The sequence below is a fragment of the Mesoplodon mirus genome (genome assembly GCF_964341445.2).
Source record: "Mesoplodon mirus genome assembly, chromosome: 2".
Lineage (NCBI taxonomy): Eukaryota > Metazoa > Chordata > Mammalia > Artiodactyla > Ziphiidae > Mesoplodon > Mesoplodon mirus.
In genome coordinates, this window is record NC_138977.1 from 183748969 (window position 1) to 183992761 (window position 243793).

The 243793-nt window shown below is 38.4% G+C and overlaps 5 protein-coding genes and 1 pseudogene across 10 annotated transcripts; 2 read left to right on the forward strand and 4 right to left on the reverse strand.

The window, feature by feature from the left end:
• Positions 1-1129: 1129 nt before the first annotated feature.
• Positions 1130-59383, reverse strand: LOC309816262 (protein FAM220A-like; annotated as a pseudogene). Its single transcript has 2 exons — positions 58771-59383; positions 1130-1382 (listed from the first exon to the last, which is right to left on the reverse strand). The product of its transcript is annotated as a protein FAM220A-like (transcript).
• A 7193-nt stretch (positions 59384-66576) lies between these two features.
• PARG (poly(ADP-ribose) glycohydrolase) lies at positions 66577-182881 on the reverse strand. Of its 4 annotated transcripts, none has more exons than XM_082609959.1 (19): positions 182830-182881; positions 176369-176435; positions 174782-175762; positions 173698-173885; positions 168418-168536; positions 168201-168284; positions 163082-163156; positions 149980-150030; positions 134159-134251; positions 128169-128326; positions 114016-114095; positions 109680-109740; positions 103374-103449; positions 97700-97847; positions 87604-87682; positions 85838-85946; positions 78746-78851; positions 68108-68236; positions 66577-67410 (listed from the first exon to the last, which is right to left on the reverse strand). In XM_082609959.1, exons 2-19 carry the CDS (start codon positions 176404-176406, stop codon positions 67256-67258), a joined length of 2730 nt encoding a protein of 909 aa, XP_082466085.1. In that variant the 5' UTR covers positions 176407-176435; positions 182830-182881; the 3' UTR covers positions 66577-67255. The 4 variants fall into 4 exon arrangements, with proteins under 4 accessions (XP_082466085.1, XP_082466086.1, XP_082466083.1 ...); XM_082609960.1 differs by lacking the exon at positions 182830-182881 and adding an exon at positions 182681-182763; XM_082609957.1 differs by lacking the exon at positions 182830-182881 and adding an exon at positions 182401-182708.
• Positions 105176-105747, forward strand: LOC309798678 (EEF1A lysine methyltransferase 2-like; the record flags this gene model as incomplete). Its single annotated transcript, XM_082611186.1, has 1 exon — positions 105176-105747. A coding segment is annotated over one exon (360 nt), but the record flags the coding sequence as incomplete, so codon positions are not given.
• Positions 182882-182943: 62 nt separating the features above from the next.
• Positions 182944-206554, forward strand: TIMM23 (translocase of inner mitochondrial membrane 23). The gene is made up of 7 exons (XM_082610022.1): positions 182944-183198; positions 185769-185827; positions 192776-192869; positions 193086-193170; positions 195687-195745; positions 197527-197637; positions 206023-206554. Exons 1-7 carry the CDS (start codon positions 183093-183095, stop codon positions 206136-206138), a joined length of 630 nt encoding a protein of 209 aa, XP_082466148.1. The 5' UTR covers positions 182944-183092; the 3' UTR covers positions 206139-206554.
• A 795-nt stretch (positions 206555-207349) lies between these two features.
• Positions 207350-229965, reverse strand: NCOA4 (nuclear receptor coactivator 4). Of its 2 annotated transcripts, none has more exons than XM_082610002.1 (10): positions 229884-229965; positions 215956-216110; positions 214128-214268; positions 213851-213939; positions 213440-213548; positions 212790-212879; positions 211919-212062; positions 209818-210831; positions 209276-209416; positions 207350-208925 (listed from the first exon to the last, which is right to left on the reverse strand). In XM_082610002.1, the coding sequence occupies exons 2-10, from the start codon at positions 216094-216096 to the stop codon at positions 208920-208922; spliced, it is 1875 nt and encodes a 624-aa protein (XP_082466128.1). In that variant the 5' UTR covers positions 216097-216110; positions 229884-229965; the 3' UTR covers positions 207350-208919. The 2 variants fall into 2 exon arrangements, with proteins under 2 accessions (XP_082466128.1, XP_082466127.1); XM_082610001.1 differs by having other exon boundaries at positions 211919-212065.
• Positions 229966-231834: 1869 nt separating this feature from the next.
• Positions 231835-243383, reverse strand: MSMB (microseminoprotein beta; the record flags this gene model as incomplete). Its single annotated transcript, XM_082643524.1, has 4 exons — positions 231835-232304; positions 236637-236742; positions 237793-237889; positions 243309-243383. The coding sequence occupies 4 exons, from the start codon at positions 243381-243383 to the stop codon at positions 232169-232171; spliced, it is 414 nt and encodes a 137-aa protein (XP_082499650.1). The 3' UTR covers positions 231835-232168.
• Positions 243384-243793: the final 410 nt, after the last annotated feature.

Here is a 243793-nt window from a genome sequence, read left to right on the forward strand (position 1 = left end):
CAAAGACTGGGGTGATTTGGGCTTTTGTTTGGAGCAGCTGGATGCAGATGCAAGTTCAGTCCCCAAACCCATGCAGCCTCCTCCCAGCAGCATCGGAAGGCTCCCTCCTCCCAGAGCAAGCCCCTGGGAGATCACAGCCTGGTTATTGGAAGGATGGAAACATCCGTTCCAGGCATTGCAGTCCCTCCAGGCTCTGACACCTGCTGCTGTGCCTGGCTCAGGCACACCTGTCTGGTCACCTCACAGGCAGCATCTGCACCTCAGGTCCCTCTGTCCCAGCCCTCTGGGTCTGATGAGCTTCTGCTCCTCAGGGTCCTTTTCGGCAAGGTCCTGCGACAGTCCCCTCCTGGGCGGAGGGGTCCAGAGGGCGTGGGGAGCCTGTGCCGACAGCTGGGCTCCCAGCCCACCCACTCACCATCACCACCGCACCTGCTATACTGGGTGTAGACTCCGCCTGGTAGGCTTCTGGCGGGCAAACCACTGTCTTTCCGGATGACCTCAGGGACGCCGCTTGCGTGCTGGCCTTCGGTGCGCCAGCCGATATCAGTCGGTGGAAGCGGGAGCTTGGGGAGTCCCTCGTGGGATGGGGTGGGGAGGTAAGAGGGCCTTTGGGCTGGGGCCTTGAACCATGAGTAGCAGTTTTACACACCGTGGACTTGGTGAGCAAGAAGCAGCAGCAAGAGACAAAGCGCCTGGGCGGCGACCTTGCCTGGCCGTTTAAGGGATGCAGGGTCGCTTTCTGGAGCGCGGGTTCTGGAGAAGGTAGAGAAGGGAGGGGAGGCTGCAAAGGCAGGTTGGGGCCAGACATCCCTTCCCCACGCGTGTGGAGGGACGCGATCCCAGAACACAGCTGCACGAGAACCCAGCAGCGGGGACCTGGGCCAGAGCCCCGCACAACCGCTGGGGCGCTGCGTGGGGCCGGCCTCGGGCTCCCCCTGGCGGTGACGCCCCGCGGTGCGCCTCAGGGGGGACCCAACGTCTGGGCTAAAAAAGACCCTTTCCGCATTTCCGTGTCCGCCTCTCCCCCCTCCTCACTCCGCCCCCACCAAGCGCGCCGGGCCGAGAACTCCCGTCTGAGGAAGCTCTGAGCCCGGGCACAGCCTTGCTGCAGACGCTCGGCTAAGCAGCCTCACGTCTCTCCCGCCAGAGCCGGCCCCCGCGCCACACTTGTTCTGAACTGTAGGACGCCGAGCTCTTTGGAGGTGGGGGCAGGAAGGCGCCAATCCTTTGCTGAAATGGGCGCCTGGGGGGCGGGCGTGCGCCCACTCCTAATGAACTTCATGAAGGAGTATCCCGGGAAATCCAGTCCAGGCCCCTGATGTGGGGAAACAAGGCCAGCGCCGAGGGAAAGCCGCGACTCTCTCAAGAGGGGCCACAGTTTCCTGTAAAATGGAGACAGGCAGCTTGAAATCCCACACACCAGGTGAGCACTTGCGTATGCGGGTCCCTCCCAGGCAAAGAAAAAAAGCAGCCTGACCGTCAAGCTCGCCCTCTTGGGGACTCAGGTGGAGGACGGATGTATCAGGGAGGGCTTCCTAGACAAGAAGGAAAGAATGTTGGAGTGAAGGGGAGTGTTGTGGGCAAAGGCTTGGAGGGCGAGTAAGAGTCGGGCAGGTCTGGGGAGATGGTGGGGGGTTGGTGCTCCGCGGTGGGGCTTCTAGTGCTCCAGAGCAGGAGTCAGAAGGGAGACCTCAGACGGGCCCGAGAGAACAGCCTCTAAGGTTCTAGCTGATATTTGAGTCCTCATAGCTCTGTGGAGCCTCTTCAGGGTTCAAGTAGGGGACGTGGTCAGATTTTTTCTAGAAAAAAATCGTTCTGGAAGGTGGTGGAGGACTGGTAGGAAACAAGGCAAAGGCGAGAAGAAAGCCCCACAATCAAGGAGAGAACCGGTGAGGCCTCTGTGAACTGCAGTTGTACCAGTGGGGCCTCGGGAAGAGCAACCCGTGGCAGAGTATTATGGGAGTGGGATCAGCTGGGCTGCGGGCAGTGGATAGTGATGGAGGAAGAGTCAGGTGTGCATCCCAGGCCCCTGGCGGTGTCCCCAAGTCCCCTCATGCCTCTCTGAGAGGCATGTTAGAGACGGTTACCACCTCGTAGGAAGGCATGAGAGACGGTTACCACCTCTTAGGAAGCCCCGCCTCATGCCCCTCTGGGCCATAATATTCTTTGAGGCCAAGAGAATTGTGTTTTCTCATTACTCTTGGAGAACTACTATGAGCTCAGTGTGGGGAGAGACCCAAGCAGTCCCTGCCTTCATGGTGGTTTCAGAATGTATAGGTCACTCTCAGCAGGTTCATAGAGCCCTTAGCCCTGAATATGCAGAAAAGGCAAAACAGAGAAACCAAAAGAATAAAACAGAAAGAAATAACACCGAAGTGGTTAACAAATTAGAAGGCAGGCACTCTTAACTTAGTTGCTTTTTAGAGTCAAGATTTTTTTTTAATTGCGATGTCAATAAATACTCATTATAGAAAAGCTTGAAAGCACCAAAAATGATAAGAGGAAGAATATTCATATCCTTTCACTCAAACTTAACCACTTAGTTGAGTTTATCATTTAGAGTTTTCCTTTCTTTCTTCCTTATATAGTTTTCAAACTTCTAACACAGTTGTGGTTAGATTGTCTTCACAACTTGCGGTGTCTTCTCACTTAAGAATATCTCTAAGGGATCTTTGTTTTGTTGCTTCCTTAATCCCCACCTACAGATTTCTTAAAGCTTTTAAATGGTATCATCTCATTCTATGTAGGATCTGAATATTAAAATGTTCTCACTTTCTTAAACCTCTAGTAACCAACAGGAATTGTGCTACTGAACACACAGAAGAGACTCTCTTTATACAATGCAAAAATGATTAGAAAAAAAGAATGATGACAGTTTGGCCATGACAACATCACCCAAGTTCTGCTTCCAGATGTCAGATAGACACTGATCTACTCCATGCAATTGATCTGAATGAATCTTCAATGTACATTATGATCAACTAATTGTTTCCATTGCTACCTTGCCATTTAATCTTGTTTTTAGCTGAAAATTCATCTTCAAAAGGACACATTATTTGCTATTCATAAGCTGCTTATAATAGCAAAAGGAGATACAGCACTCTTAGCTAATTTCTGGGTGAAATCCTTAACTAAGGGATTCTTCCCAAATGCTGAAGTATTTAGGCTTCTTCTTGGAAAGAAAAAAAGCAAAAAGAAACAATGTGCTCCTAAAGAACTTAGGTTGTGTGTGTGTGTGTGTGTGTGTGTGTGGGTGGGTGGGTGTGTGGTGTGTTTTCCCTAATGTGGATCATAAATGGTTATCTGTTTTCTTTATTTGGACCTCAGGTGTACAGAACTGGATTAATCACAACCCTTGGTCCATAACACAGTCTCATTTTGGCAAACTCTTTGTTTGGATATTTAATTTAGTTATTTTTATTTTACTTTTTGGCCATACCACACGTCATGCAGGATCTTAGTTCCCCAACCAGGGATTGAACCTGTGCCCCCGGTAGTGGAAGCGCAGAGTCTTAACCACTGGACCACAACAGAAGTCCCAATTTAGTTATTTTTAACATTGTGAAAAGCAAACTAAAAGCTAAGACCTTGACAAAAGCTTATTTCTAACCATATAGTCTCTGCCTCCTTCACCCTCTCTCCCTGTTTCTGTAACTTCCAAAATTATTATGCTCAACCATGTTTCATTATTCCCTTGTTTTTCTTTTTATAGTTTTTTCCTGCATTTATATGTAATCCTTATATTTTTATTTTTTATTTTTATTTTTGAAGGGTATTTTAGTTTTATGAAAAGGCTATCATGCAGAATGGACCTTTTGGGACTTATTTTTTCACTTAGTCTCATCCACAACGTTATATATCTTTGTGGTTTATTCTGTTGTATATAACACTTCGTTGTTTTGCTGTTCAAAAATCTGTTCCCGTTGACGAGTTAAAAAAAAACCAAAAAGAATATCTATAAGGCATTTCCCATTATATAACAAACTTTCCCAGGTCACCTTAAATATCGCAGGGTTGAACAGGTCACCGCAATCCTGGCCTGCCAGGTTCAGCTTAATCCCTGACCCCTAAACTCCAGTAAATCTACAAATTATGAATGCAGTGCCACTTGGTTTACTTGTGTTTTGCATTATAACAGAAGTTAAGAAACCTGGCTTCCAAATGCTCATTAATCCTTGTTTTTTTCCTGGAAAAGATCTGGGCAACTCTAAGCACAGTGACTTAGAAACTACAGCAGTATAAATAACTTCCAGTGGAAGCAAGGATGAAGTATGGACTGAGGTTAGTTAATAAGATCGGGATAGTGTCCTGTATTATATGAAGTGTGTGGTTTAGAGATGGTGACCCTAGGGAATAATCAGTGCCGTTCTAGGTTGTGTTCACATTGATCTCATAAGGAAGAACTGAGCTATTGAGGCATGGTTGGATAGAGACATTGTCTCATTATTTGAACTCCACCAAAAAGAAGAGTTTGCAGCATACTCTCAGTGGTTGACCCAGGAAAGGGAAGGAGGTGTTTGTCATTATTCACACTGTGAATCACAGCTAGAAAGAGGGGCTCTGCTGACCTTTAAGGAAACCTTAGGAACAGGCCTTATGTTTTGAGCTCAGAGACCCAGGAGCACAAGTGTTCAACATCTTCCAGGAATTGGGCTCCATCATTGCCTGGGTCCTTGCTCTTCAGGGTGGGGGCTACAAACCTATTGGCATCACCTGGGAGCTTATTAGTAGCCCCTACCCAGATCTACTGAATCAGAATCTGTATTTAAAGAATCCCCAGGTGATATGCACATTCAATTTGAGAAACACTGCTCTCTGTAACATCTAGAATCCTACAGCTTTTTTCCTTCAGAAAAATTAGACCCTGGGTAAGGCTGTCAATAAAAAGGATGTTTAAAGGGGACCAATTTTGTGGCTTAACTTTTTTTTTTAATTGAAGTATGGTTGATATACAGTGTTGTGCTAGTTTTGGGTGTACAACAAAGTGATTGAGTTATATGTACATATACATATATCTTTTTTTTCAAATTATTTTCCCTTATAGATTATTACAAAGTGTTGAGTATACTTCCCTGTGCTATACAGGAGGTCCTTGTTGGTTATCTATTTTATATATAGTAGTGTGTATCTGTTAATCCCAAACTCCTAATTTATCCCTCCCCGCCCCCTTCCCCCATTCTCCTTTGGTAACCATAAGTGTGTTTTCTATGTGGGTCTATTTCTGTTTTGTCTGTAAGTTCATTTGTATATATTTTTTTAGATTCCACATATAAGCGATGTCATATGATATTTGTCTTTCCCTGTCTAGCTTACTTCACTTAGTATGATAATCTCTAGGTCCATCCATGTTGCTGCAGATGGCATTATTTCATTCATATATATGATGGAATATTGGATAAAGAGATATTCTTTATACATTCATCTGTTGATGGACATTTAGGTTGCTTCCATGTCTTGGCTATTGTAAATAGTGCTGCCGTGAACATTGGGGTGCAAGTATCTTTTCGAATTATGGTTTTCTCTGGGTATATGCCCAGGAGTGGGATTGCAGGATCATAGGGTAGCTCTATTTTTAGTTTTTTAAGGGACCTCCACTGTCCTCCATAGTGGCTGCACCAATTTACATTCCCATCAACAGTGTAGGAGGGTTCCTTTTTCTATACACCCTCTCCAGCATTTATTAGTTGTCGACTTTTTTTATGATGACCTTTCAGACCGGTGTGAGGTGATACCTCATTGTGATTTTAATTTGTATTTCTCTAATAATTTGTGATGTGGAGCATCTTTTCTTGTGCATTTTGGCCACCTGTATGTCTTCTCTGGAGAAATGTCTATTTAGATCTTCTGTCCATTTTTTGATTGGGTTTTTTTTTTTTGATATTGAGCTGTAAGAGCTGTTTGTATATTTTGGAGATTAATCCCTTGTCGGTCTCATCATTCACAAATATTTTCTCCCATTCTGTAGGTTGTCTTTTTCCATTTTGTTTATGGTTTCCTTTGCTGTGCAAAAGCTTTTAAGTTTAATTAGGTCTCATTTATTTTTGTTTTTATTTCCATTACTCTAGGAGACAGATCCAAAAAGATAATTGCTGTGATTTATGTCAGAGTATTCTGCCTATGTTTTCCTCTAGAAGTTTTATAGTATTTGGCCTTACATTTAGGTCTTTAATCCATTTTGGGTATATTTTTTTGTATGGTGTTAGGGAGTGTTCTAATTTCATTCTTTTACGTGTAGCTGTCCCGTTTTCCCAGCACCACTTATTGAAGGCACTGTCTTTTCTCCACTGTATATCCTTGCCTCCTTTGTCATAGATTAGTTGACCATGGGTGCGTGGGTTTACCTCTGGGCTTTCTATCCTGTTCCACTGATCTATGTTTCTGTTTTTGTGCCAGGACCAGGGTGTTTTTATGACTGTAGTTGTTTGTAGTATAGTCTGAAGTCAGGGAGCCTGATTCCTCCAGCTCCGTTTCTCTTAAGATTGCTTTGGCTATTCGGGGTCTTTTGTGTTTCCTTATAAATTATAATATTTTGTGTTCTAGTTCTGTGAAAAATGCCATTGATAATTTGATAGGGATTGCATTGAGTCTGTGGATTGCCTCGGGTAGTATAGTCATTTGGACAAAATTAATTCTTCTAATCCAAGAACATGGTGTATCTTTCCATCTGTGTCATTTTTTATTTTTTTCATCAGTGTCTCATAGTTTTCAGAGTACAGGTCTTTTGTCTCCTTATGTAGGTTTATTCTTAGGTATTTTATTCTTTTTGAAGCGAAGGTAAGTGGGATTGTTTCCTTAATTTCTCTTTCTGATCTTTTGTTGTTAATGTATGGAAATGCAACAGATTCCTGTGTATTAATTTTGTATCCTGTACCTTTACTGAATTCATTGATGAGGCCTAGTAGTTTTCTGGTAGCATCTTTAGGATTTTCTATGTATTTTCTGTAGTATCATGTCATCTGCAAACAGTGACAGTTTTACTTCTTCTTTTCCATTTGGATTCCTCTTGTTTCTTTTTCTTCTCTGATTGGTATGGCTAGAACTTCCAAAACTATGTTGAATAAAAGTGGCGAGAGTGGACATCCTTGTCTTGTTCCTGATCTTAGAGGAGATGCTTTCAGCTTTTCACAGTTGAGAATGATGTTAGCTGTGGGTTTGTCATATGTGGCCTTTATTATGTTGAGGTATGTTCCCTCTGTGCTGACTTTCTGGAGAGTTTTTGTCATAAATGGATGTTGGATTTTTCAAAAGCTTTTTCTGCATCTATTGAGATGAGCATATGGTTTTTATTCTTCAATTTGTTAATGTGGTGTATCACGCTGATTGATGGGTGGATATTGAAAAATCCTCGTATGCCTGGGATAAATCCCACTTGATCATGGTGTATGATCCTTCTAATGTATTGTTGGATTCGGTTTGCTAGTATTTTATTGAAGATTTTTGCATCTATGTTTATCAGTGATATTGGCCTGTAATTTTCCTTTTCTGTGGTACCTTTGTCTGGTTTTTGTATCAGGGTGATGGTGGCATCATAGAGTGAGTTTGGAAGTGTTCCTTCCTCTGCAATTTTTTGGAATAGTTTCAGAAAGATAGGTGTTGACTCTTCTCTAAACATTTGATAGAATTTGCCTGTGAAGGCATCTGGTCCTGGACTTTTGTTTGTTGGGAGTTTTTTAATGACAGATTCCATTTCAGTACCTGTAATTGATCAGTTCATATTTATTTCTTCCTAGTTCAGTTTTGGGAGGTTGTACCTTTCTAAGAATTTGTCCATTTCTTCTAGATTGTCCATTTTATTGGCATATAGTTGGTTGTAGTAGTCTCTTATGGTCCTTTCTATTTCTGTGGTGTCCATTGTAACTTCTTTTTCATCTCTAATTTTATTGATTTGGACTTTTTTTAAAAATTAAAAGCTGTACGCGGGCTTTCTCTAGTTGCGGCAAGTGGGAGCTACTCTTCATTGCGGTGGCTTCTCTTGTTGTGGAGCATGGGCTCTAGGCACATGGGCTTCAGTAGTTGGGGCTAGAGCACAGTCTCAGTAGTTGTGGCACATGGGCTTAGTTGCTCTGTGGCATGTGGGATCTTCCCGGACCAAGGATCGAACCTGTGTCCCCTGCACTGGCAGGTAGATTCTTATCCACTGCACCACCAGGGAAGTCCTCCCTTTCTTTTTGTTGATGAGTATGCCTAAAGGTTTATCAGTTTTGCTTATCTTTTCAAAGTACCAACTTTTAGTTTAATTGATCTTTTCTATTGTTTTCTTAGTCTTTATTTCTATTCTGATCTTTTTCATTTCTTTCTACTAACTTTGCGTTTTATTCGTTCTTCTTTCTTTAGTTGCTTTTGGTGTAAGGTTAGGTTGTTTATATGAGATTTTTCTTGTTTCTTGAGGTAAGCTTGTATCGCTGTCAACTTCCCTCTTAGAGCTGCCTTTGCCATGTCCCATAGGTTTTGGATCATCATGTTTTCATTTTCATTTGTCTCTAGGTATATTTTTAAATTTCCTCTTTTATTTCTTCAGTGATCCATTGGTTGTTTAGTAGCATATTGTTTAGTCTCCATGTGTTTGTGATTTTTGCAGTTTTTTTCTTGTGGTTGACTTCTGATCTCATAGGATTGTGGTTGGAAAGGATGCTTGATATGATTTCAGTTTTCTTAAATTTACTGAGGCTTGCTTTGTGGCCCTGCATCATGTGAGCTATCCTGGAAAATGTTCCATGTGCACTTGAAAAGAAAGTGTATATGCTGCTCTTAGATGGAATGCTCTGTAAATATCAGTGAAGTCCATCTGGTCTGGTGTGTCTTTTAAGGCCTGTGTTTCCTTGTAGATTTTCCGTCTGGTTGATCTGTCCATTGATGTAACTGGGGTGTTAAAGTCCTCCACTATTTTGTGTTACTGTCAATTTCTCCTTTTATGGCTGTTAACATTTGCCTTATATATTGACGTGCTTCTGTGTTGGGTGCATATATATTTACAATTATTATGTCTTCTTCTTGGATTGATCCCTTGATAGTTATGTAGTGTCCGTCTTTGTCTTTTGTAACAGTCTTTGTTTAAAGTCTATTTTGTCTCATATGAGTATTGCTACTCCAGCTTTCTTTTGATTTCCATTTGCATGGAGTACCTTTTTCCATCCCCTCACTTTCAGTCTGTGTATGTCTCTTATAGACAGCATATATATGGGTCTGTTTTTGTATCCATTTAGCCCATCTGTGTCTTTTGGTTGGAGCATTTAGTCCGTTTACATTTAAGATAATTATAGATATGTATGCCATTTGGTTGATTGTTTTGGTTTTTTTTTTTTTTGTAGGTCTTTTTTCTTTCCTCTTTTGTTCTCTTGTGATTTGATGACTATCTTTAGTGTTGTGCTTGGATTCCTTTTTCTTTTTTGTGTGTATATCTATTGTAGATTTTTGGCTTGTGGTTACCCTGAGGTTTTGATATAGCAGTCTATACGTAAACATAATTGTTTTAACTTGCTGATCTCCTAATTTCAAATGCATTTTAAGTATCGTGCATTTGTACTTGCTTCCTTTCACAATTACTGGTTTTGATATCATATTTATGTGTGGATGTGATTTCCTACCTTTACTGTATGTTTGCCTTTACCAGTGAGCTTTCCCATTTCGCAATTTTCTTGTTTCTAGTTGTGGCCTTTTCTATTCTGCCTAGAGAAGTTCCTTTACCATTTGTTGTAAAGCTGATATGGTGGTGCTGAATTCTTTTACCTTTTTCTTGCCTGTAAAACTTTTGATTTCTCTGTCAAATTTGAACAAGAGCCTTGCTGGATAGAGGATTCTTGGTTGTAGGTTTTTCCCTCATCACTTTAAATATATCATGCCACTCCCTTCTGGCCTACAGAGTTTCTGCTAAAAAAATCAGCTGATAGCCTTATAGGGATTCCCTGGTATGTTATTTGTTGCTTTTCCCTTGTTGCTTTTAATATTTTCTCTTTATTTTTAATTTTGTCAACTTGATTACTATGTGTCTTGGTGTGTTCCTCCTTAGGTTAATCCTGTATGGGACTCTCTGCACTTTCCAGACTTGGGTGACTGTTTCCTTTCCCAGGTTAGGGAAGTTTTCAGCTATTATCTCTTAAACTATTTTCTCAGGCCCTCTCTCTCTCTTTTCCTTCTGGGACCCCTATAATGTGGATGTCATTTGTGATTGATGTTGTCCCAGAAGTCTCTTAAAATATTCTCATTTCTTTTCTTTTTTTTTCTTTTTTTTTTTAAAGAAGATGTTGGGGGTAGGGGGTTATTAATTAATTAATTAATTTTGCTGTGTTGGGTCTTCGTTTCTGTGCGAGGGCTTTCTCTAGTTGTGGCAAGCAGGGGCCACTCTTCATCGCGGTGTGCAGGCCTTTCACTATTGCGGCCTCTCTCGTTGTGGAGCACAGGCTCCAGTTGCGCAGGCTCAGTAGTTGTGGCTCATGGGCCTAGTTGCTCCACGGCATGTGGGATCTTCCCAGACCAGGGCTCGAACCCGTGTGCCCTGCATTAGCAGGCAGATTCTCAACCACTGCACCACCAGGGAAGCCCCCTCATTTCTTTTCATTCTTTTTTCTTTATTCTGTTCCTTGGCGGTGATTTCTACCGCTCTGTCTTCCAGCTCACTTACTCGTTCTTCTGCCTTATTTATTCTGCTATTGATTCCTTCTAGTGTATTCTTCATTTCACTTACTATATTCTTTAACTCTGGCTGTTCTTTATATTTTCTAACTATTTGTTGAAAACTTCTTGTAACTTCTCACTCTTTGCATCCATTCTTTTCCTGAGTTCTTGGATCATATACGATCATTGCTCTGAACTCTTTCTCAGGTAGATTTGCCTGTCTCCACTTTACCTAGTTATTCTAGTGGGGTTTTATCTTGTTTCTTTGTCTGGAACATATTCCTCTGCCATCTCATCTTGTCTAAATTTCTGTTTGTATTTTTTTTTTTAAGATTTTTTGTTGCTTTTGTTGTGGACCATTTTTAAAGTCTTTATTGAATTGTTATAGTATTACTTCTGTTTTATGGGGGTTTTTTGGCTGTGAAGCATGTGAGATCTTAGCTCCCCAACCATGGATGGAACCTGCACCCCCTGCATTAGAAGGTGAAGTCTTAACAACTGGACTACCAGGGAAGTCCCACTGTTTGTATTTTTATGTATGCAGCAGGTTAGTTATGTTTCTCGACTTTGGAGAAGTGGCCTTCTGGAGGGGATTTCCTCTGTGTCCCAGCAGTACATTCCCCTCTCATCACACAAGGGCGAATGACCAGCTGATCCCAGGGGAATGTCTGACTTGTGTTTGCATATTCAGGTCCGCAGGCTGCAGGATTGTAGTTTTCTTGCTTCTGTTGTCTGCCCCCTGGTGGGTGAGCCTGGTCTAGAGGCTCGTGCAGCCTTCCTGGTAGGAGGACCCAGTGCCTGCCCACTGTTGGTTTTAGCTGGGTCTTGGCCATCTGGTGGGGCAGGGCTGTGTCAACTGCTGTGTCTAGAGGTTCCTGTGGGCTCAGGAAGTCCTTAGGCAGCCTGTCTGCTGGTGGGTGGGGCTGTGTTCCTGCCCTGTTGATTGTTTGGTCCCAGCACTGGAGCCACAGGCTGTTGGGTGGGGCCAGGTCTTGGTGCCAAAATGTCAGCCTCTAGGAGAGCTCACACTGATGAATACTCCCTGATACCTCTGCCACCAGGTCCTTGTCCCCAGAGTGAGTCACAGCAGCCCCTCGCCTCCCACAGAGACCCTCCAAGACCAGCAGGTAGGTCTGGCCCAGGCTCCCATGAAGTCACCGCTCTTTCCCTGGGCCCCAGTGCACATGAGACCTCACGTTCACCCTCCAAGAGTGGAGTCTCTGCCTTCCCCAGTTCTGTGGAGTGCCTGCAATCAAGCCCTGCTGGCTTTCAAAGCCAAACGCTCTGGGGGCTCCTCCTGACAATGCTAGACCCTCAGGCTGTGGAGCCTGACATGGGGCTCAGAACTCTGACTCCTGTGGGAGAACTTCTGTGATATTATTATTTTCCAGTTTGTGGGTCACCTCCTGGGGGCTTATGGGATTTGATTATATCGTGAGCACACACCTCCTATCATCTCATTATGGGATCTTCTTTATGTATTTGGATGTAGACTTTCTTTTTTTTGTTAGACTCCAGTCTTTTTTATCAATTGTTGTTCAGCAGTTAGTTGTAATTTTGGTGTGCTCATGAGAGGAGGTGAGCTCAAGGTCATTCTACTCCACCATCTTGTTAAGAAAGCTGTGGCTTAACTTTTGATTATTAAATAGATTAAATAAAAACATGACTGTATGTTCAAGAATTCCAATCTCTGGGAATGTCTTTCTTTTTCATCTTTCCAAGAGGCAATTATTTTTCTCCCAAGTGCTGCTGGGGAGTGTTCTCTACAGTGACTTTTCTGGGATTCCACAGAAATATAAAATGTGAGGGCTTTGCCTGAGTGTGATTCATAGGCAAGCCATGTCTCCTTAGGAAGGTTTGAATCATGTTTTCAATATACATTTTTAAAAACTTTTATTATTGTTAAGCATTTACAGCTGGCTCTGTTTCTTCTCGTCAGCTTCTCATCCTTTCAAGGTGATATCATGTACTAGACCCCAGTTCAGAGAGAGGGGCCAGGCTGCAGTTGGAGGTGGACAGTCCCCCTGTTGAGGGCACGGCTGAAGAAACAAATCTCTGGAGAGGCTGAGGAACTGTGCTTTTAATTCCTTGGTAGTTAAGGATATACTGCACTCATTACCTCCAAACTTCTGGAAGCCCTGTCCTTTACCACAGTGCCCTATTGCTTTATCATAGGAGAAAAGCTATGATAAAGGAGGTGACTGAGGACTTAAGTCTAAGCCCCAGAACTGTTGCTGAGTCAGCTTGGTTAAGTCACAATCTCTAGAATATAAACTGTGGGAAGAAACAACCCAATGTGAAGTATTTTCTATGCCTAGGGAGTGGGATAAAGTTGTGCAGTGGTCTTACAAGATGCTATCTTTAGTCATTAAGATCCGATCACTTCTGTAGTGAATGGGTAGTAGATGTATGATGGCTTTTGCTTTGATGAATTATGGTTTTCTTTGCTGTTTCTGAGAATGTTGTAGCTTAGCTGTGTCTGAACACGAACACCAATTTACAAGGTACATGAGTCATCATGGAAGAGCCCCTTCCAGCATCCTTCTCCAAAGGGCCGGGCCAAGCCTGCAGCCAGACATTAGTCAGTGATTGTCAGAGACCCGCATGCAAAATGTAAATGCCACCTGAATGTACTCTTGTTCTCTTTTTCCTGACGAGTAGATTCTCACGTCACTGAGACTCTACTGTGTGTCAGATAGTGTGCTAAGGACAGTGAACAGGACATGATCCCCTGCCCTCAAGAGGCTCACAGTCTGTACAGTGGAGACACATAAGCAAACAGGAAATTATGGCCCAGCGTGATAAGCCACGTCTGGTGGAAAGTGCCGGGCCCAGGGCCTGAGAAGAGAGAAGTTAATGCTGGAGTTAGAGCTGGCATAAGATGAGTCAAGAGGAAGAAGAACAACGGAAATCTACAGTAAATAGTGAGGCACCTGTATCCTAAAGAAGAAAAATTAGCTCACAGAGGTCAAAAGACGCCCCAGAGTCCCCTGTACACCAGAAGTGTTTTGCAGGGGGCTGGCCCTTACTATCAGGTTCAGGAGCAAGGGCTTCCAGATGCAAGAGAGGAGCTAGTGCGAGTCCTGGTTTCTGCTCCTCGCTTGGATGCTCTCTGCCTATTTTCTCAGACTCAGTTTCTCTATCTGAAAATAGGTTTAGAACAGATGATCTCTGCAAGCTTTCTTCTGGGTGGGACATCCTATGTCTGCTTAATATTTGAAAGTAGTACAAAACTGCATCACCTCAAATGTTCACTGCAGGTTATCTCCCGGTATATGTTGTTGTATCACTTTATGATATAATTTAGTTTTGCTTGTGTACCCATTGTAAACAGCAGAGTACGAAGGGGGTGGATGTAAAAAAAAAAAAAGGGCAAGCCAGAGAGAAAAACAAGAAAGAGAATGGATTGGGAGTGTGTGACTTGGGGTGGAAAATGACACCTCTTTTAACTCTTGACTACTATTCATGCCAAGGCAACCCAATACTGTCCTGGGATGGGCTGGATGAGGGCCACTCATCCTTCACAAACTTTATACTTCTTCCATCATCCTCAGTGTACAACATCTAAAACAAGGATGCGCATTAGTTAACTGGAATCTGATGAGGATGAACTCCAAGTCCCACTTCCACTGGATCTGAGCCACACTCACTAAGCAATGACACAAGACATGAAGCGTGTGGAGTGAGAATCGAGTGCATAAACAAGGCACTGGAATCTTGAAGGATCTCAGTGAAAGAAGCTGCCAGCCTCGTCACCTTAATAAAGCCAGCTAGACCAGGTGAGGGTGGGGGTGTGTGCATGTGTTTTTTCTCTAAGTATCTGTTTTGTTCCTTGAGTTAAAAAGCAACCAACAGCCTGTGTCTGTCTTAAAAATAAAGAGAACACCAACAATGAAAGACGTGCCAAAAAGAAAAAGAAGAGACAGTAGCATGAACCTCTATGACGTGGTTGTGTAGATGCAGGAGCGGAAGCTGATGTCAGTGAGGGTGAAGGGGAGGAATCCTCATTCAACAAATATTCAGAGTTTCACAGTTGGCTTTGCACTCACTGCTGGACACTCAGAGATGAAACAGTCAGTCACTGTCCTGCTAAAGCAGAAGGAGGAGACAGAGATAACACACAAGTAAGAACCAAACCCTGTGCTGCGAACGCTACATTCTTACCACTTGGAGTGTTGCTTGCCATGGACCAGCAGCAGCAGCAGCAGCATCTGAGTGTTTGTTAGAAATGCACAGTCCTTGGCTCCAGAATCAGTATCTACATTTTAATAGGAATGCAAAAGTTTTAGAAGCACTGCTCTATGTGGTGAGGGGCTGTGGGTAGCATGGGGTTAGGAGGAGAAGGACTGACTGGCTTAGAAGGTCAGGGAAGGCTTCCCAGAGGCAGTGACATTTGTGCCAGATCTTCAAAGATGAGTAGGAACTTACTGGTTTGAAAAGAGGGGGAAGGAAATTCCTAGTAGAGGAAGCGGTAGGATGAAAAAGTAGCTGACTGAGAGGGGAGGCTGAACTGGAAACATAGGCTGGAATCTGATTTCGACAGTAAGTATCTGCCATATTAAGGAACTTATATTTCTTTGTTTCCTAAGCATGGAAATCGAGGAAGGAGGGAGAATATTCTCCAGGCACCATGCTGATATTTAATCAGTGGCAGGGTGTTCAATGCACATTAGAGTTACTGATGACCTTGTTCACAGTGGAAATATGTTTTTGGGGATGACTAGTGATCTCCAGGTTTGCTCCCAAGGGTGGGAGTTTCCATGAATTTGAAAGGAAACAAAAGAAAATTTCAATCTAAGGGCACTTTTTTTTTCTGAAAATTAAGTTTTCTTAGAGGCAAAGTAGCAACTGTTTAATCTTTTAAACAACCTCATGAAAAGCCAAGGCAGATAGAGAATACCTGCCACACTTTAACTAAAACTCAGTTCTAACTCAGGATCAACGGTCTGGTGTTCTGATAACGACTGTTGATCAGTGTGCCAGACCAGCAGGATGTTGAATCGTTGCCCAGGATCCTGGCTCTGGGTGTGATTACCGTCGTCATGCAGTCCTAGGCCTTCCTTTGTCTTCCAGCTGGCTGGATCCGTTCAGTGGTGAGCCAGAGAAACCCACAGGGCTTTTAAAAGTGGCAGAAAACATTTGTCCTACTCTACTATTATAATGATTATTGATTTCTTAAGTGGTCCTGTGTGTGTGAAATAAGACAGTGCATCAGATCTAGTATGGATAATTCAGGCACCTCTTACTTTTACAGATAAACTTGTCCTGGCACCTAAAGGTGCCTTATTGTATCAAAAGTCCTTGGGCCATTGGGACTATTAACTGGAGGGTAAAGTGTGTGAGAAGTAAAAAGCAGAGCATTAGCAGGGAGGAGAAAATCATGCTGCAGTGTGCAGAAGTGGGGGAAAAAAAGTGGAGGCTTCTATACCAGCACCCACTAGATGCTGGCACCATGATGAATGCTCTACAGCGCTCTCCTCTTATTCATTCCATAGCCCTACAAGATAGCTGTCCTTGGCCCCAGTTTCAAAGGAGGAACCTGGGGCTCAGTGAAGGTGGTTGTTAGGATCCCACAGCCAGGATGCGCAGAGCTTGGATTCAAGTCTACATCAGACTTGTTGACCACAGTCCACTGCCCCCCACTTCCTGGAGTAGACTGCACTGTCACTCAGAAGTGTCTGATAGCCTGCAAGTTTGTCTAGCCTTCGGAAGATTGACCAGAACAGCAGAAGACACAAAATCCACATAGATAAGAGATTATTGAACAGTGATTGTTAAATTATATAAAATTTATAAATTATATAAGCATATATAATAATGATTGTTTTCCTTTAAAAAAGCTTCACTGTACAAGAGCCTCAGCATAGTTTTCACACATCCAGCTTTTTTTTTTTTTTTTTTTTTTTGGCTGCATTGGGTCTTTGTTGCTGCATGCGGGCTTTTCTCTAGTTGTGGAGAACAGGGGCTACTCTTCGTTGCGGTGCTCGGGCTTCTCATTGTGGTGGCTTGTCTTGTTGCAGACCACGGGATCTAGGCACCCGGGCTTCTGTAGTTGTGGCACGTGAGCTCAGTAGTTGTGGCTCGTGGGCTTTAGAGCGCAGGCTCAGTAGTTGTGGCACGTGGGCTTAGTTGCTCCATGGCATGTAGGATCTTCCCAGACCAGGAATCGAACCCATGTCCCCCGCATAAGCAGGCAGATTCTTAACTACTGCGCCACCAGGGAAGTCCCCACATCCAGCTTTTAAATGCACGTAAGATGATCTGTTTAGATGTTTAGTTTGTAGTTTTTCCAGAACACAGTTTTCATGTCTCCATTTTACAGATGAATGAGTATTTCACATAAAGGCAAATCTTTGGATCCATTTGGTTCCTTGAGACACTGGTAATAGTAGATCAATGAGCATCTATCACTTATTTGTTAAAGATGCTGTGGATCTAAATCCTGGAAGAGAAACAATGAGGGACCCAGGTCCTGCTCTAAAGAGGTCTCTGTCCAGCAGGGAGATAAATCAAACAAGTGAAGAATTAAGTAAAAGAGAGGTTTTTTGGTTTGTTTAATGTTAGTGACAATAGGAAAAAATTAGAGAGATAAAGGTTTTACCAGCCTAAATAGTATTCAGATGATACTTACTATAAAGACTCAGAAAGGAGTTACAGGATAAGGTACAGAAAGGTTAGGCAAAGCTTTGCAAAGCCAAACTTGTCACTGAGTTTAAAAGGGAGATAAATGTTGAAATGAAAAAAGAGGTTGTATTTATTAAGCCCAAACGAAGGTATAGAGGGAGACGTATTTAGAGAAGAGTAAGTGGATTAATTTGAATTTGAAGAAACATTTGCAACAGGAGTACAGATTGTTAAATCAGAAGATGCAAGCTGGAGCCAAACTATGAAGAAAGCCTTGAAAGACCTATGCAGCAATTCTACTGTCTCTAAGTATGGCAGCCACCAAAGGTTTTTGTTTTTCCCCAAACCATCCCAGTTTACCCCTTAACCCATTCCTTAGTTTGTTTATCATCTTTAAGTGGGACATATCTGAGGGGGGGTTGTTTTCTCTCTTTTTTTTCTCTTTCCACATATCTAGAATATAATACCTTAAACTAAGGGGAGAAAAGGAAATATTATCAACAGTAACAATCTAAAGTTTGTTCTGAGACAAACTTTGTAGTAACCTTGCATGAATAGATTTTTGTTCTTGTTTATGACTTTTCAGAATTACATTGACCTTTTCCTTAGGTTACCAAGATGTCCCAAGCATTGCATCTGTTTCATTTCGGATAACCTCTCTTTGCTTCCCTGTGTTGGATTTCTAAGTTGCATCTGATGCTTCTGTCTGATTTTGTCACACAGATTCTTTCATATGAATCAAGAAATGTAGAGTTGACAACTATAAACCACATATATTTTGGATGGAAAATAAAATTATCATGTAACTAATTTTAAATGAGTCTTTGAGGTTTGGGATAACTGTAGGATAACCTACAATTGCAGAATAACCTACAATTATCCCAAAGGTTTTTGATATGCTTGAAACTCTTCCTTCGTTTTCAACAGTTGGTGCTGGAACAACTGGATATCACCATGCAAAAAAAGAATTTGGATTCCCTAACTCACTCCATATGCAAAAATTAACTCAAAATGAATCACAGACCTAAATGTAAGTGATATAACTATAAAACTCTTAGAAGAAATCATAGGAGTAAATCTTTGTGACCTTGGGTTAAGCAGTTATTTCTTATGTGCAACATCAAAAGCACAAATGATATTGCACAGCAAAGGAAACCATAAACAAGACAAAAAGATAACCCTCAGAATGGGAGAAAATATTTGCAAATGAAGCAACTGACAAAGGATTAATCTCCAAAATTTACAAGCAGCTCATGCAGCTCAATAGCAAAAAAACAAACAACCCAATCAAAAAATGGGCAGAAGACCTAAATAGACATTTCTCCAAGGAAGATATACAGATTGCCAACAAACACATGAAAGAATGCTCAACATCATTAATCATTAGAGAAATGCAAATCAAAACTACAATGAGATATCATCTCACACCAGTCAGAATGGCCATCATCAAAAAATCTACAAACAATAAATGCTGGAGAGGGTGTGGAGAAAAGGGAAGCCTCTTGCACTGTTGGTGGGAATGTAAATTGATACAGCCAGTATGGAGAACAGTATGGAGGTTCCTTTAAAAACTAAAAATAGAACTACCATACAACCCAGCAATCCCACTACTGGGAATATACCCTGAGAAAACCATAATTCAAAAAGTGTCATGTACCACAGTGTTCATTGCAGCTCTATTTACAATAGCCAGGACATGGAAGCAACCTAAGTGTCCATCAACAGATGAATGGATAAAGAAGATGTGGCACATATATACAATGGAATATTACTCAGCCATAAAAAGGAACAAAATTGAGTTATTTGTAGTGAGGTGGATGGACATAGAGTCTGTCATACAGAGTGAAGTAAGTCAGAAAGAGAAAAACAAATACCATATGCTAACACATACATATGGAATCTAAGAAGAAAATAAAAATTTTAAAAAAGGTCATGAAGAACCTAGGGGTAAGATGGGAATAAAGATGCAGACCTACTAGAGAATGGACTTGAGGATATGGGGAGGGGGAAGGGTAAGCTGGGACAAAGTGAGAGAGTGGCATAGACATATATACACTACCAAACCTAAAATAGATAGCTAGTGGGAAGTAGCCACATAGCACAGGGAGATCAGCTAGGTGGTTTGTGACCACCTAGAGGGGTGGGATAAGGAGGGTGGGAGGGAGGGAGACGCAAGAGGGAAGAGATATGGGAACATATGTATATGTATAACTGATTCACTTTGTTATAAAGCGGAAACTAACACACTGTTGTAAAGCAATTATACTCCAATGAAGATGTTAAAAAAAAAAAACACAGGGGCTTCCCTGGTGGTGCAGTGGTTGAGAGTCCGCCTGCCGATGCAGGAGACACAGGTTCGTGCCCCAGTCTGGGAAGATCCCACATGCTGCGTAGCGGCTGGGCCCATGAGCCATGGCCACTGAGCCTGCGCATTCGGAGCCTGTGCTCCGCAATGGGAGAGGCCACAACAGTGAGAGGCCTGCGTACAGCAAAAAAAAAAAAAAAGAAAGAAAAAACAAATCACAGTGATATACCACTTCACACACACTAGAATAGCTATTACAAAAAAACAGTCAGCTTTTCACCATTGATTATGATGTTAGCTGTGGGTTTGTCACATATGGCCTTTATTATGTTGAGGTATGTTCCCTGTATGCCCACTTTCTGGAGAGTTTTTGTCATAAATGGATGTTGAGTTTTATCAAAAGCTTTTTCTGCATGTATTGAGATGATTATATGGTTTTTATTCTCCAGTTTGTTAATGTGGTGTATCACACTGATTGATTTAAGGATATTGAAAAATCCTTGCATCCCTGGGATAAACCCCACTTGAGCATGGTGTATGATTCTTTTAATGTATTTTTGGATTCAGTTTGCTAGTATTTTGTTGAAGATTTTTGCATCTATGTTTGTCAGTGATGCTGGCCTGTAATTTTTTTGTGTGTGTGAGTAGTATCTTTGTCTGGTTTTGGTATCAGGGTGATGGTGACCTCATAGAATGAGTTTGGAAGTGTTCCTTCCTCTGCAATTGTTTGGAATAGTTTCAGAAGGATAGGTATTGACTCTTCTCTAAATGTTTGATAGAATTTGCCTGTGAAGCCATCTGGTCCTGGACTTTTGTTTGTTGGGAGTTTTTTAATCACAAGTTCAATTTCAGTACTTGTAGTTGGTCTGTTCGTATTTTCTATTTCTTCCTGGTTCAGTTTTGGGAGATTGTACCTTTCTAAGAATTTGTCCATTTCTTCTAGGTTGTCCATTTTATTGGCATAGAGTTGGTTGTAGTAGTCTCTTATGGTCCTTTGTATTTCTGTGGTGTCCGTTGTAACTTCTTTTTCGTCTCTAATTTTATTGATTTGGGCTCTGTCCCTTTTTTTCCTTGATGAGTCTGCCTAGAGATTTATCAATTTCGTTTTTTTCAAAGAACCAGCTTTTAATTTCATTGATGTTTTCTTAGTCTCTATTTCATTTATTTCTACTCAGATCTTTATGATTTCTTTCCTTCTACTAACTTCGGGTTTTATTTGTTTTTCTTTGTCTTTTTACTTTAGGGATATGGTTAGGTTGTTTATTTGAGATTTTTCTTCTTTCCTGAGGCAAGTTTGTATCACTATCAACTTCCCTCTTAGAACTGCCTTTGCCATGTCCCATAGGTTTTGGATCATTGTGTTTTCATTTTCATTTGTCTCTTAGTGTTTTTTGCTTTCCTCTTTGATTTCTTCAGTGATCCATTGGTTATTTAGTAGCATATTATTTAGCCTCCATGTGTTTGTCTTTTGCAGTTGTTTTCTTGTAGTTGATTTCTAATCTCATAGTATTGTGGTCAGAAAAGATGCTTGATATGATTTCAGTTTTCTTAAATTTACTGAGGCTTACTATGTGGCCCAGTATGTGATCTATCCTGGAGAATGTTCCATGCACACTTGAAAAGAATGTATATTCTGCTGCTTTCAGATGGAATGCTCTCTAAATATCAGTGAAGTCCATCTGGTCTAGTGTGTCATTTAAGGTCTGTGTTTCCTTATTGGTTTTCTGTCTGGATGATCTGTCCATTGATGTAAGTGGGGTGTTAAAGTCCCCCACTATTATTGTGTTACTTTCAATTTCTCCTTATGTTTGTTAACATGTGCCTTATATACTGACATGCTTCTATGTTGGGTTCATATATATTTACAGTGATCATATCTTCTTCTTGGATTGACCCCTTGATCATCATGTGTTGTCCTTCTTTGCCTCTTGTAACAGTCTTTGTTTTAAAGTCTATTTTGTCTGATATGTGTATTGCTACTCCAGCTTTCTTTTGATTTCCATTTGCATGGAGTACCTTTTTCCATCCCCACACTTTCAGTCTCTAGATCTGAAGTGGGTCTTTTGTAGACAATATACATATGTCTTGTTTTTGTATTGATTCAGCCAGTCTAGGTCTTTTGGATGGAGCATTTAATCCATTTATATTTAACAGTATGTGTGTTCTTATTGCCATTTTGTTAATTGTTTTGGATTTGTTTTTGAAAGTCTTTATTTTCCTTTCTTTTCTCTTTGTTCTTTTGTCTTCTGATTTTATGACTATCATTAATGTTGTATTTGGATTCCTTTTTCTTTTTTGTGTGTATATCTATTGCAGATTTTTGTTTGCAATTGCCATGAGGTTTGATATAGCAGACTATACATATACGTGATTGTTTTAAGTTGTTGATCTCTTAATTTCAAATGCACTTCAAATATCCTGCATTTGTATTCTCCTTCTCTCATGATTACTGGATTAGATATCATATATTACATCTAATTGGTTTCTTTTTTGTTTTTGTGTTTTTTTTTTTTTTTTGCGGTACGCAGGCCTCTCACTGCCATGGCCTCTCCCATTGCAGAGCACAGGCTCCGGACGCACAGGCTCAGCAGCCATGGCTCACGGGCCCAGCCACTCCGCGGCATGCAGGATCCTCCTGGACCGGGGCAAGAACCTGTGTCCCCTGCATTGGCAGGAGGACTCTCAACCACTGCGCCACCAGGGAAGCCCCGTCTAATTGTTTTGTGTATCCCTTAACTGCTTATTGTGGATATAGATGATTTTATTACTTTTATCTTTTGACCTTCCTACTAGTTTCTGTGTGGACAAAAAGCATTTCCTCTAAGATCAGGAACGAGACAAGGATGTCCACTATCACCACTTTTATTCAATATAGTTTTGGAAGTCCTAGGCACAGCAATCAGAGAAGAAAAAAAAATAAAAGGAATCCAAATTGGAAAAGAAGTAAAACTGTCACTGTTTGCAGAGTACATGATGCTATACGTAGAAGATCCTAAAGATGTTACCAGAACTTCTAGGTCTCATCAATGAATTCAGTAAAGATGCAGTATACAAAATTAATACACAGAAATCTGTTGCATTTCTATACATTAAAGATCTGAAAGAGAAATTAAGGGAATAATCCCATTTACCTTCACATCAAGAAGAATAAAATACCTAGGAATAAACCTACATAAGGAGGCAAAAGATCTGTACTTTGAAAACTATAAGACACTAATGAAAGAAATTGAAGACAACACAAACAGATGGAAAGATATACTGTGTTCGTGGACTGTTAGAATCAACAGTAGTCAATGTTAAAATGACTATTCTATTCAAGGCAATCTACAGATAAAATGTTACCCCTATCAAATTACCAATGGCATTTTTCACAGTACTAGAACAAAAAATCTTAAATTTGTATGGAAACACAAAAGACCCTGAGTAGCCAAAGCAATCTTGAGAAAGAAAAATAGAGCTGGAGGAATCAGGCTTCCTGACTTCAGACTGTACTACAAAGCTACACTCATCAAAGCAGTATGGTACTGGCATAAAAACAAATATAGATCTATGAACAGGATAGAAGTTCCAGAAGTAATCCCACACACCTATGGTCAGTTAATTTACAACAAAGGTGACAAGAATACACAATGGAAAAAAGACATTCTCTTCAGTAACTGGCGCTGGGGAAACTGGGCAGCTACATGTAAAAAAATGAAGTTAGAACATTCTCTAACACCATATACAAAAATAAACTCAAAATGGATTAAAGACCTAAATGTAAGAACGGGTACTATAAAATTCCTAGAGGAAAACATAGGCAGAACACTCTTTGATACAGTTTGCAACAATACCTTTTTGGATTGGTCTCCTAGAGTAATGGAAATAAAAACAAAAGTAAACAAGAACCTAATTAAACTTAAAAGCTTTTTCACAGCAAAGGAAACCATAATCAAAACAAAAAGATAATGTACAGAATGGGAGAAAATATTTGCAAATGATATGACTGACAAAGGATTAATTTCCAAACTATACAAACAGCTCATACAACTCAATATCAAAAAACAAACAACCCAATCAAAAAATGGGCAGAAGATCTAAATAGACATTTCTCCAAAGAAGACATACAGATGGCCAAAAGGCATATGAAAAGGTGCTCAACATCCCTTATTAGAGAAGTTCAAATCAAAACCACAATGAGGTATCACGTCACACTGGTCAGCGTCAACATCACTAAAAAGTCTACAAGTAACAAATGCTGAAGAAGGTGTGTAGAAAAAGGAACCCTTGTACACTGTTGGAGGGAATGTAAATTGGTGCAGCCACTATGGAGCAACAGTATGGAGGTTATTTAAAAAACTAAAAATAGAGTTACCATATGATCCAGTGATCTGCTCCTGAGCATATATCCAGAGAAAACTAATTCAAAAAGATACATGCATCCCAATGTTCATTGCAAGCAACCTAAATGTCCATCAAAAAATGGATGGATAAAGAAGGTGTGGTATATATACACAATGGAATATTACGCAGCCATAAAAAATAATGAAGTAATGCCATTTGCAGCAACATGAATGGACCTAGAGATTATCATACTGAGTGAAGTAAGCCAGACAGAGAAGGAAACATATCCATATGATATCACTTATGTGGAATCCAAAAAGTGGATTACACTTGTATCCAAAAAGTGGATACAAGTGAACTTATGTACAAAACAGAAATAGACCCACAGACATAGAATGCAAACTTATGGTTACCAAAGGGGAAAGGGTGGGATAAGGAGTTTGGGATCAACAATATACTGCTATATATAAAATAGATAACCAAAAATGACCTACTGTTGCACAGGGAACTATACTTATTTTTTGTAATAACCTATAAGGGAAAAGAATCTGAAAAAGAATAGATATGTATATATATGTATAACTGAATCACATTGCTGTATACCTGCCACTAATACAACATTGTAAATCAACTATACTTCAGTTAAAAAGAAAGTCAATAACAAGTGGTGAAGATATGGAGAAATTGAAATGCTCATACACTGCTGGTGGGATTTTAAAATGGTCAGCCACTTTGGAAAACAGTTTGGCATTTCCTCAAAATGTTAAACATAGAGTTGCCATACTACCCTGGAATTTCTTTCCTAGAAAAATTCTCCAAGAGAAATAAAAATATATGTTTATACAAAGACTTGAAGGTGAGTATTCATTGCAGCATTATTTACAATAGCCAAAATAGTGGAAACAACCCAAGTGTCCATCAGCTGTTGAACAGATAAACAAAATATTGTATATCCTTACAGTGGAATATTATTCAGCCACGAGAGGGAAATAAGTACTATGCATGCTATACCATGGATGAACCTCAAAAATATTATGCACAGTTAAGGAAGCCAGACACAAAGACCACATATTTGGCCAAGAAGTTCATTTGGGTTTTTCATAAGATCTTAGGGAAAAACCCAAATGAACTTTTTGGCCAACTCAGTATATGATTTCATTGGTATGAATTGTCCAGAGAAGTCACTGATCTAGAGACAGGGCACTGGAAGTGAGAGTTGAGTACATGGTCATGATGTTTCCTTTGGGGTGATGGAAATATTTAAAATTAAATTGTGGTGATGGTTGTACACCTCTGTAAATATACTAAAAAATTATTGAAGTGTACACTTAAAACAGGTGAGTTTTACTGTATGTAAATTATATCTCAGGAAGCTGTTTTTTCAAAAATTGTCTTTCATTTCTCCTTTTCTCCCTTTTTTCCTCCTTTCCTGCTTTCTTTTCTTCCCTTTCTTACTTTTTATTTTCTCCTTACTCTTTCCCCAACTCTTAAACACAGGTGAGCATTTAAAACATTAATGTTCAGCAAGCATCCATGCTACTACTCCTCGGGTCATACATTGAATATTTCTAGCTGCTCAGAGGGCTCCCAACATACAAATGCCAGCTATCCTCACTTTTATGGGAGTCACTTTCTCACTTTTAAAAAAAATATTCTTAACACTGTGTGTTTATGACTCTATTTCTGGGTCTGTTCCAACCATGATGTTGAATGAAAGAAACCAGACACAAAAATATACATAATGTGTGAATAGCTGTATCTATACCTATCTATTTCAAAAACAAGCAAACATAACATTAAGTATTTAGGGATGCACACAGTGAAAGTGTCTTAGAGTTGATCATTCTAAGGCAATTTTACATGGTAACCAGTGGGCCTTTTCAATGTGTAAATTCAAGCCTTAATTTATCTCTGGAAAGTTGTCTTCGATTATACTTTTAAATATTTGTTCTGTTCCTTTGTTTTGTTTTTCTTCTTCAGGGATTCCTAGTATATGTATGTTGGCTCTTCTTTGCCTATCTCCTGTTTAAACCATTTTCTCTCTGTCCTTTTATAGTATTTTCTTAATCTCATTTAAATTTTTTCTTTGTTATTTTCCTGCTTTGCTTTGATCATCCTTATAAAATTTCTATTTGATTGTATTCCCCTTTGGGCATTTTGAAATTTATTAGTCTTTATTTCTGATATGACTTTATATTTTGCTTCCTTTCCATTCTTCAATCAACTCATGTTTTATTTCTTATTCCTTTGCCCATTTCTTTTAAGTTTTGAATTTTTGATCCAAGGTGTTTTTCAAATCTTTATGCACTTGTTTTAGGCTAATACAAATTGGACTGTTGTGTTACAGTTTTCTTCTGTTTTATGGTTTTAGGGAGGTTTTCATCAGCTGAAATGTTCTGAGTCCTCTTTTCTGTTTTCTTCTCATTTTAGCTTTTTATAGATTAAAACTACATATGTATGCATTTCATGAACAATATTGGTACATTTGGTGAGCTACAAAATTCACACTTTAGGGCTTCCCTTGTGGCGCAGTTGTTGAGAGTCCGCCTGCCAATGCAGGGGACATGGGTTCATGCCCCGGTCTGGGAAGATCCCACATGCTGCAGAGCGGCTGGGCCTGTGAGCCATGGCCACTGAGCCTGCACGTCCAGAGCCTGTGCTCCGCAACGGGAGAGGCCACAACAGTGAGAGGCCCGTGTACTGCAAAAACAAACAAACAAACAAACAAAACCTCACACTTTAAGAATCCCCTTTCTCTCTTCTGGCAGTGTAGCTAAGTGCATTTTCCTTAATAGATGGCTTGGGGGAAGGATATACATGTGAGGGGGAATTTTATGCATCCTTTGACTTTTTGTCTTTTTTCTCTTCTAAGGTGCTATGTTTCCCTCTCTTGTATATATATATTTTCCTTTTACCATCCAGGCTTCAAAAGTGATTCCTCCTCTTTTTTTCTAGCATTTTTTTGTGAGGATGTTCAAATATACAGAAAAGTTTAAGTAATTTTCCAGCCAACACACATATACTTATCACTTAGATTTTACAGCTAACATTTTACAGTTTTCACTTATCATATTGGTGAAACTATTCCTCTATCCATCCATTAATCTGTTTTATTTTTGATGCATTTCAAGGTAAACTGTCCACGTTACTGCATTTCCCCTTAAATGCTTTATCATGAATATCATTAAATAGAACACAATATTTTTTTACAATTGCTAACGTAAAATATACATACAAAGAAATGCACAAATATTTAGTACATATTTGCTAAGTTTTAATAATTGCATACATCTGTGTAACCCAAACTACTATCAAGATATAGAACACCACCAGCACCCTAGACAGTTTCCTTATTCCACTTCCCAGTAAATCCTCTACCCCATACTGACAGAGACAGCATCATTCTGATTTTTCCACCATGGATTAGTTTTGCTTATTCTAGAGTTTCATATTAATGAAACCATACAGTATGTATGTTTTTGTGTAGGCTTATTTCACTCAGCATGTTTTTTTTGTTTTTTGTTTTTTGTTTTGCGGTACGCGGGCCTCTCACTGTTGTGGCCTCTCCCGTTGCGGAGCACAGGCTCCGGACACGCAGGCTCCACGGCCATGGCTCACGGGCCCAGCCGCTCCGCGGCATGTGGGATCTTCCCAGACCAGGGCACAAACCCGTGTCCCCTGCATTGGCAGGCGGACTCCCAGCCACTGCGCCCCCAGGGAAGCCCCACTCAACATGCTTTTGAGATTCATCCATTGCTGTTTTTGTTTTGTCAGTAATTCATTCCTTTTTATTTCTGAGTAGTAGTCTGTTGTGTGAATATAGCAAAGATTGCTTATTTATTCTCATGGCCTTTTGTATTGTTTCCAATTTGAGGCTATTAGGAAAAAGCTGCTATGAACATTCTTGTGCATGTATTTTTGCATGCGTGTGTTCCATTTCTGTTAGGTAAAGTGAGGTATGGAATTGATGAGACATAGGGTATCGAGCTTTACAGGAAACTGGCTGACCTTTATCCAAAGTAGTTGTACAATTTTACACTCCTATCAAAAATGTTAAAGGATTCTATTGGTCTGCAACATTGCCAAGATTTACTTTTGTCATCTTTTTAATTTTAGCCATTTGTAAGTCTTCTTTTATGAAGTTCAAAACTTCTGCCCAATTTCCTTGAGTTATTTCTCTTTATCCTATTGAGTTATAGGAATTCATATATTTTGGTACCATTCCTTTGTCAGATATAGGTTTGCAAACGTTTATTCCTAGTCTGTGGCTTACCTATTAAATTTATATATGTATCTTTGAAGAGCATAAACTTAACTGTGATAGTCTAATTAATCCATTTTATCTCTGATGCTTAATGTTTCCTTGACCTGCCTAGGAGATTTTTGCCTACATTCAAGTCATGAAGATATTCTAAGTTTTCCTTTAAAAGCTTTATGATTGTAACTTTTACGTTTAGATCTACAATCCATCTCAAGTTAAATTTTATGTATACTGGAGATAGGGGTTGATGTTCTTTCTTTTTTCTTTCCTATGGGCATCCAGTTATTCCAACAATATCTGTTGAAAACCTTTCCTTTCCCCATTGGATTTTTCAGGCAACGTTGTTGAAAATCAAATGACAATATAAGTTAGGGGTCTATTTCTGGCTCTCTATTCTGGTCCATTGATCTATTGCTTTATACTTATATACACTATATGTACTATATACTGTAGTATCAAACTGTCTTGATTTCTGTAATGTTCTAGTAACTCTTGAGATTGAGTGGTTAATTCCTTCAAGTGTATCTTTCTTCAACTTTACTTTGTATATTATATGTTCTTTGCACCTCCACATACATTTTAGAACCAGCTGGTTAATTTCTGCAGTATGGCTGGTGGGATCTTCATTAGGATTTTGTTGAATCTATGAATCAATTTGAGGAAAATGGATATCAACAATATTGAACCCTCCAACCCATGAGCATGGTATATCTCTCATCTTACTTAGATCTCCTTCAGTTTCTCTCAGCAAGGATTTATGTGTTTTGGTGTACAGGTCTTTAGTTAATTTATTCCAAAGTAGTTTGTGTTTTTGTTGCTGTTGTTGTAAGTGCAGTTTTTAAAATTTCATTGCTAATTATTAGCTGCTGGTGCGTAAAACACAATTGAGTTTTTAAAATATTAATCTTACATACTATGACTGAAAAATTCACTCATTAATTTTGTTAGTTTTTTCGTAGATTCCTTAGGATTTTCTGTGTAAATAATCATGCCATTTGAAAATGGAAACAGATTTACTTTTTCCTTTCTGATCTTTATATCTTTCATTTCATTTTCTTGCCTTATTAGAATGGCTAGGGCTTCCAGTTCCAATAGAAGTAGTATGAGTGAACGACTTTGCCTTGTTTCTGATCTTAGGGGGAAATATTAAATATTTCATCATTAATATGATATTAGTTGTACATTATTTGGAGATGCCCTTGATCACTCTGAAGAAGTTTCCTGTATTCCTAGCTTGCTGAGAGTTTTTGTCATGGAAGGGTGTTGCTTCCCCCCACCCTAAAAAATAATCCTTCTCTCCTAGAAGCAATGCCTTTCAAAGCTGCCACTTGAGTCCCATAAACTTTAATGTCCCTTCCTTTTGGTTATATTACTCTGATCTGTAAAACTGTTTTTCAGAATTTTAAATTATTTAACAGCTTCACTGACATGTAATTCACATACCATATAATTCACCCATTTAAATTGTTCAATTTAGTGGTTGTTAGTATATTCACAGACAAGTACAACCATTACCACAGACAATTTTAGAACATTTTCATCACCTTAAGAAGAAACATGATATCTTTTAGCTATCACACTTATCCCTACATTCCTTGTCCCCAGCCCTAAGCAACAACTAATCTACTTTCTGTCTCCATAGATATCCCTTTTCTGGACTTTCTCATGAATGAAACACAGTGTGGTCTTTTGTGACTTGCTTCTTTCTCTTAGCATAGTGTTTCCAAGGGTCATCTATACTGTAGCATATATCAGTACTCCATTCCTTTTAATGGCCACATAATATTTCATTGTATGAATATACCACATTTTGTTAATCCATTCATCCACTGATGGACATTGGGTTGTTTCTACCTTTTGACTATTGTGAATAATGCTGCTATAAACATTCATGTAGAAATTTCTGTGTGGACATGTATTTTTACTTCTCGTGTTCTATTTCCTAGAGTGGAATCCTGGGTGATATGGTAATCTTCTGTTTAATTGTTTGAGGAAATACCAGACTGTTTTCCTAAGTGTTGGGCTACTTTTACACTCCCACTGGCAGTGTATCAGAGTTCCAATTTCTCCACAACCTCACCAACAATTATTATCTGACTTTTCAATTCTAGTCATCCTACTGGGCACGAAGTGGTATCTCATTGTGATTTTGATTTGCATTTTCTTTATGACTAATGATGTTGAGCATTGTTTCATGTGCTTGTTTGCCACTTGTGTCTCTTCTTTGGAGAAATGTCTATTCAGATCATTTGCCCATTTAAAAAACTGGATTGGGGGAGGATCTTCAAGATGGTGGAAGAATAACACGCAGAGATCACCCTCCTCCCCACAAATACATCAGAAATATATATGCATGTGGAACAACTCCACAGAACACCTACTGAATGCTGGCAGAAGACCTCAGACCTCCCAAAAGGCAAGAAACTCCCCACATACCTGGGTAGGGCAAAAATACAAAAAACAGAGACAAAAGAATAGGCACGGGACCTGCACCAGTGGGAGGGAGCTGTGAAGGAGGAAAGGTTTCCACACACTAGGAAGCCCCTTCGCGGGCAGAGACTGCGGGAGGTGGAGGGGGGAAGCTTCGGAGCCATGGAGGAGAGCGCAGCAACGGGTGCGGATGGCAAAGTGGAGAGATTCCCGCACAGAGGATTGGTGCCGACCAGTGCTCACCAGCCCAAGAGGCTTGTCTGCTCACCCGCCGGGATGGGTGGGGGCTGGGAGCTGAGGCTCGGGCTTCAGTCGGATCCCAGGGAGAGGACTGGGGTTGGCTGTGTGAACAGAGCCTGAAGGAGGCTAGTGCGCCACAGCTAGCTGGGAGGGGGTCCAGGAAAACGTCTGGACCTGCCTAAGAGGCAAGAGATTTTTTCTTGCCTCTTTGTTTCCTGGTGCCGAGGAGAGGGGATTCAGAGTGCCACTTAAAGGAGCTCCAGAAATGGGCGTGAGCCGCAGCTATCAGCGTGGACCCCAGAGACAAGCATGAGACGCTAAGACTGCTGCTGCCACCACCAAGAAGCCTGTGTGCAAGCACAGGTCACTCTCCACACCTCCCCTCTCAGGAGCCTGTGCAGCCCACCACTGCCAGAGTCCCGTTATCCAGGGACAACTTCTCCGGGAGAACGCACAGCATGCCTCAGGCTGGAGCAACGTCACGCCGGCCTCTGCTGCTGCAGGCTCACCCCTCATCCGTACCCCTCCCTCCCCCTGGCCTGAGTGAGCCAGAGTGCCCAAATCAGCTGCTCCTTTAATCCCGTCCTGTCTGAGCGAAGAACAGACGCCCTCAGGCAACCTACATGCAGAGGTGGGTCCATATCCAAAGCTGAACCCTGGGAGCTGTGCGAACAAAGAAGAGAAAGGGAAGTTTCTCCCAGCAGCCTCAGGAGCAGCAGTTTAAATCTCCACAATCAACTTGATGTACGCTGCATCTGTGGAATACCTGAATAGACAACGAATCATCCCAAATTGAGGAGGTGATCTTTGGGAGCAATGATATATATATATTTTTCCCTTATTCTCTTTTTATGAGTGCGTATGTGTATGCTTCTGTGTGTGATTTTGTCCGTATAGCTTTGCTTTTACCATTTGTCCTAGGGTTGTCTGTCCTTTTTTTTTATTACTTAAAAAATTGTTTTTTCTTAATAATTATTTTTTATTTTAATAACTTTATTTTATTTTATTTTATTTTATTTTATTTTATTTTATCTTATCTTCTTTCTTTCTTTCTTTTCTCCCTTTTATTCTGAACCGTCTGGAGGACAGGCTCTTGGTGCTCCAGCCAGGCGTCAGGGCTCTGCCACTGAAGTGGGAGAACCAAGTTCAGGACACTGGTCCACAAGAGACCTCCCAGCTCCACGTAATATCAAATGGTGAAACTGTCCCAGAGATCTCCATCTCAACGCCAAGACCCAGCTCCACTCAACAACCAGCAAGCTACAGTGCAGGACACCCTCTGCCAAAAAACTAGCAAGACAGGAACACAAACCCGTCCATTAGCACAGAGGCTTCCTAAAACCATAATAAGGCCACAGACACCCCAAAACAGACCACCAGATGTGGACCTGCCCACAAGAAAGACAAGATCCAGCCTCATCCACCAGAACACAGGCACAAGTCCCCTCCACCAGGAAGCCTACACAACCCACTGAACAAACCTTAGCCACTGGGGACAGACAACCAAAACAACAGAAACTATGAACCTGCAGCCTGTGAAAAGGAGGCCCCAAACACAGTAGTTAAGCAAAATGAGAAGACACAGAAACAGCAGATGAAGGAACAAGGCAAAACCCCACCAGACCTAACAAATGAAGAGGAAATAGGCAGTCTACCTGAAAAAGAATTCAGAATAATGATGGTAAAGATGATCCAAAATCTTGGAAATAGAATGGAGAAAATACGAGAAATGTTTAACAAGGACCTCAAAGAACTGAAGAGCAAACAAACAATGATGAACAACCCAATAAATGAAATTAAAACTTCTCTAGAAGGAATCAATAGCAGAATAACTGAGGCAGAAGAACGGATAAGTGACCTGGAAGATAAAATAGTGGAAATAACTACTGCAGAGCAGAATAAAGTAAAAAGAATGAAAAGAATTGAGGACAGTCTCAGAGACCTCTGGGACAACATTAAACGCAGCAACATTAGAATTATAAGGGTCCCAGAAGAAGAAGAAAAAAGGGACTGAGAAAATACTTGACGAGATTACAGTTGAAAACTTCCTTAATATGGGAAAAGAAATAGTTAATCACGTCCAGGAAGCACAGAGAATCCCATACAGGATAAATCGAAGGAGAAACATGCCAAGACACATATTAATCAAACTATCAAAAATTAAATACAAAGAACAAATATTAAAAACAGCAAGGGAAAAACAACAAATAACACATAAGGGAATCCCCATAAGGTTAACAGCTGATCTTTCAGCAGAAACTCTGCAAGCCAGAAGAGAGTGGCAGGACATATTTAAAGTGATGAAGGAGAAAAACCTATAACCAAGATTACTCTACCTAGCAAAGATCTCATTCAGATTTGATGGAGAAATTAAAAGCTTTACAGACAATCAAAAGCTAAGAGAATTCAGCACCACCAAACCAGCTTTACAAGTGCTAAAGGAACTTCTCTAGGCAAGAAACACAACAGAAGGAAAAGACCTACAATAATAAACCCAAAACAATTAACAAGATGGTAATAGGAACATACATATTGATAATTACCTTAAAAGTAAGTGGATTAAATGCTCCAACTAAAAGACACAGACTAGCTGAATGGGTACAAAAACAAGACCTGTATATATGCTGTCTACAAGAGACCCACTTCAGACCTAGAGACACATACAGACTGAAAGTGAGGGGATGGAAAAAGATATTCCATGCAAATGGAAATCAAAAGAAAGCTGGAGTAGCAATTCTCATATCAGACAAAATAGACTTTAAAACAAAGACTATTACAAGAGACAAAGAAGGACACTACATAATGATCAAGGGATCAATCCAAGAAAAAGACATAACAATTGTAAATATTTATGCACCCAACATAGGAGCACCTCAATACATAAGGCAAATACTAACAGCCATAAAAGGGGAAATCGACAGTAACACAATCATACTAGGGGACTTTAACACCCACTTTCACCAATGGACAGATCATCCAAAATGAAAATAAATAAGGAAACACAAGCTTTAAATGATACATTAAACAAGATGGACTTAATTGATATTTATAGGACATTCCATCCAACAACAACAGAATACACATTTTTCTCAAGTGTTCATGGGACATTCTCCAGGATCATATCTTGGGTCACAAATCAAGCCTTGGTAAATTTAAGAAAATTGAAATTTTATCAAGTATCTTTTTCCAACCACAGTGCTATGAGACCAGATATCAATTACAGGGAAAAATCTGTAAGAAATACAAACACATGGAGGCTAAACAACACACTACTTAATAACCCAGAGATCACTGAAGAAATCAAAGAGGAAATCAAAGAATACGTAGAAACAAATGACAGTGAAAACACAATGACCCAAAACCTATGGGATGCAGCAAAAGCAGTTCTAAGAGGGAAGTTTACAGCTATACAAGCCTACCTTAAGAAACAAGAAATATCTCAAATAAACAACCTGAACTTACACCTGAAGCAATTAGAGAAAGAAGAACAAAAACATCCCAAAGTTAGCAGAAGGAAAGAAATCATAAAGATCAGATCAGAAATAAATGAAAAAGAAATGAAACAATAGCAAAGATCAATAAAACTAAAAGCTGGTTCATTGAGAAGATAAACAAAATTGATAAACCATTAGCCAGACTCATCAAAAAAAAAAAAAAGGGAGAAGACTCAAATCAATAGAATTAGAAATGAAAAAGGAAAAGTAACAACTGACACTGCAGAAATACAAAAGATCATGAGAGATTATTACAAGCAACTCTATGCCAATAAAATGGACAACCTGGAAGAAATGGACAAATTCTCAGAAATGCACAACCTTCCGAGACTGAACCAGGAAGAAATAGAAAATATGAACAGACCAATCACAAGCACTGAAATTGAAACTGTGATTCAAAATCTTCCAACAAACAAAAGCCCAGGACCAGATGGCTTCACAGGCGAATTCTATCAAACGTTTAGAGAAGAGCTAACACCTATCCTTCTCAAACTCTTCCAAAATATAGCAGAGGGAGCAACACTCCCAAACTCATTCTACGAGGCCACCATCACTGTGATACCAAAACCAGATAAAGATGTCACAAAGAAAGAAAACTACAGGCCAATATCACTGATGATCATAGATGCAAAAATCCTCAACAAAATACTAGCAAACAGAATCCAACAGCACATTAAAAGGATCATACACCATGATCAAGTGGGGTTTATCCCAGGAATGCAAGGATTCTTCAATATACGCAAATCAATCAATGTGATACACCATATTAACAAACTGAAGGAGAAAAACCATTTGATCATCTCAATAGATGCAGAGAAAGCTTTCGACAAAATTCAACACCCATTTATGATAAAAACCCTGCAGAAAGTAGGCAGAGAGGGAACTTTCCTCCACATAATAAAGGCCATATATGACAAACCCACAGCCAACATCATCCTCAATAGTGAAAAAACTGAAAGCATTTCCACTAAGATCAGGAACAAGACAAGGTTGCCCACTCTCACCACTATTCAACATAGTTTTGGAAGTTTCAGCCAGAGCAATCAGAGAAGAAAAAGAAAGAAAAGGAATTCAAATTGAAAAAGAAGAAGTAAAGCTATCACTGTTTGCAGATGACATGATACTATACATAGAGAATCCTAAAGATGCTACCAGAAAACTCCTAGAGCTAATCAATGAATATGGTAAAGTAGCTGTATAAAAAATTAATGCACAGAAATCTCTTGCATTCCTATACACTAATGATGAAAAATCTGAAAGTGAAATTAAGAAAACACTCCCATTTACTACTGTAACAAAAAAATTAAAATAGCTAGGAATAAACCTACCTAAGGAGACAAAAGACCTGTATGCAGAAAATTATAAGACACTGATGAAAGAAATTAAAGATGATGCAAGTAGATGGAGCGATATACCATGTTCTTGGATTGGAAGAATCAACTTTGTGAAAATGACTCTACTACCCAAAGCAATCTACAGATTCAGTGCAATCCCTATGAAACTACCACTGGCATTTTTCACAGAACTAGAACAAAAAATTTCACAATTTGTATGGAAACACGAAAGACCCCGAGTAGCCAAAGCAATCTTGAGAAAGAAAAATGGGGCTGGAGGAATCAGGCTCCCTGACTTCAGACTATACTACAAAGCTACAGTAATCAAGACAGTGTGGTACTGGCACAAAAACAGAAATATACATCAATGGAACAGGATAGAAAGCCCAGAGATAAACCCATGCACATATGGTTACCTTATCTTTGATAAAGGAGGCAAGAATATACAGTGGAGAAAAGACAGCCTCTTCAATAAGTGGTGCTGGGAAAACTAGACAGCTACATGTAAAACAAATTAGAACACTCTCTAACACCATACACAAAAATAAACTCAAAATGGATTAAAGACCTAAATGTAAGGCCAGACACCACCAAACTCTTAGAGGAAAACATAGGCAGAACACTCTATGACATAAATCACAACAAGATCGTTTTTGACCCACTTCCTAGAGAAATGGAAATAAAAACAAAAATAAACAAATGGGACCTAATGAAATTTCAAAGCTTTTGCACAGTAAAGGAAACCATAAAAAAGATGAAAAGACAACCCTCAGAATGGGAGAAAATATTTGCAAATGAAGCAACTGACAAAGGATTAATCTCCAAAACATACAAGCAACTCATGCAGTTCAATGTCAAAAAAACAAACAACCCAATCCAAAAATGGGCAGAAGACCTAAATAGACATTTCTCCACAGAAGATATACAGATTGCCAACAAACACATGAAAGAATGCTCAACATCATTAATCATTAGAGAAATGCACATCAAAACTACAATGGGATATCATCTCACACCAGTCAGAATGGCCATCATCAAAAAATCTACAAACAATAAATGCTGGAGAGGGTGTGGAGAAAAGGGAACACTCTTGCACTGCTGGTGGGAATGTGAATTGGTACAGCCACTATGGAGAACGGTATGGAGGTTCCTTAAAAAACTACAAATAGAACTACCATATGACCCAGCAATCCCACTACTGGGCATATACCCTGAGAAAACCATAATTCAAAAAGAGTCATGTACCAAAATGTTTATAGCAGCCCTATTTACAATAGCCCGGAGATGGAAACAACCTAAGTGTCCATCATCGGATGAATGGATAAAGAAGATGTGGCACATATATATGATGGAATATTACTCAGCCATAAAAAGAAACGAAATTGAGCTATTTGTAATGAGGTGGATAGACTAGATCTAGTCTGTCATACAGAGTGAAGTAAGTCAGAAAGAGAAAGACAAATACTGTATGCTAACACATATATATGGAATTTAAGAAAAAAAAATGTCATGAAGAACATAGGGGTAAGACAGGAATAAAGACACAGACCTACTAGAGAATGGACTTGAGGATATGGGGAGGGGGAAGGGTAAGCTGTGACAAAGTGAAAGAGCGGCATGGACATATATACACTACCAAACGTGAGGTAGATAGCTAGTGGGAAGCAGCCGCATAGCACAGGGAGATCAGCTCGGTACTTTGTGACCGCCTGGAGGGGTGGGATAGGGAGGGTGGGAGGGAGACGCAAAAGGGAGGGGATATGGAAACATATGTATATGTATAACTGATTAAATTTGTTATAAAGCAAAAAAATAAAATAAATTAAAAAAAAAAACAAATGAAGACAATTAGATATGAAAAAAAAAAAAAACTACAATGGGATATCATCTCACACCAGTCAGAATGGCCATCATCAAAAAATCTACAAACAACAAATGCTGGACAGGGTGTGGAGAAAAGGGAACCTTCTTGAACTGTTGGTGGGAATGTAAATTGATACAGCCACTGTGGAGAACAGTATGGAGGTTCCTTTAAAAACTAAAAATAGAACTACCATATGATCCAGCAATCCCACTACTGGGCATATACCCTGAGAAAACCATAATTCAAAAAGTGTCATGTACCACAATGTTCATTGCAGCTCTATTTACAATAGCCAGGACATGGAAGCAACCTAAGTGTCCATCGACAGATGAATGGATAAAGAAGATGTGGCACATATATACAATGGAATATTACTCAGCCATAAAACGGAACGAAACTGAGTTTTTTCTAGTGAAGTGGATGGACCTAGAGACTGTCATACAGATTGAAGTAAGTCAGAAAGAGAAAACCAAATACCGTATGCTAACACATATATATGGAATCTAAAAAAGAAGGTCAGAAGGACCTAGGGGCAAGATGGTAATAAAGATGCAGACCTGAGACTTCCGGGGAAGATGGTGGAAGAGTAAAACGCGGAGATCACCTTCCTCCCCACAGATACACCAGAAATATAGCTACACGTGGAACAACTCCTACAGAACACCTACTGAACACTGGCAGAAGACCTCAGACCTCCCAAAAGGCAAGAAACTCCCCACGTACCTGGGAAGGGCAAAGCGGAGAGATTCCCGCACAGAGGATCGGTGCCGACCGGCACTCACCAGCCCGAGAGGCTTGTCTGCTCGCCTGCTGGGGCGGGCGGCGCTGGAAGCTGAGGCTCGGGCTTCGGTCAGAGCGCAGGGAGAGGACTGGGGCTGGCAGCGAGAACTCAGCCTGAAGGGGGCTAATGCACCACAGCTAGCCGGGAGGGAGTCCGGGAAAACTCTGGAGCTGCCGAAGAGGCAAGAGACTATTTCTTCCCTCTTGGTTTCCTGGTGCGCGAGGAGAGGGGACTGAGAGCGCTACTTAAAGGAGCCCCACAGACGGACGCAAGCCGCGGCTGAAAGCATGGAGCCCAGAGACGGGTGTGGGACGCTGGGGCTGCTGTTGCCGCCGCCAAGAGGCCTGTGTGCGAGCGCAGGTCACTGTCCACGCCGCCCTTCCGGGAGCCTGTACAGCCCGTCACTGCCGGGGTCCCGGGATCCAGGGACGGCTTCCCTGGGAGAACGCACGGCGCGCCTCAGGCTGGTGCAACATCATGCCGGCCTCTGCTGCTGCAGGCTCGCCCCGCACTCCGTGCCCCTCCCTCCCCACCAGCCTGAGTGAGCCAGAGTCCCCGAAGCGGCTGCTCCTTTAACTCTGTCCTGTCTGAGCGAAGAACAGATGCCCTCCGGCGACCTACACGCAGAGGCGGGGCCAAATCCAAAGCTGAGACCCGGGAGCTGTGGGAACAAACAAGGGAAAGGGAAATCGCTCCCAGCAGCCTCAGAAGCAGTGGATTAAAGCTCCACAATCAACTTGATGTACCCTGCATCTGTGGAATACATGAATAGACAACAACTCATCCCAAATTGAGGAGCCAGGAGTCAGTGCTGTGCCTCTGAGGTGGGAGAGCCAACTTCAGGACACTGGTCCACAAGAGACCTCCCAGCTCCACATAATATCAAACGGCGAAAATCTTCCAGAGATCTCCATCTCAACACCAGCACCCAGCTTCACTCAACGACCAGCAAGCTACAGTGCTGGACACCTTATGCCAAACAACTAGCAAGACAGGAACACAATGCCACCCATTAGCAGAGAGGCTGCCTAAAATCATAAAAACTCCGTAGACACCCCAAAACACACCACCAGACGTGGACCTGCCCACCAGAAAAACAAGATCCAGCATCATCCACCAGAACACAGGCACTACTCCCCTCCACCAGGAAGCCTACACAACCCACTGAACCAACCTTAGCCACTGGGGACAGACACCAAAAACAACGGGAACTATGAACCTGCAGCCTGCAAAAAGGAGACCCCAAACACAGTAACATAAGCAAAATGAGAAGACAGAAAAACACACAGCAGGAGAAGGAGCAAGATAAAAACCCACCAGACCTAACAAATGAAGAGGAAATAGGCAGTCTACCTGAAAAAGAATTCAGAATAATGATAGTAAAGATGATCCAAGATTCTATTTCCAAGATCCAAAATCTTGGAAATAGAATAGACAAAATGCAAGAAACAGTTAACAAGGACCTAGAAGAACTAAAGATGAATCAAGCATCGATTAAAAACACAATAAATGAAATGAAAAATACTCTAGATGGGATCAATAGCAGAATAACTGAGGCAGAAGAACGGATAAGTGAGTTGGAAGATAAAATAGTGGAAATAACTGCTGTAGAGCAAAATAAAGAAAAAAGAATGAAAAGAACAGAGGACAGTCTCAGAGACCTCTGGGACAACATTAAACGCACCAACTTTCGAATTATAGGGGTTCCAGAAGAAGAAGAGAAAAAGAAAGGGCCTGAGAAAATATTTGAAGAGATTATAGTTGAAAACTTCCCTAATGTGGGAAAGGAAATAGTTAATCAAGTCCAGGAGGCACAGAGAGTCCCATACAGAATAAATCCAAGGAGAAATACGCCAAGACATATATTAATCAAATTGTCAAAAATTAAACACAAAGAAATCATATTAAAAGCAGCAAGGGAAAAATAACAAATAACACACAAGGGAATCCCCATCAGGATAACAGGTGATCTCTCAGCAGAAACTCTACAAGCCAGAAGGGAGTGGCAGGACATAATTAAAGTGATGAAGGAGAAAAACCAGCAACCAAGATTACTCTACCCAGCAAGGATCTCATTCAGATTGGATGGAGAAGTTAAAACGTTTACAGACAAGCAAAAGCTGAGAGAGTTCAGCACCACCAAGCCAGCTTTACAACAAATGCTAAAGGAACTTCTCTAGGCAAGAAACACAACAGAAGGAAAAGACCTACAATAACGAACCCAAAACAATTCAGAAAATGGGAATAGGAACATACATATCGATAATTACCTTAAATGTAAATGGACTAAATGCTCCCACCAAAAGACACAGATTGGCTGAATGGATACAAAAACAAGACCCATATATATGCTGTCTACAAGAGACCCACTTCAGACCTAGAGATACATACAGACTGAAAGTAAGGGGATGGAAAAAGATATTCCATGCAAATGGAAACCAAAAGAAAGCTGGAGTAGCAATTCTCATATCAGACAAAATAGACTTTCAAATAAAGACTACTAGAAGAGACAAAGAAGGACACTACATAATGATCAAGGGATTGATCCAAGAAGAAGATATAACAATTGTAAATATTTATGCACCCAACATAGGAGCACCTCAATACATAAGGCAAATACTAACAGCCATAAAAGGAGAAATCGACAGTAACACAATCATAGTAGTTTAACACCCCACTTTCACCAATGGACAGATCATCCAAAATGAAAATAAATAAGGAAACACAAGCTTTAAATGATACATTAAACAAGATGGACTTAATTGATATTTATAGGACATTCCATCCAAAAACAACAGAATACACATTTTTCTCCAGTGCTCATGGAACATTCTCCAGGATAGATCATATCTTGGGTCACAAATCAAGCCTTGGTAAATTTAAGAAAATTGAAATTTTATCAAGTATCTTTTCTGACCACAGTGCTGTAAGACTAGATATCAATTACAGGAAAAGAGCTGTAAAAAATACAAACACATGGAGGCTAAACAATACACTACTTAATAACGAAGTGATCACTGAAGAAATCAAAGAGGAAATTAAAAAATACCTAGAAACAAATGACAATGGAGACACGACGACCCAAAACCTATGGGATGCAGCAAAAGCAGTTCTAAGAGGGAAGTTTATAGCAATACAATCCTACCTTAAGAAACAGGAAACATCTCGAATAAACAACCTAACCTTGCACCTAAAGCAATTAGAGAAAGAAGAACAAAAACATCCCAAAGTTAGCAGAAGGAAAGAAATCATAAAAATCAGATCGGAAATAAATGAAAATGAAATGACGGAAATGATAGCAAAGATCAATAAAACTAAAAGCTGGTTCTTTGAGAAGATAAACAAAATTGATAAACCATTAGCCAGACTCATCAAGAAAAAAAGGGAGAAGACTCAAATCAATAGAATTAGAAATGAAAAAGGAAAAGTAACAACTGACACTGCAGAAATACAAAAGATCATGAGAGATTATTACAAGCAACTCTATGCCAATAAAATGGACAACCTGGAAGAAATGGACAAATTCTTAGAAATGCACAACCTGCCAAGACTGAATCAGGAAGAAACAGAAAATATGAATGGACCAATCACAAGCACTGAAATTGAAACTGTGTTAAAAAATCTTCCAACAAACAAAAGCCCAGGACCAGATGGCTTCACAGGCGAATTCTATCAATCATTTAGAGAAGAGCTAACACCTATCCTTCTCAAACTCTTCCAAAATATAGCAGAGGGAGGAACACTCCCAAACTCATTCTACGAAGCCACCATCACCTTGATACCAAAACCAGGCAAGGATGTCACAAAGAAAGAAAACCAGAGGCCAATATCACTGATGAACATAGATGCAAAAATCCTCAGCAAAATACTAGCAAACAGAATCCAACAGCACATTAAAAGGATCATACACCATGATCAAGTGGGGTTTATTCCAGGAATGCAAGGATTCTTCAATATACGCAAATCAATCAACGTGATACACCATATTAACAAATTGAAGGAGAAAAACCATTTGATCATCTCAATAGATGCAGAGAAAGCTTTCGACAAAATTCAACACCCACTTATGATAAAAACCCTGCAGAAAGTAGGCATAGAGGGAACTTTCCTCAACATAATAAAGGCCATATATGACAAACCCACAGCCAGCATCGTCCTCAATGGTGAAAAACTGAAACCATTTCCACTAAGATCAGGAACAAGACAAGGTTTCCCACTCTCACCACTCTTACTCAACATAGTTTTGGAAGTTTTAGCCACAGCAATCAGAGAAGAAAAGGAAATAAAAGGAATCCAAATCGGAAAAGAAGTAAAGCTGTCAGTGTTCGCAGATGACATGATACTATACATAGAGAATCCTAAAGATGCTACCAGAAAACTCCTAGAGCTAATCAATGAATTTGGTAAAGTAACAGGATACAAAATTAATGCACAGAAATTTCTGGCATTCCTATATACTAATGATGAAAAATCTGAAAGTGAAATCAAGGAAACACTCCCATTTACCACTGCAACAAAAAGAATAAAATATCTAGGAATAAACCTACCTAAAGAGACAAAAGACCTGTATGCAGAAAATTATAAGACACTGATGAAAGAAATTAAAGATGATACAAATAGATGGAGAGTTGTACCATGTTCTTGGATTGGAAGAATCAACATTGTGAAAATGACTCTACTACCCAAAGCAATCTACAGATTCAGTGCAATCCCTATCAAACTACCACTGACATTTTTCACAGAACTAGAACAAAAAATTTCACAATTTGTATGGAAACACAAAAGACCCCGAATAGCCAAAGCAATCTTGAGAACGAAAAATGGAGCTGGAGGAATCAGGCTCCCTGACTTCAGACTATACTACAAAGCTACAGTAATCAAGACAGTGTGGTACTGGCACAAAAACAGAAATATACATCAATGGAACAGGATAGAAAGCCCAGAGATAAACCCACGCACATATGGTCATCTTATCTTTGATAAAGGAGGCAGGAATGTACAATGGAGAAAGGACAGTCTCTTCAATAAGTGGTGCTGGGAAAACTGGACAGGGACATGTAAAAGTATGAGATTAGATCACTCCCTAACACCATACACAAAAATAGGCTCAAAATGGATTAAAGACCTAAATGTAAGGCCAGGAAGTATCAAACTCTTAGAGGAAAACATAGGCAGAACACTCTATGACATAAATCACAGCAAGATCCTTTTGGACCCACCTGCTAGAGAAATGGAAATAAAGACAAAAATAAACACATGGGACCTAATGAAACTTAAAAGCTTTTGCACAGCAAAGGAAACTATAAACAAGACCAAAAGACAACCCTCAGAATGGGAGAAAATATTTGCAAATGAAGCAACTGACAAAGGATTAATCTCCAAAATTTATAAGCAGCTCATGCAGCTTAATAACAAAAAAACAAACAACCCAATCCAAAAATGGGCAGAAGACCTAAATAGACATTTCTCCACAGAAGATATACAGACTGGCAACAAACGCATGAAAGGATGCTCAACATCTTTACTCATTAGAGAAATGCAAATCAAAACTACAATGAGATATCATCTCACACCAGTCAGAATGGCCATCATCAAAAAATCTACAAACAATAAATGCTGGAGAGGGTGTGGAGAAAAGGGAACACTCTTGCACTGCTGGTGGGAATGTGAATTGGTACAGCCACTATGGAGAACGGTATGGAGGTTCCTTAAAAAACTACAAATAGAACTACCATATGACCCAGCAATCCCACTACTGGGCATATACCCTGAGAAAACCATAATTCAAAAAGAGTCATGTACCAAAATGTTTATAGCAGCCCTATTTACAATAGCCCGGAGATGGAAACAACCTAAGTGTCCATCATCGGATGAATGGATAAAGAAGATGTGGCACATATATATGATGGAATATTACTCAGCCATAAAAAGAAACGAAATTGAGCTATTTGTAATGAGGTGGATGGACCTAGAGTCTGTCATACAGAGTGAAGTAAGTCAGAAAGAGAAAGACAAATACTGTATGCTGACACATATATATGGAATTTAAGAAAAAAATGTCATGAAGAACATAGGGGTAAGACAGGAATAAAGATACAGATCTACTAGAGAATGGACTTGAGGATATGGGGAGGGGGAAGGGTAAGCTGTGACAAAGCGAAAGAGCGGCATGGACATATATACACCACCAAATGTAAGGTAGATAGCTAGTGGGAAGCAGCCGCATAGCACAGGGAGATAAGCTTGGTGTTTTGTGACCGCCTGGAGGGGTGGGATAGGGAGGGTGGGAGGGAGACGCAAAAGGGAGGGGTTATGGGAACATATGTATATGTATAACTGATTAAATTTGTTAAATTAAAAAAAAAAGATGCAGACCTACTAGAGAATGGAGTTGAAGATATGGGGAGGGTAAGCTGGGACAAAGTGAGAGTGGCATGGACATATATACACTACCAAACGTAAGGTAGATAGATAGTGGGAAGCAGCCACATAGCACAGGGAGATCAGCTTGGTGCTTTGTGACCACCTAGAGGGGTGGGATAGGGAGGGTCAGAGGAAGGGAGATGCAAGAGGGAAGAGATATGGGGACATATGTGTAACTGATTCACTTTTGTTATAAAGCAGAAAGTAACACACCATTGTAAAGCAAGTATACTCTAATAAAGATGTTTAAAAGAAAAAAGAGGGCCTCCCTGGTGGCGCAGTGGTTGAGAGTCCGCCTGCCGATGCAGGGGATACGGGTTCGTGCCCCGGTCCGGGAGGATCCCATATGCCGCGGAGCGGCTGGGCCCGTGAGCCATGGCCGCTGAGCCTGCGCATCCGGAGCCTGTGCTCCGCAACGGGAGAGGCCACAACAGTGAGAGGCCCGCGTACCGCAAAAAAAAAAAAAAAAAAAAAAAAAAAGAAAAAAGAAAAAAAACTGGATTATTTAATAGTTATTTATGTATTCTAAATACAAATCCCTTGTTAGATATATGCAAGAATGTTCTCCCGTTTTGTGGGTTGTCTTTTCACTCTCTTGTTTCTTTTGAAACACAAACTTTTTAAATTTTTATAGAGTCCAACTTCCCTGTTTTTTCTTTTACCATTTTTACTTTTATTGCCATAGCTAAAAATCTCTTACCAAGTCCAAGGTCATGAAGAATTTTTTAATTTTATTTTTTATTGTGGTAAATTATACATAACATAAAATTTTAACCATTTTAAGTGGACTTTTCAGTGGCATTATGTACATCCACATTGTTGTACAACCAGCACCATTACCCATCTCCAGAACTTTTTCATCAAAGCAAACAGAAACTGTGTCCCCATTAAACAGTAACTCCCTATACTCCACTCCCCCATCCCTGGTAAACACTGTTCTACTTTTTGTCTCTATGCATTTGACTGTTCTAGGTACCTCAGATAGGTAGAATTATATAATATGTGTCCTTTTTTATCTGGCTTATTTCACTTAGTATTATGTCTTCAAGCCTTATCTATGTTGTAGCATATATTAGAATTTCCTTATTTCTTAAAGCTGAATAATATTCCAGTGTATGCATATCACATTTTGTTGATCAGTTCATCTGTTGATAGATATTTGTGTTGTTTCTTCCTTTTAGCTATTTTGAATAATGCTGCTATGAACATTGTTGTACAAATATCTGTTTGAGTCCCAGGTTTCAAGTCTTTTGTATATATACCCAAAGTAGAATTGCTGGATCAAATGGTAAATCAATGTTTAATTTTTTGAGGAACTGCAAGGTCATCAGGATTTACATCTCCATTTTCTTCTTGGAGTTTTATAGTTTTTGCTCTTACATTTAGGTCTTCAGTCCATTTTCAGTTAACTTATATGTATACATGTTATGAGGTCAAGTTCTAATTTCATTCTTTTGCATGTGGCTATCCAGTTGTCCTATTACCATTTTTGAAAAGACTATTCTATCCCCACTGAATGGTGTTGGCAACCTTACAGAAAATCAGTTGACCACAGATGTATGAGTTTATTTCTAGACTCACAATCTGTTACATTGATCTATATATCTATCCTGGTACTAGTTTTGAAACTGGGAAATGTGAGTCCTTTTACTTTATTCTCTATTTTCAGGATTATTTTGGCTCTTCTGGTTCCTTTGCAATACCATGTGAATTTTAGCATCACCTCATCATTTGTATAAAGAAGTCAGCTGGAGTTCTCTTAGGGATTGCACTGAATCTGGAGATCAGTTTGGGGAATACTGCTATCTTAACAATATTGTCTTTTGATCCTTGAAAGTGGGAAGCTTTTCCATTTATTTAGATCTTCTTTAACTGCTTTCAACAATGCATTGTATTTTTCAGAGTATAAATTTTGCACTTCTTTTGTTAAATTTATTCCCAAGTACCTTATTCTTTTTGATGCTATTATAAAAGAAATTCCTTTCATCATTTCATTTTCAAATAGACCATTGCAAGTGTATAGAAATAGAGTTAATTTTTGTACATGATCTTGTATCCTGCAACCTTGATGAACTCATTTCTTAGTTCTAAAAGTTGTCAGTGCGTTCCTTAGAATTTTCTGTTTACAGGATCATACCATCTGTGAATAGAAATACTTTCATTTCTTCCTTTCTAAACTAAATGTCTGTTCCTTACTTTTCCTGTTTAATTGCCCAGGGTAGAACCTCGTGTACAGTGTTGAATAGAAGTGGTGAAATCATAAATCCCTGTCTCCTTCTTGATCTTATGGGAAATGACACAGTCTTTCATCAAGTATGATGTTACCTGAGGGTTTTTTATAGATGTTGAAGAAATTCCCTTGTATTTCTAGTTTGTTGAGTACTTTCAGTCATGAAAGGATGTCCAATTTTGTCAATTGCTTTTTCTACATCTATTGAGATTATAAGGTGATTTTTGTTTTTATTCCATTGACATGATGCATTACATTAATTGATTTTCAGATGTTAACCAAACCTTGCATTCCTGGGATAAATCCCACTTTGTCAAGGTGTATAATTTATTTTTTACGTTTGCTGAATTTAGTTTGCTAGTGTGTTCTAGAGGATTTTGCTTCCATATTCATAAGAGATATTGGTGTGAAGTTTTCTTGTACCATCTTTGTCTACTCTTATTATTGGAATAATACTTGTTTCAGAAGGATTTGGGATGTTTTACTGCCTCTTCTATGTTTGGAAGACTTTGTGAAGAATTGGTTGGTATTAATTCTTGGCATGTTTGGTAGAATTTAGCAGTGAAGCCGTATCAGCCTAGGCTTATCTTTGTGGTTAGTTTTGAAAAATTATCTATTCAGTATTTCTACTTGCTATAGGTCTATTCAGATTGTCTATTTCTTCTTGAGTCAGTTTCAGTAACTTGGGTCTTCCTAAGAATTTGTCCATTTCACCTAAGTTAGTTAATTTGTTGGCAAATAATTGTTCATGGTATTCCTTTATAATTATTTTTACATCTGTAAGATTAGTACGAATGTCCCTCTTTCTATTCCGATTCTAGTAATTTGATTCTTCTCTTTTCTTCTTTGTCAAACTACCTGAAGGTATATCAGTTATGTTGATCTTTTCAAAAATAAATTATACACCTTGACAAAGTGGGATTTATCCCAGGAATGCAAGGTTTGGTTAACATCTGAAAATCAATTAATGTAATGCATCATGTCAATGGAATAAAAACAAAAATCACCTTATAATCTCAATAGATGTAGAAAAAGCAATTGACAAAATTGGACATCCTTTCATGACTGAAAGTACTCAACAAACTAGAAATACAAGGGAATTTCTTCAACATCTATAAAAAACCCTCAGGTAACATCATACTTGATGAAAGACTGTGTCATTTCCCATAAGATCAAGAAGGAGACAGGGATTTATGATTTCACCACTTCTATTCAACACTGTACACGAGGTTCTACCCTGGGCAATTAAACAGGAAAAGTAAGGAACAGACATTTAGTTTAGAAAGGAAGAAATGTTTCATTAATTATCTCTATTGTTTTCTGTTTGCTGTTTCATTTTTTCCTGCTCTAATCTTTATTGTTTCCTTTCTTCTATTTGTAGGTTTAATTTGTTCTGCTTTTTTCCAGTGTCTTAGGGTGGAAGGTTAAGTTATTGATTTGAGATCTTTCGTTTTCCTTAGTGTAGGCATTTACAGATACAAATTTTTCTCTAAGAACTGCTTTAGCTGCATCTCATAAGATTTGTTATATTGTGTCTTCATTTTTATTCATTGCAAAGTATTTTCTGATTTTCTGTTTGATTTCTTCTTTGACCCATTGGTTATTTAGGACCACTAATCATTAGAATATATATGTTAGAATATATATACATACACATACATATATATATTTCCATTCATATTTCTGTTCTTTGAATGATTACTCATGAAATTTTTAACATCCATTTTAAACATTTATATTTAACAATGACTTATACCTCCACTTGAAAAATACAAGAATGTGAAAACATTATTTCTGATCACTTGCCTCCAAAATTCCATGCTATTATTACCCATTATTTTACTTTAGTCCTTATTTTTAACTTCATGAATTAGGTATTAATGTTTTTCTTGTTTTTAAAATTATATTTACATATACATGACTTTTATTTCTTCATCACTCTTCCTAAAGTATATCCTTTTAGAGTTTGCTTTAGTAAAAGCTTGATATGGTAAACACTTAATTTTTGTTTTACCTAAAAATGTCTTTATTTTCATTCTTGAAATGTGGTCAAGTGGGTTAACAACTATTCTTTTAGCATGTAAAGATGTTATTTCATAAATTTTATTCACTAATGTATTATTTTTATTAATTTCCAATGAATAAAAGTCACACAATATACAAAAATTTATGATTATAGTAATATAATTATATTTGTTATAATAACATTCTTATTTCATTAATTTTTTTTAACAGAGTATCACTCTTTTCTATTTTCCTGCTTTTAAGATTTGCTTTTAGTCTCTGCTTTAGTTTTGCAGTTTCACTCTGATGTTTTTAGGAAAGTATTTCATTAGTCCTAGAAAATGATCTTCAAGTATTGCCTTTGCCCCACTGTCCCTATTCTTTTCTGGGACTCCGATCAGACCCATTTAAATCTGAGTCTATCCTACACTTCTCTTAGTTTTATTTATTTATTTATTTAACATCTTTATTGGAGTATAATTGCTTTACAATGGTGTGTTAGTTTCTGCTTTATAACAAAGTGAATCAGCTATACATATATCCCCACAACTCCTTCCTCTTGCGTCTCCCTCCCACCCTCCCTATCCCACCCCTCTAGGTGGTCACAAACCACCAAGCTGATCTCCCTGTGCTATGCGGCTGCTTCCCACTAGCTGTCTGTTTTACATTTGGTAGTATATATAAGTCCATGCCACTCTCTTTAGTTATTTTAAATTTAAACTTTTTCCATGTTAAAAAGAAAAATCTTTATTGTTTCCACCTTGTTCACAGCTTGGAAAAGTGTCTGGAGGAGTATATAAACAACTGCCCTTGGGATGGGAGCAGAAGTTCAGGTGGAGTCCCTGTTGCCAGGGGAATGTAAGAGTGCCCCTCAAGGGCCACTGAATTCAGGAGGCCTCTAGTCATGCTTGAGTGTGAGTCTTTCAAAGAGGTACTACCCGAGCCTGACCTGTAGAAGTTGGTCAGGTGGAAGCACATCTTCTTGATGCGTTTCACTTCCTGCCTTAGGAAGTGGTGCTTTCAGAAGTCACAGACATGAGGAGCTGTGCTGTCAGAGCCCAGAGGATCCAGATCTATTAGGGCCAGCTTCAGTTCTTCTCCTCTAAGGCATCCAAGGTGTAACCTGATTCATCTTGAGATGGCTTCTGTTTATCCTCAAAGAAGGCACCGTCACTAAACTAGTTTTGCAAGGAGGCATTTGGTGCCTTTGTGTTTCTGCCTTGACAGCTTCCAGAAGTGGTACACACCCTTTAGAGGGCCACATTGTTGCAATTAAAACAGTAGCCCAGGGACTTCCCTTGTGGTGCAGTGGTTAAGAATCCGCCTGCCAATGTAGGGGACACAGGTTTGATCCCTGGTCCAGGAATATCCCACATGCTGCGGAGCAACTAAGCCCATGCGCCACAACTACTGAGCCTGCACTCCAGCGCCTGCATGCCACAACTACTGAGCCTGCGTGGCCTAGAGCCCATGCGCTGCAACTACTGAGCCCGCACGCCTAGAGCCTGTGCTCTGCAACAAGAGAAGCCACTGCAATGAGAAGCCCATGTACCGCAGCGAAGAGTAGCCCCCACTCGCTGCAACTAGAGAAAGCCCATGCACAGCAATGAAGACCCAACATGGCATAAATAAGAAAGAAAGAGAGAAAGAAAGAAGGAAAGAAAGAAAGAGAAAGGAAGAAAGGAAGAGAAATGAAGAAAGGAAGGAAGAAAGAAGCCCAGAGAGAGTCAGGTGTTAGAGATTCACAAATGCAGCTTGGCCAGATAGTGGATACTGAGTGGCCTTGGCCTTATGTGAATAATTCTGAAGGATCTGGGAGCTCTTGTTGGAGACAAGGCACTGGCCACAAAATACAGTGTTAGCTGGTCTTGGAGGCATGAGACATGAGCTGGTTCAGAGGTACTTTGGAGGCTGAGGTTGGACAGAACATTGAAGTGTGGTCAGAGCCTAGAAGGAGAATAGTCCTGGGTTATCTTCCATCCAAATACTGTTGAATCAAAAGACAGATCTGTGAAGGCGGTCAAATGAACCATCTCATTTAATTTTTATCCATTGACTTGCCTCTCTATATCTCACTTTGAGTAACTGCCAGATATAGCTGCCAATCTCAAACCTTCTCTTCAACTGTGTCTAATCCGCCATTTAACCAATTTTATTTTCCATTTCTTTTGGTTTTAGTTGATTCTTCTTCTAATCTGCCTAGTCATTCCCCCTTCTATATTGGCCCAAAGTATAGTAATACAAGTTATAGTGCAATTTTTGGCACCCACCCTCAGGACAACCCTTTCTCTCCCCTTTGCTTACCATTTACTATTCCTAGATTGAGTTTTAATTCACTTGGGGGGAGGCTGAAGGGAGGGGGACTTTTCAAGAACAAAAAAATCCATAAAGATATGTTATATCTAGAGTATAGTTGGGTTTTTTAATTTAATTTAATTTATTTATTTTTGGCTGCATTGGGTCTTTGTTGCTGCGTGCGGGCTTTCTCTAGTTGTGGCGAGCAGGGGCTATTCTTCATTGTGGTGCACGGACTTCTCATTGCGGTGGCTTCCCTTGTTGCAGAACACTGGCTCTAGGTGTGCAGGCTTCAGTAGTTGTGGCTTGCAGGCTCTGGAGCGCAGGCTCAGTAGTTGTGGCACACAGGCTTAGTTGCTCCGCGGCATGTGGGATCTTCCCGGACCAGGGATTGAACCCATGTCCCCTGCACTGGCAGGCGGATTCTTAACCACTGCGCCACCAGGGAAGCCCTGGGGTTTTTTTTAAAATCATTTACTCTACCTTACTGATAGAAGTAGAATTCTCTGGGCCCCTTCATATCCTCAAGGACTGATAAACTCTTAAAATTCCAGTATATGGAGCAAATGTTTGTTGAATTTAGGCTTACTATTTAATAAAAGGAAGGGGGAGTTGGTATGTTCATAGACACATGAAGGTACAGAGAATTACATTTCAGTAGACTAGTGAAAAAGTCTCAAGACCTCCATCATCAACAAGAGGCCTGGAAATAGCAGATGTTCAACCCTAAACCTTGACACTAGGTACCTGAGTCCTATCAGTGGCACCCCATTGTTTTTAGACAGTGAAATCTTCAGTGCAGCTCAAAGCCATGCGAAGTCTGGCCCCACAATCAACTCATACTATTCTCTCTCTCTCTTTGCCTCCCCCCACCTCCCTCCCCCTCTTTTAAAAGAGTTTATTTTTTAGAGAAATTTTGTCTTTACAGAAAGTTCACAAGATAGTATGTGTAGTTCCTAAACACTCCCTCTTCCCCAGAGTTTCCCCTATTCTTAACTTCTTGTATTAGTGTGGTACATTTGTAACTGGTAAGTCAATATTGCTACTTATTATTATTTTTTAATTAATTAATTAATTTTTGGCTGCATTGCGTCTTCATTGCTGCGCGCAGGCTTTCCCTAGTTGTGGCAAGAGGAGTCTACTCTTCGTTGTGGTGCGCAGGCTTCTCTTTGCAGTGGCTTCTCTTGTGGCAGAGCATGGGCTCTAGGCATGCGGGCTTCAGTAGTTGTGGCACTCGGGCTCAGTAGTTGTGGCTCGCAGGCTCTAGAGTGCAGGCTCAGTAGTTGTGGCACATGGGCTTAGTTGCTCTGCGGCATGTGGGATCTTCCCAGACCAGGGCTCAAACCCATGTCCCCTGCATTGGCAGGAGTATTCTTAACCACTGCACCACCAGGGAAGTCCCAGTATTGCTACTTCTTATTAAAGTCCTTAGTTCACTTTGGTGTTCACTGCTTGTGTTGTACAGGTCTATGGGTTTTCACAAGTGCATAATGTCATGTATCTAACATTACATTATCATATAGTCTGATCACCCTAAAAATTCCATGCTCCAACTTTTCACTCCTTCCCCCATCTCTGTTCCCCACTCCAAACTCCTGGCAACCACTGCTCTTCTTACTATCTTTGTAGTTTTACCTTTTCCAGAAGTCATATAGTTAGAATCATACAATATGTAGCCTTTTCAGACTGGCTTCTTTCACTTAGCAATGTGAATTTGAGGTTCTCCCATGTCTTTTTGTGGTTTGATATTTCATTTGTTTTTATCACTGAATAATATTCCAATGTATGGATATTCCACAGTCTATTCACCGACCAGAGGAGCTCTTGATTGCTTCCAGTTTTGACAATCATAAATGAAGCCACTGTATATATTTATGTGCAGAATTTTCTGTGGACATAAGTTTTCATCTCACTTGGGTAAATATATAGGAATGTGATTGCTGGATCATATGATAAGACTAAGTTTACTTTTGTAAGAAACTACCAAACTGTCTTCCAAAGTGGCTGTACTATTTTCCATTTCTACTAGAAATGACTGAGAGTTCCTTTATTTCCATACCCTCGCCAGCATTTGATATTGTTAGTGCTGCAGATTTTAACCATTCTAATACATGTGTAGCAGTTCTCTTGTCTATTTTTTAATTGGATTGTTATTGTTCAGTTTTTAAGAGTACTTCATACATTTTGGAATGTACAAGTCTTTTATCAAGTGTGTGTTTCACAAACATTTTCTTCCAATCTGTAGCTTGCCTTTTCATTTCATTTATAGTGTCTTTTGCAGAGGAGGAGTTATTCGTTTTAACCTATTTTTTCTTTCATGGATGATGCTTTTGGTGTTGTATCTAAAAACTCATCACCAAGCCCAAGTCGCCTAGATTTTGGCTTGTGTTAGCCTCAAGAAATTTTAGAGTTTTGTGTTTTACATTTAGCCTATGACCTATTTTTAGTTAATTTTTGTGAAAGGTGTAAGGTCTGGATTAATTTTTTTGCATGTGGATGTCCAGTTTGAACATCTGTTGAAAAGGCTATCCTTTCTCCATTGAATGGCCTTTGCTCTTTTGCCAAAGATCAATTAGCTGTATTTATGTGGCTCTATCTCTGGGCTCTTTATTCTGTTCCATTGATCTGTTAGTCTATACTTTTGGCAGTACCACACTGTCTTGATTACTGTACTTTATAGTAAGACTTGAAGTCAGGTAATGTAAGCCTGCTGGTGGTGCTTTTCTTGTTTTGTATTATGTTGGCCATTCTGGGTCTTTTGCCTTTCCATATAAACTTTAGAATCAGTTTGTCTATATCCAAAAATAACTTGCTGGGATTTTGACTGAGATTGCATTGAAATCTATGGATCAATGCATATTGTGCCATCCTGACAATATTCATGAACATGGATTATGTCTCCATTCATTTAGATCATCTTTGATTTGTTTAATCAGTTTTGTAGTTTTCCTCAGATCCTGTACATATTTTGTGACATACCTAATTATTTTTATTTTTGGGGTATTAATGTAATGTCATTATATTTTAAATTTCACATTCCAATTGTTTATTGCTGGTATATAGCAAAGGAATTGATTTTTTTAATTAATTTATTTTATTTTTGGCTGCGTTGGGTATTCATTGCTGTACGCGGGCTTTCTCTAATTGCGGTGAGCAGGGGCTACTCTTTGTTGCAGTGCATGGGCTTCTCATTGCGGTGGCTTGTTGCAGAGCACGGGCTCTAGGCACGCGAGCTTCAGTAGTTGTGGCACACAGGCTCAGTAGTTGTGGCTCGCAGGCTCTAGAGTGCAGGCTCAGTAGTTGTGGCTTGTGGGCCCTAGAGTGCAGGCTCAGTAGTTGTGGTGCAAGGGCTTAGTTGCTCCATGGCATGTGGGATCTTCCCAGACCAGGGCTTGAACCCATGTCACCTGCACTGGCAGGCGGATTCTTAACCACTGTGCCACCAGGGAAGTCCCAAAGTAATTGATTTTTGTGTATTCACCTTGTATCCTGAAACCTTCATACAATGGCTTATTAGTTCAGGAGTTTTTTGTTCATCTTTGGGATTTTCTACAACAATAATCATGTAACTGGGAACAAAATCAGTTTTATTTCTTCCTTCCCAACCTACCTATATACCTTTTACTGTTATACTGCATTAGCTAGAACTTCCAGTATGATGTGGGATAGACGTAGCGAGAGATCCTTGCCTTGTTCCTGATCTTAGGAAGAAATCATCTAGTTTCTAAACATTGAGCACAGTGTTAACTGTAGACTTTTGTAGATTTTGTGTGTGTATGTCATGTTGAGGAAGTTCCCCTGTATTCTAGTTTGCTGAGTGTTTATCATGAATATGTCTTGGATTTTGTCAAATGCTTTTTCTGTATCTTTTGATATGATCATATGACTTCTTTAGCCTATTGCTATGATTACGTTAATTGAACCAGCCTTGCATACCTGGGATAAATCCCACTTGGTCATGGTGTATAATTTTTTTACTATATTGCTGAATTCTATTTGCTAACACTTCGTTAAGAATCTTTCTGTCTCTAATCATGAGAGATATTGGTCTGCAGTTCTGTTTGTGTTTTTACTGTCTTTGGCTTTGGTATCAAGGTAATAAAACAAATTGGGACGTTTTCCCTCCTCTTCTATTTCAGGAAGAGTTTTTATAGACATGTTAATTCTTCTTTAAACAGCTGGTAGAATTCTCCAATGAAACCATGTAGGTATGAAGATTGCTTTGTGAGAGTTACAAAATTACAAACTCAATTTCCATAATAGTTATATGGTTATTCAAATTATACATTTTATATTTGATGAGTTGTAGTAGTTTGTACTTTTTGAGGAATTGCTCTATATAATCAAAGTTGTCAGATATATGTGTAGAGTTGTTTGTGGTATTCCATTATTATATTTTTAATGTCTGCAGGGTCTATAGTAATATCCCTTATTTTATTTTTGATGTTAGTAACTTGTCTTCTCTATTTTTCCCTTTCAGTCTTGTGAGAGGTTTGTAAATTTGATTGAACATTTCAAAGCTTTTTGTTTCATTTGTGTTTCTCAATTAACTTTTTTCTATCCCATTCATTTCAGCTCTTCATTGTTGCATTCTGCTTGAGTTTATTTTGCCTTTTTTCCCCTAGTTTCTTGAGATAGTAGCCTTGATTGATTTGCGATCTTTCCTCTTTTTAATTGAAATATAGTTGGTTTCAGGTGTACAGCAGTGGTTCAGATATATATATATATATATATATATATATATATATATATATATATATATATTTCAGATTATTTTCCCTTATTGGTTATTACAAAATATTGAGTATATTTCCCTGTGCTATACAGTAGGTCCTTGTTGGTTTTCTGTTTTATATACAGTAGTGTGTATATATTTTCATTTTCATTCTGTTAAACATATATCTTAAAATTTTCCTTGAGACTTAACCCATGAATTATTTAGAAGTGTGTTGTTTAGTTTCTAAGTGTTTGGAAATTTTCCTTTTAGCTTTCTGTTATTGATTTCTAATTGATTCCATTGTGGCCAGAGGACACATTTTATATTATTTCAATTCTTTTCAATTTGTTGAGGTTTGTTTTATAGCTTAGGAATGGTCTATCTTGGCATATATTCCCCAGGTACTTGAAAAGATTGTGCATTCCGTCATTGTTGAGTGGAGTGTTCTTTAAGTGTTTAGATCATGTTGATTGATTGATGGGATGATGTTGAGTTCTATATCCTTGCCTTTTTTTTTTTTTTTTTTGGCCACACCACATGGCTTGTGGGATCTTAGTTCACTGACCAGGGATTGAACCCGTGGCCTCAGCAGTGAAAGTGCAGAGTCCTAACAGTTGGACCACCAGGGAATTCCCTTTGCTGATTTTCTATCAAATTGTTCTATCAGTTGTTGAGAGAGGGATGTTGAAGTCATTAACTATAATTTTATATTTGTTTCCATTCATTTCTGTCAGTTTTTGCTTCACATATTTTGCATCCTTATTACTTTGTACATAAAAATTTAAGATTACTGTCTTCTTAGTGGATTGACCCTTTTATCACTATGAAACATCCCTCCCTATCCCTAAATTTCTTGCTCTAAAGTCTACATTATTTGATACCAATATAACCACTCTTGCTTTTGATTAATGTTTCAAAGTATATCTTTTATTCCATCCTTTCACTTTCAACCTCCCTTTATCATTATATTTGAAGTGAGTTTCTTACAGGTAGCATATAGTTCATATAATTGGGTCATATTTTTAATGCACTGCCAATCTCTATCTTTAATACTTAGTGTCTTGTTATTTAATGTAATTATGATGCATGCATATTTAAGTCTGCCATTATTTTTTATTTTCTGGTTCTCTATGTTTAACATTTTTCTGTTTTCCTGCCAATCTGTGGGTTAATTGAACATTTTTTTAAAATTCCATTTTGATGTATCTATCGCATTTTTGAGTGTACCTCTTTCTATAGCTTTCAGAGTGGTTGCTCTAGGTATTACCTTATAAATACATAACTTGTCACTGTCTACTGGTGTCAATATTTTACCAGTTTGAGCAAAGTATAAAAAACTTACCTCTCTTTATGCCCTTGACCCTCCCATTTATAATTGTCTTATTTCCTCTATATACATTGAAAACCACAATAGACAGCTATAATTTTTGCTTCAACAAACGTAATTTAGAAAACTCAAGAAAAATACAGTGTACTGTATCCATATTTTTACTCTTTCTGTTCTTCCTGATGTTTCAAGATTCCTTCTTTTATCATTTCCTTTCTGTTTCAAGAACTCCCTTTAGTCATTCTTTTAGGGAAGGTATGCTGGAAACAAGTTCTCTTAGTTTTCCTTCATCTGAGAATGCCTTGATTTTCCCCCTTCAACCCTGAAGCATATTTTTACTAGATAAAGAATTCTGCGTTGGCAGTTCTTTTCTTTCAGAATTTGAAAAGTGTTGTGCCATTTCCTTCTGGCCTTCATTGTTCCTGATCAGAAACCAATTGTAATTTTCTTTTACACACATAAAATGAGACATTTATTATGCCAAAGAATGGGCTTTATTTTTCATTTTCCCAAAACACTAAAATAGCACACGGCATAGTAATTTAGCACACAATATAAACTAATATATGCAGTCAAATAATTCTGAAATTGGTTAAGTCTTACTTTGGGACTGCTTAAAAACTTACACTCTTAAGTGCCTTTTATCAAAGTTATCAACACACAACAAAAGGAGTTAACCCAGAAAAAATCTAAGTGTAAGAGATACCTTGACTCCGATAAACTGGAAACCTTCTATAAGGGAAATACTTGATTTGCCTCTCTATAACTGAGCAATGACAGATAGCCTCAAGCTCATTTTTATTTCAAATAACACTGCTAGGGTTCTTAATTAGAGAAAGGTTTGTCTAAAGGTAAGGTTAACGTTGCAACTTTCACTGTAGGGCCTCCATTTATTGCATTTGAAGTGGAAGGAAAGGCATGTGAGAAAAGAAATCAAACTTCGTTGACCAAAATTATTCTACAAAATGCAGAAATGGTAACAGCTTACCATCAACTCAGCCTGGCTCAGAGCAAGTACAGGGGGGTTGATTTTACAAATATCTACTTCCATTAGGTTGTCAGAGACAGTCTGGAGAGACAGTATCTGGGACCATAGCCCTTTAGAATGGGTGTTGAAGGCATATTAAAGACTTCATGTTAAATCTTTAGGGCTTAATCTGATATTTATATAGGATATATCAATATTCTCCTTGAAATGGTTTCCCAATCCTGAATGTCTTTCAAGCACAATTTAAAAGTCAAAAATTTCCTTCCATATCAATCAGCTTTCCATGAATTTGAATTCCACTTACTTTAAGTCTATCTGGTCATACAAACCAAAGCAGGAGCTTCATGGCTGCATGGTTTGCATCCAGACTTAATGCAAAAGAAATCATTTAGGACAACTTTTAAAATTAATCTATTTTTATTATTCTGCTTGTACCTTAATTATGACTTAACAGATTTGCAAATTCAAAAGCTTGTAGAGCCAGTAATGCCAGTGTTACCTGCAGATCATTTGAGGTACTTTTTTTCACATGAAAGCATTTTCTTGTATTCTAGTGTTTGCTCTGAAAACATGAGCTTTGAATGGCTAGGGAAAACACATTTTGTCTCGTCATTCAAGAATATTTGGGGATGTGCTGCAGCAGTGTAGACAGGATGGAATGCAGGCAAGACAGTTCCAACTCAGAGTCTAGCCTTTCCAGAAAAGCACTTGGTGGTTCATCCTCACAAATCCCCACTTCTGACCATTTTTGAGAGGATGGTAGTCCTGACTCCCCAGGCTCTCCTTTGTGGCTCTGTCCTCTGTGGCTCTCAGTGGCTGTGGGCCCTCCTCCCAGCCAGTGCCTCACCTGAGCTTCTCCAGTGCCATAGGACACCCCAGCAAAACACTCTTTTGCAGGAGCAAAGAACAGATCCAGTCTTCCTCTGAGCAGCTGCTGAAGCTGAATTTCTTCTTATTGATTCTTGCAAACATGGAAGTGCTTTGTTGCCATCGTGAAGCAAGAAGCTGACCTCACTCAGATCATTTTCATTTCCAATGTCAACTCCTCATTTTGTGAATTACCATTTACATCAACTGCAAGCTTATTCGTCCTGGAAGTTATATCTGATGGGCAAGGGCTCTCCTTCTGCATTCTGTTAAATCTATACAGTATTTTGTCTGAGTCATCACCTGCTCTCCTCTTCTGCGAGGCGGATGCTGAGAGTCCCTCATGCTAGGTGTTCTCTGATGCCCTGAGCCTAAGGACACGTCTGTCAGTCCGAGGAAGGCCTTCGATGGATCTCAGTATGAACCTGCATGTGGACTTTGAGCGTCACGGAAGCTATGATGAAGCCATAGGGGAAGTTGATGCGCAACTACCAGGCCAGGTCTAAGATGAGCATTTGGGTCAGCCCCTTGCAGAAGACCCTGTAGGAGCCGGTGGCAGCTGAGTGTAAGAGCCAGACAGCCCCACAGAGCTGCCGCCATATAGACCCACCACCGTGATGTCTCCTGGCCTCTGCCCTGGCAGGTAAGATGTCATTTCTGACTGCTTTCAATAATTTTTCTTTTTTGGTTCCAGAAGTTTGACTATGATGTGCTTTTGGTGTGGATTTTTTTTAGTTCATCCTGTTTGGAGTTCATTCAGCTTTTTGAATCTATAGGTTTTTATGTCTTTTGATAAATTTGGGAAATTTTTTTAGAAACTATTTCTTTGAACACTTCTTCATCCCACACCATCTTTCTCCTCTCTTCTGGAATTCCAATGATATGAATGTTTTATCATATGTTATAGTCTCAGATTTTCCTGAGGCCCTATTTTTTATTATTTTTCAGTCTATTTTTATCATTGTTCAAATTGGCTAATTTCTATGGTTCCATTTTCAAGTTCACTGATTCTTTCCTCTATCCTCTTTTTTTTTTTTTTTTTTTTGCGGTACACGGGCCTCTCACTTCTGTGGCCTCTCCCGTTGCGGAGCACAGGCTCCGGACGCGCAGGCCCAGCGGCCACGGCCCACGGGCCCAGCTGCTCCGCAGCATGTGGGATCCTCCCAGACCAGGGCACGAACCCGCGTCCCCCGCATCGGCAGGCTCTCAACCACTGAGCCACCAGGGAAGCCACCTCTATCCTCTTTATTCTGTTGTTGAGCTCATTCTTGGAGGGTTTTTTTTTTTTTAATTTCAGTTATTGTATGTTTTTAGTTTTAAAATTGGTTTTCTTATATATCCTACCTCTTTGTTGAGACTTTCTACTTCCTTGCTGAGACTTTTTCACTTATTTCAAGTGTTCATAATTGTTTGTTGAAGCATTTTTATGATGGCTGCTTTAAAATCCTCGTCAGGTAATTCTAACATTTGTGTCATCGCCATATTGCTGTTTGTTGGTTGCCTTTTGTCACTCAAGTTCAGATCTTCCTGGTTCTTGGTATAAGTGATTTTTCATTGAACATTTTGGATATTATGAGACTCTGGATCTCATTAAATCTTGTGTTTTATCAGGCCTCCTCTGATACCTATTTTAGCTGGCCTCAGGTACTGCTCCAGCTGGGGAACAAGACACTGCCTCATTACAGCCAGATGGAGATGGATGTTCAGGTTCTCCTCTCTGCCTCAGTTGACACACACAGGGGAGGGCTCCTTATCACTGCTGGGTAGAAACTGGAGTTCAGGCTCCACTGTAGGCTATGCTGACATAATTCTGGCTAGGAAGGGGAGCACCCTGATGCTCTTCATGTATTCTCCATTGACAATGCAGAATGGTAGATGGAAGTGCATGAATGGCCTCAGTTCTGCTAAGAAGTGGGAAAAAGTTCTGTCAGTTAGGCTTCCTCTGACACTTCCTAGTGGAAGGGGCAGGGCACCTAACAGGAAATGGGAGAGGAGCCACGTTAGCCCAGGTGGAGATAGAAGTCCGGTGTTCGCATGTGTTCTCCACTCACAGTGCATTGAGAGAGACCCCCTTTACCACCTGACCTACTGGAGCATTTTGTTATAACCTGGAAAGGGTGAAGGGCTAGGCTGTATACATTATCTTTGCTTGTAGGGTCTTAGTTTTGTTGTTGTTGTTGTTGATGTGTGTTTGGCTTGAATAGAGGGTTTATTACATAAAAGTTTCTGTCTTGTAGGCTGCCCCTTTCCTGGTCCGTTGGCTAAAGAGAGTAGGCTTTTCTTGGGCCTTTCTTTATCTGCACTCAGAATTTCCAGGTGGCTGCCTTTTCCAGTAATCACTATAGGATATACGACCAATAACAAAATCCAGGGAGCTTACCACTGTATTGTTCTTTGGTTCCCAGGATTCCCCTAGCCAGTCTGCCTTCTCTCTTCCCCCTTTCAGAATTTTATATTTGTTTTATATGTCATGTTCATGGTTTTTAGCTGTACTTAGCAGGAAGAATAGGGAAATGTTTGTGTACTCCATCTTTTGGAATAAGAAGTCCTTTCTCTTTTATTTTAGTGTGATGATATTGTGGCATAGTCTTTAAAGACATATATTATGTCTGGGGTGAACTTCAAAAAATTGGGGTGGGTAATAGGTAGGAATATGGAGCAAACGAGATTAGCTATGAATTGATAATTGTTGAAGATGGGTGATAATACATATATGGAGGTTTATTACCCTACTTTTTTTTGTATATGTCTGAAATTCCCCTTAAAAAGAAAACCATTTCCTGACTACCCAGTCTAAGTCATGTTACAAGCTCTTGTCTGTGTTCTCCACTACAGTGTAAACTTGATAACAAGAACCCAGTCTATCTTGGTCACAATTACAGCTCCAAAGCTTAAAACTGACTGCTATATGGTTGGCATTCTAATTACCATGTTTCCTCAAATATAAGATTCCATAGATTATAAAATGCATTTATTTTATGTACCATTAAAAAATACTGCAAATTAAGATATACCACCAAGTTTTAGAAGTATTTGGATTTCAGATGCTACAATGTGAAAAAAATGTTTTAGAATTAATGAAATATAATATCTGTGGAATAAATGAATACTCTAAAATACTGCAAGATCAAGATTCTGATGACGATGCTTCATACATGTTCAAGAGCAGATCAGGGTATATTTTTGAGAGTATTATCAATTCTACAGTGAGTATATTTCTTCCCAAATATTGAAATTTTTTACGCCCAACTTTATAGGTTCTTGTTACAAATCTTAATAGAAAATGCAACACTCTGCCATGGTCTCCCATCTTTTCACCACCAAGAACCCTTTTATTATTTTATCCCCAAGGTTCCCATATTTTGAAATATTTTGATGCCAAGTAAAATTTATTTTTTCCTTGATATCAAGTAAAAGCTAATTTTCATTTTTCATCTATTAAATGTATAGTATTCAAACAGAGGCAATATAATTCCAGCTAAAATAAGCGTGACCTTCTACCTACCCTGTGTGGACTCACCATAGGGAAAAGTAACATTTCTATTAGGAAATCTACTTTTTAGTGTCCAGTGCCACTTTCTCAGAATCCAAGAACCAGAGATGGCAGGCACTTCAGATGATAGGAATCAAGATGGCAAGAAGCCACATGCCAGCTCCTACATTAAGTCAAGAAAGGACATTTAGGTAGCCCATCTTAACGTTTTTAGTTAGGCCATTTGTTTATGCAACCCTCCAACAAAGAAAGTTGTGTAAGGGCATTAAACACTCTGGTGAACTGACATGGTCCAGGGGCCTATTGGAATTTCTAAATTGTTAGCATAAAAATTCGTTTTTCTAGGTTGAATTGCAACACAGTAGTGAAAAGAAAATGATATTTGTGGGGTTTTTTGTATCACCCTCTCTCTGTGCCTCAGTTTAGATCTGAGTGCAGAGGACAAGTCATTCATCTTTGCATCCCTGAGCAGACAGTTCAATGGTTGCCCAGAGAAGGCACTTGTAAGTGTCTGTGAATATGTGAATGAATGGAAGGACGGTGGTCCTCAGAACCTTCAAGACATCTTCTTATTTGAGCTCTCTTGAGGGAAGATGGAAACTAGGAAAAGGAAATGAACAGGAAACGTGACCTCAGGAACCTGACAAGGAAGAAAAACTAATGCAGCCTGAATTCTCTTTACTTTTGGAAAGTTCCTTATGCCCGTGACCGTTTCTACATGCCTAACACCTAATGTGGAATAACAAATCTATATGCAAAAACTTTAATCAAATACCTAAGACACACAATACATTTTTAAAATGAGAGCATGTGGCTTCCCTGGTGGTTGCAGTGGTTGGGAATCCGCTTGCCAATGCAGGGGACACAGGTTCGAGCCCTGGTCCAGGAAGATCCCACATGCCACGGAGCAACTAGGCCTGTGCATCAAAACTACTGAGCCTGTGCTCTAGAGCCCACGAGCCACAACTACTGAGCCCACATGCCACAACTACTGAAGCCCACGCACCTAGAACCTGTGCTCTGCAACAAGAGAAGCCACTGCAGTGAGAAGCCTGCACATTGCAACAAAGAGTAGCCCCTGCTCTCTGCAACTAGAGAAAGCCCGTCCGGAGCAATGAAGATCCAACGGAGTCAAAAATAAATAAATTGAATTAATTTTAAAATAAATAAAATAAAATGAGAGTATGTATATTAGGTGATACCAGGGGGATCAAAATTTCTTTATTCTCTTCCCAGAAAAATCATGTAAACATTAGCACAGATCTCTCCTTATCCCCAGGTTCAAAATCATCATGACCTGTTAGCCCTACATTTAAAATAAACAGGAAAAATAAAACCAGTTATCAGATGAACAGTTTTGGTTGTCTTCTTTGGGAAACCTTCCACCCTAAAGGCTCAGTAGATCTGTGTGAATCTGGTGAGGAGGGACTAACGGGACTCCAATGGGCACAGAGAACAGCAGTGGGTCAGTGGATTCTGGCAGTTTGTTCTAATAAGTATCACATTAGGACCCACTTCCAGCCCCCAAAGGACAGGATTAAATATTCGGAGCTCACGTTCCAGGAATGGCTGGTCTTTCCCTTCCCTCCAGAAAAAGGACTGGGGCAGGTCCACAGGGTTGAGAGGAGGAAGGACACACCTTCTTAACCTTTGTTTGTCTTTAAAGCAGACATTCTAGGATGCACTTCTTCCTTACATCAGAAAAAAGCCATGAATATGCAGCCACATGGATTGGAGAAGACAGAAGAAAACAGATGAGAATCTATGCAGTTGCTTCTCTTCCTGTTGAAGTGTTAAAGAATATAATCCAGTGACTTCTTTGTTCCGTCATATTCTTGGAGTGGGGCAACTTAACACTTGGTTTCCAAAGCAATATATTATTGGCTAAGTACCTGACATAGCAATCCTGGAGCTTGGTTAGATCTTCTTTTCAATCTCGCTTTCAAATACCTATCTTCTTGCCTTTAGTGTCACTTCAACCAGGAAGAAAATAGGTAAGTCTCTCAGAGACCATTTAATATACCCCACTGATAACTAGTTATTCATGATGAAGAATAAGCTGTACTACGAACTTGGTAGAGAACAAGAGTGTCAGAACCTTTGCTCTGTCAGGTTACAAAGTAAGTCTCCTTTCATAATCAACTCCTGGAAGTTGAGATGGTATTCCCTAACGTCTGGGCATCTGTTAGCCCATGGGTAAAATGGGCTAAAATATATAAAGCAATGAGCACAATCCCTAATGTACAGTAGGTGCCCCATACATGTTTCAACTAAGTGCCAGACCCTATGTTCGTTGCTTTATATACAGTATTTCTTGGTAGGTGCTAATAACCCATTTTCTAAATGAGTTAAGTAAGGCTCAGCAATTCAGTTTATCCAAAGAAGGTTAAAATGTTAGCTGGGGATACAGTTAGCATCTGAACCCAGCTGGTCTGATTTTAAATCTCACGCCCTTTCCATTAGTCCACATTGTTTCCTTAAACTGTTATTGTACATTTGAGTGAGCTAGATAGAAAGTGAAAAGCAAGTGAGTTATATTAAAAACCTAAGAATTCTAAACTGAAAATATCCTTTCATGCCTCAGTAGATTAAAGAAGGGAAGGGTAAACAACATGTAATAAAAGAAACCCTAAATGAAAGAGAACAAAAAGGTGCTGTTAAATGTCTTAAAATAGATACAAATGTTAGTTCAATGTCTGACTTTGTCCCTCTTTTTACAGAGGGCCTTTAGGAACAAAGTAATCATGTTCTCTCCACCACCCTCCCCACCACAAAAAATGGACATTATTTCTCTCTATACATTCCACATGATTAAACCGTCCCAATTCAAGAATGTACTGGAAAAAGAAGTAGGCAGGTTTTTATTCCTGAAAACCCCTCAATAGAAGAAAGGCAGTCAGGAAGATGGCCTGGTCACCAACCTGTTCAGTACTAAGAGCTGAGTCTTAGATTCTGTATTCTGTAATATTAGGCTGGGGGTCTTCTTACCCGGACTCAATGATTTCTCTACCACATGAACCTCCTAAACTGTTCATGCAACATTTTAAGAACTGTTTACTTAGTCTTGGGGCTAGATAAGAGGGAAAGAATACAGAGATAGATAAAAAGAAATGAAATATACCATGAATGCTTAACCAAAGCATGGAATGGGTTGGGAAGGAAAGAGAAGACTTTAGTACCAGTAGAAATAAAGCCAGACACCTTGGACTCAGAGATGATGAAAAATCTTTAAAAACTTCATCAGTGACAAGTGGCTGCCTTCAGGTGCCAAATTCCACTAACCTCTCAATCTCTATATAAACAAAAAGAGTTACAGATGCTGGCCAAGGCCCCATTTTTTCCCTGCCAATATTGATACGAGGTATGTGGACCATCTACTTAAAACTCCTTATTAATAGGATTTGACCACCAATAGCTTTCCCTGACAGTTGACTATAAACTAGAACTTCAACAGTATGGTTTAGAATTACTTTAGAAATATAAATAAGTGCTTCAGTGATTAAACTCTACTCTCAGTTAACACAGAATTGACATTGGCTTTAACTTCTGAGAGACATTTTTATGTTTGTTGCCCATTTTAAATGGACACAACTGTAAATAAAGGATTTTAAATAGAGCCCCTAATAAAGCCTAAACCTAATCATTTCCACAATTCGAGTTTTATTTAGATTTTATGTGCTTGCATGTAGACACACTTAAAGAACATATATTTATATATATATGAAATATAGATGATATGGGAGTTTGACAAATCATTTGTTAATGAAAATTTATTAACTGTATAACCTTTGAGTACCAGAAACTTCACTATGTACAGATCACCATGAAGTTCCCAGTTTCTAAACTTTGGTTATATGAATATGCCTCAAGCACCAAGGAACAAACAATAATCCTAATTCAAAAATGAAAGAAAGAAAAAAAAAAAACCCCAAGAAACAAAAGATCCTTCAAGTCTCTTGAATCTGTTTGTTTTTTAAACACCATTTGGGAAACTCTTTTATTCTACATTTCCTTCCATTTAGGTCAGTTTCCAAAAACAGTATCAATAAAAATTGTCGGGGAAAAAGGACAGACAAACCATTACAGATAAAGGTGATGTCACTAAATAACTTTCTGGAAATTATTCTGCCTTAAATACAAAACTTTTAATGTAGGGGATCTGCATTATGTAACGTGTATGAAAAAAAAAACCCAACTCTTAATTTTCAAAAATCAAAAACTCCAGCAATGCAATCATAACAAGAGTAGGAGGTGAAAGGCTCACAGGGAGATCTTTAGCAGACCCAGTTAGTTAAACAGATTCTAGGATTTCACCTTCTTCCCTGGCATCTGCTAGCTGCAGAGGCAATTTGTATAATATACAGGCATCAAAAAAGAGACCTGACAGGCTGAGCACGAACTTTCATGAAATTTCACAAGAAATCTGATGGGCAAAAGAAAGAAAAATCAAAGAATGAAGACTGAAATAGAAAAAAATGGAAACAAAATATGTCTTGAGTCTATGTTTGTGGAAGGGACTGCATCCTTGCCTACAAATGTGGATTATATACACATTTATATTAAGTCAGTTCATATGTTACACCTGACAATTCAGAAAGGATGTTTCTCATGAGAGGTGGAAGGAGGTTCTATTCACTTGGATCCTCAGGCCCCAGTCCTTTGTCCTGGCTGGTTGGTGGTCTCCGCATAAGACTCAACAGCATGGTATATGAATGGATAAAGCTTGATGTCTGGTCCAGGGGTGGAACAGTTTCTACATTCTTCATTGTAATATCGTAGCAACAGCTTATATACTTCTCCTGAAGAGTAGAAAGCCAGACCAATTTGCACATTAAGGTATGCAGATGGATAAAACTACTACAGGACACTTCAGTTTTATCTTAATCTAAATAATATGTGCTCACATTTGGCTTTTGAAAATAGAGCACAAAGGCTTTATTTTAAAAAAAAAGCCTGGAAGGCTTTCCTGATATAAAGTTAAAAATTTTTAGAATACCTTAAAGAAACTACTTATTAGTTCATTACAGCAGGCTATACATGGTACATCATCCATGCATTGTTTTGGGAGTTCATGGCAACTCTAATTTTACATTTAGCTCCCATGATAGCAAGGCCTTTCAAGTCCAGCTGAAACAGTAGATGGAGGATGCTGGCATGTCTGATAAACATGACTCAGAGTGAGGCCGCTTAGGTTTTAACTTACCCGCCAATACCTTCCCTCTTTCAGTTTTCTATACACACAAAAGTAAAAAATGGACACTAACTCCAACTTCTTGGCTTTAAATTAATAAGCTGACATACTCATTCAAGATTGAGGATGCAAGTTTGCCAGAAAAAGATTCTGCAAGTGTTGCCCCTGTAAGACCTTGTCCCCCCATCAAAGTCACACTTCCATTTTTTCTTATCCACTATGATCTATCCAGATTTAGCAAGTGCTCCTCCTGGATGGTGTACAATCCATCTAGATACCAAGTGTCAAGACTATCCCCTACTTACCAACAGTCAGTTTCCTTTCAGTAAGGAACGTGTGCATGCTGTAAATGTCTCTCATCAATTCTGAGTCCCCAAAGGTGAAATAAACCACATCTCGCTCAGCTGCAGCAGCTGCCAGTATCTGTATTAAGGCTGTAGCAAAGAGAAGAAACACAACTATATTATGACACTTCACATCAAGATACCTTCTGTTCTTTCAACCAGATAAATTATAGCTGGTGTGTCATAGCTTTATCCTGGATTAAAGATTTATAAACCTAATATACACGTTATTAGCAATGGCAAATACAGGATGAATATAAATCATCTAGTTGTGTGACTTTCCAGACATGCTGCTGAGAATATCATCAAGCCACAGAATTCCCACGTAAGTAAGCACCTTTGTGGGAAAACAAAGGAAGGTGCATCTGAGGCAGCACAGTTAAGGCACTGAAGTGTTTTGTTTTTTTTTTTCACTTACACTAATCTGGAACTAAAATTTTTGTGTTTGCTTGCTTGATTTAATTATTTTATCTTATACATAGTCATTGTTTTTTTTTCTGTCAAAGGAGTCTCTGTGATTTTCCGTGACCAATATACTTGGGAGGTTCTACTGTTCTCATTAACCCTACAGCAAGCAAGCATTCTCAAAAATGGGTTAGAGAAGACACCCTTATCCCTCCTGCACTCCCACCTCCACCCAATCACTACAGCATGGAGTGAATGTTACTGAAAACATTGGACAGTAACTCTGGTGTACTGGAAAAGGAAAATCATTGAGAACCACTGTCCCCACAAATCAGAGTTACAAATCACTCAGCCTGGAGTATATTTCCAAAAGTTAAATTCCTTTATAATCTTAATCTCAATAGACAAAATTTATTTTTTTTATTATTTTTAAAATAAATTTATTTATTCTATGTATTTTTGGCTACATTGGGTCTTCGTCGCTACATGTGGGCTTTTCTCTAGTTGCAGAGAGCGGGGGCTACTCTTTGTTGCTATGTGTAGGCTTCTCACTGTGGTGGCTTCTCTTGTTGCGGAGCACGGGCTCTAGGCACGTGGGCTCAGTAGTTGTGGTGCACGGGCTTAGTTGCTCCACGGCGTGTGGGATCTTCCTGGACCCAGGCTCCAACCCGTGTCCCCAGCATTGGCAGGCAGATTCTTAACCACTGCACCAGGGAAGCCCGACAAAATTTACTTTAAATAACAAAAATGAACAAAGGTACAATAAATGCCCTTTTGCTAGTAACATATCTTCCTTCATAAAAGGGGAGGTGGGAATCAAACTAAAACACTATGGAGGATAAATATAGTTTTGATTTTTTGAGAGCATGTTAATATTCTACATATTCAAAACAAAATTAAAACAATAAGAATGGGAATGGGGAGGAAGCTATAACTGAAAGCAAACTAAAACAAATGAGCCTAATTTTATTTCAAAAGAATAGCACTACAGGGAAAGGAAAAAGGAAAGGATGAAAGTAAGAACTAATCCAAGTAACTTATGAACACAATATTTGACTAATATGCCTTCAGTCTTGGGCAAGGAGGAAAGAATTGCAAACAATCCCCGAACTCTTTTTACTAGATTTGCTTACCATAGTAGTACAGGTGAAGCAATTCTGAAACTATTTTAAAATATATTTCAGCATTGAACAAATGAATTAATTTGTTGATGTTGCTGGGAGCTGTAGTTCTCAGTATGGAAGAGGGAATAAACAAACACAGAATGGGAAAAGACAAAAAAGAACTCTGTGGTGATTGACAGATTGAAATGAAAGGCACTGGTATGTACTCATGACTTCTAAAATATGTACATTTGTGTGTGTGTGAGTGAGTGAGTGAGAGAGAGAGAGGGAGAGAGTGTATGTGCATTTCTTAGTTTTGTCTGCTGAAAGGGCCAAAAAGAAGACATCTTAGTAGCAATGAGCACATCTAGTGCCCAGATCTTGGTCTCTAATACCATTCCACCTAAACAGAGTTGTATTCCTCAGGGAATACCTGATTCCATGGTCAGGACAGGAAAGGTACAAGATGAACCCAGAATGTTTTATTATACCAGAAAGTGAAGAAGTGCTCAAAAACAGGAAAATTGATGGATGTTTGTCACAAGGATATAGGAGCCAGTTTGAAGGAGCTCCTACTAGCCAAATCTGGACAAGCTAAGCACCAAAATATTATGTACAGTAATAACTTACAAATCACTAAAAAATATAAATTCCTGAGTTCACAATGATAACATATAATAAATAGAGAGAAAGAAGGGCTTTTACTCACAGGAGAAAGCCAAAGACTAACTGGTTAAGTCGGGAGGGAGTGCTAGAACGAGATAATCCTCTTTTTGCAACCATCATGGTAAAGAGTGGATCAGGCAAAGATCAATAAAGGATGCTAAACCTAAGGGAAATTCTGTCTCAAAGTGTCTTCCTACAGACTACTTAATTAACTACAAGAGAGGAAAAAAACTCTGCAACAGTGGAAAAATCAGATAACACCTTGACTGGGTGATCAAAATTAATATCACTAATGGGGTCAGATGACTACTAAGTGCCTCCAGACACTATCACCTACGTACTGCTCTGATCAAGAATGCATAATATAACCCTAATTATGAGGAAACAGCAGATAAACTCAAGGAATGTTGTATTCTTCAAACATGTCAATGTCATAAAAGAAAGACAAAGAAAGACTGTGGAAATACTCCAGATTCAAAAGGAGGCTCAAAGACATTAACTAAATGCAATACCTGACCCTGTACCCTGTATTGGAGGGCAAAATGGCTACAGCGGGTTTGATTAGGGCACCTGATAAAATTGCAACACAGATGAGAAGATAAAAATATTATATCAATGTACATTTATGAATTTATAACTGTAATGTGTTTATATAAGAGAATAGGAAAAACACACTGAAGTATTTAGGAAAGGGGGTATAATGTATGTAACTTAAGCTCAAATTGTTCAGAAAAAAATTATATATAATACACAAGCATATATGTACATAAACATACACAGAGTTTAACTTTTTGTAACTTTTTGTAAATTTGAAATTATTTTCAAATAAAAAGTTTAAAAAATTATGTAGGAAGGAAAAATGTTTTTAAGATGAACTAGTAAATTTGATATAGCTGAGTATCCCCAAATCTGGGAAACAATCTAAGACATTAGAATACATATGATATTCTAAAATACCAAAGTATTTCCTAATTTCCAAACTAATATTTATTGAGTGTCCCCAACATGTGAGGTACCATGACTAGGCCTCATTAATCTTGGAGTGTTGAAAGTAATTTTCTCAAAATAGAGATACGTTTTAATTAAAACCACTCAACCAACTTGTACATATATTAAAGCTTCAGTACACTCAATTTTAAAAGGCTCCTAATTAACCTAAACTACATATAAAAAGGGAAACCAATGAATCGTCATCTTCTTCTACCAAGAGGTATCATTTTTTTATCTTTTGGTTTGAATGAAATTTGGCTTTAAGTATTTCCTATTTAAGAGACAGAGAGGAGAGAGAGACCCAAAGAAAAGTCCTTTTAGTCCTACTTCCTCCTTACATACAGAAATATTAGATCACTGGTCATTTGCCATTTATAAAATAAAATATTAATAAAAACATTTAAAATGTATCTCCCTATAGAGTTTAAGTTTTAAATGCTTCACAGGCCATTTTGTCCCTGTGGATAGGCTCCTGGAGCTAAGCTTGACAGATCTACCAAAAAAGAGGCTGGATCCTAATAAGAGAACCAGTTCACATTACATTCTTGATTTCACATCCATTTCTGTTTGGGTACACATGGTAACAAAAGCTGGGACTGGAGACTGAAGACCTGAGCTCAGGCCTTGCCCTTCTGCTAGCTATCTAAGCTCTATGACTTTGGCTAAGTCACTTAACTCTCCTGCCTGCATCTTCCCCATCTGTGCAATGAAGAAGTTTAATCAGATGATCCCTAAAGACTCTTTCAGAGTATAATTCCATAATCTGTTATAATTTTTCTCCTTGCATTGGATGTTAGACTATAAATACACAAAGGAAATTTTCAGAAATTTAAATTATCTTGACCTTAAATTCATCAGTAATCACTAACAAAAGATCATTTTAAACAGAACTGTCTTCAGACCTCACTACATCCCCAAGATCTTTGCAAATCTAGACAATTATGTCTCACAATTTAAGTGAACTCTCCTGTATCACAAGTTAGAGGAGAATAAATCACAAATCTAATAGGGTGTATGGACTGACTCCAAGTATGATATAAAACCATCAAATTCTAACTTCAAGCACAACTAGGTGCCAAAATAATCACTTAAATTAACCTGCAGGGAGCTTGGTTTTAATTTTCTTTTTGGCATCAATGTTAAGCTGTGAAAATTCTTCAAATAAATATGAATAATGTCAAAAAACAATTCACAGTGTCCTCATGAGTAGAACCATGGATACTTTATACCACAGGTATGGTCTGAGGCCATTAGCATGTAACATTAGTAACAACTGCTAACACTGAGCTCTATATTGTAGCATGCTGAACGTTCTAGCAGCTTTTTTTAAAGGACAAACTAAAGATTCACAAGGATTAACTCAATCCTTACAAAAACTGAATAAATGTTAGTATTATTTCCATTTTGAAAATCAGGAAATAAAGGCACCAAAAGATTAATTAACCTAAGGTCACAGATCCAGAAAGCGGTGGAGCTGAAATTTTTATTTGTCAAATAGAAATTCATTAAGCTTATTTTATTTGCAAGTCACTTTTAGGTAGTGAAGGCAGGGAATGGGGATAGAAAAGAAAATGCACAGGACTGCATCAAGATTGCTTCAAATTATGGTAAACTAGCAATGGCATAATCTTTCACAAGTCAGATAACACAGTATGGAGAGGTACAAAAAATAAACACTGAGGATGTGCAATGAGAAACTGACAAAAACACAACAGAAAGAACTTTAGAGCACCACTTGATTCCTTCGGAAAGCAGGCAGACAAAACTAGAAAAATATAGGGTCTGATCTAATAGGTATAGAATCTAACAAAGTATAAATTCCATACCCTTCAGAGACATCTTTTCAAATGCCAACATAATATATACAACAATTATGTTAGGCCACAAGTAAAAGCTCAAAAAACTCTTAAAAAGTAGAGATAATTTTATCTATACTCTTTGATTACAATGCAGTAAAATTAGAAATAAGAGATGAAACAAACATAATTTGCTTTAAAAACCATTTAGAAATGGTTTCAAGTTATCTCCTAAAAATCTCATGGGTGCCTGGTGGTATACTTAGGGGGCAGGAGCCCACTCAACAGTCTCTACTGAGATGGGATAAATAATGCTGCAAAAAAACAAAAAAAGCAAAAAACAGTGCTTCTACTCTAACAATGAGAAAAGGCCAAGTAATCTACAGAATCATAACTTTTCCTGAGTCTACCAGAGAGCTGAGTTTTCAGGGCAACCAAAGTACAACAAGCTCTACCAAGAAGAGACAAAACACATGAACTATTATCTTGAAAGAACACAGGAGAAAGAGGTAGCTACCATAGAAATGGGTGAGAATAAAATTTTGAAAGCCAGGTGTGAACTGGAGGTGGGGTAGTGTCACTTTGGAATAGCCCCAGAAAGGAGAATTCACATTCACTCAAAAGCTCTTTTCCATGGGCCTCCAGAGGGTCCTCAGAAAGATGAGGGGCCAGGCAGGAGGACAGAGCCCCTTTGGTTCCACAAGCCTGCAGGAGGTAACTGGCTGCTGCTGGAGGACAGGCATCAAGCCCCTCTTCCCTATGTCCCTTCTTTCCTACCCTCTGGTTCATAGGGCCATTGGCTGCCTGGGGCAGAAAGCTGTTAATCAATGTCTGTTGAATGAATGAATATATGAAAAATATTCTCTTACTAGTTGTTAGCATAACGTACAATGAAAGCCATTCAAAATTAAATTGTTACAAATTGAAAAACTCATGCACAGTTAGGCAACAAGCATGTTAAAAATATTTAGCCTTATTTCTAATCAAAGAAATGTAAGTTTAAGGGTTTATTATATGTCCATGTTCTCCCTCCATGAAGTTTTTTGTTTGCTTGTTTTAACTGTCCTTCCTCCCTTCTTTCTCATAGGGTAGGGATAGCATCTGATGGTTCAGATGAGTCTTCCTGAAACATTACTAAGACCTAGGGACAGATAAAGATGGCTAGTTCAGAGAAGTTAATATTGGCCCTGTCTTTCTCTGCTCTCAAAGGGTTTTTATTTACCAACTTTATTTAATCTGTCAATACTTTGAACTGGACCATAGCTTCTGATTCTTCTCTGTGCACCCACTCTGCCTCCCTAATGTTGGTTCATCAGTGAACATCTCTTTCTTAATGCTCTCTTCTCTTGGAAATTAATCTAAGATTTAAATGCTCCCTTGCTCATGTCTGCTATGTGGCTAATGAGAAAGTGGGCTTATAAAAGAGGGGTTTATACAGTTCCGACGGCTGACTTTTTCTTTTTATACAATCGGAATATAATTGACATATAGCATTATATTCATTTCAGGTGTACAACATAATGATTAGATATTTGTATGTATATATTGCAAAATGATCACCACAATAAATCTAGTTAACATCCACCACCACACATAGCTACATATTTTTTTGTGATGAGAACTTGCAAGATTTACTCTTTTAGCAACTTTCAAATATACAATACAGTATTATTAACTATAATCACCATGCTGTACATTACATCCCCACGATTTATTCATTTTATAACTGGAAGTCTGTACCTTTTGACCTCTTTCACACATTTTGTGCACTCTCCATCCTATACCTCTGGCAACCACTGATCTGTTCTGTGTATCTATGAGCTTTTTTTTTTTTTTTAAGGTTCCACATATAAGTGAGATCATATGGTATCTATCTCACTTAGCATCATTCTTTCAAGGTCATCCATGTTGTTGAGAACATTTTTAATAAGATTTTTAAAAATTACAAAAACAGTAACAGATTTGATGCAATCTCTATCAAAATATCAATGGCATTTTTCACAGAAATAAAATAATTCTAAAATTTGTATGGAAACACAAAAGACCCTGAATAGCCAAAGCAATTTTTGACAAAGAATAACAAAGCTGGACAAATCACACTCCCTGATTTCAAACTGTACTACAAAGCTACAGTAGTCAATACAGTATGGTACTGGAACAAAAACACACAGATCAATGGAACTGAATAGAGAGCCCAGAAATGAACCCATATTTATATGGGCAATTAATCTATAACAAAGGAGGCAAGAATACACAATGGGGAAAAGACAACCTCTTCAATAAATGATGTTGGGAAAACTGGACAGCTACATGCAAAAGAATTAAACTGGACCACTTTCACATACCATATACAAAAATAAATTCAAAATGGATTAAAAGTAACACCTAAAACCACGAAACTTCTAGAAGAAAACATAGGCAGTATGCTCTTTGACATAAGTCTTAGCAATATTTTTTGGATGTCTCCTGAGACAATGAAAACAGAAGCAAAAATCAACAAATGGAACTACAGTAAACAAAAAAGCTTTTGCACAGTGAAGGAAACCAACAAAACAAAAAGGGCCACCTACTGAATGGGACAAGATATTTGCAAATGATATATCCAAAAAGGGGTTAATATCCAAAATATACGAAGAACTCATACATCTCAACGCCAAAAAAACAAACAACCAGATTAAAAACTGGCCAGAGGACCTAGATAGACATTTTTCCAAAGAAGACATACAGATGGCCAAGAGGCACATGAAAATATGCTCAACATCACTAATCATCAGGGAAATGCAAGTCAAAACCACAATGAAATTGCACCTCACACCTTTCAGAATGGCTATTATCAAAAGACAACAAATAAGTGTGTTGGTGAGGATGTGGAGAAAAGGGAACCCTTGTGTACTGCTGACGAGAATATATATTGATGCAATATGTATGGAATATAGTATGAAGGTTCCTCAAAAAGTTAAAACTAGAACTACCATACAATCCAGCAATTCCACTTCTTGGTATTTATCTGAAGAAAATGAAAACACTAATTAGGAAAGATATATGTACCCCTAATGTTCATTGCAGCATTATTTACAATAGCAAGATATGGAAGCAATCTGAGTGCCCATCAATAGATAAGTGGATAAAGATGATGTGTATATATACAATGAAATACTACTTGGCCATAAAAAAGAATGAAATCTTGTCATCTGCAGCAACATGGATGGACCTAAATGGTATTATGCTAAGTGGAATAGAAAGACAAATACTGTATGATTTCACTTATGGGTGCAATCTAAAAACAAATCGAAATAAATGAACAAACATAACCAAACAGAAACAGAGTAATAGATACAGAGAACAAACAGGTGGCTGCCAGAAGGGAGGGGGTAGGGAGGAGAGAGAAATAGGTGAAGGGGAAGAGGTATAAACTTCCAGTTGCAAAATAAATGAGTCATGGGTATGAAATGTACAGCGGAGGGAATACAGTCAGTAATTACATAAGATCTTTGCATGGTGACAGAAGACAACTAGACTTATCATGGAGATCATTTTGAAATATACAGAAATATAGAATCACTATGTTGTATACCAGGAGCTAACGTACTGTAAGTAGGTCAATTATACTTCAAAAACAAATAAACAAACACACTCATAGGAAAATATGATCAGGTTTCTGGCTATCAGAGGCAGGAGGTTGGGGGAAAGGGAATTAGATGAAGGTAGTCAAAAGGTACAAACCTCCAGTTATAAGATAAGTAAGTACTAGGAATGTAATGTACAACATGATAATGATAATTAACACTGCTGTACATTATAAATGAAAGTTGCTAAGGGAGTAAAGCCTGAGAATTTTCATCACAAGGAAAACAGTTTTTTTCTACTTTAATGTTGTATCTATATGAGATGACAGATGTTCACTAAACCTACTTGATATTCATTTCATGATGTATGTAAGTCAAATCATTATGTTGTACACCTTAAAATTATATAGTTCTGTATGTCAATTATATTTCAGTAAAGCTGGAAAAAACCAACAAAACAATATATGCTCACAACAGAAAAATAATCTCGATAATTGAGAAAATTACGCAGTGAGAATCTTGTGTATACTGTACTACCCTTAATAGTCACCAGAGCAAGCAAAGCCGCAGTCTGAGAGAAAGGCTTTTATGCCATGAAGAAAAGAAACAAAATGAACACATTTATAAAGCTTCCCAAATTGTCCATCACAAATGACCAAGGCTTATGGTAGACCTGGTTTCTGGATTGATGATATGAATCTACTCATTTATTTTACTTAAGAGAAAAACAGAAAGAAGTGTCTGTCATAAGATCAATAAGCCCAGAGTGAAAAACAGGTTTCCTCAAACAAATTCAGGATGATAAAGAATTTCATAAAATAAAACCCAGAAATTCCTTCTTCTATAGACCTTCAAAACACCAAAACTGACAACATGTGTTTTTTGTTTTTGAATATGAAGAAAATATGGGTGAAAGCCTTTAGAATAAAGGAATAGAGAAGATTTTTCTAAGCATGCCACAAAAATGTAAACACATAAAACATAACTCCATGTGACAACAACTCAACAGGCTGAAATACATAAACCCTATGAGTATCCTTTGTAATAAAATTATAATAGCACCTTCCTGGGTTCTGTGAGTCATTCTAATTAATTATCAAACCTTAGAGGGGTTGGTTGTGGAAAACTCCCAAGACTGGTAGCCAGCTGATAAGAGGTGCAGGTGGACAGGGGGACACCCCCTCCCCAGACTTGCGGCTAGAGTCCGCAGTAGGGGCAGCCTTGTGAAGGATGGGTGTCCTTAACCTGAGGGTCTGTACTAACTCCAGGGAGTTAGCTGGTGTACTGTAGCACACCCAGCTCATGTCACCAGCTGGGTTGACAAAGAATAGTAACCATGCTAAGTAATAATATAATAATATTCTCTATAACTGACACTCCTGAGAGGAAAGCAAACGTCATAATACGGTAAACGACCAACAGCTTTGTTGATAGGTGTGTGATTTTTCTACTATAAACAATAAAGAGCAAGAAATGTTTATCCTTCTTGAGTACCCAAATGCCTCCTTATCTGTGCCATTCATGCAGCTCTCCCAAGCTATAGTCCCCCACACTGTGTACCTCTATTAAAGCACTCATTACTATGTGCTGCATTTGTCTATGCCTCTCTCCCATATGCTAGACTGTGAATTCCAAAGCAGGGACTACATCTCATTCACCTTTGTATTCTCAGAGCCTACCACAGTGCCTAGACAGTGGCAGATGTGCCGTAAGTTTGGTGAATGAACAAGTCAGTCATCAAATAGCTCTGTCCATAAAAAATCACTTCTGTAAAGGAACGTGCTTGAATGGGTGCTTTGGCTTCAAACTTCATAGTAATTTTGGCCTCTTCCCTCTCTTTATTCAACTAAATACTGTGTCTTATAGGTCAGAGAGATAAGTGACCTCTGCAGGTAAATAGCAAATAAAAATACGGATTCCTTCATATACAATAAGAAAAAAAAGGATGGTGTCAAATATTCTTTTTCTCTTCTTTTAGATCTTTGTGGTTTGTGGTTAGAAATCCAGTTTGAAGGACTAACTTCTCCTTAGTCAAAATACTATTATCCTTCTTATAACAACTGATTCACTCACCTTTTAATCTAGCATCGCCCCCAAAGGCACCACAGCCCCAGTTTCCTGTAGCCACTGCAGAAAGATTCTCTGAAGAAACTCCAGGACGAAGAAATCCACAGTAAGCCTGCAGGATGAAAGAAATATCAAAGCACGTGAATGACTAGACACTAACAGTATTTCTGACTGATGTACTAGGATCAATATCCATTATCAAGCTTATGTTATCTCTCTCTCCTCTTTTTTTCCTAGGGGCCAAAGTACAGGGGAAAAAGAGAAAATCCTGGAATTACACAAGGAGAGGGTAAGAAATGATCAGTTCTATTATTTATTTGCTTTGATGCTGGGCAAATCAAAGCCCTTAAACCATTACAGGTCTCAGTTTCTTTTTCCAATTCAAACAAATATAAAGGAAAATATCAGAGATATTTTAAGAACTAATGGAATCCCAATCACAAACCACAAGGGACTAAAGGATAGAAAGGCATTTAAGACACTGTTTTATTTGAAAACTTTTGATTACCATTTTTTTCAGTAAGGTAAAGAGTTACTACTATTATGCTTCCTCACGACTCACTCTCTGAATTATTGGGACTTAGATTAATAACTGTGATTAGCTTTTAAATGTGCTTCCTGCCACTGAAATGCTTAAACAACTATATATAAAATGAGCAAGTAACTATATATAAAAAGGATTCCTATACCTGGTTACAAGATAACCTTTAATATCCCTTCCAGCTCCAAGATTCTCTAGTTTCACAGCTCTGTTTTAAGCTAGAATATTTTAAAATTTGCCAGTAACCTGAGAAAAGTACAATATATCCTGAGGATGCTAAGTTTTAATTAAATGAACAGTTCATTTTGTATATGAGAAGACTGCAGTTTAAGGTCCCAGTTTCTGATTTCTATTTCTTTGCTGTCAGACAAGTTGGTCTTTCTGCCTCCAAAGGGTTCTTAGTTTTCTGAAACTATCAGACTATATTAAGAGGTTTAAAATAATAGCAAAGCAAATCTCCCCTGGGCTTTCTCAAGTACCAAAGCCTAAAATACAGCTTATTTATAATAGTAAATAAAATAGAAAGAATGACGTGTGACAAATGTTCCCAGAGAAAAACCAAGGATAAAGAAAGATGCTTCTATGAAACCCACACATAGAAATACTGTAAATTGCTCTCTGAAGTTGCTACAAGGGTATAAAAATGTATTTTATACCTGTCTGGGTGGATTAACAAGGCTATTCCTTCCACCCCCTCCTAGGCTGTAAATCCTGACAGATATTAATTATAAGTTGGTACCAGACCATTACTCAACACTGTGGTACAGAGCTTACACTAGAACTCACAAATTACCTGTATAATCAGATGCATGAAGCATCTGAAAATCTCTTTCAGGTCAAAACTATCAAAGAGCTCAATTTTTTTGAGTAGGTTCTTGAAACATACAGTCTCTGCCTTTATGCCAACAAGGGGGTGAACAGACCTTCTGTCAGAATAGACATAACTTTGCCACTTGCTTTCCTGTCAAATTCTCCAAATATGCCTAGAAGAAGAGGAAGATTTCTTAGCCTCCTAGTGTGTGTCGCCTCTGTTTTATACCATCAGAATGGTTTTAGTTTCTTTCACACTGCTATCTCTACATATCTGGGCTAACTTTTCTTTAATGAGCAAAAATAGCTTAGTAAGACTAAGGCCTAACAACAGAGAATTTGAAATATTTAGATTATTTAGAAGCAAAATCTAACCAATTTTACTTTAAAAAAATCTATCTTGAAAAATGACCATAACAAAAAAACACCTATAAAACTGAAATTAACCTGCATTTGGTGTTCTGATTAAGTAAAATAAAATGAAACTTTAAAAATGTAATCAGATAGAAATTAAATGATATAAAATACTTACATAGTAATTAGGTATAAAGAATAACTGATGATTAAATACAAAATTCTTTTTTATTGAAGTATAATTGATTTACAATATTATATTAGTTTCAGGTATACAGAGTGATTCAGTATTTTTACAGAATATACTCAATTAAAAGTTTTTACAAGATAATGGCTGTAACTCCCTGTGCTATACAATATATCCTTGATGCTTATCTATTTTATACATAGTAGTTTGTATCTCTTAATCCCATACCCCTAATATGCCCCTCCCCGCCTTCCCTCTCCCCTTTGGTAACCACTAGTTTGTTTTCTATATCTGTGAGACTGTTTCTGTTTTGCATATACATTCATTTGTATTATTTTTTAGATTCCACATGTAAGTGATATATAGTATTTGTCTTTCTCTAACTTATTTCACCAAGCATAATATTCTCTAGGTCCATCCACTTTGCTATAAAAGGCAGAATTTCATTCTTTTTTATGGCTGAGAAATATTTCATTGTATACATTATCCATTTGTCTACTGATGGGCAGGGCACTTGGGTTGCTTCCATATCTTGGCTACTGTTACAAAATTCTTTTATTCTGTTTGAACCAACCATTTCTCTATGATGGCCTAGTGGGGTGGGATGGGGCGGCGGAGGGAGGGAGGACATTATATAATGTAAATACATTATACTGTTTGCTAAATTAATAATTTAACAATTTTTGTCCTAAAGAGTTGTTCATGACTTCCCTGGTGGTGTGGTGGTTAAGAATCCGCCTGCCAATGCAGGGGACATGGGTTCGAGCCCTGGTCTGGGAAGATCCCACATGCCGCAGAGCAACTAAGCCCGTGCACAACAACTACTGAGCCTGTGCTCTAGAGTCCGCGAGCTACAACTACTGAGACACGTGCCAAAACAACCGAAGCCCGCGTGCCTAGAGCCCATGCTCCACAACAAGAGAAGCCACCACATTGAGAAGCCCACGCACTGCAACGAAGAGTAGCCCCTGCTCTCTGCAACTACAGAAAGCCTGCGTGCAGCAACAAAGACCCAACGCAGCCAAAAATAAAATAAATTAATTAAAAAAAAAAGAGTTGTTTATATGAAATCAGTCTACCGTACTCGCCTAACTTAAACTAATACATAGTTGGTATTGATAATGGTTTTCTGATGTTTTAGAACACTGTGATTTCTTAAAAACAAACATAACATAAAAAGTTCCTTAAGAATCTTTTGGAAGAGAATAAAATAATATTAATTAAGACTCTTAAAATTATACTTAGATTCAGTAACAGTAATTTTATAAATTTCTTCTTTTGTAAATTTCTTTTATTTGATTAAATAACAACTGTACAAAGATGTTTACTACATTATACATAATAGAGAAAAACTTGGGATCACCTATTAATTCAAAAACAGTAGCTAAGTCCTAGTATATCAATCCAACCAATTTTGTGGCCATTACACATATTATTATGGGGATTTCCCTGTCAGTCCAATGGTTAAGACTCTGTGCTTCCCCTGCAAGGGGCACTGGTTCAATCCCTGGTCAGGGAACTAAGATCCCTCATGCCATGTGGTGCAGCCAAAAATAGAGAGATAGATAGATAGATAAAAAAAGATCAAATTTATTTAAAAAAACATCATGAAGATCATTAGAAAGTATGAAAAATACAATTTATGGATAAATAGATAAATACAATATTATAGGTAACTTTTGCACACATTTATATGAAAATTAGTATTCATGTGGAAAGACCTGCAAAAATGAAAACAATTATTTGAAAGGTAAAATTATAGATGATTTTTTATCTTTAAAATAATTGTAACATTAGTAAATTGATCTTGCCTTTTTAAGATGCAATATAGGGATCTCCCTGGTGGCACAGTGGTTAAGAATCCGCCTGCTAATTCAGGGGGACATGGGTTCGAACCCTGGTCCAGGAAGACCCCACATGCCGCAGAGCAACTAAGCCCATGCACCACAACTACTGAGCCTGTGCTCTAGAGCCCACGAGCCACAACTACTGAAGCCCGTGCACTGCAACAAAGAGTAGCCCCCGCTCGCCGCAACTACAGAAAAGCCCACGCGCAGCAACAAAGACCCAACGCAGCCAAAGATAAATTTTAAAAAGTAAGTATAAATAAATAAAAGCTTTTTAAAAAGATGCAATATAAAATGAAAACACCATGTAGACCTTAGATTTCTCATATGTGAAATCAAAGATTAGATTAGGTTTCTCTATGGTTATCCTGATTCTATACATTGAGAAACTTAAGGGAAAGCTCATGAAAAATGATACATTTTGAACTAATATTCCTGAAAGGTAACACAGACTTCAAGAAAAGATTATAAATGATCAAATGTTGAGTTTCCTAGAAATATCAGCAGCAAGTATTGATCAGTTGTGTTAATCAAGCTTTGATTTAATAACAATCCCCTTCCAAATTTGGTGATAACAACAAAAAAAATCTGACTTGAATGAAATAAAACTTCTATTGCCAGGTTATTTAAAGACTCAGTCTTTTTCTATAAAGTATGTCTCATAAGGACTCTATATTGTACAAATACATGTTTTTCAGTGTTGGTAATACTTACAACTAACTTAACCTATTCACATATACCAAGGCTTCACATCTTTAAAATTTCTGGTGTCTTTGAGGAGGGGAAACTGAAGGTTAGTGCTATCCAGGTAAACGTAGAGAGTATCAGTTAGCCATGGGCAATTTAAAAAGAGAAGATTTACTTATGTCCAGTGTTATCTTTTAAAAAGATCATATTTATAGATAATTTCTAAAAGTGAATGATCTAGCTCCTCCAGGAAAGTATTTGTGGGAATATAAATGTTATCATGAAAAAAAAGGGAACCTTTAAGACTTCCCTAGTGGCGCAGTGGTTAAGAATCTGCCTGCCAATGCAGGCGACACGCTTTCGAGCCCTGGTCCAGGAAGATCCCACATGCTGCAGAGCAACTAAGCTCGTGCGCCACAACTACTGAGCCTGCGCTCTAGAGCCTGCAAGCCGCAACTACTGAGCCCACGTGCCGCAACTTCTGAAGCCCATGCGCCTAGAGCCCATGCTCTGCAACAAGAGAAGCCACCGCAATGAGAAGCCCACGCACCGCAACGAAGAGTAGCCCCTGCTTGCTGCAGCTAGAGACAGCCTGCGTGCGGCAACAAAGACCCAACGCAGCCAAAATTAAATAAATAATTTTTTTTAAATGTTAAAAAAAAGGGAGCCTTTAAATGTGTGTTAATGTATGATAATGGTTAAATACATTTACTTTTCATATGCTTCTCTCCAAACTTTTCATGTATTTCTCTGCCATAACAAAATACCATGGACTGAGTGACTTAAATAATAGACATTAATTTTCTCACAGTTTTGGAGACTAGAAGTTCAAGATCAAGGTGTCAGCATGTTTGATTTCATTTGAGACCTTTCTCCTTTGCAGATGGTCACCTTCATGCTGTGCCCTCACATGATCTTTATTCTGTGGGCATGCACCCCTGATTTTTTTTTGTATATCCCTAATCTCCTCTTCTTATTCGGATACTAGTTAGATTGGATTAGGGCACTCCCTGGCATCATTTTAACTTAATCACATCTCTATACATTCTGACCTACTCGGGTAAGGGCTTCAACATATGAATTGTGGGCAGGCGGGGGGGGGGGCCATACCTACTGCTTATATAAATGTCTTCTAGTATCAATGATCATGTGACAAATTCACATACACATCTGATGAAAAGCTAAATGTAAATCTTCTTATTCTACTTGATATGCTTGCTATGTAATGAAAACATCATGTGCTTGGAGACAACTGCTTTAAGTCAACAGTTTAGAACAGTGAAAGCAAGCTCACAATTAAAAGGTACCCAATATAATAAAAGATATTCCTCAGTAATATCAGGTAAAAGAGAAGTTATATCTGTTGATATATCAAAGAACAGTCTTTTTGGATAGCTTTTATGAGGAATTACTTAAAAGAAAATTGGAATATGTGTGTAAGTTGAACTTTGGAAAATAGCGCATTTACTCCTCAAACTTTTATGAGATTCCTTTGAGAACTTCAAACATTAAAATAACCTAATGAATTATATATTAAAAAAACATGTTTAACAGTAAATTAGATTCTTGAATACATTAGAATATGATAATAAGTGTAATTATATTTGAAATATCCACTAAGTTTTAAGTGTACTAAAGTCTTTCTGGATTATTTGGTTATTTTACTAACAATCTGAGAGGCAAGGTGGTTGAGCTGGGATAAGCAGAGCACCACAGAGAGGCCATTCCTGTGGTAAGACCCGGGGAAAAGATGTGAACATGATATACTGAACGCCACACATGCCAATCCAAGGGCAGTCCCAGTCCACCTGCAATGGTACACCTAGTCTGCTGTCATTGCCAGAAGTCTGTGTAGGGATTGGCACATGGGTAGTCATGCAAAACCACAACCTCATTATCTTAATAATGAATTTCATGACCAAATCCTACTCATGGAAGTTAAAACAATGGTTTTCAGAACTGGGTCAGTCTTCTTGGCTGTGAGAGTAATTTGAGGAACTAAAGACATCAACTGTTTTGGTAAGGCCCTATCTATCTAGAGAATAGACTTAGAACACTATTGTATGACAGTTTATTTACTATGGTTAACAGTAGTAAAAATTTAAACTAACAATAGGTCTGGCTCATTTTTCTATTTCTGTAACACAATGAAAAAAAAAAGAAAATGACTATAGGAGACAAAACTAAGTAGCACAGAAAACCACAGATTCCATCATAAATATGTCAAATTACCAAATAAATAAATTTACATGTCAGTCTTACCTATACTAGAACAATAGTGACTTGACTTTCATGTTTTATCTGTTTTAATCCTGATAAGCACAACTTGTAGCGAAAAATGTCATTGGGCAGGTCTGATAAAAACTTTCAGGGTTCATTCATTTCTATATGGTTTTACAATGATAATGTTCCAAAGCAACTAAATGTACTTGATGAGATAAATGCATGTGTGGGGCTTAATATCAAGCAACAGTCTATCTGGCATCAGTAATCAAACAATTACGAAATGGAAAGTACATCCTGTACAAGCTGACAGACCCATTAAATCAGGAGAACTGTGGGCAGACGTACTGACACTGCAAGAATTACCAGAAAGCATTAATTTCAGCATTAATAAAATGGCAGTAAATAGATGACAGCTGCCAGATGAACTAAGAAATAAGGTTACTGGCCTTGTTAAGCTCGCGCCTGATTTTCTCAGGCACAAACTGGTCGAGGTAGCGTCTGAAGTGAAGGGCATCAATGGCGACGATTTCAGTGCCGCGCCGCTGCCAGTCGTCCCTGGGGCAGGACAGATGGAGGAAAATGAGGAATGGGGAAAGGTACTCACAAAATAAAACCCTCACAAGGGTCAGGTTTCTGAGACTTTGGCAGGGTTAATACATTACAAACAAACCAGTGGGTATATATCTCAGCAAATCAGGAGGGTAGAAAAACACCATTTTATTTTTAAATTCCAAGGGATACATATTGTGGACTGCCAGGCATTAAACAGTAAAATGAAAAAATAGTATGTATTATATACAGACACATCATTAACAATGAATCTTCGAGGTTAAAAGATTTCGGGGGCGGGCTTCCCTGGTGGCGCAGTGGTTGAGAGTCCGCCTGCCGATGCAGGGGACACGGGTTTGTGCCCCGGTCCGGGAAGACCCCACATGCCGTGGAGCGGCTGGGCCCGTGAGCCATGGCCGCTGAGCCTGTGCGTCCGGAGCCTGTGCTCCGCAACGGGAGAGGCCACAACAGTGAGAAGCCCATGTACCGCACAAAAAAAAAAAAAAAAAAAAAGATTTCGGGGGCAAACGAAAGGAATTTAGTTCTTTGTTTTCCTCCAATACTAAAGACATGGCCTTTGTATCTCAACAAGAGCTCATTCCTCCTTTGTTCTGAAAGAACTGCTCTAAGTCACTGAGTTTGTAACATGACCATTTATTGTCCAAAAACGAATCCCAAGAAGTCAAGTTCTGTAAAAAATGTGTAATAATTCAGTACAAAATTCTACCTACTGTGCTCAGTTGCTGACTGGGCAAAACTATTTTTAAAAAGGCAAAGAAATCAAAGCAGACGATAACAATTTGCCCAAGGAGACAGGAAAAACTGGCTGAGATGGTGATTCTGGAAATGTGAAATTCCAAATATTTCATCTCTTTACAAACATGCATATACTGATATGGCAGTCAACTTTTCACACTGAAGAACACACACAGAAACCTTCATGTTAGTCTGTAAATAATTATCAGGAATTAAACATTCACACAGATAATTGTTGCAACCACATATTTTAACCAAAACAAAGGGAAAGAGACTAGGGACTGGACTTGAGATATTACAAAGATAAGGTTGTATGGCTACATGGGCAATAGCTGATTCTTTCTGCCACAATGGTTCTTTTGCATTGAAACACACATACATAGGCCACACACATTTTCTGTAAAAATTTACCTCTGGTAAACCAACTTAGTGGGAAAGCAAAAATGTCAAAGTGTAAAAATATATTTCAATAAACTAGGAGACTGCAGCAGCAAAATTCAACATAGGTTCTGCTATCAACTGTTTGTGGCATCAGGCAAATTGTCTCAGCATAGGTTTCCCCCACTTAACCTAATCTCACAGAAAAGGTAAGGATAACTAAATAAGCTGTTTAAAGGCTTTAAGCTCTAATTAGTTCGACCTTGGAAGTTAATCTCCACTGGCTGCTTACAATTAGCAGCTGAGCTGTGCCTTTCTTCTTGGCTTAGACATTTGGCTTTTCTCTGTTTTTCCCTTTGGTATATGGAGATGGTGATACTGTTTTAACTACTAATGAAACTGTGCTATTGAACTTAAGAAGAAAATTATATTTCTGAAATAAGAATAGATGGGAGACAGACTGTATCAGGGTCAAACCCACATTCCTTAGCTTTTGGTCACGAGATGCTAACGTCAGAAATGAACTCACCTTTCACTCCTGTCTTCATGGCTCCGGGCCCAACGGTATGTTTCGGCATAGCCTGTGTATTCACTGTACTGTTCAGTACCTGAAACAAATAATTTTTTTTCAGAAAAAAATTTTTTTTTCTTTTTGAATTTTATTTTATTTTTTTTATACAGCAGGTTCTTATTAGTTATCTGTTTTATACATCTTAGTGTATGTATGTCAATCCCAATCTCCCAATTCATCCCACCACCAATGCCCCCAGAAAAAAATTTCTTAAGAACTGCACCTTCTAAACAGTCTCTGTTAAGAAGCAAACAAATAAAAAACCCCGCTGGTCTTAATGACTTGTTATTACTTCCCATACAGAAAAAAACGATGCCTTCAAATGCCACCACAATTATCATACAGTGAATCAATGTCCCAATCAACAAAGAAAACAGAATGTCTGTCACACTCATTTTTTTCTTTTATAAGGAGTACATAAAGATTGTGTTTTATAAAAGTCCACTGTCGGGCTTCCCTGGTGGCACAGTGGTTGAGAGTCCACCTGCCAATGCAGGGGACACGGGATTGTGCCCCTGTCCGGGAAGATCCCACATGCCGCGGAGCGGCTGGGCCCGTGAGCCATGGCTGCTGAGCCTGCGCGTCCGGAGCCTGTGCTCCACAACGGGAGAGGCCACAACAGTGAGAGGCCCGCATACCGCAAAAAAAAAAAAAAAAAAAAAAAGTCCACTGTCTTCAATGTCAGTGATCAGATGGTTTTTTATTTGTGTTGTTGAAAAAATAAATTTTACATAAAAACGTTCTCTAAGAAAAGTGTCAATAAAATTAAATTTAGGATTTGCCTATCAACAGGCAAGGTACCTCAAAGGAGTTTGTAAAACTAGGATATTATGCCTGAGAAGACAGGGAGGGAAAAAAGCATAATTAACATTCATCTGATGAGAAGATGTACCAAGCTTGGCATATAACATAGATTTCTAATTCACTGGACCTGAACATATCAAAAGGGATGGTGTCAAAAGTGTTCTATTTAACTAAGTAAATAAGCTCATTCCAACTCCTAGGGTCAACTCAATAATTACTTGACCTGATAAGAATCAACAAAACAGTAAAATTAAAAGCTGAAAACTTGAGCAAGATTATACTTTTCACATATTAAAAAATAAAATAGAAACAAGACAACATTGAGAACTAAGATTAATAATATTTTTAGTACAGTTGACTCTCAAACAAATGGGTTTGAACTGCACGGTTTCCCTTACACTGTAGATTTTTTTCAATAGTAAATACTACAGTACTAGACAATCTGCAGTTGGTTGAATCCACAGAGGTGGTCCCCACAGATGAAGGAAATATATATTCATTCAAAGGGCTGACTGAAGTTATATACACATATAAGTTATATGCGAATTTTACGGTACTACTTTTCTCTTCAAAAGATACACTTCACTGGGATTCCTACCAAAATGAATAAACTGAATCTAGTTATGAAAAAACACTGGGCAAACCCCCCAAAAGAGATATTCTACCAAGTAACTGGCTTCAATGTTTTAAAAATATCAAGGTGAACAAACACAAGGTTGAGAAACTGTCCCAGTTTAAAGGATACATGGCAAGTCTATTCAAGGTCTGATCCTGGATTACACTGTAGACTGGGTGGGGGAAAAGATATAATTAGGATAATTGATAGAATATTGACTAGGGATTAGCTAATAGTATTTTATCAATGTTAAATTTCCTAATTTTGATTAACTATGCTGTGCTAATGTAAGAGAATGTCCTAGTTCTTAGGAAATATACAATAAAATATTTGGGGTAAAAGGGCAGAATGTCTCCAATATACTCCTAGTTCAGGAAAAGAAAATAGAGAAAGAATGATATAGCAGATGGGGCAGAAATGTAAACTGGTGAATCTGGGTGAAAATTATATGGAAATTCCTTGTATTATTCTTGCAACTTTTCTGTAGATCTGAAAATTTTCATACATATACAAATATAAACATAGATATACAATATAAGTAAATATTAAATAAAGCTATGAAAAATACTATTCTATTTTTATAAATGATTAAAATATTCCATAATAAAAACTTAAAAGAGTTAATCTCAATACTAGAGTTTCTAGTCTATTACTGAGCACAATGTTTCTTAAAAATAATTTTTCAAAATTTTAAATAATTTACAGTTTAATTACTATAAATTCACCTAGTATTTTGGGTAAGATAGTCTGCTACAAATCAAGAAAATAACTACAAAATTAATGTTGTTTCTGTCAGGCTTCCTTGACACTGTAAGTAGAGTTGGTTGTTCCTTCTTTGTGCTCTGCAGTACTCTGCATACAGCATCAGCAGAGCAATTAACATATTAAATTGCAATCTGCAAATCAATTATATTTCTACACAGTATCAACGAGAAGTCAAAAATTGAAATTTTAAAACTACATTTACAATAACAAAAATATGAAATACTTAGAGGTAAGTCTGAGAAAATGTAAAAGAAGTATACAATAAAAAGTATGTAATATGACTGACAGAAATTAAATAAGACCTAAATAAACATAAAGATAGCTCATTCATGTGTCAAAGACTAAATATTGTTAAGAAGTCAAGTTTTCCCATGGCCAATAGGCACACGAAAAGATGCTCAACATTGCTAATTATAAGAGAAATGCAAATCAAAACTACAATGAGGTACCACCTCACAATGGTCAGAATGGCCATCATTAAAACGTCTACAAATAACAAATGCTGGAGAGGGTGTGGAAAAAAGGAAACCCTCTAACACTGTTGGTGGGAATGTAAACTGGTGCAGCCACTATGGAGAACAGTATGGAAGTTCCTCAAAAAAATAAAAATAGAGTTGCCATATGATCTAGCAATCCCACTCCTGGGCATATACCCAGACAAAACTATAATTCAAAACGATGTATGCACCTCTATGTTCATAGCAGCACTATTTACAATAGCCAAGACATGGAAACAACCAAAATGTCCATTGACAGATGAATGTGGTATGTATATATAGTCCATTTATATATAATGGACTATTACTCAGCCATCAAAAAGAATGATGTAATGCCATTTGCAGCAACATGGATGGACCTAGAGATTATCATACTAAGTGAAGTAAGTCAGAGAAAGACAAATACTGTATGATATCACATATATGTGGAATCTAAAATATGACACAAATGAACATTATCTACAAAACAGAAACAGACTCTATGGAGAACAGACTGTAGTTGTCAAGGGTAAGGGAGGGTAGGAGGGGGAAGGAATGGGAGTTTGGGTTTAGCAGAGGCAAACTATTATATGTAGGATGGATAAACAACAAGGTCCTATTGTATAGCACAGGGAATTATATTCAATATCCTCTGACAAACCATAATGGAAAAGAATATGAAAATATGTGTGTGTGTGTGTGTGTATAACTGAGTCACTTTGCTGTACAGAAGAAATTAATACAACATTGTAAATCAACTATACTTCAATACAATTGTTTAAAAAAGTCATCTTCCCAAATTGATCTATAGATTCAAAACAATCTTAATTAAAATTCAGCAAGCCTTTTTGTAGATATTGACAAACTTATTCTAAAATTCAACAAACAACTCTGAAGAAGAACAAAGTTAGAGGACTCACTCTGCCTGATTTCAAGAATTATTATAAAGCTACAGTAATCAAACCAGAAAGAACCAAAAAAACCAAAACCCAAATTAATAAATTGGACTTCAAAATTAGAAACTTGTGTTTTTCAAAAGTCATTGTTAAGATAATGAAAAGACATACTTCATATGTCTGATAAAAGACTTACCTAAAATATATAAAGCACTTCCAAACTCAAGAATAAAAAAACAACCCAATTAAAACACAGGCAAAAAGATGGCTTCATGAGCATAGCCATATGTCAAAACTTACCTAATTGCACACTTTCAATATATACGGTTTGTTGTATGTCAATTATACCTCAATAATCTGATTCCTTCACTAGACTGACAGCTTCTCAAGGGCAGGGATTATATATTATTAACATGTGTGCCTACATTAGCATCTTGTAATGCAAAAATATAGAAGCAGTTGAGTAAGTACTTGCTGCATAAACATAATTAAGGACCGAAACAGGAAGAACACTGAGGTTAAAATAATGAGAGATACTTAATACAGAAATACTTAATCTGGACTAAGTATTATATAATTGACATATTAAAAAATTCATTTACAAAGACAGTGTGGCATGGCAAAAAGAGCACCACACTGAGATTAAGAGTCACGAGGAACCCAAAGTGAATCCTTAAGTAACCAAATCTCATTGGACTTCATCTCAACGTCTAAAAATTAGGCTTGTCAATAATTCTTATATTGTTTACCTCATAGAATAGCTTGGAAAACCAAATAAGACGAGTTTAAAATCCTTCAATACCATACACAGGTTGGTATTGGTGTCATCAGATTTAACTTTGTAAGGGAGTAGAGAAACCAAAGATATATGACTATTTATGTGGGGTTTAAAAGACATGTGGTCTACTGGCCTGACTGGGAATAAAGACAGCCGGGAATAATCCTGTTCTTTTGCTTTTTGCCTTGCAGTGAACAAGCCTCATTTTCCCTGTTTATTATTATTATTAATAATAATAACAATAATAACGCCTACTCTGATCCCTTAATTATGAAAATAAACACCTCTTCTGTCTTTTGAAAAGTGGTTGAAAGATATAAAATATCAATGATCAACTTCTATTTCAAATTAGGATGTTTTTTGTCTTCTTTCCTAACAGAAACAAGGTTAGGTTTATTTCCTTCAGGTTTGGGAAATCAAAAATGCACATACAATGTGGGAACAGATGTATGTGTATGACTGATTCACTTTGTTATAAAGCAGAAACTAATAAAAAAAAATGCACATACAGATGCGTTTGCTTTAAAATTAAATCTTGAGTTTTCTAAGTAAACATCTTTCAAAATTATGTTGTTCTGAAAAACAAATGCCGTTAGCTTGCTTTAAATTTAAATTTACTGATAAACTTTTCTGAAAATGCAAAGGTGAACAGTGATAACAGCAAAGAAGAGACAGAAGACAATGACCGTTGTGATAGCTCTCTCTAGGGATATAGCCTCAAGGCTTCATACTCAAAGACAAGCCTTCACCTAAGTTAAAAACTTTTAAGGAACCCATTTAAATCTTTTCAAGAGCTCATTACAACCTTATGAGTTCTTAGGCTTTATAGTAGTAAGAAAAATTCTTATTTTCTTTTACTAGTAATGAAAGTTTATGATGAACACAGCAAAAAATATTTGGAGATTAAAGAAATTCTACTTACTAATGGGTTATGCCCTTAGAAAGAAGATTTATACAAAAACCATCTACCCCACTTTTATTAGTATCATTAAAACAGTGGTGATTATGCAGCAGAAAAAAACACTCTGGCCTTTCATTCCCATGATTAATAAAAATTAAGAAAAGCCAAACTCCAACTTTATTTGGATCTTTCCCAATGAGCTGGTGTCAGTTAGTAAGCACTGGGCTGTTTTTGTAGTGATGGGCACCTCTAGTGTTGTTAACTCCATGAAAAATACCAGTACTATAAGCAATGGTGTCTGCTTTTGTCTTTTCTATCAGTTCTGCTGACACTCACAAAAGATTTAAGGACCTGTGGTGTTTGGGACGATTTGATTCACTAGAGGGCAGGTTTTATATTAAATGTGTCAACATTCTGCTCAGTAAGTTTCATGTCTAGGCATCTGCTTTATGTTCTCACCACACAGAAACAACAAAATAATCTCCCAGCACCACAATAACACCTTTTAGTATTGAAGCTTTTACTGGACGTTGTGAAGGAACACGAGAGAGGGGAAAAAGGGGGAAGATTGGAGCTTTAATTCTTTTCCTCAATCTATACTTACTGAAAGATTTTAACTCATGACTGCTCCAGGGAGGATCACAGCAAGTAGAGGGATAGCACTGTTTGGATAAAAGTATTTGCCTGTTTGCATGACCTGTTTCATATTCATTTAAAAGTCTGATACCAACCAGATGCCCCACAATGATGATAAATTTAATTTATTTCCAATTTCTCAAACTCTTCTACAGATTCAGGCAGCACAGCCACAGCCATTAGCTCACTGAGCCTGGGTGAATCATTGAAGGAATGGAATTGATCAGGCAGATAGACTGCAGTGCATAGTTAAGAGTCTCCTAAGAAGGGTGATGGCAGAAATCCAACATCAAATAGATGATGAAATGGCCATTTCCATTAAGGAAACATCACATCACAGATATTAATTAGGAGGCACTATAATAGAGTTAAGTGGATATGGGGGAAAATGCTGAGTTAAAAGTCACCCCGGGTGTCCTTAGCCTGAGGTAATTACAGGTGTGAAGGTGAGTCATGGATCTGCAATTTTCCATCTATTTTACAATGGCTGCAGGTAAGTTAGAGACCAGATATAACTCCAAAGTGATGATGCTTTTTTAGATTGGGGACAAACTATGCTTAAAAAAGAAAAAAAGTCTAATGTTTTCCTTTTACTATTCCCAAGGAAATTACATTCTTTATTTACAGAAACATTAATGGGAGATGACAAGGGACTACTTCCCTAGTACAACAGAAGTGAAGCAAATGAAACAAATTAGCTTTGAGTTAAAATGCCCTGCATTCTACCAACTTTTTTATTTCAAGAATGTAAATTCATCCTAAAAAATTGATGGGATATTTTGTTCTCAGTCTTCTTCAAATCTAGCTTAACTGCTAAAAATTAAAACTCATTTAAAGTATTATTTGATACACCCAAATGCTGGAGACGGTCACATTCCAGAACTTCAGTGCTCTCTAAAACAGTCTGAGATCAATACTCAAAGTATTCATTTGCCCAACAGTGGATTTATGACAGTTTAATTTTTTTGTTCTGTAATTCCTTATACTCTTTTCTCCCCTAACAACTTCTAACTACACCCTTCTTATCTGCATACATAATAAACAACAAATGCAGATAGACAACCAATATGTGAGTTGAGACAATGCTGAGAATAAAAGGGTTTTATCTTTCTATTTCAGTACAGTTTGGATCACAACCTCAGAATTCTGGATGAAATACTTCAGGTTATTAACTTCAAAGAGCTGCAGTTCTATCAAAGAAGAAATTCCTTTGCTGAAGTTCTAAACTTCCTACATAAACTCAAACAACAATTTTTATTTTTTGTCTTATCTCACCAAAACAGCAGAATCAAAAGGATATTATAAGAAATAATACAGGATTATCTAAAAGATGTGGAATAACTCCTTGAAAGCCCTTTTATCCACAAGCACTTATAAAAGATACGGACACATCAACAAAAACAATGGAGTAAAAATCTCAGAGCACTCTTTCCTCCATAAAAATAATGAGAACACTGGCAAAACTTTTAAGAATCATCTTTTTCTGAACTGTGGGAATTAACCAAAGGCTTGCAGCAGTCTGAGGAGTGTTTATTAAAGAAAAATTGGCTAAATATTGGTAAACACAGTGAATTGTATAGTGTTTTTTAACTTGCCCTGTTCCTATTCCACTTTCCCAAGCTCCGTCGTAGCCTTAGAAACCAACAGCCTGTAATCAAAACAGCCTGGTTGCCACCAGAGGGGGCAGAGAAGGGTTGAAGCTCCTTCAAAGCCCCATTCTCAGAGAACTGTAATCATCTGACCTGTCTGGTAGTTAGTTCCCTGGAAGACCTCACTCACAAGGCTGTCTTTATTTGACCAGACTTGGACTTTGTCCAGGGTGAAAAGCCTAATTCCCAGGGGTGTTTGTTGAAAACAATTATAGTCAATTGTTTAACAGTGTAGCTGCCTGAGGCATTAGATTACAGTTGGGGTAAATAGGCTAACCAAAAAGCTTCAGAGGAAAAGCTAAGGAATGAGAGGTACTTACGGGACTTTGAAAAGTTCTAAGTATCCTTGGGAATCTAGACGTCTACACACATGCCCATAGCTGTACACAGGCTCAAGAAAGACCTGAGAAGGTCCTAACCTCTCCCCTCACTCTGATCTTGAGGCTCTGTGTAAGCAGGAAGGAAGTGTCAACTGCCTGGTGGAGTGTTGAAGGTAAGCCCCAACATATAGTCAGAGCCCTTTGGCAAAGACTGACTTACTGACTCTAGGCATTTAAGAAAATCTCTGTCCAATCATTAGGTAACTACTAATCTAACCAAGCAGAGACTTTAGTGGCTACACATGAAAAAGAATACAGTCTTCACAGAACTAGATTAGGAAAGTCACTAAACAAACAGCAACAAAAACATACACTGGGAAAAGGAGAAAATCTGATTTCAAGAGTTGCCCCATTTAAAATGTCCAGTTTTCAACAAAAAAAATTGAGACATGCAAAGAAACGAGAAAGTAGGGTCCATACTCAGGGAAAAAAAGTATTCATTAGTAACTGACCCACCCTGAGGAACCCAGATGTTGGACTTACTAAACAGAAACTTTAAGTCAGCTGTTTTACATCCATTAAAAAAAATTAAAGCAAATTATATCTAAAGAACTAAATGAAAATGTGAGAATAATGCCTCACAAATAGAGAATCTCAATAGAGATAAAAATTATTTTTAAAAAGAATCAAATAGAAATTCTATAGTTGAAAAGCATAATAACTGGAATAAAAATTTCACTGAGGGGATTAAAAAGCAGATTAGAGCAGATAGAAGAATCAGTGAACCTAACGATAGGTCAGTGGAAATTATCCAGTCTGAGAAACAAAAAGAATGAAGAAAAATGAACAGAGCTTCAGAGACCAATGGACATCACCAAATGTACCAACACATGCATAACAGGAGTCTCAGAAGGAGAGAAGAGAAAGGGACAGAAAGAATACTTGAAGAAATAATGGCCAAAAATTTACCAAATGTATCTAAACATTCAAGACATTCAATGAACCCAAACAGGATAAAGTTAAAGAGATCCACACCTATACACATCATAAACAGTTGAAAGACAAAGAGGGAATCCTGAAAGCAAAACATAAGGGACAAAATTTAGATGTTCTCCTGAAGGTTGCCTACAAATGTATCTGAGATGTGTGGTCTCAGAGTCTTAATTCTGTCATGTACCTCTTCGGACATAAATTAGTTGAGTTATACATTTGATAAAACTAACAGAGGATGGTTTTCATCCCATTGTAATCTTTGAAAATAACAATCAACCAAATTCTCCTACACTTAGCCTGTTAGTCTCCTATACTAATCTCAAAGTGGCAACAGATTCAAAGGGGAAATAAGAAATCCTCCTTTGCAGAAAGAAAAAAACATCAGCAATTGATGGTTGATTACGGCTTTTACATGGGAATGTTTTGTTTTGTTTTGTTGGGTATGTTCTTTTAGGTACCTGAATAAAAGGCTTAACTTCCCTACAGTGGCTGATTAAGAGTTTCTTAAGAGTTATGAGTTAATCATCAATTTTTTGGGGGTAGCTTATACACAAGAAAATACTGTGACATAGTGATATTGCAATCTAAAGAAACTTAAGGGAAAATAAATGTAAGTCTTGATTAATAGGCCTAACATATAAATCTGACTATGTTTCCTTCTCTCCTCCTCCCATAATAACTTAAATCAAAGAGAGGCACTAAGATAATCACACTTTTTCTCTTAGGATTAGAAATTAGAATAAACATAAGGCTACTGATTTATTTCCCTTCTATAAAGCTCACTGTTTTACTGACTCTCTCCAAACACTGTAACTGTTTTTTATACTTACATAGTGTGTTCATGCTGAAGTACAACAAATCACTTTGGAAATATAATGGAAGAATAATAATAGGATACATGCTCAAAGACATATCACTATCTTCTTTTTAAGGACACCATATCATAAAATTTCAAACTGGAGAGTAGTTTAATCATTTTTTACCCTTGTTCCTCAGATAAAGATACCAAGAAAGAAAAAGTGGGGATAAAATGTCTTACTCAAGATTATGAAAATGAAACTGTAACAATTTAATAAGAACAAGTATAAATTAATGAATTAAAACATTGGGACTAATGCCCACGGTAGAGAAAAGCTACTATCTGAGTGGCCTCTCGTCTTCATGATAGATCATCACAGATGGGGAACACTACCCCATTGTTCAGACTTCTCAAAACTAACCTGTGATGATAAGACATTCATTGTGATCCAGCACCTCAGTGAAGAGCCGTGAAACAATCAACTCAGGGTTGATTAAAAAGCGGATTTCTTCTTGTACAAGTCCTGCACTGGTTACACCACCTCCAACAAAACGGTTTGCAAAATCCACCTATTTGGGAAAATGTGGCATGTTAAATGACAATTTAAAATACCTACATATATAATAAAGAAGTATACTCCCTCTGAGCTCTCATCTTCCTTTCCTTTCCCACATACATCAATCCCCAAATTAGTAATCTTCCCAGGGAGAACAGACTGTGGTTGACTGCACCCTTTCCACCTCACTGCAGTTAACATCTCTGAATATTTCTTTGGATTCCAAAATGTTAGAAGGAACATGGAAAAGAGAGCTTTTAGGCAAAAGCCTCAATGTAATTATATGGACTCTTGTTTATAAACCTTACCTGTGCTCCAAGGGCCACAAATCAAGGGAGGGTTTTATCTGGAAAGGTTTCAAGATCACTTCTCCACCACTCTCTACTCCATTTCCATTTATGTACTTCATATGACTTTAATATAATTATACAGGCATACCTCATTTTATTGCACTTTGCTTTACTGCACTTCACAGATATTGCATTTTTTACAAATTGAATGTTAATGGCAACCCTGCATCTAGCAAGGCTATTGGTGCCATTTTTCCAATACCATTTTCTCACTTTGTGTCTCTGTGTCATATTTTGGTAATTCTTGCAATATTTCAAACCCTCGACCAGCAAAAAAAATTACAACCTGAAGGCTCAGATGATGGTTGGCATTTTTTTAGCAATAAAGTACTTTTTAATTAAGGCATGACATTTTCTTAGACATAATGCTATTTGACACTTAAAAGACTACAGTATAGTATAAACATAACTTTTATATGCACTGGGAAACCAAAAAAATTCATGTGACTTGCTTTTTTGCAATGGTCTGGAAACAAACGCATGGTATCTCCAAACTATATAGCCTGTACCTTTCTTATATAATATAGAAATCAAACACTTGTCCTTAAAGGTTTGAAAAGTTTAGGATTTAACCTTTTTGGTAACTTTTTTCTTTTGTGAAAGAATAAAGGGATGAAAATTTCTTCCTTCTAAATTCAACTGCAAACCCCAAACTGCAAAAACATTACAAACTTTAAAAAAAAAAATACACCTAAGGGGAAGAAAAATGAAGACAAAAAAATCTAGTTTAACAACATTCAATAAATTAATATTTCCAATTTAGTTTAAAACTATATGTAAGTTTTCTATGGAGTACTATGATGGTGGCATCCCCAAGCTCCTATTGATAAAGGTGAGTTACACAATCCTCAAGAGAAAGCAAACTCAACTTGCCAGAATTATTTGTTTGTCTTAAACTTACTATGCACTCCAATGTGTCCAACAGTATGCTAGGCTCTATGGAGCAATATGTAAGAAATAGTTTCTGACTTTGTCTTAGATTTTTCTATTTGGGGAGTTAGATTACACACATACACACAACTTGTGTACACATGCAGTCATACACAACCCCCTCCCACCCCCTGCCAGAATTTAGTAAGTAACTACTATTCCTACTATTTAGGAAAAACACAATCCTGTGTCTCTTCTTTACTCTCACACTACTACCACACTCTCGACACTTCTGACACCAGATGTGTGGATTTTCCACACATCAAGCAATTCTGCAATACCAGCTAGGTGTCCTACAATCCAGTTCAGTTCTGACACTGTCTACCTGGAGCTAGTGAAAAATCCCACAGGCTAAGGATTCAGTCCTACAAGACTGCCCCAGTTCAGATGACAATCTCAAGTCCCAGGTTGTCACCTGTACTTCTAGTTGACCAGCTATAAATTGGGGTTCCCATGACCCCACCCAGGGCTTGATGATTTGCTAGACCAGCTCAAAGAATTCAGGGTAACACTTACTTACATTTACTGATTTATTAAAAAGGATGTAAGAAAGGATACAGATGAACAGCCAGATGTACAGACACACAGGGCAAGGTATGTGGGAAGGGGCACAGAGCTTCCACGCCCTTTCCAAACAAGTCATCTCCCAGCACCTCCGCATGTTCACCAACCCCAAAGCTCTCCAAATCCTGTACTTCTGAAATTTTTATGGAAGCTTCATCACATTCTCATGACCGATCATTAACTGAGTCTCCAGTCCCTCCCCCCTTTCCCAGAGGATGGGAGGTGGGGCAGAAAGTTCCAAACTTCTAATCATGGCTTAGTCTTTCTGGTGACCATCCCCATCCTGAAGCTACCCAGGAGCCCACCAAGAGCTGCATCATTAGAACAAAAGACATGCCTATCACTCAGGAAATTCCAAGGGGTTTAGGAGCTCTGAGTCAGGAATTGGGGTCAAAGACCAAATATTATAACAAAAGATGCTCTTAGTGCTCTTACCACTCATGAGATTACAAGGGTTTTAGGAGCTCTGTGCCAAGAATAGGTTGTAGAGACTAATATATATATTTCCTATTATTTCACATATACTTTCAGACTATTGTCAAGTATGAGATTTCGTAAAACTTGTTTGTGATCTCTAAAGCAATTATAAGAAATGGTAATGTGAAGGCTGTTTTACAAAAGAGTAAAACAAGAATATGAATCTTTTGACACGTAAAAATATTATATGTGAAAAGAGAGAAATTAATAGAAGATAAAGTAGTCTTCTTTCACTACAGAAGAACTTAGAAAATACTGAAAAATATGACTGGACAAGTTCTTGAAATGAGTTACCAAAGTGAATCATTTGGGTTTATATTCTGGCATAATAAATCAACACTAAAACTTTAGCTTATATAGAAAAATAATTTTGGTTAAACTAGTCCACTGATTAGAAAGAGTTACCTACTACATATGAAGTCTTTATACATTGGGTGATTTATAGCTTAAATTGTTCAATTAAACAAGTATTGATGAAATATTATGCTGTGAACCATGGAATACAAAGATGAATAAGATGTGGTTCCTGGTTTCATAGCATTTACAGTCTAGATGGGAGTGAGGCACATAAGTAGAATGATAAGATGATTATTAAAGAACCTATTAGGATGTATTTGATGCTTTTCAAATAATACAATTAACTAAAATTGGCACATGGGGAGGATACGGGAGCATTACAAAAGGATGTGGCATTCAATTGAGATTTTGCTGACAATCAGGCTAAGGGAAGAGCTGCAAAAGGACACAGGAAAAACCAATGTAAAGAGCTGTATGAGGAGAGTGGTAAGCAGATTCCTCATGCCTGTCTGCAGTGTACAGTATGTGGAGAGTTAAAGTTGGTAATGAGCCGGTCTGGGGTCCAGGAAATTTTTACTTAATTCTGAGGATTCTGGGAAAGAGTCTATGAAGAAAAGGAACAAATGTATCTGTGTTTTAGGAAGATAATTCAGACTACAGTTTAAAGAATGAACTGGAAGAGTAAAAGCAGAAAGGCTGGCTAGGTAAATACTGAATAGTTTAGACAAGCACTACTAGGGCCTCAAGTAAGTCAGTGGGGAAAGAAGTGAGACTCAGCAAGGAAATAAAATGGGCAGCTCTTGAAGACTGAGAGACTGGCTAAGTATCGTGGTATTCGGAATACAAATGAGAAACAAAGAAGGCCTGAGATCAGCTAAACTTAATTGTTACTGGAACAAGATACATAACTAAATTTAAAAGATAAGCTCTATCCAATCTATGTACTACTTGGAAATGATAAATGAAATACATTCAATGTGCATGCTACTGTTCATTCTTTGAATAAAAGGCCAACATTTATTACTTAAGAGGTATGCACAGAAACAAATACACTAACTCAATATGCCTCTGAAAGCAGGGGTCTTTTAGAAAATCAGTTTCTAGTACGTAAAAAAGTTCTTAATAAAAGGCTCTCTATTGCAGGTAAGAAACCTGTTCCAGTACATGAAAACAAGCATATGAGTGCTTCCTTATTTTTAGCCATTTTCTAACTCACTTTACTTTAAAGCTACTTGTTCAGCTTACTCAGTTCTGAATTATAACTTGATGAAAAGAGAGAAATGATAACACTCCTTAGAGAGGTTTTGTTGTTGTTGCCACTCAGCATAATGTAATTTATATGCTACACAAGGAGATTTGGAGCACTGCAATACAATATTCCCTATCTCCTGGGGATACCTGGCATGGGTAGGGAGAAAAATAAACAGAAGCCTTTATGGTATTCTTTTAATCTACTGAGGTTTCACATTTCATCTATAATATATTCCAGGGAAGTGGGGAGAATCTCAACCTTGAATGTTGTTGAATAACTCCTTGCTGAACTGTACTGTAATGAAAGGTCAGCATTCCTGTGGTGCTAACCACCAGTAGCTTTGTTTATTTCATGTGTATTAAGCTTCCCAAGATGTTAATGTAGGAAACAACCTTGTCAAGATGGAAATGTGGGGGAAAAAGTGATAGTCATTCGAAACAAATTTTAGCCTTATTTCAAAATTATTGTTTTAAATAGAAGAAAAAGGACTTATTAAATATAAATATTAAAAAATTTAAGTACAGGACAAATATTAATTCAGTTATCCTAATTATTTTTGTCTATAATTTTAATCACTGGGAGGTGATTTAAAACAAAACATGGTTTGCCTCTTTGAAAATTTTAAATACAAGTATGTCTAAATAAAAGGCCATTCTAAAACAAATGTAGGCACTTAGAGCATACGTATATAATAACTAGCCAAATGCAAATCAGTCTAGTCATTTTATAATAAAAATTGTTATTCACACAAATAGTCCATTATCAGGCAACTGCTTTATTTAACTTCTGACCCTATATAAGCATTTAGTAATGATCTAAGAAAAAAATCAGCTAGTCTCAGTATAAACAAGATGGTGTACAAGCTTCTTTCAAAGAAAATTAGGATTACAATGCTCTTCTAAATAGGAACACAAAACACTAACATTTCGTCTCTGATTAGTGATTTTTTTAAAAAGATCACTATAAAGCAAAAGGAAAGCACATGTTCAGGTTAGGTGTTACAACAAGTTAAAGCTAGATACAGTGTTTTATTTGTTAACTCCTTTTTCCAAAATATTTTTTTTTACATAATGGCAGGAACACAGATTAATAACAAAGATTGACAGATGGACAAAATTACTTGCTCTAAAACAGGGAAGAGTTGGCAAGTATATTTGGCTCATGTGCCTAAAACTATTACACATGGGAGAGAGGACTTTCTTATCAATCCGTTTTAGATGTCTGCCTCCTAGACCTAAACAAAGTTGGTGACAGAAAAACATCTCAAGCTGGTCATTTTTTAGGGCAGAGCAAGAGCCTTTAAAGAAAGAGAACAAAACTGCCTGGTGACAGCTTGTCAAGACCATACCCTGGGAACTTCCCCCACTGTCAATCTACAAGCTACATCTGAACCATGAGGCCTGATGTTGTCCAGATCTTGGATTTTCTGTCAAAGGCTTTTTAAAGAGGCACACGTAAGAAACAGAGAACGTACATCGGCAGATAAAAGTATTACCAAGCCTGTCAAGGTGATCTGTTTGGTGTTTTTTCCATTCTGCTATTACGCTTCATTGCATTAAATCAGCTTAGAAGATAAATAAACAGCTTTTCATATTTCCTTTGCTGTCGGAAGCTTGACAACAGACAGTCGTCCCTTCCCCCCATGCCCTCACTGCTGTAATTCTCCTACCTGTAGCATGCCTTGACCATTTCCTTCTATGGTACCTTCGTAAGTGACATGCAATCGAGTCAGGAGTTTTTCACATCTACGATTTAAAAAGATATTTCCTTATTTATTTTTTTAATGGTAAGTATTTCACTACAGAAAAGTCTGAAAATACAGATTAAGTATAAAAGAAAAATTGACACTATTCCAAATCTCAAAAGTCAGAAACAGATGCTTATTTACTCAACATTCTTGGGATAGTCTCCCCCAATTTTTCTTATTCAAATATAAAAATACACATATTTAAATTAAAATGGGATAACATACTGTTTTAAAAATTGTTTTGCCCCTACAAAATATCAGTTTCTCCTCTTTTTTAAAACATATTTAATACAATTTTTAAAGGTTACTTTCCATTTACAGTTATTATAGAATACGGGCTACACTCCCCATGTTGTACAATACATCCTTGAGCCTATATAACACCCAACAGTGTGTACCTCCCACTGCTCCACACCCACCACCACCGGTAACCACTCGTTTGTTCCCTGTATCTGTGAGTATCCTTCTTGTTATACCCAGTAGTTTGTTGTACTTTTTAGATTCCACATGTAAGTGATATCATACAGTCTTTCTCTGACTTCTTTCACTTAGCATAATGCCCTCCCAGTCCATCCATGTTGATGTAAATGGCAAAATTTTGTTCTTCTTTTATGGCCGAGTAGTATTCCACTGTACATATATACCACATCTTCTTTATCCATTCATCTGTTGATGGACACTTAGGTTGCTTCCATATCTTGGCAACTATAAATAATGCTGCTAAGAACATTGGGGTGCATGTATCTTTTCAAATTATTTTTCAGATATATGCCCAGGAGTGGAATTACTGGGTCATATGGTAGTTCTATTTTCAGTTTTTTGAGAAACTCCATATTGTTTTCCATAGTGGCTGCACCAGTTTAAGTTTCTCCTCTTTAAAAGTTGAAAAACTTCTCAAAATATTAAAAAAAATTAAGATCTATGAAATTTTATTATTATGCTAGAGTTGGCAACCTAAGGAAAACTATAGAAAAATTTTACAAAAAAGTATATATGATTCTCAGAGGGGCTCTATTTTCACTAGTTTGGAAACCGTATATGTGTGTGGGGTGTCTTGATGAAAATACATGCTACAGAAATCTTGATCTATGTATTTTTATATTAATAAAATTGATAGGTAAGTCTAGTACCTGTAAGTCACAATTATTTTCTTTCCTTTTCATAAACCATGGTCACTGAGGTGTTTATGGGGTTCAGATAAACTACCCCCAAATTTGGCATCTTGGCATAGTGAATATTTTAAGCTGAAGAAGTTTGAGAAAATGGCAGAAGCAGAAAGGTCACTCTGACCTCCTCTCCCTCTCCCCCTTCTTACCTAAAACAAGCCATAAAACCCTCACATGAGGGACCCTACCTATACCTGGAGGAAAGGAGAATTATTATCTCTGAAGACAAAAAGATGCCAAGAATTCCAACAACCAGAACTTGCTGTTTCCCCCAGTTTACTTCAATCACCTCATACTCTTTTACATATCACATTCCTCCATGACTGTCTATTCTTCATCAAACCTAGCATAAAAGTACATAGATCTGTTTCTTTGGGTCTTCATTTCCTCATAAAGGCTCCTTATCATGCAAAACTTATATAAAATAAATTTGTATGCTTTTCTCCTGTTAATCTTTCTCAGTTTAATTTTCATACCCAGCCAGGGACCCTAAGAGGATTGAGGAGAAACTTTTTCCTGCCCTAGCGTTTACCTGCTTAAATCATATTAAAAAAACAATTCCTGGGCGTGGACGACGACGGCGGCGCTGGGGCCGCGGCGCGGTCTCGAGGGGGCAGTCCCCGAGGGGATGGCTTTGCCCCGTCTGCGCTGGGCACCCGAGAGCATTGGGATGCTGTCTATAAGAGAGAACTGCAAACTTTCCAAGAATATGGAGATACAGGAGAAATCTGGTTTGGAGAAGAGAGTATGACTCGACTAATAAGGTGGATGCAGAAACACAAGATTCCATTGGATGCTTCAGTGCTTGATATTGGAACTGGAAATGGTGTTTTCCTGGTTGAACTTGTTGGTACTATTAGTATTCATGTGTTAGAACCAAATTTAAAAATGAAATTAAGAAAAAAATCTTGCAATTGAGGATACTAGCTATCTAAATCCAAAGCAGTAAAGCAGTCGTACCACTTACCTTGAGAAGTCACATGGTACAAAAGGGAGGCTGCATGGGCTATGAGAAAGCACTAAATGAGAAGCCAGGGGACCTGAGTCCTAGTCTTGGCCCTTCTTGCTATTGTCTCAACCTTGAACAAGCCACTTTTTTTTTACGGACTTCAGTTCTTTCCTAAAGATTTTGACTAGGTGATTTCTGTTGGTTTCTTCTAGCTCAAAACTCTGGAAATCTGTATGTATAAAAGGAAGATGATTTTTTTTTACATTTCCAGTAGGACATATATCCCTTTTCTTAGGTGAGCATATGGTTTTTGAAGAGTGTTTTGCATATGGTTTGAAAAGAGCATTTTGTCCATGGAACTGAGTTTTGGTACAGGTTCTACTACTAGCTAAACCATCACTGTTAATGCCTGTAGTGTATCATTGCTCTGCCGACTGCTGTGGAGGAGGTGTAAGACTTAGGCTTCATCCTAGATGGTTTTACTTTTTCAGTTTGTAAGGTTATATACGTAACAGTGAAACTTGCTAAGTGACTACCACCTGTCAAGCCTTGTGGTAGGCACTGGCAGTATGAAAATTTAGACCTTGTGCTTGAGTTGTTCACAGTACAATAGAGGATAGACTGACATAGACATAAATAGCTAATGCTGTAGCTTGGTGTATGCAATAATAGATATACTGAGTATAGGAAAGGGAGTGATTTGGGGAAGAGGAGTAAGAAGGGTCTTAGAGGAGCTAATATCCAAGTTGGGTGGAAATTGTGTTGAGTGTGGGTAGAGTGTAAAGAGGGAGAGAATTTCAAGAAGTGGAAACATTATCTAAAGTCATGAAGGTTCTGGCCCTATAAATAATTTGGTAAATTAGAATATAAAGTGCATGTGTGAGATAGACAGAGATGAGGTTTAGATTAAAGGTAGGAGCCATATCATATGCCATGCCTAAGAGCTTAGATTTTACTCTAAGTCTATGGGGAGCCATTAAAATGTTTGAAGCAGTGAAATGTGATTAGAAAAAATTGTAATAAATTTTTTTGAAACGAGGTGCAGCATAGGTACATTAAAGTGTGCAAACCAAAAAAAAAAATTCCTTTTTATTAATAGCAGTTGATGATGACATTTTTCCTTAGATTTTTTCTCCTGATTACTTACTGAATAAAAATAAATAAATTATAATAAATGTAACAGATAGTAAACCCCTAACTTATACAGAGTGGCATGAATTTTTGGAGGGAGGGGAATTATATATTTTTAAAAACAATTATATTAAAAAAAATTTAGCTGGGAAGCACTATTTATTTATTGGGATTTGCTTTTATCCTGGTATCAATGAGTCCAAATACATTTCTGGTAAAGCTCCAGTCCAACAGACTGACCTTACTCAGAAGGTAAAATAATTCAGTACAGATTCTGTTCTAAAAGCTTCATTTGTATTAATTTATTTAATCTTCACAACATCCCTATTACTATCTCCTTTTACAGATGGGAAAATAAAGCACAAAAAGCATTTAAGTAACCTGTCCAAGACTAGTAAATGAAGCAACAAAGATTTGAACCCAGAAAGCCTAAGGTAATGGCTTAAGCTCCTAACCAGTAAGCTATGCTTTTAGAAAAATTACTTTCTAAATCTCTTGGAGAAAGTTAGTACCATAAGTTTGATTTTTTTAACTTCCCTTTTTTGCAGAATCCTACTTCCTAGCTATTTTATTCCAAGGGAGACTACCTGTGAGGATACTATTGAAAAGATAAAGAAGCATGATCCAGAAGTCTCATCTGCTGTCAACTATTCTCTGTGACTGTAGTTGTCGCCTTATAGTACACTTCTCAAAATTATGAAATTGCTAGAAACAATTTTTTTTAAAATAAGCATCCTCCAACTTCCTAATAGGTTTCCCCTTCTGGCCCCAGCAAATTCTTCATACCACTACCCCAGGAATCAAAGACAGATTATTCTGGTTCTCTGTGATTAACTAAGCCTGGCTAAGGTATTTATTGATAGTCACAGGGTTAACTATAATGCCAGAATCTTGAAACTCAGAAAAGCCTCTAACTTCCTGGCATCCATTTAGTCCTTTACTCTTGGAAATACCAACAATCCTCATCTCTTCTTCATCCTCTCTCTTTAAATGAACACATATTTCTGGTTCTGTGGAATCTGGGAGATGGACTTTAATTGCATTCTGCAACTCACTTAAGAAGCAGCTAAAACATAAAAGAGATCAATGAAATAAAAAAAAAAGTATGAAAAATTTCAAGTTAAATTCTGCCTATCTAGGTTAAGGGGAATATCTTGATCTTATTTAAAGAGCAAAATTATCTTACTGACACAGCAGCCTCACCAATCTCTGCATTTTGACCTATCCCTTCTCTCCCAGATGGTGTACAAATACGTGTCCTTTCACATTAGTGCCAAATGAATGCCAGATGCAGAGTAGAGATCCTGAGCTGAATTAAAAACAATCCCTCTGAATTATCTATAAAATCTACACAAAAGCAACATGAACAAAAACATCTGTGTTCCTATTAGAGACTAATAGAAGAGCTAAGAAAAGCAGCCTTCTGTACTCTAGTCTGGGCAGATAACATAGCAGATTGTTACTTTAGTTCTAGGCACCATATTTTAAGAGGGACCAATGGCCTAGGGTACATCAACAGCAGAGTTAAAGGGTTTACAATCCATATTATATGTGAAACAGAAGAAATGAGTAGTTTAGTATGGACCTGTGTGTATACTGTTAGAGGTGGGGGTGGATCAAGAAAACATTAAAATACATGAAGGAGGGTCAAATGTTAAAGAAAATTAGTTTTATTTATTGTAGTTCCAGAAGGAAGAACGAGGAATGGGATTTGGCGGGGTGAGGAGATTTTTGGAAGACAGACTTTTTTTAGTAAATGAAAGCATTAGACAATAACACAAGCAGCCAACAGTGGGATAGACTGCGGCCAAACAGTGAATTTCCCATCACCAGGGCTGCCTAGTCTCCATCTGTTATAGGTATTACAGAGCTGATTACTTTTAGTAGGCAGTTGGACCAGATGACTTCCTGGGGTCCCTTTAATTTCTAATATGCCATGATTCTGAAATGCTGTACATGTTTCTCTTCCTTTCTGACTCAATTTTGTTCTTGTTTTTGTCTTTCTTTTGGTTGCTTAACCTTTTATCCACTTCCCTCTGTTAATAATCATCTCAGCCATGGAGTCAGCCTCTTAAAGTAAGTTTGTTTTTCTTTCACCTCACAAATAAACATCTTTGATGGATGAAAACACAGGAAAGCCATCTAAGCATAGTGCTTTCTCAAGTTAATTCCTTTAAGAGTGAGTCCCTTTCATCACTAATTCTAAACAAAACAATTACAAACTATGATAAAAATTATTAGAAAGTGAAAATGAAGAGGCACTGATTAACATGAATGCACACCCAAAATATGCATTTAGCATGTTTAATCATGTCCTCACATGCACTGAAAAAGTAGATACATTCTTCTCTAAGTGCTTTGGGGATTTGTTCCAGGTTAGAAAATGTGTTGACTATTTCAAGGCACTAAATGAACTTACATATCTGAATAAACTCAGATTGCTTATTATTCTCCTCAGTATTTGCAGGTAAATAAGAAAAAACCCTAGTAAATTAGCAACTTCCACAAAATTGCCAATAGTACATGTTGACAGCCAAACTTCAAAACTCTTGTCACTCAAACAAATACTAAGTAATTACGATTTACATTTTAGTTTAGTTAAAAAGAAACTTCCTAATCTTGTCCTCCAGAAAGCAAAGCAATAAAATACAAACATTAACCATAAAACCAAGGGTAAGGAGGAACATTAAATATTGGTGTTTAATGTTAGTGTCTTCAACACAGAAAATTCCTAAATTCTTAATAGGACTTTGTTTCAGAAGACAAAACTAAGGCAAAAGAGTAGAAGTGAAAGGGTTGCAGACTGATTCAAAAGGCATGACCTTTTTAACAATGAGAGCTATCAATTGATCATTTTAAGAAACTCCCTGGGCAATTAGGAGGTTGGGAAACCATCTTTTCAGGGGCTGTAAAATACAATCATCTCATGGTAAAAGAGTCCTTCTAATTCTAAGATTCCAGGATTATTTACATTATTATTACCTTTCCCACTCTGGAAAATCTTCAAGACTCTGCCTTGTAAATGTCACCAACCCAGTAGGTTCTACAAAAGCAATAAAAGAGAAACACACCCAAAATAAGTATTGAGTTTGAAAAGATTATATATATTCAGTAAAAGAATAGGTCTAACACTGGCTGTAAAGCTAATCAGGGAAAACCAAGCTTGGTGCTGGAATACAACAGAAGATTGATTTAAAATAATATTATCCTTACAATAGGAATTATTTCTACAAAATAGTAAATAAGCCCTCCCTAAGACACAAAACTATACAGAAAACAGCACGACAGTAGGATGTGCATGCTGGTACTTTTTGGTTAAGTTTTCCAAACTGAATATACTTTTAAAAAATCCTTGGGGGAAAAAAAGATGCATAATGGATATAGTTTATACAACAAAGACAAACTAAATTTTAATTTGTAAATTCCTCAACAAAAAAGCCTTAACCCTACACCTAAAGACTGGTAAATGTATACACATTTATGTGTTTTATAATAAAATAATATGTCTAAGATTAAAAAAGAAAATTGTTGGCATGTCTTTTGAGGTTGACACAGCTAAACCCAGGGCTTAGACGATATGCAGGTGCTCTATTTAAAGGCACCTTTGCCAGAAGGAGGAATTACTGTATTCTAAGAGGTTAGAGAAGAATGATGACATAGTTTTCAAGGAGCAATAGATATGAGAGGATCAAAATGCAGTAAATTTTAGAGGATAAGATCCTTTTTTGTTAGATTTACTTTCTTTTTTTTTAAATAGTGGCAAAAGCAAAAAATAAATCATCTGGCCAAATTTGTTTGATTCAAATCAAAGAACAAACTAAAAAGGCCAGGCCATTTCTGTTTTCTTCTGTTTAAAAAAAAAATGTTCTTAAGCAGAGAGAGCTATGTCAGGAACTATTAGTGATAATGGTGGTAGAGTCCCAGTGAAAGCTTGGCAATCATTTCATTCCTTCGCATGATTCCACATTTCTCTGCTCTCAGTCACAAGCAGCAACAATCCAAAAATCATATGGAGTAGTTACAGTAGAAAACAGAATTTTGTTAACATGAGTTACAAAATATTCTTTAGATGTCTAACTTTCTTTAAGACAAATGGATAGCATAGTTAAAATTCACAAGTCAAATAATTCAAACACTAGAGAAGCAATTCTATTAATAGGAAACTAATGTCTGTGTCATCATTCAATAATTTAGCAGAAAAGTAAGAACATTAAATGTCTCTCATATATACTAGGAGAGACCAAGAGAAATTAAAAAATGAAAATTTCTGGCAAAGCAAGAGAAAAGGAAGAAGAACATGGCTCTTTAGATATAATTAATAACAAAAAAAACCCCTTGAGAACATGCCTACTAACTTTCTTCCATAAAAAGGCACCTTTCACACCAGAATAGGTTATTTTGGTTAATCAAATATTTCCTTTAATAAAATCACAATATATACTGCATATGAGTCATCACTTTTTTTTTAAGAACACCCAAATATTTTTTTAATCTTTTATTTATTTTTAATTTTTTCACCACACTGTACAGCATGTGGGATCTTAGTTCCCTGACTAGGGATTGAACCCACACCCCCTGCATTGGAAGTGCAGAGTCTTAACCACTGGACCGCCAGGGAAGTCCCAAGCCATCACTTTTTAAATATTCCATTTATAAGATAGTTTTATCTAAAATTATATTGAAAATAATTCAGAAAGTTCTTTAAAATCTTTCAGTCTCAAGAGCCTCACTACAAATATAATATACTGACATCCTTGAAAAGGTGGTCCTGATGAAATTATATTTTATCAGTTCTAAAAAGCATATTTTTCACGTATTAAGTTTCTGAAACTAGGACATATCTCACATAGTCAAAGGTATCTAGCCATTGCTATTGGTCTGCATTAAAGATGAATTTTTCCAGAGAAGATGTGCATCTGATTCTACCATCATCTGGGGCCACCACCAACCTGAAATCAGTCTGAATTAAATCTTCCATTGTAGGCTTCTGTGGATCACACTGGTAATATGACTTCAGACCTCAGACTTGCGGCTTGTGGTTCAAATTCTCAGGGACGATTTTGTGGGCGCCCTCTCTACCTAGGTTGACACTTGCAGTTTCTTTGTTGTCCCCTTTCTGCATGGCCAAGTTAATTTCTCACTTACTCTTAGACTAAAGGTACAGACTTCTGGTATACCAGCTTTGTAAGAGATATCTCCTACAACTCCCCATCCTGAGTGTTTTTTCCTTTGTAGTGGTACCTAACATAATGAAACTTCTTACCATATATCATGTCCTAGAGTTGATGAAATATGGTACTTTAAATAGGTTTCTATAGTTTCTATTCAGTAGACTCTAGAACCTTCTATAGAAAGTAACTATTAAATTGCAAACCTCTTTTATTCTATTTAGTATTTCCTCCTTAAGCCTGTAGCTTTACATCCTAAAAACCTATAGCATGTCTTACTATATTTCTACAAAGAACCAAATTACCATGTACAGTGAAAAAGTCAGAAAATAAAATGTCTAATTACAATTTATTTGTTCAGCCTAATTCCCAATACTTATGATGATTTAGGGACTTCCCTGGTGGTCCAGTGGTTAAGACTACATGCTCCCAATGCAGGGGCCCAGTGTTCGATGCTGGTCAGGGAACTAGATCCCGCATGCTGCAACTAAAGATCCTGCATTCCACAACTAAAGATCCTGCATGCCACAACCAAAGATCCTGCATGCCATAACCAAAGATCCCACGTGCTGCAACTAAAGACCCAGAGCAGCCAAATAAACAAATAAATATTTTTTAAAAAATATGTATGATGATTTATAAATTTCTAGTTAAAAAAACAAAATTTTAGCTTTTTCTCTCAAAGTGTTTAAAATCCTAAAATTTGGAAAGGCAAGCTGGTTTTTAGAGCAGACATGCAGGATTTGACTTAACGGACACAAAAGTAAACCCTGAATTACTTAGAAACAGTAATGGAACTCATTCTATTTAGATTTAGAATAGCAAAAAATATACTCATCTTTCTAACAAATTAGTACAAATTCTAATTAGATTTCATGTCTCATAAGCCCCAGTGAGCCTTCACTTTCCTTACTATTTCATTCAGGACAGAGCACAAAACAAAAAATGATAAGCTAAGAAATAACTCCCTGCATGCTGCAACAAAGATCCACGTGCCACAACTACGACCCGACGCAGCCAAATAAACAAAAACAAACAAAAAACAAAACAGGAAAAAAAAAGAAATAGCCCTCTATCAAAAGAAGCCTATGAATTTTCCCCTTAAATTATCAAAATCCTGATCATTGATTTCTTTCCCCCAAATTTGAACAATGTCCAATAGCGATACATTCAAAAGGAAAAGAATGCCAAGTATACTAGGATGTGAGATTACTTACTAAGGGAAGGATATGAGAAAAATGACCTTAAAATAATTCAGTGATGTATTTTAAGACAAACCCACAACTTGGACAACCAGAACTGAAAAGAACTCATTTCACTTGACCTGTTCTACTTAGCAAAAGCAAACTTTTGAGATGTCTGGTTTCCTTTATAATTGATTTGCAGGAAAGGCTACTCATGACAATAGCTTACATTTATTAAGCATGTAACTTCTGATTTAATAGTTACAACTACCCTATGAGGTAAGTTATCATTATTCTTTTATTTTACAGATGAAGAAACTGAGGCTTAGAGATGTTAAGAAACTTGTCTGTGGGTCTGTGATCACCCAGCTCCTAGGATAAGGGTGGCAACACCCATATATTATTAGCTGGTCACTACCAGCATTGGCTAGACATTTACCACTTACTGCCTCAGGTGCTATGATTAGCCTCTGGGAAAAGAAGATGGCTGAGGTACAACAGAGGAAGAAAGACATGTAAACTCTAAGTACAAATACTGTTTTATAAGAATTCTACAAAGGGCATAAAGGAGGCACAAAAGAGAGGGGTGAGTAGGAAGGCAATGAATTGGTTAACCTCTGCAAATAAACTAATTGTAATAGTCAATGTTTCTTTAAATAAAGAATACCTAAAATGTATCTCCTAGTCAATATACTTTCTTTTGAAAGTATTAATTTACTATTTTTATTCGTGAACATCCATCAGCGTATGTAACGCTAGTCTAATTTCAGAGTATATAAAAGCCACACACATTCATAGCACACATTTACGTATACACACAACAAATGCATAAAATCTAGATATTGAATTATTATTGTTTTAATGTGGTTTGGGCAGGAAAGTGTATTTTAAACACAAAATGTTTTTGACCTGTTTGAACTGTCCACCTCAGTGACAAAAATTACAGTAAGAATGAAAGGAATGTACTTTTCTCTGTGACTCTTCTAAAGTAGCAGAAGAGTGTTTTAAGCTTCTCTGGTTTCCTTGATGAACGTCCTTCAAACAACCTGAAAAAGATCGAAAATAAAAGAGGGTAAGGATGATTCTAAATGACTTATGATTCACAGAAAACTAAATCTATACTGCTACCAAGTAATAAAAGAAGTAATTCTTCCAGAAGGCAATTCTGTAATGACAGAAAACTGGGAAACTGTTTGGATTCAAACAGCATCTGGAGAGGACTGAGACCAACTAGAACCAGGCTTCTTCAAAGTTGTTCATGTCACATGGCACTCTCTAACAACCACGTTCCTCCAGTCTATCTTTCTGTGGGGCACCATCTGGTCCCCCAAAGTCAATTAGGCCAGTGAGTTAATGCTTGATCATGGCAAATACTATATATAATTCATAATATTACCAGGTAGTTAAATGATTGAACGAAAATGGTATCTGAAAAAAAATCCACATGACTGTTTGGGAGTGGGGTGCGGCTAGGACAACAACAAGCAGGTATGACAAGATACTGGCGGACTGACCAATCCTTGGCGATTAAACACATATACCCTTCGTAAGGTAACCAAAACAATGCCTACCCTATGTCATCCAGTTTCCAGCAACCTGGACTTGCACTACTTAATTTAGTTTTCTTTGAAATGACATGGCATTGTTATTGGTAACACATAATGCAATTTACCCTGAGGAAAGAAAAGCAAGGCTTTGAAAGCATATGACCTGAGTAAGTAGTTCACCAAAAGATTTCTAACACAAAAGCATGCTTTCAGGCACAAGATCTAGCTTTACAAAAGCATTTAAAAATTGCAAAGAAATTCTGTGGCTATAAACAATGAAGTATTTAGTCATCTGCTTCTAGTCATATATTCTTGCTCTAAAACCAGAAACCCTTCAAGTAAAAGTCCACTTTAATAAGTGCTGAAATGGGTAAAAATTTTCATGATTAGAAAATCAAACTTATGCAACTGTGCAGAGAGGGAAAAGTTAATTCTATGAGAAAATCCTATTGAGCAAATGAAATGAATTAGGAAAAGGGAAGGAAATGTAGATTTCAAATGATCCTGTTTCCAATGATCTGAAATTCTTTATTCAGGGTCAATTTCTGAGAAAACAATTTACATGAATACTTATTTCCTGAAAAGAATGCTAATTGTCAGAAAGCATTTTAACGAAATCTGAAATCTAATTAATGTTTAAAAGTAGTCTGAGTGCCTATGTGAAAATTTTTTCTCATCTAAAAAACTGTATTTTCTAAAATGTTTATAACAAATACTCCTAAAATCCAGCTGCCTGATGAAAGAAAGAATCTTTGAGAACACAGGTTTCAGTTCGGTTTCTTCTGCAAAATGTCAGCCAGAATAGAGCTTGTTTAAATCAAAATGACCATCAAAATGAAGAAGCCACTTGGCAGTTTAATTAAACATCCTGTATCAAATAAATATGATTTACCGAATGAATACCTTGGGATCCATTGCAAAATCCCTTTCTAGGTTTACTACTTAGTAGAGGGAATCAGGATAGATACAAAGGCAGCTATCACCTTTTTTTAGAGATGAACTGATGTACTTACTATACAACTCAATTAAGGGGAAAAAGTTCCTCTTCCGTAGAACTGTTGCATAATGAGTGAAAATGGCTATTGCCCTTAAGAAATAATTCCCCCAAACGTAAAAAGCATCCCTAGCTTCAGCATGTGATCATTTATTTATAAAATCACACAAAAGTTAACATATTTAATAACCATGATGGCAAATTATTAACCATAGGAGACTCCTGGGACTACATATTTATTACCTTAGCAATATGGACCTTCCTGGAAAGATTATATGTCTGTTATTATCACTCACTACAAATGAGCACTACTGTTTATTTTACAGGTCCAAATCTTATAGGTACAAATCAGGCAGAATCTCAATGCATTCTCTTTCTTCATTGCTCCAAGTCTAATTTCAAATCACTATGCAACCAAATATGCTTTCCATCTTCCTGATGGAGAGTGTGTGTGGGGTGGCGTCTGGGACACAACAGGGAGGTAGAAAATAAGGCAAGATGAAGCAGGTTTAAAACCTTTGCATCAATTCTCAGATTTCGCTTTGTAAAATTTTAAAGTACCATGAATAGCCACCTAAATAAAATGAGTTATTCTGGTATGGAAGCAAGTGAAAATAACATAAAAACACAGGCAATCTGCATGAGAGAAAGCCACAAGAGTGATGTACTATCTGAAGGACAGCGTTTGGGGTGGCGGCGGGGGAAGGGGTGGTGGTGGTGGGGAGATAGACAAAGGGACTGAGGACAGAGCCCAAGAAAGGAAGAGACAGAAAGATGGGGCTGGAAAGACAGAGAGAAGAGAAAGAGAAGACAGAAGGAGGGTATGAGAGACAGAAACTCGCAGAGAAAGACACTCAGAGAGACGAACAAAAAAAGACAGAGACTCAGAGAGAATGAGACCTTCTCATAATAATCAAGCACCATCCAATTTTTTTTTAACCCCTCAACACCATTTTTTGTTGTTGTTGTTAATTTAGATTTTCAAGTCCTGGGTATTTTTTTTTTTTGGCCGTGCTGCACGGCATGTGGGATCTGTTTCAAGACCATGGATCGAACCTGCACCCCCTGCAGTAGAAGCATGGAGTCTTAACCACTGGACCGCCAGGGAAGTCCCTGGATCCCTGGGTATGTATATTTGAAGGCATATTTTGAGTCAGCAGGCGTGCATGTAAACATGCAAACTAGGCCATAATAACCCCTCCACACGTAGGGAAGACATTTTAGCATTTAACCGAATGATAATTACAGATTATTAAAGAAAATAAACAGAAAAAGCCAGTTGGGCAACCTCACTCTTGTTCTAAACAAAACTTTTATTTTCAAGGGAATAAGTCAATCAAGGGTCAGCTACTTATTAACTGGTGTTTTTCTTTCCATACATATAAAGAGAAACATAGTTTAATAAAATCTTTCCCTGAATGGAATATTGATAACATTACCAGAATTGGATTCTAGACACACACATACTCCCATGTGAGTTCAAGTTAAGGATTAATCCTATTAGTATACAGTAAATCAAACCTAAAGCACTATAACCTCCACTTTAAAGTGGAAGCAAATGATAATCCGGAACCCAGCCAGAAAGTCATTCTTGGCTTTTCTGTGAAGCACTGTGCCATATGGCCCTGACAGCATTTTCAATCCATGGAAGAGACAGATGTAAAAGCCTCCTGGGCTGACCACTGCTGCAACCCACAATTAATCTCTGACCATCAGTTTCTAAGCAATCTCAGAAGCATCGATGCTAATCACATTGGAAGCCTTTATAAGAATGTTTAGGCCCAGAAAGGCAAGCAGGGGAAAAGGTCAGGGGTATTTAACATAACTAAGCAGGGCTGGAAGAACACAACGATAAATAAAAAAGGGAAGACTTATTCAATTTATTGACGTCAGCTTGCCACCACAAACCCTTACCATTTTTCTTATTCAATCAACTGGCTAGCCTTTTGAGACTAAATACACTCACACACACACACACAACTCCTAACTGGCAGAAACTATAATCATAAATAGCAATTATGCAAAAGAAAACATGACAACAACAAAATGCTCCATAATCTGCTTACCAAATGGCTCATCAAATTAGGTAGTTGATCTTTCATAAACCACACGAAAAAGGGGAACTATTGGTTGTTTTTCATTTCTGGAGTACACACAGAGCATTTTGCTCTTGAGAGGAAGTGAGACATAACGAAACAGCAATGAGTTTGAACAGAAGACAGTGTTCAAGTCCCACTTCTGCTACAGGTCATTTACTCTCACTGAACCTATTAGTATAGAAGCTTCCCAACTAGAAACTTCCAGAGACAGAATCAAAGTGAGCTGCCAATAGACAGCATCAATGATCGCGAATAGTTGCGGTTGTTGGCTGTTTTCGGCTTATGAAAACACATTCATCTCACTGAGAGACAAGTGCAGACATCCTGACTGCTGAGGATTCCCTAAAACAATTGTGGAAACTACCACAGGTTTCACCTGCCTTAATTAATTTTCAGTGTTCTGGTGACCAAAAGAACATCCATCAGCCAGGAAAACAAGAGCATGCCTGGTTTCAAATCTTCAACAGACCTACCTACTTAAACTCTTATTTGGTAAAAATGCTACCGGGATATTGCAAGCTTAAATCCCTCATGGTCATTCTGGACTGGAAATAATTCTTACAGATCAAGGATTATTTCTAGGGATAATTCTAATTTCTGACTACCTATGATGTAAAAAACTATTAATCTGATTCATTCAAAAAGAGGCTATAGGGCTTCCCTGGTGGCACAGGGGTTAAGAATCCGCCTGCCAACGCAGCAGACACGGGTTTGAACCCTGGTCCAGGAAGATCCCACATGCCGCGGAGCGACTAAGCCCGTGTGCCACAACTACTGAGCCTGCGCTCTAGAGCCCGTGAGCCACAACTACTGAGCCCACGTGCCACAACTACTGAAGCCCATGCTCTGCAACAAGAGAAGCTACCGCAATGAGAAGCCTGCTCACCGCAACGAAGAGTAGCCCCCGCTCGCTCCAACCAGAGAAAAGCCCACGCACAGCAACGAAGACCCAACACAGCCAAAAATAGATAAATAAACAAAATTATTTATTTATTTATTTATTTTAAAAAGAGTCCACTGATATGATGCACCGAAAAGGACATAACATCAGTTCTCTGCTATTTCTGTCAAAAATTCAGTGACCTCCATTTGTGAAAAAAATGTCAGTCAAAACCAGACTGAAGGGGACTTCCGGGTAAGATGGCGGAAGAGTAAGACGCGGAGATCACCTTCCTCCCCACGGATACACCAGAAATACAGCTACACGTGGAACAACTCCTACAGAACACCTACTGAACGCTGGCAGAAGACCCCAGACCTCCCAAAAGGCAAGAAACTCCCCACATACCTGGGTAGGGCAAAGCGGAGAGATCCGCACACAGAGGATCGGTGCCGAGCGGCACTCACCAGCCCGAGAGGCTTGTCTGCTCGCCCGCCGGGGCACGCAGCGCTGGAAGCTGAGGCTCGGGCTTCGGTCAGAGCGCAGGGAGAGGACTGGGGCTGGTGGCGAGAACTCAGCCTGAAGGGGGCTAATGTGCCACAGCTAGCCGGGAGGGAGTCCGGGAAAACTCTGGAGCTGCCGAAGAGGCAAGAGACTTTTTCTTCCCTCTTGGTTTCCTGGTGCGCGAGGAGAGGGGATTAAGAGCGCTGCTTAAAGGGGCTCCACAGACGGGCGCGAGTCGCGACTGAAAGCGCGGAGCCCAGTGACAGGCGTGGGACGCTGGGGCTGCTACTGCCGCCGCCAAGAAGCCTGTGTGCGAGCGCAGGTCACTGCCCACACCGCCCTTCCGGGAGCCTGTGCAGCCCGCCACTGCCGGGGTCCCGGGATCCAGGGGCGGCTTCCCTGGGAGAACGCACGGCGCGCCTCGGGCGGGTGCAACGTCACGCCGACCTCTGCCGCTGCAGGCTCGCCCCGCACTCCGTGCCCCTCCCTCCCTCCCGGCCTGAGTGAGCCAGAGTCCCCGAAGAGGCTGCTCCTTTAACCCTGTCCTATCTGAGCGAAGAACAGACGCCCTCCGGCGACCTACACGCAGAGGCGGGGCCAAATCCAAAGCTGAGACCTAGGAGCTGTGAGAACAAAGAAGAGAAAGGGAAACCTCTCCCAGCAGCCTCAGAAGCAGCGGATTAAAGCTCCACAATCAACTTGATGTACCCTGCATCTGTGGAATACATGAATAGACAACACATCATCCCAAATTGAGGAGCCCGGAGTCAGTGCTGTGCCTCTGAGGTGGGAGAGCCAACTTCAGGACACTGGTCCACAAGAGACCTCCCAGCTCCACATAATATCAAACGGCGAAAATCTTCCAGAGATCTCCATCTCAACACCAGCACCCAGCTTCACTCAACGACCAGCAGGCTACAGTGCTGGACACCCTAAGCCAAACAACTAGCAAGACAGGAACACAACGCCACCCATTAGCAGAGAGGTGGCCTAAAATCATAAAAAGTCCACAGACACCCCAAAACACACCACCAGACGTGGACCTGCCCACCAGAAAGACAAGATCCAGCCTCATCCACCAGAACACAGGCACTAGTCCCCTCCACCAGGAAGCCTACACAACCCACTAAACCAACCTTAGCCACTGGGGACAGACACCAAAAACAACAGGAACTACGAACCTGCAGCCTGCAAAAAGGAGACCCCAAACACAGTAACATAAGCAAAATGAGAAGACAGAAAAACACACAGCAGGAGAAGGAGCAAGATAAAAACCCACCAGACCTAACAAATGAAGAGGTAATAGGCACTCTACCTGAAAAAGAATTCAGAATAATGATGGTAAAGATGATCCAAGATTCTATTTCCCAGATACAAAATCTTGGAAATAGAATAGACAAAATGCAAGAAACAGTTAACAAGGACCTAGAAGAACTAAAGATGAATCAAGCATCGATTAAAAACACAATACATGAAATAAAAAATACTCTAGATGGGATCAATAGCAGAATAACTGAGGCAGAAGAACGGATAAGTGAGGTGGAAGATAAAATAGTGGAAATAACTGCTGCAGAGCAAAATAAAGAAAAAAGAATGAAAAGAACAGAGGACAGTCTCAGAGACCTCTGGGACAACATTAAACGCACCAACATTCGAATTATAGGGGTTCCAGAAGAAGAAGAGAAAAAGAAAGGGACTGAGAAAATATTTGAAGAGATTATAGTTGAAAACTTCCCTAATATGGGAAAGGAAATAGTTAATCAAGTCCAGGAGGCACAGAGAGTCCCATACAGAATAAATCCAAGGAGAAATACGCCAAGACACATATTAATCAAACTGTCAAAAATTAAACACAAAGAAATCATATTAAAAGCAGCAAGGCAAAAACAACAAATAACACACAAGGGAATCCCCATCAGGATAACAGCTGATCTCTCAGCAGAAACTCTACAAGCCAGAAGGGAGTGGCAGGACATACTTAAAGTGATGAAGGAGAAAAACCTGCAACCAAGATTACTCTACCCAGCAAGGATCTCATTCAGATTTGATGGAGAAATTAAAACGTTTACAGACAAGCAAAAGCTGAGAGAGTTCAGCACCACCAAACCAGCTTTACAACAAATGCTAAAGGAACTTCTCTAGGCAAGAAACACAACAGAAGGAAAAGACCTACAATAATGAACCCAAAACAATTAAGAAAATGGGAATAGGAACATACATATCGATAATTACCTTAAATGTAAATGGACTAAATGCTCCCACCAAAAGACACAGAGTGGCTGAATGGATACAAAAACAAGACCCATCTATATGCTGTCTACAAGAGACCCACTTCAGGCCTAGAGACACATACAGACTGAAAGTAAGGGGATGGAAAAAGATATTCCATGCAAATGGAAACCAAAAGAAAGCTGGAGTAGCAATTCTCATATCAGACAAAATAGACTTTAAAATAAGGACTACTAGAAGAGACAAAGAAGGACACTACATAATGATCAAGGGATCGATCCAAGAAGAAGATATAACAATTGTAAATATTTATGCACCCAACATAGGAGCACCTCAATACATAAGGCAAATACTAACAGCCATAAAAGGAGAAATCGACAGTAACACACTCATAGTAGGGGACTTTAACACCCCACTTTCACCAATGGACAGATCATCCAAAATGAAAATAAATAAGGAAACACAAGCTTTAAATGATACATTAAACAAGATGGACTTAATTGATATTTATAGGACATTCCATCCAAAAACAACAGAATACACATTTTTCTCAAGTGCTCATGGAACATTCTCCAGGATAGATCATATCTTGGGTCACAAATCAAGCCTTGGTAAATTTAAGAAAATTGAAATTGTATCAAGTATCTTTTCCGACCACAATGCTATGAGACTAGATATCAATTACAGGAAAAGAGCTGTAAAAAATACAAACACATGGAGGCTAAACAATACACTACTTAATAACGAAGTGATCACTGAAGAAATCAAAGAGGAAATTAAAAAATACCTAGAAACAAATGACAATGGAGACACAACGACCCAAAACCTATGGGATGCAGCAAAAGCAGTTCTAAGAGGGAAGTTTATAGCAATACAATCCCACCTTAAGAAACAGGAAACATCTCGAATAAACAACCTAACCTTGCACCTAAAGCAATTAGAGAAAGAAGAACAAAAACATCCCAAAGTTAGCAGAAGGAAAGAAATCATAAAAATCAGATCAGAAATAAATGAAAAAGAAATGAAGGAAACGATAGCAAAGATCAATAAAACTAAAAGCTGGTTCTTTGAGAAGATAAACAAAATTGATAAACCATTAGCCAGACTCATCAAGAAAAAAAGGGAGAAGACTCAAATCAATAGAATTAGAAATGAAAAAGGAGAAGTAACAACTGACACTACAGAAATACAAAAGATCATGAGAGATTACTATAAGCAACTCTATGCCAATAAAATGGACAACCTGGAAGAAATGGACAAATTCTTAGAAATGCACAACCTGCCAAGACTGAATCAGGAAGAAATAGAAAATATGAACAGACCAATCACAAGCACTGAAATTGAAACTGTGATAAAAAATCTTCCAACAAACAAAAGCCCAGGACCAGATGGCTTCACAGGCGAATTCTATCAAGCATTTAGAGAAGAGCTAACACCTATCCTTCTGAAACTCTTCCAAAATATAGCAGAGGGAGGAACACTCCCAAACTCATTCTACGAGGCCACCATCACCTTGATACCAAAACCAGACAAGGATGTCACAAAGAAAGAAAACTACAGGCCAATATCACTGATGAACATAGATGCAAAAATCCTCAACAAAATACTAGCAAACAGAATCCAACAGCACATTAAAAGGATCATACACCATGATCAAGTGGGGTTTATTCCAGGAATGCAAGGATTCTTCAATATACGCAAATCAATCAACGTGATACACCATATTAACAAACTGAAGGAGAAAAACCATATGATCATCTCAATAGATGCAGAGAAAGCTTTCGACAAAATTCAACACCCATTTATGATAAAAACCCTGCAGAAAGTAGGCATAGAGGGAACTTTCCTCAACATAATAAAGGCCATATATGACAAACCCACAGCCAGCATCGTCCTCAATGGTGAAAAACTGAAACCATTTCCACTAAGATCAGGAACTAGACAAGGCTGCCCACTTTCACCACTCTTATTCAACCTAGTTTTGGAAGTTTTAGCCACAGCAATCAGAGAAGAAAAGGAAATAAAAGGAATCCAAATTGGAAAAGAAGAAGTAAAGCTGTCACTGTTTGCAGATGACATGATACTATACATAGAGAATCCTAAAGATGCTACCAGAAAACTACTAGAGTTAATCAATGAATTTGGTAAAGTTGCAGGATACAAAATTAATGCACAGAAATCTCTGGCATTCCTATATACTGATGATGAAAAATCTGAAAGTGAAATCAAGGAAACACTCCCATTTACCATTGCAACAAAAAGAATAAAATATCTAGGAATAAACCTACCTAAGGAGACAAAAGACCTGTATGCAGAAAATTATAAGACACTGATGAAAGAAATTAAAGATGATACAAATAGATGGAGAGATGTACCATGTTCTTGGATTGGAAGAATCAACATTGTGAAAATGACTCTACTACCCAAAGCAATCTACAGGTTCAATGCAATCCCTATCAAACTACCACTGGCAATTTTCACAGAACTAGAACAAAAAATTTCACAATTTGTATGGAAACACAAAAGACCCCGAATAGCCAAAGCAATCTTGAGAACGAAAAATGGAGCTGGAGGAATCAGGCTCCCTGACTTCAGACTATACTACAAAGCTACAGTAATCAAGACAGTATGGTACTGGCACAAAAACAGAAAGATAGATCAATGGAACAGGATAGAAAGCCCAGAGTTAAACGCACGGACATATGGTCACCTTATCTTTGATAAAGGAGGCAGGAATGTACAGTGGAGAAAGGACAGTCTCTTCAATAAGTGGTGCTGGGAAAACTGGATAGGGACATGTAAAAGTATGAGATTAGATCATTCCCTAACACCATACACAAAAATAAGCTCAAAATGGATTAAAGACCTAAATGTAAGGCCAGACACTATCAAACTCTTAGAGGAAAACATAGGCAGAACACTCTATGACATCAATCAGAGCAAGATCCTTTTTGACCCACCTCCTAGAGAAATGGAAATAAAGACAAAAATAAACACATGGGACCTAATGAAACTTAAAAGCTTTTGCACAGCAAAGGAAACCATAAACAAGACCAAAAGACAACCCTCAGAATGGGAGAAAATATTTGCAAATGAAGCAACTGACAAAGGATTAATCTCCAAAATTTATAAGCAGCTCATGCAGCTCAATAACAAAAAAACAAACAACCCAATCCAAAAATGGGCAGAAGACCTAAATAGACATTTCTCCACAGAAGATATACAGACTGCCAACAAACACATGAAAGGATGCTCAACATCTTTACTCATTAGAGAAATGCAAATCAAAACTACAATGAGATATCATCTCACACCAGTCAGAATGGCCATCATCAAAAAATCTAGAAACAATAAATGCTGGAGAGGGTGTGGAAAAAAGGGAACACTCTTGCACTGCTGGTGGGAATGTGAATTGGTACAGCCGCTATGGAGAACGGTATGGAGGTTCCTTAAAAAACTACAAATAGAACTACCATATGACCCAGCAATCCCACTACTGGGCATATACCCTGAGAAAACCATAATTCAAAAAGAGACATGTACCAAAATGTTCATAGCAGCCCTATTTACAATAGCCCGGAGGTGGAAACAACCTAAGTGTCCATCATCGGATGAATGGATAAAGAAGATGTGGCACATATATACAATGGAATATTACTCAGCCATAAAAAGAAATGAAATTGAGCTATTTGTAATGAGGTGGATAGACCTAGAGTCTGTCATACAGAGTGAAGTAAGTCAGAAAGAGAAAGACAAATACTGTATGCTAACACATATATATGGAATTTAAGAAAAAAAAAATGTCATGAAGAACATAGGGGTAAGACAGGAATAAAGACACAGACCTACTAGAGAATGGACTTGAGGATATGGGGAGGGGGAAGGGTAAGCTGTGACAAAGTGAAAGAGCGGCATGGACATATATACACTACCAAACGTGAGGTAGATAGCTAGTGGGAAGCAGCCGCATAGCACAGGGAGATCAGCTCGGTACTTTGTAACTGCCTGGAGGGGTGGGATAGGGAGGGTGGGAGGGAGACGCAAAAGGGAGGGGATATGGAAACATATATATATGTATAACTGATTAAATTTGTTATAAAGCAAAAAAATAAAATAAAATAAAATTTAAAAAAAAAAAAAAAAAAAAAAAAACCAGACTGAAGAACATACTACAAAATAACTGACGAGTAGTCTTCAAAAGTGTCAAAGTCATGAAAGAAAAGGTAAAACGAAATAAAAGGGTAGAGGAGACTTAGAAAACTACAGTAGTCCCTCCTTACCTGTAGGAAATCCAAGACTCCCCGGTGGCTGCCTAAAACCTCGGACAATATGGAACCCTATGTATACTAAGTTTTCCCCTATAGATATATACCTAATGATAAAGTTTAATTTATAAATTAGGCACAGTAAGACATTAACAACAATAACTAATAATAAAGTAGAACAATTATACTAATATACTGTAATAAAAGTTATGTGAATGTGGTCTCTAGCTTTCAAAATATCCTATTGTACATATTTAATGCCTTTTCCATCTTAACTAAGCACTTATCACACATATTGGCCATAACTTGTGCAGTTTGAGGTGTAACAGCAAAACTACCATTAATTTCTTTTCCTTCTTCTTAATTCCATGGACAGAAGCACTTTACAGCTTTTCTTTGTCATATCCCAACTGCCATCATCACTACTCCTCTGCTTGGGGTCCATTATTAAGTAAAATAAGGGTTACTTGAACACAAGCACTGTGATGCCTCAATAGCTGATCTGATAACCAAGACAGGCTACTAAGTGACTAACAGGTGGGATACGCTGGACAAAGGGATGATTCATGTCCTGGATGGGAAGGAGTGGGACAGTACAAGATTCCATCATGCTACTCAGAATGGTGTGCAATTTAAAACTTACAAATTGTTTGGAATTCTCCATTTAATATTTTCAGACTGTGGTTGACTGTAGGTAACTGAAACCACGGAAAGCGAGCCACAGATAAGAAGGGACTACTGTAGGGACTTCCCTGGTGGCGTAGCGGATAAGACTCCATGCTCCCAGTGCAGTGGGCCCAGGTTCAATCGCTGGTCAGGGAACTAGATCCCACATGCATGCCGCAACTAAGAGTATGCATGCCACAACCAAGGAGCCCACATGCCACAACTAAGGAGACCATGTGCTGCAACTAAGGAGCCCGCCTGTTGCAACTAACACCCCACACAACCAAATAAATAAATAAATATAAAAAATTTTAAAAATAAATTAAATAAATGGTCTTAAAAAAAAAAGAGGGGACTACTGTAAACACAGTGTGGGATACTGGGAGGATTCTGGATCAGAAAAATACAGTACAAAAACTCTTGGAGGGCCTCCCTGGTGGCGCAGTGGTTGAGAGTCCGCCTGCCGATGCAGGGGATACGGGTTCGTGCCCCGGTCTGGGAGGATCCCATATGCCGCGGAGCGGCTGGGCCCGTGAGCCATGGCTGCTGGGCCTGCGCGTCCGGAGCCTGTGCTCTGCAACGGGAGAGGCCACAACAGTGAGAGGCCCGCATACCGCAAAAAGAAAAAAAAAAAAAAAAAAAAAAAAACTCTTGGAATTCAAATAAGGTCTGTAGTTCAGTTAACAGTATTATACCAATGTTGATTTCCTGGTTTTGATAACTTTACTATGGTTACAAAGTATGGTTACATAGTAATATTAACATAAGGGGAAGTTAGGAGAGTTGTATTCAAGAACTCTCAGTACTATTTCTGCAACTTTTTTACACATCTAAAATTCATTAGAAATAAAGTTTTTAATGAGACATTAAAAAGGTAAACTAAAATAAGTGGCATTACCATACCAATCAACTTTGAACACAAAAACAGAATGGCAAACAGAACTTTGTCAACTTTGAGCAAAGTCATGTGACTTTGCTCCATCACTACATCTCCTTCTCTGTACCCTGTCCACACTGCCCCACCCCTCAGAGGCAGGAGATGGGGATTAGAGGAAGGTAATGGAGGAGGACATTACACACAGTCTACTGGGAAAGAGGAGCATATACTGGAACAATTTTCTGAAGGCCCGCTCCTGACATTAGAGGAAAAACCCCTCACATTTTACTCACAGATCCCATAAAGATAATTCTCAGGTGAAAAACAGAGATGGGGGGGTGGAGGGTGGGGTTGGAAGGAGGGAAAAAACAATATTCATTTGCCAAGAAGATTTTACAATGTTTTTGTTTGTGTAAATAATGGAGAAAGTAATAATGTGGGAAAATAGCTAGAATCTAAAACTTTATCAACCTTCACAATACGTTACTTTAATCAAATAATTTAAACATTATTTTGTCTTTTAAAAAATATTAGATTAATAAATTAATCATGTCTATAAAAAGTCAAAGTCAACTTTCACTTTTGCTTTTTGTCTTAAGAACTGTATTTTCAAGTCTCATAAGACAGTCAGTCTCATGACTCTAAACTCACTCTTCACAGAAAGGAGTATTCGTACTCCAGCTTTAACATTATTTCAGCATACAAAGAATATAATGTACAACAAATGTTCTGTGACTAAATAATCACACCGAACAGGCATAAGGAATTCAGGGCACTTAGAGGAGGAGGACAACCTGACAGGGTGGAAAGAACATGTGCCTTGGAGTAAGACAGACCTGAGACTAAACATTAGCTCTGTGACTTACTGGCTCCTGGACCCAAAGCAAGTTTTGTTAACCATGAACTTTAATTATCTTGCCTGCAAAACAGCAAAAATGTCACTTAACTCACTGTATTGTAAAGATTAAATTAGATAATTGTACATAAAATGTTTGGCAAATCACTCAGTGCCAACCTTCTCCATTTTAATGTTAAAAAGGTGTTCGCTGAAAACATACCGATTGAAGTTAATATCTGGATAACTAGAATACTCCGATTTCATCTTAGCATTGCGCCGTGGAAACGTGCAGAAGAAAGCATTAGCTAAAAGACTAGCAATCTGTTCCTGTGACATTGTGATGGAATGATTCATCTTCTGTTTCAGGAGCGGTATTGGCTGATAGAGGAAACACAAATACAGACAAGAAGAGCAATAATTAGTTTAGCAATTTCAAAAGCAGAGGCACCAAATTGCATTTGCTAAATTAAGGTAGGAATAATTTCAGGCCACTCTTGAATCCTTAAATCAGCAATAGTGTTGAAGTCAAGAGCAGTTCATCAAGGATGATTGGGAAAATGTACTTGTTTGACAAAGTGCAGATTTCTAATCAATAATAATGATAGTGAGAGAACACAAAACATTACTGGTATTAGTGAAAAATGAGATTCCTTTAGCAAGTAAGAAATAAAAACACATTACACATGTAATGAAAAATTAAAACAAAGGATGGAACAGAAAAATGTAATGTTGAGTTTAGCTACTACTGCATATGCTAAATTTTGTTCTCACTTATATTAAAGATTATTGGACAGAGCAATTTTTCTATTTCAGTCCTAAAGAAAATGATCTAAGGAAAATAATTCAATAAATAAGTCTTTTCCTTCTAATTTTGAATCACACTTCTCATTGACAATTTATAAGACCCAAATCTAATTTTATTAAAGCAATTAATGGAACATGTGTACACAGACTTATTTATGTATAACCTGTAAGAATACAGGCATTTCCTACATAATCATTTCAAGTCAAGGAAGATGCAGGACGTTTCTCCCAAGTTTTTTACGTCTGAAATGTCTTCAAGTTATACCAAACCCAAACTGACTAACCTTTTATTTTTAGTATATTCCACAGGACCTGAGTATTGTGTTCAGTGAGTTTTATTCTATTTTAAATGTTTAAACTGTATGTTTTTAAAGACATGCTGGGAAAGCCAAAGACCAACTGCCAATTTACATCAGTTGTTAAATTTCAAAATGCTCCAACATAAAATTTAGAGACGCTTTTCCTATTCCCTTTAATAAGACCCACAACTAAGAATCCTGGATATCTACTTTAATTCAAAACAGTCTGCATAGAGAACTGTCCTGATCTTATCTCAGGAATCAACACTCAAAACGAAACTGAGGAAAGGCAGGCAAGACAAATCAACTATAACAATTAGCTTTTCTCTAAGTAACAGAAAACATACATCATTGCTAGAATAAGAGTTTGCTAGAAAAAGAAAATGCTAAACTTACAGTTCAACTATTTGCCTTGGGAAAATACAAAAGTAAACAAACAGGAAGTAGCAAGAATTTATTTTCATTAGGGTATCCAAAATTCTCTCCTTTTAGGCCTTAGCAAACACCAGTTCTAAGAAAGAAGCAATAGAGAGCTCATATTGATCTTCATTTTCCTTCCTATACATTTATTTACAGCCCAGCCATGAGTTTAGAAAAGGTGACAAAGTATCAATGGCTTAAAGCACACTGTTCCTTGGTTTTAGTAAGAAATGAGTTTTTAACTACCATTTACCAGGTTATCCACAAAAATGATTTTAGGCTTAATGGACTTTAAACACAAACATTTCTTGTTTCCCAAATAACTAAATAAGTATAATTTAAAATATAATAAGTTATTTTTTCTCCTGGTGAGGAGAAATGCCTGAAAGTTAATACTTGGGGAAAACTAGAGGATGTAAATCTTATCATCGAGTACTCAGCTAGGTAAAATAAGACAATGGTTAATATGAATGAAGACCTCTCATCAGAAAGAGAAATTAAGGAAACAATCCCATTCACCCTTGCAACAAAAAGAATAAAATACCTAGGAATAAACCCACCTAAGGAGGTAAAAGACCTGTACTCAGAAAACTATAAGACACTGATGAAAGAAATCAAAGGTGACACAAACAGATGGAGAGATATACTGTGTTCTTAGATTGGAAGAATCAGTGTTGTGAAAATGACCATACCGAAAGCAATCTACAGATTCAATGCAATCCCTATCAAATTACCAATGGCAATTTTTACAGAACTTGAACAAAAAAATCTTAAAATTTGTATGGAGACACAAAAGACCCCTAATAGCCAAAGCAATCTTGAGGAAAAAATATGGAGCTGGAGGAATCAGACTCCCTGACTTCAGACTACACTACAAAGCTACAGTAATCAAGACAATATGGTACTGGCACAAAAACAGAAATATAGATCAATGGAACAGGATAGAAAGCCCAGAGGTAAACCCATGCACCTATGGTCAACTAATCTATGACAAAGGAGGCAAGGATGTACAATGGAGAAAAGAGGGTCTCTTCAATAAGTGGTGCTAGGAAAACTGGACAGCTACATGTAAAAGAATGAAATTAGAACACTCCCTAACACCATACACAAAAATAAACTCAAAATGGATTCGAGACCTAAATGTAAGACCGGACACTATAAAACTCTTAGAGGAAAACATTGGAAGAACACTCTTTGACATAAATCACAGCAAGATCTTTTTTGATCCACCTCCTAGAGTAATGGAAATAAAAACAAAACAAAAAAAACAAATGGGACCTAATGAAACTTCACAGCTTTTGCACAGTAAAGGAAACCATAAACAAGATGAAAAGACAACACTCAGAATGGGAGAAAATATTTGCAAACGAATCAACGGACAAAGGATTAATCTCCAAAATATATAAACAGCTCATGCGGCTCAATATTAAAGAAACAAACAACCCAATCCAAAAATGGGTAGAAGACCTAAATAGACATTTCTCCAAAGAAGACATACAGATGGCCAAGAAGCACATGAAAACCTGCTCAACATCACTAATTATTCGAGAAATGCAAATCCAAACTACAAGGAGGTATCACCTCACACCAGTCAGAATGGGCATCTTCAGAAAATCTAAAAACGACAAATGCTGGAGAGGGTGTGGAGAAAAGGGAACCCTCTTGTGCTGTTGGTGAGAATGTAAACTGATACAGCCACTATGGAGAACAATATGGAGGTTCCTTAAAAAACCAAAAATAGAATTACCATATGGCCCAGCAATCCCACTACTGGGCATATACCCTGAGAAAACCATAATTCAAAAAGACACATGCACCCCAATGTTCATTGCAGCACTATTTACAATAGTCAGGTCATGGAAGCAACCTAAATGCCCGTTGACAGACGAATGGATAAGATGTGGTAAATACATACAGTGGAATATTAGCCATAAAAAGGAACGAAATTGGGTCATCTGTGGAGATGTGGATGGACCTAGAGACTGTCATACAGAGTGAAGTAAGTCAGAAAGAGGAAAACAAACATCATATATTAATGCGTATATGTGGAATCTAGCAAAATGGCACAGATGAACCAGTTTGCAAGGCAGAAATAGAGACACAGATGTAGCAAACAAACGTAGGGACACCTTGGGGGAAAGGAGTGGGAGGGTGGGATCAATTGGGAGATTGGGATTGACATATATACACTAATATGTATAAAATAGATAATAAGGACCTGCTGTATAAAAAATTAATTAATTTAAAAAAGCATGAATGAAGATCTTTCAAAAAGTTCATGTCCAAAATTTGTTTCCTTTAATTTTTTTTTTTTTTTTTTTTTTTGCAGTACATGGGCCTCTCACTGTTGTGGCATCTCCCGTTGCGGAGCACAGGCTCCGGACGCGCAGGCTCAGTGGCCATGGCTCACGGGCCTAGCCGCTCCGCGGCATGTGGGATCTTCCGGGACCGGGGCACGAACCCGTGTCCCCTGCATCGGCAGATGGACTCTCAACCACTGTGCCACCAGGGAAGCCCCCTTTAATTTAATTTTTATAAATCTAAAATTTACCTTTTAGATTTGGCCTAGAGAACATTAATATGATAAATCATTAAATAATAACATATGCAATTTAACTTGCCAAAGATATATTTCGATAACAAATTGAAATGTTAACTTTCACAGCAGAGTTTTACCTTTTAGTCGAGGGCAGAGGACAAAATTAAAATGTTCTCCCATTAGTACACTAATGGGAGGACAAAGTTGTTTTAAGCCAGGAAAAAGAGATGGGTGCCGTGAATCTAATTTTGGTTCCACCCACTGACTTGTTATAGATTACAAACTTGGGTGCTTTTGAATACACATCTCATTAAGTACAATAGGGAAACCTTCTCTCTAAAGCATGAAGGGAAGAGAAGAGGAGAAAGTGATTCCTATTTAAAGGCTATATTCGGTTAATTATGAACTACAGTGAATTAAAAAAGCATTTAATTAAGCACTATGTTAGACCTGGGGACACAAAGATGATCCCCCTTCAGGGAGAATATAATCTAGGGGAGGAGATATATAAAAACATAAATTACAAAATAATGTGCTACTAAGTATGATTCAAGTGCTACAGGAGTGATAAACTTTGGCTGGGAGAGGTAGGAAAGGCTTCACAAGGGGCAGAACCTAAGAGGTAGTGAGAAATTTTACTACATAAGGAAAAAAGCAAGGAGAAAAAGAGAAAAGAAGGAACATGAAACATAAGCAAGCAAATAACTTCCAAAATAAACAACAAGAAGTTGAGTTTTAAAACATTTTCTCTGCCCAGTAGAAAAACTTATTTCAGACACAATGAATTAATGAGGTGAAATTACAGTTACCTAAAATTGGAAATATCACAGTATAATGCTAACAAATATGGCACATGGAAAAACATTAGTGGTTCTCAACATTTGGACTCAGGCATTCAGACACGGCTTTTGGTTGCTCCAATGACCATGCTTGTGTTTTTTGTGCTGTTCCAATGACAGACTGTAGTGTGTGGGACCATCCTACACATTCAGAAATTGCTCTGCCCCAAATGTCCCTAGGGCCCCTGTGGATCAACAGTGTTAGGAGAAACTTGGCTAGCATCCATGCAGCCAGGGCGCTGGCCCTAGAAATAAATGACAGAGGCGAATTCAAGCTACTGTTGTGAGAAACACAGGAAAAAAATTATGAAGAACAAACCAACAACCTCTTATAATTACATCTACAAATTCTTTGATACTCTCCCCCCTTGAGAGGCAGAGTCTAATTAGCCTCTCCTTGAGTATGAGCTAGATTTATTGACTAAATTCTAATGCAGAGAAAGAATAGTGAAAGCGATAGTGTGTGCCTTCAGAAACGAGGTCAAAAAGGCACTGGGCCTCTTCCTGTCTCTCTCCTTTGGGTGGTTTTTTCTGGGGAAGTTAGCAACCATGTCACGAGGATACCCAATCAGCCTACAGAGAGCCCCACAGCAAGGAACTGAGGCATTCTGCCAGCAGCCATGTGAGTGAGACAACTGAGAAGTGGCTCCTCCAGCTTCAGTCAAACCTTCAGATGACCGCAGCCCTGGCCAACACCCTGACTGCAACCACAAGAGAGATCCCGAGCCAGAACCAGTCAGCTAAGCGGCTCCCAAATTCCCAACAGAAACTGAGATAATAAATGTTTCCTGTTTTAAACCACTAAATTTTGAGGTAGTTTGTTATGCAGCAATAAATAATACACTCCCACACAAAACAAAATAATACCAGATTCTTTCTTTTATTTTTAAAAGTTAAGAATGTATCATGAACTCATTTGTTATACAATACACTACTTTGGGGGAGAGGGGAGGAAGGAGTAGGTATTAAGCCATTTTGAAGATAAAATGTTCTAAATCCATTAGTATGCTTTGAAATAATAACTATCCTTTTTTGAAAGTCAGAGATTGTTTTTAAAAAAGAGAAAAAGAAGTATGAGTAAGCAAACATCAACACTGTAAACTGAAGCTCAGAAATTGAATGCTGCATTTTTAATGTCCACTCGCAGTGTTCTCTGTAGCCTCTAACCTTTTCCTTAGTATGGCAAAATCATCATACTCTGGCAAAAACTGTTTCCCATCTCTCTGTTTGACCTTGACAATTAGAGTTTAAACGAAATTCAACTGTGAGTCTCAAGAAAGCTACTGAGGAAGAAGTTATTTCCACCAACCTGGGTGCAAATATTTGGCAGACAGAGTGCAATTTTCACCATATCAGGCAAAATGGACTGATATAAGTGTTGAGCTTCTGCTTCTTCTAGTACCTGAAAACCAATAAAATGTTATCAGTGAATAATAACCAATGAACAAATATTTGTTATTAAATTACATATCTGCTTTATATAGGATCCCATAAGAAGGCGTATTATCAGCATCATTGAACACATGCACAAGTACAACAGGTGAAGTAAGGAACTTACAAATTCATTTCCAAATGTATGTAATTCATCTAAATGCCCTCTGAAAATGAATCGAGTATCCCAAATATGAAACATCTATCATATCACATTCACAACTAAATAAATGCTTGCATACGAAAAACAGTACCTTCTGACCTCGGTTACACCAACTAAAAACTATTAAACCACCAAGAACTCTCTCAGAAGCCCTCAAGCTTTTACAGTCGGTAATTTAAAGAAATCACCATAAAAGCCACCCTAATCATTTCAGAGCATATTATATGTGTCAAATCCAACCTACTGGGTAGTAAACAATGAAGTTCCAGGTGACTTACAATTTCCTTTTCTAGGCACCTTTAGGAAGTTAAAACCACGATTCCCATATCATAATTTGAAGTACAAGAAAGACGACATTCATGGCCTATTTCTGTCTTTTGTAATTTCCCATCTCTTCAATGCTTTAGAAATTACTTTAGGCCATTTAATCCAATTTCTCTCTAAACATCAAAGTATTTCTTTTAAAATACTGAAAATGAAAACACTCTTAATCTAGAGATTCTATATATACAGTCAGGATTAAAGTAAATCATGTATCTATCTGAAATCACATCTGAACTAGATAGATGAGGTCTCAGTTATAATCCAGTCTGATTCTGTCATTATTAAAGAGAAAAGAAAACTGAAGCCAAGGAGGTTACCTGATTATCCTAGACTGGAAATGTCAATTAGCAACTAAATCAGAACTAGAACCCAAGTATTCTGGCCTATACTCCACAGCTCTCCCCACTTCTCTATGTGACCAATGTTTGGGATTGATGAGGATACAGACTCTTTACAAATATCTACAGATTCCCTTTGCTATCAGGAGCTAAGCTGAAATAAAGGAATATTCATTTGTCTATCTACAGCTGGACACAGAATGTGTATAAATAGAAAAAGTAGCAAGATAATTTACATTCACTCTGGTTTTACAAGAAAGTTCTAACACTAAGAATTTTCTTTATACCAAAGCTCTAAAATCCAAACCTATGCCCACCTCCCTCTTTAAATTAGGAAAATGGGAAAATTGATATTCAGAATGAACAGAAAGATATTTGCAATTCAGAGAGTGTGGGATCCAATTAATCACAGGTATATAAAAAACAAGCAAGTGAAGAACACAAGACAATTATTAATTCTGGGGAAAACAAAAAGTTGTACAAGAGTAGAAAAGGAATCAGATCTCAGATATGAACAGTGTTTTTACCATCCTACTAAAAAACCAGAATACTGATCTAATTGAAATGAATATAATATCTATAGCGGAAACGTGGGGAAACATAAATAAGGCTGCTAGTGGTGACAGGGTTAAGTAAACAATAGCTAAATCCTAATCTTCTATAATGGGAAGTTAACACACTAAAAAAATAAATAAATAAAGGCTAAAAGGTTCAAAGCCTCTTCATTATAAGCCTCTTTAATGCTAATAAAAAGAAAAAGTAAATTTAAAAAAATCATACACAGAAGGCATTCTGCTATTTTAGAATTTTATTGTATATATTAAAGATACTTGCTTTCCTGTGCCTGAAAATGCATAAAACATATTGATGTATTTATTTAAGATATTCAAATTCTTCTTATTCATAAGTTATCTTTTTGTTTTTTAAAACATTTTATTTTGAAATAATTACAGATTCACAGAAAGCTGTAAAAATAATATATGGAGGTCCGGTTTACCCCTCACCAAGTTTCCCTTAAAGGTTACATTTCGGATTAACCATAACACAATATCAAAACCAGGAAATTAATATTGGTATAGTATGTGTGTATTGTTCTATGCTATTTTATCACATACATTTGTGTAACCAAAATCAAGATGCAGAAGTGTCCCACTATAACAAAAGTCTCTTTTGTGCTACTAATTTATAGTCACATCCTCCTTCCAACCATCCCTAAGCCCTAGAAAGCACCAATCTGTTTTCCATCTCTGTAATTCTGTTGTTACACAAATGGAATCATATGGTATGTGTCCTTTTAAGATAGACTTTTTTTTTCACCCAGTGTAACGTCTTTGACATCTATTCAAGCTCATGCATGTATCAACAGTTAATTCCTACTGCTGAGTAGTATTCCATAGTATGAATATACCACAGTTTGTTTAACCATTTACCTACTGAGGGGCATTTTGGTTGTTTCAAGTTTTTGGCTATTACAAACAAAGCTGCCTTTTACTTTCAACCTGCCTATACTGTTATGCCTGAAATAATTTCTTGCAAGCAGCATATAATGTGTCAGGTTTTTTTAATCTACTCTGTAAATCGCTGTCTTTTAATTGGTGAACTTTGACATTTACATTTAATCATTGATAAGTTAGAACATATTCATTTTTAATTTTCTCTTTCTTTTACCTGTTTTCTTTTCCTTCATTCCTATGGGTTACTTGAACATATTTTAGAATTCCATTTTTATTTATCTAAAGTATATTTGAACACCTCTCTTGGAACAGATTTTTTTTAAATTGGCTGCTCTAGGCATTCGTTATATATAACTTATCACTGTTTCCTGGTGTCAACATTTCACATGTTGCAGTAAAGTATAGAAACTTTACCTTTAAGGCTCTTTACCCACCCCCATTATAATTTTCTTTAATATTTCTCCACATACATTGAGAACCACATTTGATAGTGTTATAATGTTTGACAATAGTGAAAGAGAAAATGTCAAACACTATTTAGAATACTCAAGAAAAGTCTACTATATTTTTACTCTTTCTACTGTTCTTTCTTCTCTCCTGGTGTTCCAAGATTCCATTTTATCATTTCCTTTCTGTTTCAAGAAATTCCTTTAGACATTCTTTTAGGATAGGTCTATTAATGACAAATTCTTTTCCTTTCCTTCATCTGAGAATGTCACCGTTTCTCCTACAGTCCTGAAGGATATTTTCAATGGATATACACTTCTCTGTTGACAGTTCTTTTCTCTTACTCCTTCAAAAATATTTATGTCACTTCTTTCTGGCTTCCATATTTTCTGATGAGAAATCCAACAACATTCAAACTGTTTCTCCCCTATAGGCAATGTGTTATTTCTTTCTGGATGCTTTCAAAATTTTTTTCTTTGCCTTTAGTTTGAGGAAGTTTGACTATGATATGTCTTGGTATGGATTTCTTTGGGTTTATCCTGTAAGAGATTTGCTCAGCTTCTTGATGTCTTCTGTCAAATTTGGGAAATTTTCAGCTATTATTTCTAGTTTTCAGCTGCTATTTTTTGTTGTTGAGTATTTTTTCATTCCTGCCCCTTTTCTCCTCTCCCTCCAGTACTAAAAAGGCATGACTCTTAAATATTTTAATAGTTCCATAGGTCCCTACACTTTTATAAATTTTAATGTTTCTTGGATGTAATGTTTGCTTGTTTGACCAGTACAACCAGTATAGGAAATTTAGGAATTTAATTCAGATTTTCAAGCCAATATAAACCCTAAAATTATATATACTAGACCATTATGCTATTATTATTTTCTACATTATAAGAAAATCTGAAAGGAAATATATAGTCACTTTTAGACCAAAATTATTAAACCATTCTAACTTTTCTGAGTCACCTCAGAAAACAATGACATAAAAGTCTATTTTCTTTCTGTTGTTCAGACTAATTCCTTTGTTCTTTTTCAAGTTCTCCAATTCTTTCTTCTGTCACCCCCACTCCCCATTGAGCCCATGCATTGCATTAAAAAAAATCAGGTATTGTATTTTTCATTTCTAAAATTTCCATTTGGTTCTTCTTTATAGCTTCTATTTCTTTGCTGGGACTGTCTATTTTTCATTTGTTTCAAGGAGCTGTAATTGCTTACTGAAGCCTTTTTATGACGGCTGCTTTAAAGCCCTTGTTAGATAATTCTAACATCTGTGTTATCTCAGGGTTGGTATCTATTGATTGTCTTCACATTTCAGTTGAGATTTTCCTGGTTCTTTGTGGAGCGATTTTTTATTGAAACCTGGATTTTATGTTATGAGACTTTGGATCTTATTTAAATCTTGTTTTAGCAGGTCTTCTGTGACACAGGTAGGGAGAGCCGCCTCATTACTACCAGTCAGGAGTGAAAATTCTACTGTCCTTGTTGACTCCCAGGGCAGGGAGGGGGAAAGGCATCTTGATACCTTTGGGTTGGGGGGCGGGGGGGCGGATGCAGAGGATGAAAGTTCAGGCTCCCCACCAGGCCTCCGCTGATACCACCCAGGTGCCATATTTTTCCAACAGCCCCACAGACCCTAGCTGGTCAGTCTTTTCTCCACCTTTCAGAGTCTTCTTATTCTTTTATAGTGTCCTGGGTTTTCAGCTGTATTTAGTAGGAGGGATAAGGAGAAGTGTCTATCCAAACATTTTTAACCTAAAGACATTTAACCTTAAGTGTCTAAATAGGCTGACAGCTTCTTCTCCTTTGGGTACCTGTCCTTGTCTTTTAAAATTGACATACGAGTAGCTGCTGCCATGCTCTGCTGACCGTCACAAGCTTTAAAATATCACTTATTTGTCTGATGAAGCATTATTGCACTGGACTTCTGTCAACGCTTCAGACCTATGTCTAATGTAGCTTTGAAAACACTAAAGAGAAGATATAAAATATCGTTTGAGAACATAACCAACCCAACTACCATTTGAGATGGAATGCATAATTTAAAAAACTAGTATAATCTTATGCCTTCTCATATATTATTAGCATCTTTAAGCAAATCTTACCTTTTACAAATTATTTACTATTTATTAATCTGCACAATTTATTCATCTATACAATGCAAACCAAGGCATTAGTATTAAAAAGTTTTTAAAATGTAAATCATTGCTTAACTTCAAGGGAAGAAGAGCCTTAAATAATAAATATTTATTTATAATATATCATATATTATTTATAACGATGATGATGATTATAAGGAAATTAAGCATTTACATGATGATTAAATTCTCCCTGCTCTCTATTGGAGGGTCTGCATAATTATATACGGCAAGTGTTTGTGTGTGTGTGCATGTGTGTACAAACCATCCTTTTATTCTCATCCCAAAAGTTGATTATGTACATGTTTCACTCAGAACTGATACAAAGGTTTTCCAAATTATAATGCTATTTTACCCATTTCCTCTCTTTAGACTATAGAGTTGTTCATCCATTCAACTAACCAGTAAATTTAAGTATCTATTATATGCCAGACACTGTGCCAGGACTGACGACAGAACTGTAAACAATAACAGACATGATCACTGACCTCATGAATCTCAAAGCAGAAAGTCCTATCTATGCTCTTTCTGTGATCCCCTCAATATATCAGCCTTCACCTTAAAGGATAGTAATTATTGCAATTTCATCACAGTGGTCATGGAGAAGCTATCTTTCTTCCTTAGCAGATGGAAGCATTAACAAACTACTAAAATAGAGCAACTTAATTTGTCAAATGTCAAAACATGATGAATGATTTAAATATCTAGAAGTGTACATATAGAAAAGAGATTTTTACTTATTTCTTCTTTCTTACAGTACTTAATCAACTAAAACTAAATCTGTGAACTGTGCTCTAATACTAAAGGCATATTCATGCATGACTAAGTACAATGCCTGGCACACAGACAGTACTAAATAAATAATACTACTGAACTTTGAATGGGGAAGTGAAATCTGTAGCCGGTAAAATCAGAAAACTAATGATATTTTAATAAAGGAGAAAATTTCCATAGATCTACTTCTTCAAAGAGTTCATAGGAAACAGCTTTTTAATAAGTCACAAATCAACGAATATAATAAACACTTAAAGTCACTCCATGTTATCTATTGATGTAAACCTAGGTAGATCCTAGTAAAAATTTTAAAAGTTACTGATACACTTCTTTAATAACAAATTTCAAAAAAGTTTATACAAAAGGTCTAGAACATTAAATTTTAGGAAACAATTTTTTAATATAAAACATATATCATCCCCAAATCTAAACAGACAAGGTGAAAAACCTCATAGTCCTATGATCCTAAAGTTAATATAACCATTTAAGTGTTTGTTACACTTAGGCATTTGTTTTCCTTCTCACACAGAAAAAAATCACTTAAAATCGCGTTACTCTAACAATTCTGTATAATTTTTTCATTAGACAAAAGAATTTTCCACTTTGTTGTATAGTCTTCATAAACATCACTAGCAACAAAATGTTTTTTAAAAGTCATGTATTTTCACTGTAGCAAATTAACATAAACAAAAAGAAAATAAACACCACCCACAAACCCACTATCAATATATATACCGTTAACATTTTGGCATATATCCTTCCAGTCTGTATTTTGTTTTCATTTACATAGTGGACATTTTCCCATGTAAATAAATATAATCCTATATCACCATTTTCAATAGCTGAGTATTATTAACAATTTGGACACACCATACCTTATTTCCCTACCTAATTCTGTTATGATAGATTTACAGGTTGTTGCCAATTTTCCACTCTTAAAATTACCATTGCAATGAATATCCTTGTACATACATCTTTCTGCAACTATTTGAATATCTCTATAAGTGAAAGTGCTATATCAAAAAGCATAGGCTTTTTTTTTTTAAGGTTTTTAATACATGCTGTCTAATCACCTTCCAGAAAGGTTCTATCAATTTATATTCTGGTGCTATATATGAAAGTACTCAACTCCATACCTTACTAATACTGTGAATTCTCATATTCTTGTTTTATACACAATTTGATAGACTAAATTGACACCATTATTTTATGTTTATTTAATTACTAATGATGTTGAACTTTTTATCCCCAGGTATACAAACTCCTCTGTGATGAGCCTTAACCTTTCTTTTCTATTAATTTTTAAGTAATACATGGATACACTCTTGCCTTAAAAATGTCAAACCATTCAGATGAAGTCAAAGCTCTTCTTAACCACAAATCCCCAATTCCAAACTACTTCTCAGACAAACAGATGCTTGTCTCCTTCCCAAACTACTTCTAAGCATTTCTACAGATGTGCATACAGAAATTTAGCTTTCTGTTACATTAATTTTTAAACTAAATGGTATATTATATTTTTTTGCAACTTGTTTATTGCCTTAAGAGAAAGCCTTAGAAGTCTTTCCACGTAAATAGAATGATAAATGCTATACAGTATTTTCCACAGTATGGATATACAATTTTAACCATTCCTTATTGATGGCAATTAACTTTCCCAGCATTATGAAAAATTTCAGAAATACAGCAAAGCTAAAATAACTATACACTGAACACCCATAAACTCAAAGTTTCTACAGTTAACATTTTACTCTATTTATTTTTGTCGCATATCTATCCATCCATCAATCCATTTTTTTTAATGCATTTTGAAGTAAGTTGGGGGCATCAGTACATTTCACCCTGACCACTTCAGCCTCCATATAAATATAATTTAACATTTGTTTACAGGTTTTTTCATTTTGAGGTAAAATTTACATTCAATGAAATGAACTAACCCTAAGTGTACCACTCAATGACATTTTACAAATGCATACACCTGCATAAGCTAAATCCCTATCAAGATACAGGATATTATTATACTATCACCCTAGAAGGTTCCCTCATGCCCCTTCCCAGGCAACTTTCCCACATCTGAGAGACTACCACTGTTCTAAATTTTCTTCTACCATAGATTAGTTTTGTCTCTTGTAAAACTTCATATAATGGAAACAGGTGACATGTATTGTATTGTGTAAGGCTTTTTTTTTTTCCCCTCAGCACTGTGCTTTTGAGATGCATCTATGTTGTGTGTATCAGTGATTTTGTTCCCTTCTATTATTTTATTCTATTGTATAATTATACCACAATTTGTTTATTCATTCTCTTGTTGACAGACAACTGCACTATTTCCAGGATTTGGCTATTATAAGTGAAGCTGCTATAAACATTCTTCTATAAACACAGGATTTTTTTGTGTACACATATATTAATTTCTCTTGGGTAGGTTTAGAAAGGAAATGAAATGCATAGGTCATAGAGCAGGTATATGTTTAGTTTTCTAAAGAACTGTGAGACCTTTTTCCAACGTGGTAGTATCATTTTACAAACCCAACAACAAAGTATGAGAGTTCCAGTTGCTCCACATCTCCAGCTACATCTATTCATTTTAGTTTTAGCCCTTCTAGTGCCTGTGCACTAATACCTCATTCTAGTTTTAACTGGCATTTCCCCAATGACCAATGACACTGAGCATTTTTTAATGTGCTAATTGGTCATTTGTATAACTTTCTTTGTGACCTGTCTTTTAAACTCTTTTGTTTAATTTTTTTTAACGGGGTGGTTTGTCTTCTTATTTTTAAATTGAGTTCTTTATATATTCTAAACATAAATCCTTTGTCAGATAAATATATATGCTTTGCAAATATTTTCTCCTTGTCTTTAGCTTGTCTATTCATTTTCTTAATGTCTTTTGATAAGTATTTATTAATTTTTTTCTTTTATGCTTAATGCTTTCTGTGTCCTAAGAAATCTTTGTCTATCCCTAAGTCACAAAGATGCTTTCTTCTAGAATCTTTATGGTTTTAGCTTTTGCATTTAGTTATTTTCTATGTATGCTGTATACAAAGAGTTGAAGTTCATTTTTTTTCCCCATAAAGAAACCCAGTTTTCCCAGCACCGTTTGTTGAAAGATGCTTCTTTCCCCCATCGATTGCTTTGGCAACTTTGTTGAAAATCAAATGATTGTATAAGTATGGGTCTATTTCTGGGTTTTATGGGTTTTCCAGTGATCAATTTGATTCTTATGCCAGGACCACACTATATTAGTTTCCTTGGGCTGCGGTAACTATCACAAACTGGGTGGCTTAGAAAAACAAAGATTCATTCTCTCACAGTTCTGGAGGCTAGAATTCTGAAACCAAGGTGCTAACAGAGTCATGTTCCCTCTGAAGGCTCTCAGAAAGAATTCTTCCTTGCCTCTCCCAAGCTTCTGGTGCCTATGGGCAATCCTTGGAATTCCTTGGCTTTCAGAAGCTTTCAACAAATAGTGGCTACTATTATGGTGATGATGCATATTGTACCCTCTGCCTTGTTTAACCTTTTACTACAGTTAAACCACTAATTATGTGTCAAGACTAAGTTCACATCTCCTAGGGAAGCCTCCCTTGACTTTCCTAATTCCTTCTTCCTCATGTGACTCTATTTCACATGCACATACCTGTAGTACAGCACTTATAATGGCTTATTATAATTATTTATTTACATGTTCTTCTCCTCTCCTTCTCTAATCTGTGACACTGCAAAAGCAAGGACTGTATTTTATACATCTTGTATTCTAGTACCAAGCATAATATTTAGTACTCATTATTATTTGCTGAATAGAGTTGATGAAAATTTTAAAATTACATTTTATCCTGCAAGCATCCCTGCAAAACAGAAAGCAGAAGGACATCTGGAGAAACTGAAGCTCAAAGAAGGTAAAGCCAATTTCCCACATTCAAACTTAATGGCATACATCGGGATTAGATGCCAGGACTTTTCTTCCCAGGTTCACAAGGAAGGGTATTTTAGAGAATGGAGCACTTGGCCAAGAAACTGGAATGGAATAATAAGGATAATTTGAACTCTGTTTACCTTACAGAGTTAGGAACACTCAGCTATAACCGTGTTTTATGAATTCTAAAGCCCCATATATAAATGCAAAGTATTATTATCTACTGGGCCAGTAATTTATGACCTTTCTGGAGCCTCCTCTTTCTTTCAACACCCCCCATATCAATTAACTGCCAGTCCTACTGATTGACCCAGCAGGGCGTCACATATTCATTACCTCCTCTTAATCACTACTAAACTACCCTGACTCAGCCCCTCATCCAGTCTCACCAAGATTACTACAGTAATCTAACTGTTGCCCTGCCCACCTTCAGTTTTAGCCCAAGTACACCCTGAGTGTGTCCCTGTTCCACTTGAAAGCTTTCAATGGCTTTTCCTTGCCTTTTCAGTACAGCACAAATCCTTCAATTAATAACCAAGCTATCTGGCCCTAGATGCTTACCTAGTCTTATTTAGGGCTCTCTCTGTCTCTCAAACTACCTTCTGTGCATTTTACATACTAGACATTTCAGCAATTTACTCTTCTCTAGCACCTATCTGTGCTTCCACAAATACAATCTGTGCTACGCCCGGAATATCTTTCCTACTCTAAAACTTACCTAACCTTTTAATGTCTTAAACAATACACTGCTTCAAAGTCTATCCAAATGGACTCACCAGCTAGAAGGTAACTCTTCCTTCCTCTTATAATTTTTTTTTTTTTTTTTTTGCAGTATGCGGGCCTCTCACTGTTGTGGCCTCTCCCGTTGCAGAGCACAGGCCCCGGACGCACAGGCTCAGCGGCCATGGCTCACGGGCCTAGCCACTCCGCGGTACGTGGGATCCTCCCGGACCGGGGCAGGAACCCGTGTCCCCTGCATCAGCAGGTGGACTCTCAACCACTGCGCCACCAGGGAAGCCCTCTTCCTCTTATAATTTAATTGTCTGTTTTTTCACAAGACACTTAAGACTTCCTGCTTTATGTTGTAGTTATTTATGGACATGCATTCTAGAGTTTACTAGAAGTTCCTTTCATACAAGATTGACATTGATTCACTATGCTAGAACATACTCATATGTAATGTTCTCAATAAAAATATTTGTTAAATTAACTGACACTTTCTACCACAGCTAGGTAATTTTACCAAGCTCTCCCTCTTCCTTCTCTCTACTGCCTATCAGAATCTCCCTGGACAGGTTTTTGATTTTTTTTTTTTTAGTAAATTAAACTGTATATGAACTGAGTTTTCTATAATACACCTAAAAAAATTACTGGAACTACCTCCAGAGCTTCTCAAGTTCGAGAGACAGGTTCATATTACAAAGATTAAAAAGAAAGAACATAAGTCAGAATTATTAAGATCTTTCAGATCCACCTCTTCTTCAGACATGTTTTTAGACTACAAAAATTAAACATTAGAGGAAAAAAATAATTATAGCGCTAAGTTATGTAAGGATAAGAAAATCAACTGGAGAAGGTGAATGTTTCTAACATTTACTTGTGCACGATTCAGGCTGACACTTTGAAGAGAAGAATGTGACAGCTTACAAGAAAACAAACTCACTCATTCCCCTTAATTTCTGAAAGCTCATGCAAGTCTGACAAGCCAACCACAGGGTGATCTCTCAAGTGTATCACCCATGACAATTATGGCTTTAATAAAAATGTTCTCCAAATTTTAATAAAGTCCAATTGATTTTCAGGAAATAGCCAGTCTAATATTTTCATATTTAAGAAGGCACATTTCACAAATTAGTGAGCTAATTTCTGGACTTAAGTAAGACTTCCAAAAATTTTATATTACGGCAACAAAAGAGGTACAAAATGAATATGGTGGTGAGGGCAAGGTGATGTGCTGAGAAGCCACCTTGTCTCTCTATTGTCCCTTGGTTTGGTTTTCTCCTCAAACAGCTATTAAGAGCTTCCTAAGTAATTTTCAAAATGCTATGACTCAAACCTGAGAAGCACTGATAAAGATCACTACTCATTATAAGCATTTGAAATGCTCTGTTTTAAGGATAATACAAAAGATCCTTTGAAGTATTTGCCCTGTAACTTACACTAGAAATAATCTGTATTTGTCATTAAATTAACAGTTGTTTAATACGGGATAAATCAGGTTTCTATACACTTGCTTTTTCTCCCCATCAATGGGTGCCAGCAGGAGTAAAAGAGTGCCAAGCATTAGAATCTCCTTTTATTCTTTTCTTCCCCCCCGACCCCGACCCTGGGGAATGAAGGATTTATTATTACTTGCAGCAAGTAAGGAGAACATCGGGATCTTTCCCAAAGCAGTGTCTCTAGAATCAAAGAGATTCTTAACCTCCAATCCCATAGCCAAACTCTTATTAGCCAGTAAAGGGAAGAGGAAGTAAGGATGAAGTGAGAAAGAGCCCTTCGGCAGGTCACCTCAACTCCACTTCCACTCTCCCAATCCTTGTTCGGTTTCTCAGGACAGAACTATGAACTAGTTTCTCACTTCAGGAAACAAGCCATTAGTGGCTTTTAAAATTCACAGACTTTTGTAGATGGGTGTGGAAATTTCACCATCATATACTCCAAAACCCAAAAAAGTGACAACTAATTTGGGAACACAATCACTTTAGGAAGAACACCATCATCCAGTTCTTGAAACAAAATATGCCTCTAATCAAAACCAGTCACACTATTTCCTATACAAATTTCATTAGATTAAACATGAAGAACAAAATTGTGTAGGTTTATGACACATGAAGGAAGCTCTTCTCTAAACAGTAATCATTATCTTTTTTCATGCTAATAATAAAATGCACAAATTATTTTTGCCTTAGAAGGATAAAACATAATAACACACCCTCATTATCCTCTGTCTCCTAGAAGAATTTACTTCTCAATACCGTTATGGTAAATGATTATTCTTTAGGGAATGATCTCAGACTAGCAGAAGATGCTCTGATAGGTCTTTCTCATCTCTCACTCCTATTACTGTATGACTACATGGCCATAACTATCAATCACTCTAGCAAACAGCACCAAACCACAATGCTATTACACACAAGCCAACAGACATTTTCAATACCATATAGTCACACTATTATCCATCTTTTATAGACAGGCAATCAAACTCAGCATGACAAGATTTCAGAGAAATAGCTAATGGTTAATGGAAGTTTTCTAGTCCTCGAAGCAAAATGGACTTAATTTGTCTAAGAAACATAAGTGAACAATAACTTCATTCTTTTACTATAGTTAACAGTTTTAAATTTAATAAAAATATTTTTGAACTGTAAGAAATACTTTAAAATTACTTATTTTTACTTTTACCTAATTTTTAAGATAGTTCAATGACAGCTTCTCGCACTCACACCACTAGGAAAGTAATTTGCCATGCGAATCAAGTAATGTGCATACCTACATATTATAATGCTTAATTCTTAATTTAATTCTTAAATTATCCAGTATGAATAGTCAATATTATAGTCCAAACTTCACTCTTATTTTTTTCCCTTTATTTTTTATTAGTTTCTGCTTTATAACAAAGTGAATCAGTCATACATATACATCTGTTCCCACATCCCTTCCCTCATGCATCTCCCTCCCTCCCACCCTCCCCATCCCACCCCTCCAGGCGGTCACAAAGCACAGAGCTGATCTCCCTGTGCTCTGCGGCTGCTTCCCACTATCTATCTACCTTACGTTTGGTAGTGTATACATGTCCATGCCTCTCTTTCGCTTTGTCACAGCTTACCCTTCCCCCTCCCCATATCCTCAAGTCCGTTCTCAAGTAGGTCTGTGTCTTTATTCCCGTTTTACCCCTAGGTTCTTCACGACATTTTTTTAAATTCCATATATATGCAAACTTCACTCTTATTAATAAGGCTGAAACAAACATATTTCCCAAAGGTTTGAGGCCACCCCCTGGTGGCAGACTTTTGGGAGGGGAAAAAACCCCCACAAATACCATTACAATGAAAATATCTTTTTAAGAAATTGACCAAGTTCTACTCAGCAACTCAATTATTACAGGTAACATCCAATCTAGAAAAAATTCAAAATGTGATCAAAGAATGTTGGGAAATCTCTGAAGTTCCCTGTGAGGAGATCTGACCAGTAGCAGCTCCTAGGTAGCAGGACTAGCAAGTTGTCTGATGCAGAAGAAACCTTAGAGATGATCTCGTCCAGGGCAGAACAGAACTTTCTACACTGTCCAAGACGGTAGCCACCTGCCACATGTGTTGACTGAGCATGTGAAATGTGGCCTGTGTGACTTAGCAACTGCATTTCAACTTTTATTTCATTTTAATTAATTTCCATGTAAATAGCCACATATCGCTATTGGCTTATTGTCTGGACAACACAAATCTAGTCCTACTCTTTACTCCACTCCAATGAAATAGAAATAGTCACCAGAGCAATCCAAGGAAGAGCCAAAGGTTCCCAGACACATGTACAGCTGAATGGTGCAAATACATATAATTAGACCTGCACCATTTTGTTTGGGGATTCTTAAATGCACCTAATTTTATTCCATTGCATTGGATTACTTTTTGGTAACTGCAATTCATTTGAAAATACAAATGAGTTTGAAAATGGTAAAATATCCCTTTTGAAATAATTTTTGGCTTTATAGCCTATAAAAACTGAAGACATGTGACGACTGGTACACCATTTAGCTACATCAAATAAAACGGATTACGAGCTCAGGTTCAATCTATCCTCTGGGGCATTCATTCTTTTCTCACATACAGAGAATAAAAAGGTAAAGGAGCCCCTGAACTGTGAATTAGCTAAGCTCAGGAATCCAAGAAAGAGAACAGCCCAACTGATCCAGCCTCTACTTCAAGTTAGGCATATTGTTAGTAGTATGTTGACATTCAGTTCAAGCATATATTGAGTGTCCACTTTGCCCAGGATGTCATATTGAGCACTGTGAGGAATAAACACAAAGGTAAACAACGCAAAACAAGGTCTCTGTCCTCCAGAAACTTACTACTTTTTAGGGTAAAAATGCCATATAAACAGACATAAGGGTTATGTGTACATGACTCATCTTTTCTACCAACTGCCAATCTCAAATGGTCAACTGTCACTTTACACAAATAATTCCTAAATCTTTCAGTAAGAGACTGTGGCTTAAGACCCACATTTCTGTGTGCTGATCTACTCTCCTTAAGTATACTGAAGTTAGTTCAAGAAATACTTACTGAGCACCAGCCATAAGCTAGAAAACACTAAGATGCCCTGGAGAGGTTCAGCCTCATGAAGGATGCAGACATTTTATAGAAAGATCATGCATTATGTGGCAAGTGCATGGAGGCAGACACAGGTACTACTGTGAGCACAGAGTGGAGTCTTTAGTAGAGGCTGGGAGGACGGAAAAGAGTTCCCAGAGGAGATAAAGACTGAGCTAAGTCTGGAAGGATGGATTAAGAACAAGCCAACAGCATGCCAGAGAACCATAAGGAATTCAGTCATTAGAATATCAGGTGTGGAGAAGCTCAGTATCAAGAAGTGATGCTGGAGAAATGGGTAGAGGCAAGGCCAGGGAATACCATAAACATCATCCAATAGAACTGAAAATAGATGAAGTGCCACATAGGGTTTGAAGCTATATGCGTCAGATAGCTCACTGTGGGTGAGCAGCATGAAGGATGGATTTGAAGGGAGTGCCACTGAACATGGGGGTCAGCTGGATGACTGCTGCAATATACCATCTGAGTCATGATGACAGCATGGATTAGACAAGTATAACAGAAATAGAGGTGAGCCTCAAGAAGTGTTTAGGAAGTAAAATTATTATGTCTTAATATAAGAAGCTGACAGAGAGAAGGAGCTTAAGATAAAGATTTGAGTGTGCCCAACATTAAGTGGTATTTAAAGCTCCTGGCACTATGTTAAGTGCCAAGGAGTAACTAGATTTAAAAGGTAGACTACAGTTGACCCTTGAACAACACAGGAGTTAGAGGCACCGACCCTCCGCACAGCCGAAAACCTGCATATAATTTATACTTGGCCCTGTGTATCCACGGTTCCCCCATATCCATGGTTCTGGAATAGTACCTGTCCCTCAACTTTTTACCTTGCCTGAAGGAGTTTTTCCTCTTGGCAATTCTTCCTTCTCAAGTAGAACCTGTTAGAATGAAGAGGAGCTGTTATTCTCCTCAGCCCCCACCGCTAATTCCTTCAGATTCAACGAACTGTGGATCGCCCAGCACTGTAGTACTTACTATTGAAAAAAACACACATATCAGTGGACCCATGCAGTTCAAACCCATGTTGTTCAAGGGTCAAATGTGCAGGTACCAGGCTGGGCAGGAAAAGATAGGAAGGCAGGAAAAAGCCAATAGATTACAACTGTTTTGCAAGGTGTGTTCCATGGGACATTAGCTACGAGGAGAATCATAAGCCGTTACACAGAAGGGGGCTTTGTTTATAAATAAGTTTGGAGAAAATGTTTAGTTAACCAAAACTAAACAGATTTCTTCACTATAAGACTCCTCAGAACTATTCCCAGTAGGAGGACATAACGTGTAGCAAACTAACTTGACCATTCAACCCTTTATTTAAAAGTATTAGAACAACACAACCTGGAAAACAGTGGCCCAAAAGAAAAGGGATGGAAGCAGTAGCCTTAAAAATAGAAAGTGCTATAGGAATAAGTGAGTAGAAAACTAGGAGGCTATGGTAGGAAAGAAATGCAGAACTAATGATGTTAGAGAAGGAACTGGCCCAGGGCATAACCAGATCCAATTTGTGATCATAATACAGTAGAGAGTTTCACATACAGGTTTGAGTCAGACTAGTTCATAGGTCATCAACATGATTACCAACCGAACAAAGGCTGCTGGATGTTGGTAGGTACCCTCCCTAAGTCAGTGCTTTTAATGATGCCAGATCTAAGGCCATAGGCCACTAAAGCCACCTTTTTTAAAGAGGATTTTTCCCAGGCTCCTCTTCTTTCTACTTATAATTCAAATCTTTGACCTTTTCAGGCCTCCCTAGATTTAGTTAACTGGTTTCTAGGACCATTCTGTCCCTTAACTGAATCATTTCCAGCTGATCTAATGTCTGGGCAGTATGTTTGACTGACTCAGTTCCTCTCTAGGTGCTAAATCAAAGGCTAGCTCTGATGGCATGCACCACAGGGCACAGATAAGAGGAGATCCACCTCAGCCCAGCTCTACAGGTATCAGCCTGGGTTTTCACAGATCTAGGTCATGGCCAAATGATTCAACAATGGACAGGAATCAGCAGTGGGGGCTGAGGAGAAAAACAACTCCTCCTCTTCATTCCAGCAAGTTCTACTTGAGAAGGAAAAACTGCCAATAGGAAAAGCTCCTTTAGCCAAGGTAAAAAGTTGAGGAACAGGCACTCTTCAAGGAGAGGTTTGAGAAAGATGGTACAGTAGAGCAGTTCTCAAACTTTCACATCTATCAGAATTAGCCAGGGGATTGTTAAAGCAAAGATGGCTGGGCCTCACCCGCCGAGTTTCTAATTTGCAAGGTTCAGGGTAGGGCAGGAGAATTTATATTCCTAACAAGTTCCCAGGTGATACTGCTGGTTCAGGGACCAAACCTCGAAAACCACTGCAGAAGAGCAGGGTTTCCTGATCTAGGCACTACTGACCTTTTGGGTTGCATAATTCTTTGTTACCGGGAGTGTCATCCTGTTCATTGTAGGATGTTTAGTGGCATCCATGCCCTCTACCCACCAGAAGCCAGTAGCACCTCCCCCCAGCTGTGAGAATGAAAAATGTCTCCAGACCTTGCCAAAGGTCCCCTGGGAAGCAGAATAACTCACAGATGAGAACTACCACAACAGATTATAGTCGTTCAGAGCTAAGACTCTGGAGTGAGTGGCACCTGGGTTGAAATCCTGCCTTCATCACTTGAACAAATTACTTAAACTCTCTAAGCCTTGAATTTTTAGTTGTTCATTTGTAAAATACAGTGTCTATATAATGGGGTATTTGTGAGAATCAAATGAGATAAAATATTCTGCTTACACTGTACTTAGTACATAGTAAAGCTGTCAATAATAAGCACCACCACTGTCTCTACCACAGATAACCAAGTAGGATGTCTCATCAAACACTCAGGAGATTATCTACAAGGTGAACTTTGTAGAAGGGGTAAGTCCAGGAGGAGACAGGGTTAAGCCTGGAATGGATAAGGGTTTGCATGTGACGTGAAGATAAAATGGTCTGCAGCTTAAGCAGTCAGCTTAAGGAAAAAGGAAAGGGTTATAAAGGGAGCCAAAAGTCAACCATGGGGAAAGAGGCTATTTATACGGCTGCTCAACCCAGTGTACTGTGACAGTAAGTACTTTTAAATTCCACTCCCAATGGAAGAAGATGCTCTGGTTCTATAGATAGAATGTTTTGTCCCCCCAAAATTCGTATGCTGAAACCTATTCCTCCAATGTGGTAGTATTTGGAGGTGGGGTGGGGCCTTGGGGTGATTAGGTTATGAAGGTGAGGCCATCTTAAATGGGATTGAGTGCCCTTATAAAAGAGACCTCAGAGAGCTTTCTTGCTCCTTCTACCTTGTGAGGACCCAGCAAGAAGACAGCCATCTATGAATCAGGAAGCAGGTCCTCACCAGACACTGAATCTGCCAACACCTTGATCTTGAACTTGCCAGCATCCAGAAATGTGAGAAATAAATCAACCACCCAGTCTATTCTGTTAAAACAGCCTGAATGGATTAAGACACCTTGTTTATATCTGAGCTGGGCTTCCCAGGGCTAAGGCAGATGAGACCAATAGCATAGCTTGGGAGTGCATTTGAAAATATTCCATATTTCACTATGCTGGAAATGGTTCTTCTTGCAGAAAATGTTTTTGTAGTGCTTTTCATGTAATCAAAGAGCAACTGAGGCAACAAGGTACCATGCCACTCAGCTTACTAAAAACTTCTTTAACACTGTAAAGAATAATTGCTCAGACAGCTTAGAATCTGACTGCCCTGTGCAGTTAATCATTACTTGTCATTACCATAGCAATAAATCATGGATAAGTATTTTTCACAATTAGCACCAAAAGTAAAACGTGGAAAGAGCCATTGGCTCAGTCCTCTAAGATGCAGCCACCACGCGGCTACCATGGCACTAATGGTGTACCACTCCCTGCATCACGAGGACAATGGACCTATTCAATGGACCTATTTAGTCTTTACTACCGAGTTTACTGCACTGTTTATACAGGCTACACATGGAAACAGTATATAAATTTGAAAAACAGATTTATATTGTTTTTTATTTCCTCTTACTATTTTTATCTTCAGGTAATATATACTACGAAAATCCTTCTAGTGTTAAATATGAGATCTTACATGTGGTTAAAAGTGTTACGAGGAGCTTCACCAAAAGGAATACAGAATTTATTTTTAATGACTGGGAGTATAAGATGAGTAAATAACCTGAGAAGTAATCTAACAGGAATTATAAATCAAGGCATGGTGTCAAATTGCATTAAAAAAAAGAAAACAGCTCAGAGCTAGTTGATAGAGATATAAATCACAGGAGAGATTAGAACATGAAATTATTATCACCCCTCCAACAGAGTAGATTTCTAGATAAGGAAATCAATGACACAGCAACATTTAAAAGTAATGGCTTCCATAGCTATTTGAACAGAGTAGGTAGGGTTGCAGTTACAGGACATTAATATACTAGATTAATTTCATTATTAGAATACAGGAGGAATTCTACTAAATAAATTTTCACTTTTGGACGTCTATAATTTCCATCCTCCTTGTCCTCCACCACATAAATACAACACAGTGTTTCACAAACACATAATAACAACTCTAATTTCATCAATGATCTAGTGCATAGAGGGCTCAACTAAAACTAATTATCCATTATACCTCAGCAAGTTTATAAAGCAAGGTGCCTAGTTCCAATTGGAGCAATTAATTCTATGAGAGGTGCACTATTTAAAATAAATCATGAATGAGACCCTCAACATATGCTCCAACCCAAAGGATACATTAACCAAACCAAGGAGGAAGTTCACATACTTCATACAAATCTAAAATTTAATATTTTGCTGACTCTGATTAGCTTTCTTTTGGCTCCTACAGTTCTCATGAATTAAATCAAGTCAAGATGTAAAAGTAATGCAGACCTTATTGATTCTAGAGACTGAGTCACTAAGGGAAGAAATCCAAAAAGGTTAAATTTCCACTGAACTCCACATCAGAGGTTCAAAAGCTAGAGGAATAAAGGCATTAGCTGTAGTCCAGTGAAACATTCAAGGCTGCTTTCATTTGAATAGGAATTTATTACAGGCTCTTTATGACAAAAATAACAAGGATACTTTAAATCTTTTAAGTTTTGAAAAAAGGTCCAGAAATAGATTCGTTATGAAGAATTCCACTTGGAACTGGAAGCTAAGGAGTAATGTGTTTATATACATTCAGAAACTTACTTCTGCACTATTAAAAAAAAAAAAGGCTATTGTGAAAGCCCACAATTTTTACTGGTTATTGGTTAATGACATTTGTCCTGATTTGAAACAGTGGTTAACAACATGTTGCCTTACCTCAGCTTTTCCAAAACTAGTCTAAAAAACACTAATGTTCCATGAAACGTTTATAGAGATTGTGGTGGGGGGGGATGGGGGTAGGGGTGAGGGGATGGAGAGAGAAAAAAGAAAAAAATCCTCTAATATTTTTGTTCTAAAATTTTTTTCTTATATATATGTGTATAAATATATTTTTTGGCTGCATTGGGTCTTCGTTGCTGTGCATGGGCCTTCTCTAGTTGCTGCAAGCAGGGGCTACTCTTCGTTGTGGTGTGCGGGCTTCTTCTGTGGTGCGCAAGGACTTCAGTAGCTGTGGCACGTGGCTCAGTAGTTGTGGCTTGCCTGCTCTAGAGCACATGCTTAGTAGTTGTGGCGCACGGGCTTAGTTGCTCCGTGGCATGTGGGATCTTCCTGGACCAGGGACCGAACCCGTGTCCCCTGCATTGGCAGGCGGATTCTTAACCACTGTGGTTAAGAGCACCTAGAGCCTGCACACCTAGAGCCCATGCTACGCAACAAGAGAAGCTACCGGTGAGAAGCCAGTGCACCGCAGCAAAGAGTAGCCCCCGCTCACCTCAACTAGAGAAAAGCCCAGATACAGCAACGAAAACCTACTGCAGCCAAAAATAAATTAAAAAAAATATTTTAACATACAAAAAAGTACTAAGTACATTCGATATAGTTATTATTAGATAAGCAGCCCATAATAGTATGGCACGCACCAGGAGGCCAGGAAGTCTGAAAGACACCACTTACGTATGAATGCACATATGATGCCCAAGTGATGCATAAACATACAACTATTGCGTTTTACGCTATTTAATGACAGGTGACTTACACTATGATTTCTGCCTAATAATTTCAATATATTATATTTTAACTTTTTATCCCATAATAAAGATATGAGTCAAAACAATTCCTTCTAGCCATTACTTTATATACACGAGATAACTTTCTTGGTAATCTATTTTTTTTTTTAATTTTTTGCTTTATAACAAATTTAATCAGTTATACATATACATATGTTTCCATATCCCCTCCCTTTTGCGTCTCCCACCCACCCTCCCTATCCCACCCCTCCAGGCGGTCACAAAGCACTTGGTAATCTATTTTAATACAAGCTTATACTTGTTTTCCCTGAGTTTCTACTGTTGTTCTGTCAATAATGATAATTTTTAAGGTTTCTCATGGTCACATGAGTTCAAAAATGTCATTTTAGTTAAACATGGCTATAACAGCACACGTCTCAATTTCTGGGACAAAGAATTCTGATAAACCTGTTTTTTTTTTTTTGCTGTACGCGGGCCTCTCACTGTTGTGGCCTCTCCCGTTGCAGAGCACAGGCTCCGGACGCACAGGCTCAGCGGCCATGGCTCACGGGCCCAGCCGCTCCGCGGCATATGGGATCCTCCCAGACCGGGGCACGAACCCGTATCCCCTGCATCGGCAGGCGGACTCTCAACCACTGCGCCACCAGGGAGGCCCGATAAACCTGTTTTTTAAAGGTAAAACTACACAAAAAGAACTCTGAAGGAAAAGATGACTTAGCATAATAGTTTGCTCCCCTTAGTGCACATCCTTCAAAACTCAATACGACACCTATTTACCTTTTAAAATTAAGTACTACATAAGCAAGAATGCAAGTTCATTATGGATAGATTTACACATCCTCATTTACAGGAAAAGAGGCTTTACACAACCTTCCTCTGACAAGTCACAGGACACGAGCAGACAGGACAATACATACTCAATATTTTAATAACTACAGCAAAGGCAAAAGATGAACAATTACTGAGTTGCCATAAAGAATTTACTGTGTACGTATGACTTGAGGTATAAACTTCATGCTGTATTTATTTAAAAAAAAATAGTGGCTTCCAAAGAGGAATATATTTCTAGCCTAACCACAACAACAAAACCTTTGAACTTTAAAGTTTAAATTTTTCCATTTTTTTATTTTAAATGACCTCCCATTCCAGTATTCCTATCTCTCACTCTCCACTTTTAGCAATCACAGATGTAAAAACAACAACAACAACAAAAAAAAAACCTGATTTTGGTATTTATGGAAGCCTTTATGGATAAACTAACTAACATAAGTGAGGAAATAAGAGACCTATTCATTCCTATCTTTTCTATTCCAGACGTAAAACTAAACATGGAAAGGAAGATGAAACAGTCACCAAAAACCTGAGGTTTCTTTTCAACAACTATTCCGTTTACTGAAAAGGTTCACTATACAAACCAATTTTAGAATTTAAAGTTCTGGCCTAATGAATAATTATAAGGCAAACATCCATTTTTTAACTAGCATCCAAGTCCAGAAATAGAAGCCAGAATCACAGAAACATAAGTAACCACTCTTAACATACGCCATCCCTACACCCCTCTTCCATCACTATGGCCATAATGTGCTATGTAAATTTCACAAGTTAATTCACTGAGAATGAAAAGAAATAGTGCCACAGTTGTTCTAAGAGGGAAGTATTTAAAATATGTCTAAAATGTATTAATAGAGAAACTTTATTAATATATAGGACATTTTGTTAAACTTTCCTGTGAAAAATGTCAGCAATAAGTATATCGATTCAGTTAGAATACGAATTATAGAAGTGTTTGAATTTAATTTTGTGGAACACCACCCAGGAGGGCCATAAAACACAGATTATTTGTTCCTAGCACTTCCAACAGCTGGCAGGGAGGAAAACTAATATTAGCATTCAAGATGCAAAAAACACTAAATAACGGCCATTTCAACTCAGTAGCACCTAAATATTTAACTATGAATTACAAAATAACAGGTTGATTTCTGTGATCTTTGCTGGTCTCTGAAAATTTTTTTTAAAAAGCTTAGGCAGTACTCCTTGCTTTTATCCTAAATAAGGATGCTCAAAGGATTACCAGGATTCTGGGTCTCTTACTTCTTGCTCTAAATACTAGCATTTAGGTAATAACTGTAACATGGAACCACACTAAATGACTGTTGATATTAATACCTCCTGTTCTAAAGTAGTATGGGTTACAAAACCTATTACTCACAGAACCAGCCAAAGCAAGGTTTTAAGGAGATAAATGTTAACAGCCCCAAAATCAACTTAACTGTAAAATATTAAAATTGATATGATGTTAAATTTAAACTTCATTTTTTTCCTTAGCAAAACAAGTTACTCAGAGCTGGGTGTGACATTTAAGTAAAGAATTCCCAAACACTGTTAATAAGCAACATTTAAGAGCCCTTTTAAAGGAAGCATTCTTACTCCAAAATGTGGACACAGACAATGCAAAGCAAATAGAATTCATTTATAATTTAAAACCTAGCCAAACAACTGCTTCCCTTGCACTAAAGATCTCTTTTTACTCCTGCAATCCCACCACATATGTATCTAATACTTACTTCTCAATAACCCCTGTAATCCTGGGCAATGTTATCCCTGTGGGCTGTGACATGGTAAAGTTCTATATTAATACCTTTGGAGATTTGAAGGACAGAAAAACACACAACGGTATTAAATATCCAAGGTCTACTGTTAAGTACATTGACAATGTACGAACAACAGACAGTCATAGGGAAGAACACCCTTAAATCTCTAGACGTGCTTTACACAGAGACTTCCTTAAATCTCTAACACTGGAATGGCTAAGCAAATGACATATCATTTGATGGAATATTATGCAACCATTAAGACTAAAAATGATAAAGCTATGTAACACAGCTTTATAATATATCATAAAATATTTTAAATATACTTTTATATCTAGATATAACTATAAAAAATAGAGAGACAAAAACTTGAAGAAAACAATAAGAAATGAATATTTGGTACAATTGTGAGGACTCTCCCAACCCTCCCGTATGTTTACAAAGTAAATAAAAATCAGAAGGTCAAAAATGCAATGACTCCCCTCTCTAGAGAACTGTAAAACTATCATCAGCACCTTGGTAATCACCTCATATTTATGATCTACACTAAACACACCAAAACTTGCTATATATTACTCTTACAGGAATGTTTCTGGGCAAGGTCACCAGATAAAAGGGAAACAAGGTCCTGTCTGAGTAGAGTGATTAAGAAGAGAGGAAAAAACGACCACTTTACCTCATAGCAAGGTGACAGGGGTATTTTAACCAATGGCATGTTTTACTACCATCACAAGGTATCAAGTGTACCTACCCAAATTAACAACTGTAACTAGTTTAAGGCATGAAAATTACAAAACTCAAATAGACCATCTATATACTATAACTTTAGTGACAAAGATTTTATCAGTTTGGTCAACTTTTCATTGCATCAAAAATTACATCTGTTTAAGAGTGAAAGACATCTAGATACAAAGATATTCTGACATAGCCATAAGGCTTCCATTATTTTATGCCTACCTTTAAACATCATATGGTTCAAAAGCTCAATAAGGTAACCCTGAAATTGACTGGTCCTGCCTCAAGATGCAGAATTAGTATGGATTCTATTAATATGATTATAGAAATTACCCTTCACAGCTAACTTTTTTCAGAAATTAATAAGCTGACCCTAAAATTTACATGAAAGCACAAAAGATCCCAAACTGCCAAAACAAATTAGAAAAAGAACAAAGCTGGAGGACTCATACTTCTCAATTTAAAACTTACTACAAAGCTACAGTAGTCAAGATTGTGTGGAAGTGGCATAAAGACAGACATATAGAGTGGTGGAATAGAATTGAGAGGCCAGAAATAAACCCTCACATGTATGGTCAATTGGTTTTTGCAGGGTGCCAAGACAATTCAATAGGGATAGAAGTCTTTTCCACAAATGGTGCTGGGACAACCTGATATCCATCCATATAAAAAATAATGAAATCAGACCTCTATCTCACATCGTATGTGAAAATTAACACAAAATGGCTATTCACAAGCAAAAAAATAAAACTTGACCCCTAATTCACACCATATACAAAAATCAATTCAAAATAAGTCATGAACCTAAAAGTAAGAGCTAAAACCATAAAATTCTTAGAAGAAAACACAGGAGTAAATGTTTGCAACCTTGGATTAGCTTCTTAGGTATGACACCAAAAATAGAAAAAATTAATTTAGGCTTTATCAAAATTAAAAACTTTTGTGCTTCCCAAGACACCACCAGAGGTACAGAATGGACTTGAGGACATGGGGAGGGGGAAGGGTAAACTGGGACGAAGTGAGAGAGTGGCAATATATACTACTAAATGTAAAATAGCTAGTGGGAAGCAGCTGCACAGCACAGGGAGATCAGCTCAGTGCTTTGTGACCACCTGGGGGGGGGATAGGGAGGGTGGGAGGGAGGGAGATGCAAGAGGGAAGAGATATGGAAACATATGTATATGTATAACTGATTCATTTTGTTATAAAGCAGAAACTAACACACCATTGTAAAGCAATTTTACTCCAATAAAGATGTTAAAAAAATTTTTTTAATTAAAAAAAAAAGCCATCTGACAGGCAAAGACTTTAAAGCCTGACAATATCAACCAAGCATTGGCCAGGGTGTGAAAAATAAAGTACAACTAACTATCTTGGAGAGTTCTTTGTCGATACCTGGGGAACCTCCAACATGCCTGCCCTACCCTGCAGCCTATCACAAGGGCACAAAGAGAGCCATAGGCTGTGTCCATCACAGCACTGCTTGTGACAGCAAAACATTAGAAACTCCCCAACGTCCAGCAGTACGGGCACAGGAAGGTAAGCTATTCATACAAGGGATCTAATCAGCATTGAAATGAGACAATTCTGTGTGTATTCAGAATCGTCAGATCCCAACGACATACTGCTGAGTAAAAATAAAGCAAGTTACAGAATATTATGTACACTATGATACCATATTCCATCATTTAAACACAGAAAGCACTGCTATCTCTTGTTAATGGATATGTAGTTAAAATGCAGGAAAAAAATAGCTGCCAAATCAAATGCTACACTTAGGACAACGCTGCCTTCAATGAAGGAGAAAGGGGAAAGAACCTGCAGAGAGAAACGAAGGAGGTTTTAATTATATATAGTATTTTTCATTTAACTATTTGGTGGAAACATATATCATAATGTTTAAATGTATTAACTCTAAAGGTGAGTGATAAAAATGGCCAGGTGTCAGGCACTGATCTATGCTTTGCATACATCACATCATTTAACCCTCACTACAACTCTGTGAGGGAAATGTACTATTTACCCCCATTTCCCAATGGGGAAACTGATGCACTGAGAGGATGCCTCAGGTTACGCACCCAGGATCCAAACCCAGGCCATGTGGACCCCCATCTGTGCTCCTAACCACTCTAGAATCCTATCTCTGTGGAATGGACATGGAGGCACACTGCATATCTTCCTGATGTTTACGTATGTTCAAATAATGTAATTACAGAAGAAGAGGGAGAAGTGCTACAAAAAAGAGATCTCCAAAGCCCCTGTGTGATGGTTCATGTTGTTTCAACCTGGCTGGACCACAGTGGCCAGATATTTGATCAGACGTTATCCTGGATGTTTCTGTGAGGATGTTTTACGTTTAAATCAATGGATGAGATTTACATTTAAATCAATGGACTCTTAGTAAGGCAGACTGCCCTCCATAAGGTGGATGGGCCTCATCCAATCAGTTGAAGGCCTGGATAGAATGAAAGGCTGACCTACCTCAGCAAGAGAGAATTCTGCCAGCAGGCTGCCTTTGGACATCATCTGCAACATCAGCTCATCCCTGGGTCTCCAGCCTGCCAGCCCATCCTGCAGATTTTAGACTTGCCAGCCCCCCATAATTGTGTGAACCAATTCCTCCTTAAAATCTTCTTCTCTCTCTCCCCCACATATATATATATAGATAATAGACAGATATAGATAGATAAATATCTCTCTCTCCCATTGGTGCTGTTTCCCTGACTAATTATTAGTCAGTCTCTAATTACAGAGAAAATGAGCAGCAAGTAGGAAGGGAGGGTGTGTGCAGAGGGACATCAGACTGTGATCGCAGGCAATAGTGGAAGGAACACTGATTGGGTTACACTGTCCTACCAGGGACAAACTATGTCACTTTGGCCAAGAAAGTTCATTTCTAAATCATAACTACTCATTTACGATAGGAATGATAATTATTGTCTTATTTATCTCACAGTTATTTATCTGAAAAAAAGACCAGAGAGGGAAAGGCCACAATTAAAAAAAACATAGGATATGTTTAAAGTTCAATAATTATTCTCTATCAGGTAAGTTAAAGTTGTGTAATATTGAAAATATTTCAATTCAAAATGTTTCCATTTCAAAAATTACTTTCAGTTTCTAGTATTAGTAAATGAAGCATATATAACATGGATAATTAAACTGTGGGCAGCAAAAGCAAATTATAAAAAAACTGTTAAACAGATTGTATATTAAAGTATCGTTCTTTGGGAAGGCTTACTTACCTAGAAAAGTATACTGGCAGTTTCTTCTAAAACTAAAAATACATTTATCAAACAATTCAACAATCGCTCTCTTGGGGATTTATCCCAGTGAAATAAAAACTTATGTTTATGCAAACAACTGTATACGAAAGTTCACAGCAGCTTTAGTTCTAACAGCTAAAAACTAGAAACAACTCAAATGTCCTGAAATGCATTTACAGTGAAATTATGATACATCAATCTCACAGAACACTACTCAGCAATAAAAAGGAACCAAAAGGCAATATGAAAAGGTTACAAACTATAACCTTTCTGAAGTAACAAAATTATGCACAGGGAGAACAGATTAGTGGTTGCCAGAAGTTAGGAAGGAGTTTGTGTGGCTATAATGGGCAGCACCAGTGAGCACTGTGGTGATGGAACAGTTCTGTATCTTGACTGTGGTGGTGGTTACATGAAGATACAGTTACATAACTACACACACAAATGAGTACAGGTATAGCTGGTAAAATCTAAATAAGGTCTCGCGTCAGTTTTCTAGTTTTGATATTGTATTATACTTATTTAAGCAATCAAAATTGGGGAAGATAGGATGAAGTGCGCATGGGACCTTCCCTGTACATTTCTTTACAATTTCTTGTGAATCTATCATTATATCAAAATAAAGTGTTTTTTTTTAAAAGGTATACTGCCAGTTTTTCAAAATGGATGATACCTATTCTTCTAACAGTACTATCAAAGTGGTATTCTTACCCATTGCTGATAGCATACTAAACTGCTACAGTCCCCTGAGAAAAAATGATTTTACAGCATAAATCCAGGGCCATAAAAGTTTTGTGCCTTTTGACCTAGCCATCTAACTTCTGGGAATCACCTAAAGAAACAATATTAAATTTGGGAAAACATATACATGTATTTATTCACATACATATATAAAGATGTTACTACAGTGTAATTGAGAAGGGAGTAAAACTTATGCAACCTAAATGTCTGAGAATATGGGAATCATTAAATTCTCAAAATCTAGACATGAAATACTATGCAGCTATTTTATAATACTGAAAATGGTACAATAATACAACAGAAAATGCATATCATGAGAGACTAAAGCAAAATTCAAAATTAGCTGCATATAAAATAACAGGAAATATTTCTCACAAAAATAAAAGATGATAATGGTGTTAGTGTGACAGAATTATACATATTTTTCTCAAACTTTTCCATTAGAGTTGTCATATTAGTTTCATAGTTTAAGAAATAAGCATACTTCTACCTTATCCCAGAAATCAACCAAAGCTGTAAAGTCCCATTTCTTAGAATATGCCACATTGTATTTCAGAATAGCATCCTATGGAAAAAGCATAAACAAAATGTCATGATATAGTAAAGTGAATTATCTATGAACAGCCTGTCTCCTTTATGAACTATTTCCAGTGTATTTCTTAATGTTGGGCAAGCTTCTCCTGCCATTAGCTACTCCACGTCAGTAACTATGAACAAAAAGAGCGCATACTAATTTATCATTCACTTAAGAAAAATGAGATTAGAAAGCTCAAGTAACAGGGGGAAAAACATAAGTACTCTAAAACATGCTCTGTAAACAGAGGCGATATAATCCAACTGGACAAAAATTGGATCTTAGGGATAAAGAAAGTAAATATTGTAGTGACTTTGGTCTTCAACAGGGTCACACTACATGTACAGATACACTGCGCATCAGCATTAAGATTTCATTAGGAGAGTAAATTAGGAAAAAATATCTAAAAAGGCTCCCTGGGGAAGGGAGCAATAATGAAAAAAAGACTGAGAAACATTAGCTTAAAGCCTAAAATGGTCTTTTTTCCTTTACTATTAGCTGTTTTTATAAGCTACATAAATGGTTATCTTTCCCCATTAGTCCATGTGAAGTACGTATTTTGTAAAAAGTCAGACTAGTGCACCATCTACTGGTGTAATTTTCAACTGTCTGAACAGGCAGTACTTCCTGGTTACCAGAGTGGGGTAGGCATACAACAATCCATTAGTTATGCAAAAAGAACAATTATTTACAATTATATTTTATCTCATCCTTTAAAATTTCTACTTTTATTATCTTTTATAATATATATTAAATTACTAAAGGAATAAATACATAGAATTTATAAAGAACCATTTATGACTGTAATACACACCCCAAAATTTTTTTTACTGAAGGCATATTAAGTCTGAAAGACACTGTGTTAGATTATTACTATAAACCTTCCAAATTTCCTCAGAATTGATGAAGTTTTAAAAAATTAACACTCTGCCAAAGAGCTTCCTGAAAAAATACTTCATGCCACATAAATTATTACCAAGCAGCTAGGTTAAATAATGAGCCAACAAAATGTCTTGTATCTACTTGGAATAAGAAGATGCCCAAGTTCCGGGGCTTCCCTGGTAGCGCAGTGGTTGAGAATCCGCCCCCCCAATGCAGGGGGCACGGGTTCAAGCCCTGGTCTGGGAAGATCCCACATGCCACAGAGCAACTAAACCCATGCACCACAACTACTGAGCCTGTGCTCTAGAGCCTGCGAGCCACAACTACTGAGCCCACGTGCCACAAGTACTGAAGCCCGTGCACCTAGAGCCTGTGCTCTGCAATGAGAGAAGCCACCGCAATGAGAAGCCCACACACCGCAAGAAAGAATAGCCCCCACTCGCCGCAACTAGAGAAAGCCCGCATGCAGCAACGAAGACCGAATGCAGCCAAAAATAAATAAAAAATAAATAAATTTATTTTAAAAAATAGCAATGTCTATCAACGGGTGAATGGACAAACAATGCTTATACTGGAAAAAGCTACTGATACATTCAACAACACGGATGACTCTCAAAGATATTCACCTAAGTGTAAGAAGCCAGACACGCTAGCATACGTAACACATCATTCCATTCATATAAAATGTAAACCGATCTATAGTTTAAAAAAAAAAGGAAAAAGAAGAAGCAGATCAACAGTTGCCTGGGGTCAATACAGAAAGAGGAAACTGACTGCAAATGAGTAAGAAGAATCTTTGCAGGGTGACAGGAATGTTCTGTATCTTTTCTGTAGTGGGGGCTTCAAGTGTATATGCAAATGTCAAACCTCATCAAATTACATTCTTTAAAAGGATGTACTTTCTTATATGTAAGTTATTCCTCAAAGTTGGTAAGGAAAAACATTCTAAATAGCATTTATGCGCTAATTCTTTAATGGAGTTGTGTAATTAGCATTAACTCCTAACTAATATTTACTTTTACTTCAGTCTTCAAGTCTCAGAAGTAGTCCACCATGAGATCTCCTATCACCAGAAAAGCTGGATGCTACTCTATACAGTATTCTTAGCTGAGTGACTTTTTTTCAGTTCATAATTCATAATAAGCACAATGAGTTAAAGCAGAAAGAAGTCCATTCTTTACAAAATACCAGACACATCATTCATAGAAATATTACAGTGTAGATCAATTTTTGAGGACACTGTTCCTTTTTTACATTTTTAACATCTCTAATCCCTCTTAATTCAACATCAAATGGCATAAACACAGCAAAAATATTATTATATTCAATAAGAAGGATTTAATGTTTCCCCCTCCCTCTCGTAGTGTTCTTTCAGCAAAGGAAACAATTACCATAAACAGAAGAAAATCTCAGTGGATTACTGTTCTGTTGAATCTACCATAAAATAAACAAGAAAGGGAAATTCAGATTAAAGCAATTACCCCTTCCTAAGGTAATCATGGCACACTAAGGAATTGCTAACAGAGGCAAGCAGCAATGTAATTTAGAACACTATGATTATTCTGCATTTGTGTTTAAAGAAAAAATATGTAAATTCTTAAAGAATCCTGTTTGTAAGGCCATAAAGGCCCTAAGTCAGTGTTTTTCAAATGGAGTCTGGATAGTATTCTTGATTGGCCTGCTTGTGTTTGTGAGTATATAATTGTGGTTTTGGAATGAATACAAAGGCCAAAAAACAACATACTGTAGAAATGAAAGCTGGTACTTCAAATACATAAAAATGGTGGAGAGAGAGCGCGATCCTAAGATGCACTGCAGTATAGGAATGCCAAAGTCATAAAAACCTGGACCAAAGTGGTCACCATCATACTTATTCGCAAGCTGATGTTCTGCATACGGATCCCATCTTTGCCTCTACCAACATCCACCAACTGTTTGTGATTGGTTAAAAAAAAAAAAGTAGTAAATACAAAACAAAGAATGTTTTCTTTATACAGTATTTTTTTTAAGTTGCTCAGCATACTATTTTAAGGCTCAGATCAGTGTTTAAAAATCTGTGCAAAAAGGAAATGCTGATTACAAATTGTTTTGACTGTGATGATGAACACAACTCAAACCATGGGTCATAATGCTTAAAATGGAAAAACATTAAATTGATGTAGCTGGATACTATAAAGAGTTTATATTTAGCTTTACGTTTGTACATACGTAATTAAAATATTAACAATAAGTAAAGTCTGGCAGACCCTGAGAATTTCTCCCATTTAAAAGAAGTAATTACAAGACTGAGAAACACTGTCCCTAAGAAATAAAATTTTCAAAATATATTATGGTACAACTTATCACTGTTTTTCATGTTAAGGAAAAAAAAGAGCTAAGGGAAAAAAAAGGAGCTACAGGAAAGGTATAGAAAGTTTAAGAATAATTTGTAAGTATGTAACAGGGAAGAGCCAAATCTGACTACCTGTTGGATCCGTTTCTTTTATTTTAACCTTTGCTTTCCAGCTGCTTTTGTTCACTAAAAGGATACTGTCTATACATAATGGCTGGCTCAGGGAACCGTGCCCCTCTGCCTGAATGTTAAACCAAAGTGCCTTTGTTCAGGAAAGCATCCTGACCCTGTCCACCTGTGAATGTCTGCAAGAAAGAAGAAATTAACACATCTCCTCCCTGAGGCTGGCCATTCCAGGGGATATCTGCAAAACTTATGGCCTTTTTACTTTACTTCCTCATCTCCTCCCCATCTCTGTTCTATAAAAGAAACTGACATCCAAACCCCGATAAGATGGTTTTTTTGGAGACATTAGTCTGCCATCTTCTTGGTCTGCCGGCTTTCCGAATAATTCTGAATAAAGTCATATTCCTTGCCTCATCACCTGTCTTCTGATTTATTTGCCTGTCATAAGGCGAGCAGAGTGAGCCTGGACTCGTTAACAATAAATAAATGAAAAAAACAGTATTAAACCTGAGAAACTGTACACAACAAATTAAGTCTTTCAAAGAAAATGAAACCCATTTTCACAGAAGTATAAAAAAATCTGTTTATGGTTATAAAAACTTTAAAAGTTTATATAAGGCTATAGTGCCAAAAATAAACATATACTCTCACTCATATTTTAAATATTAGAAAAAACAATCTAATGGTTGCCCTTACAGTCTTTTTTTTTTTTTTTTTTTTTTGTGGTACGCGGGCCTCTCACTGTTGTGGCCTCTCCCGTTGCAGAGCACAGGCTCTGGACGCGCAGGCTCAGCGGTCATGGCTCACTGGCCCAGCCGCTCCGCGGCATGTGGGATCTTCCTGGACCAGGGCACGAACCCGTGTCCCTTGCATCGGCAGGTGGACTCTCAACCACTGTGCCACCAGGGAAGCCCCGCCCTTACAGTCTTGAATGAAATATTTTTTAAATCAAAAATTGAATTATTGCCAAAATATAAGATTAATAAATTATGAAACTGCTAGAAGCTATATTAAGAGCAATAAAAAGTAGAATGCTTAATGTATACTTTAATCATTAGGAAACCCAGCTTCCCTTCGGGCAAACAATGCTGAAGTCATAATTCTTCCCTGATTTACTTTTTTTTTTTTTTTTTTTTGCGGTACGCGGGCCTCTCACTGCCGTGGCCTCTCCCACTGCGGAGCACAGGCTCCGGACACACAGGCCCAGCAGCCATGGCTCACCGGCCCAGCCGCTCCGCAGCACGTGGGATCCTCCCGGACCGGGGCACGAACCTGCGTCCCCTGCATCGGCAGGCGGACTCCCAACCACTGCGCCACCAGGGAAGCCCTCCCTGATTTACTTTTAAAGACATTTCAGAAGTATGATAATTCCGAAACAAAAAATAAAAGAGAAGCCAGGACCAAAGGAAACTGGATGGGGAATCAAGAAACAGAAGTCTTATTCCTGGTTCTCCAAGTTATTCTTTGTGGCTCCAGGCAAGTCATTTACAACTCTCAATTCTTCTACTCATTTCCTAGTGATGGAGTGTAAACCAAGAATGTCTCTAAAGAGAGTTCCTCAGGAAGCAAGCACTTACCATATAAATAATGCTGTTACCTGAGTCTACTAAAGATCAAAAAATTTCTCTGAGGGAGGACACCAGGGCCCACCTCTAAGAACTACATGTAAGAGACAAGAATAGCAAAAGAACACACCTTCAGGTTTTGGGGTCGACTGAATTTGTTGAGAAGTGCAGTCTGAATGAGCTCCCACCGGCTCCCAGCTGTTCGCTCACCATTCTTTAAGGAAAAGAAAAACATGAGGAAACTATTCCAAGTTCTTTTACATGGTAGAATCAGAAGTCAAAGAGCAAGTATTAAAATACCTTTCAGAGACTAAAAGAACATCAGTTCTGTTCAGTTTTGTTCTTACCTCATCTTCCACCGGGTACAAGTTTTGTTCTGAACAAGGCATCTTAACATGCTTGTTGTCCCACAAATCTTTAAAATGTGTTGGGAAAGGTTTAGGAACTTCTCCTGCTCGCAGAAGATCTACCTGAAATACAAGAAAACTGTAAGTGCATAAAAACTAGGCATATCTCTTGTACAAAATAATCCAAAGGAAGCAGCCAAAGCAAATGTTATAAAATACAGACCAGCTCCTAGGCAAGAAATCTCATGTCTTTTTCAGTTGTTCCCACTCCTTACCTCCAGTTAATCAGTTTCCAAGTCACCATGTCCTGGGCATTCTATCTTCATCCCATCCAGCCCCCACCGCCACCCCCATCCTCAATATTCATTGCCTGAATTTCTGGTAACAGCTTTCTATCCCTCTCCCTAACTCCAACTACTCCCAGACACATTGATCCCCCATAAAACCCTTATCCCCACTTGGGAATAACAGTATGTTTCTAAAGTATCCCCAAGCTTCTAATCCTATAATGGCTCCCCTCTGCCTATACTTTGATTCTAAATGATTCCAGTTTTTAACATCCTCTCTTACTGCAAACACTATCTGGGTAAACATCTATTCTGACCTTCAAGACTCAGCTCAATCTTCATTTCCTCGAAGAAGTCTTTAAAAACCTTCTAATAGGCAGTAAGTGTATTCTCTCTTGTTTTATTAGATCATTATCATACTAGAGCACACTTTTTCCCTTCCCCCACTAGACTCTAAACTTCTTGAGAATAGTAATTATATTAACTTTGTATTTTGAATATTTACAACAGAGCCTGACATGTGTGTTTCTAATACGTATAAGTGTTTACATACATACAGTTGACCCTTGAACAACACGGGTTTGAACTGCATGGGTCCACTTATACAACGATCTTTTTCAATGACTACATACTACAGTACCACACAATCAGCAGTTGATTGAATCTGTGGTTGTGGAACCTCAGTAGAGGGCCAACTGTAAAGTTATACTTGGATTTTGGACTGCCCAGAGGGTCGGCACCCCTAACCCTCGAGTTGTTCAAGGGTCAACTGTATATGTAAATATACACATATATGTATATGTATGTATGTGTGTATATGTATGCATATATATATACACATGCTACTTATAATAAGCATTAAGTAAATGTTTGAGGAAAAAGATACAACAAAATAGCTTTACATTTTGCCTAATCTGGACATTTCATATAAATGGAATCATACAAAATGTGACCTTTTGTGCCGGGCCTCCCACTTAGCATAATGTTTTCAAGGTTCATCCATGCTATAGCATAAATCAGAATTTCACTGTAGATCATCAAATAATCACATAAATAAATATAAAATTTCAACTGTAAGATGGTATAAATGAGAGGTTCATAGTGTCATAAGAACCTTTCTAGATAATTTTAACTTATCTGGTAAGCTTAGGGACGGCTTCGAGGAAGTAGCAATTGAGCTCAACTCCAAAGGATAAAAAGAAGTAGGAAAAGGCGGAAGAAACAAGAAAAGGGAACAGACTTGAAAAGGGAAAGCTGCTGTCAAATAGGCAGCTTCATTAAAAGTCTGAAACCCAAGATAAATAAATTTATAGGCCATTTATATAGATAACCATTAAAACCATGAGTGTGTATAAGACTACCCCGAGAGAGAAGGAGAAGACGACCTATGAAAAAGCTTTGGGGAACTCCAACGACGTTTAAGGGCCACATATAGAAAAAAAGCTAAAAGGAACATAAGAAGTGGCTTAAGGAGGTAGGAAGAAAATCACGATTATACGGTGTCAAGGAATCCAAAGGATGAGAATATTCCAAGGAGGAAAGAATAAAGAATGGTCAAAAGTGGCTGAGTCATCAATCATGCCAAAAGTATTTTCACCTCCATATGAGGATCCCAAAAGTGATTCTGTAAAGATGTTCCATGTAATCTGAGGTGACAAAAACAGGTACCAGTAGAGGTTCACACATAGGGGAACATATATATAAGGATATGCTTTGGATGTCTGTCTGTCTAAATGTGTGTGTGCGTGTGTGTAGTGCATGCACCTACATGTGTTTGCCTTATGTGTGTACATGTTGGTGTGTGAATGTGTGTGTGCATGCGTGCGTTTACAGATAATCAAGCACTGACTATTATGTCCATGCAATTTCAGATTGCCTTACATTTCTAACGCTAAATATCAGCTTTACTTTATTACTTCAAATTCTGTAACTATTAATATCTGGCATCTTAGAAATGTAACTAAGGACTGTCTATTTAATAACTAACTATTAATTATACATATATCACATTACCATATTCAGAAAAAAGAATCTAGAAGAAAATACACCAAATTGTTAAACTCTGGGAATAGGACTGAGAGACACTTGGGTTTTCTGAGGTATACACTTTCACATAACAGTTGCTTTTTTTTTTTCCCCATTGAGCCTATATTACTTTTGTAATAAAATAAAACTTTTATAAATTCATTGGATATCTAACAATAAATAAACAGTAGTTACAGAGATTAGGTAATGATGGTATAAGATGCTTCAGGTTTCCTTTGTGGGTAGTGGGAGAGAGGAAGCAGAAAAGTCAAAATATCACTTACTTCCCCCGATCAACCTTTTCTCCAAATCTTCACCATTAACATCTTGTCAGTCATCCAAGTCTTTTCTTAATTTTACACACATTATCAATGGCTCCTTTCCCCTTATCACCCATACTTAAGAATTCACCATGTCCTATCAATATTACCTCAAAACAATGCAACCGTTTATTCTTTTTTATTCCCACGGTTATTACCCCATCTCAGTTATTTCCAAACTTTTAAAAATAGCAAAACTCTTTTTTTCCCTAAGAAATCTGATACAAAATCATTATATTTAAACATAAGCTATTTAAATAAATATAAATTTTACAGTAACTTTACATATTCTAACATCAATAGCAATGAGGTTACTTTAAGGACTATAAAATCTGAAATCAGGAGTTAGGAGATGACAGCTAAAGCTTACATCAACCTACTATTTATATCTCTTATCCAGTATTAAGAAAATCCTATTCACACACCAAAATAGTTGCAAATGGTAACCTTTTTTAACTGATATTTTGATGCTTAAGGAAATTCTTCAAACAGCAGTGGCAAGAGAACCTTGATTCTATGATCTGCATAAAAATGAGTTCTCTTGGTAAAATCTGCTGGTTAAAATATGGTATTAAGCATTTTAAAATTTGAGTGCAGTTGTTAGTTCTTTTACTACAGGTTTTTCATAGCTAAAAATATAATTTAGAAAAGAAATGAGAGTCAATTTCAAAAGAACCCCTGAACCACTTCCATGCAGCACAATTTGATTAATTATTGTTTCTTTACTTTTCATCTCTTATCTGAGCTCTTATATTACCTTCCCCTGTTTCCAATGTATCTTCACTTCAGTTTTCCTTACCTATACCTGTCTGATCAACCTTGCTATACATACAGTACAACTATTGTCTACACAGGCATTTTAATGAGTTCCAATTCCTATAGACTCAAGTCCAGTTCCTGGCACCTGAAGCCCTCTACAATATGGACCCAATCCACTCTTCAAGTCTTCTCTTCCACCATTTCCCATCCAAATTCTCAGTTCTAGCAAATCAATTGTTTTTCATTTCTAAAACAAATAGTTTTTAACTACACAGCCTTTGCCTATACAGATTATGTATCTGTCTGGAATTCCCTTGCCTTACTAAATGAACTCCACCTCAGAAATTTCTGCTCATCTTTTAGGAGCTCAGTCAAGCCCCACCACCCTGCTCAATGTTGCTGCTACCTATGTTAATAAATTCTATACTTCAGAATATTTAATCACATGTAGACTAAGTTGTACAAGAAAAGGGATTTTTTTTAAGTAGCCCCTGTGAAATCTAATACAGCATCTGACTAATAAATGGGATGAATATTTAATCCTCTATGGGGTATTTTTGTTTTTTGTTTTGGCCACGCCACACACCTTGTAGGATCTTAGTTCCCTGACCAGGGATCAAACCCAGGCCCACAGCGGTGAAAGCGCTGAGTCCTAACCATCCTAACCACTGGACCACCAGAGAATTCCCAAGAGATGAATATTTAAAACTATTCTATGAGTGGTAGAAATCTTCTAAAATTGGATTATGGTGATGGTTGCCTAAGTCAGTAAATTAACTAAATATGGGCTTCCCTGGTGGCACAGTGGTTAAGAATCCGCCTGCCAATGCAGAAGGGACAGGGGTTCGAGCCCTGGTCTGGGAAGATCCCACATGCCACGGAGCAACTAAACCCATGCACCAAAACTACTGAGCCTGAGCTCTAGAGCCCACGAGCCACAACTACTGAGCTCCTGTGCCACAACTACTAGAGCCTGCGCACCTAGAGCCCGTGCTCCGCAAGAAGAGAAGCCACCACAATGACAAGCCTGAGCACCACAACAAAGAGTAGTTCCCGCTCACTGCAACTAGAGAAAGCCCATGCGAAGCAACAAAGACCCAACGCAACCAAAAATAAGTAAATAAATAAAATTTTAAAATTAACTAAATATCACTGAATTGAGTACTTAAAATGGGTTAATTTTATATACCTCAATAAAGTTGTTGTTGTTGTTGTTTAAAAAAAAAAAAGAACCCATAGACAGTGTGAAAGAGGTTACCAGGGGTTAGTTAGGTATGGGAAGTTATTGTTTAGTAGGCAGAGTTTCTGTGTGGGAAGATGAAAAATTTCTGGAAATGAATAGCGGTAATGGTTGCACAACATTGTGAATGGACTGAATGCCAATGAAATGTACACTTAAAAATGGTTAAGATGGTATATGTATGACCACAATTTTTTAAAATAAGGTTTGTTTTAAAAATGTTGAGTTTGAGACACCTGTGGGACAGTGATGGAGATGTCTAGAAGAATCTAAAGCTCAGAAAAGAGGGTAAAACTGAAGGATGATTTGAGGATATTGAACCACATACAACTTTGAATTTTAGTACCTAACATGTAGCGGGTACTCAATAAATATTGTCAACTGAATTTTTTTTTTAAATCTAATAAATTTTCTTAAAAATACAGAAAAATTCAATTTTCGCACCAGCTAACAATGATTCATCTTATGGATTTGTTAAGTACCATGTTAAGTAAGCTATCGTTATATTTCTCCATCCTGTAGATTTCTCAGTACTTTATATATGCAGAAAAGAGAAGCACTTTCTATGCTTTCGTCTGTTTTTCACATGTATAAGTATCAGAATAAATTAAGACTTAGCATCTTCTCTCTTTTAGGTAAGAGGTAACACCTACCCGAATAGTCACTGTGTGATTGGCAGATGGTCTCAACGGAGGCAGCCGAATCCCACACCTTGGCATTCTTCTCATCTCCTCAATAGGAGTTCCAAGCCATTTCTTATCTGGAGAAAGGTGAGGTGGAATGTATTTAGGGATCTTCCTTTCTGTTCTTTGATGTTTGATTTCACATTGTTCTTTTCTAAGATCAAAACAAATGTATTCAGTCACAAACTACTTACTGTTTAAATTTACTTAGATACACAAGTGAAAAAACTTACCCAGAATGTTATTGTTTAAAATGTGCCAAACTTGCTCTTTCTCCTTGGTATTTAGAAAAAAAACAAAACAAAACAACAAAAAAACCTTATAAGGTTTACAGTAAAACCCAAGAGCTTATTTTTAATAGTCTGTGGAAGGAATTTCCAAACACAGGTAAACCACCTTCTGAAAAAAGGGACCATGTAAAACTATGTACACTGCCAAATGAGTCATGATTCACAGTATCAGCTACTTCTCAGGACTCTAGACAGTAATTTTCAATGAAGTGAACTTACTATGGCACGCTTGCCATAAAGATCGCAAAAATTACGGAGTAGGCTTTAAGATATCATATGAGATGATTGCATAAATAAAATTTTTACATTTACATTTTTTTTGTAATCAGACCGGGATTTAAATCCCAGCTTTACTACCCACAAGTTACATAATTTCAGTGAATTCTCTAACCCAAATCTCAATTTTCTCATTTGTGAAGTGAGTACAATAACACCTGCCTGCCTGTTACAGCATTAGAGAAGGTGCATGTACAATGGCCCAAGAAAACAGCAGTTACTATCATATTTATGTTCTAGTAATTCCCATAAATCTCAGAAGGAAGTTCATGAAACTAAAGTCTGATTATTTACTTCTTGTTTTCTGTTTCTGGGATATTTAGAATTTAACATTTTGAACCTAGGTTTAAATTTAGCATAAACAGTTAACAAGAAAGACAACTATTTCTTTGCTTCAGTGTAAACCATAACTTTGTTAAACCCCCCCTTACAAAATTATAAAACATGTTACACTATTGAAGATACTCTTGATGGCAAAAATTACCTTTTGTCCTCTGCTTTCGGCATTCTCATGAAATGATCTGTGATTTTAGAATCCTTTTTCCCATGTTGCTTAGAATTTCTGCACTCTACATTCAGGCTAGAAGTACTTCCAGGTAGTTTGACATTTAAATCATTCATTCCAGCGCGACTCTCTCCTTCAAATTGGAAATGTAATCGAATCTCACCTCCCTTAGCAGAGGACCGTTTCCTCAATTCAGTGTCAGCTTCTCTTACTTGGAACCTTGAAGGTTTATTTGCTGTTTGGGCAGAACTATCTTCCTGTTCATCAAAACCTGGACTTGTCTCTTCATCTGCTTCTGAGTCCTGACAACTATTTTTGGAATTATCTACATCCATTGGTGACTCGGGTTCACTTTCTTTCTCAAATGCAGGAGAATTTCCTAGGCTACTTTCTTGTCTACTCAATTTGTTGGCATTTTTCAGTCCAGTACCAACATCCTCAGAGCCGATATCTGACAAGGGGCTCTCTGGCACCACGTCTGTCTCTTCCTGCTGACACCCTGCACAGTCTTCGGTGGGATGGCAAGCCTTGCTGCACTTCTGGTGGCTTCTGGCTTCTACACCCTGTTCATCTTCTGTTGTCTGTTTTGCATTCGCAAGCTTTATAGTTGTCAAAAATTGTTGATTATCTCTACTGTCCTCACTATTTGTGTTGCTGTGATCATCATTTTGGGGTGACTGATCAATGTTAGCATTACTGAACTGCTCTGGTACCAGAGTTACTATTGCAGGTTCACTTTCCAAAAGCCGCTCTGAATGTTTCCCTTCCTTTTGCCACTTACAGATAGCTGCAGTCTGATGCTGGTTCAAATATTGTGTACTTTTTTCAACTGGTGATTTATCAAAACCTAGCTGAGAAACATTTTCTAATTTTTCCATGTTATGTTGATAAAAGTTATCTTTCTGTACAGAACTCATCATGGATTCTTCTCTTGTATTGTTGTTTTCTTTACTATGCAAACTACAAAAGAAGAGAAAGAATGATACAACAGAACTTATGATACAACAGAAAGAATTTATGATGCAAAAAAATCACTTACCTGAACACATTCCTACAATGTCACAGCATTAATTAAACTACTTGTGATTACCTGAGCATACAGCATGCTCTTTCATGGGTCCATGTCTTCGCACATATGCTTATAATGCCCTTTCCCCAGTTGTGTGCCTGGCAAACACCTGCCACAGTGCAGTGTTAAACTTCACTCACCTCCTGTGCAGTCTTTTCTGTAAAGGTAAAGCTGACTGTTTTATATGCTAACCACCACTGTACCTTGTTTAAACCTTTACTGTTGTATTGATCACACCATATAATCATCATGTGTTTTGGTGTCTGTCAGCATCACTACACTATACGTATCTCAAAGACAGAGACTATTCCTCTTTCATCTCTGTATCTCAAGTATATTGGACCAGCCCTGGCACATAAGAGACTCTAAAAAATTATTATTTATTAAATGAAATGTAGATAAAGAAAAATGGGAAAGCAAAAAGAAAACAGCATGAAGCACAATAAAACATCCATATATCATGTTATTCATTTCTCTATATAGGCATGGTTCTTTACCTTTCGGATTCAGCTGTCTTGAGCCCTTTCGTGTCCATCCAACCGGTAATAGTCTTCTGTTTGAAAACTGTAAAAAAAAAAAAAATTAATGTATGTGCATGCATACCTTCAAAGAGAAAATACCTATAGCAGCATATATGCACGTAAGGCATTATGACAGGTTCTGTGGTTTAAACAACGATTAATCACTCCTTCCCCACTCAAGCAATGGGAGATAATACATTTGGCATAGAAGAGAAAGTGACCAGACCCTAAAAGAATTGGTGTGGCCTAATGGATGAGAGTATATGCTCTGAAATCAGATTACCTAGATCCAAATCCTGGCTCTCCTACTGGATTCCTGTATGATTTTGTGAAGAGCCATTTCTCTGTGTCTCTGATTCCTTATTAGTAAACATGCAAATTAACAGTATCTCTCCTGGGGTTATTATGAGGTTTAAATTAAATAATAACCATTGCAAAGTGTTTAGGGCACTATCTGATACATATTCAGTAAATATTAGTTCTTAATTATCATTAGTATCAAAAAAGATGCTGAGAGAGTTCCCTGGTGGTCTAGTGATTAGGATTTGGTGTTTTCACTGCCATGGCCCAGGTTTAATCCCTGGTCGGGGAACTGAGACCCTGCAATCTGTGCGGCACGGCCAAAATAATAATGATAATAAATTTAAAAAATAAAATAAATTTAAAAGATCCTGATAAGAAATTAAGATATTTCTGAGGAAAAGACTACTTTAGGGAACTGAAGTAAATGGGATCATCTGATAAGTAGTGCTTGAACTGTGTCTTGAAGAATAAACATGTCATCACATAAAGGGAAAATCAGAAGCAACGGAACCAATGGCAGAAAAATATAAAGAAAGCAACAGAAAATATGGCTGAAAAGTCAGCTAGGACCATATCATAGAGATCCCTGAATAACCCACAAAGAGAGGTACAAAAAAGTGTCAAAAGTCACACTCAGAGTTATAATGCCAGAGTTCAAATCTAGGAGGCTCCAAGTCAGGCAGGATACATAGCCTGGAGGGCAGATGTGAAGGGGCAAGAAAGGAACAGCCTGTCAGTAGAAGCCAGTGAGGAAGGTATTGGTCTAGGTCAGTGGTTCCCAAACCATCTGAATCATCAGGAGGCTGACAACAAATGGATCCAAGGGCCACACCTAGACTTTCTGAATCAAAATCTATATGTGATGATGGAGGTATGAGGGAAGCTGGAATCTGTATTTTTTTTTCAAAAAATGATTTTGATGATCAGCAAGGTTGAAGAACTATTGGTCAAGATCTAAAAATAGCCCTTGTAAGGACAGAGAATAAAAAGTTGAGAAGTGAGAGTCATTACAGACTTCACAATGATAGGAGAAGTTAAAGGTGACACTAAGCTTTAATGCTTGAGACTTGAAAGATGATGACAACATTAAATAGAAATGTAGAATATAAAAGAACTGGATTTAGGGGAAAAATATGATTGGGTCAATACTGAACACACTAAATCTGAAATGCCAAAAAGATAACTAGACAGAAATGAACAGCAGACAGTAGCAAAAGTAGAATTGATGGTTCAGTAAGGGACATGTAACATAAATAAATTCAAGCCACAATTTATATAAACATTAGAAATTTAAGCATGCTTTCAAAATTTAATGTACTGCATATGGATTACATGTATATAACATTAGTATAAGAAAATATTGAACATTCTCAACTACTGTCTAAACTGCAATGTAAGAATCTAGGTACCTTAGGTCATAAACTCCTCTTATTTACCTATGTCCCCTCAAACACCATAACATGAGATGCCATCCCAAATATAAGAAAATCAACAATTTATTTACCACTGCATTTGAGTGCCATATAATTTATACTTTCCACAATATCTTTTATTAGCATTTTTAAAATCATTTCTTTCACAAAAAATTATATATACATTTGATATTTCTTGTTAAACACCACTACTTTCATGACTTTATTAAGTTACTACTTCTAGAGCAAATCAGGCTTCAGAGGAAAAATTAGATTCAGTCACAAGGGAGTAAGAGGATGATCCACTTGGTTCTGAGACTTTTTCTACAGTTCCATCTTCTCTATTTCATTTCCTTATATCAAACACAGCAAGTATAGAAAATCCTCAAAGTACAAATCAGCAATGAGCCAAAAAATTCATTTTGGGGGTCAGTGTAGAATTTAAAATACCTTTTTCCATAAATGTAAAGATTCAATGGTATGCAATGGCTAGGTTCCTATAACACACATGAAGCATGGCACTATGATGACAAGTCTACAGAACCTAAAGAGTGCATGCATCATTTCCTCAAAAACTAGGAAGAGTTGTTCCAGTGCAGTTGAAGGAGAGGTCTCCCTCCTGCAGCTCTGACGTGAGAATGTGTTCTCTCTCTAGCTTCAGGCTTCCTATCATAATTCCTGAAGCCTGAGGACAGGGTGAAGGAGGAGAAGCAAGAGGTGAGGAACTGACATTTCCTGCTAATAAAATGGTCTTCAGTCCTTCTGATGGCCCCAGAGAAAGGACAGCCTACTTCTCTTTCCAATACCACCACTTCTGTCTTCAAAAGGTTTCCTTCACAACACATCACAGGACTGTATCAGTTGTACCCCTCTTAGTCCTGAAGTAAGCATAAAATGATGTGTCCTGGGTTCTGGGGAATTTCTTTTAACTGGAAGTAATCACAGCAAACAAAAAGGGAGGCAATAGAAGGTGATGAAATATCAATAGATACAAGATCTGGAGTCAAACAAAATCCTGGGCTGAGCTCTTTGCTCAGTCACTTACTAGCATGTACTTCCATTTCTTTAAGCCTTTATTTCTTCACCTGCAAAATGGGGTTAACAATACCTATTTCCAAGGCTTATGTGGATCAATGAGAGAAAATATTGTGCCAGTCTCACAAAGCAGAAACTCAACAAAGGTATTCTCTACCAACACTTCCACCCAATCTCATTTTTCACTGAGATCAGTAGTTCTCCAACTTTACTGTAACTGCACACCATTTACATAATTTCATAAGTAACCTCACTCAGTAACCAGCAAATTTCAATGAGCAAATCATTCAATTAGGTGCTAGAGATACTGGCAAAAGGCACAAAATGCAGTAAAATTCACCTGCATTTAAAGGAACACCCAGACCTTCACAAAAAGCCTCTTTCCTCCAGCAGCAGCAAGATAAGGCATGGGAAGGAAGGGTGTGGTGAGACCTAAGAGCAATGGACAGTGGGAGAGTTTTGAGGTGAGGAAAGAGGTTCGAAGGTGCTTTTGACAGCACTGAGGCTGAAAGAATGATAAGGGGGATGGGGGACAAGGCAGCTCCAGTCTCCCACCCACCCACCACTGACCTACACTCGGATCATCCCTGGAGCGAGGAGAGAAACTCTAGGTAGTTATAACAGGCAGAAAAGGGGAGCTCCTACAGCAACACAAGTGGATAAACCATTCACCATCAGAGTGTGAATAGCATGCTGAGTTCTACCTATATGCAGATTTGCACATTTCAATCAGTATAAGAAATGTGCCCAGGAAGATAAATAACACAAAATTTAAAGATACTGAATATCCATTTCCCTATCTCACTTCTCCTACGATAACTATATATATACATTTTAAATACCAAGTTCCTAAAAGAATTCCAAAATCTCAAACAATAGATTTTGACACAAGTTTAGATTTTGAACATTTTGTTAATTGGTGTCCTGTGCCAGGTATACAGAAAACATTTACACACATGCACAAGTACAGCCCAAGTATTAATTCACTCCCTCTTCTGCAGAAAATTAGGAGATCCAATTAGTGAGGACTGACAGCACCCCCAACTCACTCCTTCTCCTTTACATGCAGATAAAGTTAATAGGACCACAAATTAGGCTGTCACAGAAGTCAGATACAGTACTTGGAGGTCACCCTTAGTTCCTTTCCCCTCCACTCTCCTTCAACAAGTTCTCTGAAATCTACATCCTAAATCTTAAACCCATCCCTTCCTCCCCATTTCAAAATAGCACCAATATTAAAAGAACAGTTACATCACTCACTGGGCAACTGCACTTGTTTCCTGCAACTGGTCTCCTTGTCTACAGTCTTGACTTTCTCTAACTCAGCATTTCACAAACTACAAATGACCAACATTTTTTAATGAAATAATACAGACAACATGATAATGCAGCATACATTGTAAAGTATTATTTCATGAAACATTTGTTATAAATATGACCTATTTACCAGGAGAGAGAGAGAGAGATTGCTTACTTTGTGTACCAGATGAAATTTATACTGTGGGTTGCAGTCAGAAAGGTCCAAAGATCACTGCCTAAGCCATCTTTTCTAAAATATTAACCAAATGATATCGCTTTTCTTACAAGCTATTTAGTGGCTCCCCGTTAACCACAGATCAAGTCCAAACTCCTTGAAATGGCACTTGAGTTTGTCCATAAATAAGCTCTTGCTCCCCTTCCCAGCCTCAGCTGAGTCGTCATTCTGGCCTCCTGTCAAGCCACCTTTTGTACATGCTGCTCCCTCTGCCTATATAATTTTTTCTTTCCTTGGTTTATACAGCAAATCCTGCTCATCCTTCAATACTAAGTGCAGGTCTGCCCCTCATTGCCTCTAAGTCCTGAGAGAACTAAGTGTACACCATTCATCAGAGGACTTCCTAACCTGTGCCCATTCTCTTATACTGCTGACCAACACATCCTTTTTGAAATGCTCCCGTCCTTGCATGACACAACAAAAGCAGGCTTTCCTCCTACTTCTCTGCCTGCTTCTCTTCAGTCTACTCTTACATGGTGGTGTCTGTCCTAGGTCGCCTTTATTTTCACTACATGCTTTATACTAATCTACTACCATCGTTATCAATTATGGTGTATGTGACAATAACTCCCAAACCTGTATTTCCAGCACAGATATATTTCTTATGCGGTACAAACCCACATAACCCATTCCCTCCTAAATCCATCCACTTTTCCCCTTTCCTACCTACTGCCTGCAACCAACTATTAACCATCATTATCTCCCATCTAGACTAACTCCTTAACTATCTTGGGCCTGCACTTCTGCTCCCTTTCAATCTATTCTTCATTTTCCACACACCAGCCACAAGGACCTTTAAAGTATATATTTTAAAATAAATATACATATATTTTAAAATATATATCCAATCAAGTCACTCCCCTACTGAAACCCTTTAATAGTTTCACATTGCCCTTAGAAATAAAGTTCAAAACCCTTAGCATTGCCCAGTATGATCTGATCTTTGCCTACCTCTCTGCAACCTCATCTCTCACTACGCTCCCCTGCTGACAATATGAATCAGCTGCACTGTGGAATCACTTCATTAACTTCTCTTCATCTAGCTAACTCATCACTCTTCAGTCCTCGGAATAAGGTTCTTATCTTCTGGCTGGGAGATTATCTTTGAGCCCACAAACTGGATTAGGTACAGCTGACTTCTACCATAACGCTCTGTTCCTTCATGAATTGGAACACCCATTACCCTTTATTATGTTAACTTCCCTAACTGTCTATCTATCCTGATAGATTTTAGGGTCTGAAGACAGAGACCAAGTTACTTTTGTTCAACACTGTACACCAGAAACAAAGCATAATGCAAGCTAAGAATAATAGCTCTGTACCCAGGGACTTAGAATGTAAACTGAGATAAGCTGTGATTTTCCTTGCAGCTTTCTTTCCATCTAGAGGCTGAAGCGTCACATACACAATTAAACCTCCTTAACGACTAAGGCAATTTCTCAGTCAAACCCGAAGAAAGCAAACAAGTGGAGTATCCTACCACTTCCCTCCCTGTGAGTGACTACTCATCAGGGTTTCTCACACCACCAATCGCCACGGGAAAAATCCGGCCCCATTCTCCAACTAGTAGCCTTGGTGGCTCAGCAAGGGGACCTCAGAATTCAGAGTGGTGCACACAAGACCAGAAAAGGGGGGGGGGCGGTGCTGGAGTCCCTGGCTCCTCAGAGACCAAGAAAAGGTTTGGGCCGAGGCGAAGAACAAAGAGCTTTATTTCCCCCACGTACCAAGCGAGGTGGCGCTGCCTCTGTGCGGTCCCGCCCGCCCCGGGACGCAGCCTGACGAGGACGGCGGGACCCTGAACTGCACCGGAGCGTCCTTGGGATCGAGGACGCGCCTCTGCCTGCCGGGGAAGCTCCGGGCGTCCGAGGCGGCCGGCGGAGAAGTTGCAGCGGCGCCCCAGCGGGGTCGCTTGGTGCAGGGCTCACAGCCGGGGCCCGCACTCATGCTGGGACCCGCAGCGCACAGTCCCCGGGCTGGCCCGGGCGGAGAGCCTCATTCACTAACCCTGGGAGGGACGGACTGCGCCTCCTTCTCGGCGCCTCCCGACACCATGCCCTCTCTGCCGCTGCCTGCTTCTGCAGCTGCTGCTCTGCCGGCCTCCCGAGCCAGACCCTATCCAGTCGCCTGCCTTCCCTCTTCCACAGGAACCCCACCTTCCTCAAGATGCGCCGCTTTGATTCTAGCTTCGTTCACTTTCCCACCACCGGAAAGCTGCCGTCAGGCGCTTCCGGCTTCCGGGTCGTACGCTGTCGCAAAGCGGAAGTGCGCGGTTCCGCGGGCGCCGGCGCCCGGAAGGTCAGTGTGTGAAGGAGGTGGTGGTTACGCGGGTCTTCCCATTATTCCAGAGGAGAAACGGCCGAGCACGCGATCTCGGCCTGAGACGGGGAGAAGCAGACGGGCAGTTTGCTGCGATACCATGGAGGGCGGCGGCGGAAGCGGCAACAAAACCACTGGGGGGTTGGCCGGCTTTTTCGGAGCCGGTGGAGCAGGCTACTCGCACGCGGATTTGGCCGGAGTCCCGCGTAAGTATTGGGCCTAGCTCACGAACATTTCTGACTGGTTCTTGCGGCCACGCTACACATGCGATGTGCCCTGTTCTCTCTTTTTTTTTTTTTTTTTTGCTGGTGGTCACAAGCTTCAGTAGCAGTGCTGGGTTTAGTGTGTCTGAGCGGCCGCTCTTTCAGCACTGAACGAGCGTTTGGAGCCATGGATTCCGAGAAGCTCTGTGTGGTTGACCTGGACCCAGGAGATGTTGCATGTTTTCTTCCTTTTTATATTCAAGCTTCGTGTCTTATCGTTCCTCCCACAAATTCCTTGTGTGTTGGGCTGTGTGCTTGGCCCTAAGTGCAGAAGAGTGCCCAGTTTTGCAAGTAAATGCATTCCACGTATCGAGCCCATACATAACTTTTTAGCACAAAGTCACATTTTAAACCACGAAGTAGCCGTCAAGGTAAAACACTCATTACTAATGCATACACGAGAGAAAGAAATACGTCTCGAGACAACTGGAGGAACTTGGAAGAGAACTTTTTATAGACATGAAGAAAGAAGCCGATAAGAATTTTAGGAAAGGAATTATTCAAGATCTAGGGTGCCAAAGCACGAATACCCTGCCTGTGCCCTCTCCTAAGTAGTGTGAATACGTATTCCAGATCTTTGGAACTTTCTAACTGTGATATTCAACTGGATGAACAGAACTTGGAGTTAAAGTTAGTGGGAAGTTGGTGAAGGATAAGCGCTTCATAAAACTGATTTCTCTTGAGAATCTTTGTACTATTTCTTTAGGTCTCTTATGCTCAAAAAGAAAAACGCCCTTTAAAGTTCCTAGTGTCACCTGTGTCAGAACTGCATCTAGGACTTCCCTGGTCGCGCAGTGGTTGAGAATCCGTCTGCCACAACTACTGAAGCCTGCGAGCCCGTGCTCCGCAACGAGAAGCCACCGCGATGAGAAGCCCGCACATCGCAACAAAGAGTAGCCCCCCTCTTCACAACTAGAGAAAGCCTGCGTGTAGCAACGAAGACCCAGTGCGGCCAAAAATAAATAATAGATAAATTTAGTTTAAAAAAACTGAATCTAGAACATGGTTTGTATGTAATAAGTTATAGGATATGACTGTATGTAGTTTGTATATTAGTCTCAGGACCTTTGAGTTTTGGAGCACAAAGGGCACTGCCTTAATGTGAAGAAGCATTGTTACGTTAATTAAGACTTGAAGGTAAATTAAGAGATCAAGAGGTGAACACCATTCACTGAGTACTTGAGATGGACTTTTCTGGGTGTAGGACTACAGCAGTTAAATTTTAAAAGATGAGTGCTGTTTTCACGGAGCTTACATCCTGTTGAAGTGAGCCAAGTAACATAAGTAAAAAATATTTCAGTTAGTGATAAGTGTGTAAAGGCAATAGAAGGATCCTGAGATGGTGATGGGAGCCGAAGCCATTTGAGAATGGTCCAGGGAAAGCAACTCAGGGGTGTTGACCTTTGAGCTGTGACCTGAATACAGTACAAATGCCTGGGGGGAGGCAAGTGTTTGAGGATCAGCTGTTAGGCCATTGTATCTACAGAGCTATTGGTTTGGTGGGAGATAATGACATTAGAAGGGCAAGGAATGGCAGCTAAGGTAGTGTTGTGTAAGCCTTTTGTAAGGAGTTTGGATTTGGTTACAGGTGTAAATGGAAGCCATTAAGGCTGATTTCCTTTTCTTAAAAAAAAATCACTTTAATTGCCATTTAGAAAGTGAATTGGAGGGACTAGAGCAAGTAAGGAGTCCGGTTAGGTAGGAGATAGTTACTACAGTCTACGTGAGATTTAGTGATTGGCCTAGGGTGGTAGCAATAAAGATGGTAAGTAACACAATTCAGGATAGATATTGGATATAGAACTAATAGGACATTGAATTGATGAAAAGATCAGAGTCCTGGGTAATGGATAGGTTTGTGAACAATCAGCTGAGGTACAAAAGGATCCAAGGATTAAATTTAAAATGTGAGAAAGTTGATTTTCCTTGATAGATTTTTCTATCTTCAAAGGTAGTAGAATTCCAGTCTGGCCCCATGAGAGTGCCCATTTCTTTTGCCCTGACCCCTTCCTTCTGGTGATGACCTAAGAATTCTCTACCCTGTAAATCAAATCTGTCAACAACTGTCAACACTAAGATCTGAAGGAATTGCCTTAGAATATTTATACACAACACATAACCCAAACAATGTTTTTCTCATAAAATTGATTGGTCTCTGGTCAATTTTATTTTGTAATCTGTATAGTTGTCAAGCATTTTTGTAGTAAAGTAGAAATAAGCATTATTATTGATCTGGGCTATGCTTCCTGCTACTTTGATTATTTGATCCACATCACTGCCAATATCTTGTAGATATGAGATCCTAAGACACCAGTGCAAGATTGAGGGCACCAGGAAGAGGCAACCTCTAAACTGCCAGACAGGAAGGATAAGACTAAGAAAGTGGTAGAAAAATTCACATTCATTGAGCCTGTGCATCAAAATTGCAAAACACAAAACAAGAGCAAAATTAATGCTAAATGAAATAACTTTTTAAAATTTTATTGCAATATAATGCTTTGTTTTCTCTCTAGTAACTGGTATGAACCCTCTGTCTCCTTATTTAAATGTGGATCCACGGTATCTCGTGCAGGTAAGATTAAGACTAGTCCTTTTATTATTTTACTAATTTGGTCCTTTATCTTACCATTTAAAAAAATAACCCCAAGTACCTATGTTGACTTGATCTGTGATATGTGCATCTGGAGGCACCAAGTCTCTGGTCTTCATTCACCCTTTTTTCCCTCACAAACTCTGGGGATTTGGCTTGCATCTCTTCCTGATACTAGTTTTTTTTTGTTTTTTTTTTTTTTTGCAATTTTTATTTTGTATTTATTTATTATTTATTTATGGCTGTGTTGCGTCTTCGTTTCTGTGCGAGGGCTTTCTCTAGTTGTGGCAAGCAGGGGCCACTCTTCATCCCGGTGCGCAGGCCTCTCACTATCGCGGCCTCTCTTGTTGTGGAGCACAGGCTCCAGACGCGCAGGCTCAGTAATTGTGGCTCACGGGCCCAGTTGCTCCGCGCCATGTGGGATCTTCCCAGACCAAGGCTCGAACCTGTGTCCTCTGCATTGGCAGGCAGATTCTCAACCACTGCGCCACCAGGGAAGCCCCCTGATACTAGTTGATTAAAGGATTTTGGGGTTTGGTTGTTTTTTTCCATTTTTTAAAGTTGTGATAAAATACACTAACAAAATATACTATCTCTAACTGTACAGTTCAGTGGTATTTAATGCATTCCTAATATTGTAGCATCACCACCTACCAGCTCCATGCTTTTCATCTTGTAAAACTGAAACTCTACACCCATTAAGCAATAACTCCTTTTTCCACCCTCCCCCCAGCTCCTGGCAACCCTTCTGCTTTCTGTCTGATTTTTGAATACTCTTAAGTACCTCAAATAACTGGAATCATACAGTATTTATTTTTCTGTGACTGGTTTGGTTCATTTAGCATAATGTCCTCAAGGCTCATCTGTATTGTAGTGTGTGTCAGAATCTCCTTCCTTTTTAAAGCTGGATAATATTCCATTTTGCTTATCTGTCCAATGGACACTTGGATTGCTTCCATGTTTTAGCTATCGTGAATAGTGCTGCTGTGAACTTTGGTGTATAAATATCTCTTCCAGACTCTCATTTCAATTCTTTTGATTATATATCCAAAAGTAGAATTGCTGGATCATATGGTAATTGTATTTTTAATTTTTTGAGGAACTGCCATACTGTTTTCCACGGCAGCTGTACTATTTTACATTCCCACCAACGGTGCACAAGAGTTCCAGTTTCTTCACATTCTCACCAACACTTGTTGTTATCTGGGTTTTTTTGGTAATAGCTATTCTAATGAGTGTGAAGTGGCAACTCATTATAGTTTTGAGTCGTATTTCCCTAATGATTAGCCATGTTGAGCAACTTTTCATGTGCTTCTTGGCCGTTTGTGTATTTTCTTTGGAAAAATGTCTATTCAAGTCCTTTGTCCAGTTTTGAATCAGTTCATTTGGTTTTTTTGTTGTTGAATTTTAGGAGTTCTCTATAGATTCTAATTATTAACCCCTTATCAGATACGTGATTTGCAATTATTTTCTCCCATTCTGTGGGTTGCCTTTTTACTCTGTTGATGTTGTCTTTTGGTGCACAAAAGTTTTAAATTTTCATGAAGGCCAGTATTTGTATTTTTTCTTTTGTTGCCTTTGCCTTTGGTGTCATATCCAAGAAATCATTGCCAAATCCATTGTCACAAAGCTTTTCCCCTGTGTTTTCTTCTAAGAGTTTTACAGTTTTACGTCTTACGTTTAGGTCTTTGATCCATTTTGAGTTAATTTTTGTATATGGTGTTAGGTAAAGGTCCAACTTCACTCTTTTTCATGTGTATATACAGTTTTCACAGTACTGTTTGCTGAAAAGACTGTCTTTTCCCCTTGGAGTGGTCTTGTCATTCTTGCCAGAAATCGTTTGACCATATGTACAGGGGTTTATTTCTGGGCTGTCTCTTCCATTTCATTGGTCTATATCATAGTACCACACTGTTTTGATTATTGTAGCTTTGGTAAGTTTTGAAATTCGCAAGTGTGAGTCCTCCAGAATTGTTCTTTTTCAAGATTGTTTTAGCTATTTGGGGTTTGTTGAAATTCCATATGAATTTTGAGATGGGTTCTTCTATTTCTGCAAAAATGTCAATTCCTATTTTGATAGGAATTGTATTGAATCTATAGATTGTTTTGGGTAATACTGACATCATAACAGTATTAAGTCTCTGATCCATGAATATGGGATATGTTTTCATTTCTTTATGTCTTTTTAAGTTACTTCCAGCAAGTTTTGTAGTTTTCTTGTACAAGACTTTTACCTCCTTGGTTAAATTAATTTCTAAGTATTTTATTCTTTTTGATTCTATTGTAAATAGAATCTTTTTGATTCTATTGTAAGTGGAATTGTTTTCATCATTTCCTTTTCAGATTGTTCATTGTTAGTTTGTAGACGTGCATCTGATTTTTTGCGTTGACTTTGTATCCTGCTACTCTGCTGAATTCACTTATTAGTTGTAACAGGGTTTTTTTGGTGCAGTCTTTAGGATTTTCTACATATAAGATTATCTGTGAAAAAAGAAAATTTTATTTCTTTCTAGTTTGGATGCCTTTTATTTCTTCTTGCCTAATTGCTCCAACTAGAACGTCTAATACTGTGTTGAATAGAAGTGGCAAAAAAAACGGGCATCCTTTGCTTTGTTCCTGATCTTAGAGGAAAAGCTTTCAGTCTTTCATCTTTGAGTATGGTATTTGCTGTGGGTTTTTCATATATGGCTTTTATTACGTTGAGGTAGTTTCCTTCTGTTCCTAGTTTGTTGAGTGTTTTTATCAATGAAAGTATGTTGGATTTTGTCAAATACTATTTCTGCATCAATTGAGGTGATCATGTGGGGTTTTTTCCCTTCATTCTGTTAATATGATCTATTACATTGATAGTTTTCATTTGTTGGAACATCCTGCCTCCCAGGAATAAATCCCACTTGGTCATGATGTATGACCCTTTTAATATGCTGTGGGATTTGGTTTCCTAGAATTTTGTTGAAGATTTTGCATCATTGATCATAAGGGGTATTGGTCTGTAGTTTTCTTTTCTTGTAGTGTCTTTGTCTGGCTTTGGTATGATAATGCTGGCTTCATACAAAGAGTTATGAAGTGTTCCAAGTATTCCCTGCACTTCAGTTTTTTGGAAAAGTTTGAGAAGAATTGGTGTTAGTCCTTTTTTTTTTTTTTTTTTTTTGGCTGCGCTGCCACACAGCTTTTGGGATCTCAGTTCCCTGACTAGGGATTGAACTGGGCCACAGCAGTGAATGCCCAGAATCCTAAGCACTAGGCCACCAGGGAACCCCCAGATTGGTGTTAGTTTTTTTGTTTGTTTGTTTGTTTTTTTGGTGGTACGCGGGCCTCTCACTGTTGTGGCCTCTCCCATTGCGGAGCACAGGCTCCGGACGCGCAGGCTCAGCGGCCGTGGCTCACGAGCCCAGCTGCTCCGCGGCATGTGGGATCTTCCTGGACCGGGGCATGAACCTGTGACCCCTGCATCGGCAGGCGGACTCTCAACCACTGCGCCACCAGGGAAGCCCAGTGTTAGTTCTTTAAATGTTTGGTAAAATTTACCAGTGAAGCCATGAGATCCAGGGCTTTGGGGCTTTTTGGCTTTTTCTTTGTTGTGAGTTTTTTTATAAGTGATTCAGTCTCCTTACTAGTATGGGTCTCTTCTGATTTTCTGTTTCTTGATGAGTTTTGTTTCTAGGAATTTGTACATTTCATCAAGGGCATCCAGTTTGTTGGCATACAGTTGCTAATAACATTTTCTTATAATCCTTTTTAATTCTGTAGAATCAGTAGTGATGTCCTCACTTTCATTTCTGATTCTAGTAATTTATTTCATTTATCCCTGCTCTAATCTTTAATATGTCCTTCCTTCTGCTAGCTTTGGGTTTAGTTTCTTCTTTTTCTAGTTCCTTAAGTTGTAAAGTTAGATTTTTGATTTGAGATCTTATTTTTTAAAGTGGGCATTTATAGCTATAAATGTCCCCCTTAGCACCACTGAGTTTCACAAGTTTTGGTATGTTGTGTTTCTTTTTTGCTCATCTCTTAAGTATTTTCTAATTTCCCTTGTGATTTCTTCCTTGATCCGTGGATTGTTTAAAGAGGTGTTTTTTTTAATTTCCACAAATTTGTGAATTTTCCAGTTTTACTTCTGTTATTGATTTCTAACTCATCCCATTGTGGTTGGAAAAGGTGCTTCGTATTGTGTCTTTTAAAATCTATTGAGACTTAACTTGTGTCCTAACATATGGTCTATCCTAAAAAATGACTTATGTGCACTTGAGAAAAATGTGTACATTGTTGGGTAGAGTGTTTTGCATATGTCTGTTAGATCTAGTTGACTTAATGTGTTAACTCCTCTATTTCCTTATTTTCTGTCTGGTTATAACAGTTTCTATTCATTATTGAGAGTGGAATTTTGAAATCACCAACTGTTACTGTAGAACTTTCTATTCTTCCCTTTAATTCCATCACTCTTGCCTAATATATTTTGATGGTCTGTTACTAGGTAAGTAAATGTTTATAATTGTTATATTTTCTTGCTATGTTGATAATTTTATTGATATAATGTCCTTCTTTGTCTCTTGTAACCTTTTTTTGCTGTAAAGTCTATATTTTCTGATGTTAGTATAGCCACCCTGCTCTTTTTTGGTTATTATTTGTGTGGAATATCTTTTTCCGTACTTTCACTTTGAATCTTTGTGTCTTTGGCTGTAAAGTGAATCTGTTGTAGACAGCATATAAATGGATCATGTTTTTTAGTCCATTGTGCTAATCTCTGTCTTTTGGCCTAGAAAGTTGAATCCATTTATATTTAAAGTGTTTACTGATAAGGAGAGATTTCTCGCATTTTGCTATTCATTTTCTATAAGCCTTTTAGCTTTTTTGTCTCTCCCTTCCTGCATTAATATCTTCGTTTGTGTTTATTTGATTTTTTTGTAGGGAATTGTTTAAATTCCTTTCTCATAACCTTTTTTTAAAATGTATTCTTTAGCTGTTTTCTAAAGTTATAACACTAATTTGAATTTATACCAGTTTAACTTCAGTAACATACAAAAATGCTGCTCCTTTACCAGCTGTCCCTGCCCCTCTCAATTGTTGATGTCACAAAATTATATCTTTATACATCATGTGGTCAAAAACATCTAATAATTCTTCTAAATGCTTTAAACTTTTTGTAGAAAACAAAGGTGGAGTCAAAAGCATAAGTTACAGTAATACTTTTATAATTGTCCATGTATTTGCCTTTATTAATATCTTTATCCCTTCATAAGGCTTTGAGTTACTGTCTAGTGTCCTTTCATTTTACTTTGTAGGAGTCCCTTGATCATATCTTGCAGGGCGGGTCTAGTGGTCATGAACACTCTCAGCTTTTGTTCATCTGGGAATTTCTTAATATCTCCTTCACTTTTGAAGGACAGTTTTGCTGAATATGGGGTTCTTGGTGGACAGTTTTTTCTTTTAGCACTTCAAATATGTCAGCGCACTGTCTAGTGGCCTCCAAAGTTTCTCTTGAGAAATTGGCTGTTAATCTTATTGAGGATCCTTGTATGTGATAAGTTGCTTCTCTCTTGCTGCTTTCAAGATTCTCTCTTTGTCTTTAGCTTTCGAAAGTTTGATTTTAACATGTCTCAGTATGGGTGTCTTTGAATGTATCTTACTTGGTGTTTATTGAGCTTCTTGAATGTTCATATGCATTTCTTTCATCAAATTTGGCGAGTTTTCAGCCATTGTTTCTTCAAACATTCTCTTTCTCTCCTTCTATAACTCATGGTCTGTATGTTAGTCTGCTTTGTGGTATCCCACATAGCCCTTAGGCTCTGTTCACTTCTGTTCAATCATTTTTCCTCCTTTTCCTAAGACTCAATAATTTCTATTCTGTATTCAAGTTCGGTGAATACACCCAGAACTTGAAACACCCAGAATTTACAGATCTATGTATAATAAATATATTTAGACACTTAATTTTTCAGAGTTTGCTTATCATTGCCCAACAGACCATTTCTATGTGATGAGAGTACGTGGGCTTGTTTATTGTACAGTTTTTGGTAAGAACGTGTGCACAAGCCAGAAATCAAAAATCAGTGCAGAGGTACAGTTTTCCTAATCAGGAATGCATTTACCAAAGGTCAGTATTTTGCCAAAGGGATGTTTACTTGTTAGTGTTTTTTGCTAAGTGTGTGTGCTATCCTTCAGGGGCTCATTTTAACCATTTTTGTATGGAAAGCTTGGCAAAAATGTATTTGTTCATCATAAAAAAGTGGATTGTATTGTGAAATCAATCCTATTGTGCTCTTACAGTAGCACTTCTCAACCTAGGATTCTTGGCTGACCTTCAGGGGGTTCATACCAAATTTTGTGTATGCATTTACTAGAAGGTGGATCTAGTAAGCTTTCTAAGATTATCAAAGGAATATATGCCCTGCAAACAACTAGTTAAGAATTGTTAAGGAGGTGATTTTTGCCCTTGTGTAAGTGATCCAAACTGTTCTACTTTTATAGTTTCTGCTCATTTTTTATGATCACTGGTCTTACATATAGTAAAATGGTGCTGGATAAATAGTAGCTACAGAGTGAAAGTTATTTTCTCCTTCCAGACTGGTATTCTGTTATCTCCCATAGCTTTCAGTTTACCTTTCTCTAGAGATGGCCTTCCTAAACTTTCAAATTTATCATGAAGGCAAATTTCCTATAATCTATCAAACTTACATTAAGATGCAAAGTTCTGGGCAAGAATCTCTCCTAAGAACTAATGAGCATAACTATATATGTTGTATATTTCATTTCATTTTGATTTACATGTTCCTTTTGTTGCAGAAAGTTTTACTTTTGTTTGACTAAGTATAGTTGAGTTTTAGTTAATTTACGGATTTACATTCTGTGAAAAACTCCTTTGAAAAATTAAACACTTTGCAAGTACTGTGTCTTAAGGGGAGCTCAACTTGGTTTTCATTGTTATCCCTGTAGGATACAGATGAGTTTATTTTACCAACTGGAGCTAATAAAACCCGGGGCAGATTTGAACTGGCCTTCTTTACCATTGGAGGATGTTGTATGACAGGTTGGTATTTATATGTTTTTTTAAGTATCCTCAGTCCAAGTAGTCAGAGGTGCTTAAAAGCAAAGGCAATTAAAATATCACCTTCAGGGTTGTTTTTTTGAAAATCATTATTTACATTTTTCTTATTATTAAATAAAAATGAAAAAGAATCAGAAGTATAGTTGTTCTTTAATATATAGATGATTATTTGAATGAATTGTTATTATGATTTGCCAGGGGCTGCATTTGGGGCAATGAATGGTCTACGGCTAGGACTGAAGGAAACCCAGAACATGGCCTGGTCCAAACCAAGAAATGTACAGTAAGTCTCATGTAATGATGTAGTGATGTTTGAATATTAATCTCTACTTTGTTGGCTTGATGAGCACACCTTGAGATTACAGTTGTTTAGAGTATTGGTATACTTTTTGGTCAGTTTTTTTTTTTTTCCGGTGTTTGTTTTGTTTTGTTTTTCCCTTATTCAAAATAAAAGGAATTTAGGAATTAAGTCCTGGGTCTGAGCTTTTAGATGGAGTGATTTTTGAGTCAGTGTCCCTCAGTCAGCTGGTGCTATCCTAACCTAACTTCTCAGCTACACCTGTTCCATTTTGCAGGCCTATATAACATGCTTTTCAAATTGTTGAATTACTAGTACATTATTTGGATTGTTCAGGGGTGTGCAAAACCATAGGACATCATAAGTGAAGAAATAAGCACATAAGAGTAATTGCTAACTCTGCCGACATTTGACTTGAGCTCTCATTGACTTCACTCTCCTTTTCTTAAGTGCAAAGGTGCAGAAAATTTAAATGAAATCCCTAGAACTTAGAGGTGGTTCCAAAAGGAGTAAGACAATGTTCTCTTAGGAAACTGAAGTTTGCAAAGAAGGGAAAGTGCAATTAAGGTCAGAAAGTATATATAACATGTATCTTCACCCTGCTTAAGGAATAAACATGGCCAGTTCCTGTTGCTGTTCCCTAAATAATATATTGTTTAGTTTTTCATGTTTTTATGCTTCATATGAGTGGAATCACCCAGTATGTGTTCTTCAGTGGCTTGTGGTTTTTATTTTAGGACCCTTTAAGCTCCATTTTCCTTCTATGTTTCTTAGCCAGAAGATGGCAGCAGTGTGTTAGAATCGGACCTTGGGAAACCTGAAGGCCTGTCAAGTTTTTCATATTTCTACTACTCTATGGATCACTGCCCTTGCTTTACAAGCTCAGATCCTTGAATATTTTTGTATTTATAGTCTTAATATTTGTTCTTTACTCCAGTTTTTTTTTTACTTTTTGTATTATGGATAATTTTGAATCTATACAAAAGTAGAAAAAGTAGTACAGTGAACATCTATGAACTATAACGCAAGCTCAACAACCATCAACCAGCACCAGGACCAGTTATGTCCCACCTCCTTCTTCCCTTCCATATTATTTTGAAACAAATCCCCAGCATCATATTACTGAACACCAATTTGAAAGTGGAAGTTCTCTCAGAAAAGATAATCTTTGTTTCTTAAAACCATCATAGTTACTAATTTTGGGGGAGAGTCAAATTGGTTTGCATTTCTGAAGTCAGATTTTTTAAATCTTACTTACCATTTTTTAGTATAATAATTCAGATCTTTCAAATAGAGAGACAGCATTTTAAAAATGGAAAGGTAATTGGGTTTCAGGCCAGACAAATCTATGTAGTTTCAAAGCCCAGTTCCATTGCTTACTGTTTTGGGATCTTGGGTAAGTTTCCTTACTTTTTGCCTTTAATCTATTGAGAGAGGGTTAAAGTGGGAAGTAGGTAAGGGCCCAGTTAAGTGGACGTATGTTGCCCGATCACATTCCAAAGGACTTTGGCAGTTTGCAGTGCCACCAGCAATACAGTAATGAAAATTAATAGTTTTAGATGCTTGTTATAAATGAAAAACAATTAAGTGCTAAACTTAATATATTAGTAAATATGTACCATAATTAGATTAATTAAATGTGTAACATAATATTTGTAATCATTACTAATTTTTTAAATCCTTTAAAAGTAACACAGATTTTTGTTATTACTGAGCATTAATTTAAATGAGTGCTTTAATTAAATGAGTTCTTTTACTGTTTGTTGTTGTGATTCTATAATCTCCAGCAGTAGTCAGCTGTCAGGACAGAACCATTCCTGTGACAGTGTTACACTGCTGGGAGAGCAGTGTTCTGTCTTCTTCCTCCAGTTGCCTCCGTCACTGTTCTGGTGACGTCTGGCACTGGATGAGGGCAGCGCTGTGCTTCCTTGAGAGTGTGCTAAGCATTCACTTTGGCTGCTTAGTTCTAGTCTGGGAGCAGACACAGAGTGCACTTTCTTCATGTATTCTAGTTGGATGACTTTTTCCTTTGAGTATTTGTCTTTAATTTTGCTTTATATTCCATGATATTCCACACTCTGATTCTACTTAACTTTCTAAATATGCATATTACCCCCCACACATAAGAAACTTAATTATAAGCTAGTTTGTCTGTTATGTCATTTTTTTTAACATAGATCAGTTTCTTGTAAACTTCTTTATAAAATACATTCCAGGATATCATTCAAACCTTTTATATATTTAATAGTTTTACACATTTAATAATTAGAATTTTCTTTACTTGTTGCCCAAAAATGTTGGAGTTTTTAATCTAATCTTCATTTATATTTATATAAAGTAAAAGCTATCCTAATTGAATTCTGAGGAGGTGTTAAGTTTTAAAATTAAGAAAACTTTGTGTATTGCGTTTATACATTTAAAATTGCTGTTATTGTGGTTTTTCTAAATACTAAAGGAATACTGGTTCTAAATACAGATTCTATCTCTTTCTGCCCTGGTAGGATCTTGAATATGGTGACCAGGCAAGGGGCACTTTGGGCTAATACTCTAGGTTCTCTGGGTAAGTAGATATCTCACTTTTTAATAAATTATTATTACTGCAAAGAAAGAATGTACATGTATTATGAACAGTTTGATCAACTAAAATCCTGGTCCTGGGATGTTAAAAATTATGTTTAAATCCACTCTGGTGAGTAGTATAGATACTACTTAGGAGAAGACCATAAACTGTATAACAAAAGAATCCCAGCTGCTAATATCATTGTGAAATACGTTCATTTCTAAATGCTTTAAGCCCTGCATACTCTCCTGTCTCAGCAAGACACCAAATAAAATCATGTTTTAACTAAATGCAATTAAAATAATTTAGGTTCAAGGCAAATGGTTTTGTTAGGAGAGGTTCAAGTTCCTGTAGTAAGATATGATAGATTAATCCAGCCGTCCTGATGTTTTCCTAATAGACCATTCATCATTCTATTTACCTAATTAGATTTCCCAGACTTAATTGCCAGAATTGTAATAGGGCCTTTGTAGACATTGAAAACATTTGCAGTTCTAAGGAAGGGATAATTTAGTAGTACTTAGGACCAAATGCTTTCATACTGTAATGTTTATGAATGATTGACTCTTTTGATTACTCATGACTTATAATAAGCCTACTTATGGCACTTATGCCCTAATCCAAAGTTTACTTTATTTGAAAGTCTGAAAATCTTTTACTTGTGGCAGATTAAGTAAGAGAAAATGTAGGCATCTTGTTGAAAAAATAGGAAAAGCCTCTGTGTAACAGAGTGAGATCCTAGCCTTGTCATAGGCTTTGGAAGCAGTACATTTTCACACTGTAATAGCAAATGGCTGCTTCCATATGCTGCCCATGACCCCAGTGCCCTTCCACCAAGTACAGTCACCCTCCTTTGTACCTGTGTGCCCAGAGTAATCAGTCATGCTGGTCTCCCCAGGACTTTCTCAGTTGTAGCACTTCAAGTTCATGTTCCAGGAAACCCTCAATTCTGGGCAGACTGGGGTGGCCAGTCACCCTGTATGTTTCCCTTGTAATGTGACCAGTCACAATGTTCTGCTTAAGTTTAGTTTCAGTTAAATAAATTGAAACAGGAAGAAGAACCCTTATAGAAGAATAAAAACATCACAGCAGAGGAGTTGTAAGGCTGAGTTTGGTATAATTTTGAGGGGTCAAATGTGGCTATAATTTTGAGAAAGGGTAAGGAGAAGGGTTAATGCATTCATGGCTAATCAGTCTTTACAGGCATAAGAGAATGGTAGTTTGGGGGAAGATCTTGTTAAAACTAAATAGTGCTAGTGTTAGGGTTTTTACATATGCAGGAACCAGATCTCACATTTCTGGAAGTCATATTTTTCTTAGAATAGAAATACATGTGTTTTGTTTTTGTTTCTAAACCCAAACTACAGCTGTTACTAATAAAATGGAAGTGAAAATTAAAGATATTCTTCCTGGGACTCCCCAGTAGTACTTTCCATAAATAGCTAATAAATTTCTTCTGAATCTCTCCAAACATTTTCTTGCATATCCAGAGTCATACACACATGTGCCTGCTTTACATATTAGTGAATAGAGCTCTTCCTGCGTTTTAAGTGAGTACATAGTATTCCATTATGTAGAAAGTCTCTTTCTGGATCAGTCCCCTCGTGAAGGTTATTTTATTTGTTGCTAGGCCTTTTTTGTTACAAACAGTGTTCCAGTGATCATTGTTTATATGTCTGTGAATACTTATAATGCCTGTAGAATACATTTATCTAAATATAATTGCCACACTGGCTTTCAGTTTACTTTTTTGTTACTGATCAGTTCCATTTCCCCTATAGCTTTGCTCTATAGTGCATTTGGTGTCATCATTGAAAAAACACGAGGTGCAGAAGATGACCTCAACACAGTAGCAGCTGGAACCATGACGGGCATGTTGTATAAATGTACAGGTAGGTACTATTAAATGGTGAAGCTGTCTCTTAATACAGTTGAAGTATGCTTTTTATCCATACTGTAGTTTAAAAGGAAACGTTATACTTTTTTTTTGTAGTATAATGTTCTCTGCCATCTCCTGGTTTGGGATTTTGGTTTTTATTTTTTGTAAAATACACATAACATAAAATTGACCATCCGAACCATTTAAGTGTACAGTTCAATAATGTTAAGTATGTTTACATTGTTGTGCAGCTAATCTCCAGAACTTTTCTTCATCTTGCAAAACTGAAACCCTATACCCATTAAACAGCAACTCTACATTTCCCCCTTCTACAGCCCCTGGCAACCACCATTCTACTTTCTATCTCTCTGAATTTGACTACTTTAGGTACCTCACGTAAGTGGAATCATGTAGTATTTTTCTTTTTGCGACTGGCTTTTTTCATTTAGCATAATGTCCTCAAGGTTTATCCATGTTGTAGCATGTGTTAGAATTTCCTTCCTTTTTAAGGCTGAATAATACCCCATTGTACGTATGTCCCACCCACGTTTTGTTTATTCATTCATCTGTCAATGGACACTTGTGTTTCTTCCACTTTGGCTACTGTGCATAATGCTGTTATGAACATGGGTGGACTAAATACCGTTCAGTTTTGGAAAAATAAAAAATCAAAACCCTGAGAGTTGAGTCAAAATTAACTGGATGAAGATCAAATATCAAATTCTCCTCTAAGATGGGAAAGAAATTAACATTCACTGAGTTATGATTACACTCTCAGCAATAATCAGTTAATATAACTTGTTTCATTTAAAACTTTGTGAAGTGATAATCATCACACCCCAATTTTATAGATGAGTACGGTATTAAGATGATCTTTCTTAAAAGATCATATAACTAGTGACAGCCCCAGATTTTTCTCACATTTCTGTTTTAAATTGCCTAAACTACATATGTTCTATACTCAAGCCTCTGAAAACTACTTTTATTTGATTGCTTTATTATGCTTTTAGACACTTAACTGAGTAATTTCGTTTTTATGTAATTCCTCTATCACAAATATCAAGTAGTATTTTGGCCTCATTTTTACTGGAAAGAAATAAGAGAAGTCTCAACAGAATTGTAAAATCCAAAATTTCCTGATATAACTGAGAGTAAGAGGCTTTTTTAATTTTGAAAATGCATCACATTGGGAATTTTCTTCTTAAGAGCTCGCAATACTTTCTGCAACACGTGCGTGTGCTTACACACATCAACAGAGCTGCCAGGTAGAATAAGACAGTAAATACCTTTTATGTCCATGAAAGTGTTACCTTGGCATAGAAGAACCTTGTTAAAAACCTAAAAATACTTCCACATTGAAAATCTTTGGGATCAGACAAAGGAATTGAAAACCCTAATTGGCACCACAAGGGTGGCACTCAGCCATCAAGAGTTTAGTTGGGGGCTTCCCTGGTGGCGCAGTGGTTGAGAGCCCGCCTGCCGATGCAGGGGACACGGGTTCGTGCCCCGGTCCGGGAAGATCCCACATGCCGTGGAGCGGCTGGGCCCGTGAGCCATGGCCGTTTGAGCCTGCGCGTCCGGAGCCTGTGCTCCGCAACGGGAGAGGCCACAACAGCGCGAGGCCCACATACCGGGAAAAAAAAAAAAAGAGTTTAGTTGGCCCAAACTATGCTTATTAAAAATCAAATTAAAATTTTAAAAACAGGAGATTTCACACGAAAGTCTGGAAATTTTAGCTTCTTTTGAACAAATGGAAGACACTAAGCTCACATTATGTGTGGTGGCAGATGGCTGGAGCTGAGGTCGAGGAGCAGCTACCCCAGTGGATGGCACTGAAGCTCCAGCTCAGTTCCCACCAATCCCAGTTTTCTTGCTCAGGGTAAGCCATTATGGCATTTCCTGTGTCAAGGGCAGCCCTGAGTATAAAAATGTACTGAATTACCATCTCATTTAAGACATATTACACGTATTTTAAAGATAAAAAGGGAAAGGCTGAATACTTGGTATTATCCAGAAAAGGAGAGCCTAGATTTCTGTGTCCAGAACTTCCTTGCGGGAGTAGCATTTATAACACCACCTGGGACACCTCCAACATCAATTATGGAAGAGTAGGCTCTTGGCTCAGAAGAGAAAGGGCAAAAAAGAATATTCATTAATTCTATGTCAGGTGACAAGTAGATTTCAGTTTCCACTGCAATTGGGGAACATAGAAGAGGTAAATAATCTGCTGACCCAGAATTCCAACATTGGTTCGTAGTTCCTGGCTGAACAATTAACTCAGCGCATCAAAATTGCTCTAACAAAGGCAAATCAGTGTCTTATTGATTTCTGGTTTACACTCTACTTAAGACAGAGCACAGAATTATGAGTTTTGTGTGGCAGGAATATTTGTAAAACTTACAGATTCAAGGATTTGGAAAAGAGTTTAGGCACTCTTTAGTCTAGAATCAGCATAAACCATTGAGGAAAGAAGTTTACATTTAGAGAATGGTTAATTCCTGTTGACCTAAAATCTTTCCAATCCCCAGTTTACGCTTCTAAAATAGGGATTTTTTTTTTTTTTTAAAGGAAGGAGTTTAGAATGAAAGCAATATGATTCAATTTAGGTATGGAAGCTACTTTTGTAGAAAGAAAAACCATGAGGGAAAATACATGAGAAGGTGGGTAGTTGTCAGACCAAAAAGAGGCTAAAGGAATAATTCTGATGGTGTGGCTTTACTTCAGATCTAATGCTTTATTTAATGAACTCTGTAAATATTTTTCAGAGGGTGTGAAATGTCATTATTAGGTTTCCTATACCATGTGAAAATCTAATGACCAGTATTTTACCAGAATGAGAACAGCTGTAGTTTTGCTATCATGCATAAGTTGAGGAATGTTGAAGAGACCTGATCACTTATCTTCAGGAAACAAGGCCTCAGAAACCAAAAAATATGGGTGCCCCTTTCCCCCTCGCAGAAAATTCCTTACCTGTTAATCCTGTGCCTCCCATGAGAAAGTCACCTTATAAAAGCAAGCTAAGTAAAAGTAAGAAGATAAACAAATACAGTTCTTCAAATTAAGCAATTATCAGGGTTATTGTTAAAAGGTACTACTTCTCAATGAATGCCAGGCCTTCAAAATTAAACTTCATATGCCACAAACAGCCTCTTGATGACTTCTTTATTTCTATTACTGGCATCAACATTCTTCCAAAGAGCTAACTGCCATAATGTATAAAACATTTCAACAAATCACTTAAACCAACAACCCGGTAAAAAGTGGAGTAAGGATATGACAAAGCCCTTCAGGAGGAAAGACAAACGACCACTAAACAGCTGAAGTTTGCTCATAAGCAATCAGGGAAAAGCAAAATAAAACATTAAGGTAATATTTTTCACAACCTGGCTTTTAAAAAGTGATGGTAGATGATGCTTATTGGCAAAGGTAAGCAAGTACTTTAAGAGCAATGTTGGCATTAGTTATTACTATTTTAAATATGTAGATCCTTTGCTCAAGTCATCTAATTTTCAGCAATTTATCCCACAGCACACAAAGGCATACATGCAAAACTGTATGTACCAAGGTGTTTTAAGACACCCTTCAAGGAAAAGGTGATATCTGACCAAAGATGGACAGATGAGGGACCATGAAGTGGATGTCTGGAGGGTGCAGTTTAGGTAACAGCAAGAACAAAGGCCCTGAAGTGGGAGTTAAAAGGCAATGGGAGGGCTTCCCTGGTGGCGCAGTGGTTGAGAGTCCGCCTGCCGATGCAGGGGACACAGGTTCGTGCCCCGGTCCGGGAGGATCCCACATGCCGTGGAGCGGCTGGGCCCGTGAGCCATGGCCACTGAGCCTGCGTGTCCGGAGCCTGTGCTCCGCAACGGGAGAGGCCACAACAGCGAGAGGAAAGAAAGGCAATAGGAGAGTAATAGAATCTGGAGTGATAAAAAGTGGGAAGGGACCAAATCATATAGATGATAGAACTTCATAGGCCAGTGTAAAGACTTGGCTTACCTGGACTTTAATTCTTACCATCTAAGTACTAGGGCATTTCCATTTACTTACAAGCCTTAAATTGTTTATTGTAACTTCCAGAGAGTTAAACTTTCACCCTTCTCCTGAGAACATAGTTTACACCAGGAGATGTTAAGTCAGGGTTTCCAAATCCTCTAAAACTTGCATAAGGTTCTCAGAGGGGTCTGGGACACTCCCTACCACCTGCAGAAAAACAGCCACTGAAAGACTAGTTCTAAAAGGACACTGTAACATGGGGGCTCAAAAATAGCTGGGATATTTTAGTGAGTTTGGTCCTGCATGGAAGCGCTGGCATTGCAAGGAAGGACTGGATGGGGCAGTGGTTCGGGAAGCCCAGGAAAGCCCAGAAGTGCAGTTCAAAGTCCCACCTACTGCTTCCACTCTGTTACAAAACCAAGAAAGAAAAAACAAGCAGCAGGAAGCAGGCCTAATCACCTTTGATTTCTGCCTTTCTTTCTCTGTCCCCTCATTCCATCAGTTATGAAGTTTACCACATCCATCACCTGAGAGCTGAGGCCCTTATCACAAGCCCTGAACTTCTCTAACAGTATTTTCCGTTGACCATTTTGACATTAGACTTCTACCTCCAGTCTCTTACCTACTTACTATTTCTAGCTTAATCTTCCTCAAGGAAGGTTCTAATTCTAATACTCCCTACCCAGGAGCCTGTGATGATGACACACTTCCTTTCTATCTTAATTCAAATTTCTCACCCTAGCCTTCCATGTTCTAATCTTAACCTATCTTCCCAGCCTTTTCTCCCACAGCTTTCTCATGCATGTCGTATGATCAAACAGATAAATTTGAAATCCAGTCCATCCTTAAGGCCCAGCTCAATTATTAGTACCCCTTTCAAGAAATTTCCCCGATAATCTCCTTTCTCTATGCTGGAGGCAATTTGGTATGCTGAAAAAAACAGTGGGCTTTGGAGTCAGACTGAGTTTGACTAGCACTGGATCCCTAAATAAATGTGTAAATAGGAGAATAACTTGTCTGAATTTGAGTTTCTTTGTCTATAAAACAAGGGTGACTATTCAGAGAGTTGTAAATGAGATAACATATAAACCTTTCTGCCATAAGCATATTTTGTACAATTCTTACAAGACTTGACACAGTTTTCCTAGTAGGAAATCAATAGACAATATCTAGTATTGAAATACCAAGAAATAGCACGATAAAGATGTTCTTTAGAAACATGCAGGTAAAAAGCAAAGAATTAAAGTAGTTGCTTTTGGGAACTGGGAATTAGGGTAAGAATGATGGGTACACCAGACTGTTGTGCATCACTAAAATCTTGTACTATCTTGACTTCTAAAATTATCTATATGGACTACTTTGATAATAAAAATTAAAATGAGCAAAGATGTATCAATGTAATAAAATTAAATTAGGCATTAGATTGGGAAGGGGAGGAGGGAATTGTTGTTTAATGGGCACAGAGTTTTGGTTTTGTAAGATGAAAAAAGTTCTCTGGAGATGGATGATGGTAGCCCAATGCCAGTGTACTTAATGCTACTGAGCTGTACACTTAATAATGGTAAATTTTATGTTATTTGTATTTTATCACAGTTTTAAAGAATAGTTTTAACAAAAAAATTTAAGTAGTACAAACATTTGTTGAATGGAATTTGTAGCCACCTCTGTATGTAAGGCTGTTCCTCTAAAGCAAGGGCCATAGCCTCCTGCTGGCCAGATACCTGTCTCTTCACTGAATGTATTTTACATGTTTAAATAGTTAACATTTTTAATGGTTATATAAGTATCTACATAGCCTTTGCACTCTCAAAGCCTAAAATATTTACTTTCTGGCCATTTCAAGAAAAATGTGCTGACCCTTGTGCTAAAATAGTTACCAGTTCAGTGTGTTAGCTCTGCCAGTGATCAGCTCTATACCCCATAAACCAGGCGTTTAAATATTCTGGGCCTCATTTTCCCACGTTTAGAAGAGGTGATATTTGCCCTTTCTGGAAGAGTTGTATAAGTATCCAAAAGATAGAAGATAAAACTGTGACACACAAGTCTCATGTTTGTTCTGCTTTATAGAGATTAACCATTGGCCTCATTTGGTTACTCTGTGTTCAAAGCAAGTTTATTTGCTAATCGACTTCCTGTGTTCAGTTGGGCAAAAGTTGTTTTATTACAGAAAGCCTAAAGCCAAGGCTGTCAAACTTTTAACAGATCAACCAGCTGGAAAACCCTGAAATTAATGGAAAGAATTAAAACTAAAACATGTAATAAAAGCCTACCCTTGAGTCAGGGTTACTGTGATTATTAGTAAATCAAGCACTTACGTATATTTGGTGTCTTACTAGAAACAACTTTTTTCTAGTCTTCAGAGAAGTAACATAATTGATTTGAACTTAGTTTGTTTCATTTTGGTCAGAAAGTAGGCGGCTTTCTAGGGGATAAATTTTTCTTGAGGGATACAGTGTGCCACTTATGTCCCCAGAATCTTAAATCCTTATAGTTCCCAATTTCATTATTACCCCTAGTACCTATATCCAGGGAGGCTTGCTATCTGATAGATGAGTAGTGTGAAGATCCTTCTAAAATGGCCAAGTAGAAACCATGTTCCTAGGACACTCAAAGCAAAAGGCCAACTGAAAGTAACAGTTTGCAGCCAATTCCAAACCAGTGGGCAGACTTCAGAGTCCTGTGGACTTGTAATCGGCCAAAGGTCCAGGGGAGTTAGTCTGAAGTTGAACGTATGGTCCCAGGAAATGGTGTCTGCGAAATTATTGTGCTTTCAATTACCTCCCCTATATCATTTTTCTAATTTTTCAACCACACTGAATACAGTTGCAAATTCAACTGTCACGCCTAGTCTGTGTGGCAAGATATAAAGAGGTGATGTAGACTTCTAGGAGATATCTCCCATTTACTTTGATTAATTTTTTTTATGTTTCTGATCCTCCTTCCCACATATTTGACAGCTGTTTACAGATGATGCCTGCAGTTTCTGTTTGGGTCTGTTTAAGAGATAATTAGGGCACTTCATAGTTGAAGCTTAAGCAGGTCAGCTATCTTAAGTCTTCAGGCTAGAGAGCCTCCTAGAGGGAGTGGCCCTTTAATTTATCATCTGAAGCCATCTGGCAAGACATTCATTGCAGAAAGGGTTGGTCTGAAGCATTCTAACTCAGCAGTGTCATGAATTTCACGGAATTTACTGGCTCGTAGCTAAAGGGCCTATAATAAGGTATAACCACTGGACCTTTGCCTTCCTAACACGTGACTTGGAACAAATACTCCATAGGTACAATATAGGCTACGCCTGAAGTTTGTGATCCCTACTTATTTGATATTCTCTTACAGTTTCACTATTTCTTAAAAGCTTCTTTGGGTACCCCCATTCCTCTTATTAGACTTGGGGACTATTTTCAAGTAACTGAGTGAAACATTTTTGTTTCTGCATTTCAAATGAAAATATCTATTCCTAATCTTTTTCCACATGAAAAATTGTTCTTTTGTTGTTAAGCAGAAACAGTTCAAAGTCTAATCCTTGAATGTTTTTCAACTAGTATGATGATAAGTGCCTCACTGCTCATTAGTTGAGATTTTCTGACACATCAAGGTAGGAATAGGCAACAGGGGAGTTGGTGCTTCATCAGCATCTAACTCAAAGCTTGATTATAGCCATCTTATCACTTCTGTCTTGAGTCTTCAAAGTTAATATTTAGAGGACCTGTGCAGAGTCCAAAGGCTGTTAATACTGTTTTCAAAGAGGGTGTCACTGTGTTTACATACAGCCTTACATCAGTTGACAGTGCCAGTTAAGTTCATTTATTTATTTGGTTGTGCCGGGTCTTCGTTGCAGCAGGCAGGCTCCTTAGTTACAGCCAGCGGGCTGCTCCTTAGTTATGGCTTACCGGCTTCTTAGTTGCAGTATGCATGTGGGATCTAGTTCCTTGACCAGGGATCGAACCTGGGCCCCCTGCATTGGGAGCTTGGAGTCTTAACCATTGTGCTACCAGGGAAGTCCCAAGTTCTAAATTATATCACTAGCAGGGAATTACTGATCTGGCTGCGACTTCAATGATAAGCATAAGATCTTGTCCAGAAGTGTTCTAGGATCAAGTCAGATTGAGAAAAGTAAAGAAATTATGCTGATCATCTTAGATACAAATTGTGAAATTAAAAGTGAAAAAAACATTGTGAATATGAAAGTATAGTTTATGTATTAAACAAGTGATTTAGGGAATCTCTCTCTCCTGAACTTCAGTCTTGGTTTCTTTTATTACTTTTACAGCTTATTCTCCTTTTTGGGATGGAATCTGCATAAACATGAATGGAGTGTCTCAGCTTTAGGAAACTCTTAGTTAACCCTGTGATGCTACGACAGTATGCAATACAAGGCTGTTATTTTCTTGTTTTTCCTCTGCAGGTGGTCTTCGAGGGGTGGCACGAGGCGGCCTGGCAGGACTAACCCTTACAAGCCTCTACGCACTATATAATAACTGGGAGCACATGAGAGGCTCCTTGCTCCAACAGTCTCTCTGAAGAGTACTAGCTGGTGAACGGAGGACACTTTAGTAGTCATCCAGATCAATTTATAAGTCAGTCTGGAGTCATTTACTCTTTTACCTGCAACTAGTTTGAAAAAGGAGATTCCAGTTTGCTGTGATGGAGATCATGGATGGTTGACCAAGACTGGCACTCCTTCCAGCCATTAATGAGTTGAAGCCAAAACCCTTTGGTGGCTGAGTAATGTGGCTCTCTTCTCCTTTAAAGAAGATCTTGCACCTGTTTTTTCTCCTACCCCCTGAACTGGAAAACCACTTACTCCCAGAATTCAGGTCATGCTTGTCAATGCTGTATCACCACATTTGTTCATTTAATAATCCAAGACTGTAATACTGCCCTGTATTCCCAATAAAGGGTAAAAACAGAACCAAAGTCATAACTCCAACATAAAACATAGTGGGTGTCTCCAAAGTTACTCTTGGCATTTGTTTCTGCCCTTCTAGGCTAAAACATGTTTTCATGTTTGTGTTGAAATGAAGGGCTACTGGCAGCATTAGCAACTAGGTTAAAATTTTTCTCCAATAGAGTTGACACTACACAACTTCAAGATATTTCAGATTAACCGTTATACCATTAGTGTACTGTGCTAGAACAATCTGCAACAATCGTGATTCTGTACGTGTTAACTCATCTTACTGGGGATAATTCGAAAAAGTGATGACGTAGACACAAGCTGTAAGTTTTTAGGAAGCCTTGGGAAAGCAAGCTAAAGAAAATAAGGACAAGTTATTTAATTTCTGAGTTTGTCTTCTCATCTTTGAAATGAAGTTAAACAAGATTGCACTGCATGTTATACATATACATAATGAATACTAAACAACTGGTGGCTATTGTGATTGATTAAGAGAAAGTAAAGGGCCTTTCTGAATGCATCTAGTTAGAAGGAATTTGGCAGAAAAGCACTGAACTTCAGCTGAAGTCCTCTAGTTTAAAAAAAAAAAAAGTTTAATATCTTACCTGCAACAGCAGATTAAAAATTAAAAGTAGATTATGAAGAGTGTATAAGACAAAATGGAAGTTAGTAATAACCTATTTGCCAATTCAAGAATCATAAAATACATTGATATTTAAGTGAATATAAAAACACTTTTTATGTTCAAGTGTTTCTCAACTGTATTCCTAACCAAAGGATATCGCATTCATATAATTTTATGACAAGGTGTTTTACAAATCACAGGACAACTATGTGGCTGTTATGCTTTTAATGGAGGGAGGCACAAAATCCATCAATGCAGAAGAATGTTTTACACTCATTAGCACAGTGATGGTTAATTTAGGGATACACAATGTGTTAAACCTCAAAAACTACAAAGTTTCCTGCAACCTAAGATAATGGAAAGGCTCCGTAAGTTTTTACCCACCACCTTTAGTTTTAAAGTTCTAAATGGTATTGGGGAACTAAAAGATAATAGGCTCGTTTCAGCTGTGGGTCAAGAATTCTAATGAAGTTGTATGGCAATGACACTGGGAATGTGAAGTTTTCCCAAAAGGGCTTTCTAGATGACCACATCACAAACTTTAAAAGTATTTCCAATAACATAGGCAAGTTGAGTGGCTTAATAGTGTGAAAGCCTGGAAAGCAGCTAAGATGTCTCATCTTACAGAATTTTAAAACATGGTATAAATACCATTTCTCTCCTACAGAGAAACTTTTTAAAGCATGGACATAACTTTAGGGATGCTAAGGAAACATCAATACTTTTCATAAAGCTTCAATAAACACCCCAAGGCACAGTGTTCAGAACGGCCTATTCACTAAAATGTCACTGCATTATAAGCTATAGGTATGCTATGCTTGCAGTGAGAGGACATTTAATTTATGCCTAGTTAAAAGCACCAGGTATCCAGTTCAGCTTCCATTTACACAGGATGCACCAGTAACATTTAGGATAGTGAATAGTTCAAGTACTACATTTCCAACATGTCTTGCCTTTTGCTTTTTGATTAGTCAGCACTGGGGCTCTTCTGCCTGTAGTTCTTCAGAATATATTGAAAGAGGCTAGGATTACCCTGAATATAGTCTTCAAGCAATATGGAGCCCTTCTGAAAGAGCTGTCTAGATACTTCAATAATAACATTTAGAGAAGGGAATAAAGATAAAACTTGAAATAGTTGAGTTTGTTTCAAAAAAAAATAATGTAGAATCTGGCATGTAAGCTAAAATGTTTTGTAATTAATGTCAAAAATTGCTAAGGTTGTTAATACATGTTTTGGTAAGAAAAAACCACTATATTGGCAAGGTTAATTATTTGTGTGAAATAATACTGTACATTAATTAAACAGAAGAATTCACCGTTAATGGAAGAAAACCCACAAGAAGGGGAAGCATCCAAAGAAGGGCAATCAAAAGGTTAGGTAAGTTTACTAGTTTCAGAATACATCAACACACCGTGATTATAAAACTATTTCATTTTTAAAACTACAGTGCTTTAATGTACCTCTAATAACAACCCAAACTAAGGAGCCATGGAGGCTTATGAAAAAGACCTACCCACAACGATGCTGTGTTTCTAGTGTAGGGGTGAATTAATACTTCTGTAAGAAGGAACTGAATCACCTCAACATCAACAAACAGCCTTTTTCTTTTACACAGTAACTCATAATTTGATTTAATATTTCTCTTCACTAGTTCAAAATTAGGCAGAAAAGGAAGTACATCAGACCCAGAAACGCAATGATTTGGCAAGCCGCAGTTACTCAGCTCATGGATTTGTGCTAATCTGCAGAAAATTTGCTTGACTCTAGTACTCCATTCCTTCACATCTGTAAAGAAAAGCCCATAGATAAGAAGTCACTTCACTGCAGGATAAAAAGCAAGTTTCTTCCCACCCCGAAGCTCTCACTTCTCAATAAGCTACTACAATCCACACAGGCTCCAAAAATTCTCCCAACAGCTACATCATCTTGAAAGGTCACTTTCAAGTATGTCCTCGTTACTTCATGGAGCAAGTTCAAGTGAAATACATGAAATTTTTGTGATCTTTTTCCCACTTCACCTAACATAGAAACCATTAATAGGAATACAGTTCAGTGAGCAAAGTATGAATTCATATATAAGGCAAAATATCTTTGAGCAGCTAAAACTAATATTTGCACTAATGGCATGTACCCACCTGTAGAGGAGTTCGATACAACCATTTTTCTTTATCAACTTTAAGCTGCATACAGGCAAAGAGATCACAAACTGCTGGGAGACCGTAACGGTCTGGGGGAAAGCTGTGTTCCTCCTGTAGGGGCGAATTAAGTAATACTTCCTGCAAGAAGACAAAAGGTGGATTGCTACATGACAACTGGGAGGCGTGAGACCAACAATTCATCTTCAAATAGTGTAGTGTCTATAAAGAATGATGTAAATGTTGGGCACTCTAATAATGAGCAAAGGGGACAACTATTTTCTCTACCCCTAATCTTTTCCATAAGTAGCAATAAAATAGGCCAGATGGGGATTTGGGGCCTAGAAAATGCACAGAAATTTCAGTCTGAATAATCATAAATCCTCCATTCTGTTGCTAACATGGCACCAAAATTAATACTTAAGCCATATTTAACAGTTAAGATATTTAAGGATCTGGCCCATTTGCAAGGTTTGGGATTAAGAAAGTAAAAATGTATTAAATATACTTCAAAAGGTGCTATTTTAATGTGTTGTGCTCACCTTGGCCTTTCGAAGTAGCCATTTGTCTTCTCCTGAGGATAACTGGCTAAGATTTCCTGTCTTCTTTCCTGGCAAGACCCAGTCAGCTGTGTTAAAGGGACACCAGGAAGTGGCCAAGTGGCTTGTAAGCTTTGGTATGCCAGCTCTGTCCTCTCTAAGAGGCACTTCCTTGGGACATTCTTCTTTGCATGAGGGGGTAATAAGCCACTCTGACAAGGGACTGTTCCTTATGACTTGGAAGGAATCAGCAATTCTAGAAGAAGCCATTGCCTTTGGTGACTTAGCTTGTTCTGTTGCCTCTCTTCTGGATGGACAGAGCCACATATTCAGGGAATCTTTATGTTTCTCAGGTTCAGGTTTTGGTTCCACAGGCATACCATTTTTATCCTTTCCTTCTTTCTTCAGAAGCCATTTACACAGAGCTTCCTTCTCACAATTTTCATCACACACACACTCTGCAAAGCTTGTACAGGGCTCATTGGCTTTGCAGACCTCCTCTACTTTATATGGGTCTTGATGATTCTGGACAAGCCAATCCTCAGTAATCACGCTGGGAGTGGACAAGGGTTTCTTGGCCTCCAAGTGGTCATTCAGGCACTTCAGATTGCCCAGGTTCTCAATCTCCACACCTTTGGGCTGGTTACCCTGACAATTGGTACAGGAATCAGGCTTGACAAGCCAATCATTCACACTATAGGTCTCCTGGAACACCTGGAACAAGAGCTTAAACTTCTCACTGGTTTCACAGCTGCCATTCCCAGGCTTCTCAAGCTTATGGGATTCCTGGGGAGTCACCAGCCAATCAGAAAGCTCCATCTCATCTTGATCAAGAAGCTCTAGATCTCCAACCTTTTCAATTTCAGTGGAGTAAGAACTGGTAGTAGAATGGCTGTTACACTTCTGGTAACTTGGTTTTTCAGAAACTTCTTGTTGCTGACTCTTGTGGAGCCAATTTTCCAAGCCCTTTAGGTTACCCCAGACTTTACTGAAGAAATTGCAGGCTCTGGCAGAAGTCTACATAAGAAGTACACAATATTAGTTTGCGAGAATATTATGACTGCTTTGGGGTTCGATGATAAGACTTCTACTTACATTTACTACACTGCCCAATGTTTCTAAATTTAAGTATATACATAGCCAAAAGGGATGGGATTTCTCTATTAAGATATTAAAATATATGGTTACATTAAAACTTAATTTTCTGCAGTTTAAAAATAAACAAGGCAAACTAGGAGGAAGCATTTGTAGCAGTTTATAGAAAAGAGACTAGTACTTCTATATGTGACTTTATGAATAAAGAAGACAAAAATGAGCCATGGATATGATGAGACAAGTCATCAAAGAAGGCTAATAAACATGAAAAATACTCAATCTCCTTAGTAATCTAAGAAACTGAAAACAAGTTTTTACTGTTACTTTGTGTCAAATTCAGAGAAATAAACTTGTAAATGACTACCACTATTAGAGAAGTTTCAGGGAAGCAGGTCTCTTCAATACTCTGCTGGTGGGAATATAAACTGGTATCAACTTCCTGCAAAGCCAAATTGGCAATCTGTAGCAAAAGTCTAAAATGGTCTGCAGAACTATAATCTAGGAATGCCATGTCTAAGAATTTATTCCTAAAGAACTAATCAAGAATGTACACAAATAATTAGCTCCTGGACATGCAGAGGAAATGTATTTATATTCAGAAAAACTGAAGTTTAGAGCCAATCAATGAAATATTATATACTGTGAAGGATTTTATGGAAGAAATTAAATGACAGGGAAATATATTCATGCTCTATTAGTAAAAAAAAATCTGCTAGCCAAAACAAAAGTTACAGAATGATTTTTTTTTTAAAGTATATGTATGCATAAACAAAAATGTTACAGTGGTTGTTTCTGCATGTGGGATTATGGGCTTGTATTTCTTTGCACAGTTTTTTCCTAAGCTTTTTATCTACAGTGCAGAGGTGTCACTATTGTAATAAAAAGTTATTAAAAGATATATGTTTCCCAGACTAGAACTAAAGACCAAACAAAGACATACACTATCAGTTAATAACTAGCCCCATCTATTACTTCATCTATCTCAGAAACAATAAAGGCAGCAACAAACCTGACTATTCTCCAAGGTCTGCTTTTGGGTGAGCCAGTCCTGCAGATTGGTACTGGGTATGTAAGGAGCCTGGCGACTGCTGGCAGGTTTGCTTCCAAGGAGCCATTCGCTGAGAGGGACAGTTGTGGTGCTGGATGCTGATTTCTGCTAATCACATAATACTTTGCTGCTTAACAAGGCAATGTCAAATGCAGTAGAAAGTTTGCCAGAAAAGCAGGAGACCCAAGTTCTCTAATTTTGGCTTGGTGCTGACCCTGCACAAGTCAAATGACTTCCCTAAGCCTCCATTTTCACAATTACAAAACAAGGAGTATAGCTGATCTCCAGGGTTCTTCTCAACTCAAAACTTCTAGGATCCTGGGCTTCCCTGGTGGCGCAGTGGTTGAGAGTCCGCCTGCCGATGCAGGGGACATGGGTTCGTGCCCCGGTCTGGGAAGATCCCACATGCCGCGGAGCAGCTGGGCCCGTGAGCCATGGCCGTTGAGCCTGCGCGTCCGGAGCCTGTGCTCCGCAGTGGGAGAGGCCACAACAGTGAGAGGCCCTAGGATCCTATATTCACATTGCCTTTAGAAGTAAATCACCTCTGTGGATGATAAAGAGAAGGATCCCTAAGAGAGAATCAACCCAATCAGAGCTAATGATAATTCCTATGAACTAACTGATAATTACTTTCTTACTCAACACCTCTAAAACCTCTAAATTTCTGACATTCAGTCTCAAGGGAAGCATTCAATTGCATAAACTAATTTATTACCACTGGTGCCTATTTACAAATAAATGGTAGCCAAAAAAAAAAAGTGATATAATCAAAACCCAAAAGAAATATAAGCCAAGTAATAACTCAGTTACAAGAAAGAAAATGACATTTTACCTGCTCTGGCAATGTGATATAGCCTCTTTTCTCCAGGAAGGGCCCAATATTTGATGAACTAGCATGAGCCATCAGGTGCTCAGGAATTTGCTATAAGATAAAAGCAAATTAATCATGTTTACTAATGTTATGCTTTCATACCAAAAAAGTGAAATTGTAATCCCTAAATTTCAAAAGTATTAAGCAAAGTGTTACATTTCACTAGAATAAATATTCTTTACACTAAATTCACTGACCTATGAAGTAGTTATAAAATCTGAGAGTTCCCTACCTATTGTACTACATAACTATCTTCATGTAAGAAACCTTCACCAGAATTGGTAGTATTACTACTTTTAACAAGACCCAAATGAGGCCATATTTGACTCTATATTAAAGACCATTCAAGTCATAAATTTCATAAGAAAGAAGTCAAAGGTATTTAAAGAGATACAAGATGAATTCTAGAGATGATCAATGAGTCAATACCACATTCCAAGCACTACCAGCCTAATGCTCTATAAATTTAATCAGAAAATGAAATTTCTGAAGCTTATCAAATTCTCAAGAAAGCCACTATTCACAGTGAAAATGTGTTATTTTTAAGACCACCTGTGAGGCCACAGACCTGAGAAGCTCACTATGAACCTTCTGAGATGAACACTACTCACAATGGTCTTAAGAGACCCAAACGTGGTGATTGCCTGGCGCAGGGCAGTTATATCGGCTTCAAAGAGCAGAACAGTCGAATCTTCAGGTTTGAGGGTCAAACTGCCCAGTCTGGAGAAAAAAAAAAAAAAACTGGCTATTTTAAAGAAACATCTATTTCAAATTCATCCAAAATAAAAACCAAATTGTGAGTTATTTTAAATGATTGTACTTTTCTAAGAAACTCAACCAAAGATAGATGACTTAACCATGTACCACCAAGTATGATATTAAATATATAAAGCAGGACGATCTTATCCAAGGAACAGAGACGTCAAGTTAAATCCAAATCATGCAATGAGTTACAAAGTGACTCTTTTTTAATACACCGAAGTCAAAGAGCCAAAGTCAAAACAAGCAAAAAGGGTCTTTACCTCTCCAGGCACACGGAGACTTGATTGGCTAGATCTTTGTTCTGGGTGCACTCCAGCTGATGAATAAGACAATTGAACTGACCCAGCAACTGTAAGAAAAATGAAACCATCTAGCCACAATGATACTAAAAGCACCAAGTGTATCCAAGTTAACAAATAGCAAATAGCACTTGAGATTAAATTTTTATCTGATCTGTATTAATGCTGCATTACAGGAAAAAGTCTCTGAAAACCAGAAACCATATTCAAACCAATCATGGCCTTGCAGTCATCTTACCCAGTAGAGCTGTTGGGCCTGCTGCTGTAGCGTCTCCTCTTTAAGCTGATAGATAAGATCTACCTGTTCATACAGCCACACCTCACGGCTTCGAAGGCATTCCAGGTGACGACTTATGCAGCTGTGAATCTGGGCTTTGACCTAGAAAACATATATATGTTGGCTTCACTAGTGCTATATGCTCAAAGAATGGTGTTTCCCACAGAATGGTGAGGTCCCTAAACTTCTGGGGGTCGCAAATCCTTGTGATTATCCAATGATTTACCGAGTGTCTCCCCAGAAAAATGCATATTCAAAATTTTGCCTATAATTTCAGCGTTGGGTCCTGAATCCCATCCATGGAACCACCAAAGCCCCATGGACCTAGTTTAAGAATCCCAGCCATAAATGCGTATCTAAGCTCCAAAATCCTCCTTCAATACTCCTTCTTCTAAAAGGATCAGGTTTATTTTGGGTGTCCTAAAGGAGTCAAGAGAAAATACAAGGATACGTCATGCAATACTGATGCCCCTAAGTTTTCCACATAATTTGAAAACCTATAGTTTTACAAATTCATCAGTGGAAGAAGACAAGAATATTAACTTAATAACTAGCCCTTACCTCTTTTCTCACCCTACAAATGAGCAACACATTTACAGTAGGCCAATTTAGTAAAGAGATGTGTCACTACATGTCAACAGCCAGAAGACCATTAGGGTAGACAGTTTATGTAAAATTATAACCTAAATGTCTCTGGAAGCATAAAGAATGATTCAAAAGAGGGATAAGTATAAAAATTCTAAGGACGAAAATCATAACAGCTATAAATTATCCAGGAGAATCCACATAAGAAACTATATATATATTTTTTTGCGGTACACGGGCCTCTCACTGTTGCAGCCTCTCCCGTTGCGGAGCACGGGCTCCAGACACACAGACTCAGCGGCCATGGCTCACGGGCCTAGCCACTTCGTGGCATGTGGTATCTTCCCAGACCGGGGCACGAACCCATGTCCCCTGCATCGGCAGGTGGATTCTCAACCACTGCGCCACCAGGGAAGCCCCAAGAAACTATATTTTAAAACACCTTTTTCTGGATAGTAAAGTGATATTTCAAAGTCATGTAACACTTGGTCTACCCACTCACCAGCAGAACACTACTAGGCCAACAGAAGGAACAGATTTCGTTCTGGCTAGCTCTAACAATTAAGTCATTTATAGAACCATGCCACCACCAAAACCATGCCAATACCAAATTAACAGATGGTAGGGGACATGCTGAAGTGCCATCCTTTATGCATTAAGAACACAACTGACCAGTTCAATAAGCTGAGCTCATTCACTTTGTTACTTTTTAGCAGATGGCAGTGCTTGGCACAGGGACCACACACAGAAGCAATCAAAAATGCACGCTGGGGCTTCCCTGATGGTGCAGTGGTTGAGGGTTTGCCTGCCGATGCAGGGGACACAGGTTGGTGCCCCAATCCGGGAAGATCCCACATGCCGTGGGGCGGCTGGGCCCATGAGCCATGGGCGCTGAGCCTGCGCGTCCGGAGCCTGTGTTCCACAATGGGAGAGGCCACAACAGTGAGAGGCCCGCGTACCGCAAAAAAAAAAAAAAAAAAAAAAAATGCACGCTGGACTGAATTCTCTAAGGTGGTGCAGGAGTTTCCAGACTCTTCTAACATCTGTTTTATTTTCCCTTTGGAATCAAAGGCACCAACATTTCAGGCAGACCATGCAAGGCATGGGGTAAAACTTTTGGGTTTGGAGAAGCCAATCCCTTCGCCATGCTCTAACCAGCCCTGTAATAAGAGTTCAGACGAGGGAAGAGAAAAGCACGTCACACCTCTCGCAAGTTATCTTTAATTTGCTGTTCAGCCCGGAGAACTCCACCAATAGCAAGCTCCAAGTCCCTCCGTGCATCACAACACCTCAAATGGGGTTCTTTATTACTGGAGCAGCCACTCTGGTCCTGTGAGGTACTCATTCTGCTCCCTGTTCCTTTAAAAGAAAAAAAAGAAGAAGAACAATCCAAATTGCACCATAATTACAACCAAAAACCACACTGCAATCATCCCTCAAATGATTATTCCAACCAGCTCCCAGTTACTAACTACTTAGATTACTTCTGACATAGGACTTGGTACATAGTATACCCTTAATAAATATTACCTCCTCTTCCCCACCCACCACTACTGTGTTCCTGCCCAAAAATCCTATGCATCTACTTTAGTTACACTTTACATGGGAACAGATATTTCTGAAAAAATACACTAAATTGCCTGAATTGGTAGGGCATATAGCCTCCACAGAGTTAAAAGAACACTAGATTGTTTCTATTTACATACCTGAAGTCATAGGGGGGGATGTGTTCTCGTTTTACACATTTAGAGCTGAAGACTAAAAGGTCTAGAAGGACCCATAATTACTTTGGAAAGAAGCTGCAAACCAATAACCTAATACACAGAGTTTAGAACATTGTTTAGATCTGGCATTAACCTAAATTTATTGGGAGGATTAAATTTTTTATTCCCCCCCTTTTTTATTTAGAAAGAACTCAGGGATGCCTTCATAGCTAGGAAGCTCTCAGGAATGTAAATCCGACAAAATAATTTCGTGGGATTCTGCTAGAAGGGAGGTACTTAGAGAAACTGGTGTGGGAAACTACAGAGTTTTCTAATAAGCATAGGAGAAGAAACAGAAGTGGAAAAATACCACATAACCCAAGATATAATGATATGAGACTGGGACAGAAGACTGTCAGAAAAGCAATGAAGCAAAGCTTGACAAAAACTGCTGGAAGAACAGTCTGATGTCTATCCTGGATAGATGTAGAATCAGAGATGGTTTATAAATACTTACAAAAAGAAAGCAGTGATCACAGTAGCCCAGCATGGATTCACTAAGCCCTGTGACACCAAAATTATTTCCTTCTTGGGTAGTTTTACTAAACTGGACAGTCAACGTAATCCTTTAGACATGATATATTTGGACAATAGTAAGACTTGTGACAAGGTTGTATACCATCTCTGTGGACAAAGTGAACATGGGCAAAACAGGCCAACTAAATTGAATCATAAAATTATTTTTTACAAAGTACTCAAAGGATAATGAATTGAAACCAGTCTGTTAAGTATTTAGAGGTATGCCCCTGTTTTCCCCAATTACTCAACTGTTTTCCCTAACTGCCTGGATGAAAACACAGAAGGCAGACATTAAAGTTGGAGATAACACGGGGCTGTTACAAAAACAGATTCCAAACAATCTCTACATAGCTGTTAAATCTTATAAAACAAAAATGTAGATTTTTTTTTACTTGAACGGGGGAGGGCAAAGTGGAAGAGAATAAATGTAAAAAAGGATGGAGATTTTTAATTGAAAGCAAGCTCTATATGAGTTAGCAGTGTGCTGGATATCAGGGGAAAATTACTTACGTGCTATCTGACTACATTTACCAAAAGTATAGCGTTTGCCACTAATCAGTTCCATGTTTATTAGACTGATTTTGAAATTTCTTTCTGACTAACAAACTTCAGAAAGAGGCGTTTAGGAAAAAAAAGAAAGGGGCCTCAAAACCATGAAAACTTTCTCCAGGAAGGGAAGCTGTTTAGTCTAGATAAGAGAAGTCTCTGGGAGGACAAGATCACTATTCTGGAATACTTGGAGGCCTGTCAAATAGAATTAGACCTGTTCAGAATGACCCAAAGGAGTAGAGGAGGACTAACAGGAGATATGAGGCAACATAGAAAAGAACCTCCTAACAGTCCTGAAGGAAACAACCTTCTCAGAGAAGCAAGCCAGCTTTTGGCTGAACAGCAGTCTACACAGTGCAAATGGCTGACTGCTCATCCGAGACACAGGGAACTCTGGCCTACACTGCATCTTTAGGCCGAGGTTTAGGGCCAGGTGGCTAGCTAGAAGCTGAAACGGGCGAACACTGTGATTCCCCACCCTCAGAAATAAGACAGCAGGAGGAAGAAGCCCAGTAGGCTTTCTTTTGACCATCTCAGCAGAAAATTCACATTCAGGAACTAGAGTTCCTGAAAGATTCAGGAAATTTTCTAACTTCCCCCTGCTATTCTGTTGCCACAGTGTTTCCCCATAATGATCTCTAAAATGGAAGGGCTTCATTAACTGGATTCGACAGGAATCCCCTTGGAGATTGTTTTCCAACCCTTGAAACACCAGCTGCACCTACTTTGCTACCTTCTTTCTCACACTGTAAGCTGCCCTGTTTTAAGCACACCATTAGTGTGCACTTAGTGCACACTGTAGGAAATTTGAACAATACCTGCATAACGAGTGAAATGCTGGCTCATATTCAGAGAGTGGAATGTCACCTCATTACCACAAGTTGCTTCACTTTTCACTTAAGTTACTTATATGCAAAGCATGTTTAGCTGTCTTTCAAATGTATTAACCAACTTTCACCTGTGCCATATTTCCCATTCTCAGGTCCTCACCATGTGTGTGCAATGCCACAATGCCTGGCACAGTGTAAAATTTAAACAATAACATTAAGTCAAAATGTTGCTTCACAATGTCAAAAACCCTAGAACTCTAGATCTCGTGGGAGACAAATTCAAATGCATACAGTGCTGACTTAGAGAAGTCTTCTCAAGTCCATCATAAATACTATACAACTGCCTAACAAGAATAGAATATGGCAAAAGTACACAAATTGGACTTTCCCCTTATCAGCTATGGATAGAAAATAGGATGAGATTTAAAAGTTACAAAATTGATTTCCCCCACGTATTTATCCCTTGTTTTCAAATTAAAATGAGTGTTATCCTTCAAAACAGTAACCTTGTTAGAGTAGGGGTCTTTAAAGCCATTAAGAAAACCTGTTTCATTCCTTTACGGCCAGCCCCAGGGATGTCTGTCCCTTCGCTGCCCTTGGCTCTGACCCTCCTCCTCCCTGTGGAGCAGTCAAGGGGCAGTCAGCTTCCATAGCTTAAATCCCAAGAAAGAAGTTGTGCAAAGGTTTGCCTTCTTGTACTGCAGTGAGGAGAGAGCCCTCAGAGCTGAAATCAAGAACTCCACCACATGGGTGAATTCAAACCACAATAAGGTGAAGCCTGAGCTAGCTTTATGAAATGTCCCATCCAAAGAGACGTGTATGAGTTATCTAGCTCATATGGTCAATTTCAAAAATTCACCATTCCTTTCAGGTTGGAGAGCCAATGTAGCAAGCATGATGTTTAAGAGATTACTATGAGGCCTGACAAACCAGAATTCCAGCTCCATCTGCAACCTTCAGACCCATGAGCGAGTTAACTTCTCTGGACCTCTGTTTCCTCTAGAAAAATGTGGACGATGACAGTAGCTACGAAGTGCTGCAATGAAGTTAAAGTGAGACAGTACCTGCCTTTAGGCACTTAACCCAGGCCCTGCACACTGCACTTTTTAACGCTTTGGTTGTTTTTGGTTAGCTGAATTATGGGGACCTTAAGAATCTCCACCTATGGACTATATAGAAAGCAGCACTGAAGCTAGAAAAGGCTTTGAAGTGGGGAGGCCCTGACTTAGAATCATTTAGCCATTAATCAATGCTATGTGGACCATCTGCCCTTTTTGAACCTAATGTCCTAATTAAATAAGTGAGGATAACAATACTTAACCTCATAGACTTAGGGGTGAGGATGTGGTACTTGTTTAATAAATATAGCTCCCCATATACTCTCTCACTATAAAACACAGCAAAAGGCAAGTTGTTTTTATGGCAAAAACTCAGCAGTCTAAACTCTCTAATATATACCAAGTGTACACACACTTTTGCCTGTTTTCTTACCTGTAAAAAGATTAGACCAAATCAGCTCTAATTCTAAAATTCAGAGCAATGAAAGACTACTAAAAATGTCTTTTTCTCTTCACCTTTATAATCCAAACTACTGCCCTACCACCTTTAACAGAGGATGGCCTTAAATGTGTATTTTTTTTTTTTGAGACAAGTTAAAAGTTTAAGTGCTTTCTAAAACTTCCCTGCCTCTAGGGTTCCTGTTCTAGGTTTTGGAGGAGGAGAGAGATCGAAGGGGAAACACACACATCCCTCAAACAAATGAACAAGGCTCCAGGAAAACCTGGAGCTTTCCTCAAAGAAGAGTTCCACAAACTATATATGCCATACTTGCACAATGCTTTGCACAAATCTAGTTATGAAATCCAAAGATCATGGAACCAGAATTGAGCAACTAAACCACAAATGAAGCTAAGTCCTTATAATATGGTTTAACCATAAAATTTCCAAAGAGCCATAACCCTCTTGTGACCGACACAAACCACAATTTAAAGTTGGAAAAACCTTAGCCATCTCTTTAGTAGACTACTCTCATTATAAAGATGAAGCCACAAAGCCCCAGAGAGTTTACATGACCCATCCACAGCCATTACACGCAGATTTGGGTTTAGAACTAGGGTTCCTAGGGTCTAGTCCTGGATTCTCTCCTTCTGACCAGCTTGTTCTTCCTTTAGTGTATTATCACCCATAAATTCTTTTTATTTGCCAACACTAAAGATTAAAATTAACATTCCAATGGGTTACTAATGGAACATCTTCCATTAAGAATCTCAGTCCATTCTCATAGTCCTCAATAAATACAACAATTTTTCAGAACCGTCTTCCTTAGATAATGCTAACAAAAATAAACAGCAAATCATGATAGACTCAGAACAATCAAAACACTTCCAAGATGAAGGACAGGAGCAAGAGCCCTGGGTTCTGATCTCGCATCTTATCACAACCATTCCGCATTCCATTCCTCTGTCTGAATGAAGGCTTATATCATTTCTAACTGCACCTTCCAGGTCTCACTGCTTGTCCCCCCTTCCCAAATGGCCCTCCTCTCCAAAAAAGGTGTCCACTTTTCACTTATTTTCCTAGCATCTAAATCATTGCGAAAAGACCAAGTCCTTAAAAAACAGACCCATAAGATACTATGTTCTATGAATTACTAAATTCGAAACAGTAACTGCCCATTTGGTTATCTTTGATAAGACAATATATATCAGAACATCTGTACAAATTTTCAGGAAAAAAATTATAGTAATAGTCCGCATGCAATTTTACCTTGAGACATTTCTTAACATGTTCTTTCTTCTTACTGTCAGTTTTAAAAAACAAAAGGTTTTTTTATATCACACAATTCATTAACTCAAAGGTTATCTATACGTATCTTATCCTAACCCTTTAATTCTTTAATAGTTTCTGAAATTCAAGATCTGATTCTTCGTAATTTTTTTAAAAACTATGTAAATAATGGTTAATTCCTGAAGAAACAAACAAAATAAGGTAATAAATGCACGATAGCACATTTTAAGATCGTTTAACACTTCAGACCTTACTGCGCTCAGATCTACCTTTATACATGTAACTATGAGCAATCAATTCCAGCACTTCAACTTTCCGAAGCAGTAACTGAAAACTGACCATAATATTGGTCATTACCATCTAATGCCAAGTAAAGCGTTTCTAGTTCAAAAGCAACAGTGACTCATGCGACTTTCCAGGTTCCCCAACACTTTCTAGGAGCACAGTCGCCTTAAGAAGCCTGGGTCCCGTCCTCCCTGGAAGCCGCAGCCGCCCGTTCACGCTCCGCTTACGAGCGGGCACGAGCACCGTGCATGCGTACCCGTCCGCAGGGCCCGTTCCCAGCCGAAGGGCAGCCCACCCCGAGGGCTCCCGCTGCGGCCCTGCGCTGCCAGACGTACCTCCTTGCAGGCCAGGTCCCCGCCGTGCGAGCTGCCCGGCAAGCAGAACGCTGCTTTATCCGCGACCAGGGTGACAAAGGTTACCTGAACCCTCATGCCGCGCCCCGCCCGCCCGGCAGCGCCCCACGGGCGGACGGGAGCGCGCACGTCGGCGCCGGGGTGGGGCCGGAGGCTCCGCCCACCCGGGCGGCTCGCGAGACCCTCCAGCTGCCAGAGGACCCCCCGCAGCCTCCCGCAAGGCTCCGGCGTGGCTCCAAGCAGCTTGGGCTCCCGGCTGGACGCCACCATCCCCGCCCGACCGCTCAGGGCGAAGCCAGCTCGCAGAGCCCCGAGGGACGCCAGGGGCTCCTCTCCAGCCTCTCCTCGGCCCACCTGCTCCAGCGATTAGCCTATGTCCACCCCGATCCGCGCCCCAAATCGTCAAGACGTCTTTGATTTAAGGATTTTGCTGCTAATCACTACAAAGAAATAACAAACGTGGGTTAGTCAGAAGGCTTCCGGAGTTATTACTGGAATGTTCCTGGCCAGTAGCTCCTGACTCCCTCTGAGATTACCACTGTCAGCCTAACTGAGGTTCAAGCCCCGGCTTTTGTTTCAGGCTCTGACATCTCACTTCTGTGACATACCTCTACCTATACCCCAGCGTCCCTCTGTCTCTCTCTCTCAAACACACTCCCACACGGCCTCAATCCAGTGCTGCATTTAACACTCATGGATGCTTCTCATTCAACAAGCTGACTGAGCACCAACCAGATGCCAAGCTCTATTCTAGGTGCTGGGAATACAATAGTGAAATGAAAGCTCCACCAGGACAGACAATAATACAAAGTAGTTAAGAGGATGAACTCTGGAGCTAGACCGTTTCCATACAAAACCTGGCTCTGCCACTTAGATGCGGTGTAACCTTAGGAAAGTCACTTAACCAATCTGTGCCTCAGTTTCCCCATCTGTAAAATGAGGACAATAATAATGGGCCCAACTCAATGAGAATTATATGAATTAATATACAAAAAATGTTTAAGACAGTACCTGGCACATAGTAAGTACTTCCTGTCTGATGATTATCAGGCTCATGGTACTCTACTTTGATGCCCTTTTCTCCGAAAATAATCCTCAAAGTCTGCATATCCCATCAGGCCAGAGACAGAATTCTATACAGCCTTGTCATTCCCTTCAATTTTTTTAATGTAAAATACTTACTCTCATCTATGCATATGAAGCTATTTTCATAAACAGTAAGAGTAAAGCAAAACCACTTGACAAAAAGCAAAGGCCAGTGGACACTGAAGACTATCACCCTCAATTAAGCATCCCTCAGATTTCAGATGAATAGAGTTTATGGAAGTGCCTGCTTTATCTGTGTTGCACAGTTTCTGGGATCCCACTTCAGACATTCACTACCAAAAATAATGAGAAAACAACTTATCTCTGAATTCAAAATTTCTTCATTGGATAACATATTTTGTGAAGATACAAAGAAGATACATACCTCTGAATGATGTAAGTTAAAATTTGATAGCCCTTTGTATTTATACTTTAAGTCAATGGCTAGAAGAAAGGAATTCTCAGTCTGTAAAAATATGACTAATGTCAAGAACTTTCACCTCTCTTTTATATGCCACTACAAAATAGTTACAATGTAAATAAATACAGTAGGAACTTTGTGGACCATCACCTACATAACCAGTGGTCTCTATGCCCTCTCTAAAGGATCCTGGCCAATGCCTCAGCACACTAAATGCTGCAGCTCTTCTTCACTTGAACTTACACAGTTACTGAGAGTCAGTGTTATTCTGTTTATGACAGCTTTAGTTATTACTAAAATGATGTGATTTACTAAAGAGTATATAAATATAAAAAGACCGAGGAGAGAAAAAATCATGAAAATCTACAAGAATTCTGCATTCAGACTTTGCAGGCACCTCTTTACTCCCTTAACCTTTGTTATTTGCCCTGGCATATTTATGAAATGTTTAAGTTCTAAAGGGGAAAAAGTCATAAGGCATTTTACCTCTCTTATGTTTCAAGATTTCTACAGTGTTTCACAACAAGAGAACCATCTATTTCCTGGTAGATTAGTAGGTCATCTCATCTAAAGAGAGTATAAACTATAACTCTCCAATGGTTCCCCCCTGCCTACAGGATAAAGTCCAAATTTCTTTAATAAATAAAGTTCTCTGTCTTCTGGCTTCAGCCTGACTCTCCTGCTGTCTCCCCAGAGCAGCGCCCACACCGTGATCTTCCAGACAGCAGTTCCATGCATAGACCAGGCTGGTTTGCCTTGTACAGCTTGGCTCTCCCAGCTCTCTCTGCCAGCAAAGCCAGTTCCTCCCCTTCTCCCCACCTGTCTGCTTTTCTGACTATGCTTAAGTCACCAACACTATTAAGCCTTTCCTGACCAAGCATCCCATTCCTCAATAGTTTTGACCTAGAGAGTTAACTGTGCCTCCTCTGGGCTCACTGTAATCTGTGTAAGTTTCCAGCATGACACCTGTAACACATGTTGTCCTTACTGTTACATGTCTGCCTCCTTAGCCTGAGAGGTACCCAAGAGAAGGGACCACATATTATTTGGCTTTGTACACCCTAGTGCTGAACAGACTGGCTGCTATCGGTATCATGGCATTACCAACCCCCCTTTACATTCTATGTGCTCTATTGAATTGACATAAAGAGAATGGTGTCCCTGGAGTTGTGCAGTGCTGTAGCCCTCAACTCAACAGAGGCTTAATACATGTTTGATAAATGGATGGATGAATAAATGATCAATGAATGCTCAATTTCAGACCAGCCACAATAACTATGGTAGAATTCTGCTTCAAACGTAAGTAATCAACTTGATGTCCCACTAAGGCCTGCATTAATTCAGGAGGGAAATGTTTCAGAAGTGGAAATGTTTCTACCATAACTATTACTTTTTGTTCTCTTTCGAACAAGACAAAACTAGCAAGGATATTGCTACAGAAACTATGATTCCAGGAGAGGCACTGATAAAATGTGTCTTTCCTGATGCCAAGCCCATCAAAGCCCAGCTATATAGATTCACAAGCACCAGCTGATTTGTGAGTTAAAGGGGAAACATTAACTGTATTTACAGTCAACTCTGGATTTTTTTTCTCTGATTTTGCAGTACCACAGAAATTCCAGCTGACATCACAGAAGTTTGGTAAGCTTTCAGAAGTAGGGCTGTGCCCTATCTTCAACTTGAAACTTCCCGCCATAATATAGCCAAGGTTAGGAAAACATGTTATTTATCCACCATCATAGTAATAATATCATTTTATCCCTGATTTTATATGGTAAACACCTTGCATTTTTCCCCACAGAAGTAAGCAAGTTATAAAATATTTTCCCTCCTCTAAAGCCTGGGGGACTAGAAAATATGCCAAAATAAAACTCAAAATATACCTGAGATCATGTTCTTATGAAATCTGTAATTGTCCAAGTATTAAAAGACCTAACTTCTTGTCTATGGGCAACTGACAAGCAAAAGCCTTTCAACCTATGTTGCCAGTTACTCACTCCTTCACTGAACCAAATTGTTACATCTGTAAAGGACTCAAGGCAATGCTAGATAAGAGGAATATTTAGCACCCAAACATACTCCTTGCCTCAAAAAGAACATCTTGATTCCACTGCATAATTGAGCCAAGCAAAATCAGGGATGACGACTTGGAATAAGAATGGCTAAGTGAGTTAGAATGAGCATTCATGTCAGTAGTAAAAAAAAAAAAAAAAAAAAAGCACCCTCAAGATAACTTTTTGTTCACTTGCCAGTGAATCTATTTAATTCAGAGTAAGGATGACTTGCTAGAATTTGAGGTATGGTCGGCTAGGTGGGAAGTTTACAAATTATGACTGTAATGTTATGATTTAACAAGCAAAGAAGACAAGCTGAGAAGGACTATATGGCAGCTCCTCTAACTGACAAGCATAGATAGAAACACTATTAAAACAATTCACCAGAGCAAAAGTGGTCAACTTGGCCTCCTTATCAGCCTAGGCCATCTGCATTGTTTACATCTTGTATGTCATAACAATGTATTTAGACATACCTATATTGGAAATAAAGCCAAAGCAAAAACCCGGAGCAAAATTTTAGGAGGGCCAAAAAGCAGCAGGAAGAATAATAAAACTGCCATGGAAATCTATACTTCCTTCATGAAATGAACTTAATCCAGTATATACATATTGGTTGGTCCCTTGTCATAATCACTTTAGACTTGCAACCTAACTAGTAAGTATACAGAGACACTGAATTCACTGATTTCAGTAACACTCATAAGGTGCTCTCTGACCCAGCAGCACATTCCACTGTGTATCCTGCAATAGTGAACGGTCTTCATTCTGAGGCTGAAGCTGCTCCTCCAGCATGCCTCAGGGCCCTTGCATTTATCCTCCAGATATTGTGCCCACTCCTCTTCCTTAGTGTCATCTTCCTCACTACCCTATGTAAAATAAGTCTTCCTTCCACACACTCCCCCTTAATATATTTTATTTTTAAATTATCTCCATAGTATTTATCAGTATCTGACACGTAGAAACCATTTATTTTCTGATCCCACTTCAGAAAACACACTAGAAGATATACGTTCCACACAGGCAGGGACTTTGTCTTTTTGTTCACTGTTATACAGTAAATGTTCAATAAATATTCGCTGGAAGAAAGGATTCAGGGACTTCCCTGGTGGCGCAGTGGTTAAGAATCCGCCTGCCAATGCAGGGAACATGGGTTCAAGCCCTGGTCCGGGAAGATCCCACATGCCGCGGAGCAACTAAGCCCGTGCACCACAACTACTGAGCCTGCACTCTAGAGCCCGTGAGCCACAACTACTGAGCCCCCGTGCCACAACAACTGAAGCCCACGCAACTAGAGCCTGTGCTCTACAACAAGAGAAGCCACCGCAATGAGAAGCATGGGCACAGCAACAAAAGAGTAGCCCCAGCTCGCCACAACTAGAGAAAGCCTACGTGCAGCAACAAAAGACCCAACGTAGCCAAAAATAAATAAATAAATATATATATATATATATATATATATATATATATATATATATATAAAAAGAATGGCTTCGGTAAGTATTTAATGTATCTATGTGCCAAGACTTTTATTTTTACACATTATCTCATTTAGTCCTCACAAAACTTTAAGGTACGTACGCACTATCAACACAATTTATTTATTTTAACATCTTTATTGGAGTATAATTGCTTTACAATGTTGTGTTAGTTTCTGCTGTATAACAAAGTGAATCAGCTATATGTATACATATATCCCCATATCCCCTCCCTCTTGCATCTCCCTCTCACCCTCCCTATCCCACCCCTCTAGGTGGTCACAAAGCACGGAGCTGATCTCCCTGTGCTATGCAGCTACTTCCCACTGGCTATCTATTTTTACATTTGGTAGTGTATATATGTCAGTGCTACTCTCTCACTTCGTCCCAGCTTCCCCTTCCCCCTCTCCATGTCCTTAAGTCCATACCCTACGTCTGCATCACTATTCCCGTCTTCTTGCCCTTAGGTTCATCAGAACTTTTTTTTTTTTTAGATTCCATATATATGTGTTAGCATACTGTATTTGTTTTTCTCTTTCTGACTTACTTCACTCTGTATGACAGACTCTAGGTCGATCCACCTCACTACAAATAACTCTATATCATTTCTTTTTATGGCTGAGTAATATTCCATTGTATATATGTGCCACATCTTCTTTATCCATTCATCTGTCGATGGACACTTAGGTTGCTCCCATGTCCTGGCTATTGTAAACAGTGCTGCAATGAACACTGTGGTACATGTCTCTTTTTGAACTATGGTTTTCTCAGGGTATATGTCAGTAGTGGGATTGCTGGGTCATATGGTAGTTCTATTTGTAGTTTTTAAAGGAACCTCCATACTGTTCTCCATAGTGGCTGTATCAATTTACATTCCCACCAATAGTGAAAGAGGGTTCCCTTTCCTCCACACCCTCTCCAGCATTTATTGTTTGTAGATTTCTTGATGATGGCCATTCTGACTGGTGGGAGGTAATACCTCATTGTGGTTTTGACTTGCATTTCTCTAATGATTAGTGATGTATCAACACAATTTTAAAAACAGAGAAACTAAGGCTTGACAAGGTTAGATATATTACCTACAGTCACAGGATTCCAAGTAAAAGAACCAAGATTTAATGCCAGATGAGTCTAAGGTCTCCAACCACACAATGTATGTTGAAGGGATCATTTAGGTGTCAAGATTTTATTATCTCTTTTTATTCATTCAACAAATATTTATTGAGTGTCTAAGCTGACACATACTGTGATAGTCCCCAAGGACACAATGGTAAACTTGCCATCTAGAGGAAAATTTGTGCCATTGAGTTGAGTCACCGAAAACTAAGAAAATAAGAAAACTTTGAAATAGACTGCGATTTAGAAGTCCATCAGCAGCAAACACTGCTCTGAATGCCTTCCAGTATGCCAACACTTACTCTAGGAGGGAAATGATCATAAAACACTAGCCAGGAAGCTAGTGGGGGAGGGATATGTATCAGAATCGCCTGTGCAGTTTTATGAAGCCCCTACACAGGCTCCTGAGATTCTGGCACAGCTGAACCGACTGAATCTTAATAAAATGTGGGTGGGGTGGGGAAACCTATGTAATTCTAAAATAAGATACCTCCTCCCTCTTTGAGAATCACATCTTACTTTCCCTGCATAGCTCACCAGGCTTCTCCACTTTTGAAAGACCTCTTTGCCCAAAAGTAATAATTGTAGAAGTTTATTTAAACACAAAATACAGTTATCATAAAACTTTAGACCACTAGGTTTTCCCTGGGGACCCAAGGACAATAGAAAAGGAGGAAGGAATATTAAAATGTAAGAAATGTTACCGTACTAGACTTTACATATACCATCTCACTTACTTAACAAATCTGCAAGCTAGCAAACCGTCAAAGAGCAAACCAAGTGACTTGCCTCAAAGGTACATGCACCACACCCCCCCACCTCCATTGCAGCATTTGGGTGTGTCTTCCTCAAAGGCTCTGAGGTTCTTTAAAGTTCAGAAATGTCACATTAGTACCCCCGTGCAGAAATGAGCCAGCTATGATTACCTGCCCCGTTCTCACCCAGGAAGTAACTCAATAGTCCCTACAGCCATATTTCCATATTACCAAGTAGGCGGTTCAAATAGTTATGCTATGGTGAACCTTACCCTGATTAGAAAACAACACAAAATGGTATGGTGAAAAAAGCTCTGCCTTTGGGGTCAAACAGACACTAGCACTCCGTCTTCTGCCATTCTTGATAGCATCACCCCTGTTACATCACGTGACACTTAAGACTATATGATCATTGTTGCTCCTGCCACAAGAATTTAGTTCCATGAAAATAAGGGCTGTGCCCATTTTCTTTCATCGCTATATCCTCAACATCCTGAACATATAGGCACTGAATTAAATAATTGTTGGTGGAAGGAGTCAATGAACTAGCAAGCCTCGCTTTTCTCATCTGTAAAAAGGAGATAATGGAACTACCTCTCGGGACTGTTGGGAGAACTACAAGCACTTTGCGGTAAGTGACGCTGTGTCGGCGGGTAGAGGGCCGGAAAAAACGTTATCTTCTTCGCGTTTCCACCCAACAGGCTAGGAATGTATATACTCTGGGCCCGTTCGGGAAAACAGGCCCCTCCTTGCTCCAAGTGACCTCGGCAACAGGGAGCAAAAACTTGGAGCTGTCACAGCCGGGGCCGGGGGGCGGGCGGGCAGACACCGTTGGTGGTCCCCAAGCCAGAGTGTCTAAGGACGAAGAAGGGAGAACATGCCGGGCAGGGAGAAAGAGGTGGCCCTCAGGCCGAGAGTCTAGGGCCAGAGAGAGGAGGGCAGGCCCAGGCCGGCGGGCAGGCAGGAGGAGGCCGCCCTCGAGGCAAGCGGGTCGAGGGAGACGCCGGCCTCGAAAGGCAGGCCCAGACAGGCCCGGTCCGGTCCGGTCCGGTCCGCGGCCATGGCGCCCCAGACCGACCCGCGGCGTTGAGAGAGGGAGGAGGCACGCCCGCCCCGCTGGCCCCCCCGGTTCTTACCACCTCCGAGTGCAGCTCCGGGCGTTCTGAGGAGATGTTCGCGTACAGAGGCACTGCCCGACACAAGCCAAGGGCCGAAAAGGCAGACTTCTCGCGAGAACACAACCTTCCTCCCACTTCTCTTACCATGTTTGACAGTCTCGCGAGATCTCAAGTCGAGTCGGCCGAAGGTCCTTGCCTACCCTCCAGAGGGCGAGAGCGCCGGCGCACAAGTTTACCTGGGACGCAGATCAGGGTCCTTTCGCCGTTTAGGAATAAATAAGGTTAAAGGAAAGAAACATTTGTCGAAGGCAAGCTCTGTAACGAGGACTATCCTAAGTGATTCTCTCACACCACATGTCCTCACAAGGCAGATATTATTTAGGCTTAACGTACAGATGCAAAAATAAAAGTCAGAACACACAAAAGGACAAAGTATGATTCCATACATATGAGGTACCTACAACAGCCATATTTATAGAGACAGAAAATAGAATGGTGGTTGCCGCAGACTTGGGGAAGGGAAGTTATTGTTTAATGAGTACAGAGTTTCAGTTTGGGATGATGGGAAGTTCTGGATATGGGTGGTGGTGATGGTCGCACAGCAATGGGAGTATACTAAATGCCGCTCAATTGTTCACAAAAATGGTTAAAATGATAAATTTTGTTATGTATATCTTGCCAAAATTTTTTTAAATTCAGTAAATAAATAAATATCAGAGCCCAGGTTCCAAATTACACCATCTGACTTCAAAGCATTTTCTTGTTTGCACCATATCACACACCACACAGTTTTCTGCCCTCCACATTCCACCACTCTGTACCTCCCCTCACATTTTGGCATTAATTATCCACATTGGAATTTTATTTAGTTGTTTATTACCAGATGTTAAAATAAGAATCTTTCTGTCTTAGTTCTGACAGAGATCCCCAATACTAGCTGCTAACTGCTCCCCAGATTTCCCATCTAAGTAGGATTTGCAAAGGAAATGATTGTAATTGGGCTTTATGCATCTCACCCAAGAATAACAAGGGGCAGGGCTATCTCAGCAGACAGCAACAGGAAATGTAGGTTCAGATGCAGAAGCTAAAAGGGCTCTCATGGCCTATTAGGAGTGGAGCTGTGGAGAAAGAGGAGCTGTAGGGAATATCAGAAAGGCCCACAAAAGCCTCATGAGGAAGTAAATCATCTTAAACACTGCCACAGGCAGACGGAGCCAAGATGGCATCATACTGTCCCTCATTCCCTCTTCAATTCAGAGGCAGATTCTGGATTGAGACTTTTTTTGTAACTAAAAGTGACCAAGGCACTTTTTTATTATCTTAGGGTGACCCAAATCTAGGACCTGCCTAGACTGCTCAACTAGTCCACATAGTATGTTTGCACAGGTGGGGTTAGGGGGCAGAGGGGAAATAAAGCTCCTTACTGATTGCCCATGGATTGTTCAACAGAAGGCTCTTTGCTTGTTTGTGATCTGTCACATACACACACACCCAACTCTAAGCCCCAAGAAAGCAGGGACCTGATCTCTCTGGTTCACTACTGTATCCCCAGGCCCAGAGCACTGCCAGGCACTCAGTAAGGACCTGTTGACTGAACAAATGTTCTGTAACACAGAAACAGCAAGAGATGATCAGCATTGTCACTGTTTTAAGTCCCCAAGTTTTGAGTACTGATACTGTAGCCCTGCACCCAAGCCATTCCCCATCTACAAGGCAGGACTCCTGGCCTCTTAACACCCCACTGGGCTGCAAGTGGGCTTAGAGGCACTTCTTCCAAGCTATCCTGCTCTAACCTGCTCTAACCTCAGGCAAACACAGATTTATATGAGGGACACAGCAGATACTCTCTGAAGAACAGGAAGGAAGGATAAACATGAAAAACTCAAAGAAAATAAAGGATCTGATTTCATCTTTAAGACACATTTATATTATGAGTTTTTCAACAGATAGTGGGACACTGGGGCAGCAGAGCACAGATCTATCAGAAGCAAGAGAAGCAGCAGTGCTCCCCTGAGTAAGGGATGCACAATGATCTATGGGAGTGGAGGGAAAATAACTTTTATTCATATTTATTTTTGTCTCCTTTAAATGTTTACATGCTTTGTAATGTGTGTATTATCAATGCATACATAATTTATAAACTAAAAGTATACACATATTCAAGTGTTTGCTCAAAACATATTTGACTGATAGGTGGGGTTACACAATCACAGACTATTAGAGGCCATAGGAGAATGACGCCTGGCCTGGGAGAACCTGGGCGCCCCCAGCAGGCTGGGAGCTCTGGGCCCATGAGAAGCACATTATAACACCCATCCACTGACAGCACAAGTCTTTTCTGGGTCCTCCTGTTCCACCACTGCATAGGTGCAGGTCTCCTTGTTGAAGATTATCTGGCACTTGTTTGTGTCATAATCCACAGGTACAGCAGCACTGTCACTGAGGCAAGAACAAGGCCTGTTAGAAGGAATAGGATGTCCAGCCTCCCCAGGGCCAGCTTTGTGCCGGAAGCAGCCTTCACTCCAGGTGTCTGGGGTGCCCCTCACCTATTTAAGGTCACCTCTTGTCTGGGAACCCCAAAATGCCACCTTCAGGAATCTGCACCCATATATATATAGGACCTAGACTATGAACACAGACCATCCCTGACATTGTTGCTAAATTCCATCCCGCTCACACAGTACCACAGCAACTTCCAACAGGCCCAGAGGCAGGTCTGGACTCCTCTGAGGCCAGGCAGCTTGCTTCAGCCTGGCTCTTCTTGTCCTCCCTGCTCAAGAAGTAGCCAGCAGTACTGCTGCTTGAATGTGGGAAGGGAATGGTTTTCCCAAGCCTGGCATAGAGGCTTGTTAAGCCAGGAGCTGGCTCAGCCAACAGAAATGAGTCACTCCAGGCAGGGACCATGGAGCCCTGGGAAAAGCTGATGAAAACTGGAAACAATCTCCCCAGGGAAAATCCACCCACACATTCAAGGGTGCCAACAATTTTAGGGCTCATTGCCCTCTTGAAACCCAACTGTAAACCCCAGATTTAAATTGCCCATCCCCAAGGTGTACACAGAACAGCCATCCCCAGGGCCATTTGTGACAATGTTTCCTTCCACAAGGTGACCCTTGACTTATTTTAACAAAAGAGGACATTTCAATCCTCTTCCCAAAGGGTAATCTGGAAACCAAAGGGAAGACTGGAAGAAGCTTTGCCCAAGGCACCTGGGGTAGGTGGCCTGGGTAGTGGGGAGGCCAGAGCAGCCTGGGCCACCAACTTCAGCCTCAACTGCCACTAAGCAGCTTCAGATCTGGACAACGGCCCCTAGGGCAGGGGTCCCCGACGCCCGGGGCCAAGGACCAGTATTGGTCCGCGGCCTGTTAGGAACCGGGCCACACAGCAGGAGGTGAGCGGTGGGCGAGCGAGCGAAGCTTCATCTGCGGCTCCCCATTGCTTGCATTACCGCCTGAACCATCCCCCACCACCCCGTCCCCCACCATGGAAAAATTGTCTTCCACAAAACCGGTCCCTGGTGCTAAAAAGGTTGGGGACCACTGCCTTAGAGAGTGCAATGGGTTAAAAAATTCTCCCAGAGAAAATTTAATCAAAACGTGTATTTTGCTATCACAAAAAAAAAGTTCAGGAGGGCTTCCTTGGTGGCGCGGTGGTCGAGAGTCCGCCTGCCGATGCAGGGGACACGGGTTCGTGCCCTGGTCCGGGAAGATCCCACATGCCGCGGAGCGGCTGGGCCCAGGAGGCCACAACAGTGAGAGGCCCGCGTACCGCAAAAAAAAAAAAAAAAAGTTCATGAGAGAAATTTCATAGGTGGCGAGATAATTATAGGGGAAAGGAGTTGGCGGCTCTGAGCAGGAGAGAAAATATGCCCCTTTCCTCCACGTGGAGCGCTGTGCTAAGTGGGATAGGCAACGTGGCAGGAAAGAGGGAAGGGGCTCTGTGGGCCCTGACTAGGAGTCAGTTACTGTCCCAGGCTTGAGGGACACATAACTGGCATAGAGAAGGCATTAAATCTGTTTTAAGTTAATGAATTTATATGCAGAATCTCATTTAACTAATTAATTTATTTTTTTGGCCGCACTCGTGGCTTGCGGGATCTTAGTTCCCCAACCAGAGATTGAACCCAGACACTCAGCAGCGAAAGCACCGAGTCCTAACCACTGGACTGCCAGGAACCCCCTCATTTAATTCTCATCTCCACCTGATGATCCCTATTTTACAGTGAGGAAACCGAGGCTCAGAGAGATTAAGAAACTTATACAGGGCACACAACTGGTATACAAAGGAATGGAGATTCAGACTCAGTTACTTTGGCTCCAGCATCGAGCCTCTTCCCACTTCACTGTTTTCCACACTAGGTCCACAGGACCCCTAGAAGAGGGTCATATTGACGTGGCTGTGATGATGCATCACTGAGTGGGGTGGGAGGGTGTCAAATTCAGTTGATAAGGGTGCTTTGGCCAATCTGGAGGTGCACTCTGATGTCAGAGAGGAAGAGCTCACTGGGCCTTAACCTTGCTGATACAATCGCACTCCAGAATCACATTGACACTCTGATACAAAGACAATATCAAATTTCAGGAGCACAAAATCAAGGTTCAGTTGTAATACGCAGTGACCCAGCCAAGCCTATATCTGCAAACCTGCTTCAGGCAGCCAGACATGCAGTCTCTGGATCTGATATTCCTCTTGTTCCATTTAGCACTTAGCATGGGGCATGCTCAACAAATGTATTCAGAACTTTCCAGATACTTAAACTTCAGTAGCATTCAGATGTTCTAAGTCAAGTGCTTGTTCTTCTACTTCCTGGTGGTATGGTAAGACTCTCTGAGGCACTTGTTAAAATTCAAATTGCATGGCCTCCTATAAATTCTGATTTGGTAGGTTTGGGGGTGGGCCCCAGGAATCTGTATTTCATCAAGCCTCTCAGAGGAGTCTGTGATCAGGCAAGTTTGGGAAACACTACTTTATGCCAATGCTTCTATCATCAAAGCCACTCCTGTTCTTGCAAAACACTATAGGGCCAAGGCTGATGTGAAGACATCAGATGGATGGGGGGCGGGGGGGAGTGGAGGTGGAGTGGCTGATTTGGATGTAACTACGGAGGAAACAGGGCCATGCTGCAGATATTCTGTTTTATTGGCCCAAGTACCAGAACTTTGGAGTCCACAGTAACCCAGCAGAAAACATCTGCACGACCTTTGGGCTGACGTGAGTTAAACTTGAGCAGTGAAGCAACTTCGGGTTTAGAGTTTAGGTTCACTACAGATCATCCTTTACTCCCCACATCCATTCCCTCTGCCTGTGTTCAGAGCCACTCCTGTTCCTGCAAATTGTCACGGGCCAAGCAAGACTGAATTGAAAACCAGCTCACTTCTAGAATAGCTTCAGACTACTGGGTACACTATCCTGTCTTCAGCAACCCATATGGATTTAGATATTTAATAATGAAGGTTATTTATCAAGATTCAAAAACAACTTAAAAGAAATAAGACTGAGGTAGAAGCAACCCATTAACAGATGTATGGATAAACAAAATGTGAGATATATAATATATATAATTTAATATATTTAATATAATTTTTTTTTACTTTTTAGGGCTGAATGTTCACTGTATATACAGTGAACATTATTCAGCTCTAAAAAGGAAGGAAATTCTAAGACATGCTACAACATGGGTGATTCTAGAGGATGTTACAGTGATATAAGCCAGTGTAGGGGTTCAGGACAAGCCTCCCCTAAATGTGCCACTTTTGCATGAGGATTATTCTGAGCTAAAGGCAATAGACACCTTGCAGGTTCAAGACAAACTACTGCCCCACTAACTACCTAGGTAGTATTAAATTGAGGATTCTTCCCAGAGAAGAGTTATTACCAGAGATAAATTTTATTTAAGTGACCCCGTTTATATGTCATAGTAAACATCTAATTACCAAACATATACTCTTATTCTTATCATCCTGTAAATGACTCTCCTGTCCTTGGAAGCCCCAAGCCCCTATCCCATTCCTTAGCTCAGGATGGCACATATACCTCATTTTACCTGCCTTTAGGTTTATCTCTCTAAACCTCTCATGTATGTGGGTTTCCCGTATATATGAAATTAAATTTGACTTTTTTCCTGTTAATCTGTCTCATGTCAATTGAATTCTTAACCAGAAGAACCTAGAATGGTGGAGGAAAGTTTTCTTCCTTCCCAATACCAGTCATAAAAGGACAAATCCTGTACAATTCCACTTAGGGTTGTCGAATTCACAGAAACAGAGAGTAGATGGTGGTTGCCAGGAGCTGGGGGGAGGAGGAGATGGGGTGTTATTGTTTAATGGATAGGAGTTTCAGTTGGGAAGATGAAAAATTTCTGGAGATGGATGGTGGAGACGGTTGTATAAAATTGTGAATGTACTTAATGCCACTGAACATAACTTTTTAAATGGTTAGGGACTTCCCTGGTGGTCCAGTGGTTAAGACCCTGCACTCTCAATGCAGGGGGCACAGGTTCAATCCTTGATCAGGAAACTAAGATCCCACATGCCACACGGTGAAGCCAAAAACCCAAACAAACAAACAAAAACCAAAAAAGTGGATAAAATTCTAAATTTTATGTTATGTATATTTTATCACAGTTTTAAAAAAAGGAAAAAAAAGAAAGGAAAAGAAATAGGACTGAAAACTAAACCCCCTTCGGGATATGATTTTGAAAGAGGGAGTAGCTGTTCCTCAGACAGCACAGCAGCTGCCTCCGCCTCTCAGCCCTGTTGGCTTGAGACTTACGTGTTGCAACAGTTAATTCCACCTCGGTCACAAGTACACTCCTCACAGTTCTCAGTGTTCCACTTTGAGTTCAGCGGGTGCATGACTCCATCGAGATCCTTGCATTCTAAAATAATACATGTGGTATCATCAGCACGGTCCCAAAGTCATGCACCCAGAACAAGGCTTGTAGGACACTGGGGCCAGCCCATGCCCTATGCACACCACCCAGAGAGGGAGAATCTCGGTGACTTTAAAGGCATATAAGAAATGTGCTCAGGTGTTCACTTGTGGCTAAATTCCAGTACTATCCAACTCATGCCACTGATCATGTTTTCTTACAGCAAGATTAAATCTATCCAGAGTTTGTTTCAGAACACACATTTCAAGAAAATATAAGCCCCTCTCGCTATTATGAGCCTAGGGGTACTTAGGGTGAATTTTTTTCTGGTATATTATGTCTGGATAAACGCCTCATTTCTCCTCTTCCCTTTGCTTTGCTTTTTCACCCCCAATGCACATGTGAAACATCTTGGGCATTAAAAAAAAATCTATGCCTGGGTCCCAACCCAGAACCATGAAATCAGAATCTCTGGACATGGGGTCCAGGCTGCCATATTTTTTAGAAAGCTCCCCCAACAGGTTCAAATGTTCAACCAAGAATGAGAACCACTGCTCTAGATCCATGGTGGTCCATGTGTACTTGAGGGACGATCAACATCAGCACCACCTGAGGCCGTGAGACATGAAGACTCTCAGTCCACTCCATGCACACAGAATCAGAACCTGTACTTTAACAAGATTCCCAGAGGGTTTGCATGCACATTTAGAGTTTGAGAAGTACTAGAATAATCAATGACTCTTAACCCTAACTGCATGTAGGAGTCAATCAAGAAGCTTCTAAATGTGTAGCTCCTATCCCAGTGATTCTGATTTACCTGGTCTTGAATGGAAACCATCTGAGCATTAGTAAGCTTCAAAAGCTCTCCAGGCAATTCTCATATAGCTAAGATTGAGAACCACTATCCTGTTCAAATGGCAAGCTGAAGTCCCTCATTTTACTCCATTTATGTATCTGCCCTAACCTTCTATCTCATGTAGATTTAAGGGCATTCATGTGCCAACAGGTTATATCTACCAAGATGCAGTCAAATAACATTGAAAAGCCAGGACTTACTATTAGGTGTAGAGTTCTGATTAGATATGATATAGCACTGGGCATTGCATAAAGTCACGAAGGTGGCTAAAACCACGAGGCTACCCAGAAGAGCATTCTGTAATGTAAAGAAGGGTCAGGGAAGAAGAATGAATGAATTCAGTTGTAATCATTGACTGCGTATCCTGTATGGAGGTCCCTGCTAGGCTCTGACAAGTGGTTTGAAGGTAGAGCTTCTACCTTCAGATAATCTAGCAGAGGAACAAGATCTATACAAGTTACTAAAATAAACTGGGGAGAAAGCAAAATGTGAGTGAAAAGTCATAGAGCAATAAGGTTAGTGTTCTATTTTATTACAGAGGAGGTTCAGGAAACCCTTGTGGATAAGAGATTTTTAGCTATTTGCAGAGCATGTATAATTTAAAGGACAGAAATGAGGGAGTGAGAAGAGTTTCAGGAAGATAATAAAACATTGACAAAGATACGGAGACAAAGAAAACGCAATTGGAGACTTGCTGGAGCTAACTGGGTTAGTTAGAGTTCTTAGACCACAAGGGAGAGAACTTCATTTTCCAGATGATAAAGGCATTGTTGATGGCTGATGAACATATCAGCTCCTCTATGCTGATACTGGATCTGTAGGACAAAGGAAAGTATCAAGCTGCTCTTGTCATCATTTTGAGATGAGCAAGCAAAACATAGAAACAAACTTTATGGTGGGGATTTCCAAGAACCTTTTAAAAAGGAAGATGTGGTGAGACAGTCTTTGAGACGGTGTGATAAGCGGGTCTCACCTGCTCATTTGCAGCTGTTTCCTTCAAATGGGATGCGGTGTTACAGCGCAGTGGTTGCCAGGCAGCTACCACCTGGCTTTGAATTCCAGCTCAGCCCACAACTAGCCATGTGAATATCTAACCATTCTAAGCCTCAGTTACCTGCTCTGTAAAGTGGAGATAAAAAGAGTCCTGTGGGAGATCTAGAGAGCGAACTAGCAGTTACCAATGGGGAGAGGGAATGGGAGAGGGGCAATACAGGGGTAGGGGAGTAAGAGGTACAAACTATTAGGTATAAAATAAGCTACAAGGTTATATTATACAACACGAGGAATATAGCCAATATTTTATAATAACTATAAATGGAGTATAACCTTTAAAATTGTGAACCACTATACTGTATACCTGTAACATATAATATTGTACAGCAACTATACTTTAATTTAAAAAGATAATCCTGTGGGGAGGATGGAGCGATGCATGTAATATGCATGATGAATGAGACATGTGCTACACACACACTCTCCTAGACCCAGATTTTGACACCACCCCCCTGCAAAACACATACACAATTTTGTGGTGAGTAAAGCAAATAGCAGGATAAACTTTTGGGAGGAAGTCATGGAATTCGTAAAAACGTGTTCCAAGCAATGATTAATTAATGTGGCAATATGAAGACAATTTGGAAAATGGTTACAAAGAAAAGTAATATGATACTGTGATTTTAAAAAAATATTGAATCTAAAAAAAAAGATGTGGTGAGAGTACTTATTCTGTAAGATGTCTAAAATTAATTATGAGCTGATGCTACTTGAAGTAGTGTGTTACTGATATAAGAATAGAAAGACAAATAAAGGGAACAAAATAGAAAACCCAGAAAAAAATATATTTATTTATAAATAAATATATATATATAAATTTACTATAAAATAAACTTAGTCTTTGAAATCTGTAGAGAATGATTATTCAATAAATGGTATTAGAACAAGCGGTGAACTATTTGAGGAAGAAACGAAGTTAATTTTCTACTTTAGTTCCCACAATAAAATACATTCTAAAAGGATTCAAAGGTTACATTTTTACAATAAGATCATAAACTAATCACAGAAATATAGGCAAATATCTTATTCTAAGCATAAAAGGAAAAGAAAAGAAATAGATTTGAATATGTAAAAGTTGTAAGTCATAAAATTAAAAAGCAAATTTGGAGAACAACATCAATGTATGAAGAGTTTCTACATATCAACAGGAAAAAGAAAAGAATCTTTAGCTGAAAAATGATAAAACAGAATCATAATGGGATGGCAAGAATAATTATTTAAGTTCTAATACCCAAAGGGAAATAGAGGCATATATGGGAAGTAAAATGCACAAGAATGGGGACTTCCCTGGTGGCGCAGTGGTTAAGAATCCTTCTGCCAATGCAGGGGACAGGGGTTTGATCTCTGCTCCAGGAAGATCCCATATGCCGAGGAGCAACTAAGCCCATGTGCCACAACTACTGAGCCCACGTGCTGCAACTAATGAAGCCTGTGCACCTAGAGCCCGTGCTCCACAGCAAGAGAAGCCGCTGCAATGAGAAGCCGGCACACCAAAGAGTATACCGCAACAAAGAGTAGCCCCCGCTCACAACTAGAGAAAGCCCGAGTACAGCAATGAAGACCCAACGCAGCCCAAAAAAATAAAATAAATTTAAAAAATTGGGCTTCCCTGGTGGCACAGTGGTTGAGAGTCCGCCTGCTATAGACTGAATGGGCCTTTATTTATTTATTTTAGACTTTTACACACACACACACACACACACACACACACACACACATGCACAGTGGTAGAAAAAAAGAGAACATGGAGATAAGCAAAAGAAATTCTGTGAAAAAATCATTTTTTTTTTTTTGGCCATGCCATGAGGCATGTGGGATATTAGTTCCCCCACCAGGGATCAAACCCGGACCTTTGGCAATGAGAGCGCAGAGTCCTAACCACTGGACCGCCAAGGAATTCCCTCTGTGAAGTTTTTAGAAAAAAATTCTGTGGTTGTCCTGTCCAAAGAGAGCTACTGTCAACATTTTAGAGGCTTTCCTTTAAGAGCTTTCTAGGTATATTTTCATTTAGGAAAGGAAAAATCATAAGCACTTTTTTCCACGATAGAACATTGTACATAATACTATACATAGGCTATAGAACGTTGTTATATAATCTGCTTTTCTCATTTAGCAGTGCTATGACCATCTTTGCATATCAATAAATATAGGTCAGGTTGTTTCTGACTTTTTTAAAAATTAGGAACACCAAACTAGGAATTTTATCCTTTAGATAAAAATTTCCCCACACTTATGTTACTTTCCTTAGGACATATTTATAAAGGTAGAAATTCTGGGTTGGAGGTATTATTATTTTATTATTTGCTCATCTGAAAGGTGGGAAATGTTACTTTGTTTTAATTTTCGCTGATAATCGGCAAGATTGGACATTTTTGGTATATTTATTTGCTGTATTTCTGCTTTTGTGGGTAGCCCATTCACTTGTAATTTTACCTATTTTTCTGTTTTGATGGTATTTATATTTTTCTTCTGAATGAGTAAATAGGTTCTTAATATATTAAAGATATTAATCTTCAACTGTCACAAATGTTACAAATATTTTCCTCACTTTTTCATAGTCAGAACACTGCCTCTGGAGATTGAACTAAGGAATGAGACATTTTCCTCATTTCTAATTTTACCTTTAAAGTGATATTTTGACATATAGAGATTTTAAACTTTTACTTAGATCTATCAAGTATTTACTATACAGTTTCTGCTTTTATTTATGTATGATTAATAACTAGAAAGGTCATGAGGACTCTTTTGGGGGTGTACCACATTTGAGAACATTTTACTTTTAAATAGATAACACCTGTATCTGATAAAAACATTATTTAAAAAAAACACTCTTTCACTTGTCTCCCAGTCGCTCAGTTCCTCTAGCTAGAACTCCTGGCTATTACTGATTTCTGAAATATCCATCTTCCTAGAGATGGTCTATACATACACGTGTGTGTGCACATGCATTTTGGAACACCATTCATAGAATATTGCACACACTGTCCTGCATTTTGCTTTTTCAAAAAGCAAAGTGCTCTATTCTTTTTAATACCTGCCTAATATCCTACAGTCTGGCTGTAGGATACCCAGTCTCCTATTGATGAGATGGCTATTTAAGTTGCTTCCAAGTTTTGCTTTTACTAACCATGCTGCTACAAATATGCCTCTGAGCCCCATTCCCATTAAAAACAAAAAACAAAAAAAAAAACCCTTTTTTATCTTTAAATAATTTAAGACTCAGAAGAAGTTGCAAAAGTAGTACAGAGAGTTTCTGTGTATCATCAGGCAGCTTCTGCCAATGATAACATCTTAAATAACCATGGAACATTTTCAAACCCACAAGAAATTGACATTGGTACAATGTGCAATACTAAAACTAAACTATAACTTTATTCTGATTTTATCAGTTTTTATATGCACTTTTTGGTGTGTCCAGTTCCCATTTAACATCATTCCACTTGGCTTTCTGGGCCTTTTCTACCCATGTTACTTTCGAAGCTGGGTGGGGTAAGTGGAGGCACCCTGACACACATGACATCTCACACTGGCTTTGTCACTTGCCCAAAGTAACAGTAGACATTGCCTAACCTCTTCATAATTGACAATCTCCACTAGATGGCTTTTATAAAGGTCTTCAATACATTTTCTATTTATTTCTGTGTGTGTGTGTGTGTGTGTGTGTGTGTCTGGTATAGTAGGAAAAGTCAAGGATTCATACCACTTTAAAAATATTTTACAAATTTGATCCATACCTTTCCCTGTAAAAGTGGAAATGATAAAATACAAACAAATATAACAGATTGGTCCAAGGGAAAAAAGATTTCAACTAGGCCAATGACTGCACAGCTGCCTGGGTGTATGATCCTGGGCAACAAACTTGAAAGGAGTGGCACAAGCTTCATAGTGTTTGAACGTATTGCTTAGGGAAGCTTAGGATCATGGGCTCTGCAGGCAGACAGACCAGGCCTGTAATCTGGATTCCAAAATGTTTACTATGTGATCTTGGGCAAGTTACTTTACCTCTCTGTGATTAACTCTTCATTGAAAACGGGGATTATAATAGCACCTACTCTGTCCAGTTGTTCTGAAAATTAAATGAGGTAAAAGTACTAAAAGTGGGGCTTCCCTGGTGGCGCAGTGGTTGAGAGTCCGCCTGCAGATGCAGGGGACACGGGTTCGTGTCCCGGTCTGGGAGGATCCCACATGCCGCAGAGCGGCTGAGCCCGTGAGCCATGGCCGCTGAGCCTGCACATCCGGAGCCTGTGCTCCACAATGGGAGAGGCCACAACAGTGAGAGGCCCGTGTACCGCAAAAAAAAAAAAAAAGTACTGAAAGTAAAGTCAGATCAGGTCACTCCTCCAGCAGCTTCTCATCCTGCTCAGAGTCCAGGCTGGAGTCCTTCAGGGCCTGTCAGCTCCTCCATGACCCTTGCCCCTCGCCCCTCTGGCCTTGTCTTCCCTACAGGCCACTCCCAGGCTCCATTCTGCTGGCCTCACCCTCCTTGCTAACCCCCAGACGCCTCCAGATCTTTGCCCAAATGTCACCTTCTTAGGAGGTCCTTCCCTGAGCGAATACAGACCATCTCACCCATAGGCCTGTCCTCACACTCCCCTCCTCCCCACCTTCCCTGCTTTATTTCTCTGCGAGGCACTGATCATTGCCCCACCTAAGACATAGTTACCTGTTTGTCATTGTCTGCCTCCCCCAGAGAGAATATCAGCTCCTTTACAGCTGACACTTTAACTCTTTTGTTCATGGCTTTATTCCCAACACTCAGAAAAGTGCCCGGCACAGAGTAGGGGCTCAACAATACATGTTGAGGGATTGAATAACAAAAAAGTGCTTTCACAATTCCTGACTCCCAGCACGTCCTCTATAAATGGAGCCACAGCTGTGCTGCTGCTGTTGTATAAACCGAGAACGGTGATAAACAGCCACCAGGCCTGCCATGAGATTTAAATTAAACCATGTATGTGGAAGGGGTTGTAGAAACCGTAAAGTGCTAAGCAAATAGGGGGTGAGAGTTTTTATTACAAGGCTGTTTACTGATAAGCCTTTTACTCATTAGAGACTCTGTTCATTGTTTGGACTGATCCTTGGGTCTCAACAGAGCTCACAGCCTGTCAGAGAATAACCACATACAGATTAGTTTGTCCCCAGCGGTGT

What these genes read in the sequence shown, in the direction of transcription:
- PARG (XM_082609957.1), bottom strand. Translation starts at nt 182,620, where the DNA reads ATGAGTGCGGGCCCCGGCTGTGAGCCCTGCACCAAGCGACCCCGCTGG. An exon ending in CCGAAAGCAGAGGACAAAAG is followed by an intron (nt 173,886 to 174,781) that starts GTAATTTTTGCC and finishes TTTTGATCTTAG; the next exon opens with AAAAGAACAATGTGAAATCA. An exon ending in GTCGACCCCAAAACCTGAAG is followed by an intron (nt 163,157 to 168,200) that starts GTGTGTTCTTTT and finishes CTTTTTCCATAG; the next exon opens with GATGCTATTCTGAAATACAA.
- TIMM23 (XM_082610022.1), top strand. Translation starts at nt 183,093, where the DNA reads ATGGAGGGCGGCGGCGGAAGCGGCAACAAAACCACTGGGGGGTTGGCC. An exon ending in ATCCACGGTATCTCGTGCAG is followed by an intron (nt 185,828 to 192,775) that starts GTAAGATTAAGA and finishes TTATCCCTGTAG; the next exon opens with GATACAGATGAGTTTATTTT. An exon ending in CATGTTGTATAAATGTACAG is followed by an intron (nt 197,638 to 206,022) that starts GTAGGTACTATT and finishes TTTCCTCTGCAG; the next exon opens with GTGGTCTTCGAGGGGTGGCA.
- NCOA4 (XM_082610001.1), bottom strand. Translation starts at nt 216,096, where the DNA reads ATGAGTACCTCACAGGACCAGAGTGGCTGCTCCAGTAATAAAGAACCC. An exon ending in AGACCTTGGAGAATAGTCAG is followed by an intron (nt 210,832 to 211,918) that starts GTTTGTTGCTGC and finishes CTTCTTATGTAG; the next exon opens with ACTTCTGCCAGAGCCTGCAA. An exon ending in GGCTACTTCGAAAGGCCAAG is followed by an intron (nt 209,417 to 209,817) that starts GTGAGCACAACA and finishes GTCTTCTTGCAG; the next exon opens with GAAGTATTACTTAATTCGCC.